Raw genomic sequence first — 288358 nt, forward strand, 5'->3', positions numbered from 1 at the left:
GTGTTTCTTGAAGTTATGCTTGAAATTCCTCAAAACTTGCATTAATTCAAAACTTTTAATGACGATAAAGAATCATTTCTAAGACAGAGTTAAATCACTTTTTTAGTTATTGGACATTTAAAGTTCAGTCTTTCATAGGTCAATTTTTAAAATCAATTTGTTATTTATATTTGGATTGTCAGAACTTATGATAAACTTTCACCCACTATTTGACCATTTTCCTTACTCATTGGAAGCTCCTTACCTTGGACTTTGGTCTATGTATCAGGAAACTTCTTCCTGAAGGGGACAGATAATACATAATTTCTGCCTCGTGCACCAATTACAAAATCAGTTATGTGTAGGTATTTATGACCAATAAAATATATTCATTTAAAAATAAAAACCAGTATTTGCTGCTGGGTCTTGGAAAAAAGTTTAAAAAGGAAAATAGATAGTGGTCTGGATTTTGCCGCCAGGTCATATATGCCAATCCTGCCTATATTATTTGTTCATTGAAAACTTAGTATGGACAAGCAAGAAGAATAGATCACAAAAGCAATATAAGGGATCTATATTTAGTGAACAACTATAAAGTGCTAAGCTTTTTGGGAGAACGGCTTGGAAGCTTCCACAAATGCTTTTACCCCTATTTTTTCCCTTATTTTTTATTTTTTTATTGTTCAAATACATTTGTTTCCGTTTTCCTGCCTCTTCTTTCCCTTGCCCCACCCACCCCCACCTCCCTCCCTCAATCCTTCCCCACTTTGGCTTTATCCATGGGTCGTTTATACATGTTCCTTGACTTGACCTTTCCCCTTCTTCTCCCCATTACCCCCCTCCCTCCTTCCCTCTCCTTACTGTTGGTTTGTTTTTTCTTTCAATGTTGCTGGTTATATTTTCCTTGCTTCTTTGTTTTGTTGATTAGGTTCCACTTATAGGTGAGATCATGTGGTATTTGACTTTCACCCTCTGGCTTATTTCGCTTAGCATAAGGCTCTCCAGTTCCATCTATGCTGTTGTAAAGGGTAGTAACTCTTTCTTTCTTTCTCCTCTGTAGTATTCCATTGTGTAAATGTACCGTAGTTTTTTGATCCACTCATTTACTGATGGGCACTTAGGTTGCTTACAGCACTTGGCTATTGTAAATTGTGCTGCTATGAACATTGGGGTGCATAGGTTTTTTTGAATTGGTGTTTTGGGATTCGTAAGGTATAATCCCAGCAGTAGCATCGCTGGGCCAAAAGGCACTTCCATGTCTAGTTTTTTGAGGAAATTCCACACTGTTTTCCACAGTGGCTGCGCCAGTCTGCATTCCCATCAACAGTGTACTATGGTTCCCTTTTCTCCACAACCTCTCCAGCACTTTTTGTTTGTTGATTTGTTTATGATGGCCATTCTGACCTGTGTGAAGTGGTATCTCATTGTAGTTTTAATTTGCATTTCTCTGATGGCTAGTGATGCTGAGCATATTTTCATATTTCCTTGGGCCCTCCTTGGAGAAGTGTCAACCCAGGTCCTTTGCCCATTTTTTAACTGGATTACCTGTAGTTCATTTTAATTGTAGATACACATACATACATATATATTTACATAAACACCTACATGTAGACATTATATCTGTTTTTGTGTCAGTATTAGTTCCTTTGTTGTTTGCTTCCTCCCTCCTTCCAAACACTATGACAACATAGTTTAAACATTTCAATATTTTCCTTCAAAATCACATTATTATGCAAAAATATATATTTACAAATATAAGAATTTTTATTATCATTGTTTATCCTTTATAAAAATAAAATAATGTAAGCATGCACATAATTCTCCATTTTGCTTTAAAAAAGCAGTAATACCTCATGTAAATTTTTTCGGGTGAAGTGGAAGAATTTTTATTCATTGTTTCTAACAACTGTGCGATATTCCATAGTGTGTTCCATAATTTTGTCAGAAAATGAGAGGCACTCATTATGCTTCCAGTATTATCTATTTTAGGTTTTTTCCCTGACATTTGATATATACTTGTATTTATAATTCTTACCAATATTTATTTTATGAGATTTATTCCAAAGAGAATTTCTAGTTAAAGGATATATTTGTCTATGATTTTATTAGATGTTCCCAGTTTACCTTTTAATAAATTAAAGTAATTCACCTTTATGCAAAAAAGACATGAGTATGTACTATTTGTCCACATCCTGCCAGTAGTAAGTCTTGTAATTCTAATTTTGTCAGTGTACTAGTATAAAGTTCTATTTTATTATAACTTTGTAATAGATTTGAAAAAATATTGGCAAGAAAGTCAGTAAAAAGGTAGTTAAAATTATAATATAAATAACTCTTGAAATGCAAAAAGAAGATAATTAAAACCCAAATTGAAAAGGCAATTCACAGAGGTGCAAATCTAAATCTCAATACTTATGAAAGAAAATATGGAAACTCAAAGGGAAAATTAAAATTTAAATTATAATGAGCGATATGCACTCTGATATATTTCTGAATTCTGTCTCCTATTTCTACTGATTAGAGCATCACTAATGTTCTCCAAAATTTTCTTAACTACTTTTCAAGTGTCCTTTCACATACAAGTTCATATACCAAGAAGGTAGTTTATGTTTACATTAGTCTATATATTGCTTATTTCTTCAATAAGAATTTCATACTTTCTTTACATAAAATTCCTTTATTATCCTTAATTTATTTATAAAATTGTATAGTTTTGTTTACTCTTGTCAATAGAACTTTTGTACAAATATTTAACTCACATCTAATTCTGTAATGGGGCACAGCCAGGGCCCCCAGCAAAGGGTATTTGTGATGGGGTCAGAGATTGGGGTATCCAAGAAAAATATATTCTCCCCACCCCAGGGCGGGCCACCGTGGGGGATGGGAGCCTTCAGCAGGGCCATTGAGAGTCATTTTGCATGTCAATAAGAGGATAGCTTCATTACTCATATGCAAAGAAGGTTATTTTGCATATCACCAAAGCTAATCAGGAAGTCTTAATGCAGAATGTAACTAGGGAGGAGGAGAGACTGGGGCCTATGGGAGAGGACTAGGGACACAGTCTCTGGGGAACAGTGTGAAGACCACGCGGGAAGAAAGAGGGGAGAACGGACTCTTGCTAGTGGGCCCTGAGAAGGTGCCACATGGTTATGGACTAAGAGCTGGAGAGCGCTGGGATGCAGTGGATGGTGCTGAGACCCGCGAGAGGCCTGCCTAGCCGAGCCCCGGACTTCTGTTCTTTTTCTTCTAAGGGACGGTACCCCTGACAGGCCTGACTGGCCTAACTGGGCAAAGAGGGGAAGGCAGGATGGTGTGTGTGCTGGTGATTGTTTTAAAGGTATTTTGAGGTTTAAGGGTGACATTTAGCCATTAATCAAACCTATATAACTTTTGAATAAATAGTTCCTTTCCTTTTCACCAAAATCTGCCATTCAGAGCCATAATTCCAAGGGTGGCGGGCAAAGGACCTACAACCAAAGGATCCTAGGGAAGGGGGGATGTCGTTGTTTCAGTAATAGTATCTGGGCATCTCCCCGCCACGGATCCATTTGTTTGGTAACAATTCTCGTTACCTTATAGGTTTTTAATAATTCTACGAGTACACTACTAGAACTTTTCTTGGTGTTGTGGGTACACAATCACGAAATTAACAAAAATGGATATCATATGCCTTTTCAAATGTTCATAGTAGCTTTTATATGTTTGACCCATTACATTCACAGGTATTTTAAATGGTGTGTTGACAACAGGTATCTCTTTACAGCATTGTTGGAATGAATTTAGTGTTTCACCATTGTAACAATGCATGCCATAGAATTTGATAAATAAGAATTATAATATTAACTTCTTAAATTTATATTTTACCTATAGTGTTATTAGAGATAACTGCTGAATTTTTATCAACTTTTCCAGCATTTACTCATATTACTGTAATTATTTTTCCTTCAGTTTGTTGTTATAATGAATAATAAAGATAGATTTACTGATGTTGAATCATGTTTCCTGAAATAAACCCACATTGCCAAAGTATAGTATTCTTATTAATATATGGATATATTTTCTGATATTTTAAAAAAATCTATGTACATATGCAAGACTGTTCTGTGAATTTCACATTATGTGAGACACTTGGTAGATCATATTACCAAAGTATTCTGACTTTTAAAAGTATTCTTGGAAATTTTCCATTTGTTTCTGTTTTCAAATATGAATGGCATCTGCTATTGTAGGGAGACCAAATCTTTTTAGCAAACTCTTCTGATCCAACTTCTTTTTTTAATGAAAGATTTTAATTTACTATACAACCTCATCCATGGTAATTCTTGTATTTTAGATTTCTACTTCTTTTGTGTTAATTTTTATAATTTATATTTTGTTGGGAATCACTCATTTCTTCCAAATTTTTAAATGAAATGTCTTAGAGTTGTAAAACTATTCTCTCATAAGTTTTTAACCCTATCTTTTATCTGGATTTGGGTGGGGTTTTTTTTTTTTTCCTCTTATGTAACCTTTTCTATTTTTACTATTCCATTTATTTTTTAAATCAGATTAAAATTCACATTTTCACTTATGTTACTTAATCTTGAAAAAATACTATGAAATAGTTATTGTTATCTCTGGTTTACTGATGAGACATTAATTTCTTCCTATCAAATTGACATATATTTTAAACTATAAAATCCATTCTCACTGTCTGAATAGGGGTGGTATATTATAATAGTGCTGATAATTTTATATATTTAAATAATATTGTGCCTGCCAATTAAACAATAACTATGAAAACCTGACAATGCCTGTGTTCGTCAACTTAGCATTGAACTTCTATGACTTTATCTTAAGCAAATAATTAAGATTATGCAAAAAAGATTTTACTAACTTGAATACTTACTGTAACATAATATAAAAATCTTTTGTTTTAAATTGAGGCAAAATAAATGACCATGAGAAAGCTCTGGAATGTAAACAATGATACCATTCTATAATGAAATGATTAAACATTTACACTATGTAAACATTTAAAAGCTACTATAGAATTACTGACATAAAAAATATTCACAGAAAATACTATACTGACAAAATGTTACATTAAATATTGTCAGTTGTTAAAAAAACTACAAATACATTTGTGTTATTTGTTTTTTTGTTTGCTTATTTATATTTTCTATAACAATTATATGCTCATGTAAGAGAATATCAAAAGCTATTTCTTTAAATATTTAAACTATAATTGCCTTGATCCCATTATAAGCAACAATGACACCTTTGAATTCTTAAACTTTTTGACATAGTGAATTATTTCAATGAGGCAGGAGAGCTTAAAGGAAAATTATGTTATCAACTTATTTATCTGTATATTGACTCCACAGAAAGTGACACATTAACCTGAGCAAAATGTCACCAGCAGAGTATTTGATTTGTGTGATCTCTCAGCTAAAATTTCTCCCTTTGAACTCTGACTTTGATCTATATTTCCCTTGAAGGCATTTATTGCTTTAACATTTTAATATAGATACATGTAGAATCACCATTATTTATTGAATTGTAATCTCCATAAAGCAAGGGAACATATTTTAGTCACCTTTGTATCTCTTATTGTACATGTCACAGTGATGTAAGTTACATAGCTAATGGATTTTGTGATGGCATGAATAAATGAAGAAATGAGCAAGTGAATGAGAGTTAGTGAAAAAACTGCTACTCCGTTTGACGACTCATTAAGAAAGAGGGGTATCGTTGTTTGAGGATGGCCAGAAACAAAGCCTCAAGCAAGGGTAAAACCCCAATGCTTTTTTGAGAATGTATAATTTCAGAGTGACAGAAGGAAAGAACTGAGGCATCAGAAGCAGTGCCAAGTAACAACTTACTGTGTTGGCTGTTCATTCTTGGCACACCACCAGAAGACCCCAAGGACATCCCCTCAGCCACTCAGGATGCCATGTGCAATTCATACAGGAACTGCTCTTCAGAAAAGTGTATGAGGAGGAATTAAAAAGAGAGTGAAGTGTATGAGGAGGAATTAAGAAGAGAGAGTGAATTCACCTGGCTGTTTTATCTGTCACCTGTCTCCCCTTGCTCAAAGTTTGTTCTGCAGTGAGGTAACCAGACCAGATCTCTCACACTCATTTCCAGGTCATAGAAGCTTTTGGCAGCATATCAGGACGTCAGATCTCATGCCATGTGTTATGTCACCTTGAGATGTCTGGAAGCTCCAGAAAGAGCCAGAAATTCCAGACACAATGCTGGTCTGCCTCAGGAGACACACCTTATGGGCTGCCTTGGCATCAACAGGCCTTGGCAGAGGCTGAGGGTAGGTAAGTGGCCAAGAATGTAGAAGGCAGAATTGACCAAGGCAATATGAGGAGGTGTAGAAGATTTATTCAATACAATATCTAATTTCACTAAAATACAAATAAATCTATTTTCAATATTACAAAGAAGTACTTGTCAACACTTAGGCTTTATTGTTTGAACTCCAAACTTAGCAAAAAATGAAATAAGATCACCCTATGAGAATAAAACTAAAACATTCTACAATTAATTTGTACAAAGATATGTATACAAGTAATACTGAATCCTTACTATGGTCCAGCCATGTGCTAAATGCTTTATTTTTAAAAAATTATTCCTTGGTATGCACAAAATTCTTTAAGGTAAATATCACCATATTTGCAAATTTAAAGATTAGAAAAGTGAGGCCTAGAAACTTCATTTGCCCCAAATCACATAGCTAGTATAAGGTACAGGTGATTTTTAAACCCAGAGTATCTGATTCTAGAGATGGTGAGCTTAAGGTACCACCCCCAAATTGCACCAAGAATAACTACTACAAGGTGAGTACTGTGTGTTCCCTAAGCATATCACACAGAGTGACTACCGAGAAGAGCCAATCACCCATGACATCTAAGGGCAACAAAATTACAGAGCAAAAAACCACTGCCCGTAGATAATGTGCCTAAGTTTGAGTTCGAGATTATAGCTGAATATGATGACAAATATATGAGGGAGGGGGATACTTCATATGCTTAACCTGAAGTTTACAGGGATATATTATAAATAAAGGCAATTTCATTCTTCATACACCTGTCTTGGGAGTTTACATAATGTATCAACCCCAAGGAGACAAACTTCACACATTGTGGAAACAAATTTCAGAGTTGGCAAGGTAGAACCTAAATCTGGACAGTGGTGAATTCACCAAAGAATAAGGCCTTTAAGTGTGTTTTGTCTCTTGATTTGGTGATCTTTATTTAATGTTTTTTACATTTGGATATTTATCTTATGATTTTTAGTTTTTGGTTGCTATCTTGCCAAAATAAGAGTCACTGTGTCTCAAACTTAATATTTTTTATTCGAAATGTCTTATTTAACAAGAAGAAACGCTAAAAGCATAATTCTATGTCTAAGCCTTTACATTGGCGTTAGACTTTGAATACTTTTTTACTTCACATTGAATATAGCCAGATACTCAAGTCATCTTGGATACTGGTCACAAGGCGCAGATGACTGGGGTCTGACCCTGCCCACCCAGGGCTTTAGATTTGTACATGAATGATAGCTTCCTTCTGAGTTCCTTGACCAATTAGCTGATTTAAATTTACTTGATATGGGTCTGGCTCTATCTGAGTAACCATGTTCTTCAAGTTTAAAAACTTGTTGCATTTATCACTTTACATAAAAAGTGCATTAGGAGTACCAAGAATCCATAGGGTTACTTTTGTTGTCTGGCTTACATCATCCATCTCTCTGACATCTATTCCTTTGTCACCCATCTCATAGATTTCAAGGAGACTTACATATATAACAAATGTATGTAAAACTTTTTCACATTAAAACTATGTAGACACTGACATAATAAAAACTTGTCAGTTTGATATTTTCAGAAATTGAAACCTAGCAATCTTACTGGAGATAAAAGAGTTGGTTTCTAGTGGCTTTTTGATAAGATTCTTTTGAGAGTGGAGCTGAGTTTAGACCTGGAGGAAATGTGCTTTTCATAGCCCCCTAAAATGCCTTTGCAAATTCTCTACTCATCCATGTTTCATATTCTTTGTTGAAGGCCAATTTGCTTTCATTGACTGAAATTCCACAGGTGATACCAGTGACCAAAGTGAAGTTTCTTAGCTAAATGTCAAACTAATGAGAATCTATTATAGGATTTTTTAAAAATTTAAATCTGATGGAGAACAATTTCAGTTCTTTTAAATACTAAAAAAGAAAAATTTGCCTTGCCCTGGTGTTCAGTATGGTGCCAAACTTTCAGTGAAATTCAAATTTGCATATTCTGAATTTTATTCACAGCAGTATACTAATAGAGTAATCCTTTGCATGGTATATTCACTCACATTCAACTGTCTTGACATTTCTTAGTTCAAAATACTCTGTTCCTTGACTAAGTGTTGTTATGTATAAAAAATAAAAAAGAGTTATTAAGGCAAAACTCTACTGTAATATTTTTTAAAAGAATCAGGCTTTTCACCCTGACAGGTGTGGCTCAGTTCATTGGGCGTCGTCCAGCAAAACCAAAGGTTGTGTGCTCGATGCCTGGTCAGGGCACATGCCGGGGTTGTGGTTCTCTCCCTTGTCCGGGCAAGTAGGAGAGGCAATGGATTGTTATTTCTCTCACACATCGATATCCCTCTCCCTGTCTTTCTCTCTCCCTTCCCCTTTCTCTTAAATAAATAAATAAATAAATAAGGCTTTTTAATGCAGAGATTTTAGCCATTATACTTATAACATGTTTCATAGTTAGAAAAAAACATTTCTCAACACTGCTTCAAGCTGTGAGCAATGTAAATCCTCTATCAGAAACCCAGAAATGAGTCAAGGATAATGCATAAAGAATTATGCATTAAGGGAAAGAAAAGAATCTACTTGAAAGTGGTCTTGCTGAGAAGAAAGCATGAGGAACAGATCACTCTTGAAACTTGCTTAAACCAATAAGAATAGGCTATAATCCCTTGGAGTTGTAATATTTGCTTTGCAACTGCAAGGCAATGTCTATTTTGAAAAATGTGGCACTATGTTATACAACCTAATTAAATTAAATATATTCTCTTCATTTTTAGATTACTAAATTAAATGCTGAAAAGCAAGAAAATTGGGATTCCTTTTTCCTGTCAACAACCATTCCAAAAGGGAGGATTCTTATTATTTGTGACTTACTAGTTTATAATTATCTTTTTATTGACTTTTGGTAACCACATTAAATATTTAATAATATACTATTATTAAAACATTTATTATTCATCTAACTCATTCAGTTGTGGCAATTAAATTGCTTGCCTTTTAAAAACTTGGTTTATTGATACTTAATTACACTGGTAAGAACTTCCCTGAATGGGAAAGTTGCTAAGTGGCGCGATTCTAATTTTTGTTGCCCTAACATTTGAGATACCTACATGTAAATTTGTTAAGTTGGACTAAAATTTTCAGTGATACGTTCTTTCTTCATATATAAGTTTTCTATTTCTCGATATTTTTTCATTTATCTTTTCCCAAATATTAGATGAATATCTTTTGTGTTTTAGACACTATACTATTTACTATATACTGGTATAAAATGATGAATAAGGTGAATAGGTTTCTTACCTTTTGGAGCTTACATCATAGAACATAAAGTAAAACAATAAGTAGAAATGAACAAAATAGTTCAAATTGATATGAGGGAATAAATGGGGAATAAATGGTGATAGAAAGAGACTTGACTTGGGGTGGTGAATACACAATACTGTGTACGGACGCTGCGTTGTGGAACTGTGCACCTGAAGCCTGTATATTTTTGTTAAACAGTATCACCTTGATAAATTCAATAAAAATGAAAAACAGCTGATTGCAAAATCTATCAATTAAAAGACAAGTCAGAGCAAATTTTCAGACTGAAATTCAGAGAGAAAACATAAACTACAGAAAATAACATCAGGGGTAAATGGGCAAAAGGAAAACATCTAACAAAAGTTTACTTGGAGTTACAGATGGAATGTGGACAGATAATGGGGCGAGGAAATATTTCAATTGATGAAAGCTGGGAATGTCCCAAAATCAATGAAAAATTTAACCTATATTTCAAGAAGCTCTACAAACCCCAAGTAGGATAAGTACAAAGAAAACCACATCTATGCTCATCATAAATGGCTAAATGAAAGACAAAAAGAAAATTTTAAAAGTAGCCATAGTTATATTCACTTTTCTATATGTGTGTGAAGAAAACATTTAAAAATTGTGGAGAAAAAAGACACTCTAACTTCAAAGGAGCAAAAATACTGATCAGCTGGCTCCTTAACAAAAATAATAGAAGTCATATGATATATAATGATAGCTTCAAAGTTCTGAAAGTAAATAACTACCCAGCTAAAGTATGCCCAGTAAAAATATTCTGCCAAGTTAAAGGTGAAATTAAGATGCTTTCTGACAAACAAAATGAAACAATTTGTGACCAATAAACCTAAACTAAAAGACACACTTAAGAAATGCTTTTAGGTAGAAAGAAAATTATTACAGGAGGAAACATTGAATTAAAGAAAGCGGTAAATAAGCAAAGAAAAAGAGTGAATATGTGGGAAAATATAAATGAATATTCAAATACATTTTGAAATAAAAAACAAAAGGGTCACAAGGAAGCTGTGGGAGGCACTAGACATGCCTATTATGTTGACTGTAGTGACGGTATCATGGATGTTCACAAATTCCAAACTAATTAAACTGTACACATTAAATATGTGCAGTTCTTTGTATATCAGTCACATCTCAATAGAACTTTTAAAAATACAATAAAATTTGACTGCACAAAACAATAATTGCAATGCCTTGCGGGATAAAAATCATACAAGGCCAAGCACACCTTTTTTATTACATAAAAATCTTTTATTACAAAATCATAATCTGTAATTCTATAACAACAATATCACATTCAAGCACACCATGTGACATTTCGGGTGAAATGTTCAAATTGCTCTCCATCTTCTGTGAGATGTTCACATACCCTACCAAGCACACTCAGGCAGGTGTTACGTCTGCTGGACCCTGCACATTAAAATTAAAAATTCTTGACAACATTAACACCCAAGGTGTGATAGAATTAAATGCACTGCAAATGTGCTAAGATTCCTGCATTATTAGAGAAATTGTAAAGCAATAATTTGTGTTGGACTCCAGTAAGCCATGGATACATGTTTAATCTCAAAATTAATGATTAAAAATTGTAAAAATGCATATGCATTGTAACAAGTATTATAAAAGTAAAATGAAAATATTTTATTAATCTAAAAGAAGATAAGAAAGTAGAGAAAAAACTATGAAACACATGGATCATTTGGATTCAAATAATAAAATGATGAGTATAAACCCAACTACATCATCAGTTAAATGCAAATAGACTAAATATTCCAAGTTAAAAACTAATATCGTCAGATTGAATTAACCAAAAAAACCCAAAAATTTTTAAAAATATTATGCTTAAAAGAGGTGCATTTTAAGCATAGAAAGTAACCAAAACAAATATGGTACAGATATATTACTATCAGTCAAAATAGAATAACGTAAGAGAATGCACATACTGTGACATTAGGTCTATTAACTGTACTCAAAAAGCATAATTTATAATCTGTCTTATAAGAAACATTTTCATTTGTACTTGCTCAGTTAAAAGGTGAACCCATGTCCCTAAAGTCGAGCTTGTGAAATAACAAGCGCTATGTTCTTTTCTAGCTCTATTACTGTAATTTGAGTTAGATATGACAATAGCTCTACTAAGGGGAGAATTCAGTTCATATGCCATCATCATTGTTTACCGCAAATAATTTAATGAAATGTAAATCATAAGCAGACTCTTCGTCCACACAGCATTGGATTAAAAATCTTGAATTTGGGGTCTGACAGACCTAAATTTCAATGCAATTTTGATATTTGATAACTGTTTTCTTGCATGGTTACCAAACTTCACCACAGAATGGAAATAATAATATCTGTATGACACAGTTGTGATGAAAATTAAATGAGCTAATTTATACAAAATCCTTAGCAGAGTGCTTGGCATTTTATAAACCCAGACAAAATTGTGGTTGTTACTCTCCTTTTCATCAGCTTAGACCCTCACTAAATTCATTGCCTTATAGTCTAAATTATTACATTATATCTCAGGTAATGCAGCAAGGGGCCAGGGAGTGGAGGAGAGGAGGAGGTGAGGACCAGAGGACATTAGACATTATTCTGAAAAATAAAGAAAATGATTCCCCAGTAATTGAGGAATTAAATGAAAAAAGTGAATTAATCATGCTTAATTCAATCACCTGTAATTACAGAAGTAGAACAATTTATGAAGTCATAGAATATGTTAAAACTTAATTCACACTCTCCAAACTGAATATAGGATGTGAATTGGATCTTTCTAAAACACACTGCGTCCTACTTGGCCAGTTTATTTCATGGAATAATGTTTTGATGAACATTAGAAACATTTGACTCGGGCCCTCTTTTATCTATTGTCATTATTAATTGATCTCCCTTCTAATTAACAGTCTTTTAATCCCCTGATTTGTCAAAGATCCATCATATTAAAATAAAAATCTCATGGATATTGGAGCCATTGTGTACCTTCAATAAGAAAACATATATACCTGACTTTATCAGTAATAACCTGAATTGTTTAAATCTAGAAAGTAACATTCTTACCTTTATTTCCTAATTCTCTGAGGTGAAACATTTGAGATCCATATCCATATTTTCCTAAAATCCCAAAGGCAGTTCCTGATTTTACATTTATTCCAAGTGTACAAAGGCTACCAACAGCATATCTTATTCATTATAGAGTATAAGTACTGTGAAATACATGTAGATTCCCTTTTTGTCCCTAAGGTATACCAGTTGTACCTCTAAGTATGTGAGGTCTGTCTGCAGTATAGTGACCAAAACTTATGTAAATATTTGTACCTCCAGCATAAAACATTTTAAATGCAAACTTTCATTAGACAGAATATATCATTATAGTGCCTCCACTATCACATTGTTTTTTTTACCTTTAAGTAATGCACACTAATTTATAGCACTATACAAAGGAAACTTTTTTTGACATCTCACACGCCTTTTTTCCCCCCACCTCTCACTCCCACACTGCCTTTGCACAGCTGAAGAAGCAATTAGGAACCAGGCTATTAAAAATTCAGTGGTATTTCCTGAAGTTATTGGAGGAGGATGAGTGTGAGTCTGAAACTTTATCAATCAGCTAAGTTTATTTCCTATCATAGGGCAACTGGAAACTTACTTCATAATTCTTCCCTCAAGCTTTTTTTTTTTTTTTTTTTTTTTTTGTAAAGGAACTAGTGGTACTGCATTATTTGGCTGCCAATGATCCATTTTTAAAATCAGCCTTTCAAAATCTTCAACAAGTAATTTTTCAATATAAGAAATGTAGGCTAAATGCTGGTAATTTTAACCAGGTCACTCAGCATTCCCTACCTGTGACTGCAATAAAACAGGAGCAATGCTGCAATTTTAATTGGACATATATTCATTTTCAAATAAACATAATTGTAAAGTAGAAGTGATTATAACGACAACGACCACACAAAATAGTTTTAAGGATCAAGTGAAATAATAATGACAAATATGTGTTGTAACATGTAAAGTGTCAGAGAAATAGCAGTTATCATTGCTAGCACTTTAATTATATATAAATAAAGTAACCCATCATCTATGTCATATAGTTTAAAGACACCCTAAAGACACCTTGATAAGACAAATTATTCTAATAGCCTCTCAATGCTATTAATGTGCTTTTTACCTTTTAAAAACAATAAAAAAACACCATTTAGAAGAAGGTGAATGCAAAACATAGCATGAATTAACTAAATCATGTCACTTTAATGTTAACTACTAGTTGAAAATATCCTATTGAAGTGCAGTAGAAAAGGAGGAAAGGCAATTTTATGGCATGGAACGGTGCAGGAGAAGCACAGGCCTGGTTAGCATCCTGGTAAGAAAGGATATATTTATATTTAGTTTGCCCAAGCAAGGGAGGTCAAAGCTATGACCCCAAGACTCCACTACCCCCACCACAATCTCTGATGTGACATAGAAAATCAGGATTATTTTCAGATAATACCAAATAAGTGAACGTTAGAAAAAGATATGGAAGAGAATACTGCAAAAAAACAGAAAAGGAGTATGTTGTTTTAGCTAACAAGGCAGACTTACATGTCAGCTCTGTAAAGAGGATTTCACAAGAAGAGTGCAAAAAAGTTTTCTCACAGAAGATGAGGTGTTAGGATCACTTTCTGCCTTGCTTTCAGACCATACCTTGAGTGTGATGTGAAACTTTGGCACCACACCTGAAGAGAGATGCAAACAAATGGGAATTTATACACAAAAGAATATTTGCTATCATGAACTAAAAAACCATGTTATACAAGAACTGTTAAAGAAGCTTATATACAAAAGAGCCTTACATGCTATGGAGAGTGAGGTTATGGGAAAGAAAGATACAGGGATATTTGTATATGAAAGTTGTTTGTCCATGAAGCAGGCATAAGATGCTACAACCCCATCCAGCGGCCTAGTCATACAGCAGTGGACCACTGTACACGACCTCAGTTGTGGATCAATGGCACAGAGGATCTGCCAGTGAAGACAGGCAAGCTTTAAGAGTAATAACTGCAAACAAATCATATCAGCTCAATAACAGAAATACCTGTTAGGTAAGACTTCTGGAATGGTGATGTGAGTAGCCTACCAGTCCCCGCCCTCCAAGATTAGTAAAAACAAACACAAAAACAAAAAAACCTTGTGAGTCTCTAGAAATTATCTTAAGGACATACACAAAAACGAAGGACCATTTATTGGAGAAAATCTACAAAATCTTGCTAAAAACAGAAAATCTGTGGCAGTTTAGCTCGTATCCCCCAGTGCAGGACAACAGAAGGTCCACTCTGGTCAAGTGTGCCAAGAAGACCAGGTGCTCTTGTCCCCCAGTTCCCAGTCTAGTGATACCATTTCTTGCTGGAAGAAACAGACTGCCAGGGTTTCTCACTCTCCTCGCCCCTCCGACCAGCTCCCTGTTGATGAATCTCTATTCCAGGCAGTGCAGCCAACAAGTTTGAGCCTGTTTTTTCCATTTAGCTCCTACTCATTGGTGGCAGATCTACTATAAGTGAAGTAGGCCAAGAATACTGTGCCCATAAATGTATACTTTTACTCTCCATTCATTTTTCAGTTTCTTTTAGACACAAAATTATATAAAGTAATAACTATAAATGTGTATTGTTGGATTTAAAACATATAGAGGGCAGGCATATACCAATATTAGCCTCAAAAAAGGGGTAAAGTAAATAGGGTTATATAGAATAAATTTCTATATTTCAGGGAAATTAAGTTAGTATGAATTTGAAGTTGATTTTTCTAGGTAAAACTATATACAGTAAGTTGTAGAGCAACCACTAAAAAACAAAAAAAATAAGACAATTTTGAAAGTTAAATGTTATATAAGAAAATTCTCATTTAATGTTTAAAAAGAAGCAGAAAAAGTCAACAGAGGAAGAAAAAGATATGGAATATATAGAAAACAAAAAATGAAATATCAGGTGTAAAGGCACCAATATCAGTAGTAACATAAAATGCGGGTGAACTAAACAATCAAAAGAAATGCATTGTTGGATTGGATTAAAAGATCACAGTCTACAAGAGACACATCTTAGATTCAAAGACACAAATAGGTTAAAAGTAAATGATGAATAAAGATACAACATATAAACAGCAACCGTGAGGGTTGACAAGGCTGTACTAGTGTCTCATAAAATAGACTTTAAGATGAGAACAAAAACGTTCCTAGAGATAAAGTAGTGTACTTTATTATGAGAGGGTCAATCCATCATAAAATATAATTTTAAATATATATGCACCTAACTATAGAACTCTCAAATACCGCAAATACATGAAATAAAGGCTGATAGAACTGAAGAAAAAATAGACAAATCTATAAGAGTTTGAGACTGTAATACCTTCCACATACAATAATAGAGTATCTAGGTAAGAGGTAAACATTAAAATGAGAGATTTAAAAAAACACTACAAAACCAACTAGACCTAAGAGACATCTATAGAATCCTCCACCCAGCAAGAAAAGAATATATATTCTCCTCAAGCACAATGTGTAACATTTTCCAGGACAAACCAGTTCATCAAGTCTTCAGGATACAAGGTCATTTTAGAAAAAAATTAATTAATGTCTATATACTCACAATGAGGACTGTGACAATGAAATTAGGAAAATAATGTCATTGAAAATGGCTCAGAAAGAATAACATACTTAGGAATAAATTTAGCAAAAGCCTTTCATACTGGAAACTTCAAAATATTGTTAGAAGAAATTATAGAAGGCCTAAATAAATGTAATCATATTATGTGTTCCATTATCAGAACACTTAAAATAGTTAAGGAGGTAGTATTCCTCTAACTGATCTATAGCTTCAATACATTCTTATCAAAACCCTAGTGGGCTTTTGTTTTAGCCAATATTAACAAGTGAAAATAAATTTTATATGAATATTTTGTCAGAAAAGCCAAAATAATCTTTAAAATGAGAACAAAATTAGACTCAAAATTCCAATTTTTAAACCTTAGTACAAACTTATATTAATCAAAATAGTGTAGTACTGGAATAAGGACAGACATACAGGGTAATGGAACAGAACTTAGAGTACAGAAATAAACTTCTATGTTTATGGTCAGTTGATTTTCAACAAACATGCTGAGATTATTTAATAAGAAAATAGTAGCCTTTTCAACAAAATTTGCTGAGAAAACTGGGCATTCACATGCAAAAGCAACGAAGTCAAACCTCTTGCTACTCCAATATACAAAAATTAACTGCAAGAGGACCATTGACCTAAATGTAGGTGATAAATCAATAAAACTCAAAAGAAAATATTGTAGTAAACCTTCATGACAGATTAAGCAACACCTTCATAAAATAGATACTAAAAGCCCAAACGACAAAAGATAAAAAATCAATAAATAGGACTTAATAAAAATTAAAAACTTTTGTTCTAAAAAGTATACCATCAAGAAAGTTAAACACATATATTAGAAAAAATGTTTTCATGTCACATATCTAATAAAGGACTTGTGTCTAGAATATGTGTAAAACAACTTTTACAAAGATAAAGATGCTCAGCAGCACTAGCTATTAGCTAAAAGCAATTTTAAAACTCAGTGGAATATTTTATACCCATTAAAATCACCAAAATACAAAAAAAAATTTGAAAAGACCGATAATAACATGTTGGCCAAATAAGGAGAAACTGGAATTCTTTTACACTGCTTGGCAAGATATTTATCATAGAAAACAATTTTTCTATACTCTGAGAGGTAAGTGGATGCACTGCTCTGAATGCTATGAATACTTTGTCCAATGGTCAAAACTAATCTAATTACTGTAGACCAGTTGGTCATTCAAGGATGATGTATTTTGTTTATCAGAATCATAGATGATGATATCATCTAAACACTAATATCTTTTATATAACAATGTTCTGCAAATTCATTTTAAATTTTGATTTCAGGAAAACTGGCTTCTATTTATATTAACTTGCATGTATCCTCTACTTAGACAATTAGAACTATGTTTTAAATGATTTCTAACATGCCTTCGAAGAAGGTTTACAACAAATTATAAATAAGTAAATGATAGTAGTTGTGATTAGAGAAAATTAATGTATTCGCTTGAGAAATTCTTATTTTTTATATTTTTATCTAGCTTCTAAATTCCTGGAACATGAGAACTATGCATTCTTAATATCTGTTTACCCTTGAGCTTATCATTGTGTCAGCTAAGAATTTTTTTTTAGACTGAAAACAGTTTCGACAAAGAAATTTACCCACAGTGGAATGTGCTGTTAGCTGCTAGCGACCTCCTCCATTCCAGGAGTTTTAAGGATAGGTTGTTCGGCACTTTGCTAGGGCATTGTAGGGGAGGAGTCATGCACCTCAGGGGAGCTCAGACTACAATTAAATGTGCAGTCTTTTCCAATCCTATGATTTTTGTGGATATGGGAGTATCACCACTTACTTAGAGATATATTTATATATTTTATTTAAACAATTTTCCGATATTCTCGTGAGTGAAAATGTGCACCATTCCATCTATCAGTATTTTACCTAGAGAGTTAGACTGAATGTACATGAAAATGCCACTGCTTTTATGAAGAGGACTATCTTGTAAAAAACAAAAGTTAATCAATTCTTTAATGCAGTTTCAAACCTGGTGGGTGGAGAGAGAGATTTGGGTCGACTGAGTTTTCCTAATGCAGTTTTAATAGCTTTGTTTACAGCCATATTTCACCACACAATGTCTAAATCTAAATGCGATGTGTAATTAATTTCATGAAAAGCATGCTTATTTTTAATTGAAATAATCTGTGCTCTCTGTTATTTTGCCAGGAAACTCAACATGCATATACTTAAACATGTCAGAGGTGAATTGCTACATATTATATATTCATGAGTAGTACATTCCTGTGTTGACAACACTAGTATTGTACATAATGTGCCTGTAGCCCAGAAAGACATTTACATTGTAATGATTTACCCTACTGGTTATCAAGAAATGATGTAGAAAATCTCCTGCCAATCAGTGTAGGAAAGCACGGGAACAATTTTTTCATAGAACCTTTGCTAGGAAATCAAATTTTTTCATCAATTTTGAAAACTAAATGCATTCACTATGCTTGAATTGAAAGTAAAGCTCCTCACATTTATATGGATGATAAATACTTGTAGAGTCATTGTTATCGTTCACAAAGGAATGCCAAGTATATTACCTTCTTGGAAATTCACAACAACTCTCTGAAACTGGTTGGGCAACTATAATTGTACTCATTTTCATGATCAGAACACTGTGGCTTAGGAAGTTGTATTTTCCTCGGGGTTGCACTGCTAACTAAATTATTAACAAAGCCAGTACATGAACTCAGAGTTCCTTTACCATCTACCATGATGCCTGGTAAAGAGTAAGTTCTTACTAAATATATGTTGAATACATTCATGATTGAAAGTTTGGCTTTATGTTAGAGAGCTTTGTTCACAGTACATTCCACTGTGTTACAATGACTTTGTACTTGAGTGCTTTTCAGTGGTGTACTCCAAAAGACTTCAGTTAGAAGAGCTTTTGGCTTCAGGTTTTGCTAATCAGGTCTTTGAAGTATCTGACTATGAATACAAACAACTGATAGTTTCAAATATATTTGTTGCTTTATAATCTAGCAGGTCATCTTTGTTAAGTGAGGGTGGGGAGGTCCCTGTAACAATAACTTTTTGTTTTTTTGTTAAAAATACATGATGTGAGAGTCTTTTGGGTATATTTTTTAATGGCAGTAGTAGGAGGAGTAGGGCAAAGCAGGGGAAATAGTTGAGTGAGTAGCGGTATAAATGATATCCCTAATACAAATGCTGGAGGGTAGTCTTTCAAGAACTTAAATGCTTTTGGCCAAGTGCTTTCAACCTCCAGAGGGGGAAAAAAACCTATATAAATACTTGCTTGGTCAAATACCAGTCTATCATATGATTATTATTATTTTGTGACCTTCATCTTACGGGACAGTGAAGTCCCAGAAGGAACATTGTCACTCAGTGTTACTTCAATGTACTTCACAGCTGAACACAAAACAATGTACCCCATTCCCCATTTAACACAATAAATACTGGGGACTCACCGCCTCCTGTGTTCCTCTGAGGGAACCTGGTTTCCCTAGATAAGAAAAAAATATACATGAGACACCAATATTTTGCTAAATTGTCTGACTCTACTTTCTGCTGTCCATAACATAGACATTATGAGAAAGTTGGGGAAAGGTCAATAGACTCACGAAAAAGTAAGAGAAAGAATGATTACCCTTCTCTTTTCTTGTTAGTGCAAGACCACAATAGCTCACTTTGATCTTTTTTGGGAAAAGGTCATTTGGATCACCCATTTGCTGGCATATTAACTTAGTTTCTGCCAAGGGAGAGAGTCCATACAGAAGCCATGATTTATTTTGGTAGATACAAATCAAAATATCTTTGATAAAGAGATGCTGGTGTGTAATTCTGACACGTGCAATATGATGAGGAGAGCTTAGAGATGGATGGCACCTTTGTTCAGTGTCTAGCCTGGCTGCCTCAGAAAGGTCTGCTGAAGGGGCAGTCATCCAGGTCCTTTGTTCAGGGACATCCTGGCTATCTGAGCTGTCCCTGATCCCTGCCCTGCATTTTTGTCTTACGAATTCTTCCTGACCTGCTGCCATAATTTTTTGCCCTCTGTTTGGGTCAGGTTAGGGCCAAAATGACAGAACTGAAGGTACTGTTTCAGTTACAGATGCAGATGACAAGGAACTGCTATAACACATGACCTAGTGAGTTTCCAGAAACAGCTAGAAAGACACACAAATCAAGAGGCAAGAGGAGATTGTAGTACTAGGGAATTAAGGGAGAGCACCAGTTAGTCCTTGTACCTAACACCTTTGTGAAGTTATTCCTGCAGATCTGCTTTGGAATAAAGGTCTCTCTTTTTAGCCCAAGATCTGCAGTGTTTAATTCTGTGTTTAATTCTCTGATGATAGGGATAAAGAGTATAGAGGATGAAGATGGGCAGGGGCCAGGTTCTAGAGTCAGGCAGACCTGGGTTTCAATCCAGCTCCACACCAACTTTGATATTCTGAGCAAGTATTATGCCCTCTTAGCCTCATCTTTTCTGTCTTAGTAAATGAAAAGTAACAGTGCTTTACTCAAAGAATTGTTGAATGAATTAATATAATGCACATAAAGTGTTTAGCATATATATGCCAATTATATATATGCACATATATATAAAAATATCTATTTTTATAGTGATATACCATATAGGGAATATAAACAAACATGAAATAACCATTGTTTTTATTATTAATACAGAAATTGGAAAACGGTTCACCAAACCAATTTCCTGCTACCCCAGGGCAGTGACTATTGTATTTCCCTTTTGTGATAAGCTGAATAATGAATGGCCAGAAAGATATCCATATCCTAATTCCCAGTATCTGTGGTTATGTTACATTACATGGTAAAGGGCACTTTGTAGATACAATTAAGAATTTCAAGCAGGAGAGATTATTCTGGAAGATTCAGTTGAGTCCAAAGTATTCAGGAGGATTCTTGTAGAGGAGGACAGGAAATGAAAAATCAATAGTAGAAGATATGAACATGGAAAATAAAGGGAGTGATGTGAAAAAGGGACCAGAAGTCAAGGAGTGTAAGTGATCCCTAGAAGCTGAAAAAGGTTAGGAAATGGTCTCTCCCCTCAGAGTCTTAATTTTGCTCAGTGAATCTAATTTCAGCCTTTTGACTTCCAGAAATATAAGAAAATAAATTTTTATTCTGTTAAGCCACTAAATTTCTGGTAATGTGAAGCAATAGGAAACTATCCTATCTAGCTAAATTTATAGATGGGTATGGCCACAGGAGCAAAATCTGACCAGAAAGTGTGGGTGAAATCAATGTACCTAAGAATAGATCTAGCTTTTAAAAACTTAACACAATTCCTCACCCTCTCCATTCTCCATCTATGAGGTGGAAACCAAGAATTTAGAAGTAGAGGCTACCTCGAGGTGGTAGAGCTGCAAGATGAAAGAAACCTTAGTTCCTAAATCAACCTGTGAAATACCATCTATAAATATCTCACTTCACTAAAATGAGAAATTTGCATATCTTTCTTATAAGACAAAACATGTCAAGGAAAGAGGGTATGTCTTATCCTTGTATCCCCAGTGGTTAACATTATGTTTGGTGCATAGAAAGCACATACTGTGCAGATACATTTCATCAAAGTCAACTATATTGATTAAACTGAACTGAGGAGGTCAGAAATGGAAGACAGCAAGGACAGATTAGGAAGCAGAAGTTGGAGGAGCTACAATTTTTCAAGACACAAGTTGAGAATAAAGTCAGGGTCATGGTTAGTTCATAGTGGATATGGGCCAGTGGCCTGTGGGCCATAGGCTCTGATTGGGGTTCAGGATGAGCCTCCCCAGCATGTGCCACTTTATCATGCAAACCATTTGGAGCTGAAGACCATCAAGGCCCAGCAGACTCAAGAAAAACTGCTACCCCTCGCTTAATTACCTGAAGAATTTAGATAGAAACCCTGGCCCAGAAAGAGAAATTTTTATCTGAAGGACCTATCTGTATGGCAGGACAACGATTATATTTGGCCATGTAAAATGTGCACTTTTTGCCCAAATTTTTGAGGGAAAAATATGCACATTATACATGGGTAGCCCCTGAAATACCTTGTATCTGTTCCTTGTGTTTTGTAATTAGTTGTTACATAAAATTTCTTGTACCATAATATGTTAAAAAATAAATGCTAAAATTTCTTTATAATACTAAAACAAGTATCTACATATAAATAAAAATTGAATTAAAAAATTAAAACAAGATTTTTTTCCTGAAAGTCTGGGCCAATAACATGGGTGAGCATTATACACAACCAAGTATTTAATTACTAACTTTCTGCTCTTCCTTTTGTCCTGTGATTTACCCCTTTAAAGGTCCAAGGCTTTATCCCAGAATATTCTAGTTCAGAATAGCATATAAGCCTCAATTGCCAGACTTGTCCTTGGGTCTCATTGACTTTGTAGGGTCCCCAGTAAGTACCTAATGAAATTTTATTTTTTCCTGGTAATCTGTCTTATGTTAATTTAATTATTAGACCATCCAGAAGAACTAAGCAAGATAGGGGAAAGCTTTTTCTTTGCCAATAGCTCATTTAAATATGAAGAGTCAGATCAGTCTTCTACTACACAATGGGTGACCATAGTAAGTGGAATGAGGGTAAAGGCTTATGAATTTGTGACCTCTATTCAGTTAGTAGAGGGAATTTCTAATCTGAATATATCATACTTATCAATCTCTTGATCAGAAACCTCTTAGCCTTTCCCAAGTTATTCACTTTTTCACACGTGCTAGTTAAATGTTAGAATAAATGAGACTCTCTGCCTTGGTTCACATGGGAAAGCAACATAAAAAGGTTCTCACTGGAATGAAACTAATTTTTTTTTCAACAATCAAATAAAATAAGACAACTATCAGCTCAAAGAATTTTGTTGTGTCAAGTAGGGTCTGTGATTCAGAGAACATTCGTTTTCCTATTTTCAATCCATATAAATTTTGCAACATTTGAAGAGTAATCCAAGTTTTTTATAAACTAAACGATTCTCTGATCTGGAACAAAGTTTTGCTTTTATCAGATAGTTCTCAGGCCTTATAATAGGCAAGATCATTGTCATTATAGTCCCAAGATATAGTCTCTTTCTCAGTGATGCATAAAAGGATTTTCCTCTCTTCAAATGATAATTAAATTAAAAGCAAAGTTGGGAAGAAGGCTTTGAACTACTGTGATGAGAAAGGTCAGTGACTGATCAGCAATCTGTTAGCACAGCTGTGTCAAAAACAGACTTTCCAGCCATATCAGCACAAGTGGGTTCTTCATATCAAGTGAGAAGGCAGTTGATTTTGCTTCCTTTATTACACTTTACCAGTGACACTCAGACAGCAGAAAACATACAGGCAATCTGGAGAATTCTGTAAAGACTTAAATGAAACACCAAATTAAATTGTCAAGGAAACCCACAAGAGGAAATGCCATTAAATCCACAATAAATAAATGATGGTAGTGGAGCTGATTTATGTCCTTTCTGTTAAAAGTATCCATGTCGCTTTGCTAATCCCTGCATCTTTGTACCACAGTGGAAAGGGAATTGCATGCAGTGTTTCTGCTTAGTAAGTGTTACTCTATAATTTGCATATAGCCATTTTTGCATATTCAGTGATCTGACTTTCTTCCAATCCCAAACAGACAAGAAAGTGGCAATGATCAAGAAATTTTAGCATTGCTTAAAGAAAAGGAAAATGTATGTACCATAGGCAGCAAGGAATGAGATGCTGGTAACAGACAACAATCTAAGTTTAGCTCAAGGTGAGAAATTTTGCCTGGGTGCCTCTCTTTTAATAACGGGGGAATTGGAAGATAGAGGACTTAGCTAAAGTTTCTTTAAGATGGGATTTTTTTCCCCCACTGGGTAATTCCATGCCCAGAAAGGTCTCTAATAAGTTCCTTCAGACTTCAATGGGAAAAAGAATGGACTAAATCTAATGCAGGTTGGAAATTTATTTTTAAATCATTTTCAAAATGGCCTACCATGTTGTTGATTTTTTAAATAAATGCAAATGACTCATCAATCCATTGTAGAAAAAAATGTAAATGAAGATTTTATTTAGCATGGAATTCATTATACATCATAGAAGTTTGATAGATAATAAAAATAATAACAAGATAACATTCACTGCATGGTGTCTACATGGCAATGACTGAATCCATTTGTATTCCTTGAAAAAGAAAAGGCAGTGGGTTGTAGCTATCTCATAAAACAGGGGTTTTGGGGTGCTTTTTAAAATATTTTTTATGCATTGTCTCATTTAATCCTCACAGTAATCCTACAGTTAATTATTATCATCATAGTTTTATGTAATCTTTAAAGATTGAAGTATAAACTTCATAAATATAAGTTAATACAAAAGAGCGTTTTTGATAGCCTTTTAGTCTTCCCTGACAAATTTTCCTAACTTCAAATCTGGAAAAGCGATCAGACTCATCCCTTTTCTTACACCAAGTAACCCATGGCTTCTTGTGTGAATTAATAAAAAGTTAACCTTCATGAAGTCACAAAATGTAGATTTCTTGACCCCATCTCTTAGACAATGGGTAGCAACTCCCAGTTTTGTGACCAGAAGAGGGCCACTTAAGTGATTCTAAATGAAATATTAAACTTTGATAAAGATTCTCCTGATTAAAAAATCTTATTATATCTTTTATATTTTAATGGTTTATAAAGTGTTCTTGCCATACAGTGAGACTTTTTTTAATAAAAGAAGAATTACATGAAGTTATACATGTATCGATTTACTTTTATTAATAAAATAAGATCCCATCCAATTGGATTCTTGCAGGAAAAAATCCATAGTTAAGCTTATTTTTCCAATAAAGTGTTTGTAGTATGCTGAATCCCAATATTTGGATCTGTCTTGTCTAGTTATTGGAAGCCTCAAGAATAAAAGCCCAAGAGCTTTACTTTTCCAACTCACATCTCCACAAGAATAAATCAGAATCAAGGGCAAGCCGTTAGACTAAGAAGAGGTCTGATCTATACTGGATGAATTTCAGAATTTATATTGGGTGCAGTCTTATTTGGTGCTAAAGATCAAAGGGTACAAGGGTATTATTTCTTTACCTTTGACTCATTTCAAAAATCAAAGGGGCTCATCTTTCTTTCCTTTATTTTTTTAAAGACTTTCTTTTTTAGAGCAATTTTGGGTGTATGATGGAACTGATAGGAAGATAGGGAGATTTCCCATATGCCTGCTGCCCTGACACTTGCATAGACTCCCCTATTAGCAACATTATTCTCCAGCATGGTACTTAAGTTTTGATTTGTTTTGTTTTGTTTTGTTTTTTTAAAAAAGGAACTATGCTGACACATCATTGTCATTCAAAGTTCATAACTTTACCTTAGGTTTCACTTTTGCTGTTGTACTTCCTATGAATTTGAACAAAGGTATAGTTACATATAGCCAATCATTAAAATATTTGTTCTGTGCTCTGCCTTTTCATCTCTCCACCCTAACCCTAGCAACCATGGACCTTTTTATTGTTTCTATAGTTTTACGTTTTCCAGAATGTTATATTGTTGGAATCATATAGCATGTTCCCTTTTCAGATTGACTTCTTTAACTTAGTAATATGTCTTTAAGATTCCTGTTTTTTCATGGTTTGTTTGCACACTTCTATCTTTCTAGTGTTGGACAATATTCCATTGTCCAAATGGACCACAGTTTATTTATCCGTTCACTTAAGAGTAATAAGTGACTTTTATGAAGAATAATAAATAACTTTTAAAAATTATTTATTTTTCTTTTGAAACTTCTTTTTTTCCTAAACTGCAGTCAGACTCTGAATGACGCTGCCTCGCTGGATAAGTCTGGAAAGGTTATGTTCTAGTGCAGATAGCATTAGGGCAAACTCTGTCAAGAAAGCTTCAGATCAGTATTAATTTGCATCAAAGGGGCAAGAACAGGGTCTGTGCTTTGAGGCAAGAATATTTCAAACAGCACTTCGGGTAATTTAAAAATGGAGAGAGAATCCTCAGTTTATCAGATCGACATCAGGTTTGGCACCAAAATGTGAATAATAGTTCCATTTTGCATAAGATCATTGTTCTGTGCACATATAATTTCTAAATTCTAAAATATCAACAATTTTAAGATACATCTTCAACTTAAGAATAATTTCTCAAGATGAACAAAATACCACAGTAAATACATAAAATAAATTTTGTTGGTGCTTTGCTTGTTTTTGTAAACTAATCAAACAATAATAAAATATGACTGGTTGCTGTTTACTCCTCTTTTTAAAAATCAAGAGTAGCTTAGTGACGATATTCATGTTTGAAGAAAAGACCCTTAGGGAACTACATTTAGTTATGAACATGTAAAATGAATAGACCCACAACCCAGGAGAAAGATTGGAGTGGAACTATGTGACTTTAATGAAGGCTGCCCTGCCCCATCTCTCTTTGAAGGGCCCTAGCTCTCACTACTCAAAAGAGGCACTGAAGCATTCAGTGCCACAAGATCCGTAGTCTATCCATACAGGTTTTCTTGAGAGCAGCTAGTGGCCCAGACAAAGCTCCCGTCTGCAAAGGTTAAAGGAAAACGAATTAGGAGAGAAGAGTGATACTGTCATAAAAAGGTCCTCAGTTATCCAAGGAGAGCTAGCTGTGGCACAGCTGTGACTGAGCAAATGAGTGGGAACCATTCAAACAAATACGTCCCTGGAGCTCAACATCTTGCCCTCTGATACCTCAGGTTCAAGGCAGCTGGGGACAAGGCTCCAGGGGTCTCTGCTGGACTTAACTTCAAAGGGGACACTGGCCACCATGACCAAAGCAACTGAGCCAAAACTTACAAGGATATTCTGGTTATTATCTCTACAAGATGATCCTGTAATCATTTCGATGCTGTAATTTATGGTTTTAATGAACAGGACTCTTAAATTGATAAAGTCCCAAAACTCCAGGAATGTGAGAGGCACGCCAAGCCTCACAATAAAATCCCACCAGTAAGGACATGGAAATATCCAGGAAATGAATTAGAAAAATAATAGATATGACTCTGTTTGTGTATTTCTTCCTCACAAAAGTTATGCATAAAATACAATTATTTTCAATATGACATCATTTTATAAGTATTGGAAGATACATGAAACAATAACTATAGATCAGACATTAAGTTAAAATTAATCGGGAGGTGGTTCTAGTAATGTAAATAATACTGAAAAATTTAGTCAGAGGATCACGTAACTAAAATCGTATCTCAACAGACAATGGCAGCCACAGTCACTGCCAATCACACCGAAATCTCAGCCTGGTGATCACAGCATTTCTTTAGATATCACAAATAATACAAGTAATTCTAGGAATGCTACATTTTAGCATATGTCCAAAATTTTTAATATGTATGTAAGTCTGAAATATAATGAAGTGTTTTTTCTTCAATAATCTCATACGTGGAACACAGTGTCTGCATCAGGTTGTAAGTGTTGAAAACCCTCCAGAAATCCCATTATATTATCTAAATTCACCACATTCTGTGTAATCGGTTTGCCGTTGAGATCCATTTTCAATCATTTAGCTAGTTCAAATTTTGTAGTAATCATCACTTATGAGAGTCTCATGCCAGACATGATTAGTCGCCTTATATTTTAACTCTAATCCTTATAGAATGCCTGCAAAAGGAGGAATTATCGATGTCATTTTTTAGGAAATATAGAGTTTATTCATTCACTTACTTATTTATTCAATGAATGTATGATGCTTGCCTGTTATTTGCAGATACTGAGGATTCAGCACCAAACTAAAGAAACAAAAATCCCTAAGTCTCATAAACAAAGAGACATACGAAATAGAGCTAGATGGTGATGATCAAATGAAGAGCCACACCAAGTTATAGGCTAGGGATTCAGGGTAGGGATAAGTTCCTTTTTAAATACGGAGCTCAAAGGAGGGCCCTCTGAGCCCCTAGTCAAGTGAAGGATCTAACATGAGGATCCTGGGGAAAGGAATTCCAGGTGGAGGGAATGGTGAGGTCAGATGCTCTGAGATGGGGAGGATTTGGTGTGTTCAAGAAGCATCAAAACCTCTAGGTTGTTTGGAACAAAATGGTCATGGCAAACGGTAGGAAAAGATGAGAAAAACGTCAGGACCAGATAATACATGTCTTGTAGGCAGTTGTAAGGCACAGGGAATTTTAATTTGAATCAAGGGAATTATATAACCTGATTTTAATTTTGAGGTTTAATCTGGTTGTGGAGTGAGAATGGAGAGAAATACTTCCTGTAAAAGGTACATGAGTCAAAGCAAGGAGACCAAGTAGGAGATTGTGGCCCAAGTAAAAGCAGATGATGTCTTGGGCTGGAATTTGGGGCTATGAAGCTGAGGAGAAAAGATGAAATTTAGAATACATTTTAAACCCAGGACTGCAGGACTGGGATAAGGAAGTCACTGATGAGTCTTAATTTGGGAGGCTGAACAAGTGCATAAAACAAGGCAAAATGGAGTAGAAAGAATGAGTATAAATGATCAGAAAATTAATAACTTGCCCTGGCTGGTGGGGCTCAGTTGGTATTGTGACATACCACAGACCGAAGGGTTGCAGGTTTGATTCCCTGTCAGGGCGCACGCCTGGGTTGCAGGTTCAGTCCCCAGCTGGGGCATGTGCAAAGAGTCAACTGATTGATGCTTCTCTCTTACATCAATGTTTCTCTGCCTCTCTTTGTCCCCCCATTCCCTCTCTCTAGAATCAATAAAAGAAAAAAATGAAGTAACTTGCTGAAGATGAAGCAGTACTAGGAGAGTTTGAATTTGGACCCATCTCAATCTGGTTCTAATATACCCTCTTCGCATTCACTATACCATAGTAACTCCTGAAGATACGAAAACCGCCCATGTCTCTCCTCTTCAAAATAAGTGAAAATCAGCTGTGGAGAATAGCTGATGTCCAAGCCATTAGTAACTCCTTCTGAATATTATGAGAGTTCTTGGAGGAAAGCAGAAAGGAGACGTTGACTCTTTTGAACAACTGACAATGGAATGTAGATTAGATAGAAACGCACTTAATTGCTAGGAAAATATTGACACCAACGAATAATGATTCTATTTAGAGTTTAGATGCTCTAAATAGTGCAGAACACTTTCAATTATTTTACTTTCTTTGGATACCCTCTCAAAACACACTTGTAATAGTTCCTTGAGACTACTACAACAAAAATGTACGTGTTTGCACCTAGAAGCAGTAGGGAAGGTATCAAAAGGAACAAATTAACACAATCAAAGCAACCGCTTAAAAAATGTAGCAGCCACAACTTGTGGCTTAACTGTGTTACAAAGGTTTCAGTTTTAAGGAGCTCATGCAAACATAGGGGAACCCTAAAGTGCAGTTAAACGGGAAGCATTTTCCCCCACTGCTTGTGAGGGTGTTACTGTTGACAGAATAGGCCTAGGTCAGTTCATAACTTCCTGGAATTTGCTCAGCATTTTTGGCATGAAGGCAATACTGATGTAGCTGAAGTTACCTACTGGTATGGCAGCCTTTATCCATTATCCATGAAAGGTACCATCAGATGCCCTGAGGCTTTAGAGAGAAGTAAAACCATATGTTCACGGCTGCTAGGGTGACTGTACAAAGCCACAGCCCTTGAGCCATACTGATGATGTTAGCTGGGTCGAATGATGGCACCATAAGGTTTTTCTTTGTGAATTTTAATAAGCTAAATGTTCAGACACATAAGGTTACGTACCCCCTAAGACTCCGGCCTCACTAATCCATTTGTTTCCCAGCATCGTCGGAAAGCACTGTCAGGTTGGAGTGGATGCCCCTCTTGAAGGCTAAGGTAACAGATGATTTTCACAGTCCTTACCCTGACATTTATTTGTTGGTAATAAGACAGTTTCAGGCTAGGTGATGCTCCAGCTTCTCAGCAGATGGTAGACATTTACAGAAGCCTAAGCAGGGCTTTTTTGGCGGCTGGGTTTTAAGTAACAGGCTGAGTCTGTACAGAGTTTTGCAGGTGCTCCAATCTATGCTTAAAACCTAGCCCTTCCTTTTACTAGCTGCAAGACCATGAGTATGTTATCCAGACTGACTGTATGTCTGTCATAAGAAACATGGAACTAATAATGCCTGCACCTTATAATTATTAGGGAGATTAAATAAAAGGATGTAGGTCCTTATATGTAGCACAGCACTGAAAGTGTGAGCACGAGGTAACTCTCCCCAGCTTGCACCTCTGGGAGGGTTTTCTGACTATGTGGACTTCGACTTCTGCTTAAGACAGAAAGTACATAAAAACCGTGATGAATTGGTAAGCCACTGAAATTTTCACTGCATATTTTAAACATTTTTTGTGATCCCCTCTTGTTAAACCATGCAAACACGATTTAGATCTCCTACAAATACTAGTCATCGGATTACGGGGACCAGGAAAAGCCCCTCAGCAGACTGTTTGATCTGGCATGGAGCAAAACGTCTGGACTCTGCCCTGGCCATCAGTCTAAGAGGCGGCGTCACAAGCAACACAAAGGATTATAAATAGCTGCTCTAGCTCCAGCTCCGGGTGCCGGTGGCCCAGTGGAGAAGGAATGTCAGGGGAGGCTGCTGAGAGTGCGGAGCCATAAGGGTGGGGATGGGGGAGGGATGCACGGGTAGCCCATGGAAATTAACCAATGTTTGTTCGGGCAAGCGTCGCCTAATGACCACCTGGTATGTACCAGACTTGCGGGAGAAAGCTCACCATGAAAGGCAGCACAGCTTAATGTAAAGTCAGACACACCGGGGTAGATATGTCAGCTCTGTCACCGGAACTTTATTTACCTGAGTAACACTGGTGTGTGCAGGGAACAGTAAAAACTGAACTGGCTCCAACTCTATTAACTGTGGGTTGCTTACACAAAGGTCAGGCATATTTATACATAACTCATTCCATTTTGTTTCTTGCTGACTTTGAGGCACTGTGTTTGCATAAACAGTGACAGTGACTCCTGCTTTGAGGCTTTCTTGCAGTGACATAGCAGGAGAGGACTGAACTGTTAACTCTATGAACTATATGCTGAGAAATAAAAAACATACACCTAATCCTATTACTCCCATCGCTAGGTAAAAATATGAACCATTCTTATAGTCCTTAGGTTTCTCATCATTTGACGGCTATTACCTTTCCAAGTTATTCTCTACTACCAGTCTTCACCCTAAATATAAACCCCAAAATGTATGCAAAGCTCAATGGTGTGTAGCAAGTGAGATGTAAATACCGGCCTGCTTTTTTCCTTGCCGGTGCCCTCCCTGAGCATGCACCAAAATGACCAACATAGCCTATTTTGGTTGTAAAGAACAACAAAAAGCACACAGCCATATTATAAATTCACTGTGAAGTGTTCGTGCCCTGTGCCTGGGGATGGAGGAATTTCCTAACAACCGATCTCACCCCTCCCTAATGATGAAAATCCATCTCCTTTAGGGAAGAAGATTTGTGTCAAACTTTTTTCAGTCCCTTGGCTACATGACTAAGACCTACTCACCCTCCTTCTCAATGAGTAGCTTGAAATGTCTTGGCAAAATCACACAGCCTCCTCAGCTAAGTGGAACCGGCTCCTGAAAGAGCTCTCCTTATAAATTGTCTCGTCCATATGTTTCTGGAGGATGTGCCATCTGGGATTAGAGTACTCATATATTATGAATCAGGAAAGCAAAAATATGTTCACAATTTAACAGTCCCAATTGATGGGAGAGTGGAATTGAATTTACAACAAATTTATATCATCTCAATATGTGAACCCACTGTGTGCCAGAAATCCTATTAGGCGCCCTTTGGACTTGAAATGAATTAGAAGACATTGTGCTTGCCTTTAAGAAAGGGGAAAATCCAAAGAGAGACAAAGAGTAAACCTGCCTCTGGTCAACCTGTCAGTAATATACAAATGAATGAAATTATAAAAAAAATCCTAAAAACAGATTTCACCATCCACGCCAGATCCAGGAGATTGGTAGCAGCTGCTTGTCTCAGTATATTGAGAAAGAACCTGAGGTTCAAGGAACCTGGAATCATTATAATCTATGCCATGAGCAGGCAAGTGCGGTAGCAAACATGCTCAGAGCTTGTCTTCTCTGTCACAGCAAAAGAAGCAATGTCCATATTAGAGGATTTGTAAGTGATACTAACTTCACCTACCTTCATTAATTTAAAAAGCATTTGTTATGAACCAACTAAATGCTAAATGCTGTAGAGTAAAAAATAGCCATAATCCATTTCTTGTCTTCAGTGTATTTATTAGGCCCCTTCCTATATTGTTCGTTCCTTGGCATCTTTATAGATTCCCACGGTGGCACATGCCACACTACGTAATTTATTAATTAGTTGGCAATATTATTCCCTTCAGTGTGTCCAAACAACAGACCTCAGCCTATGATTCTATCATTAAATTAAATTCAGTATGTTGTGACAGGAATTCTTCTGGTTGCTATTAACAGAATAAAATTAAATAAAAAATACTAGAGTACTTAACACTCTAGTGTTATATAGTATATGAGTGTATGTATATACCTACACAAAAGATATATGCATATGCTGGATTTAATGTTAATTTTATTTATTAAGTGGATCACAGTTTTGAGAATCTAAAAGTCACCTTATTTACCTACAAATATTCAAAAGAAGGGTATACAAGTATATTTCAAAACTGGAAGGAATGAGGATTAAAGAAATAATAGGAATCATAGTAAACCCTTATAAAGTAAACAGGATATGTTATTGTTTAGTCTGACTCAAGAAACTATACCTTATTAGAGAAGGAGAGATTGACTTCAGCTCCTCTGGGACAATAGATCCGCCTGCATTTCCCCACCACCAACTCCCAGCGTATCCTGGATATACCTTCACCATGTCACTCAAACTGTGTCCAGTTAATCAATTTACTTATGTGTCTTCTCATTACACCAAGGGCACCTCAAGGGGTGGGAAATTTTTATCTATTTTTGAATGCTCAGAATTTAGCTCAGTGTTAGGTATCTGGTAGGTCCTCATTAAATATACATATATTGACATACACAGACCTACAAGAAACACTATAGGAACAAGATTTTTGCCCCTTTGCTGTGTTAACAGTGACTTAGACAAACCATAAGATGATAGAGCAGTTGGATTAGATGAAAATGATTAAGTGAGCGATGAAGCTACTAGCAGATTAGCAGACGTAAGCATAGAATTCTTGATGAGCATATGAAATGCTTTTGAGAGTTAACTTAGACTTGCTATAAGTCTCTGAGCATAATTTTTGAAGTGCTGTGCCTAAAGTAGGCTATATTTATTGCTGAATGTTGAATATCTTAAGAGAAATTTCAAACTCAACCTAAAAAAATTATTAAAGAAATGTAAAAGTGAGGCGTTGGGGTGAAATTGAACGGAGAGAAGTGATCTACCTTAAAGTATTTCAGGGAACGAATTAACATGATGCAATGATGGGCCATCCAAGAACTTTCACAAGTTTAAGTCATTGTAGTAGATTATTTACAGGTATCTCCGACAGGGCTGTCCAAACCTTTGGAGCCTCTGGGCCACACTAGAAGAAGAAGAGTTGTCTCAGGCCACACATTAAATACACAAACACCAACAACAACAAAAAAAATCTCATAATATTTAAGTAAATTTACAATTTTGTAACAGCCATCCTGGGCCACATGCAGCTCATGGGCCATAGGTTGCACAGCCCTGGAGGAGTCATCTTCTCAGGAATATGGTGACAGTGATGTTATAATATTGGTTAGATTTACTATGGCCTAAATGCCACTTACTTTCTATGATCCTCTGATTCTGTAAGACTTACAGCCAACCTAGAGAAATAAAACTGAGATTCTGGAGACTGTGCATTCTGAGTCTGGCTGAAATCATCATACACATGTTAAGTCAGGATCCCATTTGAGATAAATTCAAGTTCTAAGTCCAAGGCAGGTGAAAATCATAAGATTCAGAATACGATTCTAGATAAAGTAGAAGAAATCAGTTCCAAGACTTCCCTTAGTGTAGAGTCAAGTTTTATTAATTCAGAAAATCTTACTATTTATTTTCTATTTTTGATAATTGTTTTATGTTCATTGTATTAAAATGTGAGCATGGCATGTCACTGTTCTCAACACACACCGGAATTTTATTTTTATAAACTATAGGTGACAATGTACAGGCAACCTGGTTGGCATAGTAGGGACATCTGTTTGTGCACTATCTACCATATGTCAGGCATCATGCATCACTTTCTATATGTTACTTTGTTCAAATAAATATACAACTTATATATGGATTACAGAGAGATGAAAAAACTTGCCAAAGGGCACAATCATAGCAATCAGGAAAGCCAAGACTGGAAGTCGGTTCTCTCCAAACCGAAAGTATACCCCCTGCTCCTTCCGTTACACTGCATTGCTCCTCGAAAACATCAACCAACAGACTACCATATGCTAGAAATATTCTTATGTTATTTTATCAATATGCCCAAATTTCATCACTTTCTTATTAGTAACTCCTTTTGCAGATGGAAAAACAGAGGGGAAGAAAGAAGAAATAACTTTTACAAGATTACATCATAAGATGAACAGGTTTAGATACAGATCTGTCTGACTCCAAAAACTTGAGTTTTTACACTAGCCTTTTCATTATACATGCATACCTCTGAGATATTGTGGGTTTGGCCTAAACCGGTGGTTTTCAACCTTTTTCATCTCATGACACCCATAAACTAATTACTAAAATTCTGCAGCACACTAAAAAATACATTCTTTGTCAATCTGACAAAAAATAATAGGTATGATTTTGATTTATTCATACCAGACAGCTGTTGTTGTACTGGCTATTGTCTTTTTTTCTTTTAATTTGAAAATCTAATGGAAAAGAGGTCAGTGCCCCTGACTAAATACTCAGATATTGCATGTTTTAAAAGTTCTTGTGATACACTGGTTAAAATTCATTGGTCTAGACCACTGCAATAAAGTAAGTATCACAATAAAGTGAGTTGCAATCTTTTGCCTTCAATTTGTTAAAATAACAACAACAACAACAACAAAACACAACATCTGTGAAGCACAATAAAACAAGGTATACCTGTACTGATTTAGTTCTCTAATATGGAAAGTAAAATTTACTTACAGCTTCATCCTTATCAAATATAAAGCTAGATGACTTGGACAAATCATTCACCTTCTTCGAGTCTATTCCTTTCCCTCTCAAACCTATCTAGCCAGGCTGTTGTTAATACCATGTTTTTAAAAAGCATAAAATATCAGCTAATAAGTAGAAAAGCAGTGCATGAAACTTAAGAAACAGTTACTCTACTTTTTGACAACCTTCAGTGGTTCAAGAGATAATTATTGTGTTATTATTGAAGGATTAATCTTGTTTAGCATTACAATCATGCACTGTATAACAGTTTGGACTGCATATATAACAGTGGTCCCATAAGATTATAATGGAGCTAAAAAAATTCCTGTTACCTAGTGACCTCACACCATCAGAGCATAACCCATTACTCACGGGTCTGTGGTGATGTTGGTGTAAATACACCTGCTGCAGTGCCTGCCTTATAGAAGTATAGCATCAACAACTGTGTACAGTCCATAATACTTGATAATGATGATGGATGACTCTGTTACTGGCTTATGTATTTATTATACTATACTTTTTATCATTATTTAAAATGCACCCTTTCTGAAGGGGAAGGGTCATCAAGGAACACGTATAACAGACCCATGGATAAAGCCCAAGTTGGGGTAGGACTGAGGGTGGGGCAGGGGAGAGTGGTGGGGGGAAAATGGGGACAACTGTAGTTGAACGATTAAACAAATAAAATAAAATGCACTCTTTATACTCATAAAAAAAAAAGTTTGCTACAAAACAGTGTGCTGTGTTATGCCAGCAGTGGTCTCATACATCTCCCATTCACTGCATCTCTTGATTGCACCATTTTCTCTTGTGCTTGATTTAATCCATGTTGTTTTGTTTGTCATGGCCTCTTAGCATTCCCACAAGGACAAAATCACCTAATGATGCATTTCTCATAAAATATCTCTGTCATTAAGCAACACATGATTGTATTTTGATATGATATTTTGATGGAATTATTCTCCGTTTATGTTAATCTCCTTTATAAAATCCCTTTATTCAAATTCTACTAATTTTTACTATGTGGGGAGGAAGCTCAGTCTAAAGAGTAAAAAATTTGAATCACAGAATTTTTTCTTAAAACATGGAATTTTCTTAGTAGTCCAAATAATTGAAAAGGAATAAGCAGTTTATATAATCCAGAATTAAGCAGTTTAGATAACCTTGTTTTAAATATATATCATAAAATCCTATATACAATTTACTTTATTGTTGTACCATATACAACGTTGAAGTAAACTGTCTGGAAAAAATACCCCTGTGTTTCCGCTTTGCTCACAGACACAAAATACTTCTGACCCTGGAAGTGTGGCCTCCCTACCCCCAATCAGGTAATTCTTCTTGACATCAGTTGGGTGTCCTACAATACAAGCTAATTCTAAAACTAACTGGAGTTAGCACAGATCCCACAGGTCATGAATTCAGTCCCATAAGCCTGCCCCCCAATTCAGATGCCAACTGCAAGTAGTAGCTCTTCAGATTACCTACAACTTTTGTCCAACTTGGCTTTAAATCAGTTCCACACAGATTCCTTGGATTTGATCATTTGCTAAAAAAAACCTCTCAGAAATCAGGAAAACATATTCACCAATTTATTGTAAAATAAAGAATATGATAAAGGATACAGATGAGCAGCCAGATGAAGAGAGACATAGAGTGAGGTCTAGGTGGGTCCCGAGTACAGGGGGTTCTGTCCCACGGAAGGTGGGGTGCAGCAACCTTCTGGCACAGAGATAAAGTCACCAACCAGGAAGCTCTCTGAACCCCATGCTTCCGACATTTTTTTAAAGAGGCTCCATCACATAGGCAAAATTGGTTATTAACTCAGTTTCCAGCCCCTCCCCACTTACCAGAGAATGGGAGATGGGGCTGAAATGTCCCAAGCTTCTAAGCATGGCTTGGCCTTTCTGGTGGCCGGCCCCCATCCAGGAGGGCCCCCCCCCCCCCCAGAGTCACTTCTTTAGAACAAAAGACACTCCTATCACCTAGGAAATTTCAAGAGATTTAGCATCTCTGTCAAGGAGCAGGGTGAAAGACCAAATATTAAAGCAAAAGATGCTTAGTGCAGTTTTCACTTAGGAACTTACAAGGCTTTTAGGAGCTTGGTGCCGGGAACCAGGGGCAGACACCAGTATATACATTTTCTGTTATTTCATAATCTTTCTTCTTCACATTTAATGCGAAGGTAAGCTTCAGAATAATTCAGGCCAATAAGTGTAAATTGTATATTAATAGCCTCTGAATTAATGAGATTTAGGTGTCTCAATGTTATAAAAAGGTTGAAGTAACATTAGGAAGAGGGGAGGTCATTGGGTTATTACTTCCTTTTTACCTAATAAATGCAGTAAATTTCCTTCAAGATTTTTATGAGTTTATGACACAGACGCAACTAGGTTATTAAAAAGGAACTCTCTTTGCATTCATAAATCCTCAAAATGTACAAAGGATTGAGGGAACACTCACTGATAAACCCACTTTTCTAACTCGTGGGTGGGAAGTTGGGACCGCGGGTCTTCCCTGAGGGATGGGCCATATGCTCCCATCCTTCACGCATCCCATCGCGCAGCTGTGGCAAACTTTCTCCTTCCTCCACCGGGCAGCCTCTCTCAGAACACAGTGTGGTAGCTTGTGGGACAGAATAAAACTGGGCTTGCCACGCTTTTCCCGTTCTTAATTTCAATAATTTTAAAAAAAAACGTTTTTCAGGAGGCCATAGATACATGGTTGACCTCTTCTGAACTCCACAAGGATTATATTCAGAAATACATATGTTCATAAAGTAAAACTTCTTTGTCTATAATATAAAAAACAAAACATACCCCAAATTATTACAGACTAAATGCCTTTCTTTCCCAGTCCCCAAAACACTAACACTGATCCATCCTACCCATTTGCCTATCACTGGGTGAGCTTTCCTATTTCAGCAGAGGTACATAGAAAATCAAGTTTCAAATAGTTCAAACAGTCATTTCATTAATAACCATCAAGTGTCCAAAATAGATTTCTCTACCCATGTAAAAAATATTTATATTAGGTCTGTTTTAAAATAAGTACAACGACACATATTTTTAGAAAATTTACTCTTTTTTTTTGCAGAGTTTTCACAATCATCTCATTTGATCTTCCCAACAACCCTGTAGGGAAACAAGGCACGAATTGTTACCTTCCTTTTGCAGCAGAGAAAATCAAGGTGCAACAGGATAAAATAACAAGCCAGAGTCACAGAGCCAGGAGGTGCTGGAGCCAGAACAAGGAAACTGCCTTGAGGTCCTAGGTTCAGGTTTGTGCCGGCTTATGTTTAAAAAACACTCACATTTCTGGAATCCAGTGCAGTGGAAACAAAGAGAATACAGAAAAATGCCATGAGAGGAGGTAGTACTTTCCTACTCCACAGCACTGTCATACCTTCATTCAATTCTCTCTTGTGTCTCTGCTTAGACAGCTAACACCATCCTATAGCCTGACTCATCGCACCAAGACAGTGTTTATTCCTGCAGCATCGAATAATCAGAGCAGGGAACTGAAACTCCCCTAGTACAGGAAAATGTAGGTTAAGGCATTAAGGGTTATATAAAGAGCAAACAGTTCGACATCTATATTTATGAAATAGTGTAAGTCATGAGATCGCCCCCATACCCTGCATAAATTAATGTAAATGAAAAGAGCTGAGGAGAAATGGACTGACACTTACTGAGGACTGCCTACAATATATCACAGAGAAGACTGCAAAAGCATTCTTCTCATATTTGGAGGCTGAGGTTCCACCCTTATGAAAACATGTTGGAAATCATAAGCCTTCTCTTTAGAAAAATGTACAAATGCATTTTTAACAAAAACTAGTTCCTAGAATTCTGGAATGTTTAGAGATTCCCTTATACCAACTTAAGAATCTGTGAAGTCTGCAAACTTGAAACTAAGAATCATTGACTTACAGTCTGATAGTCAATGTATTTATGACAGGGATTAGCCCTAGAAGACAGACATCTAGGCAGTCTGATGTCAAAAACAGTAAGTCAGTTAATTTGATTTAATTATCAGCTGATTTCTTAAAAGAAACCTTATAGACAAGAAGGGGCTGGAAAGAAGTATTCAAAGTCATGAAAGGCAAGGACCTACATCCAAGATTACTCTATTCAGCAAGGCTGTCATTTAGAGTGGAAGGGCAGATAAAGTGCTTCCCCGAGAGGGTAAAGTTAAAGGAGTTCATCATCACCAAGCCCTTATTATATGAAATGTTAAAGGGACTTATCTAAGAAAAAGATCAAAATTATGAACAGTAAAATAATAACAAAATCACAACTATCAACTACTGAACCTAAAAAACAAAAACAAATTAAATAAACAACAAGAACAGGAACAGAATCAGTGAAATGAAGAGCATATGGAGGGTTATCAGTGGGAGGGGGTGGGGAGAGGATGGGGGAAAAGGTACAGGGAATAAGAAGCATAATCAGTAGATAGAAAATAGGGGGAGACTAAGAAGAGTATGGAAAATGGAGAAGCCAAAGGACTTACATGTAAAATGAACTAAGGAGGTTCAGACATGAACTAAGGAGGTGGGGGAGAGTGCTTGTTGAAGGGGGGTGCAGTGTGGAGGGGAATAAAGGGAAGGAAAAAATAGGACAACTGTAATAGCATAATTAATAAAATATACTTAAAAATCAGTTAATTTAGGAAGGGAAAAATCTACAGATCACTGGGAAACATTAAAATAGAACAAAAATAATAAAAAAAAATTGAGCATTATTTAAATTTGTGTTTCTAGCAGTAATTTAATCCCTTTTTTTCCCACAGTTGGTCAATTGCTCAAAAATGAGAAAAATACATGCATATTTAACCCATTTCTTTCCTATACCACCGGTATACTGTACACCTTGAACTATCTAGGATGCAGGAGATTCTGTGATGTGAAATGATTTCACAAGTAGGTCATCCAGGTTAAAAGTCTATCAGATTGTCAGATTTAAAATTTAAACCTCTCCTGTTTTCAGCTTCTCTGAATTTAGAGCGATAGTTGCTGCATCTATGTGTAGCAATTTAAGTGTAAACCAGCCACCTCTTGGCTGCAAGATCTCCAAAAGGTGGGCACTTTTACAATCTTTCTTACGCTGAATTCTTCAATATGGCTCCAGGGTATAACAGAACATGTCTTTGAAATTTGCATTTCTCTAATTAGTATATTTGCACATCAGCTCCCTCCACAACAACCAGCTGCCACTTGTGTTTCCTGTATACATGACACCTCATGATACCACAGAGCCTTCTCTCTGAATCTTCAATTAGAGAGCAAGATTGCATCTTTTTTAGCCTGTAGGAAAAATACATATCTTCATTCATTTTGTTTTCCCTTAAGTAAACTTGAAATTGACCAATTTCCAAAGTGTGAAAAGTAGAAAATATTAGAACTGCTGTTTCCTGACTCATCCAATCTAAGATGGGAGGAAGCAGGTAGTCCAAAGTGGTCTGCTTATGATATTTTGGATTAAGACAGAAATTAATATAACAAGGAATAACTTAAAAATGAATTATTAGTAGAGATCATGTAGGTATTGCTGAAAACTTTGGTATATATAAAGCATATGTTTTGCCTAAAGCCAGTATCACTTTGGCTTACTCTGATTTCCCCCACAAAATGCAAGAAAATGTTATTATTCTGCAAATAATTTGAAAACTATCAAGAGATAACGTCTATATAGATCATGACAAAGTGGTGAGTGATGATGAATTTCTCCTTCTTGATGCTCTCAGACTCCAGCAAGACATTTTAAATAAAGGTCTAAGGTTCTTCTAAACAGTACATGTTCTGCTGGATTGTATTTTACTCACTTGAGTACATGCCTTTGGACATAAATGAGCAAGCATTGGAGAAAAAGTCCAATTGCTGTGAAATTAAATTCAAATAAGGACACCATTACATGGAAACACTATCTCCTATTCCCCTACTATGAACAGTGCAAAGACCTGAGACATTAATTTGTACATTATCTATTATACCCCTTGTATTATGAAAATAGGATCTGAAAGAAGTCAAATAACTTGACAAAAAAATCACACATTGTGTAAGAAACAAACCTAATTTAAGGCTTATCCATCCTTCATTCAGCAAGTGTGGAATGTTTAACATGTGCCAAGTACTATGTTAAATGCTGAAGATCTAGGAGTTCTCAAAGAGTTAAAGGAGGAGATAGACTTGTAAACAAAATCAACAAAAGTCTATGATATTCATACGATTCATTTCCATTTTATAAATCAGAAAATTGGGGTTTGGTCATGCAGCTAGTGAGTGGATACCCAGATCTATTTGTTTCCTACCAGAGTCCATGCTCTTTCCCTGTTTACTGTAAGTGTAAGAGTTTTCTACTACACATGTTGGAGTGTGTATGAGTGAAGAGGGCAGTGGTTGGAGCAAATTACAATATGAGTATTTAAAATTGTTCATAATCCCACTCTGGTGAGTTGTCGACAACCTCTACTAGAAAGTAAATACCAGAGGCAAGCATTTGCCCACAAATGCTGGGCTGACCTTTGACCAGGAACACTTTGCAGAGGTACAAATAAAATTGTGCTAGTCAATGCTCATTACCTTGAGCAGAGTTGTGTGTGTGTGTGTGACAAGTTTCTATTGATCCTACCTAGGCTACAAACAGTGAAAGAAGGCATCTGTCAAGAACTTTCTAAAAGCCTGCTCTGTTTCATCTCACCTAACTCCTCACCCTGAGAAATATAAACTTGACAGGAGAAAACAAGCAGCCGTTAGCAGGAGAGCCTGTCCTGCTAATGATGTTGGCTACGTTCCATTCTCGGATGGTCAGAGGCATGCTGAAGTTCCAACCGATGTTGCAGAATAAACTCTGTTAGTGAGTAAAGTGATGCCATCTCTATGACCACAGGCAGGTGAGGAGAAGGTGATGAGCCGAGCAGAGGATGGGATCTATGATGGGATGGATGTTCACTAAAAATAGTACTTGTCCCTACAGAAGAGTTTAATTTATGTTTTGTAGTCAGAGAGTAAGGAACTATTCATAAACAAGGAGGATAATACAAATTCAGCCAAAAGCATATAGAGGAAGTAGTCAAACTGATGTGCTGTTATTTTTTTCTCCATAGAAGACCTGACTTCTCTTAACATTCTGCCATAGAGAGAAGCTTCTTTAGTATACAGTTTCACTTACAAACAACAAGAATATTTTTAAATTAATAAATATTCTTTATAATAATAACCTATTTCAAACATCACAGTGAGTGGTTTTCCTTAATCCCATTTCATAGACTGAAAAAAGCACTGAAAAAACTTTATTTGCTCAGTGACTCAGACCTAATTAGTGACAGACTGCTGCAGTTTGACTTGGGTGAATAGGGCTCTAAAATCATGCTTTTATATATCTTACATATTAGTTTTCCAAGAATTCCACAACAAAGGTGCCTAAAAATAACAGACATTGAATCTCCCACATTTACAGAGGCTAAAAGTCAATAAGTTGGCAAAGCCATGTTCTCTTTGAGGTTATAGAGGAGGACCCTTCCTTCTTCTTCATGGTTTCTAGTAGCTCCCAGCAATCCTTAGCTTCCTTGGCTTATAGCTACATCATTCCAATTTTTTCCCTTATCTTCACAGAGCCACACTCCTTCTCTCTGTGTCTGTTTCTCTTTACATGGCATTTTCATAAAAACACCAGTCATTGGCTTTAGGGTTCTCCTTCATACAACTTATTTAATAATTATATTTGCAAAGATCCTATTTTCATATAAGGTCATGATCTGAGGTTCTGGTTAACATGAATTTTGAGGGAGAACTATTCAACTTAGAACACAGGGCAATTAAGCTAAATGAATAAATAAATAGTATTGAGATTGGAAAGGAAAAAGTAAAACTACTGTATATCTATTTGCAGATGGCACAACTGTATATTTAGAAAAACCTAAGAAACTCACACAAAAGACTCTTTAATTTAAAAAATCAGAACTGTTGCACAATACATACTCAATATACAAATATCAATGAATAATCCAAAAATAATATTTTAAAATGTTTACTTTTTAGCCCTGGCTGGTGTGGCTCAGTGGATTGAGTGCTGGCCTGCAAACAGAAGGGCTGCTGGTTCAATTCCCTGTCAGGGTACATGCTTGGGTTGAGGGCCAGGTGCCCATTTGGGGCTGAACAACAGGCAACAACACACAGATGTACCTCCCTCCTCTCTTTCTCCCTCTGTTCTCCTCTCTGAAAATAAATAAATAAACTCATTTAAAAAATGTTTACTTTTTAAAAGCATTAAAAACAATAAAATATGTAAGAATATATTGGACAAAATAAGTGTAAGAATTGTATCCTGAATCTTCAAAACATTGCTGAAAGTAATTTTTAAAAATCTAAAAAAAAGTAAACAGAATTATGCTGATGAATTGGAGGACTTAATATTATTAAGATGGCAGTATTCCATATATTTATCAGCAAATTAAACACAATTTATATTAATACCCCAGCTGGCTTTATTTATTATTATTGTTAGTTATTGTTGTTGTTTGCAAAAATTGACAAGCTGATTCTTAAATTCATCAAAATGCAAGGGACACAGGATAATGAAAGAAATCTTGGGGGGAAAAGTGGTGGGTTTTAATCACGGGATTTTGAAACTTAGTAAGAAGCTACAATAATTGATACAGTGGGTACTGGCATAAGAATAGACATATATATTTTCTATCTCACTTTTATCCATTATCTGTGTTATCACTGATACTAAGTTATATATTTATCCCATTAATATATATTGACAGACAGATTGATAAATGGGATAACATTTAAAGTCCATATATAGCATCTTACATTTATGGTCAATTGATTTTTGACAAGAATACCACCAATTCAATAAGGAAAGAATTGTCTTTTCAACAAGTGGTGCTGGAACAGTGGGATACATATGGAACATAATAAGCTGAACTCCAACCTACACCACAGACAAAATTTTACTCAAAATGGATCCAAGTTATGTATGAGCTAAAACAAGAAGTCTATGAAAACAATGTAGGCATACATCCTTGTGACCTTGTGTTAGACAATATTTTCTTTTTTTCTTTTATTATTTTTTTTAATTTTTATATTTTGTTCATAAACATTTGTCTCCACCTTCCCGCCACCACTTTCCCCTGTACCTTTCCCCTACCTCCCTCCCTCAATCCTTCCCCACTTTGGCTTTGTCCATGGGTCCTTTATACATGTTCCTTGACTTGACCCTTCCCTTCCCTTCCCTTTCCCTGCCGTCCCCCTCTCTCCTTCCCTCTCGACTCTGTTGGTTTCTTTTTTCTTTCAATGTTGCTGGTTATATTGTCCTTGCTTGTGTGTTTTGTTGGTTAGGTTCCACTTATAGGTGAGGTCACATGGTATTTGTCTTTCACCCCCTGGCTTATTTCACTTAGCATAATGCTCTCTAGCTCCATCCATGCTGTCATGAAGGAGAGCAGCTCGCTCTTTCTTTCTGCTGCGTAGTATTCCATTGTGCACATGTACCATAGTTTTTTGGTCCACTCATTTACTGATGGGCATTTGGGTTGCTTCCAACACTTGGCTATTGTAAATTGTGCTGCTATGAACATTGGGGTGCATAGGTTCTTTTGAATTGGCGTTTTGGGATTCTTAGGGTATACTCCCAGTAGTGGAGTCACTGGGTCAAAAGGCAGTTTCATTTTTCGCTTTTTGAGGAACTTCCAAACTGTTTTCCACAGCGGCTGCACCAGTCTGCATTCGCACCAACAGTGTGCTAGGGTTCCCTTTTCTCCACAGCCTCGCCAGCACCTGCTGTTTGTTGATCTGTTTATGATGGCCATTCTGACTGCTGTGAAGTGGTATCTCACTGTGGTTTTAATTTGCATTTCTCTGATGGCTAGTGATATTGAGCATCCTTTCATATGTCTCTGGGCCCTCTGTATCTCTTCCTTGGAGAAGTGTCTGCCGAGGTCCTTTGTCCATTTTTCAATTGGATTGTTTGTCTTCTTGGAGTGGAGTCGTGTGAGTCCTTTATATATTTTGGAGGGCAAACCTCTATCTGATGTAGTATTGGCAAATATATTTTCCCATGTGGCTGGTTCCTTTTTCATTTTGCTGATGTTTTCTTTAGCCATGCAGAAGCTTCTTATTTTGATGAGGTCCCACTTGTTTGTTCTTTCTTAAAAGACAATATTTTCTTACATATGAGAAAATAAACATGTGGCAAAAGAAAAAAAAAGTTAAAATTTAAAATGTAAAATTTTCTTAAAAAATACATACAAGGAAGTGAACATAAAATCCATAGAATTAGAAAAAATATTCTGAAATCATGTATCTTATGAGGAATTTCATCAAGAATATATAAGTAATTTTTATAACTTAATATATACAAAAATAACCTCTTTTTAAAATGAGCAAAGGATATGAATATAAAGTTCACTAGAAATATGCACAAGTGGCAAACAGACAAATGAAAACATCCCCAACATCATTAGTCATCAGGGAAAAGCAAATTAAAACCAAAATGAGGTACCTCTTCACAACCACTAGGATCATTATAATAAAGAAGACAGATAATAAACAGTTGGTGAGGACGCAAAGATATTAAAATCCTCATACATTGCAATAGGGGTCATAATATTGTTCAATTACCTAGTAAGTCAATTTAGCAGTTCTTCAAAATGTTAACATGAAGTTACCATATAACCCAGTATTTCCACTCCTAAGTATATACCCAAGAGAAATCAAAGTATGTGTCCACACAAATACTGTACTGTACATGAATATTTATAGTAGTGCATTTATAATAGTAAAAACATGAGGAAAACTCAATTGTCCACCAGCTGATAAACAGATTAATACATAATGTGTGGTATATTCATCCAGACAATGGAAAATAATGATAACATAGTATAACATGGATGAACCATGAAAACACTATGCTAAGTGAAAGAAATCAGCCAGAAAACACTATGTATTATACGATTTCATTTATTTGTAGTGTCCAGAATAGGCAAATCCATAGAAACAGAAAGCAAATCAATAGTTTCCAGGGAATGTTCAAGGTTTCTTTTAGATGTGATGAAAGTTAGGTAAAACTAGATTGTGGTAATGGTTTCATAATACTGTCAATATTCTAAAAGCTATGTATACTTTAAATTAGTTAATTCTATGGAATTAGAATTATATCTCAATTAATCTGTTTTTAAAAACTATTAGAATGAGAAACATTTAGTTACGTTGAATTTTATAGAAAGCCCACAAATTAAAGCCCGTATTTGCACATTAAGAAACCTTTAATAAATCTCCTTTGCAGACTATCTCCCAATCTCTTACACTCTATGCTCCAAGTGGATATTTGCTTTAATTTCTTTGCTCTGCAGTCATTTTTCTACTTCTTTTTTAATCATTTCTCTATTTTTCTTAGTCCATGCTACAACTCTCAAATTGGCCTAATTCATAAATTTCCTATAATATTTACACCATTCTGAGAAAGAGTTAAGCTACTAATTAAATTGGATGCCGTACAAGTTTCATAACACCCACCCACTCACTCACTCCTACAAGATGCATTTATATTTATTGATTCTTTTAGTTGTTAGTCTTTGATCAACTTGCTCTCTGGCATCACTCTATAAAAATGACCTTATTTTTAGAGACTATGAGTACATAGAAAGATAAATAGGCATATCTTAAACCATTTTAAAATTAATCCTGCCCTGTCGTAACTCAAATTATATAAGGTTGATTATATTTAGTGGATAATTTATATTTGTATATCAATGTTTTAGAACTGTAGAGTTAGATTGCAATGTAAGATTATATCTATATGTGATATGCAGGCACCATAATTTCAGGTTGGTTCTTGTTTGGGTGGGAAATGACAGTTATCCTAATCTTTCGATCCTCATTTTTTTTCCTCAGAGGAGAGAATAACTGACTTATCCATGCCCACGAAGGAGGAACATCAGGAAGACTCAGTCCCACTCTCCACCCCCAACGCCGACTCATTCCAAACTGATTAAATCATTTGGTGGTGATAATTGTGGAAGGGTTTGATTAATTAACATTCTAAACTCCAGCATAAGGTGCCATGGGAGGATACACAGAAACTGGCACTAAATAAGGATTACAATAAGATATCAGCCTCATAACCCAAAGTGCAGGTTTCCCAATAAAGCAGTATTGGAAAAGGTAGTAATTCCTTGCTTATTGAATCGAATGACTCATATCTAGTCAATGGCAGTACCGCTGTGGCAGCTTCCTCACTATGTCTATCTCTGGTGCAGGTGGATGTGTGACTATAGGTAGTTAGCTAGTCATTAATAAAGAAAGGAAGCAGAGGTAGTTGGACATGGTTAAACATAATCAACTGGAGAGCATGAGCCTGTTTTTTCATCGGGAAGCTACAGCAGTTACAGATTCATTCATACGCTCTATGGAACTGATACACAGAAGACTTAATCCTCCAAGTGGATACGAAATCTCCCCTGGAGCACTGCTTGCCCTCCAGTACTGGATTGTTGGGGAGAACAGGAGTACTAAGCACATGTGCAATAGAAGTCAAAATGGTACAGGGGGAGGTGATTGACCATAGTGGACTGTAGGTCTAGCCTGAGAAAGGGATCAATTGGCTAGGAGGTGGAACCATCAGGAGCCCAGGAAAGCTTGGAACACTGATTAGTTATTTTTTTAAATTTGTTTATTGATTTTAGGGAGGGAGGGAGAGATGAAATGGGGATGGGGAGGAGAGAGAGAGAGGGAGGAAGAGAGAGAGAAATAATGATGTAAGAGCAAAATATAGATCAGGTACCTTCAATATATACCTCAAGCAACGATTGAACCCGCAACCTAGGTATGTGCCCTGACCAGAATCCACCTGCAGCCTTTCAGTCTACAGGACAATGTTCCAGCCATCTGAGCCACATCAGCCAAGGTGATTAGTTATTTTGAAAAAAATACCTGGTCCATCTCAAGCCCAAGATAATACAACCCAGCTTTAAAAAAGAAACTCTCTGCCCTGGCTGGTGTAAATCAGTGGATTGAGGGCTGGCCTGCAAATCAAAGGGTTGCTGGTTCGATTCTCAGTCAGGGCACATGCCTGGGTTGCCAGTAGGGGGTGCTTGAGAGGCAACCACACATTGATGTTTCTCTCTCTTTCTCCTGCCCTTCCCCTCTCTAAAAATAAATAAATAAAATTTTTTGAAAAAGAAAAAGAAACTCTCTCTCCCCATCCTGGGAATATGTGTTCACCCTGTTTCTGTGCACATTCTCTCTGTTGTAACCATACAGGTCTGGCTTCTGCACAGTTTGCAGCTGTGGGGAATATAATATAATAAAGGTCATTTTAATAAAGGTCAATATAATAAAGGTCATTTATGAAAAACCTACAGCCAACATCATACTCCACAGGCAAAAACTAAAAGCTTTCCCACTAAGATTGGGAACAAGACAAGGATGTCCACTTTCACCACTTTTATTCAACATAGTATGGGAAGTCCTAGCCATAGTAATCAGACAAGAAAAACAAAGCATCCAAATTGTAAAGGAGCAAGTAAAACTGTCATTGTTTGCAGATGACATGAGAGTGTATGGAGAAAATCCTGTAGACTCCATCCAAAAATTACTTGACCTAATAAGTGAATATGGCAAAAGAGCAGGATACAAAGTAAATATTCAGAAATTGAAGGAATTTTGGACACCAACAATGAAAAAGCAGAAGCAGAAATAAAAAAAATACCATTTGCTATAGCAACAAGAAAATTAAAGTGCCTAGGAATAAATTTAAGCAAGGAGGTAAAATACCTGTATGCAGAAAACTATACAGCACTGAAAAAAGAAATTAAGGAAGAAACAAATGAATGGAAGCATATATCGTGTTCATGGATTGGAAGAATTAACATCATCAAAATGTCCATACTACCCAAAGCAATTTATAGATTCAGTGCAATCCCTGTTAAAATACCACTGATGTATTTCACAGACATTGAAAAGACATTTAAAAAATTTATATGGAATCATAAGCAACCCTAAATAGCTGCAACAATTTTGAAAAAGTAAAACAAAAGGAGGGATCACAATACCAGACATAAACTATATTACAAGGCCACTGTAATCAAAACAGTCTGGTACTGACACAAGAACAGACACATAGATCAGTGGAACAGAATAGAAAGCCCAGAAATAAACCCATACCGCTATGGTCAATTAATATTTGACAAAGAGGGCAGAAGCATAAATTGGAGTAAGAATACCCTTTTCAACAAATCGTGTTGGGAGAGCTGGACAGCTACATGCAAAAAATTGAAATTTGATCACCAACTGACATAATACACAAAAATAAACTCAGATAGATAAAAAGACTTAAATAGAAGTCACAACACCATACAAGTCCTAGAGAAGAACACTGACAGGAAACTCTCAGATATCCCACGCAGCAACATTTTCACCAATATGGCCCCTAAAGCAAGGGACATAAAGGAAAGAACAAACAAGTGGGACCTCATCAAAATAAGAAGCTTCTGCACGGCTAAAGAAAACATCAGCAAAATGAAAAAGGAACCAGCCACATGGGAAAATATATTTGCCAATACTACATCAGATAGAGGTTTGCCCTCCAAAATATATAAAGGACTCACACGACTCCACTCCAAGAAGACAAACAATCCAATTGAAAAATGGACAAAGGACCTCGGCAGACACTTCTCCAAGGAAGAGATACAGAGGGCCCAGAGACATATGAAAGGATGCTCAATATCACTAGCCATCAGAGAAATGCAAATTAAAACCACAGTGAGATACCACTTCACAGCAGTCAGAATGGCCATCATAAACAGATCAACAAACAGCAGGTGCTGGCGAGGCTGTGGAGAAAAGGGAACCCTAGCACACTGTTGGTGCGAATGCAGACTGGTGCAGCCGCTGTGGAAAACAGTTTGGAAGTTCCTCAAAAAGCGAAAAATGAAACTGCCTTTTGACCCAGTGACTCCACTACTGGGAGTATACCCTAAGAATCCCAAAACGCCAATTCAAAAGAACCTATGCACCCCAATGTTCATAGCAGCACAATTTACAATAGCCAAGTGTTGGAAGCAACCCAAATGCCCATCAGTAAATGAGTGGACCAAAAAACTATGGTACATGTGCACAATGGAATACTACGCAGCAGAAAGAAAGAGCGAGCTGCTCTCCTTCATGACAGCATGGATGGAGCTAGAGAGCATTATGCTAAGTGAAATAAGCCAGGGGGTGAAAGACAAATACCATGTGACCTCACCTATAAGTGGAACCTAACCAACAAAACACACAAGCAAGGACAATATAACCAGCAACATTGAAAGAAAAAAGAAACCAACAGAGTCGAGAGGGAAGGAGAGAGGGGGACGGCAGGGAAAGGGAAGGGAAGGGAAGGGTCAAGTCAAGGAACATGTATAAAGGACCCATGGACAAAGCCAAAGTGGGGAAGGATTGAGGGAGGGAGGTAGGGGAAAGGTGCAGGGGAGAGTGGTGGCGGGAAGGTGGGGACAAATGTATTTGAACAATTAAAGATAAATTAATAATAGAACCAAAAAATAAAGAAAAAATGTGTTTTCAATTTAAATTGAATTTGAATTCTAATACAAATTGGTTCAATATTTATTTTGCACTGTTATTTCACAGACCCTATATCATGCCTACCTAAGTCTGTTCAACAGCTCTGTGAAAGGAGATGTTTATCACAATAGCACAGATTATAATAAATAATATTGTGATTTTCATGTATCAATCATGTTCTAATCATTTTACAGTTAACATGATTAATCCTTAAAGTAAGTGCCATTTTAATCTTCATTATAATGAAGCACAAAACGGTTAAGAACTCTTTCATAGTATAACTACTAAGTGACAGAGCTGGTATTTGAATCCAGAAAAGTTTATCCAGATGGGGAGGTTAATGCTTTGAAAATGAAATATATTGATTCACTTCACAAGTAACAATGACTGGCACCAGATTTCAATCCAAAGACTGTCTTTCACTAAGATCTCTTTTTCTACTATATCTTACTATGTTATAAATCAGGAATAAAAAGTGTAATTGGATCACATACCCTTGCTTGGTAATATAAATATCTGAATTACACATAAAATAGTCTGAACTAAAGAATTCAGAGGTTATATTAATTATTCATCCATTTATTTAGTCATTTATCCAATGGATAACCCAGCCTATTGTTAAATCACAAGGGCCCCATCAACAACTCCCACAAACATCTAGCAATTTTAAGTATACTTGGTATTCAAGGCTTAAAAGGTTGCTACTAAATTTTACATTCTTAATTTAGATGGTGGAGGCACAATAATGGGAGGTTTTTCAGCATATAAAGTCCCTAGAAGGAGAAACCAGCGAGTCTACTTAAAAAGTAGTTCAAGTCACTGGCTGATATAGACACCTGATACAAGACTATGGACTGTAAACTTAACCCCTTGATTTCCTGGGATATCAAAGGGATATTTCCTCACAAAAATAAAGCTCAGGTTTTCCTGCTGCAGCTAGACAAAAATCACCCTGCCACTAATTACAGAACTATAGCCAGAGTTCTCCCAGGTACTGTTTGGATCTGATAGCTCACGATGCTTGGCTCCTTCTAAATACTCATCTCCTCAGTGCTGCCAGAATGGAGCGAGAGAAAAAATGGGACAGAATTACTTTGTGTCTCTCATTTGGTGCTTTCACACTATGTCCAAATTCAAGAGTTCAGGTTCCTCAAGAAGTTAAAACTAGAACTTCCCATAATTCAGCAATACAACTTCTGGGTATGTATCTGGAGGGAAATCATATTATTATCTTGAAGAAATATCTGTACTTTCTGTTCATCCCAGTATTATTTACAAAAGACAAGACATGGAAATAATGTAAATATCCATCAATGGATGAGTATAGAATATATACATGTATAATAAAACATTATACAGCTATACAAAAATCCTGCCAATTGCAACAACATTATGCTAAGTGAAATTTCAAACAGAGAAAGACAAATACCACATATCACTTATGCGAAGTCTTAAAAACAAAGCAAAAACCTCATAGATACAGAGAAGAGATTTATGGTTTCTCAAAGTGGGATCTGGGGCAAATGGGTATAAGTGGCTAAAAGTTACAAACTTCTAGTTATAAGATAAATAAATTCTTGGGGATGTAATATACAGCACAGTGACTGTAATTAACAATATTTTATTGTATATTTGAAAGTTGCTAAGAGAATAAATATTAAAAGTTCCCATGACAAGTAAAAACATTGTAGCTATGTGTGGCAAATGTTATTTAAACTTACTGTGACTGTCATTTCACAATAAATACATATATCAAGTTATTATGTTGTACACCTAAAACTAATATATGTTAAATGTAAATTATGTATTTTAAAAATTGGGGAAAAAAGGAGGGAGAATGAATTTTGTCCCCTTCCCCAAATTGCTGTATTGAAACTTTAATTTCCAGTATCTCAGAATGTGATTGTATTTAGAGATAGGGTCTTTAAAGATTTAATTAAAGTAAAATGAGGTCTTCTGTGTGGTCCCTAATCCAATTTTCTAGTGGCTTTTAAGAAGAGGGATAGCATCATAAGAAATGTCCAAACCTGTAGAGAATTTTTATGAGTTTATTTGAGCCAAACTTACAACATTGCTGGGAAGCAAGATGTCAAATGCACCCAAGAGTGACAATTTTGCCATTTCTTTTACACATTTGGAATTAAAAAGGGACCCTAAGGAAGATTATGTGAAGGTGAGAGGAAGCAAGGAGGGGGGGTTAGATTACAGGATCGTTAACAGTATTATGTGCTCTTTCGAGGGCGTTTAAACTTCCAAGGGATCTGAAAAAGGGGCCTTTCAAAAATGTTTTCACCTAGATGCACAAAAACAATGTACAGGGTTAGCTTAAGGCAAAGATAACCTTTTACTAGGGAAGTGGTAGGCCTGAGACAAGACTACCCAACATGACCTGCCCGGCCAAGAATTTATGATCAGATCACCCTGGAGGTTACTATTGGTTAGATTTATTAGAGTACCTTTTTATTTTCTTTTAAAGATTTTAGTTATTTATTTTTAGAGAGAAAAAAAGGGAGCGGGAGAGAGAGAAAGAAACATCCACGTGAGAAACATTGATCAGTTGCCTCTCCTATGTGCCCCGACCGTGAATCCACCCCACAAGCCAGGCTTGTGCCCTGACCTGGAATGGAACTGGTGACTCCTAGCTTTGTGGGACAATGCCCAGCCAACTTTAGTCACACTGGTCAGGGCTTTAGCACCCTTTTTTTTTGTCCACAGGAGAATGAGGCACACTCACTCGAGGGAAGACGATGTGAAGACACCAGAAAGATATCCATCTAAAAGACAAGAGAGGACCTAGTAGACCCTAACCCAGACAATACTTTGATCTGGAACTGCCAGTTTCCCAAAAAGTGAGAAAATAACTTGTTGTTGTCTAAGCTACCCACTCAGTGATACTTTATTATGTCTTCCCTAGAAATCTAACACAGGGACTTAATTAGGAAGACTAGCCTGGAAGAGGTTTAGGTATACAGTTTCTAATAATAGAAAAATTTAGAGACTAAATAGTGATATTTCACACTTTAATACACAGAAGCCCCCAGTATGTCCTGATAAATATATATTCAAAGCACAGTTTGACTAGTAGAACAAGATATTTGACATCTGAAGAATTGGTTCAAGTCCTGATTCTGTTTTCTTTATGAACTCAGAGAGTTAATAACCTATTCTGAGCATCATTTTTTTTCAGGAATTAAATATGAATAGTGAAGTAACACTATCAATTTTCAGGATTGTTGAGAATATCAGATGAGATACTTAATTAAAAGTGACAACATTAACATTGTGATTAATAATAAAAACAATAATAATATTTTATAAATTTATGTTTATGAATATTTTTCATGGATTTATGAATGTCATTTTTGTTATTGATTGAAGTGTCATTTAAAATTAAATTCTATGGTAATATTTGACTAATAACAACACTGATGTTTTAATAAATAACGTTTTGTTTGGCAGCATGTAAATTAATTGTATTCAGGTATTATCTCTAGCTTCCTACGCATTAATAATAGGAGAATGATTTAAATGTTTTATTTATTTATACACCTAGTAAATTAACTCACCTCTAAGTGAATAGCAACCTGAATTTTGGGGGAAGAAAACCAACATATATAGCTATACCTAGTCAGTTCAGTTGTAATTTGATGAAGGTCAATCAATTTGATAGCTGTGGGTTTAAAAATCTTTAATGGACTTAAACATACATTCTACCTTCCCCCAAGTATTTATATATATGTCCAGTTACTATTGTATTTATTCTACAAATAGAAAGAGCAGATACTGAAAAACATAAGGGTTTAGTCATTTGCATCCTATGGTCCCACTATTAGAACCTAAATGCGTTTTATTTTCTTACCAATAAAATAATTCTAAACATTATCTGCTTTGGAATTTTATTTCAAACTCTCTCTCTCTCTCTCTCTTAGTCAATTGATATTTCATTACATCATGTCCTCTTTGTTTCTCTCATCTTTCTTGTATTACCCTAGTAGATTTCAGTATCTTGCCTATTACCAAACTCATGCAAAGTGGATGAGAAGGGCAGAGCTTTAATACACAGGGAAACAGAAGTGCAGAGTGTAGAAGGAAAGAGAAATTAATAACCTCGAATGTACCAGATACTGTTATGTACATACATTATGTCATTTATACTTCTGAAAGAACAACTGAGTAGATGTCTCTTTAGTCAACTTCTTCCCCACCTCCCAGAAAGTAAGGTTCAAAGAAGTTTCAGTTAGGGTGATTCCCAAGCCTATCCTCTCTCTCTTGCATCTATCACAGTTGTCCCTCCAGTCAAACATCACTATGTTGCATCTATCCTAGTTTCTTGTGCACTCCCTTTGGCAGCCTGTATCCCAGAGGACCTCCTTACTAATCCTTTAAGTCTTTCCAACTCAACATCCTCCAGAAGAGATTAGTTATTCTGAGCTCCTTGGTGCTCCCTTCTCTCTAATCTCCCGTGCTGAGGTCTCTGAAGTTAGTCTCACACATCTGTATGTTTCCACTAGTAAACCTCTTATCTCTTTTGATCTCTGGCAATGGCTGCTCAGGTCAAGCTTTGCAGATCCGTTCAAGCATTCCCCACAGATTATAAAATAATAATTTATACTAGGGTTTTTTTTCTCTTCTTATCTTTAACCAACCCTCTGCTCTTGATTAAAAAATATATTAGCAAGTTGGGTTACCTAATCATCTCTGCTATCCCTACATTCCAGTCAATTCTCGAAGGAAAAGCATTAATATTCATCTGAGCCCAAGTAATTGACTAGTTTGCAAAATATGAGATGCTATTTTTAACTTTGTTCTCCCTTTTGCCCATGGAATTCCATCATTGAAAATGTGTTTTAAGTTGTTTTATCTCTCTTTACCCTAAATGCATCCCATTATCTCCTCCACTCATCATACCCAACAGGTTTATTAAAAAAAATACAAACTGCAAAAATAGGGAAAAATACAACCTTCTAACTAATGATGATGTTTTGATTCTAGAAAGAAATTTACTTAGTGTATTAAAGTTGCAAAGGTTTGTTAAGCAACCTCTTTGCCACAAAGAACTCAAAGTCTAGTGACAAAATCATTTCAGCAGAATGTGGGCAGAAAAGAGAATAACAATAGCAATAGAGACAATTTGCCATAGGAGCACATGAATAATTGGGGGAATGAATAACTTGCCCAGATCATTCTTAAAAAATTTCATAGAAATAGTGCTTTACTATCATCATGAAACAAAAAATAAGCAGAGAGGGAGTCAGAAACTAAGCCATAAAAAGCTGACAGCTCGAATCCATTTGCTCTCAATCACAATTTCTCTGATAAGGAGAAAGTACCAGGTTTGGATTCAGCAAATCTGAGGTAAAATCCCAGCTTCATTAGTGGCTGTGTGAATTGTGAGAACTTTGACAAGTATTTAATCTCTAAACCATGATTTCCACACATTAAAAAGAGTAAACCTTTCTACTTTATTGAATTGGATTGCAGATTAATCAAAGAAATATATAAGTTCTTAATATATAGTGATATTCATTATATATTGGAATTTTTCCCTACAACTAAATGCAATGAACAGCAACTCTGAAGCAGAAGGAAAGACATCAGGAGAAATCATTCAGTTCTGAGTGTTCTAGCGACTTGCAGTGCAGTGTGGAATGCAGAGCAAGAGTTTGGTAGTCATTACATGAACAATGACTGGGAATCTGGACTTCTCACTTATTAGCTGAATGACTCTGGGTAAGTGATCGATCCTCTCTAAATCCTCAGTTTTTTGTCTATAACTCAGATCCCCAGTAGAATTGTCATCAGTATTATTATCATTAGAAAATACACATATGTAAAGAAAACACAGAGAAATTCTTCCACTCTATCTGCAATTATTCTTTGGCTATATTTTCAGCACTTTAATTTGGTTTCCCTTTTTCATGGTTGCAGAAATCAGTTCTCCCCACTTTCAGCACTTCATCCAGCCTTCCATAATGCATTTAGATAAGTTCTAAGTAAAGTTCTTTTGGTTATACTGCCTTCTACTTTACTCACTTACTATTTGTTTGATCCTCCTGTCCATTTGAACTAACAACTGATTTATCACACATGCTACCATTAGATGGAGATGAGATCAGTAGCTTCTACAAATCAATACGCTAGTTCAATAACCCACATGAAAAGGCTTGGGTTTTTTCTTGACAAAATATACATTTTTTTCTTGACAAAATATAAATATAGTTAGAAGTAGTTCTTATCCGAATTTGTTCCTAGGTTTCATCTATTGTTACTTGGTCAAATTTGTTCAAATCATAACTAAAGGTGAGAAATACTACTCCACTAATTCATTAAACAAGTACGAGTCTTCCTTTGAGCCAGATTTTCCAATTATAGGGATAATGACGCCATGAAGTCTTCAAAGTACAGGGCTATGCCATATATATGAGACATATTAAAATATATATATATATTTTTTTATGTGACCATAACATAGTAGGTAGTAGATGAACATAAATGGCACATAAACAGATGAAATAACATCTGCTGAATTGATTATATATTTTTTTAGATTTCCCTGACAATCATAAAATTAACATTATCTAACATTAACAGTATACAAAGTGCTAGACACTATGCTAAGAAATTTAAGAAATATTAAGTCATTAAATAACTTTTGAAGTAGGTACTATTTTTCATCATCTTATGAATTAAAAGAATATTTTGAATACTCTAGTGACTTGTCCAAGGTCACAGAGTATATGCCAGAGTCAAGATCTAAGTCAAAAACTGGTAGAAAAAATAACTTCAAATTTTAATCACTATGCCAATGGAGAATTCAGATAATAGAATTAAATTATTAATGCTTAAATTTAGTGCTCCATCCTAGATCTACTCCTTGAATTTTAGATTCATATATTTAATTATTCATGTAGTGTAAGGCAAAAGTAGGTTTACAGTTGTTCATATGGAAAATACAATAATTAATAAATAATAAGACAAGAAAAACTGTGTTCTCATACTCTCAAGTACTCACACGTACATGAAACACAGTTCATTCTTGTATCATTATTTATTTATTAGTTATTGTACCTTCCATACAAACTGTACACCTACTTTTGTCCCACTCTGTGTATCATTTCCACTTGTGTATCTAAAAAACAATTCAAAATAACATGTCCAAAGCTGAATATTTGCTATTTCCCATGTCCACAGTAGCTTTTCCTTCAGTATGTACAATAGCACTCCATTTCCTGCATTGTTCAGGCACAAAATGTGGATTTGTCCCTTCCCTCCTTCATCTTCTATTCAAGTTATCAGTATCTCCAAGTAGCAGCATCTTCGAAATATTTTCTGATTTTGACTAATTCTCATCACCTTTACCACTACTGTCTTAGTCTAAGTTACTTTTCATATGATCTACTGCAATAGTCTACTAATCTAACTTGCCTCCTTACTTCTTCCCTTGATCCCTACTTTACAACATAGTCTATCAAATTAGAAACTAATATTTCCACTAATTCCATGCAAATGGAATGACATGACAATGAAAAAATTAATAAAAATGATGTGCATACATTGAAGGAAGTAATCTCTAAGATACAGTATTAAGTGGGAAAGGCAAAGTCCAGATTAGTACATATAGTAAGAAAGAGGATGGCATGAATAGGTACGTGTTTCCTTATATGTAGAAAAGGAAACACTGGGCATATAAATAAACAAAAAATTTAACCAAAGGAATGAGAAGGGTCAGCAATGTAAACAAAAATCCTCTAACTATACCTTGTTATATGAGATCTGTCCAGAAAAAGTCCAACCATTGTTAATATAATGAGAATGGTCTGTGCGACATCAGTGCAACCTGGCAGCCAAGGAGAGTAGACTGGAATGCGTACATGTGAACCATGATGACCTCACTGTACTAGTGGGAGCAGTAGACACTGTTGTGTGAGCATGTGTGTAATGTGTGGTCATTGCATTCAAAACGACTGAGCAAGTAGACCAAATGTTCTGCATCAAGTTTTGCATTAACCTTGAACAGTCCACTGTGGAAACTATACAGATGATTCAGAAGGCTGCAGCTATGGGTAACTGGTGATTGGCAGCTTCAACAGGACAACATGCCCACTCATGCATCACGTCTCATGTAGAGTTTTCTGGCAAAACATCATATCATCCAGATGACTCAGCCCCCCTACAGCCCAGATTTGGCACCCTGTGACTTCTGGTTTTTCCCAAAACTAAAATCACCTTTGAAAGGGAAGAGATTCAGACCATCAATTAGATTCAGGAAAATATGATGGGGCAGCTAATGCAGATTGAGAGAACTGTGTGAGGTCCCAGGGTGCCTTATTTTAAAGGGGACTGAAGTGTCATTGTCCTATGTGCAATGTTTCTTGTATCTTGTATCATCTTTAAAATATGTCTCTACTTTTCATATTACATGACTGGATACCTTCTGGACAGACCTCAGTATAGTTTTGACTTTGGAATAATCTAAAGTTAGTACAGATTTAAGATACAATTAAACCAAGAGGTGAAAAATTTATACCTAAAGTGAGAGCAAATAGAAATGAGTGAACCTAATCGTATATCGATAAGGTGTCATAAGTCTAGATAAAAAATATTTTTCAGGTGACTCAAAACAATATTTTGACTATACATGTAAAATGAAATATATTCAATGGACAAACAGGACTTGGAAGAAATTTTAAGGTTCACTCAGTTATCTTATTCCACATAGCAATATTAGTAGTATCATTTTTAAACTATTTCATACATTAGAGGATAAGAAAAATTTGACTATTATCTAATATCATTTGTAACTAGTATTTCCCAGTTAAAAGAGTTATAAGTATAAAATAAGTAAAACCCAACTATTTTATATTTCATTTAGATATACCAATATAAATTCTGATTTTTTTTCCCCAAAATAGTTATTTTGTGATTCTACCCATTGAAAATATCAAGAAACAACAATAAGGCCATAGCAATGGATACATGTACTTCTCTGATAATGGTCTCCATCATTCCTTACTAAAATAAACTTAGCTTCCTGGAAAATATGCTAATTCCAGGATGGGGTAATAAATGTAGCAAAGAAGCTTTCAGAATGAGTTTGTTTCAAAAAGACTAGAGTGTATGTCCTAACTATAGTGATTCTCATTGAACAAAATTGAGAGAATTTGAGCATAAAAACATTATTACAACAGATTGAATATACAACACACATAAATTCACATAGATATTCAAAATAAAGAGAAAGAGAGGGTATTGCTGGTAAGTAGCAAATGAAGTCCTTCCTCTAAAATTGGTCATTCAAGAAAAAGACTTCAACGTAAGTCTTGCCTTTCCTGTATTTCATGGGAACAACAGCACTAAGTATTTAGAGAAAATTCTTTATGTATAATTTCAGCTGATAAATATGGAAAAAATTAGTAAACCCTAATGAAATAATTGATTTAGGCAAAACACCATCAATGGATGATAATAGGAAATGTAGACGGAGGACTTTACAGTGAAGGGCTAAGGCTGTCACCCTGCCACACACACAGGTCGGTCTCACTAACAGAAGGGCAACAGGACCCTCTGTGCCTCTTGCTGGGATGTTATCTGAAGTACACAGCCTCGTTCCTTTGGGAAAAACATCTGATGAAGACTTCTCAGATAACTTCTAGTTTACAAAAGTTTAAAACAAGAGAGAGAAAGGAAAACCCTGTCAACTGACACCACATTGGAGCAAACAGACAAATGCTTCCTATGAGACATTTTATGACAACAACGTCCAGGTGCACTCAACAAATCAAGGTCGTGTTAAAAATATGGTGGTGGCAGGAGGTAACAGGCACTGCTCCAAATTAAAGGGGATTTGAGAGAAATAATAATTGAATGCAATGTGTGTAATGGGTTCGAAATCTTAGTCCAAGATGGTAGCTATAGGAGACCAAGCTTAAAAGAGTAAGTTAAATATGGATTAAAGAGAAAACATACCAAGAAAATATTAATTTTGTTGAGTGGAAAAATAGCAAGTAGAAGTGATATAATATGAGATCTGGGATATGCATTTAGTTCAGCACAATATAATAAAAAAATAAAATAGCACCAAAAATGAGATTCATAGATAAAATTTTGAGCATGGAAACTTCTTAATAGTGATTAAACAGGAGTGATAAATATATGATTGCTCAATGTGCTATTCTCTCCACTTATATATGAATATTTTCATATAAAATATAATAAAATGTTAGATTATTCAATATGATATTATGTCATTCACTTGCTGAACACCCCCCTCCCCAGCTCAATGACTTAGTGTTAAAATAGAGGAGAAATCTGAAGTCCTCCCTAGGCCTGATATTATTTGGTCCCTGGCTTCCCCCCAAACTCATCTCCCACACTCCTTTACTCACTCCCCTGGCCCCAGACACCCTAGTCTACTTGTTTTTCTTCAAACACAATTGAGTCATGACTTGATCCTAGGTGTTCTTTACTCTTTTCTTTCTTAAATTCTCTTTCCCTGCTATATGCACTATCCTAGGGGAGAAGTTGAATAACAAACATTTAAATAAACAAATTATATTGATAGCAGAATAAAATAAGATAACACAGAATTTGAAAGGAGATTCCCAAGAGACCCCAGATCCACTTTTTTCCTTGTTCATTTCTTTCTGTTCTTCATAGTCTCTCAGTCCCAAGAAGTGATGCCTCTGCTTTTCCTTAAAGGCACAGAATCACTAAGGAGATTTTTTTAAGCACAGACATGGGTAAGATTATAAAAGGTAAATATCTTTGCCAGTGATATAACAATACTTGCAACTAAAAAAACAGGTTAAAGTCTTGGAAAAATTGACATTGCCTATTCTTATGATTTTGCTACTCTAATGAAAAATTCTGATACACTTCCAAATATGTATTTTAAAAAAAGATACTATCAAATCTTTTGAGCCCCTGGAGCATATCTGCAAATACATACCATTCAGAAGGTTACATTTATCTATGCCGATGCAATTAGGAAACTGAACTTACAACATACAGAGCTCTCCAAGAAATGAAAAAATATTGGAATTAAAATTGTGTGTGACATTTAGAAGTTGTACTTTAAGTGCCCTAATAACTCTTGAAATGGAAAGACTAGAAAGCTCACGTAGCAATGAATGCACAAGCATGAGCTCCCAGATCCAACTTCTTGCAAGGTCTGATACTGCATACAGCATTATGATTGCTTTTCATTTCTTCTCATTTGCCACATGCCCTGTAGATCAATAGAAGAGATTTGCCATAACAGAGGTTAAGGAACTTGCTCTTACTGATTGAATTACTCTATGAGTATCTACCCACGTAAGCTATTATAAAACTGAGTTAATAACATTGACTAAATGACAACTGAATATGAGGCAACTTTGTGATTCATATTATAACCCACTTTTCTTTTGGGAAAAAATGCTTTTCAGCTCTTCTTTTATATTCTCTGCAAAGATAATACATTTTCTCAAATTAAAATAAATGAAAGATGTAGCTGTCACAGTCTCATTTTTTTAAATTAAGTTGCCATATTGCTAAAGTTCCAATTCCCTTTAATTAAGTAACCATTAAAAGGATTCAAGTTGACTATTCAAAAAATTCTAACAGATGTGAAACTGATTTTTAATCTGGAGATCTGTGCTAATGGTCACGTCATTGCTGTCATTTGTATTCATCTCCCATTTAAAATTAGAGGACTGTCCACTAAAGTGAAATTCCAAGTTGCACAGACCCCACTTTATGGGCTACTGTGTAAGTGATAGTTGGAACTACAGAGACTGCCAATTTTTTCTCTCTTTGACAGCACTTAGTACATGGAACCCAAAGATTGTTATGGATGTTGGTTTCAACGTCAAAACTAACACCAAAGCTATGCAAATATTTATTTTCCAATTATTAAATGTCTATAATGGAGCCAGGCAACTTACTTCAATAATCACCTAAAATCTGTTTACAAGCAATCTGTGGACTAGCATGGCCCTTGCTTCCAGTCTTCCAGGGCAACCTCATTCTTTGTGAATACAACTAAGTGGACTTAATAAAGGGTTCAGCTTCCCTAGCAAGACTGATGCTTACCCCTGGCAACAGTTAAAAAATGGACAAGGGAAAGACACCCAGAGTTTCTTCAAAAGCTTGATTTCTTCTTTCCTGTACAAGCTTAGCTGGGGACAGATGGGTGAATTATTTAATTTGGATCGCACAGCAGGATGAAAAAGACAAATTTTCAAATTTACCTTTATTGGTTGTCAGTAGGTCAAGAGGTTTGAAATGGACTTGCATGGATGTCTGCCATGATGGTCAATGGAGTTTATAATCATGAAATGATGTAGGGCCACTGATTATACTGAATCATGGAGATTTTCTTTCTCAAGTTCCAATATGTATTTTGTAAATGAAATTTAATGTAGTTTATAAGAGCTAAACTTTAGAGTCAGATCTGGGTTTTAATCCTAGTACTATTTTCTAGTGGTGTGTTTTGGTACTTAACTTCTCCAAGCTCTGTGTTTCCTCATATTCAAAGTGGTCATGGTAAAGCAGAAATAACTCTAAATGGTTGTTGCAAAAATCAAATAAAAAATGTATATGAAACTGTTAGCACAGTACTTGACAAATTAGGTCTGCCATTTATTAGATGGCTGGATACCTTCTGAATGAAAAATAGAGATATTTATTGAAGAATATGCACAATACAAGAAACATTGTACATAGGACAATGACACCTCAGTCCCCTTCAAAGTAGGCACCTTGGGACCTCACACAGTTTTCCTAGTCACCATCAGCTGCCCCATCGTATTCTCCTGAATCTCACCAACGGTCTGAATCTCTTCCCTTTCAAAGGTGATTTTAGTTTTGGGAAAAGCCAGAAATTGCAGGGCACCAAAACTGGGTTGTAGGGGGGCTGAGTCACCTTGGTGATATGATATTTTGCCAAAACACTCCACATGAGATGTGATGCATAAGTGGGTGCGTTGTTGTGGTGAAGCTGCGAATTACCAGCTGCCCATAGCTGCAGCCTTCTGAATTATCCAAATAGTTTCCACTAAGTAATGTTCAAGCTTATTGCAAAATGATGCAGATTCATTGGTCTACTTGTTCAGTTGTTTTGAATGCAACATCCTCACAGTACACATGCTCACTCAACAGTGTCTGCTGCTCCCACTGATTAGTACAGGGAAATCATCATTGTTCATACATGGGCATTCCAGTTCACTCTCCCTAGTTGCCAGGGTATACTGATGCTGTGCAAATTGTTCTCATTACATTAACAATTGCTGGATTTTTTTCTGGACAGATTTTGTATAATTGCTCAACGAAACTGAACTCAAAAAAAAAATCATCCCCTACCCTTTTAAAAGGAGGGAAGAAATCCTGCCTATCCACTAAGTCCCATACCTTCTCTTCACTGTCTTCACTAAGTCTCTCAGGAATAATGAACTCCTCTTTCATCTGCAGGCGTGCCCCAGTGAACACGTATCTCCTTCCTTTGTCATTTTGATAAATCCTCCATTTTGCTTGCCTCCTTTACTTGGAGCCATGTATCTCAGGGACACAGATCTCACTTCCAGCTCCAGAAGTGGTCTGTTTAATTTAAGGAAGAATGACATGATACAATGCAGTATGGAGATTGAGTGCAGACGCAAGTATGTATTTGACTTGGCTGACTTGCACGTCCAATTCCTGACTTTGAGAATGACCTAACCTTTCTCTTCCTTAGTTTCTTCAACTTCAAGTTGTTGAATAATAATAATAACACAAAACATCAATAACATCCATATCATACAGGTTTTGTGAGAATTAAATGCATGTGAAGCAGACAGAACATTGTATGCACCTAGTACGTGCTCAATAAATGTTACTAGTGTTATTAAATGTAACCCATCCCTCCTACTTACACATGATTCAGAAGTGAGCATACGACACACTTATGGACAAAGCAGAAAAGGGATAATTGCTGAGAAGCCTGTGGAGAAAGTTCCATTGCCGCTAAAACCAAATCACACAAGAAAAGGATCTTTCATTTTCCCTCTACATGTTGTTGGGTCTGGTTATGACACTTGGAGCCATCTTGCTCTTAGTCTAAGATTAAAAACAACACTGAGGGAGAGATGAAAATAAACAGGGTCTTTTATGATATAAATAAGCTGCTTGCTATTCCTGAATCTCATCCTACCAAAAATAGTAGACTAAGTCTGTTTCAGCTAGAGTTTCTACCCTAGTTAGAATATAGGCTACAGGATCTTAACATGTGCTGTCTTATATTTTGTTATTTGTATATAATTTCTAGACCCTTCATACTCACCCCACCCACCACTAACCTGTAAAATATTTGAGAGAAGGAATAATGGCATGGTAAGATGTGCGTAGGCTTTGGAATTAGGTAGATTTGGGTAAACACCCTGTCTCTACCATTTATGCTATAAAATCTTGAAAGAGTTATTTAAGCTTTTTGAATCTCAGTTTCTGCATTTCTATGATGAGGAAAATAATATCCACTTAGCATGGTTTTCTGATAATTAGAAGATATATATGGAAAATGCCTACTGGTTCTTTGTCTTGAATTGGCACTCAAAAAAATGCCACTTCTGTTTTGTCCTTGCCCCTAATAGTTTACATCTGATTCTTCTTTATTTTAGTAGATACTCAACAAACATCCCTGCAGCCACAATTGTTGATTCTAATTTTTACATTAGGCCTGCAATGACTGTATTGTGAATTTAGGAGCATCTTTCCACAAGATATGTAAAGCCAGATATCAACTGGGCCAGTGCAGACAAGAGTGAGGATGTAGGTCCAGGTATTCCATAATTTCATGCCCCCTCATATCCAAGTTTCTGAATTGTCCCTAGCAATCAAGTCTCATTTACAATATTTGCTCCTTTATGAAATTTTTTCTTGCTCTTTCATCAAGTCTCATTTACAATATTTGCTTCTTGATGAAATTTTTTCTTGCTCTTTCATCCACCGTTATGTTCCCTACTTTGGAATTCTGGAGTGGCTCTACTCCCTTTACAACCTAGCAGGGTGTCTCAGTTTATTAGACATCTTTTAACTTCTGTAAAACTTATATTCACAACTAGAAAAATATGAAGGCACATTTTCACTTTGCTTTGTACCTCCTGATTGTAATTAGTACAAGTGGTAGTTATTTACTTATTTAGCAATAACAACTGTCCTGCACACAGAATTTTATTATTTACAAATAACTGCTGTATCTATTACTCGATATTATACACTAAACTACCTTTGTTTGAAAGCAGGTTAGTCACTATTTAGTAAAAGAGGAAATGGATATAAACAACCCTCCCATGATTATACATGGGAACTTGGTCTAGAATAATGTATACCCTTAGTTTCAGACATATTACATTTCCATGCACTCTTCATTCCCATTCAAAGAAGCATGACAATGCAAAATAAAGAGAATGATGCTGAATCCATTCTAATTATTTAAGTCAAAATAATTCACAAACTTCTATACCATATTCTTAATAACATTTAATTAATAATTTTTATTTACAATTCAGCTTGCAAATAACTGCAACAAAAAATGTCTACCCACACCTTTTCAGAATTGGTCTAGAGTGTATGGGTAACACAGCATTTCTGTTTGCTGAATTGTAAGGAAAAGCTAATTTCTGGCATCTAGAAGTCTATGCTTTATCTCTTAGCATTCCTTCCATTTGAGTGATTTTCAAATGCCAATTATCTAGTAATCTGAATATTTTGGATGTCCATGTTATGTTACAGGGGACTAAAATAATAATCAAATTTAACCAGAATTTCATGATAAAAAATTCCTATTGATATAATAATTGTCAAATTGCACTGCAACTCAATCAGAGCATTCTGCTCATCTTTATTCCTCATGAGCTCAGGCTGATGGGTGACCCATCTCTACATAGGCTTCCATAATTGCTACAGCAGTAGAAGAGAACATGGTAGACTGCACACTGGCTCTTCCTATGTCAGTACATAAGAGACACCCAAAGTCCTGCTCACATTGCATAGCCCAAAGTAAGTCATGAGGCCTCACTTAAGTTCTAAGGTCCAGGGAAGTGTAATGCTATGTAGGACTGAAAGAAAAAACTCTAGTGTTTGTGAAGAGTCCTAATGAATATCACAAAGAGATGTTCAAAATCACTCCTGTTATGACTTGTATAGAAGTCAAAAAGGCCGACATATAGTAATAACCTTACTTATAATAATATTTGACATCTATGTGTATATATACAAGGTTCGGAAAAAGCCCAGCAATTGTTAATATAATGAGAAAATTTTGCGTGACAATGATGTAACCTGGTACCCAAGGAGAGTGGACTGGAATGTGCATGTGTGAACAATGATGACTTCACTGTAGTAGTCCGGGGGGCGAAGACACCATTCAGTAAGCATATGAACTGTGTGGCTGTCACATTCAAAATGACTGAAAAGTAGAGCAATGAATCTGCATCCAATTTTGCTTTAAGCTTGAACATTCCTTAGTGGAAACTATTTGGATGATTCAGATGGCCACAGCTATGGGCAACTGGTGACTGGCAGCTTCATCAAGACAATACGCACCCACTCATGCATCATGTATCATACAGGGTGTTTTGGCGAAACATCAAATCACCCAGTTGACTCAGCCCTCTTACAGCCCAGGTTTGGTGCCCAGCAACTTATGGTTTTTCCCTGAACTAAAATCACCTTTGAAAGGGAAGAGATTTCAGATCATTGATGAGATTCAGGAAAATATGACGGGGCAGCAGATGGTGATTAGGAGAACTGCGTGAGGTCTCAAGGTGCCTACTTTGAAGGGGATTGAGGTAGCATTGTCCTATGTACAATGTTTCTATATCTTGTGTCTTCAATAAATGTCTCTACTCATATTACATGACTGGATACCTTATGGGCAGGCCTTGTACATAAATGCAACATGTATATGGTTCTACCACTTTACCTCTAGATAATCCAACACACACACACACACACACATACACAATTTATTTGCTCTTTATAAACTGCATCATTTTCTGCCTCACTAATTTTATATTACTCTTACTTCACTTAATAATTTGTAACTACAACTTTCCATCGGTTCCTTGGATAGATCAAGCTACTTTCTGTTTTAGAGCCTGTAGGTATGACACTGCCTCACCCAGTATGCTCTTTGCACACACCCTTATTTAGCTGATCACCACCCATCTTTCAGGGACAAAATTCAGTTGCTTTCCATGGAAGACTGCCTTAGCTCCAAAACTAGTTTATGTTGAACTGTTTAATATTTGTATTGAAACTTGTTTTTATGTCACCTACCATAACTGTAATTATGCATCTAACATTCCATCTCCTTCTGCACTTTTTATAAACTTAAGACAGTATGCCTATTGTCTAGTAAATCAGGTACAAAATTATGTTAAATATTTTGCTGACCGAACCAAGGTTTCTCGGTCCCCTAAGAATGCTACTTCTCTGAGAATAAGATCCAATATAGATCTTGGTCCTTCTCTACCCCTTCCCTTGGTCTCTGGTCTTTTTAAAGAAAACAATTAAGCAATTAGAAACAGGTCTTTAGAGATATTGATGGCTAAGCTTCCCCTTGAATCTAGTGACAGAAATTTCAAGTGATTAGAGTTTTATATTGTATTTTACCAGAATAACTTTAAAATGATTTATACTCTCAAGCTCTCAGGATAGACACAAGAGAATTACATTTCCCTGTTCTTTCTTCATTCTCTCAACACTTGGCAAAAGCTTCAGCATATTGCCATAACTACCAACTCCCTTGTCTCCTTCTCAGGGTGGCACTGAGTTATAATGTTCACTTTCAAATCTAATCCCAAGATTTATACAGCCCCTGACCTCCTTGTATGCATTTCATTTTGCTGGTCTCACAAAATCCAGCCTGGGATGGGTTGATTGGCTTCTTGATTTTCCTCTCTGGAAATTGTCACTGTTACACTGTAACTCCCAATCCAAAGTACAGACAGCTTGGAAACTGTGCTTCTCTCTAAATTCTAAATTTATTGCCCTAACCGCTGTGCTAAACAAATTCAAAAGTAGCAATGTGGCAAGACTTTAATAGATAGCACAGGACAGACATTTCTACTTCTTCCCTGCTTCTGATAAAAAAGGCACACATATGAAAACTGAATTTAATATCCTACGTTCCTGCCATCAGTTTTCCCATCCAGTCTACTTCTGTCTTCTGTTTTACTTTGCTATTTTATTTAATATCAATAAATTAATTTTGTCTTAACTGAATTTTTTAACCCAATCACAAACAATGAATAGCAGGAATTTGCCTTTCCATACAAATTAGGTAATGCAAAACGCACTGTTGTCAAAGTTCAAAATCAAATCTAACATCTCAAGTCCCCAGTTACAATAACTGATTACCTTTGACCACAAAACCCTCGTTCAGGGTGTGTACTTCCTCAGTTTCTTTCTAGAGGCTGCGTTCCTTTCTCTGTCACTGGCTTGGTTTTCCTTTCTGGTTTTCCTATTGTGGGTATATCTCAACAGATGAAATCTTCGCCTTGAATGTTAATTTAGTCATTGAATATGAGAAATAATATATCCTACCGAAAACACACATTTATATCCATTTTAGAGAGATGCTTGCCAGGAAGCCAGGACCTCTCCCTGGTCAGTCTTCAGAGAGGCAGTGCTAGCCTTTAGCTACGTGGCTCTCTCAAGTGTGTGAGATCTGCGACTGCTAACCAACAGCGTTCTCCTCATACACCTTCTTCTTCAGGTACTTTATTACTTTTCATTTTATTGCAGGCAAGGGTTACTCTGGCTATGCATATTTCTTTAAATTGACTTGCATAAAATATTCACTTTTTTTTTTAGTTTACTTTCTTAGAACTATATTAGTTTTTCACTTGTCATATTCTCATGGGGATGCAGATGAAGGTTGAAGTAACAGTGGATGGGAATAAAATTGGAAACCTCTGAATATTTATTTAACCTTTTTTTTCACTGGTATTATGACAACTCCAATCAACTACTTACTACCTATACTATTGCAATTCTCTCCTAAGTGAGAGTAACCTTGTATTTAAAAAATTATTTAATTGTGGTAAGAATATTTAAATGAGATCTAACTTCTTAACAAAAGTTTAAGTATAAAACAGAGTATTGTTAACTACAGGTACAATGGACAGAATATCTCTAGAATTTATTCATGTTACATAATTGAAACTGTATGTTAATTGGTTACAATGTTGATTTTATAAAGCATCACCCTAATCCAGTTATCTTCTTGCTCAAAAGCCTTTTCTGGATCTGGATTACTTTTTCTTACTGCAGCGGCTCTCAAATGGTTGATCCTGGACTAGCAATATGAGTACCACCTGGGAACAGGAGAGAAGTGCACATCTCAGGCCCTGCGCTACATCTCCTCACCAGAAAATCTGTGGTGGGCCCAGCAATCTATGTTTCCACAAGCTCTGGAGATCACCCTGATGCTCACTTAAGTGTAAGGGCCAGTGAACTAATCGAAGTTGCTAAAAATGTCATTTAAGATCCAATGTGATGTGATATCCACACACATTCCAGCTTCATTCCACAAACCATACTGTATATTTCCTAAGCACTGATAAAACCACACAAATTTCTCCTTTCAAATACACAGTATCCTTTATGTCAGACATTTTGTTTAAATTATTTTTTCTCCAAAAGATTTTCCCATCACACCTTCTCTTTCAAAAACCAGTAACAATAACTGCTCCGATCCTCTTAACTCCTCAAGGCCCTGTCTGCAAAGTACCATCTTTTTTAACTTTCCTGATTTCCCCCTCTATCAAACATGATCCTTTCCTCTCTTTAACCTTCAAAATAATTTGCTTTCATTCATTTATGATGCACATTGCAATCTAGTTTCCAAAATATTTTGCTTATGAGCATGCCCTCCCCTTTTTCACCATGTCTTGAAGTCTTTGCCAGGCAGGGACTGCATCCTATTCACATTGATTCTGCTACAGGGTCCTGCCTATAGGTTATATTCATTAAACAAAGCAACTATCTTTTATTTTTATGAAGAACAGTTCTCCATAAGGTCCTTACTGATGATGTTAGACCCAGGGCCTCCGCAGCAACCTTGAGTATGACATTATAGAAGTCTCCATCGAGCTCTAGTAAAATTCAATATACTCTGACTTTAGATTGGATAGACCTGCATTTAAATCCCAGATCCAAACCCCTTGCTGGTGACTTTAGGCAAGTCCCTTACTTCTGTGCATCTCATTTATTAAATGAGACTAATGCTATCTACCTCATAGGATTATTGTGAGGACTATATTCCACTATATTCCATGTAATAATATATATAAAACATGTAAACAAATGATAGTTACTATTATAAAATGTGTACCTAGAGCCACAAGAGCTTACCAATTGTCCAAAACAACATAGGCAATAAATGACAAGGACAAAACTGGAAATTATATATTATTTTTGTATGTTATTTCCATCTTCTGTGTAAAAAGAAAGAAAGGAAGTGATAAAATACAGAGTAAATAATACCTTAGACTAACATCTATTTGCATTGGAGCATAAGCTACTCTACAGGTGGTTCTTCAGAACATCACTGAATAGTTTTTAACTACCTTACTGATTCTCCTAAGTGAACATCCATGATAGAACACTTCGAATTCTTCAAAACCATCCTAAGATACCTATACCTTAGAAGCCTTCCTTATGACCTAGTAGCTGACTCTTACCTGCTAGCTTCTTCCCTAGAAGCTAGCTAGCATCCCCGTGTAGTGCTATTTCCTTACCTTGCTGTTACCCCAAGATGATGTATCTCCCCTCCCCTCTGAATCAGTATCTGATTTTTATGGCTACCTGCCACACTTTGCTGAAATAGTTCTTCCAGTAATGGAACAGATAAAACATGTTAGTGAATAGACTATTTTTGTAACTTGCATGACAATGAACATTAATTTTTACTTAACTTAAATAAACCCTCAAAGGGAAATACATCAGTCTCCTGAGAAGAGTGTGAATATGTGTGTTTATATGAAATTCTTTATCAGAATCTGCACTGTCAAGCTCTAACTTTAATGTCCCGTGGAGTAGCTCCTTAATGTACTATCCTTCAGCCTCTGAAAGTCACCAGCAGAAATAAATTAATAAAGATTCTCTTTCAATTACATTAGGTTACTTGTTTTACATTCTGTTCTTCCTAATAACAGCAGACATGCTGATTTGAGATGTTGATTAGTTCTGTCTTGCATGAATTTTCCTTCAGATTTTTTTTTCAATAAAATCCTGAACTGTAGATTTAAAAGTTAATTTTCTTTTAACTCTTTTTATTCACAACTGGTTATGGCTGTGTGCAATGATGATGTTTGACCCATCAAGTATTCAGTTCACTGCTGTAGATGTATCCTGAATAAAATCTATTTTTGAAACTTGAGCTCCCTTGTATGCCAGCTCTAATAATAACAGGATGGTAGAAGCCTAAAGGATTTCAGGCTTTGAGGTGTGTGTGTGTGTGTTCACTGTGGTTTCTCCAATTTTGTGATACCGAAGGACTGAAAAAGAAATGTCAACTTACGCTCTGTGTCAGTACTTAGTAACCACTGTATAATAAATAACCCTAAAGCTTAGTGGCTTTAAGTAAAAGTATTTATTATTATTAACATGTTTTCATGGGGGGTAGGGAGGAGGCATTAGTTGATCTAGTCTGGGTTTACCTTTATGGCTCTACTTCTAGCCATGAAGCTGGCTGAACTTGGCTCTTGGCTCTTTGCCGAACTTTGGGCTCAGGTCTACTGACTATCTGGTCATCTGGGCCCAGGAAGAACCAGAAGTGTGGAATAGCAGCTAGTCAGGGTAGCATTTTTCACTGAGATAAGAAGCAAGAGGAAAAGCAGAAACATAAGAAGTCTTTTAAAGTCTAAGCTCAGAATGAAGCATTGTCACTTCTACTCCATTTTATTGGTCATGACATGGCTCATGGGAAAATTTAAAGTCAGGAGATGGAGAGATGCTTGTCCCTTTAGCAGGGGGACCTGCAAAGCTGCATGACAAAGGACAAGGATGGAGGAAAGGTTGCAAAACTGAGACCAATCATGCATGATCTTATGTCCCTGTGTAATGGTAGGCAGTTAATTCGCTTAAATACATTAGAGCTTGCTCCTAAATATTGTTATTTAGGTCACCCTAAATATAGCCTCATAGTTCATATACCCAATAGCACCTGTCCCTTGAGGGCAGATATCATATCTTATGTTCCTTTCTAGACCTATGGCCCTAATAGTGAGCAAATAGAAGCCAAATCCATTGACAAGTCTAGTTTTGTTTACATGTATCATGTGACAACAAAAAAGCCTGATCGCAAATATTGGCCCTGCCACTACCAGGTATATGACATTGATTAGTTATACCCCTGAGCTCAGAGTCTTTATTTATAAAATGGCATTATAATACTCACTTGGTAGATTGTTGTAAGGATTGAGATCATTTTATAAAGTACCTGGAATAATACCTGTTACAAAGTAATTTCAATAAAGATAAATGCTTGTAGGCTGAATCAGATTTTACCTATCATGAGCAAACATGAAAAACATGTACTAATGTAGCAGATATAAATTTTGAAGCCATGTACTCAAGCATATAATGATAAAATTTTATTTTGTTTTTGACAATTTCTTTGATAAGCCATTTATTTTATAAATGTATATTGAGTGTCTTCCATATGCTATGTGCTATGTTTTAGGCATTGGAGATACAACAATAAAAAAAAAACATAAAAATTCTTGCTCTCAAAATAGAGGAGACAAGTAATAAGCAATATATATATATTTATATATGAATTTATATATGTAATATACATATCTAATATTTGTATTATTTTATTTTTCTACTCTCTTGAATCAGATTTACATAGCTAATTGCCAAGACTTGATGAAATAGACCTTCCAAATATTGGAACAGATATTCCAACTGTACATTACAAGGGTACAACTTGGAAGATGTTAGTGAATAGACAGACGGCTCTCATAATTTGCATGGCAAATTTTTGTTAACTTGTATAAACCTCAGACACTAAGGAGAAAAAATAAGGTAGGAAAGTAATAAATATATAAAATTGGCAAGTAAGGGAATGTAATTAGATAAGTTGGTTAGAGGAAAATCCTTAATTTTGTTTCTCCTGCCAGAAAGTTAGTTCTTCATCTGAGGTTTATGACTTCTTAGAGAGTACACCAGTGGTTATCCATTGCTCTCAGATGCCTGTTAAGTTAGAGGTAGGATCTTGTTGTTTGTGTCCCATGTCCCTCCCTGCCAGCCCTGAAGAGAGATCCCATAGCTTTTATAAGAGATTCAAAAGGCTTGTGGTAAGAAAATTTAAGATCCAATCTATTAGCAATTTTTAATAAGTATATAATACAATATTGTTGACTATAATCACTAATTTCATGGTGGTAATCATATTGCATTATATAAATGTAGAAGCAGGTTGTACACCTCAAAGTTACACAAAGTTATATGTCAACTATATCTCAATTTTTACAAAGGTGTGTTAAAAAGTATTCATCTAGGCAATAGTCATAGATGCAAATCACTCTCATGGGATGACTTATGAGGTTAATTCTTAGTTTAGTGTGCTGTGTCTGATCATGTAATAAGCATCCTTCCTGGACCTCAGGCATTCTGTCCGCGCCCCCCACAAGTGTTTACACTAAAAACCAAACAAGCATTAAATTCTCCTCTAAAGAGGGTTTACTAAATGCACGGTTCTTGAGATGCAAGAGGTCTTACCTCTGCCCTCAAGGGGAAATAAACATTCAAAAATAATTAGAATTCAACATAATCAGTGCTAAAGTAATGTCATAAACAAGGAATTATAGGCTTTTTTCCATTCCATTCAGAGATGCTATTGTTAATTTTTTCACAATTTCTTACACATATAGTATAAGTATTATTTAGCCTCTCAATACCATCAAAGAGTTCAGATAAGTTTTAGACACAATTACTGACAGCTTAGATGTGTATAATATCTCAAACATCTACAAAGTTTTTTAAGGTATATTGTCTTATTTGGGTTAAAGAAACCAAGATGTACTTAACAAAAGTTACTTAATCACACTTCAACTGTTTCAGCATTGAAATATCCGTGTGCAGTGACTTTAAATGGTTAAATGCCTGATGAATTCTGAAGCTAGAGTGATGTGATCAAAACAGTTTTCATATCTATTTACCAAATGCTTTGGAGTGAAAAATATTATATTTTTTATTGTTAGGGTAATTTCCTTTTTGAAAGTTCTTTTCCTCAAATGACTATTATACATCTCCAGGGTATTCGCATCCTGAAATCCGACACACGTGACGCTTTCCTTTATTTTCTTTGATAATTTTATGAATATTTTCTTTCATCAGCTTGGTCTGTATTTACCCCTACTATAAGCATTATGAGAGAGTCTTTAGACATACTATAATCTTTCTTTGAATAGCCTGTGCCATCACCCATTCTACTCCTCATCCTACTTAATTACACTTAAGCAATCTGACAGTCTTTCAACTTTAATATTTTTATCAAAATCTAGAGCTTTATTCACCTCAGGCTTTCTTTAGTTTTGCTGGGAAGGCAGGTGATGGAGGGAAGAAGAACAGTAAGATGTTTATGCCTTCTTAAAACAAAGATGCCCCTAGTCTTATTTAAGCTCATTTTGTGTCCTGATGAATTGTACAGGCACAGCAGATACCGTGAAGAGTGAATATTTGACTCTTAGGCAGACCTCAGAAAAATCAAAATGAAAAGAGTGGAGATTCTTTTACATGCCTTTACCAAGTTAATATGTTTTTTACTTTCCACTTTTCTTTAAATTCAGGGGCAGCATTTAGCTTTTAGAGACAGCTCTGGTTCCTTGCAAGTTCAATATTAAATTGTAATGTTCGGAATGCTGGTCAGACACAAAGATTGATAACTAAAAAAATAACCTAGCTAATCCAATAGTATCAGGGGATTTTAGAGTAATGAAAATAATACAGACAACAATAATAGCATGCTATATGGCAACACTGTGCTAACTTTGTTATAACAATTATCTATTCTATTTTGTAGCAACCATATGAGATAGGTACTATTAATATACTGTCATCCTTAAACTTTTTGAATTTCAGGTTTTCTGATGTTCATAACCAAATCTAATCACAACTGATAATCTTGCAGAAAACTAGGTAGAGCTAAAACTACCTATATACAAATTCCAGCCATTGGATAGTGTATATATGAGGGGGGAACCCAAAAAATGGAATTCATTTATTAAAAATTGTGTGTTTATTCTTACATGTTTAAACTTCAATCACCATCAAAGTGCTCTCCATTGGATGCAATTCACCTATCTAGATTTTTTTTTCCATTCCTCAAAACAATTTTTGAACTTGTCAATTTTGATGCCTTTTAGTGCTTCTAAAGTTTTTCGTTTCACCTTTTTGCACATCAGCAAAATGGTTCCCTTTGAGGGCTCTTTTTCGTCTGGGGAAACAAACAAAAAGAACAGTCGCTCGGGGCAATATCCAGTGAATAGGGAGGGTGGGGGATGGGGGTGAAGCTGTCCTTTATCAAAAACTGCTGAACACTTAATGCAGGGTGGCAATCACCCATCATGAAATGGGCAAACATGATGAAAGAGTCTTGGGAAAAAAAATCACTAAAGCTGAACACAGCCTCCCACAACAATGCCAGCTGGTGCACTGAGATAGATCATTTCTAGAACACTCACGTGGTACGGGAAGCCTGTACTATAAGGGGCCTACCCTCCAGAAGATAATCTGGGTTTTTTTGGGCCCCCATCACACACCATAACTATTTTCCCTCAGTTTATCATTACTGTGAAATGTATTTATCTACCAAATATTCAACCACTTCTCATCCTGAATTTAAAAATCTAAAAAAATGTTTTTCTTTGGTACAAATGATGTTCACGACATGTTGTGAGAGAAAATTCATATGGGACATATGAAGCATATTAACATAACTACTCTTGAAGTAATGGGACAGGACATTCACTTAATTGTGTTTGTATTTTCTAATTTTTATATTACAACCCTAGATTATTAGTATAAATTTATATAATAATTTATTTAAAGAAAATATAAATATATATTTATTTTAAAAAAGCAGAATCTAAGATATATAAAGTAAATAGAATGCAGCAATTACAAGTTCTAAAGCCAAACTGCCTGAATTCGAACCCCACCTCTGCTGTGTGACTCGAGCTAGTTGCTTCACTTTTCTGTGTCTAAGTTGCTTCTTCACTGGGGTTGGTCAAACTACTGTGGGATTATTATGAAGTTTAAAGGAGATAAATTAAGTATGCACAGTGTGTGATACATAGCAATTGTATTACAAAATCAATTATCATTATAAGCTAAAAATGGTGTGTGTGATGTGACTAAAGCTACACACTGCATTTCTACACTTTTTTCCCATATATCTCAAGGTAGCATCTTTGCAAGATTATCAAACCATCTGTGATGTCCACCATTAATGCTGTATTATATTGGTAGAAGATGATGAATCTCTAAGAATTTCAGATGTATCATGCAACTACTTCTGAGGAGAATATATTTTAAATTTTCAATGGTTTCATAGAGTGAAAATATACCTGAGCTTAAAAAAGAAGTTACAGACTTCGATACCAAGGTTGTCTTTGTTTAGCTATGAAATGGAAAGCAAGACACTTTATCTCATGACATTTCAGCATTCTTATCACTCAGAAAAATAATTCCTGTGTCACAGGGTTATTTTAATATCATTTTATGGGCATTTACAAAGAAAATGCTTAGAATTTTTAGGAGATATGATAAAATATCTTCATGATCTCAGAACAGGAAAATATTGAAAAATAGAAAAAGAGCAGAGCATAATAGAAAAGATAGATATATATGGCCATTTGAAAAAGAAATATTCTTTTTTACAAAAGATACCAAAAATGAAATAAAATGTAAAGCTACAGATGTAAGAAATTACATAGCCAGCCCTAGCTAGCATGGCTCAGTGGACTGAGTGCCAGCCTGAGAACCAAAGGGTCGCTGGTTCGATTTCCAATGTAGGGCACATGCCTGGGTTGCAGACCAGGTGCCCAGTCGGTGGATGCGTGGCATGCAACCACACATTGACGTTTCTCTCCCCCTCTTTCTCCCTCCCTTCCCTTCTCTAAAAATAAATAAAATCTTAAAAAAAAATGAATTGCATAGCCAACAAAATATTTAAATACAACACACATGAAGATTTTCTTTAAATAAATAATAGATAAATCACTCAGTTTTTCAAAATGGGCAAAATTTGTGAATAAGCATTCTGATTGGAACCCAGCTGGTTAATAAAATGCAAATCTTATTAGCATTATATAAAAAAAGAAAATTTAAACTTCAATAGGGAACAGTCTCATTCCCAGTTAGCTTTTAATTTAATTAATAATTAAATAACTGATAAACACTAAATATCCTTTAGCAAGGATGCAGAGAAAACAGATGCTTAGTCATTGCTGGCAGTGGTATCAATTTCTCTGTCTTGTACAGCAAATGGGCAGCATATGAAAAATTGAAAATGCCCGTAAGCTTTTCAATTAGCTGTTCTACTTTGATGAAAATTGTGCATTAAGGAAATACTTTCAAGAATGCTCACTGAATCTCTCTACAACAAACAAAAAAACTCCCCTATCTTCCCCTCAGTAGAATTCATAAATATCCTATGTCTGATTAATACTATGGAATATTATATGTGAGTTAAAACAAATGAACTATACTACAGATACCAACATGGATAAATCCATAATATTGAATTAAATACAAATCTATTATAGATATAGATTTAGATTTATACTGAATGAGAAAAAAAGGCAAATTGCAAACAAGTAAAACGTTGTCTTTTAAGTAAAAACCTAACATTGACAACAATGTATTTTGTGTATGGATACCCATTAATACAATAAAAATACAAAAACAGACTTAAGAATGATATACATCAACTAAATGATTGTAGATACTTATATAGACAGCTATGTCAAATTACCTGACTTGCTAAGAGATTTTTTTTTTAGTTTCACTTGCTTTATCATGGATGGATCTTAAATTTTAACAAATGTTTTTGGGGCACTAATCATGATGGTGATACAGTATATTTTTCCTCTCAATCTCCAAATGTGGTTAATTGCCCTAATATTATTTTCCAAGGTTAAATGGACTCATATTCATAAGTTAAACTCTACTTGGTACTGATGGTTATCGTGTGTGTGTGTTTTATTGCTTGAGCTGTTAGTTTGCTACTTTCATTATAGTCTGTTGGCTTAGATCTGTTAGTATTCTAAGAGATATTTTCACATCAGTATTTAAAAGTGAGATTGCCTATGATTTACCATCCTCAAATTGCTTTTGTCTAGTTGTACTAACATATTTATGTTTTATGTTGCTATTTTGTGAAATATTTATATAATATAAAGGCTATCTATACTTTTGATTTTTTTTTAGGAAAATGCATCTCGGATATTTATTACAGCACTATTTATTAGAGTATAAAACAGTAGAAACAGATCAACTGTCCTCCCAGAAAGGTGTAACAGTGAAAAACTGGAAACACTCTAGTTCTCTCTTGGTGAGGGAATGAGTATACTAATTTATTCATAAATTGAAGTTCTCTGTAGCAGTTAATATCTACATATATCTCAAAAACCTAATGACAAATTAATGCAAGTCATACTTATATAGATTTATGCCATTTATATAAACACACAAGCTCATAGTTTGTGAATAGATAATACCCAGAAGTACCAATACATGCTTGGAAACTTTGTTTACTAAATTCACATTAGTAGGTACCTGAGGATGAAAGCAGAGGAGGAGGGATGTATAAAATATTTTTATAATATAATATAATATATAATATAAGTTGTAGTTTACTTTTATGGGGGGATATGAAGCAAAAGTGGAAAGATGAGCAACTCTTAAACATAGGTAAGTGGGGGAAAATGGAAGCCTTATTATATTCTTTCCATATACAGGGTCCAAAAGAAGGAAAACCTGCGTGACTGTGGTTGGTAGGGTAATAATATGGGTGTAATGATTTATAGTTTTAATTTGAACACTTCACCTAAAATGTCCTATGATGTGCTTGAGTGTGATATTGTTATGTTACAGAATTATATGCTTATAATTTTGTAATAAAAAAGAGGTGTTATTTGTGCTGGACTCTATATGTTAGAAATGTGTTATACTTATTTTTATTTTGAAAGAAAAGGAGAGGTAAAACTTCACATTCTAGTAACTCCAAGACCTAATTTCTTTACTCTCCAAACCCCAGTTTCTTTACCTTTAAAATGTAGATAATACTAGGTGTACCTGCCTAAAGGTGATTTGAGAAGGGGCAGGCTTGTGGTAACTCCGTTGTCAGGTACACTACTAGTGGGCTTGGATACTATAGCATATCCACATTCAGTCTCCAGGCTTTGTCATCCCTTCTTTTTATTCGGCTTCACAGATACATGTTTAAACTTCAGCCACTTTTAAAGTACTCTCTACTTGATGCAATACACATATAAAGATGTTTGTCCACTGCTCAGAACAGTTTTTGAACTTGTCTCTTTTGATGCCTTTTAGTGCTTCTGCCATTTTTTGATTCACCTCTTCCTCATTGGCAAAGCATTTCCCTTTGAGGACTTTTTTCATCCCGGGGAAAAAACAAACAAATGAAACATCACTTGGGGCGGGGGCGGGGGGGGGCGGGGCGGGGGGCGATTGGATGGGTAGGGAGCATGGGGCATGGGGGTCATGCCATTCTTGGTCAAAAACTGCTGAACACAGTGTGGATTGGGCAGGTGTGCTTGTAAATCACCCATCACGGAATAGGCAAAAGCACTGAAAGTCTTCAAAAAAAAAATTCACTGAAGACTAATGCAGACTTGCACAACAATGCCAGCAGGTACACTGACACTGATGGGTTCCTAGAACACTCACCTAGCGGGGGAAGCCTGTACTACAAGGGGGCCACCCTTCAGAAGTTAATTCTGGGTTTTTGGGGGTGTCCCCTTGTGCAACCCTGGGCCCTGGGAGGTCTCTTGTAAGTCTTCCACTTCACACTGGGCGCCATCAGCCCAGTCAGGGGCCTCTCCGTGTTCTGAGCCCTCAACCTCACCCTCTGCCACTCCACAAAAGGGGGATGTGAGCTCCAAATGCAAAGAACAGCGTGAGCCAGGGCTTGGATGCTGAATGCTGCAAAGTGCAGAAACTAAACCGCAGACACAAACCTGCCCTAGTCGGCAGCGAAGGGAAGGTGGGTTAGGGATGGAACCCACTCTCCTGGGCAGAGGTCGGAGAAGGTGGCCAGCGCCCCTGACTTTCTCAAGGCTCCACATCCAGCTATGCGTTCTTCCATTGTTTGATGGTACTGGCCTATGAAAGTCTTAGTTAAAAAGGAAATGGATAGACAAACTGTATCATATTTGTACAATGAAATGCTACTCAGAACAAAGAAATGAACAATGAATACATGCAATAATATAGATGAGTCTCAAATATATTGATAATGAATGGAAAAATTCTTACCTGATAGAGTCATGCAATGAAATTTCATTTATACAAAATAGAAAATCAAGAAAAAAATTACAAATGTTGTTTCCTCTAAGGAAGTGGTAGGAGCTTATATTGGGAAGAATCGTAAGGGAACTTACTACAGTAATGGTAATATGATAATGTTCTATATCCTGATTTCACAGTTGTATTTATTTTCACTTGTCCAAGCTCAGTTTAAAATTTATTGTTTTATTGTATGTAAATTTCATATTTAAAAACAGTAAAAATGAATTCTAGATAATGATATGTACTTCAAAATATTTAGGCTGCGGTGTACTGATGTCTGCGACTTACTTTGACATGCGTCAAAAGCAAGATGGACTGATGGATAGATAGAAGAATAGATACATGAATGGATATATGAAAAAACAAGTATTATGACTGTTCATAAAAGAAACTAGATGGTAGAAATATCAGTGTTTTCTATTAAGTTCTTGTTCTTTTTATTCTATAAGTTTGAACATTTTCATAATAATATGTTCACACACACACACACACACACACACACAACTTGATATTTGAAAATGCCCTACCACATAGAGCTTCAGTGCTGGTTTACTTCTGGTTCAATTATCTTTTTCTATATTTGTCCCTGTAAATTCCCCTTTCTGTATTGCAAAGTAGCTATATATTTATAAAGATCTTTTGAGTTTCTCAAGCATAAACAAATTCTGTAATTGGTAAAATTCTCAGAGGATATAGTCCTTTATACTTCCACGGAAGGAACAATATTTAATCTTTTTAAATGCATATATTTTGCAATCTCTATTTGATAAGTGCATTATAAGATATTATATATTTAGAAGTTAATACAACCATTCTGCCCTCTATTTAAAATTATTGGCACTGATTAGTAGGAACTCATCTTTGTAACAACTCCCATACCCCTACAAAAGAATTCTCTTGCAGGCTCAATTTCCAGTGTTTCTTCTCTTTTTTTTTTAAATATTTGCTACTTTTAGACAACAAAGGGGTACCTCTGGTGTTTATATTAACATTTATGTTACTCTCGGTCATTCCAATAATGTAAACTAACATGAAATACCTGGTTTTGATCTGAATTTCTAGAGGAGGGTTTTATTTTTATTTTTTCCTCACACAAAAATAAGCAGAGATAAATTAACTGCTTTATCATTATTCTGTGCCAGCGGGCCTGTTTTTTTCTAAGCAACCCTTTCACTGGTACACAGCCTCTGTGACTGCTGGATTTATACATGTATTTCAGAATTATCTCACCAACTTGGAGACCCAAATTCTTGTCTCTGTCTTTTCAATTCAAATTCTTATGTTATTGCCAATTATTACATCCCATAAGGCAACTTCAGTATCAGTTCCTGCCCTAAGCACTCTGTGATTCAGTTCTCTGTGCATCAGTGGCACTTGGTGACTTCCGTAATTTTTGGGAGATCAACTATGCTTTAAAAATAATGTCATAAAATAGAACTTTTAGGAAGTGAGACCTTTCCAAAGGGTTTTCAAAAAGAGTTTCACATTACTGCGATCTATCAACTTTTCAGATATGCAAGCCCCAGTCACTCTTTAACCAATTCCAAATGCTGTTGTTAAGAATATCACATGGACGGATGCAATGGTCAGCGGCTGCATGCGTTTTATTTGACAACTGAGTAGTAGCCTTTAGTGGAGCTGACCGCACCCTCCTTCCTGAAACACTTCAGGTCTTCGGGAGATCCCCGTTTTGTTTTTCTTTCACTTCACTCTGGCCAGTCTAAAATATCCATTTTAAATATTCTTTGCTGACTCTTTTTTGCTATACTGCCTCTGAATGCTAAGTGTACCCAGAGCTCTGTGTAGGACATTTTATTTTTATTTGCCTACACTTTCCCGATGTTTTAAATATGATAATTTGCAAATTGTATATATAGACCTGATCTCTCCTCTTTGACCGAACTCATATCCAGCCACATAATTGATATATCCAAATTTACTATAATTGTGACGTCAACCTTAAGATACTCAAAACCTATCATTTTATGTTCTCACTAAAATGTTGGTGTCTGTGTTGCTCCCAATCTTGGGATTTCACAACTTCTTAGGATTTACTCTTAACTCTTGGTTCTACCGTGATACTTCACACATTGTATCCATCCATTGCCATGTGCTTTTGTCCCTACCTCCAAAATACTGTATATCCCAAACCACGCATTTCTCCTCCCCTCCAGAGACGCCATGCTGGTAGAGATTTCGGCTTCTCTCATCTGAATGACTACACTGGCTTTCCAACTGCTTTATCACCTCCAATATCTTTCCTCCAATATATTCTCCACCTAAGAGCGAGAGTGAGTATCTAAATCAGAAAGTCAGTGTACGCCATCCCGATGTTTTTATGTCCTTCAATCATTATTTACCAAATTTGGAAGATAATCTATGACCAACTCTATTATCTGGTTTCAAGTCATGCTGCACTTCTTCCCTCTTTAGTTATGATACTTCAGCCACACTAGTCTTGTATTCCAGGATATGCCTAGTTTATTTCTGTTTTTAGGCTTGCACAGTGGATGTTCCCTTTGATGGCTTCCTCTCATGCTTCAGGTTTTAATTCAAATGTCATGTATATGCCTATATCTAAATTAATGCTCTATTAACCAGCTGTTTCTAAGGGAGGTTACTCACCTGATCCTGAGTGATAACTTCTGCATTAACAGTGGGTTTTGGGAGGATCAAAATTTTTATCAGGTTATAAAATATACAGTTGTATCTTTTCTAGGAGAATCCTCCCCTTAAATTTGCATAATTAAGAAAGTCCACTCTTTCGATCTTCTCTTAAATAAAAAATAGCTTCCCTCCAATGGCTTGTTTTGTGTTTTTTCAACTGGGAATAGTTAGTACTTGGGGTTGAACAAGCTTTTCTTGTATAAGTCTGTCACATACACCGCAGCACCTCTGACATCCTGTCTTTAACACAAATAATGTCCCCTTGTCTTTGTGATAATCCAAAAAGACCTATAAACATTTTAAATTATTCCCTAAGAAGGCAGTACCACCACTGGTTGAAAACTAAAGAAACAGCTAATACACTCTTTTTTGGGGAAAAAAAAGTTCATCTCAGCAAGTGACATGTTATAGTTGATAATATTATCTACATGTAAGAAGAAATGGAGGCTCAGAAAAAGCAAATAATGTGCCTAATAACTCCAAATACCACCCCACATTAAAGTACCTCTGTACAAATGCCCATAAAATGGAGCAAAGTGATGTTAAGAACTATGAGTGTTGAAATGAGTGATAAACTTATGAATATAGACTTCAAAGGCCTCTTAGAAAAGAGGGAATTTAACCTAATACTTGAAAAATAGTTAAAAGTATAGCTGATAGCATGGTGTGACTCAGGCAGAGAAAATATAATCAGGGGGAAAATATGTATGCCCATAGTAGGTTTTGAGAAAAACAATTAATCCATTTTGACTGTAACATGCAGAAGAGTACTGGAAGTGTTCTGAAAATATAGGTTGAGGCCATATTATGGAAAACCTTAAGGAATTTGTACTTGATTCACTAGGCAATAGGGAGACTTTGAATGTTTTCCAGTAATCAATAGATTTAACTGAATGGAAGAACAGAGTCAAAGGAGAAAAAAATAGTCAAATAGACCATTAATCACTTTGAGTCCCCTCAAAACAACCTGGCTTTCCTACTGCTATATAGATGAGCTGGTTAAGAAATTAGGTTTTAGACTCAGGGAGCATATATTTGGATTTGTGTTTACTCAGTTGCTGAGAATATTGAAGAAAATAAATGTGAACAAAGTATCTTTAAGCCTGACACAATTCTGAGCAATTTATGCAACACTTTCTCAATCACAGTGTTCTCATCTATAAAATTGAGCTCATGAAGATTTGATACTATGATGGAACATAGAAATTACCCAATAAACTACAACTATTGTTAAAAATATTATTATCAGATTATGTGTTTTCTGGAGAACAAGCTGCCTTAGATGGCAGAATTAATCAGTTCTTTCAAATATGTAAAGAATGTGAGATTCTTAGGCACTGCATGAGAATTTCATGATGCCATCTCAGAGAACAATTAGGCTCTGCCAATAGCTGAGAGCTAACTTTGTGTATGTGTATGTGTGTTAGAGAGAGGGAGAGAGAGAGAGAAGACATGAACAGATGTGTTGGAATGAGAGCTATCAGCTCACAGCTATACATTCTGGCTTTGATACTCATCAAAGATGTATTGAGTTGAAATCTACCGACAAAAGCTTCAGAATCTCCATTTCAACCAAGAAATAACCCCAGTAGAACATTATCAACATGTTGCCTTCCTGAACCCTCCTAACAAACATCAGGAGAGCAAGTGAAAGAATCAGCTGTTTGGATTTCCTGATGGCCTGGCTTGTCAGGCCAGATATTTTATATTAAGCCATTTTAGAACAACAAAAAATGTGAATCAGAAGGCGAATCAATTACAGAGCAAACTCAGGATAAATATTTGCAAAAGCTTTCTTCAAAAACCAACTTTAAGGGCTGTACTCTTTAGAGTATACTAATTATCCAAATTTTACTTTATTTTTACCCAACAATCCTTGGCTAGGTTTCCCCCTAATTGGAAGATAATTAATAATTATTAAGTCTCAATTATAATCCATAGATTTTGCTAAAACATCTTCATATTCCTCATGTAATACTCAAGTATTCCACTGAAGTTTATGTGGTTAATTAACTTACACTATTTAGATTAAGAATAATAAAAACACTGCTGACTTTATTTGTTACTAGGTCTGTGCAAAGTGTTCAGGAGGCCATGAGACTATAGAGCTATATTTCAAACAGAAATCTGTTTAATTTTAGTAGACGATGACAACTTTCCATTCTTCCTCAAACAGAGTTTCATTTTTAAAAAATATTTTATTCATTTTTAGAGGGAGGGGAAGAGAGGAATAAAGAGAGGGAGAGGAACATCAATGTGCAAGAGTAACATTGATTGGTTGCCTCTCACATGCCCCCAACCACAGGACCTTACTTGCAACCCATGCGTATGCCCTAACTGGAAATTGAACCAGCGATCTTTCTGTCCCTGGGCTGGTGCTCAACCCACTTAGCCATACCAGCCAGCACTTCACTAATTCTTTACTTCAAAATCAAGAGATTAGTGTTTACCTCTCAGTGGATAGTGAAAGAATATTGGAGAAAATAAATGTGAACAGAGTAACTTTAAGCTGACTTGTATTAGACAATCAGTAAATGATTACTTATTATTTTGCAAACCACCAAATACGTACTATAAAAATTGAAGATACCAATAATTACTCCTATATTTCATAAACTTTCACTACCTAGTAACAATCAAGGACTAAACCACTATTTATAGGGCAGCTGTGTACCAGGTACTTGGTCCTTGTCTAAATTCTTAAAGAGAAATGTTCAGATGAGAAACTGAATCTCACAGAAGAAAATGCCATCCCTTAAAGAGCATAGCTTGAATTTGTCACCAAGCCTTTCTAGATGCCAAGTTGAACTCTTTTCATTATACTTGCTGCCTCTCCATATCTGCCTGACTTGGTTTCTTTTACAACCAGGACCTAATCTGATAAGCTTACTCAAGGATCCTTTGTACTATGCAGAGCTTGACTTGATAGAGCCTGCCTTTCACTGTTTTGAGAGGTGGTTTGCAACTTGCATCCAAAATCATTGAGCTCTTCGTTGAGAACCTTCTCGACAAACATAAGGGGAACTAGTGAAACAATATAAATAACTCAGTGAGACCCAAATTAGAGCATTAAAAATGAATAAAATATTTTAAAATATTTTTAAATATTTTAAAATATTTTTCTTATTATATTAGTGGGCTGTATATATGGTAATGGCAGGCAAAGGAGGAAATATCCTTAGAAAATAGGGTAATGCTTCAAGGATTCTGACACTCACTATTTAATAGAAGTTATATCAAATATACAAGTAATTAAGAATGGTTTTCAAACTATTTCTCTTGAAAAATCACTAACTCACACATTGCTCCTATACCTTTCCAGTGCTGTGTATCCTCATATTTTGCATGGCCCATTGGATATTTAGATTACTCCTCCCTCCTATTTGTTCTTATAATACCTTACACTTCTTTCATCTTAACACTTCTCACACATTGGAACTGCCTCCCTACTTCTGGACAAATCTCCATAATTTAAGCTGTCAAAGAGCAGTGTCTGTATCTGTCTTATTCACACTGCATTCCTAGAAACTCATGTGTTCTAATTTTGTTCTGTTTTTAGAATAAATAACACCAATTCTGAAAGCCCCAAATGGTGATGGCTTTATCGGTGTTTCCTGAATCAAACCTAATAAATCCAGTTGGGTGAGAGTAATAATCAATCCTAATGCAACAGACTTCAGAAAAGTCTATTCAGTTGTAATCCAAAGGTTTTAATTTACACTAAAGAAATCCTATATCCCTTCAGATTTGCTACTGATACAAAACCCCAGGATTCAATTTTACTACCATGATGCAACCGGAAGAGTCAAAAGAAGAAAAGAAGGAGGAAAAACATGGTAGAGTCTAGATGTGGGAAAGGAGAAAGAACTAATGACTTTCTTGAACTTACAGAACAGCCATGCCTGGATCCAGAAAGCCACATGGACAGCCTTTGAAACTATTTATGGGAACACCTTTCCCTTCTGCCACTGCTTAAATTAGTTTAATTTGATTTCTATCACTTGCAAGAAAAAAAGTATAAATTAAATCTCCTGTCTCTTTTCCTTTTTGCCATACCTACATTTAAGTATAAACTAGCTATCCAAACTTGGGTCTGTCTTCTATGAAATTAGTTAAATATGGAATTCTGTCAAAGATAAAACGCATTTATTAAACTTGCTCCAGGACTTGGGGGCAAGAAGAATAAAGAGTTTAGCAAGAATGACTCCTATCCTCAAAGAGTTTCAAACTAGAAAAGAAAAACAGTCTTTCATTTGTAAACTAACCAGGGAAACACATAAGAAATTCATGGGAATATATTTTAGATTCTTCTGAGTCTACCAACAAAAGGAGGGTCCATTGATCAATGTTCAGAAAAAGTTGTGAGTTCCTTGTCTTGAAAATGTGTCTCTACCATCTCCTTATCCCATGATAATCATCTGTAAAGGATGCAGCTTTTTTTCTCAATAAAAATTTAAAATATCTCCGGAAAACGATGTCACCTAGCTTTGGAATTTAGCTGTATTGCATTTTTCTTTGGTTATTTCTTAAAAATGTTTTTCAATCCTCACCTAAAGATGTATTTGTTGATTTTAGAGAGAGAGGAGGGGACAGAGAGAGAAACATCAAGGTGAGAGAGAAACATCGATTTGAGAAATATCTATTGGTTGCCTCAGGTACATACCCCAACCAAGAGTTAATCCTGTGACCTGCGTATGTGCCCTGACTAGGGATCAAACCCATGACCTTCTGGTGTACAGGATGACACTCCAGCCAACTAAGCCACCTAGCCAGGGCTAATTGTATTTTAGAGCAAGATTAGGAAATAGGGTTTTCTCCTCAGCACCAACTGTGAGCAATTGATACATTGCACTTGATGCACTCAGTTGAAAGGGATTTTGAGGACACAGCCCACATGAGTGACAAAGATTATCAAGACAAATGATATTGTTTGAAAATTGGTAACAATGGTTAGGATAGTATTTGTTATTCTTGCCTAAGTATAAATGTCTTTGTCAACTCCTTCCCTGAGAGCAAGGTTTGATTAATGAAGTGGGAAAGTGAGTAAGAGCTTACTCAGGATGAAAAGAAATAATAAGGGAGGAGAGAATAGAAAGTTAGAGTGTATGAGTAAAAAAAAAAATTATTTCATAATTTTGTCAGGCAAAATACTATCTTACAATTCAGGAAAGGAAAAATCCTTTAAAGAGGAAAAAATTAAAGAAAGGTATACTTATATTTATTTATATTAATTTATATTTCTAAGATTAAGAGAAGGCATATGGTCAGCTTTGCTATCCCATGTTTTTTCCCCATTCTCCATTTCTCCCATTCTAATTAGTTGGCAAGATTATAGCTTTCTCTTCTATTCCAATTTCTTGTGAGACTTCAAAAAACTTGGCTATAGACTGCTCCTGGCCAGAAAAAAATTCCCCCAACCAACCTGGCTTCCAAAACAGAAAACCATGAATTAGCAAGACTTAGACAGCAGATGAAAGTATAAAGCAAAATAGCCTAAGACACATATTTATATTGTTATTTTATTGTAACACTGTATCCATTTCTTTGTCAATAATTCAACTTTTATAATACCAGTCCTGTTGCTTCCATTTTTCAAACACAATTCCTTGTGGAGAGAGTCAAAATTTACAAAAAATAAATCTGTTTAATTCTTTAGAGCAAGTTTTGTAATTAATCCATAAAGACAAAATGATTACTCTTAATCAGCTTTTCAAATCAACAATTAATCACCTAATAATCTTGCTTCTTTGTCTGCTAAGAGGAGGGTGGGGGTAAAAATTCATGCAGAACAATTATACACTTACACAGAACTGCATAAAAATATTGTTCTTAAATAGAAAGTTTCATCATAATTTCTGTAAGAATAGCTCTAGGAAATAAGTGTGATGAAAAAATTAGGTCATATATGTCTAAGATTCTCCTTTATGTTACCTGCCAACAAATCAAATAAGTTACAAAAAGATCTGAATTCTCTTGGTCAGATGTATTTTGTTCATACCTCTTCAACTGAAGTCATGCCAAGGTATCCCATTAAGTCATTCCTTTCCAGCCCTCCCTGGTTAAAAATTAAAAACAAATTAAGAAAGATAACAATACAAGTAATGATAGTAAAGACACCAAAACTTTGTCCAGTATCAAATTAAATTATGATATTTTTTCATAATTAAAATAAAATTGATATAATAAATAATTAGTAATTTATTTTTTAGATAAATTTATTTCTTATTCAACTTATTGTTATTCTCTTCAGTGTCCTGATTTATTTTATTTATTATTTGTAATTTATTCATACCTTCATGAAGTAAAAATTATTTATTATCTACTTTTTATACTAGACATAGTTTAGGTTCAGGAAATACAGCAGTGTACAAAAGAAAGGCATATTCTACAAGGATCTTACTTTCAAATGAGAAATAATGACAAAAACATTATGTACAGTTACGATAAATGTTATTTAAAAAACTAAGAGCTGATTATATTGACCTTGTTTAGGGGCTACCGTGAGATTGGGGAGGGTTTTTTGAAGAGATTGGGTCTGAGTAATGTTAGGAGGTAAGCCAGGAGAAGATCTAGAGTCATAGTATTTACCAGAGGGAAAGCAGGGTGAAGGGAGATAGAAGAGGTATAGGAGGAATGGAGAGGGTCAGGAAAGGAGACTTGGCTTGGGGTGGCAGATGATGTATTATAGAATTGTACACCTGAAACCTATGTAATTTTATCAACCAATGTCACCAAAATAAATTAAATTAAAAAGTTTAAAAAATTTTAAAAAGAGAAAAACCCACTAACATCATATTTATAGGTGAAAGACTGAATGCTTTTCCTTTAGGATCAGGTATAACACAAGTATGTCCACTCTTGCCACTTCTACCAACACTGTACTGGCAGTTCTAGCCAGGGCAATTATGCAGGGAAAATAGGTAAAAGACATCCAGATCAGAAGGAAGCAGTCTCTATTTGTAGATGACATGCTCTTGCACATGGAAAATCTGAGGCAAACCACTGAAAAACTCCTAGACTAATAAATAAATTCAGAAAGGTTTCAGGATACAAGGTCAATATATAAAAAAATCAATTGTATTTTTATAAAAAAATTTTTATAAAAAAATTTGTATAAAAATTGTATTTTTATACACTTGCATTGAACAATCTGAAAATGAAATTCAGAAAACAATTCCAATGGCAACAGCATAAGAAACAGACTAATAGTATTTTGGGTAAAGGGTAAAGCAATTACAAAGATGTCATAATTGTCCTATTTAAGGGGGAAAAAAGGCTCAGGTGGGTGACATGGAGTACATTAGAAATGGGATGAGATAGAACTACACGGATATATGGGAATAAGAAATTAGAGGAAAGGGGTTTTTTTCCTTTTCTTCCGAAAATAATAGGAATATATGAATATTTAAAATATATCACTTTGGAAATAAGCCAGTCAGAGAAAGACAAATACCATTTGATTTCACTCATAGGTGGAATCTAATGAACAAACTGAACTAACCAGCAAAATAGAGACAGGCTCACAGACAGAGAGCAGGAGGACAGCTAAGGGTGGGAGATGGAGCAAAAAGGATGAGGACATGGACAACAGGGGGCAGGGCAATGGTAATGGAAAAATGCAAAAATTGTAAAAATTATAAAATTAAATATATCACTTTGACTACTTAGTTGGCCAATGAAAAGGCTATTGCTGTATTAGGAGCAATAATCATTAAGAGATGATAGTGTCACCTTCAGGGATGTAGTGGAAAAAATCATGAGATGCAGTGAAATTTGAAATATAGACAGAGTACATTATAAGTTTAAAAAATGTAACTGAAATATCATACTTGTAATACGCTAACTTTAACATGAAGAATAAGAAAATACTAATTTGTCAATTAATTAAAAAAACAGCATGAGAGATGTAAATTCAACCATACTGATGGAGACAAATGTATTTGAACAATAAAAAAAAATTATTGGAATACATTGGAATTAAGTTAAAAATGAGTAACAAAATTTTTTTAACAATTCATAAGAATATGGAGTTAAACAATACATTAAATAACATTTATCAAAAATCACAATAGGAATTAGAAAATACTTTGAGATGAATGAACACAAAACTTGACATGCCAAAACTCATGCAGTGAAAAAAGTCTCAGAGGGAACTGTTTATCTCTTCTAAAAGGAGAAAAAGGAGAGTTTATGGGAACAGTTGTAGGTGAATTAATACATTTATTTGATGGCAAGAGGATGGGAAGATTATCTTATTTTTAAAAAAATTTTATTGTTGTTCAATTACAGGTGTCCCCATTTTCCCCCATTGCTCTCCCCTGCCATGCCCACCCCCCTCTCCCACATTGAATCCTCACATGTATTTTTCTCCATGAAATATAAAGCTGCATGCCCACCTGAAAATAAAGAAATAAAAAAGGATGAAGTTTGAGAAGACAGAAGAAGGTATGAAATAGCCTTCTCAGAAAGCGGAGGATGAATTGCTAATATGACATAGTGGTATTACTAAATAGTGCCAAGGGCATCCTTCATTTGTAAGGCCATAAAAATAAAGTGGCATCAGTCATTAAGCATCCATAATCAGTTTTTTTGTGCTCATGTAGAACATAATTAGATTTAATCAGGTTCAGGATTTTACAAAGGCAAAACAAAAGAAAGAGAGAGGAGCAAGTGAGTAGGGAATTATGCTAGGGGATATATATATAGTGATAAACAAATGGAGTTCAAGCAACATAAAGTGCGAAGGAGAACAACATGAGGTAATGGAGAGTGAAAAAAGTAGAAGGAGCCAACTGATGGGAGGTGAAATTGTGAGTCAAATTGAAAGAGCAATGAGAAGCAATATGAATCCCCATCTTTCCTCCAGGCCCTGTGTTGATGTTGGACATGAGAAAGAAAGGAAAAAAAGCAAAAAAAAAAAAAAAAAAAAAAAAAAAAGCAACAACAAATCCCAAATCTCTCTCTTAGGAGGATGTCAGGGAAAGCATGGCCAAGATAGAAAAAGAAGATGAAGGGAACATGTATGCTATCCTTAATCTCTCTGCCTTCGCTGAACTCTTAAAACAGATTTTTCAAGGCTTGAAAAGTTTCCCATTTTCCAAATTGGCACTCAATGCAAATAAAAAGGAATTCTAACTAATGTATTTTTGCTATGATATATCCTTTTTCTTCTAACCTAACAATACAGAGGGTGACCCTACTATCAGCCTATTTGTCTTGCTGTGTGATGGAGATTTCCCCCTCTAAAATATAATTTGTGGGAATTGCTTATAAATGTATTCTCGGAACAATTTTGATTAAATCCAAATAAATGATAAATAACATGCTTAAGTCCATTTATATTTATTTCTCCTTTGTTAACCACGTTGGCAACACCTCAAAATTTAGTGCTTTCTGCAAATTTCATTAGCAGGCAATTTATTCCCCCCTGGAGATGATTAATAAAGATGGAAAATAAAACCTGACCTTGTGCCAAGCTCCCGCAGCCTCCCTGCTAGCCACTTCCTCACAACTGGACGTACTCCCATTTATCACCACCTTCCTTTGCACCGGCTCAGCCAGCATGCCAAATGATGTGACAGTGTTCATATCCTAGCCAACTGGAGACAGGTTAGAATACTAACTTTTCTGGGACACTCCACTAAGTGCTTCAACTACTGCCCCAATAAAACAGAGATTGTATTTCACAATGCTACTAGCTCTGTCCTTCTGAACACAGACGCCAGCGTTCAGCATCATTTATATTTTATTCGTCTATACAGGCAAACTACTGAGTCTATTGTTCTCTGGGTGTTTATAGATTTCCTTTCAATAGCTGAGTCTTAAAGCAAAATAAGAACTGACATCACACATATCGTATTACTAACTACTCTCTTCTGTTTGAAGTTTTGCACCCTGTCTGCGTTGTCTCACTTGCCTGGAATTGGTCCAGTTCTTAATGATATTTCAAATATTCTTCTAAGTAGTTTAACAAATGTCCGCCCACTTGTTCTGCCTCTAAGTGATTGTGACTTAGACTATTCTGATATGAATATTCTCTGAGTAACTTTAAACATAGCCACGGGACCAAGTGGTTTCGGGTTGCTCCCCCCGCCCCGCTCCACCACCCCCACCATTCACAGTTTTTATTGAAGAATTTTTGCCTAATTGATGGAATCAGTTGCAAAATTAGTCTGATTTGGCCATGAGGGTTTTGTTTTTTCAAGTTTGTTATTTTATTATTAAATAGCAGGTCTGTAATTTTAGAAAACCAGCCAAAAGTCAACTTGAATTGCTGCTACCTTGCAAACCTCATTCAAAAAATCAGTTCACAATAAAAAGCACCTTAACTTCAATACCTCGGATTTTGGGAGGTCATGTTTTTTCTTTATTTCACACATTTCAACCTAAGAGTAAAACCTCACTATATTATATGTCAGAGAAAAATCTGTCTGAGATCCAAACTAGACTTAGAAAATATTTTTAAAATCAATTACTTCAATGTAAACACTGAAACAAACTAATAATTCCTTCAACCCCTTGTCAATTATTATTAACAAAATAATAATATCTTCAGAATGATTTTATGAAACTCCACAAAATATTTGCTTTAAAAATAACACAATTTTGGGAAATAGCTTTTGCAAACTTAATGGTAGCATATATTTAATAATTTTGATAAAAAGCTGAATGTCGCATCACCTCTGAAAACTAAATGCTAACTTTAAAATAAAATGAACAATATCTGAGAGAATAATTTATACTTCCCCACAGCAACAAAGAAACATCTTGTTACACTCTATTAATACATATATTGAACATCTTATAGCTTGTTGAATATAACTGGATTTTTCTAGATGCTTGAGAATTTTGGAGAAATATCATTTTAGTTAACATACTAAAAGTTGGACTAGTCATTATGTATTGTACATTTTTGTGTATAAGTGTTTTAATATTTCTGCTTCATTTTCCTTAACTGTAGCATGTTGGTGGGAGTAGAGGCATTTATCTGATTATTCATCATTCTGGTCGCAGGGGTTGCAAAATTACAAGGAGGAACAAATGCCATCATGACCTGAAAAAATTACTAAAGAACTGATTTCATATAAAATTAATTTCCAATAAATATATCCTCATACTTGAAAGAACACTGATGGTGAACTGATGTAACAGTGTGTTTTTTAGGCAATGGTTTCTTGGCTAGGTCCCATCAAAGTACAAATAATATTTCCATGGTCAGGGTTTGGTTCAGGACCTGCAATGAGGAATGCGAAGGAATAAAACAAAATGCCAGGAAAAAGCAATGTTTGAGGATTAAGAGTCAGGCATTATAGGTGAACTATAGTAATTGACACAAGAAAAAAGCTTGGAAGCCAAGTGTGAGAGTTTTGCATAGTGTACCAAGAAGTTGGACTTTTTGTGATGGGAAATTTAAAACTATTAAAGAATTTAAGCAAAAATATATGAATAGAGTTGAGCTACAAAACAAGAATTTACCATGAAGTGGCAGGTGGATAGGGAAAAAACAGATATAAGGCAGGGAACTACTTAAACAAATATTGACAAATATTATACTCAACAAACATTTATTGAGTTTCTACTGTGAGACACTCTTCAAGGTGATTAGAATACAGAAGTAAACAAAGCAGAACAAAACCCCTGACCTCACTGAGTTTACATTGCATCAGCAAGAGACAAATAAACAGAAAATAAATAAATAAATAAGTTAATTATTTAATATGTGAGGAGATCTTCAGTGATTTGGGGGAAAAATAAAGAGGGAAAAGAAATTAAGAGAATGAGATAAGAAATTAGTAGGGCTGTAATTTTAAACATCTCACAGTAGGCTTCATCAAGAAGGGGACATTTGAGTTAAGCTAGAGTGAGCAGGTGATAGGTATATCTGGAAGAAATATGTTCCAGGCAGAGGAGGACCCAGGGGAAAGACATTGAGGCCAAAGAATACCAGAAAATTCAAGGGAGAAGCAGGAAACTAGCACAGCTGGAATAAGGGGATTAAAAAGAAGTAGAAAATGAGATACTTGAGGTGCATTAGGAAAATCAAACAGTGTTTTACAAGATACTTTAAAGTCTACCTTTTGCTCTGAGAAAAATGGAAGGTATTGGAGGGTTTGAGCAGAGGAATGACAAAATCTTATTTGTTTTAAATAGACAAATGTTTTAAAAAATAATTAGGTTTTAAGAAAATAATCATATTTTTTAAAAGTGATTATGTTTAAAGGAAATAACAATTATTAAAATGGTAAAAATAGATACTTAGGCAGGAACAGGACACAGGTAGAAGCCAGACCTATTGCAATAATAAAAGGTTAAAATACAGAGGTGACTTGAATGAGGATGTTAGAAGTAGAGGAGGTGAAAAATGGTAACAAGGACCTGAATTGGGATATCATTAATAGAAATTAAAAGGTCTAAACTAAATGAAGATTGACAGAGTGTATTAACTGTAAGTATGAGATGATGATGAGGGAGTATTTAACTGCTACTCTCAATTTTTCACTTAGGATCACTGAAAGCACTGTATTGCCCTTAAAAGAAACAGGTAAATTGGGGGTATGGAGGAGAGTAATTTAAAGAAAAAAAAACAGCTGGTTTTAATAATACTAAATATAAGAAGTTAATAAACACTAGAAAGGCATAGAACACAGAAAAGAGGTTAGAAAAACCTACATGTAAAAGGTCTGTCCAGAAAGTCCAGCCATTGTTAATATCATGAGAAGAGTCTGCACAACATTGATGGAACTTGTCAGCCAAGGAGAGTGGATTGCATTGAGCATGTGTGAATGACAACTTCACTGTACTAGTCGGGGGTGGGACGGTAGGTGCTGTTGAGTGAGCATGTGTACTGTGTGGCAGTCGCATTCAAAATAACTGAGTGAGTACAGCAACATATCTGCATCCAATGTTGTGTTGTGAAAATTCCTCTGCAGAAACCATTCAGATGATTCAAAAGGCTGCAGCTATGGGCAACTGGTGACTGGCAGCTTCATCACAACATGCCTGCTCATGCATCACATCTCGTACAGAGTTTTTTGGCAAAATATCAAATCACCTAAGTGACTTGGGACCCCTACAGCCCAGATTTGGCACCCTGCAAATTCTGGCTTCTCCCAAAACTAAAATCACCTTTGAAAGAGAAGAGACTTCAGACAGTTGATGAGATTCAGGAAAATATGACAGTGCAGCCGATGGTGATTGGGAGAACTGTGTGAGGCCCCAAGGTGCAACTTTGAAGGGGACTGAGGCATCATTGTCTTCTGTACCATGTTTCTTGTATCTTCTATCGTCTTCAATAAATGTTTCTATTTTTCATAGTACTTGGCTGGATACCTTCTGGACAGACATCATATATGTAAAACAATGGACAGGTCCAGGTGTTATGAAACCCGAAATGTATCAATTTAGGGCACATTTAAGAAAAACAAAAAATATTGCAAATACAAAATTCTGTTTGGGATTTTGAAAGTGACCCATGAAAGCTCAGGTACAGATGCTTAAACATCAAAATGAATTCATTCCGATGATACCAAAAGATGCCTTATTAAAAAAGGGAGTTAGAACTCTATATCACATTTGAGGACAACAACAGAAGTCACTCTTGCAAAGCAGAGAAGGTAGAAGAACCAAGATAATGCAACATCACTGAGGTCCAGGTTTTCAATTTCAGAAACTAAAGATGACTGGGATGGCCAAATTCCAGTCATATAAATATATACATTTTTTTTTGTCTAGGTCAGAATGTTTCCTGCTCACTCAGAGCTCAAAAAAGTAAGAAAAGTACATTCCATTGTATCTTATTTATACAATTACACAATTTTCATTAAAATAAGCTTTATTATTTTTCATAATTATCTATCTAAAGTGCTTGGTATAGAGAAAATTCACATATCCTAAAACAATACTATACTTCACTGTTTTTCATGCATTTAGTGATTTGAATACTTTATAGACACTTTGTGTTGTGCCTTTGGGTAATACAATTTACTAATTATTTTACATTTATGAGTCAATCAAAATTTTACTAAGTAATAAGAAAAGTGTTACATATTTCATATAGCATATACATTTTAAGAATAGATTCTTACAGACACACACACAAAGTCCATGAGAACTGTGCTATTGTCTTACCTGAATTTATCTAGGGGGCAAAAACAGCCCAAGACTTAATAGCAAGATAACTCCTTTTAAAGAGTCATTTCAGTTTCCCCAATGACTTACAAAAATTCTACCTAATCTTAACTTCTATATTTTTCACACTTCATCCCAAAGATCAGGACTACATCAACAAAGTACTTTTTTTTTTTAAATTAATTTATTTACTTTTTAAATACATTTGTCTCTGCCTTCGCCCCACCTCTTTCCCTTGCCCCCTCCCACCTTCCCTCCCTCAGCTCTTCCCCTTTGGTTTTGTCCATGAGTCCTTGCTATATGTTCCTTGACTTTCCCCTTCCCTTCCCTTTCCCTGCCCCCCACTTCCCTCTTGTCTCTGTTGATTTCTTTTCCTTTCAGTGTTGCTGGTCATATTTGCCTTGCTTCTTTGCATTGTTGGTTAGGTTCCGCTTATAGGTGAGATCATATGGTATTTGTCTTTCACCCCCTGGCTTATTTCGCTTAGCATGATGCTCTCCAGTTCCATCCATGCTGTCGCAAAGTTTAGTACTTCTTTTTTCTTTCTGCTGCGTAGTATTCCATTGTGTATATGTACCATTACTTTTTGATCCAATCATCTACTGATGGGCATTTAGGTTGCTTCCAACACTTGGCTATTGTAAATTGTGCTGCTATGAACATTGGGGTGCATAGGTTCTTTTGTATTGGCGTTTTGGTGTTCTCAGGGTATAGTCCCAGCAGGGGAATCGCTGGATCAAAAGGCAGTTCCATTTTCAGCTTTCTGAGGAAATTCCACACTGCTTTCCATAGTGGCTGCACCAGTCTGCATTCCCACCAACAGTGGACTAGAGTTCCCTTTTCTCCACAGCCTCGCCAGCACCTGTTGTTTGTGGATCTGTTTATGATGGCCATTCTGACCGGTGTGAGGTGGTACCTCATGGTGGTTTTGATCTGCATTTCTCTGATGGCAAGTGATGCAGAGCATCCTTTCAAATGCCTCTGGGCCCTCTGTACCTCCTCCTTAGAAAAGCATCTGCCCAGGTCCTTTGCCCATTTTTTGATTGGATCGTTTGTCTTCTTGGAGTAAAGTCGAGTGAGTTCTTTGTATATCTTGGAGATCAAACCTCTATCTGATGTATCATTAGCAAATATATTTTCCCAAATGGTTGGCTCCCTTTTCATTTTACTGATGTTTTCTTTAGCTGTGCAGAAGCTTCTTATTTTGATGAGGTCCCACTTGTTTATTCTTTCCTTTATGTCCCTTGCTTTAGGAGACATATCAGTGAAAAAATGGCTGCGTGGGATATCTGAGAGTTTCCTGCCAATGTTCTCCTCTAGGACTTTGATGGTGTTGCGACTTATATTTAAGTCTTTTATCCATCTTGAGTTTATTTTTGTGTATGGTGTCAGCTGATGATCCAATTTCAATTTTTTGCATGTAGCCATCCAGCTCTCCCAACACCATTTGGTGAAGAGGCTGTTATTGCCCCATTTTTGCTTCTGCCCCCTTTGTCGAATATTAGATGTCCATAGAGACCTGGGCTTATTTCTGGGCTTACTATTCTGTTCCACTGGTCTATGGGTCTGTTCTTGTGCCAGTACCAGATTGTTTTGAGTATGGTGGCTTTGTAGTAGAGTTTGATGTCCGGTATTGTGATCCCTCCTACTTTGTGTTTCTTTCTCAAAATTGCTGCAGCTATTCGAGGTCGTTTATGGTTCCATATAAATTTTTGAAATGCCTGTTCTATTTCTGTGAAATACGTCATTGGTATCTTAATAGGGATTGCGTTGAATCTATAAATTGCTTTTGGTAGTATGGACATTTTAAGGATATTAATTCTTCCAATCCATGTGCACGGTATATGCTTCCATTTATTTGTGTCTTCCTTAATTTCTTTTTTCAATGGTGCATAGTTTTCTGCATACAGGTCTTTTGTGTCTTTGGTTAATTTATCCCTAGGTACTTTATCTTTTTTCGTGCTATATCGAATGGTATATTTTTCCTGATTTCTTCTTCTTCTATTGCATTGCTGGTGTACAAAAACGCCTTTGATTTCTGAATGTTGACTTTGTATCCTGCTGTTTTGCCAAATTCACTTATTAGGTTGAGGAGTTTTTTGGTAGAGTCTACAGGGTTCTCTATGTACACTATCATGTCGTCTGCAAACAATGATAGCTTTACTTCCTCCTTTCCTATTTGGATGCCTTTTATCTCTTTCTCTTGTCTGACCGCTGTGGCTAGGACTTCCAATACGATGTTGAAAAGAAGCGGTGAGAGCGGACATCCTTGTCGTGTTCCCGATCTTAGTGGGAAAGCTTTCAGTTTTTGCCCATTGAGTATGATATTGGCTGTAGGTTTTGCATATATGGCCTTTATTACGTTGAGGAATGCCCCATTTATTCCCATTTTGCTGAGTGTTTTGATCATAAATGGGTGCTGTACCTTGTCAAATGCTTTTTCTGCATCTATCGAGATGATCATGTGGTTTTTGTCTTTTCTTTGATTTATGTGGTGTATCACGTTTACTGATTTGCGTATATTGAACCATCCCTGCATCCCTGGGATGAATCCCACTTGATCGTGATGGATAATCTTTTGAATGTATTGCTGGATGCAGTTTGCCAATATTTTGTGGAGGATTTTAGCATCTATGTTCATCAGCGAAATTGGCCTGTAGTTTTCTTTCTTTGTAGGGTCTTTATCTGGTTTTGGGATCAGGACGATGCTGGCCTCATAGAAGGAGTCTGGGAGTCTTCCCTCCTCTTGGATTTTTTGGAATAGTCTGAGAAGGACAGGGGTTAGCTCTTCCTTAAATGTTTTGTAAAATTCTCCTGGGAAACCGTCTGGCCCTGGGCTTTTGTGTGCCGGGAGTTTCTTGATTACTGCTTCAATTTCCCCAACTGTTATCGGTCTGTTCAAGCTTTCCGTTTCTTCCTCCTTCAGTGTTGGAAGATTATACTTTTCTTTGATTGGGGCATTTAGTCCATTCACATTGAGAGATATTACTGATAGAAACTTACTCATCTTTTCTCTTTGTACTTGTGTTCCTCTCTGTCTCGTTCTTTTCCTTCATCTGCTTAAACCAGTCCCCTTAGCATATCTTGGAGTGCTGGTTTGGTAGAGATGTATTCTTTTAGCTTTCTTTTGTCTGGGAAACTCCCTATTTCTCCTTCTATTTTAATGGAGAGCCTAGCTGGGTAGAGCAGCCTTGGCTGTAGGCCCTTGCTTTTCATGGCTTGGAATATTTGTTGCCATTCCCTTCTGGCTTGTAGTGTTTCTGTTGAGAAGTCAGCTCCTAGGCGTATCGGGGCCCCCCTTGTATGTTACTTTCTCCTTCTCCCTTGCTGCCTTGAGGATTCTCTCTTTGTCTTTGACATTTGCCATTTTAATGATGATATGTCTTGGAGTGGACCTCCTTGGGTCCTTCTTGAGTGGGGTCCTCTGTGCCTCCTGGATCCATGAGAGCCTCTCTCCTCAAATTAGGGAAATTTTCCATCATTACTTTTTCGAGGAGGTTCTCTATTCCTTGCTCCTCTTCTTCTCCTTCTGGTATCCCTATTATATGGATATTATTGCGTTTCAGGTTGTCCTGCATTTCCCTAAATCCTTCTTCATTCTTTTTGAGCCGTTTTTCCATTTCTTGTTCTTTCTGGGAGCTTTTTTCTACCTTGTCTTCCATCTCACTGATTCGATCCTCAGCTTCATCCAGCCTGCTTTGGATTCCTTCTACTGTGTTCTTCAATTCAGAAATGGTATTCTTCATATCCTCTTGTGTCTTCTTGATAGTTTCTATGTCCTTTTCCAGGCTGATATAGTTTGCTGTAAGATCCTGATAGTTTCTCTGCAGTTTCTCATAGTTCTCTTTGAGCTGGCTGAGCTCATTGAGCTTCCTTAGAACCATTGTTTTAAATTCCATATCTGATAGTTCCATTTCCTCTATTTCATTGAGTTCTCTCTGTGGGGAGTCCCCTTTTCCACTCATTTGGGGAGAAATTCTTTTTCTTCCCATTTTTGTGAGAGTCTGTTAAGTATTTTTGTCCTTTACTTTTCTTTCTGGGCTTGCCTCTGATGATGTCAGTTGTTGACCCTATAGGGCCTTGGGTTGTTTGTTTGAGCCTTTCAGGAGTCTAATGCCTGTGTCTGACTCCTGCTTGGAGCAGCTCTGTGACCCCTTTGGTCAGGGCAGGGCTATTTTTTGGGATCTCTCTGCGCTCTCACGAGAGCTCCTTGAACGCGTTCCCAGGGCGGCAGGGTCCCCCACCTGCCTGGGCTCGCATGTGTTTGCCCCAGACCAGCGGGCTTATTCGCGACCTCCCGTGCTCATCTGGCCTCCCTGGCACGCGAGCTTCGCGGCACTGGTCAGTTTAGGGTCTTCTATTGTGTGTTTTCCCCGCTTTTGGCTCTTTGATTGCGTTGCTTGCCCTCGCCAAATGGGGACTACGGAAATGGGAGGAAATCAGCTCTAGGACTCTCCGGTTAATCCTGTTTCTGGTCTCTCCTCCAGGGACTCTGGGCAGCTCTACTTATTTTGTGGGCCGCTCCACAATCGCGGCGGGGAGGTCAGTTTACGCCTGCCCTTGCCCCTCTGTGCAATCCCTCGCAGGCCGTATGGGTGCCAGTCTGTGTGAGGCCTTGCCGGCAGGTGCAAGCATTCGCCAGCCCGCGTGGGTCACACACACGCTCGCCAACCCTCGCCAGTCACTCGGCGCAAGTGTGCGCGCCTGCTCTGGGTGTTTTGGGGGTTTCTATGTTTGCTTTTCGGCTTTTGGCTCTTTGGGGGTGTGGCCTCTTCCCGCGCAATGGAGACTTCGGCAAGGAGAAGGAGTCGGGACTCCCCGGTTCCTCCTCCCGTTCTTTCCCCAATGCCTCCGTTTCTAGTCTCCCCTCAGGGGCCTCTGGGCAGTTCTGTGACCCCTTCGGCCGAGGATCCAACCCCTGTGCGGACTGCGTTTCAATCGCAGGCAGTCTGGTTCATGCGCGCCCCGCTTCTGCCTCTTTGGGGTCGCGCCTTTCCAGCCCACAATGGAGACTACCGAACGGGGAGGGAGTCGGGACTCCCCGGTTCCTCCTCCCGTTTTTCCCCCAACGCCTCCATCTCCAGTCTCTCCTCAAGGCTCTCCCAGCCAGTCTGCACTCAGCCCCGTAGCTCACACGCGCACAAGCTGTGTGCGGAGCGCACAAAAGGCAGGTTAATTGATTCCCTTATGCCTGAGCGAGCTGGTAGCTGCAGAGTGGGAAGTGCGTTATCACCCGGGCTCCACCGGACCCCGTGCCAGTTCTCTTCCCAAAGTTTTCCTCACCAGTCTTTTCCCAGGCACCAGCCCACCCTGCTGCCGCCTCTACCCAGCGATCAAGGAGGGTGGCTGCCGCTGCAACTTTTGCGTTTGCCCTTTAAACGTCTCTTTTCATCCCCAGCCACCTGTCTCTGGCAGAGAGCGCCCCTAAGCTTTTTGGGGTTGCATTTTGTCTGTATTTTCTCGGCTTTAGCTGCTGTAGTTTAGGGGTTCCTGTTTATGATTCAGACCCCGTTCTTCTCGGGGGGACGCTAACTGGCCGTTTCAATGTCCCTCTGGTGCCAGTGCCCGTGCGCACCCAGCCCACCCTCTCGAGCCTCCACCCCACTTCTCACCCGTTGGGATGTGTGAGAGTCGAATCCACTGTCCGCGGCACCAAGGCTCCTCTCCCACTATCGCTCCACTGCTTTCCAGGTGATTACTCCATTATTTAGTTGCAATTCCAGTTTGGTTTTGGGAGGAGGTCAGCGTGACTCCCTTTCACTCCTCCGCCATCTTTTTCTCCTCTCAACAAAGTACTTTTATGTCATTATTGTGAGAGTTTATAAAGACTCTTCTAGAAGGCAATGTTTTGAAAAGTAATGTATGCTCATTTTTTTGAGGCTAGGAACTGTGTCAGATTATGTCTCTGATATCACCAACAATAACTATCTGTTTTTGTCACTCAACCTTGTGATAATAGAAAAAAGGAAAACTGTGTCATTTGGAGGAGTGGGTTTAAATACAGGGCTCTCTACTAAATACTTGGGTGACTTCAACCATGACATCTTACTTTTCAGAGTCTTATTTGTCCAATCTTTAAAATAAGAACTGTGCTTACTTCAGATAAGTATGAGTTCATGCATTCCCAATGTTGGAGTGTAAGTAGATTTGTTATCTGCATTTTAAAACCAGCAAGAATTAAATAATGAAGAATGTTGGAATTTATTTTCCAAATTCATAATTTTCAGAAAGAAAGCCAAATGAGCTATCTTTTACCTCTTTCCTAGTTTTTGTTTTATTTTGTTTGTTTTTCTCTAATTCTGACTTGCTACTGAAGTATTACTCTGTAGGAAGAAAGAGCTTCAAAACTCTGATTCATGTACTCCATACCATAGTCTCCCCATTCAGATGTACTACTTTTTTTCCATGAACAAAGTAAGCCTCTTACCTAAACCTGATGAAAAACTTGATCTAAAATAATTGTTAAAGTGTAAATGAACCATATCATTTAGTAATATCATTTAAGAGGTCACCAAGTTATAAGCTAATATAATTAAAACTATTGGATTTCAAAAATGTAACACCTTGGAAGTGAACTCATAAGCAGATTTCTATTCCACTTTTGTGACAGGATTCATATTTTATTTTATTTTATTTTCCTAATATAAAAGTAAGAGGCTAATGTGTATACATTAAATTATTTGTTTACTCATTCAGCAAATATGTGTTAACAGAAGTTACTGTTCTTTACTTTCTGGATATAACAGTTACCACAAAAATGTTTCAACCTTCTTGGACTTAAATTATTAACAGGGAGGAGACATGTACAAATTATTAAATATAATGTCTGATAGCTTTACATACTTGATTTAACCTTAACAACACACAATGATAGACATTAGCTGCAATCATTGTCATGAGACCATGAGAGGCTGAAAATTTAACAATGGATATTAGTTGCAGAGCTCTCAACTAAATTTAGATGTACGTAATTCCAAAGACTATGATCTTTCAGCCAAACGTTCCCCATTAGACATTCTCATGATTGATGATTCTTTTCCCACTGTTTTCAGTTGTTTGGTCTCTTGAGAGTCCTTTTTATCTGTATCTAACATGCTTAACTAAGTCTCTCACTTAATGACAAAAATGATCCCTTGACCCATATCACCTCTAACCACTATTTCACCTCCTTTCTCCTTTCCACAGCCCATTTTGTTGAAAGAGTTGTTTCAGTCTCTACTTCCTGGTCTGACATTTATGTATGAATTTACTACAGTCTGGTGTTCACTTCCATCACTCAAATGCAACAAGGTTTTATTAGTAAATTCAATGATCACTTGTCAGTCTACATTTCTATGTCAGGGACAAAAAGATCTCCATACCCTCTTACCAACTATGTAATTCCAATACAATTAGCATAACATGTTAGGGGAATAAATACAATAAACACTTGGTAGGCATGTAAATAAGCATTCAATATGCCTTGGCCATAGTTAGTATATAGCTGACCCTTGAACAACATGATTTGAACTGCATGGATCCGCTTATGTATGAAATTTTTTCAATAAATACATACAGAACTGAAAATGTATTTTCACTTATAATTTTCTTTAAAAAATGCTTTTTTCTAGCTTATGTTATTATAAGATTGACAGCATACAATAATATAAAATATGTATTAATTGACTATTTATGTTATTGGTAAGGCTCCCTGTTAACAGTAGGCTATTAGTAGTTAAGTTTTGTGGGAGTCAAAAGTTATATGGGGATTTTTGATAGCCAGAGAAGTGAGGTTTCATACCTTTAACCCAAGTGTTATTCAGGGATCAGCAGTATTTCACTAAATCTTCAGGGTCAAGTAACAGAATGAGTCTGTTCAGAATACCTTATCATAGGTAATTCTATTTTTCCTTACCCAGTTTTTATAGAAGAAAATCCAGAAAGGCTGAAGTAAGTGGGCAAGAGAAGCAGGTGAAAGTTTTTAAACAAAGAAAGATGGATTAGGACAAAGAAAAAGGTCAAGAGGAATTTTAAGTTTCAAGGCATGACATAGTTTATACATGCCCTATTCCATGGCCACAGGATATATTCTATAAAGATGTCAGCATTTTTCAAGATGGTTTAGAATGACATTATGCTGCTTTTATTATCATTTTACATGCTAAGTTGTCATAGTTTCATTCAGGCTATATTTAATAATCAGCTAAATTTGACTTTACTGACTATTACCTGGTATAGATAAGCATGTTATCTTCCCTTTGACATTCAAGCCTTTAAAAATGTTATTTGCACTGCCTGGACCACTCTACTCGTATCTCCATCTGGAATGGTGATTTGTTGCCCTTTCCTCAGGTCCTAACTTAATCTTTGAAAACTCACTCTAGCACTACCAGCCCCAATAATACACACACATACATAGACACCACAAATCTGGGATAGTTACCTTCCCTTGTTCTCAGTGTATTCTGCCTCCTTACCTACTGCCTCCTTACCATCAGAGCATGTATCACACTGTCTTGTAATTGCCTGGAATTCTCCCATAATACCTCATATTTTCCCTCTTCTCTTCAAATCATAAGATGTCCAAGACAAAGACCATTGTTTCTCTTTTCACCGTTTTCACCAGCACCAAGCACAGTTCCTGCCACACATAAACATTTAGTAAATATCTGTTGAAGGAATCAATGACTGACAATGATTCAATTACTGAAAGACTGATTGAATGAACTACACTATATTTCCATGCCCACCTCAAAAAGCTGTGCAAAACTGTTCACAGTTGGAGGGGTGAGATGTGCGAAATTTACCCAAGAACATTTTCTCAATACAAAATGAAGGACACTCCTTCATTACCATAGTTCCTGCCCTCTAGAGTATAATTAATTTCCTGGGAGTCAGAGGTCATGAAAATCTTGAAAAGGATGACCAAGTGAGCTGATTCACCACCTCAGTGAACATCTCTGCTATAGAAGGAAAATGGTGAATGCCTGATAGCTCCAAAGATAGCGCTGGTGGAACATCCAGGTAAAAATGAGCCACTGTAGCTATTCCCAGACTCTTAGCAAGAGCAAATCCAAATGAGGATCCAAAATCAAATCATATTTTACTAGCCATGGCTCTTTGTTGTAGATAGATTCTGTAATTTCAGGTTGCATTGGCAATTACATACATGAGCTCTCCTTTGTCAAGGTTTTTGCTTTACTTGGCATTTTACTGTCTACAGGGTTCTTGTCAAAAACGTTCATGTTACAATTATGATGCACATTTGCATGGTGTCTGAATGGGTTTCATTTTTTCTTTTTTTTTTTTTGCATTTGAGAAACTAATTAAATATCCTGCTTCTCTGAATTCTGAGTAATTAATGAAGTGTGTAGGAATTAACAGCTGGAGGTAGCACATTGTGATTTTTTTCCCCTCTATCACTGTCCCCAGTAAGTGCTTAAAACAAACAAGAGTCATTCATTATTTGCTCTAATTTCAAGCTTTAATTTTAACAAATGAGAAAGAAATAGAAACATAAAGTCAGCCAGTTGTGTTTGTTATTGTTTATGTTTTGTTTAATTTTTATTTTTCAAATCCCAAGTTCAGTAAGTATCAGCATACTTGTAATTGAAGAATTCATGTTGGTGTGTCCTAAAGAGCTGCCATCACCAGAATGTGCTGAGTTGACAGAATGTTCCCTTCTTTCACTATGAATTCACAAACAGAAACTGAAACTTTCTGTCCCTGAGTTGCCAGTACTCAAAATTCTCAGTATATACTGTACATAGACACAGATAAAATCAGAAAGCTTTATCCTAAAACAGATGTTTATGGGTCTTTCTACCATACAGGAACCTTCAATTACCAGTGTGCTAACAGAAATCAGTATTCATATTAGAAAGAGTGGATATCCATTTCCTTCTGTGTGTCTGCAAAATTCCTAATTTTTAAAGTAAACCAGTTCTCCCAATCCTTTTCTAAGAGTCCTTGTCACTAAGATAAGTGACAAGACTTCTTTGAGAAGGCATTTTGGTCTTGCTTCTTATGGTGGGTTAACTATTAATATATTTCCAAACACATTTTTTCTCATAGATATTCTCATTAGAAAATTTCACAATAGTATACAATTCTAACGACAACCATGAACAAGGCAATTTTCTGTTGTCTTCTCCAAAACAGCTTGAGCCTAGGAGAGTTCGAATTTCCTCTTAATCATATCATAAATGTTCCAGGTGATAGCTGCCTAATTTACCTTCTAATATACAAGTGAAGTAATGTAGGAAAAAAAAAGGATTGAGGTGGTAAGTACAGTGACCCAAAGATACAATAAGTTTGATAAGACTGGGAAAGTGTTCTAATTGACACAAGGTACCTAAACATTTATGTTAACATTAACCTCTTAAAATAAACCCTCAACTCTGCAAACATCGCTGCTTCCTAAGGTTCAGGGAAGTTCAATACAAAAAAGTAGATTCTCTTTAGAAATAAAAAAAATTATAAATTAAGTCTGATTGAAGAACCTTTCCCCCTGCCTTGAAAATTGCTAAAGCTCCTCCCTTTAAGGAACTAGAGTGGGCTTCCCGTCCTTCACTTGCTGTGATGTTAATTACATAGCTGTCAGCACACCTACTCTATTTAGAAGGCAAGTTGCACATTTTCCAACAACCCACCACTTAGTTCTCTTCCAATTTTTAAATAGTGCTGACTGGTGCTTTTTAATTAAGATTTGACAGTTGAAATTTGCATTCCAAAAGCTCTTTGAATTCTATGGAATTAGATCACCTATTTTGATCTACACAAACACACACGCGCGCGCACACACACACATCTCTCTCACACACACACACACACACACACACACACCAGTTATTGCTAAAACACTTTGTTGAACATACAAGTAGACTTTCCTCCGCTAGGGTCTTCAATAGCATAAGTTCTGCAGACAGTAGACAATTTGGCTTTTAAACCATTGTAAATCGGCATTTACAATTTGGTGTTCTATTAATGTACTGTAATTTGGCATGGTAGGGAATCTGTGTAAGTGTTAAAATACTTGTTCTTATTTATTATTAATTTATATTATCTACAAGCAAAAGAAAATTTGTTCCAGCTTACTGGACTTTATTTTCATAACTCTGTGGATAATGCTCTGAGATTCTAATACACAGTAAGTAATAGATACTATATAAATAGAATGCTGAATTTTCAGTTCACAGAAAAAAAACCCTACACTCATGGAAAATCATGTTAATGCCAGTTATTATTTGCAATAACCATGTTTTGAAACAATACTTATTCTCAACAAAAGTTCACTAACATAATTTCTAAATATTTTAATGACATAAAATAAATATCAATTTTTAAATATATTTCTTGCTTGCTATGCTGAAAACATAAATGACTTTTTCAATACCTATAGGATTTTAAAATATTTTGGATTATATATGCATCAAAGAATATCATGTTCATATTAAAAACATTGTTCTGCTACATATAACAGAATCAAACATATTTTGAGAAGCACATTTCTGTTATTTACCCCCAAAGGGAGTTATTTCTAAATTGTATAGGAATATACAATTCTATGTGTGCCTCACAGAACATGTATATAAAAAGTACTAAGTGCCCTAACCAGGAGGCTCAGCTGACTGGAGCATGGTCCCATACCCCAAAGGCTGTGGGTTGGATCGCAGGTCAGGGCACATAGCCTAGGCTACTCGATTACCCGTAGGGTGAATACAGGTGGAAACTGATCCATGTTTCTCTCTCACATTGATTATTCCCTCTCTCTCTCTATTTAGCTTACTTTGTCCCTAAAATCAATATAACATCTTCTGGTGAGGATTTTTTAAAAAGGAGAAAAAATACATTAAGCAATTAATCAAAACAACCAATTTTGTAAAATCACTGTGCAGTGGGCTTATCGCAAATCACCAGTACTTCCTTTCATCCATCTACCAGGTTCCAGTAATGGAAGGAAAGGTAGACTTGGAAACAGGGGGAATTTTTGTTTCCTAAAATATTCATCAACTACACTTACCCAATTCAAGTAAAATTATACAATATGGGTCAAAGTTTTGCTTTTATTATATGAGCAACATTAAGACTAGTTTTTGTTGTGCACCTTTTTCAACATAATTATCAAACCTAAGTATATTCAACCTTGAAATTCTTAAGATGCTGTTGAATGATGAAATCCTCCAGAGCATTTTAAAAGGTTTCAGAACCTATTCCACATAATATTCAAAATCTTCAGAGCACATTCTAAAACTTTTTGACACACAAAGAACCAGAGACATTTTACCAATTTTCAGGAGGCAGATTAGTCAACAGATGCTAACCCTGAAATAATCCCAATGGGGGATTATCGGTCCCTCAGTCTGCTAGGGCTGCCATAACAGATTGTGTTGCTTAAATGACAAAAATTTATATTGTTTCTCACAGTTCTGAAGGTCACAGTCCAAGTTCAAGCAGCATTCAAGGTTGGTGTCTAGGCCTCTCTCTGTGTGCATTCAGAATGACAGATATCTGGTGTTTCTTCCTATTATTACCTGGACACCAGTTTGGTCCAATTTGAAGCTTCATCCTATGACCTCATTTAATCTTTGAAATGTCCCTAAAGGCCCTGTCTCCAAATTAAGTTACACTGGGGGTTAGGATTTTGACATATGACTTTAGAGGAACACAATGTAGTCCATAGCAATTAGACAAAAGCTTTAAAGCAGTTACAAAATCTATGCTTCGTGGAGTAAAGTTGGACATATTTTCAAAAGTTGGAAAAGTAGTTCTTAGTGGATAAATAAAAATAAAGCAAATGGAAATCTTTGCACTTAAAAATATAATTTCTTAAACAGTAATTACAGTAAGGGTTTAAATAACAGAAAGAAAATGACAGAAGAAACAGTTTTTGAACATGAGCAAGGGTCAATAGAAATTATCTAATCTGAAAAACAGAGAAAAAAAGAAGTAAATAAATAAATCTAAGGAACTGTGACATTGTATCATTAATTTTGCAGAATGTAGGAGAAAGAAACTGGTGTACTAAAATACTTGAAGAAAAACTAATGAAAATATTTCAAGCTCAGGAAAGGGTCTAAATTTAAAGCCTCAGAAAGCTCAACACATACAAACTAAAATAAAAGCAAGAGAATTTTGCTTGGACTCTTTAAATTCAAACACTATAAAATAAAACACAATGAAAAAACCACATTACCCTCAGATAAAAGTGACACATTATCTGTAGGGGAAAAATTAAAACAATATCTTTCTCACCAAAAATCCAGAAATGAAGTCATAACATTTTTAAAGTGCAAAATAAAGTATGTGCCAACCCAGTTTTTTATACCCAAAGAAAATATCTTTTGTAAATAAAAAAAAATAAAGACATCTTCAGGTGAAAAAAAATTGAGGGAAATTTGAGCCAGCAGATCTGCTCTAAAAAAAATGTTAAAGTTCTTCCACTTGAACTTAGTGATACAAAAGGGAAACCTGGAATATGAAGAATGAAAGAAGAGCAACAGAAATGCTAAATATCTAAAATATATATACATAAAATCTGTTTTCTACTTTTAAGTTCTTTAAAATATGTGTGAGCTCAAAATTCATAAATTATAGCCCTTTCTGATAACATTTTTAAGGTAAGTAGGTGAAACTAATTCATATGATAACCATAACATAAGGGCATAGGGGATATAAAAAATCTAATGATTGTAAGTCACCTACATTGTATTAATAAAATGTTAACTCTAAATAGACTATAAATTTAAATATGTGTACTGCAGTTTGTCAATTAAAAAATAAAAGTACATATAACCAAAAACCAATAGATACATTAAAATGTACAGAGAGAGAGAGAGAGAGAGAGAGAGAGAGAAGGAGAGAAGTTGGGAAAGGGTAAATAGAACAACTAAAATCAGAGAGAACAACATGAAAAAAGATAAAAATTTAAACCATATCAATAATTAATGTATGAAAATGTATTAAATGTTCAAACACAACAATGAAAATAAAGACTGTTAGACTGGATTGAAATCAATACATACATATCTATTTTAAATAGATTGATAATTAAAATAATAAAATAAATATATTATGAAAACAATGATCAAAAAAGTTGAAGTGTCTAAATTAATGTCAGCTATAGGTGACTTCAGAACAAAAATTACCAGCAAGAAAGAGGTATTTTAAGTAATGATAATAGAGTCAACATAACAGGAAGACATAACAATCCTAAATATGTATGCACTTAGTAGCAAAGTTTCAAAATATATGAAGCCAGGAAAACCCAAATGAGAAATAGATGAAAATCACAAATAGAGTTGGAAGCTTCAACACTTCTCTCAGTAATACATAGGAAATGCTGAAAGAACAGCTGCAAGGATAAAATTACATAAAGAGAATTGTCAACCACCTTGAGGTCATAAATATCTATAGAAAAATCCACCTACAGAATACATGTTATTCGCAAGTACACCTGCAATACTTACCAAAACTGACATTTGGAGGTACAATACAAACCTGAACAAATTTAAAGGGATTAAGTGTATTTAAAGTGTATTTTCTCACTACGATGAAATTTAACTAGAAATCAGTATCAGAAAATTATCTGAAAGTTTTCCAAATATTTGGAAATTAGAACAAACACTCCTAAATAACTGATGCGTCATATAGGAAGTCTCAAAGAAAAATTGGAAAATATTTTGAACTGAAAACAAAAATGAAACTATAAGCTATCAAAGTCCATGGGATGTAGTTAAAGCAGTGCTTAAAGGGCCATTTATAGCATTAAGTGTTTATATTAGGGGAGAAGGACCTCACGTCAGTAATCCAACCTTGAAAACAAGGAGCATAAGACAAATTAAATGCAAAACAAGCAGAGGATGGAAATTATAAAGAGAAGAAACTAATATAACTAAAAACTAAAAAAACAATAGAGATAATCAATGAAACCAAATGGTTTTTTGAAGAGATTGAAAAAGTCATAAACCACTAGGCAGATCGACAAACAAAAATATAAAAGAGGATATTACCAATTACCAATTTTAGGAATAAAAAAGGGGATGCCAATAAAGATTCTGCAGATATTAGAAAGATTGAAAGGGAATACTGAGAACAATTCTATGACCATAAATTCACACAGGTAAACTGAGCCAGTGTCTGAAAGGACACAAGTGATAAAAATTCACTCAAGAAAGATTGATAGTCTGAATAATCCCATACTTATTAAACAAATTAAATTCATTCTCAAAAATATTCCAACAAAGAAAAATCCATGTCCAGATGATTTTACTTGCAAATTATGCCAAACATTTAAGGAAGAACTAATACCATTTATGCCCAAACACTTCAGAAAACAGGAAAGAATGAAATATTTCTCAACTTATTTTATGAGGCCAGCATTTAGCAACATTAGCAAAAGGTCATAGAATTAATATGTTTAGATTGCAAGATTCAAGGTCTATATAGATGAATCAATTTTCTATATTTAGCAATTAACAACTGAAAATTAAGAAAAACATACCACCAAAATATCAAAACCATAAAATACTTCTACAAATGTAATAAAATAGTCACAAAATATGAATACTGGAAGTTACAAAGCAGGGGTAAAAAATTAAAAGACAAGTAAACTGAGATAAATTATTGTATTAATGGTATGGAGACACATATTTTGAAGATGCTGGTCTGTATTAGGGTTCTACAGAGAAACAGAACCACTGTGTGTGTGTAAGAGACAGTGAGAGACTGAAATTTATTTTAAAGTACTGAAGCATGCAATTGCAAACACTGGTAAATCCAAAATTTGCAGAGTGGAGAGGTAGGCTGATGAGCCTGAGAAAATCTAATGCTGCCATTTCAGACCAAAGACTGGCTGATAGGGGAATTCCTCCTTGCTTGGGGAAATTCATTCTTTTGTTTTTGTTAGTCCTTCACCTGATTGTATGAAACCTACCCACATTAATGGAAAGCAATCCGTTTTAGTCAAAGTCCATCAATAGTAATTTTAATCTCATTCCAAAACTTTCTCTCAGAAACATCCAAAATAATATTTGACAAAATATCTAGACATCATGGTCCAGCCAATGTGATACATATAATTCAGCACTATATCTTCCAAATTAATACAATTCTAATCATTTTTTAGAAAACATTTTTTAAGTCATAAAATGATGATAAAATTTACATGAAAGAGCAAAAGTCTTAGATTATTTAAAATAACTTTGAAAATGAAGAATTATTTTGGAACACTTAACTACCTAATTTAAAGATTTACTATAAATCTACATAGTAATTAAGACAGAGGTATACACAGAAGCCTAGATACATACTTAAATAAGGTAGGCAGAGTCCAGTCAAAGACCCACATATATATTCTTAATTGATTTGTAATAAAGGAATATAGGCAATTCAATAGAGAAGGGGTGATAATCTCACAAACTACACTAAAGAAATTTGACACCTACATGAGAAAAGGAAGAAGGAAGCAAGGGAGGGAAGGAGGGAGGGAGGGAGGAAGGAAGGAATGGAGGAGGGGAGAAGAGAGGGCAAAAGAAGAAGAAGGAAAGGGAGGGGAGAGGAGAAAGGAAAAATAAAAAGTCAACCCATACTTCTCACCTAAGACAAAAATTAACTCAAAATTGATTATAGACAGAAGCATAAAACCCAAAATCTCAAATGGCTGAGGTAAAACATAAGATAAAATATTTTTTACTTTGGATTTAGCAAGTATATCTCAGATATGACACCAATATCATAATCCATAAAAGTAAAAAAAGTATAAATTGGACTTCATCAAAATTAAGAACTACCTGTAAAAGCATGGTTAAGAAAATAAAGATGAAAGGCTACAAAATTAAAAGAAAATATCTGCAAAACACATATCTGATAAAGGACTTTTACACAGAATGGAGAATAACACTTCAAATTCATTAATAAGAATAAAAAACCAAATTAGAAACAGAAAAAGATTTGAATAGACACTTCATCAAAGAAAATAAATGAATGGCAAATAAACACATGAAAACACACTCAACCTCATTAGGCACTAAGGAAAAGCAAATTACATCTATAAAGATTTGACACTATAATCTATTAGAATGAATAACATTTTCTTTAAAAAATTAAAAATAAAGAATGCTGAGGAAGAATCTCTCATCACACTTTTGCAAATGCTAAATGCTACAGACATTTTAGAAAACAATTTGTCATTGTCTTATAATGCTAAACCCTTACATATCATGTGATCCAGCAATCCCATTCTATGTGTTTACATGAGAGAAATGGCTTGTATACAAATGTTTATCATGGCTTTATTCATAATTACTCAACCTGGAAACAATCCAAATAGACTTCAACTATGAATGAACAAAAATGTAGTATAGTCATACATATTCAGAAACAAAAGAAAATTACTGATACAAGCAATAATATATGTTCATTGTTGTAAATAAAAGAAGCCAGATTCAAAAGGCTATATACTGCATGATTGCATTTATATAACATCTTGTACAGATGTTATATAAATTTGTAGTAACAGAAAATGTATTTAAAAAGTAAATTAAAAAAATAAATAAATAAATAAATAAATAAATAAATAAATAAATAAATAAATAAATAAAATAGATCTGTGGATACCAGAGGCTGACATTTGGGGAAGCGGTTGTCTCAAAGAGACGTCACAAAGGTTCGTGGCAGTAATTATACAATTGGATCAATTTTTCCAAACTATCAAATTCTATACCAAAAATATAAATTTCATTCTTTTAAAATAAAATAATGAAGTAAATATATTAAAACAAAATATAGATCAGTGAGGAACTCTCTCTTTTGAATATTCCATTTTAATTGATCTGGATATTACAGTGTCCAAGCATTAAGTTTTGTTTTGTTTTTAACTCTGTTTTCTATTGATTTTCACAAGAATGCAAGGGGGCGTTATTATTTTTTTAACTGTCCTTCATGGATACTATATTGAAATCTGCAGAGCCATTTTTGGAAACCAAGAGCACCAATATCATAGTTTAGGAAGGTGATTTATTGGGTCACTAGAAAGATCCCTGAGCTGAAAGTCAGATCTGTGTATGTACTTCTGACTCTGTCACCTTCTAGCTGTCTGTTCTTGGCAAGTGACACGGCAGCTTGGTGGTGTACTTGCTCTGTTTATAACAAGAGAGGTTTGACCTAGTGATAGATATACTCTCTTCTACCTTTAACATGCTAAGATACAAGAGCTCAAGATTCTAGCCCTAGATTGATCCTTAATTTGATGTATGGCTTTCACATAGTCACTTTAATTCTTCTAAGCCTCAAATTCTTTAACAGTTAATTTGGAAATAACATAAAAGAGTGGAATGAAAACCATGCACTCCCTCTCTCTGTGATCTTACCGGCAGGTAAAATAGAAACTTCTATTTTCTTTAAAACAATCAGTAGAAACCACTAAATACCCTCTCTCCACTTTTCAGCGACTTTTCCCCACAGGGGTAGAATGATGTATCTAGATGTTAAGATGGCAAGACTGGCAAATTAGTCATCTACATTTTTTTCTATTGTAATGAGAGTAATATGCCAAAGGTCACTAGTAAAGGGAACCTTTCCTCTCATGGGTTCTCTGCTCTCACCTACACAAGCCTCTTCTCCACTGGCTGCTGTGTTCTCCCCAGCACAGGTCCCAACTTGCAGGCTGCGGGTGGTTGTTAAGGAATATTCAGAAGTCCATATTGACCACAAAGAATAGTGGAGAAATAACTGCATAATAACTGAATTTCCAGGGATGAAAAGAGCTGTGAATTGTATCATTTCCTGATTTCTAAAGGGTAAGTAGTCTCACTGTGATTGATTTCAAGCTACCAAAATGATGTCACTGAAAGCAGAGCTGTGAAGAGATGCATAATTGGCTCTTGGGAACCAGGACTAGTTAGTGGATCTGACACAGCATTAGCTGCAGGTCTAAGTCTTGTAGTTCAATCAGTTTTACAATCAATAAAGCAGATACTTAGAAACAAATCGCACCAATACTATGTTTCACCAATCAGATTCACAAATATGCAAAAGCTTGACAATATAGTATTTTGGTGAGACTGTGTTATTAATTGTTGCTGGGAATACAAAACAGTATTAACCTATACTGAGGGAACTTGAACCATATCCATGATGAATATAAGTATTTAAACTTTAGTAATTGAAGTTCTTTACACTGGATGGAAATTTATTGGCAAACAGGATATCCAAGTACCTCAAAGTATCACAGACCACTTTTTAAACTATAAATAGAAAGTTACCTTTAAAATGGAATACACATACACACACACGCACACGCAATGTGTGAATTTTTGAATTTGTTTTTTGAATATAATATTACTATTGTGGTCATGTAGAAGAATTTTTTTGTCTTAGGAGAAACACACAGAAATAGGGGTGAGGAATCATGATGTCCAAACTTGCTTCTTTTTTTGGAGAGAGAGATCAAGGGAGAAAAGAGGAGGGGAGGGAGAGATATCAATATGTTGCTTTACTTATTTATGCATTCACTGGTTGATTCTTGTATATGGCCTGACCAGGGATCGAATCCACAACCACAGTGCATGGGGATGACATTTCAACCAACTGAGATACTAGGCCAAGGTGCAATTTACTTTTAAGTGGCTCAGAAAAAAAATAGCATTTATATATAAAAATATGTATAAATGAGAGTAATAAAATAAATGAGAGAGATATAGCAAAAGGAGTGATTTGTTAATAATTAGTGAATGAAAAGTAAACAGGTATATATTGAACTATTTGTTTAAATGTTTTGTGATTTTTTTACTTTTCAGTATAAATTTTTTTTCAAAATAAACCTGAGATGTAAATATATCATTGGACGTGAGATAAAATACAAGTACATACAGCAGTATCTGAATATCCACATGGGATTGAATCCAGGAACCTTGCCCTCCCCCAGGATACAAAAATCCCTGGATGCTCAAGTCCCTTGAAAAAATGGCATGTAACAATGCGTGCAGTCAGCCCTCCACAGCTCTGGCTTTCCAACTGTGTACTAAGAATTCTGTTTTCGTTCTGCGGTTGGTTGAATCTGCAGATGTGAAACCTCTGGATACAAATGGCTGACTGCGCATACAGGTGTCTTTTTGTTGCAATACTGATGCAACAAAATGTTGTAAACAAACACAATTTCAATATTAGGGATGTTATTGAATGATTTACGATTTTTATATGATGGATTCAGTAAAGTAATGATGCAGATTTTTATATTTAATGTAATGTCCTTTGGGTACTGGGATTTCAACTAATCTGTATCTTCTTCTTTTCCCTTATCTCTTTTCTCTAGGTTTTATTTCTGAAATGTTTAAGTTTTGTTGCAAAATTGAAATCTGTAAAATACAGCAAATCTGAAAAAATATTAAAACATAAAATGTAGGTTCTTTTTAAATTAATTTTAGAGGGAGAAAGGAAGGGTGGAGGGAGGAGAAGGAAGGAAGGAAGGGAGAAAAAGAGAGGGAGAGAATATTTTTCCACTTATTTATGCATTCATTGGTTGACTATTTTATGTGTCCTGACCAAGAATTGAACCCTCAACATTGGTATATCAGGATGATACTCTACCAACTGAGCTACTCAGCCAGGAAAGCGCTCAGCGGTGTCCAACCTGCGACCCAGGATAGCTACTAATGCGGCCCAACACAAAATCATAAATTCTTTTAAAACCTTTCCGTTGCTCATCAGTTTTCGTTAGTGTTTGTGTATTTAATGTGTGGTCCAAGACAACTCTTTTTCTTCAGTGTTGCCCAGAGATGCCAATAGGTTGGACACCCTTGGTAGGTTCTTAATGTCTATTAGATATAGGAAAATATATTTCTTGACTGAGATTCTGGGTCTCTATTGAAAAAATTTACTGTATCTTCTACAATATGACTGCTTCTCAGTGTGTATTTTTTTCTAGGAGTCTATTTGTTGGAGAAAGTTCCCTCTCTAGAGCCAAAAGTATGTACACATTTGATATATAAGTATTTCCTTAGTTGAATTATCTGCTCAGGACTTATATGTATACCTAAAACCAGGTTTTTAAATTTTTTTAGTTTTATTTTTATTTTTTTATTGTTGTTCAATTATAGTTGTCTCCATTTTCCCGCCACCACTTCTCCCTGCCCTGCCCACCCCCACCTCCCACCCTCAATCCTACCCACCTTTGGCTTTGTCCCTGGGTCCATTACACGTGTTCCTTGACTTGACCCTTCCCCTTCTTTTTCCCATTACCCCCTGCCCACCTCCCCTCTGGTTACTGTCAGTTTGTTTTTTTATTTCAATGTTGCTAGTTATATTTTGCTTGCTTGTTAGTTTTGTTGATTAGGTTAAACCAGGCTTTTATAGAATTGGTTTTCAGAGACATGGTAGTATTTTACTAATGAAAATAATATCTAGGTGTTAGTGAAATAAAATGATTTTTTAATCAATGTGTGATTGTTTTTAGAAATCAGAATATTTCTTACTCTTTGGTTTTACATCTTTATACAAATTATACTTCCTTCTTTATTACAATTTTGTACATTAAATCTCAAATCCCATCAAGTGTTACATATAAAGGCAATTCAAATAGTGCCACATTGGGAGAAAATATGCTGATGAACATAAACTGCATAAAAATTACATTGGTGACCTAATAAGAAAGATTGCATATTACAATTATTTTTATTGCAAAACACTGTGAATGTCCTTTATCACAGATTATTTTACACAAAATATTAAGCTGTCATTCACCCCCCTCTTAGGGAATCAAATGTCTTTTTAAAAGTTTTTTCATGCTCTTTTTTTTTTTAATGTAATGATTCTGTGATACTAAACACTTCAAAAACCCCAGCTATATACTATCTTTGGTAGATCCAAATCTATATTTTGGTGATGAGAATATGCCCTGACCTCTTACTGTCTTTTGAGATAAATTTAGGACATTGTGTACCATACTGTTATCTTGAGCACAACTCTGTTTTCATACTTTCTAAATCCCTGGATTATTTTTAAAGCATCAGAAGAGTTGAAACTCAAAACCTTTGAAATGGTCCTCTGAGGGATAAGTCCCATATACCTTTAGTGCCTCATACAATAATCTCCGTGATGTTCTTTGGGCTCACCAGAAATAGAATCATCATCATAATAAAGCCTCTTCGATCAGGAGGCAGTGCGAGGAGCAAGGTCAGGAATGCAGAGCTCATGGGGCTCTCACTGACAGCTCTTAAAACTGTTTCACTGCGTCAAGCTGCAGACTTTGCAACCGTTGCTTTGCTTCCTCTTCTGGAAGCAATGAACTCCAGCCTGACTCCCAGTGGCACCATTTGAGAGCACAATGTGCGTGCCTGTGCTCCGTGGCCTGAACAGAAGGATCAGCAAAGCTCTACAGGAGCCAAAACAAATTTCCCAGCAGACCAAAATCTCTCCATTGCATAAGAAGAGTGAAACATCAGAACAAGAATTTGCAAAGACCTGACTAATCTAAATTGTACTATTCAAGATACTTTTGATGGTCAATTTCTTCTAAGAGTCATTGGGAAATATGGCAAAGAACTTTGGGCTTGGATTAAAAAGAACAGGGGTCAAATTGATTCAGATCCCAGCGACTCAATTAGAAATATTTAACACATTTGTAAAAATAACTATAATCGCTAACTGATGGGTTTGTTGTGAAAATTATAGGATAAAGAAAGGTTGGCTAAAACAATCAGATTTTAAAATGGGGCAAAAACATAATCAGACATTATGACAAAGAAGATATACATATGGCAAATAAGCATATGAAAAGATGCTCCACATCATACGTCAGAAAATGCAAATCCAAACAACTATGAGATACCACTACACACCACTGAGAATGGCCAAATTCCAGACCACTGCCAACACCAAATGCTGGCAATGATGTGGAGCAGCAAGGACTTGCATGAATTGATGGTAAGAAACCAAAATGGTACAGCCACTTTGGAAGACAGTTTGGCAGTTTCTTATAAACTAAGTATATGCATACCATAACAGCCCACAATCACGCTCCTTGATATTTGTCCAAAGGAATTGGAAAATTACACCCACACAAAAACCTATACACAAATGCTTTTAGCAGATTTATTCATAACTGCTAAAACTTGGAAGCAACAAAAATGTCCTTCAGTAGGTGAACAGATAAATAAACTGTGGTACATACAGACCATGATAAATTATTCAACTCTTAAAAAGAAATGAGCTATCAAGCCATAAAAAGAAATGAAAGAAACTTAAATGCATACTACCAAGTGCAAGAGGCCAGTATGAAAAGGCTACATACTATATGACTCCAAATATATAACATGTTGGGAAAGGTAAATCCATAGAGACAGGGGTTGAAGGAATGGGGAGGAATGAATAGGTAGAGTACAGAGGATTTTTAGGACAGTGAAAATACTCTGTATGATATTATAATGATAGATACATTTCTGAAATAAGAATAAAAATCATTAAAATACTTTCCGTTCATTGGCACTTAATGTGTGCTTTGTCCTATACTAGGCATTTCAAGTACATTTTCTCATTATCACCACGATCCTAAGGGGGATAGGTATTGTTAAACACCTTCAATGGAAGAAGAGATTGATGTCTGGAGAAAATAACTTTCCCAAGTTCTCTTCTCATTTACAAGCAGAATTGAAGTAAATTTCTGAGTCTACATTTCAAACTGTTACTTAGCAGGTCAAAGATATTGCTGACACAAAATACTGGAGGTATGTTTTACTGTTCTGAAAAATACATTTAAATTCAAAAAAATTTTTAATCCTCACCCAAGGATATATTAATTAATTTTAGAGAAAGAGCGGAAGGAAGGGGGAAGGGGGAAAGAGAGAGAGAGAGAGACATTGATTGGTTGTCTCCCATATATGTCCAGACTGAGGATTGAACCTGCAATCTAGGTACCTGCCCTAACTGGGATCAAACCTGCAACCTTTTGGTGTACAGGATGACAATCCAATCAATTGAACTTCTTGGCCAGGGCTGAAGGAGACCTTTAAATGGTTCTTGAATCAAAACTCAATTCAAAGGATAAAGTACAGAAAATTATTTATTTTAACCAAATTATAGATTTTGATAATAATAATAGCTTGAATTTTGAATGTTAACTATAGTAGCCACTATGCTATTTTATATACTCCTTTAAATCTCACAATCCATTTTTTCTTTGTGGCTAAATAAAGTTAATTGAAGAGACATGGAGATACACTACCCAGAGTTCTTTTCAAGCAAGACCTTTCTTCTATCCAGCTGTAAAGGTTGAGATTAGCAGCCTCCAACTGTCAGCTGCTTTGAGTCGGTGTTGCGCTGCTCCAGACAGTCGCCTAGCCTGTGATCACACCTTCCAAGAGCAGTCATCCCTGAGTGACAGAGCAAGATGTGCGTATTGATTCTTTGGTCCATGCTTAGGACACTGATGCACAGTTATCTCTACTGAGCCCCCGGGCATAGTTGGCGGAGACTTTGCCAGGCCTGCATCTCGGTTTGATTTCTTCGCCTGCCCTCCTCCACCCCCATTCCCCATCCTCTCTTCTTTTTACAGGCACTGATCCCTGCTAAACATCCCACACCCCAAATTTGCTTCCAGGGAGCCCAACGTGCAACAACTGACAATTCTCAAAATATATTAAACCATAAAAGAAAATTTGTTTTGTAACTTTATTTCACCTGGATAGAAAAAAACATATATTTATGATTTAGGTTGGGTGACAAAGAGTTTGATATGTGGGTCTTAAATAATAGTTGTCTGCTTGTGATGCACTATTAAATTGTTTATTCATTCAAGATGCGTTCCTTAACTACTTCTTATTCATCAAAAACTATACTAGACACTAGTGATGAGAAGGCAAATAAAGATTGCTATTGAAAGTATAAAAGCAAATACCATTAAAAAAATGGGGTATTTAAAAGCATGTGAAGAACTTAACGAGACTATTCTGCAGGAGGGGTTGTGAAGGAATCCCCCAAACCATCCAGGTAAGTGTGGGTTTTAAAAGGTTAGTAGGAGTAGTGAAATCCATCTATCCATACACACATACATACAAATTTAAGACTTTAGCTTAAGTTCTGAATATGTTTTTATATTTAAATTTTAAAAATATGTTCCAAACAATAGCTGCATCATTAGGATAAGTACATGATCTCTCAAAGTGTTTTTAATAGAAAGTACTTTTTTGCATATATACATTTTTATATATTTGGCCTCCCACAGCACTTCCATTAAAGTCTGTGTCACATACTCTAGAACAGCAATTTTCAACTGGTGTGCCATAAGAATTTTTAAAACATGCATCACCTGATTATTTAGTCAGGGGCACTGACCTCTTTTGCCTTAGAGTGTCAAATTAAAATTGATAACAGCCAACACAATAGCTATCTCGTGTGAATGAATCAAAATTATACCTATTTTATTGTCAGATAGGCAAAAATATATATATTTCAGGGTGTCAAACAGAATTTTAGTAATTAGTTTATGTGTGCCAAAAGATAAAAAGGGTTGAAAATCGCTGCTCTAGGCTGTTAACTATGATACATGTACAATTGTATTAAAATACTATCCCCTAAGCCGTTACACTATATACCCGACTCTGTCCTCCCAGCTAAAATAATGAACTCTTTGGGGCATAGCTTACCTATGAATGATTGTATGCAGAAGCAATAAAACCGTATTGAAGGAGACAGAGCCTGAGCTAACCCTAAATAGCTTTCACCACACCCCCTTGTGCTAATTAAGGGTTGAAGAATGACATCATGATTCATTCTACTCATTAAAGTTCTGTTTCAAAAATAAGTTATTTAGATTCTGTGAGCAATGACAGCCCTTGGACTCTGATCATTTTCCCTGTATCCTTGCTGTATTTTTTTTTTTCTTTCTCTCCTGTCCACTCCCTCAATAAATGTCTTTACCAGTGAAAGTAGCCTGCTTTCAGAATTACTCTTCTTTCAAGGTTGAGGAAAAGAGATTGAAATCTCAACGTTGACACTCCATCTCTTCCATCCCAAAGCCCCTCTTCTCTAATTACATCCTTGATTCTTGGAAGACTCTACTGACAGTAGCTTTCTGGCCTCCAATTTTTCAATTTCTTATCCAAAGCCAAGCTCATCTCAAGTTCAAAAATTTATGGGCATAGGAGATGACATAGGGAATTAAACTCTTGATAGATTTTTAACAGGGACCTGCCTTTTGTAGTAGCCAAACCTCTGTCAGGAGGGAATGTGGGGAAAACATGCCCTTCCTTGTACGGTTGAATGTCTTGCTTTGTCTCTAGCAAGTTCTCTTCGACCCATCCTGTCCCTCATCCTTCACCCAAACCACCCCACCATGGTGAAGATTCATTCACCTTTTTGAATAGCCTCAAATGTTAGAAGTTAAGAAATCATGAAACTCACTTTTAAAAAAAATTAACAGTGGCCAACATAAAATAAAATGAAACATTTTGGAATGCTGAACGTGACCAAATGCCATCTGTTCCCCTCACTGCCTTCTGGAATTTGTTGTTACTGTTCAGGCTATTGTACTGTTCAAAAAACAATCTGTATCCACCTGTGCACTCCTCTAGCATCTTCTCTAAACTTGTCTCCTTGGAAAGACTAATTGTGTTGTTTTTCTTCATTTTGCTTCTCTAGGTTTTACTTTGGAGATGCCAATAACCTCTCTCCTTTGCATAGTAAATAATTCTCATTTGGTCCATTTTCTCATTATCTGTGAAGCATAGCTTCTCTAAGCATATTACTCTTTCCTGGACTTCATCCAAATTTCCTGATTGGCTTCAGGAGAACTTTTCTCTTGAAAGAGCATCAGGAATAGTAAAATCATGTCAGCAAAGAGCAGTTTAAACAAATGCATTATCTACCATTTAGGAAATTATTTTATAATTGATTATTCTCTTAAATGAAAAATGACATTTTAAGTATTTATAAATATTACCTCAGGACATACATTCAAATTCATAGAATTTTGGAATCCACCTGCTTAGAATCACAAGGACCAATTTATTATTGTGGTATGGAGAGGCACATAAACTGTTCACCCAGTCTTTCATAGTTTTCCCTTATAATGGTAAATATGGGATATTTTTGAAACAAGTGCCAGCCTCAATTTATTTCTTTTTTAGAGTAGAACTACAGTATTAATTTATTCTAAGATTTGAAGAATTTCTTTTTTGAGACACTATTTTTTCTGCAACTGTATCAATACACATAACACAAATGTATATATTTCATTATTGGTGGCCTAGAATAATTAGAACACCAGAACTAAGTATGAATGCAAGTTTAAATCCATATATATTTGTATAGTATGTTTTGGGGGTTGGTTACATTGAATTGGCTTGGCATACAGATTTTAGGGCATACCTCCTACCCTCAAATATTTTTTTTCTTCTATAATTTCACACTGCAGAAACAAAGCTTTCCCCTTTTGGAAGGTAAGAAGGTTTTTTGTTTTTGTTAAATTGTTTCTTAGTTTCTCTTTTATTTTCACTGAATGCTTTCAGGATCCTCCTTTTAAAAAAACTTCAGAAATTCAACAATTTCATCTTCACATATCTAGGTACATGTTGTTTTAATAAACATTATATTGGCCTGTTTGATCCATATATTCAGGTCTTTCTTCAGTTTACCTAATTCTTTCTATCTGCTACATTTTTGTTCTGTTTATTTCTTGGTTGCATTGTTAAGTGTCAATTATCTAGATGACTTCTCCTTAATCACTTTCATCATTTTTTGTTGTTTTCTGAATTCTCTGAAATGTTGTCTTAATATCTCTAGTGTTTTAAAATTATTATTAATTTGGCCTTGTATACTGTAGACTCTGTTCTCATATTTTAAAATCTATTATAGCACCATTTCTTCAATTTACTTCTTTTTTATTTTTGTTTTTTTTAAATTTATAAATCATGTTTATTCTATTACAGTTGTCTCAATTTTTACCCCTTTACCCCCTCCACCCATCCCACCCCCATCCCCCACTCCCCCAGTCAATTCCCACTCTGTTGTCCATGTCCATGGGTCATTCATTCATGTTCTTTGTCTAGTCCCTTCCCCTTCTTTCCACCATTGTCCTCTTTCCCCATCCCCTCTGGTCACTTTCAGTCTGCTCCATGTTTCCAAGCCTATGGTTTATTTGTTCATTAGTTTATTTTGTTGAATAGAGCCCACTTATAGGTGAGATCATCTGGTATTTGCCTTTCATCAACTGGCTTATTTCACTTAGCTTAATATTGTCCAGTCCCATCCATGTTGTCACAAAAGGTAGGAATTCCATCTCTCTCTCTCTCCTTCTTTCTCCTTCTTTCTTTCTTAAATGCAGATTGATTTTACTTATTTTTTAAACCTCAAATTTAATTATAAAATATTAAAAATTTAAAAACCATTATAAAGTCTCAGCAGTTAAATCAACATGACACCAGCATAGAAATAATCAAATAGATCAATGAAATAAAATGAGCATTCTAGAAACAAATGTATATATCTATCTAACAATGTAATATATGATTAAGTTGATATTTCAAATCAATGGGGAAAATAAGCCTTATTCAACAAACAAGGTGCATGGACCACTATTACTTGAGATAAAACAAATATAGAGTTAAAAATCAATATATAGAATCTAAGGAGTTTTAGGAGAAAAGACAAACTAATATTTTTGTTACCCTGAAGTAAAATATTCAAACCCAGAAGTTATAAGGTAAAATATTGACAATATGATTATATTAAACATTTAAGACTACAGCAATATACATATAAAAAAGTCAAAGGACACATAATAGAATAGGAAAGTATTTGCAACACATCTAAAAAGGGATTAATGGGTTTTTTCTTTAGGGAAAAAATTCTACAAACATTTAATCAAAAAAGGGATAAAGAACACCAAAAAGTCATTTAAAGCTTTATAAAATTAATAGAAATAGTCAAGAAATATATAAAACCAGGTTAGTTTCAACAAATAGTAAGGTAACAATTAAAATAACACATCATGGTCAAAGTTAGATTAATACATATTTAAAAATATTGGTAATATAAAGTATTGGCAACTATGAAAGGAACTGGGTACTCATAGACTCTTATTCTTCATCTTAAAGCAGTCCCTTTAGCATATTTTGCAGTGCTGGTTTGGTGGAGGTGTATTCTTCCAGCCGTATTTTGTCTGGGAAACTCCTTATTTTGCCTTCCATTTTAATTGAGAGCCTTGCTGGATAGAGCAGTCTTGGTTGCAGCCCTTTGCTTTTCATTATTTGAAATGTTTCTTACCACTCCCTTCTGGCTTGGAGGGTTTCTGTTGAGAAGTCAGCTGCTAGCCATATTGGGGCTCCCTTGTATGTTACTACTTCTTTTTCCCTTGCTTCCTTTAAGATTCCCTCTTTGTCTTTGATATTTGCCATTTTAATGATGATGTGTCCAGGAGTGAGCCTCATTGGTTTCCTCTTGAATGGGGCCCTCTGTGCTTCCTGGACTTGTGTGAATTTTTCTCTCCTCCAATTAGGGAAGTTTTCCATCATTACTTTTTCAAACAGGTTCTCTATCTATTCCTCATCCTCTTCTCCTTCTGGTATCCCTATTATATGGGTATTATTACGTTTCAGGTTGTCCTGCATTTCCCTCTATGCCTCTTCATTCTTTTTGAGTCTTTTTTCATTTTCTTGCTCTTTCTGGGAGCTTTTTTCTGCCTTGTCATCCAGCTTGCTGATTCGATCCTCTGCTTCATCTAGACAGATTTTGATTCCTTCTACTGTGTTTGTCAATTCGGAAATTGTATTCTTCATTTCCTTGTGTCTCTTTTTTATAGTACCTAAGTCCTTTTTTATGCTGATACAGTTTGCAGTGAGTTCGTCATAGTTTCTCTCTAGTTTTTGGTAATCCTCTCTGAGCTCACTGGGCTCATTGAGCTTCCTCAGAACCATTATTTTTGCACTCAGTATCTGATAGTTTACTTGCCTCTATTTCCTTTTGTTCTTTTTCTGGGGATTCCTCTTTTCCCTACAACTGGGGGAAATTTCTTTGTCTTCCCATTATTTACGAGACTCTAATTTTTTGCTTCTCCTTCTTAAATTGATGTGTCTTGATTTCCTGACTTTGTGGTATGAACTTCTATGGTAGGAGAGCCACTGTTTTTACTTTCTGGATCTGCCTGTAATGATGTCAGATGTTGACCCTTTCTGACCTTGGGCAATCTGTTGGAGACTTCCAGGAATCTACTGTTTGTGGCTGTCTCCTTCAGCTGCTAATCTAGTCACTCTGCATTCAGCAGGCCGCTTTAGACAGCTCAGGGCAGGGCAGAGTCCTTCCTGGGGGTGGGGTTATTGGGTCCTCTCTCACTGCTGTCAGAGGGGGAAGGAGTCTGCACTGGGATCTCACCAGCCACTCTCTCAGTTCTCTCCCCAAAGCCTCCATCCCCAATCTCTCCTAAAGTGTCTCTAGACCTCTCTGAGCCAGTCTAGCCAGGGATCTACTGTCTGTGGCTGCCACTCTGTACTCAGCAGGTGGCCAGCACAGGGCGGGGTGGAATCCCACCTGAGGGCAGGGCTATTGGGTCCTCTGATGATGGTGCTGTTCAGGGGAAGTTGTCTCTGCCTGAACAAGATGGCTGCTGCCACTTGGGTGGATGAGTCAGCACCAAGATCCTGCCAGCTACTCTCTCAGTTCTCTCCCCAAAGCCTCCTTCCCAAGTCTCTTCTCAGGTGTCTCTAGCCCACTCTGCCCCCACCTTTGCCAGAGACCAGGGTAAGTGGCTGCAAATAAAAATTTATGTGATAGACCTTTAAACAGTTCTTTGCATCTCCAGCCACCAGTCTCTGGCAGAAAGTAACCCTGCTGCTTTTTGCAGCTGGCTGTTTTCTGTGTACTTTTTGGGCTCTGGTGCTGTGGGCTAGAGATCCCGACTTTTGATTTAGACCCTGCTCTTCTTAGGGGGATCCAACTGACCATTTCAATATCCTTCTGGTGCTGCCGGCCATGGGCGTCCCGCCCACCTTCTCGAGTCTCTACCACACCCCTTATCAGCTAGATGCGCTAAAGCCAATTCTTCTGTCTCCAAGGTTACAAGGCTCCTTTCTCGCTATTGTTTAGTTGTTTGTTCCAGGTGATTTCTCCACAATTTAGTTATAATTCCAGGTTGTTCCTGGGAGGAGGTCAGTGTGACTTCTACTCATTCCTCCGCCATCCTGATTCCCTTCAATTTTGTTCTTAAATTTTATAATTTCATGTAACATGCTATATTACCCCCTTATTTTCATTTTCCATTTAATTTTCCATTTAAAATTAAATTTAATTGTGGTAAAAATACATAATATAAAATTTACTATCTTATCCATTTCTAAATGTACATTTTAATAGTGTCAAGTATATTTACATTTTGTGCAACCAATCTCCACAACTTTTCAGCTTACAAAACTGAGACTGCATACCCATTAAACAATTACCCCTTTTCCCTGAACTCCAGTCCCTAGCAACTACTACTCTACTTTCTGTTTCTATACCTTTGACTACTCTGTATGAAATCATACACTATTTGGCTTTTTGTGACTGGCCTACTTCACTTGGCATAATGTCTTCAAGGTTCATCCATGTTGTAGCATGTGTCAGAAATTTCTTCCTTTAAAGAGATGAATAAATATTCCATTAAGTGTCCATACTACATTTGTTTATCCATTTATCCATGCTGGATATTTGGGTTGCTCCCACCTCTTGACTATTGTGAACAGTATTTCTATGAACCTATAAGTATGCTATTTTAATTAATATTCTTGAGAATTAAAATTGTCCTCCTAAACATTTTTTCCTTGATTAAATGTTACAAAATATGGTCTCACATGCGCTGGGGGAAAAAAATACATATATATATATATATTTCAGTGTAACAGCATTTCTTATTGATCTATTTTTTTCCTTCCCCTGTTTACTTATCTTTTAATAAGGACAGGTCTACTTAATCTTCTCAGTGACTGGATTCTCAGCAGGTCCCTTCCCTATGATATGAAAAACATTTGTCACTTTATTTTAGAAAGTAAGTGGTAGTGTCTGCAGATACACGTCTGTAACACCAGTTCAGTGCCTCAGTAGCCTGAGGTAGTTGGTAGAGAAGCACAGGACTTTGTCTTGTAAACTCTTACCCTTTGTTTATTTGAACCACTGAAGGAGGAATTTGTTTTCACTATTTCTTTCCCACTTTGTATCCCTTCAGGAATATAATAATGTGTACCCTTTTCCCTAAAATTTCTTCATCTACATGTGAGATATTGATCTATACCAACTGTGCAGATATTCTGCAGTTTTAGAAAATGCTCTTGTATTGAAGTTAAATAAAAATTACATCTTATTCACATTGTAATTAATCATGTACTTGCCCACCTGAAAAACACAGTTTAGGTCAGTCCAAATTCCATATGTGAAAAAGAGTGCCTAAATATTGGAAGCTACTTTTAGCTGCTTAGGATAAAAATGAAGTTCCTTAGCATGAATAGTTTTATGATAGGTAACCTAGTACTACCAAGTTAATTAAGATCTTGTCATAAGTAGTTAAAGATCTTGGAAACTGGTAAGAACTGCTTTACAGCTTTAAGGTACAAATAATTTATAATTCCTTCTTTATATCTAGTTAAAATATAATGGTTTAGAGAGCCTACTTGCCAGATGGTGTCACTGTAGAATGTTGGTCCTCTGCCACCTGACTTGCTGGTTGATATATTTGGGAGCCACTTTCCCAGGACACACTGGCATTGTCCATGACAGAAGACTATTCTATACACTCTGCTCCCTGAGTCTTTGATCAACCAGTTCTGGATTCCTCAGAACTAACCTTTAGTGCACACTCCTGGTTAAACCACAGCCATTTTCCTCACTGAAATTGGGTCAGATTAGCCTAGGTGTCTGCCCTTAAATAACCTACATGTTTCTCTACTTTTCCAGGCTCTGAAAACACAACCAGGATAAAGTTGACTGCTTTCCTTTTTAGCCTCAGTACATTAAGAGGGTGATTCCATTTAATCCAAGCAACAGGGAGTATTAGAAGAGTGTTTTCCAACATAACAACTCCTTTTCTAACCCTTAATCACAAAATTGAATGCTGTCTGTTGCTGAAGGAGGTTGGATTGTCTCCATAAAGGAAAGAAAAGTGACTCCTTTTTCTTTTGTTTTATTTTTTGGGGTGGGAGTGGTAGTGGAAGGATTGAGAGGAAATTTCCATGCCTTAATGGTGATTTTAGCCTAAGAGACTTCTTGTCACTTTTTCATACCAGAGGGGAAAAAATGTCTAATGCTTACATATTTATTTAAGATGATTATCTTTATATGTAAATAAAGTAATATACATGTTAATTAAGTGACACATCTTCTTCTAAGTGAATTTTACTAATTGACTACAGAATGTTTGTGATTCTTTTACATTATTTAAGGCATAGTATATCTTTAAAGAGATCTCCTAGAGAATGAAGGCACCCTTGTACAAATAATAGTGGTACCAAGGCTAAAAGAATAAAATTTTGACTTTTTTCCTGTTGGAACAATAGAAAAAAACTGTCTCCAGTGGAGTCATATCTTAGGCAATACACTGAAGGTGATGGTGGGGTACCTCCCATGCCTCCAAAAGTAGGCCAAGATACATTACTTTGACCCAGAATCTAACATGTGAACATAAGTGGAATTAGACACTTCTGTGTAATCTCACTTAAGCATCTCAATAACCTTGTGGGTAAGATAACAGTATACCAAGTCTTGTGTGAGAGAAAAGGGTCTTAAAGACATTGAGTAACTTACCATGGTTTGCTCAACTTGTAATTGGTATAGATAGTGTTCAAACATTGGTCAAGCAGATCACCAAGTTCATGCTCTTCATGCTATATATTTTATCATGAGAAATATTTCTTTTAATTATAATAACTGAAAATTATTATTCCATTATGTCTTATCAACTACTCTCTTACAAATTATTAAATTTTCACAACTGTATGAGGTATCTATGACCAGTATTAGACCCATTCCTCAGATGAAGAAAAAAAGTTCTGAGAAATCAGTGACTTGATGGATGAAATCCCTTAGCTAATAAAGAGGGGAAGATCAAGTCTAGCTGCTACCAAAATCTCTATATCAGCTCAATTGACACACCCAGCGCCATATGGGACTTCTAGAAAGAGAGGTAGCAATGTCAGAGAACTGAGCACCTCAGGCTAGGACACCCAGGAAAGGTCAAAGGGAACTGCATGAAATGAAAGAGATGGGAAATCAGTTTTCTTACAATTGTCTAGTCGTGTCTAATGCACCTTATTTTTAAAATTCCACACTTGATACAACTAGACCATCAAAGCTGCTAAAATAAATATTTGAGGACATGAAACAACCATAGTAATTCTGCCAAACAAGAAAGGATAAAATAAAACCTGAAACTGTCTCTTTAGACCTGTAAAAACATAAAAGAATCATAACTATAAAATATATCCTAGGTTTTTCACAACTTCTCTTACAATTCTGTGCTACCAGTTTCATTCATCCTTGTTTTAGGGCAGAGGCACTGGGACAAGATGGTGTTCTTCCTGACACAGTTTTGTACATTAACTAAAGGGTTCTATGGAATCATTTTAATTTTTTTTCATTTTATATAGCTATTTTGTGTGTGTGTGTGTGTGTGAGAGAGAGAGAGAGAGAGAGAGAGAGAGAGACTCTGTTATGCTTTGAAATCAATGACAAGCCATTTGACTACAAGTATCTCAGGATCTATTTCCAAGTTAGCGGGCAAGATAATTGATTGTTTTTCTATAAGTCATATAATGTATTTCATTAACGTGGAGAACAGTAGCCACTGCAATACTCGAATTCATCCTTCAGAGCAAATAAAGGGAAGCAATGAGGCTTACGTGTTTCTCTATAGCTGAAAAGTAGCTGGACAAATAAAATGTCATAGTTATCAGAGCTTAGAAGAATCTAGTGTACTTTTTACTCAGATTTAATAAACATTTAACAAGCTTTGCCACCTTTCCAGCCAACCACTATCATCTTACACACAAAGAAATGCAAAAATCACCAAGAGTGTTTTGAGAAATACACAGGTATTTAAAAGGCAATCAGAAAAGAAAATATAAAATGGAGCCAGTCCTTGATCCTTCAGGATCTATTATCTGAGTTGGTGAATTCAGTTTGTAACACTTATGAAGAGTCTGAGTTTTTCTTCTGATTCACACTCTTCCTCATTGAAAAAGTCAGAAGGAGGTTTTTACAGGCATGGCACTAAAATGTTCTAATTTGCGATCATTAAGACTATTGGCTTCCTCCTCCATTATTCATCTAGTCAGATACCCAAAAAGCCCCTACTGTCCTCCAGGGTGCCAAGTTCAAATACCCTTCTGTTCCCTGATGCACTCTTAGCACCAAACTGTTATTCTGGTTTTCCTCCATTCCTTCTAATGGTTCATTCCCAGCTGCCTTTGACAGCTCTTCTCAACCCAAATAATTAAATAGAAGAATCACTTGGGAAGTATTCATGGCCTCACAATTCTCATTTAAAAACCTGAATATTTTCTCTAAACTTGTAAAATCATCATTTGCATGATTCAAAGCCCATTCGAACCCAATTCTTGGTCTCCCAGGAGCCTCTTCCTATTGTTTTCCTCCTATTTTGATTGTCTCAGTAAGTGGCAATTTCATCTATATATTACTGAATTCTGAAACTCTACATCCCTTCCATCCCATGTGTCTTTAATTCTATATGCAAGATAGTTCTTAAACCTAACCAGTTGTCTTCACTTCCATTGTACCTACACTGTTACACTTCTAGTTTAGACAATAGGAAAAGCCTCTTATTTGGACATACTGCTTAAATTCCCTCTTCATTTAGCAGCCTAAGATACTTTCATAAAGCACTATTCACATCACCCCTCCTTTCCTCCCACACTAAAACTTTGCTGTGCAATCACCTCCTCCGCCCCTTTTTCTCCTGGAAAACTCCAAATCACCTTTTACTTCTGAGACCAAATCTTACTTCTTCAGAAAGACCTTTGCTGACCTAACAATATAAATTAAATCTTTCTCATTATCATATTTCATAAAACCTTTGTGACACTTAAATACAATATAAAATGATGTTAAATTATACTTACCTTGAAAATTCAGCTGAAGACTAAAATTAAGAATAATAGAACTATACATTCTCAGGAGAGTTGCAGGACTTACTAAAAGGTATTCATATTAATTCTTCAATGATCAACCTTCATCACCAAAGTCTAGGAGAAAAAAAGGAGAGGAATAAAGATTTTAAGACTCATTGAGCAGAGATTCTATTCCTTCTTTACAAGGGAGTAGAGTTTCTTTCACAACTCCAAGTCAAATGAAGGGTAAAAAGATAATTTGATCACTTCTAAGATTAATGAGAATTTGGTACTTTGAAGGTATTAAGTATTGTAATTCAACTGGATCATGAATAAAATATATTTATAGACATTGCTTCTTTTTAGGAATAAGACATATTTCTAATGATGATCAAATGAAACAAACAAAAAGAATGTGAGCTGAAATTAGAATTTTTAGGGCAGTGATTAAAAGTCTCTGTTTCCATGTGAATGCTGGGACCTGAGAAATAATACTTGGGACCTTTGAAAGCCAATGGAGCTAAACCTGACACTTGAAAAATATTTTATTATTATTCTATTACAGCAGTCCCAATTTTTCCCCTTTTGCCCTCCTCCACCCAGCCCACCCCCTGTGCCCACAGTCATTCCTCACCCTGTTGTCCATGTCCATGGGTCATTCATATATATTCCTTGACTAGTCCCTTCCCCTTCTTTCTACCCTTTTTCCCCTCCCCTCTCCCATCTGGTGACTGTCAGTCTGCTCCTTGTTTCCATGCCTCTAGTTCTATTTTGTTTGTTAGTTTATTTTGTTCATTAAGTTCCTCTTATAGGTGAGATCATATGGTATTTGTCTGTAACCTCCTGGTTTATTTCACTTAGCATAATATTCTCCAGTTCCATCCATGCTATCACAAAAGATAGGAGTTCCTTCTTTCTTTCTACTTGCATAGTATTCCATTGTGTAAAGGTACCACATTTTTCTTTGATCCACTAATTTACTGATGGGCACTTAGGTTGTTTCCGGGACTTGGTTATTGTAAATAGTGCTGCTATGAACATAGGGGTGTGTAAATTCTTTCGACTTGGTGTTTAGGAATTCTTACAGTATATTCCCAGCAGTGGAAATGCTGGGTCAAAAGGCAGTTCCATTTTAATTTTTTGAGGAAATTCCATATTGTTTTCCATAGTGGCTGTGCCAGTCTACACACCCACCAACAGTGCACCAGGGTTCCCTTTGCTCCACATCCTTGCCAGCACTTGTTGTTTGTAGATTTATTAATGATGGCCATTCTGACAGGTATAAGGTGATATCTCATTGTAGTTTTAATCTGCATCTCTCTGATGGCTAGTGATGTTGAGCATCCTTTCATATGTCTAGAGGCCCTCTGTATGTCCTCCATGGAGGAGTGTCTATTCAGGTCCGTTGCCCATTTTTTAATTGGATTGTTTGACTTCCTGGTGTTGAGTTGTATGAATTCTTTATATGTTTTAGAGATCAAGCCCCTGTCTGAGGTATCATTGGCAAATATGTTCTCCCTTTTCATTTTGATGAGGTAACCAAGGAGGTGAAAGATCTGTACTGGGAAAACTACAGAACACTGAAGAAATTAAGGAAGACACAAATAAATGGAAGCATACACCATGTTCATGCATAGGAAGAATTAACATCATTAAAATGTCCATACAACCCAAAGCAATACATAGATTCAACACAATTCCTATTAAAATACCAGCAGCATAATTCACAGACCTAGAACAAATATTTCAAAAATTTGTATGAAATCAAAAAGACCCTGAATAGTCTTGGTAACCTTAAAAGAGAAGAACAAAGTAGGAGGGATCACAATACCTGGCATCAAACTATATTACAAGGCCACCGTAATCAGAACAGCCTGGTACTAGCATAAGAACAGACACACAGATCAACAAAGCAGAATAGAGAGCCAAGAAATAAACTCATGTCTCTATGGTCAATTAATATTTGACAAGCAGGGCAGGAGCATAAAAGGAGTAAAAATAACCTCTTCAATAAATGGTATTCAGAAAACTGGACTGATACATGCAAAAAAGTGAAACTAGACCACCAGCTTACACCATACACCAGAATCAACTCAAAATAGATAAAATATTAAATATAAGTCATTATACCATAAAAGTTCTAGAGGAAAACATAGGCAGTAAAATTTCAGATATTCCACATATCTATATTTTTGCCAATATATCTCCTAGAGTAAGAGAAATAAAGGAAAAAATAATCAAATGGGACCACATCAAATTAAAGCTTCTTTCTGCATAGCTAAATAAACCTGACACTTCTGACATGAAGGGGCAGGATGCATAACAGGTCCCATATTGGTTGTACTTTCCTGGAAGAGGCAAACAAAATCTTTTTTGAAGATAAGTATATCCTTAACAGAGGACTCCAGTGGCTCAATTATAGCAGCCTGATCAATGAAGCCATTAACCCTTTCCTTCAAATTCTCTCCTCCATAGTCCAGACCCCAGGACATGCAGAAGCAGCAGGTTAAATTGAAAAGGATGTATGAGTTAGTAAAAAGGGAGAAATATTATATCACATATTGTATTGAATGTGAAATTTTGAGTTGGATTTGAGATTTTTGACTGGACTAGAATTTCTAATGTCTTTAATGAGAGTATTCTAGCATAAAAATACCTGAAATTTATGAATCTGCCTGAGATGCTCTCAATGACTAAGGAAGAATGATTCAATAGGATGTGTTTAATGTCAGTAATGGGGGAAGAATAAAGCTTTACTTTACTTGTGTCCAACTAAGGTCTGCACATTCAATAAATTATTACATATATTTCTAAATATTTTTCTTTCTTTTTAAAATTTTTCTTTTTTATTCAACTTATCAGGGTGACATTGGGTCATAAAACCATATAGGTTTCAAGTGCACAACTCAACAAAACATCATCTATACAATGTGTGATGCACCCATTTTCATTAGCAAAGTCTTTGTCCCCATTTTCTTTGCCCACCTCCAATTACATGTCCCCCTCATTTCCCTCCACCTAACGCCACACTGGTATCTTTGTTTTTGTGTTATATATAAATTTTTTGTTTAACTATTTTTTTAATATCCAACTTTCTTGTTAGATTACAAATCCCATGAGGTCAGTAGTCATGTTTGGCATCTTCATCAACAAATGTTGTGTTGTTGAACATTTTTTGAATAATGCTTCCAACTCAGATTTCAAAATGTAGGCAAAGATGTCTCAGGAAAACCGTCAGAAAAAAATGTGGCCTAAAGTCGAGTCCTTGTGAATGTGGTGGCCTTTCACATTTATACTTATTGAATCGGTTAAAGAACAGGCATAACAAAACAGGGATAAAATTTGATGACAAAGTTATTGAGGCCTTTATTTGTTTCCCTCCTCATCTGTTAAACATAAAGCTATAATCTAAGGTTACTCATAGACATTAAGTCATTTGATCAAGGTTGCAGTTTTAGTTATATTTTGCTGCATAACAAAGTAGCCCCAAACGTTATGTCTTAAAACACCAAGTATTTATTAATACCCATGCTTCTGTAGATTGGAAAATGCTCAGCTGGCTAGTTCTTCTGCAATTCTTATTTGGGGGCTCATGTGGTTGCAGTCAGATGGCAGCTGAGGCTGATATCTGCATGGTTTCCCCATATGAAAAACCTGGGTTTCTTGGGCGAAAAGCACCAGTGTTCAAAGACTTCTCTGCTTGTCACACTTGCTAATATTTTATTTTATATGTCATATGAACAAGCCCAGAGGTAATGTACTAGGAACTATAGAAGGATGTAAATATCAGTCTTGATGAGTGGCTTAAATACACTCCTCATATCAGGTCTAGCCAGAGCAGAGTCCAGGCTCATCTTTCCTTAAAATTCTACTGAGTGTGCTCCCCTTTCCTGTGTTTTTCATGCCTCTACTTCCGTTACCCTCAACTCTGATGCTAGAACAATGAGCACTGACACTTCCCTTGGCGCAGGCCCCTTCTTGCTCATATCCCCTGCATATCAGAAACCTGTACAAGTGCATGTTATACACACAAGAACACACCCACTATAGTGTTTGGTGTTCAAAGAACCATTTTATTAGATTGATACATTTTCTAACTACATGATTGTAATATTTCCATTGTACACAGACCTTAGAAATGTTAAAAATGCTTATAACACTACTGCATAAGATTATTTTTAAGACTATAGTTAAAGCAGCTTTTCTGAATTGACCTAAATGTACTATGTTTAAAATTTTTGTAAGGAATGGAAAATGTTCCCAAAAAGGGGCAGGAGAATTTAAAGCCACTCATAAAGACACTATCTATATATGAAACAATGAATAAAGGAAATGGTATGGAATGAATTTCAGCAAAAGCTAGACAATGACGTGATGTATTCTGGCAAACTCTTAAGTTTAGGAAACCAGAAAATGAGGCAGAATTCTGGCAAGATTAGGTAGTATATGATAATTTTTTAAGTGTGAAAGACATTAATGGAAGCAAAGTATGGGCCAATTTCTAAACTTAAGATAAAATTTGAGCTTTATGAACATGTCACATTAGAAATATTATCAACTTTGCTCTAATTTTCATGCACTTAGCCTTAGTAGACCCTTGGAAAAAAATATAAAGAGTTTTCTCTATTCATTTTCCTTTCCCTAACATTGACATTCCCACAAGTGTCACTGATTATAACAATTACATAGATTCATATTTGAACCAATGACTCTTGCATATCAAAGATCCTGCAATATCCTTCTTAAAATAATAATTGCGTAATTCTGAAGTCTAGTACAACACATCTAAATTGTATGATAGTCGTTGTTTCTAATAAAGTAATTAACATTATAGCTTCTTTCTCACTACATAACATTGAGTTAATAAAACAGTTTATCTAGTCTCCAGGGTTTCAGATATAAAATTTACATTTGTAAGCAAAGTATCTTCTAGGTAAGGGTATATATTAGTTTCTGTATAAACGCAGCTCTGAACATGCTCCTAACACTTTAAGAAGTTAGCAAAATTAAACGATCTATTTTGTTGTTGAAGATTTTTTTTAATATCCCTGGAAATAATCACATCAATGCTAGGAAATAGACAAAGGATCTACACACTCCATACCAGTCCACATGTTCCATATGAAACAGAAAATTCTAATAGTTAATCAGGAAATAAACCACATGGCCTTTGCCAATTATATACAACTTGGTTTTGGAAATGCCAGAAAGAAAACAAGGTTTTGTTTATCCCTGAGGCCATTTCATGGATATCAGATAGTTCTTTCAACATAAGAGTATTGATTATAGATGGTACTGCCTAAACTGTATTTGATTTTGTCACCTTCCTTCTATTAGTAATACCTGGCAAACACATAAACTACCAGTTTAAATTCCAAAATGAAATAATTGAGAAATTAGTTATAGGCAGAAGACTATGATTGACTCTCTATAGCTAAGAGACTAAAAAACTTCAGTCACTTGGAAAGAACTTACATACGTTAGGGACAAACAAAAAGTCATATATAAAGGCCAGTTGAAACTTTCAATCAGACTTTACTTATATACATTAAAATATCCCTTATCTAGAACATACACATTTAGAAAAGTAAGAATTTTCCTGAATTTCTTTAACTATCAATTTATAGAAATATTCAAAGGTTTCTGCATTTGCATTTTTGCCACCAGATTCTAATGTAATATGCTGACCTAAAGAGAAAATTTTTTTCCTGTACTTTAGATTTTCCCCTAAGAAAATTAGTGGTAAGTGGATTGGTTTTATAAAAATGTATCTATTAAGTGTTTCCTCCTATTTTAAACATGGTTATTTTAAAAAGTATTTCCTTTTTAACGTTCATGGTTTTGATCTTCTTCTTTTTCTTAAATGAGTCCTGCTAACACTTCCTATAATAATGTCTTGGTGGTAACGAACTCCTTTAGCTTAACCTTGTCTGGAACACACTTTATCCACCCTTCAATTCTAAATGACCCCTTTACTGGAAAGAATAATCTAGGTTGTAGGTCCTTGTTTTTCATCACTTTGAATACTATTTGCCAGCCCTTTCTTGCCTGTAAAGTTTCTTTTGAGAAATCAGCTGAAAATCTTATGAGAATCCTCTGTAGGTAACTCTCTGCTTTTCTCTTGCTACTTTTAAAATCCTGTCTTTATCTTTAACATTTGGCCTTTCTCTTTGTTTGTTTGTTTGTTTGTTTAAATTATTTTTACTGTTCAAGTACAGTTGTCTCCATTTTCCTGCCACTATCCTCCCCTGCCCCACCCACCCCCACCTCCCACCCTCAATCCTACACTCCTTTGGCTTTGTCCATGGGTCCTTTATACCGTTCCTGACCTTTCCCTTCTTTTCCCCTTATCCATCTCTACCCTCCCCTCTGGTTACTGTCAGTTCATTCTTTATTTCAATGTCTCTGGTTATATTTTGCTTGCTTGTTAGTTTTGTTGATTAGGTTCTACTTACAGGTGAGATCATATGGCCTTTGTCTTTCACTGCCTGGCTAATTTCACAGCATAATGCTCTCCAATTCCATCCATGTTGTCATGAAGGGTAGGAGCTCCTTCTGTCTTTCTGCTGCATAGTATTCTGTTGTGTAAATGTACCATAGCTTTTTTTATACACTGATTTACTGATGGGTACTTATGTTGCTTCCAGCACTTGCCTATTGTAAATTGTGCTATGAACATTGGGCTGCATAGAGGTTCCTTTGAATTGGTGTTTCAGGATTCTTAGGGTATAATCCCAGCAGTAGAACTGCCAGGTCAGAAGGCAATTCCACTTTTAGTTTTTTGGAGAGATTCCATATTGTTTTCCACAGTGGCTGCACCAGTCTGCATTCCCACCAACAGTGTACTAGGTTCCCTTTTCTCCACAACCTCACCAGCACTTTTGTTTGTTGATTTGGTTAGGATGGCCATTTTGAGCAATGTGAAGTGGTATGTCATTGTGCTTTTAATTTGCATCTCTTTGATGGTTATTGATGCTGAGCATCCTTTCGTATGTCTCTGGGCCCTCTGTATGTTCTCCTTGGAGAAATGTCTGTCCAGACCCTTTGTCCATATTTTAATTGAGTTGTTCATTTTCCTGGAGTGGAGTTATGTGAGTTTTTTATACATTTTGGAGATCAAGCCCTAGTCTGAGGTATCATTGGCAAATATATTTTACCATATGTTTGGTTCCCTTTCAACTTTGCTGATGTTTTCTTTAGCCATGTGGAAACTTTTTATTTTGATAAAGTCCCATTTGTTTGTTTTTCCTTTACGTCTCTTGCTGTAGGGGACATATCAGTGAAAATATTGCTGCATGGAATATGTGAGAGTTTCCTGCCTATGTTCTCCTCTAGGACTTTTATGGTTTCACAACTTACATTTAAGTCTCTTATCCATCTTGAGTTTATTTTTGTGTATGGTGTAAGTTGGTGGTCAAGTTTCATTTTTTTTTGCATGTATCTGTCCAGAGCTCTCAACACCATTTGTTGAAAAGGCTACTTTTATGCCATTTTATGCCTCTGCCCTCCTTGTCAAATATTGATTGACCATAGAAACATGGGTTTCTTTCTGGACTCTCTATTCTGTTCCATTGACTTATGTGTCTGTTCTTATGCCAGTAGCAGACTGTTTTGATTATAGTGGCCTTGTCAGGTATTGTGATTCCTCCTACTTTGTTCTTCTTTCTTAAAATTTCTGTGGCTATTCAGGGTTATTTATGGTTCCATATACATTTTTGAAATGTTTGTTCTATATTTGTGAAATATGTCATTGGTATTTTCAATAGGGAATACATGGAATGTATAAATTGCTTTGTATAGTATGGACAATTTGATGATGTTAATTCTTCCAATCCATGAACATGGTAAATGCATCCATTTATTTGTGTCTTCCTTAATTATTTTTCTTCATGTTGTGTAGTTGTCTGAGTACTGGTTTTTACCTCCTTGGTAGGTTTATTTCTAGGTACTTTATGTTTCTTGTTGCTATAGAAAATGGGATTTTGTTCCTGACTTCCATTTCTGATATTTTGTTGTTGGTGTATAAAAATGCCTTCACTTTCTAAATATTGACTTTGTATCCAGCTGTTTGGTCAAATTCACTTATTAGGTTGAGTAGTTTTTTGGTGGCGTCTATAGAGTTTTCTATGTATAGTATCATGTCATCTGCAAACAGTGACAGTTTTACTTCTTCCTTTCCAATTTAGATGCCTTTTATTTCTTTTTCATGTCTGATTGCTGTGGCTATGACTTGTAATACTATGTTGAAGAGAAGTGGTGAAAGCAGACATCCTTGCCTTGTTCTTGAGCTTAGTGGGAAAGCTTTCAGTTTTTGCCTAGTATGATGTTGGCTGTAGGTTTTTCATATGTGGTCTGTATTATGTTGAGGTATGCTGCCTGCCTCTACTCCCACTCTGCTGAATATTTTTATCATACATGGGGCTCTACCTTATCAAATGCTTTTTCCCCATCTATTGATATGATCATATGATTTTTGTCTTTTCTTTTGTTTATGTGATATATTAAGTTTATGGGTATTATCCTTGCATCCCTGGGATGAATCTCACTTGATCATGGTGTATAATCTTTTTAATGTATTCTTGGATGCAGTTTGACAATATTTTGTTGAGGATTTTAGTATCTATGTTCATCAGCAATACTGGCCTGTAGTGCTCCAATGTGTGCTCCCTCAGCTTTCTATGTTCCTCCTTTTTAGGTTTCATCATACCTAACTGAAGTCTGCATTTTCTGGTAGACTATAGCCTCTGCATGAGCAGGGAAGGTTCCGTATTTCTCAATTGGTAGAGCAGCTTTCTAAAATGTGTTCACTATCTGTGAAAACAGTGAGAAGGATGAGATAAAATAAAATTTTTCTTTAATACCCTCTTCTTTTATACCCTCCTTGCACTGCATCTCTCTTCAGACAAACTAGAATGCAAATTAAAAAGGCAGATGTGATATCATCCTGTTGCTTCTCTCTTCATCTAAAAATCAAGTTCTTCAGCAGAAAGATGGCTGATTAATGAATTTGGTCACCTGACAGGTTAAGATTAATTACAAAAAATGCAAAGCTGTTTGTTACTAGGCAAACAGGTTTCCTCGGGCAACAATTTATTTTATATTAAATGAGAAAAAATCTTATTGTTTAAGCTTTTTAAAATAGTGAACAAAGGGATAATGATTTACTATACTAAAGCAAGGGGAAAGTCCTTGAAAGTATTTTGCTAACAGTCTGTTTTCTATAAAGTAGTCTTTTTCTAATTGATATGCTGTTGTTTTTAAATTCTATGACTATTATTTATTTTTAATAATAGGTAATCATTTCCCATCTCATAGAAATATGATTACAATGCTTTGAGAAAACCTCTTCATACTTCATCACTCTTGCTATTTAAAATCTGTCTTCTTAAAAGATATTAGTTTAATAGTTTAAGTAACGTTAAATTCCCATTTATTTGGGAGTAATAAATCTAATAAGATAGGCTATTCTCTGAAAATAAAAACAAGATTATCTTCATACGCATTTTCAAATGACTTCTCAAATAAATGAACTCTTCTCTGATCAGATTATTATATTTCAGTTTTAGGAGACTATTGTTCATTTTACTCAGATTAATACTGAGTTGTAGAATTCAGGTGCAGAAAATAACTATGTTTCTGATTTGCCATCTGAATATTCTGGAGACTGCATTTGAGTAAATATTAGAAAGGATATCAGCTTTCCAATCTCTTTCCATTTTGATCCACTCTGAGAGGTCAGCCTCCAGACACAGCCAGCCAGAGGACTTTTGATCTTAGTCATTTTCTTTCAGAGCTCCCCAAAGACCTGCAGGTTATTTCTTTGCCCAGTGGGATGGACATCAGGTTTCCATCATTTCATTCTGTTACTTACAAAATAAAACAAATACATCTATGTCAAAATAACTGACCAGTGCTTTTCAAAAGTATCAAGATCATGAAAAGACATGGAAAGCCTGAGGAACTACACAGATTGGAGGAGATTAATGCAAGAGGGAATCTTGAACAGAAAAAAAGATTCATTGATTCTCACTAGAAAAACTTGTGAAATCAGAGTAATTAACAGAAAAGATAATGCCTGATTTTGTTAATTGTCTAATGGCTGTATGAGATCTTCATATTAGGAAAAGCTGGGTTAGGGAATACAAGAACTCTGAACAGCTTTGTCACTTTTATTTAAGTCTAAAATTCATTTATAATTGAAAGGTTAAAATATTTTTTTAAATAAAGGGAATAATACTTTTCCCCAAAATAAGCATTTCTCAATCTAATAGTGACATATCAAAAAAATAAAATAAAATAAAAATAAAAAAGAAAAAGAAAGCTTAGAGACAGTCTATATTATTTTCTAACTTGCCAAAAATCACTATATAAAATTTTATTTTACTCTACATACAAGTGTTTATTTACAAGAATGTGTTATTTAGAGGAGGTCTATATTAAAGAATGAAACATAAAGTGATTAGTGACTTTATTCTTTGTTTTTATTTCAGATATTATTAAAACTCTAGTTCTAAACACGTTGACAAACATGGAATTGTCATTCCTAAAGTGAGTTTATTCTATACAGAATATTATTGAAACTGTGAAAAGAGCAGTAACAATGACTTCCAGGCCCCTGACTACCTCTTCAAGATTTCCTCAGTAAGACAGAGAGTAGGCAGTAACTGCCCATTGACTGAACAGCAATCCCTCAAGGAAAAAACCCAGAGGGCATTTCCTGCTAATGGTAACTCTCACTAATGTAGGAGCAAGGAAAATATCTAATTAAGCCCACAGACTCAAGAATCAGCACAGATGTGAAGCCTGCATTTGAGAACAACTAAGACCTTATAGAAGTTAAGAACCTCCATTTGGAAGTTGGAGACTTACTGTAAAGGGAAAAACAGTAAATAATTTAGACTTACAGGCTATTGGGTTTCTTTCACAAATACTCATTTTTGCCATTGTATACTGAAAGTAGCCAGAGACAAAAAAGAACACAATGGCTATGTTCCAATAAAACTTTATTTTCTAAAGTATTTGGCATACCGAATTTGGCTCTCTGGCTACAGTTAGCTAACACATTTAATATTCCCTTTCATTAAAAAAAAAAAGAATGATTCATCACTAATGCTTCTAAACGATCAACCAACAAAATTCTTGGAGATGCTTAGGAGTCACCTAGAGAATCCTCTGAAACATATGTAGATGAAAGGTTATGGAGACATTATTTGAGCACTTGTTCATATATTCTCTGTATTATAATGTACCTCCCTTACATAATAAATAAGTTAAAAATAGTTTTGTGTAAATGCATTGACTATTTGAAACTGGTCAATTTAGACTGCACTTCTGACTATCACATAATATCTGGAGAAGTTTGCAAAATCCTTGGCTTTTAGTTTCCTCATCTAGAAAACAAAAATAAAATATGTGCCTTAAAAGGTATGAATGATGACAATATAAAAGTAGCTTTTATATTATCCAAGGCCCAGTATTTTTCTGAAATCAACATTAGATAACTTTCGCGGAAGATTATTCCTGCACTTCAAAAGTCATAAAATAATTGCAATTTCTATTTGAATCTCTCAGAGAAAATTTAAGGCAATCCAGTTCATAATACCTAACAACTCCTCTTAACAGTCCCTTTTCTCTCTTCTACAAATTGTTTACATTCCTCAGTGGTTGAAGGACCTCCCTCAAGCCTTGGCCAGGTACCTCCGTTTGTTAGAGTGTTGTACTGATATGCCAAGGTTGTGGGTTTTGATTCTCAGTAAAGTATATACAAGAAACAACCAATGAATGCATAAATATTGTTGCCCTCTCTGTCTCTCCCCCTCTCTCCCTTTCTTTCTCTCAAATTGATAAATAAAATTTAAAAGTACCTTCCTTCATAATAAATCCCCAAGTCTCTCACAGACTATTCTTTCTTTTCTTCCTTACTCCACCAACTCCTTTTTTATTATTAAATTTATTGGGGTGACATCCATTAACAAGATCATATAAGTTTCAAGTGTACATTTCTATGATACATGATCTGGATATTGAATTGTGTGCCCACCACCCACAGCCAAATTGTCTTCTGTCACCATATGTTTGGTCCCCCCTTACTATCTCCCTGTACCCCTCCTCTGGTAACCACCATACTATTGCCTGTGTTAATGAGTTTCAGTTTTATATCACACATATGAATGAGATCATATTGTTCTTAGCTTTTTCTGACTGATTTCACTTACCATGACATTCTCAAGGTTTACCCACATTGTCACAAATACCCATATTTCACCTTTCCTTATGGCTGACTAATATTCCATAGTATGTATGTACCACATCTTTTTTAGTCAATCCTCTATCAAAGGACACTTTGGTTGTCTCCAAATCTTGGCCACCATGAATAATGCTGCAATGAATACAGTGGAGCATAATTTTGCAAACAAATGTTTTCAAGTTTTTCATGTAGATATCCAGAAGAGGGATTGCTGGGTAACTCTATTCTTAATTTTTTGCGGAACCATCATACCATCTTCCATAGGGTATATAACCAGTTCATGTTCCCACTAGCAGTGAAAGATGGTTCCTTTTTCTCTACAGCCTCTCCAACACTTGTTATTACCTGTCTTGTGATAATAGCCATTCTAACAGGTATGAGGTGGTATCATTGCAGTTATGACTTGTGCCCATTTTTTAATTGGTTTGTTTGATTTTTGGTGTTGGGTTCTCTGAGTTCTTTATAAATTTTGGATATTAACCCCTTGTTGGAGCTGCTGTTTACAAATATCATCTCTCATTCAGTTGATTGCCTTTTTGTTTTGCTGGAAGTTTCTTTTGCTATGCAGAAGTTATTTAGTTTGATATAATCCAATTCATTTATTTTTGCCTTTACTTCCCTTGCCAGTAGGGTCAAATTTATAAAATGTTCTTTAAGACCAAAGTCCATAAGTTTAGTACGTTCATTTTCTTCTATGTAACTTATTGTCTCAGATCTTTTATTTAGGTCTTTGGTCCATTTTTGAATTAATTTTTGCACTTGGGGACAAACTGTAATCTAATTTAATTCTTTTGCATATGGCTTTCCAATTTTTCCTCTTATTGAAAAGACTTCATTTTTCCATTGTGTGTTTCTGGCTCTTTTGTCAAAAATTATCTGCCCATATATATATATGGTTTTATATCTGGCTTCTCAATTCTGTTCCATTGACTGGTATATCTATTCTTCTGCCAATACTATGCTGTTTTAATTACTGTAGTTTGTAGTATAATTTGAAATCATGTAGTGGGACACCTCCAACTTTGTTCTTTTTTTCTGAGGATTACTTTGACCATTCAGGGTCTTTGTAGTTCCATAAAATTCTGATGATTCTTGTTTTATTTTTTAAAAATATGTAATTAGGATTTTGAGGAGGATTGCATTAAATCTATATATTGTTTTGAATAATATGGCTATTTTCATGATTTTGATTATTCCAATCCATGAACACAGAATATCTTTCCATTTCATGTGCCGTTTTCAATCTCTTTTAATAATGCTTTATAATTTTCAGTATATATATGTCCTCACATCCTTTGTTAAGTTTATTTCTAGGTATTTTATTATTTTGGTTGCAATTACAAAAGAAATTGTTTTTCATGTCTTTTTATGAAGTTTCATTGTTCGCATGTAGTAAAGCAGTGGATTTTTATTCATTAATTTGTATCCTGCAACCTTACTATATTTGTTTATTGTTTCTAATAGTTTTTTTTTTTTTTTTTTTTTTTTGTGGAGTCCTTAGGGTTTTCTACATACAGAATCATGTTGTCTGCAAAGAAGGACATGTTTACTTCTTCATTCCCAATTTGGATGCCTTTTATTTCTTTTTCTTGCCTGATTGCTCTGTCTAGGAGTTCTAGAACTATGTTTAATAAGAGCAGTGTGAGTGGGTATTCTTGTCTTCTTCCTGATTTTAGAGGAAAAGCTTTCAGTTTTCCACCATTGAGTATGCTATCAGCTGAGTATTTGTCATATATAGCCTTTATTACGTTGAGGTACTTTCTTTCTATATCCCAACTCTTTACTAAGGACATTGATTTAATTTCTGTACCTTTTATTTTCTCTCTGATATACACATTTTCTTCTACCATAATATATTATTTACTTATTTTCTATGTTAATTAATTAATATTGGTTTCTCTTTGTTGACTAAAAACCACCTGAGAGTAAGAATGTTTTGTCTTTCGTGACCTTTCTCAATACCCAGAAAAGTACTTAGAACAGAACAGGCACCTGATAAATATTTGTGGCAGGAAGGAAGTAAGGGAGGGAAGGAGAGAGGATGGGAAGGAGGAAGGAAGGAGGGAAGAAATAAAGAAACATCTTCTTTTTTTTTATTTTTTTTATTAATTTATTTACTTTTTAAATACATTTGTCTCTGCCTTCCCCCCACCTCTTTCTCTTGCCCCCTCCCACCTTCCCTCCCTCAGCTCTTCCCCTTTGGTTTTGTCCATGAGTCCTTGCTATATGTTCCTTGACTTTCCCCTTCCCTTCCCTTTCCCTGCCCCCACTTCCCTCTTGTCTCTGTTGATTTCTTTTCCTTTCAGTGTTGCTGGTCATATTTTCCTTGCTTCTTTGCATTGTTGGTTAGGTTCCGCTTATAGGTGAGATCATATGGTATTTGTCTTTCGCCCCCTGGCTTATTTCGCTTAGCATGATGCTCTCCAGTTCCATCCATGCTGTCGCAAAGTTTAGTACTTCTTTTTTCTTTCTGCTGCATAGTATTCCATTGTGTATATGTACCATTATTTTTTGATCCAATCATCTGCTGATGGGCATTTAGGTTGCTTCCAACACTTGGCTATTGTAAATTGTGCTGCTATGAACATTGGGGTGCATAGGTTCTTTTGTATTGGCGTTTTGGTGTTCTCAGGGTATAGTCCCAGCAGGGGAATCACTGGATCAAAAGGCAGTTCCATTTTCAGCTTTCTCAGGAAATTCCACACTGCTTTCCATAGTGGCTGCACCAGTCTGCATTCCCACCAACAGTGTCCTAGGGTTCCCTTTTCTCCACAGCCTCGCCAGCACCTATTGTTTGTGGATCTGTTTATGATGGCCATTCTGACCGGTGTGAGGTGGTACCTCATGGTGGTTTTGATCTGCATTTCTCTGATGGCTAGTGATGCTGAGCATGCTTTCAAATGCCTCTGGGCCCTCTGTATCTCCTCCTTAGAAAAGCATCTGCCCAGGTCCTTTGCCCATTTTTTGATTGGATCGTTTGTCTTCTTGGAGTAGAGTTGAGTGAGTTCTTTGAATATCTTGGAGATCAAACCTCTATCTGATGTATCATTAGCAAATATATTTTCCCAAACGGTTGGCTCCCTTTTCATTTTGCTGATGTTTTCTTTCGCCGTGCAGAAGCTTCTTATTTTGATGAGGTCCCACTTGTTTATTCTTTCCTTTATGTCCTTTGCTTTAGGAGACATATCAGTGAAAAAATTGCTGCGTGGGATATCTGAGAGTTTCCTGCCAATGTTCTCCTCGAGGACTTTGATGGTGTTGCGACTTATATTTAAGTCTTTTATCCATCTTGAGTTTATTTTTGTGTATGGTGTCAGCTGATGATCCAATTTCCATTTTTTGCATGTAGCCGTCCAGCTCTCCCAACACCATTTGTTGAAGAGGCTGTTATTGCCCCATTTTATGCTTCTGCCCCCTTTGTCGAATATTAGATGTCCATAGAGACCTGGGCTTATTTCTGGGCTTTCTATTCTGTTCCATTGGTCTATGGGTCTGTTCTTGTGCCAGTACCAGATTGTTTTGAGTATGGTGGCTATGTAGTAGAGTTTGATGTCCGGTATTGTGATCCCTCCTACTTTGTGTTTCTTTCTCAAAATTGCTGTGGCTATTCGGGGTCGTTTATGGTTCCATATAAATTTTTGAAATGTCTGTTCTATTTCTGTGAAATACGTCATTGGTATCTTAATAGGGATTGCGTTGAATCTATAAATTGCTTTTGGTAGTATGGACATTTTGAGGATATTAATTCTTCCAATCCATGTGCACGGTATATGCTTCCATTTATTTGTGTCTTCCTTAATTTCTTTTTTCAATGTTGTATAGTTTTCTGCATACAGGTCTTTTGTGTCTTTGGTTAAATTTATCCCTAGGTACTTTATCTTTTTTCGTGCTATATCGAATGGCATATTTTTCCTGATTTCTTCTTCTTCTATTGCATTGCTGGTGTACAAAAACGCCTTTGATTTCTGAATGTTGACTTTGTATCCTGCTGTTTTGCCAAATTCACTTATTAGGTTGAGGAGTTTTTTGGTAGAGTCTACAGGGTTCTCTATGTACACTATCATGTCATCTGCAAACAATGATAGTTTTACTTCCTCCTTTCCTATTTGGATGCCTTTTATCTCTTTCTCTTGTCTGACCGCTGTGGCTAGGACTTCCAATACGATGTTGAAAAGAAGCGGTGAGAGCGGACATCCTTGTCGTGTTCCCGATCTTAGTGGGAAAGCTTTCAGTTTTTGCCCATTGAGTATGATATTGGCTGTAGGTTTTGCATATATGGCCTTTATTACGTTGAGGAATGCCCCATTTATTCCCATTTTGCTGAGTGTTTTGATCATAAATGGGTGCTGTACCTTGTCAAATGCTTTTTCTGCATCTATTGAGATGATCATGTGGTTTTTGTCTTTTCTTTGATTTATGTGATGTATCACGTTTACTGATTTGCGTATATTGAACCATCCCTGCATCCCTGGGATGAATCCCACTTGATCGTGATGGATAATCTTTTGAATGTATTGCTGGATGCGGTTTGCCAATATTTTGTGGAGGATTTTAGCATCTATGTTCATCAGCGAAATTGGCCTGTAGTTTTCTTTCTTTGTAGGGTCTTTATCTGGTTTTGGGATCAGGGTGATGCTGGCCTCATAGAAGGAGTCTGGCAGTCTTCCCTCCTCTTGGATTTTTTGGAATAGTCTGAGAAGGACAGGGGTTAGCTCTTCCTTAAATGTTTTGTAAAATTCTCCTGGGAAACCGTCTGGCCCTGGGCTTTTGTGTGCTGGGAGTTTCTTGATGACTGCTTCCATTTCCCCAACTGTTATCGGTCTGTTCAAGCTTTCTGTTTCTTCCTCCTTCAGTGTTGGAAGATTATACTTTTCTAAAAATTTGTCCATTTCATCAAGATTTTCAAATTTCTTGGCATATAATTGTTCATAATAGTTTCTGATGATCCTTTGTATTTCTGTGGTATCAGTTGTTATTTCTCCTCTTTCATTTCTGATATTATTAATTTGGGTCCTCTCCCTTTTTTTCTTGATGAGTCTGCTTAAAGGTTTGTCAACTTTCTGAATCTTTTCAAAGAACCAGCTTCTGGATTGGTTGATCCTCTGAATTGTTCTTTTTGTCTCTATGTCATTCAGTTCTGCTCTAATCTTGACTATTTCCTTCCTTCTACTTGCTCTGGGATTTATTTGTTGTTGTTTCTCCAGTTCTTCAAGTTGTAGTGTTAGGTCTTTTATTTGAAACGTTTCTATCTTTTTAAGGTAAGCCTGTATTGCTATGAACTTCCCTCTCAGGACCGCCTTTGCTGTGTCCCATAGGTTTTGGACAGTTGTCTGTTCATTTTCATTTGTTTCCAGAAATTTTTTGATTTCTTCTCTTATCTCATTATTGACCCATTCATTGTTAAATAGCGTACTGTTCAGTCTCCATGAGTTTGCAAGTTTTTGAAGTTTCTCTTTGAGGTTGATTTCGAGTTTCAAGGCCTTGTGGTCTGAGAAAAAGTTTGGTATTATTTCAATTTTCCTGAATTTACTGAGGCTTGCTTTGTGTCCTAGCATGTGGTCTATCTTTGAAAAACTGCCATGAGCATTTGAAAAGAATGTGTTTTTTTCTTCTTTGGGATGTAAGGTTCTATATATGTCAGTTAAGTCTCTTTGATTCAGTGTGTCATTCAGCGCCACGATATGTTTATTAATGTTTTGTTTGGAAGATCTGTCCATTTTTGACAGTGGGGTGTTGAAATCCACTACTATCAGTGTGTTGCTGTCTATATCTTTTTTGAAGTCATCCAACAATTTCCTTATAAACTTGGGGGCTCCTATATTGGGAGCATATAAGTTTACAATGTTGATGTCTTCTTGATAGATTCTTCCTTTCAGTATGATAAAATGCCCCTCTGGGTCTCTCTTTATGGCCTTTGCTTTGAAATCGACTTTGTCTGATACAAGTATGGCAACGCCAGCCTTTTTCTCATGTCCATTTGCTTGGAATATTATTTTCCATCCCTTTACTTTCATCTGTGTAGGTCTTTTGCTCTGAGGTGGGTCTCTTGTAGGCAGCATATGTGTGGGTCATGTTTTCTTATCCACTCAGCTACCCTGTGTCTTTTGATTGGGGCATTGAGTCCATTCACATTGAGAGATATTACTGATAGAAACTTACTCATCTTTTCTCTTTGTACTTGTGTTCCTCTCTGTCTCATTCTTTTCCTTCATCTGCTTAAACCAGTCCCCTTAGCATATCTTGGAGGGCTGGTTTGGTAGAGATGTATTCTTTTAGCTTTCTTTTGTCTGGGAAACTCCGTATTTCTCCTTCTATTTTAATGGAGAGCCTAGCTGGGTAGAGAAGCCTTGGCTGTAGGCCCTTGCTTTTCATGGCTTGGAATATTTGTTGCCATTCCCTTCTGGCTTGTAGTGTTTCTGTTGAGAAGTCAGCTCCTAGGCTATCGGGGCCCCCTTGTATGTTACTTTCTCCTTCTCCCTTGCTGCCTTGAGGATTCTCTCTTTGTCTTTGACATTTGCCATTTTAATGATGATGTGTCTTGGAGTGGACCTCCTTGGGTCCCTCTTGAGTGGGTTCCTCTGTGCCTCCTGGATCCATGAGAGCCTTTCTCTCCTCAAATTAGGGAAATTTTCCATCATTACTTTTTCGAGGAGGTTCTCTACTCCTTGCTCCTCTTCTTCTCCTTCTGGTATCCCTATTATACGGATATTATTGCATTTCAGGTTGTCCTGCATTTCCCTAAACGCCTCTTCATTCTTTTTGAGCCGTTTTTCCATTTCTTGTTCTTTCTGGGAGCTTTTTTCTACCTTGTCCTCCATCTCACTGTTTCGATCCTCGGCTTCATCCAGCCTGCTTTGGATTCCTTCTACTGTGTTCTTCAATTCAGAAATGGTATTCTGCATATCCTCTTGTGTCTTCTTGATAGTTTCTATGTCCTTTTCCAGGCTGATATAGTTTGCTGTAAGATCCTGATAGTTTCTCTGCAGTTTCTCGTAGTTCTCTTTGAGCTGGCTGAGCTCATTGAGCTTCCTTAGAACCATTGTTTTGAATTCCATATCTGATAGTTCCCTTGCCTCTATTTCATTTAGCTCTCTCTGTGGGGAGTCCCCTTTTCCACTCATTTGAGGCGAACTTCTTTTTCTTCCCATTTTTGTGAGAGTCTGTTAAGTATTTTTTTCCTTTACTTTTCTTTCTGGGCTTGCCTCTGATGATGTCAGTTGTTGACCCTATAGGGCCTTGGGTTGTTTGTTTGAGCCTTTCAGGAGTCTAATGCCTGTGTCTGACTCCTGCTTGGAGCAGCTCTGTGACCCCTTTGGTCAGGGCTGGGCTATTTTTTGGGATCTCTCTGCGCTCTCACGCGGGCTCCTTGAGCGCGTTCCCAGGGCGGCAGGGTCCCCCACCTGCCTGGGCTCGCATGTGTTTGCCCCAGACCAGGGGGCTTATTCGCGACCTCCCGTACTCATCTGGCCTCCCTGACACACGAGCTTCACGGCACTGGTCAGTTTAGGGTCTTCTATTGTGTGTTTTCCCCGCTTTTGGCTCTTTGGGTGCGTTGCTTGCCCTTGCCAAATGGGGACTACAGAAATGGGAGGAAATCAGCTCTAGGACTCTCCGGTTAATCCTGTTTGTGGTCTCTCCTCCAGGGACTCTGGGCAGTTCTACTTATTTTGTGGGCCGCTCCGCAATCGCAGCGGGTAGGTCAATTTACGCCTGCCCTTGCCCCTCTGTGCAATCCCTCGCAGGCCGTATGGGTGCCAGTCTGTGTGAGGCCTTGCCGGCAGGTGCAAGCATTCGCCAGCCCGCGTGGGTCACACACACGCTCGCCAACCCTCGCCAGTCACTCGGCGCAAGTGTGCGCGCCTGCTCTGGGTGTTTTGGGGGTGTCTACGTGTGCTTTTCGGCTTTTCGCTCTTTGGGGGTGTGGCCTCTTCCCGCACAATGGAGACTACGGCAAGGAGAAGGAGTCGGGACTCCCCTGTTCCTCCTCCCGTTCTTTCCCCAATGCCTCCGTTTCTAGTCTCCCCTCAGGGGCCTCTGGGCAGTTCTGTGACCCCTTCGGCCAAGGATCCAACCCCTGTGCGGACTGCGTTTCAATCGCAGGCAGTCTGGTTCATGCGCACCCTGCTTCTGCCTCTTTGGGGTCGCGCCTTTCCAGCCCACAATGGAGACTACCGAACGGGGAGGGAGTCGGGACTCCCCGGTTCCTCCTCCCGTTCTTTCCCCAACGCCTCCATCTCCAGTCTCTCCTCAAGGCTCTCCCAGCCAGTCTGCACTCAGCCCCGTAGCTCACACACGTAGAAGCTGTGTGCGGAGCGCACAAAAGGCAGGTTAATTGATTCCCTTATGCCTGAGCGAGATGGTAGCTGCAGAGTGGGAAGTGTGTTATCACCCGGGCTCCACCGGCCACCGTGTCAGTTCTCTTCACAAAGTTTTCCTCACCAGTCTTTTCCCAGGCATCAGCCCACCCTGCTGCCGCCTGTACCCAGCGATCAAGGAGGGTGGCTGCCGCTGCAACTTTTGCGTTTGCCCTTTAAATGTCTTTTTGCATCCCCAGCCACCTGTCTCTGGCAGAGAGCGCCCCTAAGCTTTTTGAGGTTGCGTTTTGTCTGTATTTTCTCGGCTTTAGCTGCTGTAGTTTAGGGGTTCCTGTTTATGATTCAGACCCCGTTCTTCTCGGGGGGGGCGCTAACTGGCCGTTTCAATGTCCCTCTGGTGCCAGTGCCCGAGCGCACCCAGCCCACCCTCTCGAGCCTCCACCGCAATTCTCACCTGTTGGGATGTGTGAGAGTAGAATCCACTGTCCGCGGCACCAAGGCTCCTCTCCCAGTATCGCTCCACTGCTTTCCAGGTGATTACTCCATTATTTAGTTGCAATTCCATATTGGTTTTGGGAGGAAGTCAGCGTGACTCCCTTTCACTCCTCCGCCATCTTTCCACTCTCCCAAAAGAAACATCTTCTAATTTTACATTATAGAGATTCTAGAAGCCAATATGGCAAGAACCAGATTCTTCCTATATTAGAAAGGGGATAAGAAAGAAGTAAAAATTTTGATGGAAAATTCAATTTTATTTTGAGAACAGGATCACTACAACAAGTTATATGTTAAAGTATGCTGAGTTCAGTTTTAACATACATTACTGAGGTTTGGAAGCCTCAAAACATGTAGAAGCTTTTTTTTTTCTACAAGTGTATGCTTTATTATACCAATCTATGCCATTTTTAATCTTTTCACAAATATTTTACTTTGCTATCACATAACCACTGAATCTGGCCAAGATGAAATTACAAGGATCTGAGTTACCCTCCTACCTGAAAAAAATCAAGACAAAAGTTATAAAACAATGGATTTCAAGATATTGAATGAAAGGTAATAAAGGACAGTGATCCCTGAAAGATAAGAGATGTATAAAGTAAGCCCTACAATTACCCTGACTTACAATCTAGAGAAAGCTTCCAAGGGAAGTGTAGAGAAGGAGAACCCAGTTGGGGCCCAGCAGTCATGTTTCCCTGAGTTGAAGAGATTGACATAGGATTCCAAGGAGATGAAAGAGGTGAATTGAAAGGGCAGGCTAATGGGAGGCAATAGTAGTACAGAGCGAGAACTCAGGAGATCTCAGAGGATCGCTTCTGAGTCTTCATCTCAGCACCGATCAGGGTGTTTGATGTGAAGACTCTACCACAGAAAGACCACTTGGAAGGGTTAGAGGAAAAACATTTCCAGTGCTTATACGCAACTGGTAATAGTCCCTGTTCATACTGGCCAGCCGTTGTAAATAATCATATCATTCTGGGAGCATCAAGTATAGTGTTAAAAAGGTTTGTCTCAGTAATGGGGCAAAATTAATCTAACTAAATGCTCCTCTGGTTTTCCTTAAAAAGCTAAAAAAGTAACACCAAGGAAAGTCAGGCTACTCCCAAGTATCTGAGCTGTAGCCCAGAAAAAAATCGTTCAAGAATATTTGTAGGGCTACAAAAATGCCTAGTAACTCAAAATATAAATTTTTCAATATTTAACATCAATTAAAAATTACCAAGTAGACAAAAAAGCATGAAAATACGACTAATAATCAGGAAACATATCGATCATTCAAAACCTGTATAAAGATAACACAGATGACTGGACTAATAGAAAAGGGCATTAAGATAATTATAAGTGCATTCTATTTGTTCCAGAGGCTAGATGAGAAATTAAGACATGAAAGATACTTTTTAAAAAAATCCAAATTAGACCTCAAGCAACGCAAACTAATATCACTGAGAAGAAAATGCACTAAATGGTATTAACAGCAGATTAGACATTACAAAGGAGAGGTTAGTGAATGAAAAGATATAACAATAAAAATTATCTAAAAGAAAACTCAGAGGTTAAAAAAATTTAAGTGAACAAAAAATGAAGAGAGCAGCAGTTAACCATGGAACAACTTCAAACATCCTATTATCCGTGTAATTAGAGTCTCTGAAGGAAAAGGAAAGAGGATAGAAAATATAAAAAGAAAAGTCACTGGAAAATTCCCAGATTTGGTGAAAATTATAAACCCACAGATTTAAGAAGTTCAACTAACCCAGAGTTAAAGAAACTATAAAGAAAACTACTTAAAAGCATCCCATAGCCAAATTACTTAAAACCAGAGAGTATCTGGCCCTGGGTGATGTGGCTCAGTAGACTGAGCACTAGCCTGCAAACCTGAAGGCCAGATTCCCCAGTTGGGGGCATGCAAGAGGCAACCAATTGATGTTTCTTTCCCCTTCTTTCTTTCTTCCTTCCTCTATCTCAAAGAATATAAATAAAACCTAAAAAGAAAGAGAATTTCCTAAATGCAGGCTCAGTAGATTGATTACATACATACGAAAACAAAAAAAAATTCTTTGCAGGCAGACTTACGGTACAATAAATATTAAAGACCCCGAGCAGAAGGAAAGTTATAGGAGTCAGCAATATGGATCCACACAAAAGAATCAAGAGTTCCAGAAGTGGTAACTACTGCATAAATATAAAAATCTTTTCTAAGTTAGGTCTCTTCTAACAAAACTCCTCAAATGCCTTGTTAATTTGGATTTTGCTTTCTAAAATTTTTTGTTTTTCTATTCTTCTTTAAAACTGTGAGTTACTCAAAAAAGAACTCAGTCATAAGATTGTTCCAATCCAGCCCAGATATAACTCAGAAATGTTTGGAAAAATGCTTTGTGGATGCAGCACACACGCAATTCGTTAGTTTGAAATAGGAAGGGACACAGCCCTTCCCATCCCTTAGGTCACCCTGGTTGTTACTCAGCCTGGTTGTCATCTTTCCAATAAATACAATTAGCCATGTTTGTCTTATTAGATGAATTTCTTCAGAGACCCGCTTCATCTAAATTTGTTTTATTACTAGTGATGCTGATTATACATCCTAAATCAGAGAAGCTGTGAAACTAATTAACATTCTACTCACCTACCTCATTCTGGTGATAATTGAAGTGGTCATACTGAACCAGAGAACAACACTGGTATTCTGAAGTTCTTCCTCTGAGCCCCATCCCCACATGCAAGCTCCCCATTTTTCATTATCTTTCTATTTACATCTTGAAGATACTTTTATAGCTCTCTGACAGGTTCCACTGACAGTTTACATTTTATTTTTAACATTATGTTTTGATTTAAAAAAACTACTGTATGGAAATAAGACACAAAAGCATAGAAAATTGCTGATTTCTAAGAAGGCAATGAGATATTAGGGTCATGTAAATATTTAGACTTCAGCATCTGAATGACACACACTATCTTTTTCAAATTGGCATTGAAACTTTAGGGACTGTACAATCTACAGCAACAAGCAACAATTACTGAACAAAGCATTAGGCAAGACCCATACAAACATTCTTCCAAAAATATTTTTACAGAAAATACTTTCATATGATTTGTCATTTATCACTCATTTAACAAAGCATTTTGATCACGAGTTATGTGTTGGTATTTGTTATCAGCACTACAGATTTAGATATGAATGCCATATGAATTTTTACTTTAAAGGAGCTCACAGTCTTTCGAGGGACACATATAAGATGGACAATTAAAAGACATTTTATAAGCTTCATAAGCGCTATTCATTCATGTACTCACCCATTTGACACTCATTTATTATTGTGTTATGGGTTTAATCTCGCACCCACCAAATTCCTTACGTTGAAGTCTTAATCCCTAATCTTATTGAGAGAGAATCTTTACAGAGATAATAATTTACAGTGAGGTCATTAGGGTAGACCCTAATCCAAACATGATGAATATCTTTATATAAAGGAGATACTTGAACACAGAGATGTACAGAGGGAAGATGTAAACATAGAGGAAGAATACCAAGTGAAAATGAAGACGACCATTTACAACCCAGTTAGAGTGAACTGGAAGAGATCCTTTCCTTAAAGTCCTCAGAAGGACCACCTGCCAAGTTTTAACCTCAGACTTTTAGCCCCCAGAACTGTGAAACAATAATTTTTTTGTGCTAAAGCCACCCAGTGTGTGGTACTTTGTTATGGCTGCCCTAACCAACTAATACATGTGAGTTAGGTACTTCACCGTGTTCTGGAGATACCTAAATTGGGGGTGTAAGGAGAAGAAAACTTGTGTTTAGGAACTGTAGACATAATAGATGAAACAGTAAATAATCACAATACAGAATAATATGTGTCATATTATAAATCAGCACAGAGTGTTATTGGAACAGAGTAAACTAAATCATGCCAGTACCTTAACTAAGATTTCTAGAATCAATTAGAGCCAACTAGAAAAGAACAGGAAAGCATGGCTGAATGCTCTCTGAATAAGCCTGGGCTCTAGATTCTAGAAACACTAAAGGTCAGTAAGCATCCTCCTCAACTCATACAGTTAATTGTCCTGTAAGGAAACAAAGTAAGATAAAACCGTAATTGTGGGTTTTGAGTCAATAGTGCTTTGCTTCATCTGTTTTATAGCTCTTACTTGAAACAGCGAATATAAGAAAGGCAAAATAGAGTTGAACCTGAGAGAATAAGAAAAAAAATTAAGCATATATCATAGTTTCCTTCTTTTTCATAACTGAATTTACATATATATGTATATATACATACATATGTCTCATATCTTTTTTATCCATTCATCCATTGATGGTCATATTCAGGTTGTTTCCATGTCTTGACTATTTTGAATAATGCTGTAATAAACACGGGGTACACATAGCTCTTTGATGTCTTGTTTTTATTTTCTTGGATATATAATCAGAAGTGAAACTACTGGATCTATAGTGGTTCTCTTTTTCGGGGGGCACCTCCATAGGGTTTTCAATAGAGAGTACAAAAATTTATAGTCTTACAAACAATGCACAAGGGTCCCATTTCTCCACCTGTTCCCCAACATGCATTATCTCTTGTTTTCTTCATGATAGCCATTCTAATAAGTGTGAAGTGATATCCCACTGTGGTCTTGATTTGCACTTGTCTGATGATTAATGATGTTGGGCACCGTTTTATGGACCTGTTAGCCACTTGTATGTCTTCTTTGGAAAAATGTCTATTCACTGTCTCTGCCCATTTTTTTAATGAGTGTTGGGGGTTTGTTTTTTGTTTGTTTGCTTGTTTGCTTGCTTGCTTGCTATTGTTGGGGCTTTTCTTAATTGTATGAGTTCTTTATAAAAATTTTGAATATTAATCTTTTATTAGATAAAAGTTTTGCAGAAATTTTTCCCCATTGCTTAGGTTGCTTTTTTATTTGGTTGATGGTTTCCTTTGCTGTGCAGTAGGTTTTTAGTTTTATGCAGCTCCATTAATTTATTCTTGCTTTGTTTCTTTTGCTTTGGTGTCAAATAGAATTAAAAAAAAAATCATTGCCAAGACCAATATCAGAACTTACCCTCTATATTTTCTTCTAGGGGTATTGTGGTTTCAGATTTTAGGTTTAAGTCTTTAATCCATTTTGAATTGATTTTTGTATATTGTATAAGATAGAGGTCCAGTTTTATTCTGTTTTACTGCTTTTAAAAATACTTAAATCTATATTATATGTGGACTATATTGAAAAGCATTCACAGTTTAATTGGATTTTTCATATGTTGCCATATTTTTCCAACATACTTTATTATATAATTGTTTTCAAATATTTGTCAAAAACAAACTCATAATTATTAAAAGTCAAAAGATACCTGAGTGGTAGGGACACATTTGTTATGAACGTTTCAGTTTTTACTATCTGTGTAAACTTTGTGAATCGCTTAATGTCTTTAAGTCTCATACACAAAACAGAAAATAATATTACTTGCTGAGTAGCATTTTGATGAGAATTTGGGGAAATGGCTCATGCTGTGCTTAGTACAGTGAGTCTCTGTAAGAGTTTAGAAAGTGCTGGTGTTATCACTGCCTCTGGACCATCTGATATAACCTCAACCAAGTGAAATAAAGCATTGCATGTTTATATTTTATATATTTAACATAATATGGACTATTCTGTATGACTAATTTTTAAATTTCTTTTTCAATTTTATAATATGGACTTTTTATATCAATCATTACTTTTAAAAATCATTTTCATATCTTTGTAATGATCAATCTAGATGCTCAATAAATTGCTTAAATATTACTCTGCTGTTGAACATTCAAGTTGTCCAGTTGCTCACTATTATATATAAATCTTCAATGATACTCCTTGCATACATGTCCATGTCTGTATCTCTTATTATTCTATTTGGGTAAATTGCAACAAGTAGAATTACTGATTTAGATCTTACACAATTGCAGTGCCTTCCAGAAAAGTTGATCTAATTTATGATATAAAGAGGAACTCCTATCTCACTACAATCTTGCCAACATTAAGCATATTTTTTATATTCTTTCCCAGATTGATGATATAAAAATGGTTGCTCATTGCTGTTTTTCTTAATCCTTACCCAAGGATATGTTTTTATTGATTTTTAGAGACAGTTCAAGGGAGGGAAAATGGGGGGGCAGGGGGAGAGAGAGAGAAGGGGAGGAGAGGGCACAGAAGAGGAGGGAAGGGAAGAGGAGAGGAGGACAGGGCAGAGGAGACAACAGAAGGGGAGAGGAGGGGAAGGGAGGAAAATCAATGTGAGAGAGAAACATCAACAGGGCGACTGAACCTGCAACCTTTCAGTGTTCAGAACCATGCTCCAACCAATTGTACCACCAGGCCAGGGCTCTCATTGACGTTTTCATTTAAATAATTCCTAGTGAGTACCAACATTCTTATATGCTTATTAGCCATCTGAGTTTGCTCTTTTGCAAAAAGTTCCTATAAGCAATGAGGAGCCCTACGTTTATTTTTCTATGCAAAAATTTATGTTTTCTTTATTCTTTTATAATAGTTTTTTTTAATATAAAAGTATTTCTGGAGTTTACCTTTAATTAATTTTATGCTGTTTATTAACACATAGATATATTCATTTCTAGTATACCCAATCTATCAATATATTTTGGGGATTTTTAACCAACTGATTTATGAACTTTATGTCCCCTTATATCAAAAAGTCTTTCAGCTGAGACTTCAACTGGTTGCTACATTAAATTATCTACATTTAAAATTATTTTAAGAGAGCAATTTATTTTTGTGTATTATTTAATATGTGGATCAACTTCAATTTTTCCCTTTAGCCAACAGATTGTTCCACACATTATTGGTTTAATGTTTCCTATTCTACCTCTCATTTATGATGATACTTTCATAATTTAGAAGTTAATTTTATAACTATTTCCTCTTAATAAAAATATAATATGTATTAATCATACAAAATTGGCAAATGAAGTTAGAAACAAAAAACAAAATCAAATTACCCAGATACAGTCTTTCTAATAATGCTCGTACATATTTTTCTGAAGACATAGATGTAATCATAGACCTGTTTTGTTTAGAAATAGCATAAAATATGGTACATTTTTAGGCATATATTTTTTACTGGACAAATATTTATTTTCCCCCAATCTGTGAGTTAGATAGCTATAAACTGGTCATTCAAGGCTTACCTTTTTATATAAAACCTAAGTGACCTTGGTAAATTTTAATTGTCATTCACAATTATGTATACAACTTAAGCTCTACTTCAGTAGAAAGGAGACTATGAAGGCAACTGAACACAATAGTAGTTTTCCCTATGGTTCACAAATGTGGATACAACTGAGAAAAAAAAACACACACGCAAAAAACAAAAAAACCAAAACCACTTTCTGTTAATTCACTATGATAACTAATGAGACTCAGGAGCCCTCCATATATTTTAATCCTTGCCGTAAAATAGGATAATGATTTTCAAGTGACTGCAGAGTGAAACAAGAATGAACTCACTCACAGAATACCTCTTACAATAATTGTTTAGAAAGAAACACTGCTTGTAATTTGCTTGTAGTGAACACCTGTGCCACTTGACCTTACAACAATTTTATGTGTCCTATTGAAACATGTTCTTTAAGAGTTGCAAGGTGGAGTTATGAACATGTTAAGAAACTGAGGGCAGCTTCTGTAGATTGATATGACTTTCAATGGTTCTAGGAAGTTATTTTGTCTATAAGGGTATATATTGTGTCATTGTCATACATCACAATAAAAGCCCAAGCTCAGGTTATTTAATCTGATGACACAAGAAGATAAAGTCTCACACATTTATCAAAATCTCAAATATGTTAAACTCCATGAATAATGCGTCATACATTTTTGCTTACATATATTAAGTTTCTGGACCATGAGAATGCTAATCTCAGGAATAAACAATCTTCATTAAATAAAATATTGGTTGTAGGGTTTTCATAGATGAACTTTATCTCTATGAACGACTTAGTTACTGCTCTCTCTAGTTTACTGAGTTTTTCATGCACAGATACAAAATTTTGTCAATGATTTTTCTGCATCTATTTAAATAATTGTGTGTATTTTCTTCTTTGTTTCTATTAATAGGTAAATTAAATTTTTCACTATCAACCAACTTTGAATTATATTATCAACCAACCTTGAATAGGTGAATTACATTTTTCATATTTCAACCAATCTTGAATTCCTTCAGTATACCAATTTACTTCATGATTATATATAATCTCCTTAGAATTTCTTCTACCTAATAAAAGGACATCCATGAGAAGCATGCAAGTAATAATATATTTACTGGTGAAATACTGAATGTTTTTCCCCTACACGAGAACCAAAGACAGTTTGACTGCTCTCACCATTTCTATTCAACCAGAGTTTACAATCAGTGCAATAAGGTATGAAAAAGAAAGAAAAACATCCAGATTGTAAAGGAAGAAGTCACCCTTTTGGCAGTTTTTATTTTCTATGCAGAAAATGCTACAGAATCTATTAAGAAGACAGTAGACTTAGTGAGTTTAACAAGGTAGAAATATATAAGATCAAGCTATACAAGTAAGTTATATTACTTATATTTTATAGTAAAAATTAAGTAATACTTGTATTACTAGCAATGAACAATGAAATGTTAACATTTTACAAGAGCATCAACACTATGAAACATTCAGGGATGAATGTGACACAAAATTTGCATATTATTACACAAAAACACCCCACAGAATTGCTGAAACACAGATATATATAGTGTTGAAAGACTGAAAGTGTTAATATTGTTAAGATATTGTCAAGATGTCAATTCTCCCCAAATTTATAAATTTGCAATGGTTTCCCAGTCAAAATTCCAGTAGAACTTCTTGTAGAAACTAAAATGCTGGTTCTAAAAAATTCATATGTAAGATACAAAGGCCCTCAATATCCAAAACAGCTTGGTAAAAGAAGAATAACGCTGGAGGATTTCATTACCCAGCTACCGGACTTATCAAGAGGTGCTAAAATACAAACAGTGTGGTATTTAATGGCATACAGGTAGACAAATAGATCAGTGGGAAAGGATAACAATCTAAGAACACCCCCATCACACATACCCACACAAACGCACTCAATGAATTTTGGCAAAGGTGCAAAGGCAACTCAGTGGAAAAGTCTTTTAACCAATGCTGTTATTGAACATCCACATTCAAAAAACAAACCTAAATCCATACTCAAAAGATACATAAAATTAACTGAAAATGGGTTAAAGACCTAAATGTAAGTCCTAAAGCTAAAAGACTTCTAAATTAAAATATGAGTTAAGCTTTGTGACCATAGACTAACCAATGATTTCTTAGCTACAGCACTGTAAACGTGATCTGTATAAGGAAAGAAATTATAAACACAACTTCATCAAAATCAGGACCTTCTGTTCATCAGCAGTTAGTGTTCAAAAATCGACATAAATAATCTCTTGTGTTAAAAATCCAAATACAGTTACTCTGGATGACACAGGAGAAGAGAGTGGTTGGGAGGAGAATGAGGGAACTTCCCTGGTGTAAGTAATATATTTTTTTATCTTAATATACATTTACACAGAGCTTGTACATTTAAAACAAAATAACTTTATTGAAGTATAATTGGCAGATACAATAAATGCAAATATTTAATTGTAGAATAGGATAAGTTTTGACACATGTAGAGACCAATGAAATCATCACCACAATGAAATTAGAAAACAATTCCTCCCTCCAGTCCTTCCCTTTCACTTGCTAGATCAGCATCTACTGATGTGCTGTCACTTACAAATTGATTTACATTTTCTAGAGTTTTGCATAAATATGATCATTCAGCATGTTCTCATTTTTTGTTTTACTTCTTATACTCAATATAATTATTTTGAGATTTATGTTGTGCATACATCAAGAGTTCATTGTTTTTATTTCTGAATAGTATTGCTTTGTATAACTATATCACCATTTCTTCACCTGTTGATAGGCCTTGGGTAGTTTTCAGTTAGTGGCTATTACAAATAAAGCTGCTATGAATAATTGTATATACATATTTTCATGAATGTATATTTCCTTTTTTCTTGGGTAATTCACACTTTGAAATTTCAACTTGCAGTACAATTATTATTGTGTTATCCTGTATATATTATATCCTAAGTAAAGATTTACATTAAAACACGACTATATGACAAGGAAATCAGAATACTTAGCACCAAAACAGTAATGAAGCATTAAAAAAAAATTTCTAGAATTAGAAGGAAAATATAAACAAAAATATCTGAGTTTAAAAATGGAAACTATTCCATTTCATTGGAAGCATTTGATGCAAAACACAAATTATGTTCTTGTTTTTAAAAGTTGTACTAAAATATTCTAGTAAAGAATATTCTACCTTTGTTATGCAAAACACACACACATACACAACAGGTGAGAGAAAATACATTTAGATGATCCATTAGATAATTCCAGTTGAGTCTAGCCTTCCAGTTATCACTGCCAAGATGCCTCATGTGGGAATAAAGCCACTGTGGACCCTCAAACCACCTCCTCTGCTAGTAGAATAACCCAAAGTAATATCTTCAGTATTATGTGTAATGAAAATTTCCTCCATTGAACCCTGCCCAAGTTCCTAACACAGAGCATCCTGAGACAGAATAAAATGATTACTGCTTTAAAAGACTGTTTTTTAAAAAATTATTTTTATTTATTGATTTTGGCGGGGGTGGGGGGGAGACAGATGAACATCAATTACGTTGTTCCATTTATCTATGTATTCATTGGTTGCTTCTTGCATGTGCCCTGACTGAGATGAAACCTGCAACCTTGGCCTACTGGGATGACATTCTAACCAACTGAGCTATCTGGCCAAGGCTGAGAGAATAAGTTTTGATGTAGTTTATTCCAACAGGTAATTGGGGGAAAAAAGGCTTACACTGGATTTGCAAGATAAAAAGAAGAGCGGAGCACTGTTCTGCTCTGTTCTTTAACTTCATCAGAACACTGGAATCATTTAGGGAGTGCTTTTGTTTCAGTTCTTTATAAGAATGCATGAGTTTCACCCTGTAGTTTCTGATTTAATTGTTCAACATGGCTTGAGCATCAGGATTTTTGAAAGTATATGCAGTGATCCTACTAATTAAGCTATGTTTATAACCACTACTATAGAGTATATTAAATCCTCATCTTTAAAAGGGAATGAAAATGTATATCTTATTTTATTTCTATAATCAGAGAATATAGATTACATCATATCCTAAAAAAATTTAAAACTAACTTCATATATTTGAAAAATCATTTAAAAACCAAAACATATAAAATATAAAAGGAAAAAGCATAAATATGTAACTAAAGTTAAATCTATCAGTTAAAACAAAAAATATTTTAATGATCTTCTTCAACAATATGGATTCTCATAATAAATGACTAAAAGCAAAATATATCAAGCAAACATCAGCACACATTTTTCTTAGACAAATGGAGATAAACAAAAAAAAATTAATTTTTAACAATCAAGAAAACATCAAAAAGAGAGGATTATTTATAATAAATAGAAGTTTTAAAAAACAATAAAATATTACTCCCAAAATTACAAAGAAGAAAAAAGAAACAGATTGGTATGCCTCTCTTTAATTTTGCCCTAACAGGTACATAAAAAAGGAAATAACAATAAAGAATTTGAATATTAGGACAAATAGGTTTAAATTCATTGATTAAACTTTAGATTATGACAAATTCAATTTGCCTTTATAAATTCATGCCAGATATCATCTGAAATCATCTTTGAAACTTTACTTATATTCCTCACCCTATCAACCATCAAGTACAGTGATTTCTACAACTCAAGCATCCTTCAAACGCTCTCTTCACTTCACAGACATGCACCACTGTGTGGCCGCACCACAATCAGCTCTCCAGTGAACCACTTACTGCCCTTGTCCCTCAGGGCCCTCCACATTTTGACTTGCCCCATGATAAAATAATCTCATCAGAGTATTTTAAAAACACAAGTCTTATGCTATCACTTCACTGCCATTTTCCTGCAATGTAGTAAAAGAGATAAACATGATTATATATAAAATTGTTATATATGTGATTGTTAGTCAAGTGAAAAAATGGTTATGTTTTTACCCAATTTTTTAAAAAAACGATACTCTAACTTGAAAAATAGGCTCCAGAAGATATACAAAATCATGGTTGGGAAACCCCTGAGGGTGCCTCAAAGAAATAAGCAGGCATTCTCCACAACACATTGCAGCACTGACTTGATATTGAGCTGATGCTGTACATTGTCTATGAATATACAACTCTAGGGTCTGAAGCAGAAAGTTTATGGTTCTACCCAATAGCATCGCATGTCTGTAAAATGTGAGATCTGAATGGGTGAAAATGTCTTATACACAAAAGAAACAAACCTGATATTTGAGCTGGAGTGTTTATTCATTTTACATACACACAAACACACACGGAATGAATGTTAAATGTTCTAAATGCCATTCTGCGGTGAATAAGATATTTAGTCTTGCTCTTATAGGACATAAAGTCTAGGGTTGAAGATTAATTATATGGAAACAACTATACATAGGCTTTATGCTCAGCTATACTCTCTTCTAATGAAACTGCTACATAAGAAACCTTACTATTACTGTATTCGTTGATGATGGGTAGGTGAGGCCAAGGGATTCTGGGTTTTCACAGAAAAAAGATATAATTACCCCTTTCCCAGCCTTAGTATAACTGTTATATCTCTACATTTTACCCTGCAGTGATGTGTTTCATGAGACCATCATATTGGAAAAGGTACTTAATTATAAAGTTATGAAAAAAGTAAGCCTCATTCCAATACTTTCCAAAGGAAATTACACAGAAGTTTAGAATTAAAAAGCAGCATTTATAAATTATCTTTTCCTACTTTCATAAAGTAAGCAAAGCCCAAAGAAGTGAAGTAACTTGTCCAAGGTCACTCAGTATTTAATGAGCACCTAACAAGCAAGGTTCTGTCTAGGAAAGCTACAAGTTCAATGGGACCTGTTTTGTGCTTTCAAGGAGATTCAAATGTAGTTGAAAGGATAAACCAAGTAAACAAACCATTTTTTTAAAACTGGGGGTTGAATAATAAACACATAGCTTATCACCACTGTAAACACAGACTATCTGTTATTCAGTGGGACTGTGAGAATAAGGCAAAATACATAACAGTGTCTGAAATAGTAGGTAATCATCAAATGTTTTTCATTAAAGTTATCAATTGCTTTAAAGTCATTAAAAGATAAAACAACAACAATAAAGTCTTGGTAAAATTGCATCAAAGAAGCAGGTGCCTGTACATTTTATTTATTTGTCTTGTTCTTCTATTACAGTTGTCTTAATTTTCCCCAGTTGCTCTCCCCTGTCCCCCTACACCTCCTCCACAGTCAATTCCCAACCTGTTGTCCATGTCCATGGGTCATTTATACTTGTCATTAACTAGGCCCTCCCCCATCTTTCCTCCCTTATCCTCCTCCTTCATCATCTCTCGCCCTGTCAGTTTGTTCTCTGTTTCCATGCCTCTGGTTCAAAATCACTCATTCCTTTGTTTTGTTAATTGGGTTCCTGTTATCAGTAAGATCATGTGGTATTTGTCTTTCACTACCTGGCTTATTTCACTAAACATAATACTCTCCAGTTCCATCCATGCTGTCAAAAAGGATGGAGTTCCTTCTTTATTTCTGCTACATTGTATTCCATTGTGTAAATCTACCACAGTGTTTTGATCCACTCATTTACTGATGGGCACTTAGGCTGTTTCTAGCACTTGGCTATTGTAAATAGCACTGCTATGAACATAGGGATGCATAGGTTCTTTTGAATTGGTCTTTCAGGATTCTGAGAGTATAATCCCAGTAGAGGAATCACTGGGTCAAAAGGCAGTTCCATTTTTAGTCTTTTGAAGACATTCCATGCTGTTTTCCACAGTGGCTGCACCAATCTTCATCCCACCAACAGTGCACTAGGGTTCCCTTTTCTCCACAGCCTCACCTGTGCTTGTTTGTTGTTTGTTAATGATGGCCATTTTCTGACAGGTGTGAGGTGGATCTAATTGTGGTTTTAATTTGCATCTCTCTGATGGCTAGTGATGTTGAGCATCCTTTCATATGCCTATGGGCCCTCTGTATGTCCTCCTTGGAGAAATGTCTGTTCAGGTCCTTTGCCCATTTTTAAATTGTATTGTTTGTCTTCCTGGCATTGAGTTGTATGAGTTCTTTATAAAATTTGGAGATCAAACCCTGTCCAAGGTATCGTTGGCAAATATGTTTTCCCAAACGGTTGGTTCTCTTTCCATTTTGGTGATGTTTCCTTTAGCTGTGAAGAATCTTTTTAATGTAATGTAGTGTCATCTGTTTATTCTTTACTTTATTTCCCTTGCCCTAGAGGATATACTGGTGAAAATATTACTGTGTGGGATATCTGAAATTTTACTCCCTATATTTTCCTCTAGGGCTTTTATGGTGTCACAGCTCATGTTTAAGTCTTTTATCCACTTTGGTGTATTCTGGTGTAAGTTGGTGGTCTAGTTTCACTTTTTTTGCATGTACCAATCCAGTTTTCCCAAAACCATTTATTGAAGAGGCTATTTTTTACTCCATTTTATGTTCCTGCCCCCTATGTCAAATAGTAATTGACCATAAAGACATGGGCTTATTACTCTGTCCCATTGATCTATGAGTCTGTTCTTATGCCAGTACCAGACTGTTTTGATTACAGTGGCCTTCTAGTATAGTTTGATATCAAGTACTGTGATCCTTCCTATTTTGTTCTTCTTTCTCAAGATTTCTGCGGCTATTCAGGGTCATTTTTCGTTCTGTATACATTTTTTAAATATTTGCTCTAAATCTGTGAAATATGTCAATTGTATTTTAATGGGGATTGTGCTGAATCTATTGATTGCTTTGGGTAGTATGGACATTTTATCAATGTTGATTCTTCCAATCCATGAGCACGGTATGTGCTTCCATTTATTTATGCCTTCCTTATTTCTTTCTTCAATATTCTGTAGTTTTCTGAGTGCAGGTCTTTTACCCCCTTGTTAAGTTTATTCCTAGGTAATTTCTTTTTCTTGTTACTACAGTAAATGAGACTATTTTCCCAGATTGTGTTTCTGACATTTCCTTGTTGTGTACAAAAATGCCTTTGACTTCTGACTATTGACTTTGTATCCAGCTGTTTTGCAAAATTCATTTACTAGGCTGAGTAATTTTTTGGTGGAGTCTATAGGGTTTTCTATGTAAACTATCATGTCCTCTATAATGACAGTTTTACTTCCTTCTTTCCAATTTGGATGCTTTTTATTTCTTTATCTTTGTATGATTGCTATGGCTGAAACTCCCAATACTTGTTGAATAAAAGTGGTGAAAGCAGACATCCTTTTCTTGTTCCTGTTCTTAGGGGGAAAGCTTTTAGATCTTGCCCATTGAGTATGATTTTGGCTGCAGGTTTCTAGTATATGCTTTTTATTATGTTGTCATGCTTCCTCTATTCCCCCTTTGCTTAGTGTTGTTTATCATAAATGGGTGCTGTATTTTATCAAATGCTTTTCCAGCATCATTTGATATGATCATGTGATTTTTGTCTTTCATTTTGTTGATGTGGTTTATTACATTTTTTGATTTACAAATATTATACCATCCTTGCATCCCAAGGATGAATCCCACTTGATCATGGTGTATGATTTTTTTTTAATGTATTGCATTCCAGTTGTTGAGGATTTTAGCATCTATATTCATCAGCAAGATTGGCCTATAGTTTTCTTTCTTTATTGTGTCTTTATCTGGTTTTGGATTTAGGGTAATACTGGCCTCATGGAAAGAGTTTGGGACTCTTCCCAATTCTTGGATTTGTTTTTTTTGGAATAGTTAGAGAAAGAAAGGCGTTAGCTCTTTCCTGAATGTTTGGAAAAATTTACCCATGAGCCATCCAGTTCAGAGGCTTTGTGTGCTGGGAGTTTTTAGATTACTACTTCAATTTTACTAGCTGATATCAGTGTATTCAGGCTTTCTGCTGCTTCTTGATTCAGTTTTGGAAAATTATATGGTTCTAGAATTTGTTCTTTTTGCCCAGGTTTTCTAATTTCTTGGCATATAGTTGTTCATAGTAATTTCTTACAGTCTTTTGTATTTCCACATTATCAGTTGTAACTTCTCTTCATTCCTTTCTGATTTTATTTATTTGGGGCCCCTCCCTTTTTTTCTTCATAAGTCTGCTTAAAGGCTTATCAGTTTTGTTTATCTTTTCAAAGAACCAGCTCCTGGACTTATTGATCCTTTGAATTGTTCTTTTAGACTCTGTGTCATTTACTTCTGCTCTGATATTATTTCCTTCCTTCTACTCACTCTGGGTTTTGTTTGTTTTTCCTGTAGTTATTATAGCTCTAGGGTTAAGTTGTTTATTTGTAATTTTTCTATCTTTTTTAGGTGGGCTTGTTTTGCTATGAACTTCCCTCTTGGAACTACCTTCAGTGTGTCCCATAAGTTTTGGGCGGTTTTGTGTTAATTTTCATTTGTTTCCAGAAAATTTGATTTCTTCCTTGATTTTATTGTTAACTTATTCATATTTAATGGTATGTTATTTAGACTCCATGGATTTGAATGTTTTTGAGTTTTTTTTCCTTGTGGTTTATTTCAATTTCAAGCCATTGTGATCCAAGGAGATACCTGATATGATTTCAATTTTCTTGAGTTTGTTGATGCTTGTTTTGTGCCCTACCATGTGATCTATCTTTGAGAAAGTTCCACATGCACTTCAAAAGAATGTATATTTTGCTTCTTAGGGGTGAAAGGTCCTGTATATATCAATTAAGCCCAAGTGATCTACAGTGCTGTTCACTGCCACAATATCCTCATTGATTCTTTGCTTAGAAGATCTATTCATTGCCAAAAATGGGATGTTAAAATGCCCTACTATGAGTGTGTTATTGTTGATATCTTTCTTGAAGTCCTCCAAGATTTTCCTTATAAATTTGGGTGATCTTAAGTTGGGTGCATATATATTTTCAAGTGTTATACCTTCTTGATGAAATGTTGCCTTAAATATTATATGTCTCCTCCTTTGTCTCTTTTTATGGCCTTTGTTTTAGAATCTATTTTTTCTGATATAACTATTGCTACCACAGCTTTTTTTCCCTGTCCATTTGCTTGGGTTTTTTTCTTTCAGCCCTTCATTTTCAGTATATGTAGATCTTTTGTTCTGAGGTGGTTCTCTTGTAGACAGCATATATGTGTTTCATATATTCTTATCCATTCAGTTACCCTAGGTCTTTTGACTGGAGCATTTAATCCATTTACATTTAAAGTTATTGATAGGTACTTATTCATTGCCATTTTTCCCTTTGTTCTTGTGCTCCTACCTTTCTCTCTCTTTTTTTTCCATCTTCTTAAAGCAGTCCCTTTGACATCTCTTACATGGTTTGGTGGTTTGTTTTGTTGTTTTGCCTGGGAAACCCCTTATTTTGCCTTCCATTTTAAATGAGAGCCTTGCTGGGTAGAGCAGTCTTGGTTGCAGCCCTTTGCTTTTCATTACTTGGAATATTTCTTGCCATTCCCTTCTGGCTTGTAGTGGTTCTGTTGAGAAGTCAGCTGCTAGCCTTATTGGGGCTCTCTTGTATGTTACTTCCTGTTTCTCCCTTGCTGCCTTTCCGATTCTTTCTTTCTCTTTGATATTTGCCATTTTAATGATAATATGTCTTACAGTGGGCCTCATAGGGTTCCTCTTGAGTGGGACCCTCTGTGCTTCCTGGACTTGAGTGACTTTTTCTTTCCTCAAATTAGGGAATTTTTCCATCACTACTTTTTCAAACAGGTTTTCTATGCCTTGTTCTTCTCCTCCTTCTGGTATCCTTATTATATGAATATTATCACATTTCATGTTGTCCTGCAGTTCCCTTAACCCCTCCTCATTCTTTCTGAGTCTTTTTTTCCTTTTCTTGCTCTTTCTGGGAGTTTTTTTCTACTTTGTCCTACAGCTCATTGATTAGATCCTGTGCTTCATCTAGCCTGCTTTTGACTCCTTCTACTGTGTTCTTCAATTCAGAAATTGTGTTCTTCATTTCTTTTTGGCTTTTTTTGATAGTCTCTATGTCTTTTTTCATGCTGATCTAGTTCACAGTAAGTTCCTTATATCTTCCCTGCAGTTCTTTGTAGTTCTAATGGAGCTCACTGAGCTTCCTTAAAACCATTATCCATTATCTTGAACTCAATGTCTGATAGTTTACTTGCCTCTTTTTCATTTAGCACTCTTTCTGTGGACTATTTCTTTCCTTAAGATTGGGGGTTGTTTCTTTATCTCCCCATTTTAGGTATTCTTGTTTGTTTCTGATTCTTAGATTGATCTGCTTTGTCTTCTGGTGTGAACTTCTATGGAATGAGATCTGTGGAATTCAGTGTGCAGGCTCCTTTATCTCCTGAACTTTATGCTCTTGGGATGCCCTTTATGACATTTATGTTGGCTCTCTGGTTGTAATTAGGCATTGATTGTTGTTAGGTCATTCTTTGGTGGGTCCTTCCCTCCGCCTGGCTGACTCAGAGTCACTCTGCCCCCCAAGTCTTGTATGCTGTTGTGCAGGTGCTGTTAGAACAAAACCGCACAGCACAGGAATCAAACCAACACCCGCCAAAGTAACCCTATTCACAATCATGCTATCAACAGCAAATGAGCCTCTGTTAATAAGATTGTAAAGAGATTAATACTATTATAAGAAAGGAGAAATGAATATGAGATGACTAACTGAAAGAAAAATGATTTTGAGAAGAGAGGGAAGAGCAATAATAAGTGTAGGGAATCAGGGCAAGGCAAAGAGGAAAAGATAATAAAATTTACATTGTAAATAAAAAAGGGAATGAAGAAGGCAGAATGGAGCAAGAAAAGAGAAGCATAAAGTATTAGGTTTAAACAGAAATTTAAAAATAAAATGTAGTGAGAAAGATAAAGAAAAAGGGAAAAATAAGTAAATAAATAGAAAATAGGAACCAAATTAGAGAAAAAATATTCACCACAGCACTATCTAAAACAAATGAGTTAAAATATAGATGGGGTGGGAATAAGAGGGGAAAAAAGAAAGAAGGAAAAGCTTAAGAGATGTCTAGAGGAAAGGGAAGTGATTTTTGAGACAAGAGAGGAAGAAGGAATACTAAGAGTGAGGAATGGGCCCTAGTTGGTATGGTTCAGTGTATTGAGTGCTGGTTTGTGAACCAAAGGGTCGCTGGTTCAATTCCCAGTCAGAGCACATGCCTGGGTTGCAGGCCAGGATCCCAGTTGGGAGCACATGAGAAGCAACCACACATTGATGTTTTTTCCCTCTTTCTCCCTCCCTTTCCCTCTCTCTAAAAATAAATAAAATCTTTTAAAAAACAAATAATAAATTTTTTAAAAAGTGTGTATAATGAAAACCAGGCTAAGATAGGAAAAATATAAAATTTGAGATGAAAAAAGAAAGGGCAGGAAGAAGGCAGAATGGAGTAGGGGAAGAAAATGGTAAATTTTGAGATATGAAATACCAAAATAGTGAAACTTAGAGATAAAATTGAAGAAATACAACAACCACCACCCTATCCACAATTAACAACCAAAGATTGATAAAGGTGGAGAGAGAACAAGAGTATTTTAAGAGATGGAAAAATAATGTGAGATGACCATTGACAAGAAAATTGGTTTTGAGAGGCTGGAGGGGGAAAAATAGTAAAAGTGCAGAGTGGAAATGAGTCATAACAAAAGAGAAAACAAAATTTAAAATGAAAATAAGAGGAAAGAAGATGAAAATGGGTAAGAAAAGGAAGGGGCAAAATATGTGAGTTGAAATAAACTATAGCATAAAATCTAGTGACTATATGAACAAACTTGAAGGACAAGACATGAATGTTAAAAAGCTATTCAGGAGAGTAAATCTTGCAAATCATGAAGACTACAGTGGAATTCGTACTGGTAGCATCTAGTATTTGCCACTGTTTTTTTCTTTCTGGATTCATCTCTGGTGATGTCAGATGGGGTCCCAGTCTGGCCATAGGCAGTCTGTTCGAGATTTCCAAGGATCTGTTTTCTATGGCTGACTCCTTCCTTTGTTGATCTAGTCATTCTGTAATCAGCAGTCAGGCTTAATCAATACAGGGTGGGGCAGAGTAGTACCTGCCTGCCGGGCTATTGCTTCCCCTCAGGCTGATGCCACTTGGAGGGGAGTGGTCTGCCTGAGCAAGATGGCTTCTGCAGTAGAGGGGATGACTCAGCACCGGGATCCCGGTGGCTGTTCTCTCAGTTCTCTCCCCAAAGCCACCATCCCCGGTCTCTCCTCAAGCGTCTCTAGTCTACTCTGCCTCTCCCTCCTCCTTTTGCTGGAGCCCAGGGTAATTGTCCAAAAAGGAAATTTTATGTGTTGGCCCTTTAAATGCCTCTTTGCATCTCCAGCCATCTGTCCCTGGCAGAGAGAAACCTTGCCACTTTTTGCAGCCAGATGTTGTCTGGGTTCTTTTGGGATCTGGTGCTGTAGGCTGGGAAGCCCAGCTTGGGGTTTCGAACCCATGCTTCTGAGAGGAAACCCCTCAAGCCACTGAAGTGTTCCTCCATCACTTCAGTTGTCGCCCACGGAAGCCCAGCCAGCCCTCTCACACCTCCTCTGCACTCCGCACCAGTAACATTATGGTGAAGCTCTTTCTTCTGTCTGCCCATGGTTATAAAGCTTCTCTGCCACTATTTTTCAGTTGTTTATTCTTGATGATTTCTCTGCAATTTAGTTGTAATTCCAGATTCTTCCTGGGAGGAGGTTAGTGTAGCCTCTACTTACTCCTCTGCCATCTTGGATCTCCCCTCTCAGTATCTATACATTTTAAAGGCAATTCAGAGTTGGGTTTATTCTCTAGATAATTAAGCAGGGCAACATATAAATCTAAGTGATCTGGTCCATTTCCATGCCTTTGAGGCAGTGGTTTCTTTTCATAATGAAGCCTCAGTACCCCGACCTTCATTGTTTACTGATTCAGCTGATGGGCAGCACCCAAGCTGTCGCAGTAATGCACTGATTGCTGTTTGCTTCCAGAAACAAATGTGGCTTAACTGGGCTTTATTTATTGATTAGTTGGAATGGGACCAGTCTGCCAATGAAGTTTGTAGGAGAAAATAAAGAAGGCCTGATTTCAGAAAAGAGAATTTTTAAAAATGCCCTTCTATCTGTGTTAGTGATCAAATAAATTGTCCAACACTAGGCATACCTTGGCATATCTCTTTCACTTCCACAAACCAGTCTTTTGGATCTTGACAAGAAGAGAGAAAATATTACTTGATGCAAAACAAAATGCATTCAGCAAACTCTCCCACAACTTTGGAGGCAGGAGAATGATGCCGCAGACAGTAAACTACCTGAAATGCATACAAGCTGACGAAGTTTTCCATCCTCCAATGATTATACTAAATCATTATTTCTCTAGTGGAGGATCCCCAACCCAGATCTTCACTTAATATGATTACTTGCTATAGGGCCACCGTCAACCTGACAGTAGGATTGCTTATGAAATTGCTGTGAGCCATTTAGCCACAGCTTACTCCCAAAACTGGAAGACAAAATCGAGGAATTTTATTCAGGGGAAGAGCTGTGGCTTTGCTCAAAAGAAAGAACAATTCAATGTCAGGAAACATTGCAGCTGTCTCTCCACATTAAATTGTCTTGAGTGAACAGCAGACAAAACAATAGTGGTAATGTTAATATCTGCTACATACTGAGAGTTTTCTAAGTGTGAAAAGCTTTATACCACTTATTTCTCATCCTTACTCAATGCTATGATGAATAAGATTATCTCCATTTTATGCATGAGAAAATTAAGGCTCAAAAAAGTGAAGTGACTTGTCTCCAGCTAATAAGTGGTTGATCCTGGAAATAAACACGTGTCTCATTCCAAAGGCAATGTTTCTGTCAAAGCAGCATATTGTCATAAACATTTCTCCTTTCTCAACAAACAGCAAAGTTAGGTAGTGATTAATTCTGGATAAGCAGGCAGAAGGATAGCTGAAGCTTCATCTACAATCTAACTATGTTTTATTTGTTAAAAATGTAATAATATAAAATATATATGGCACAATGTTAGTATTTATGATTGGTTTTTGTTGTATTGTTTTCTGGTGTTTTGTGGGCTTAAAGTATTTTCTTTAAAAATTGTCCCCACTAATCAATGGCAAAGCTGCAATTATTTCTTTGCTAATGAAATTATGACAGTAATCAAAAACTTTGCTCATAAAATGAAAATAGGATAGCATTGTACTACAGTGAAGAACCACAGAAGTAACCATGAAAGCTGAACCATGTAAAACAGTTAACAATCAAAGGGAAAATTTATAATTGTCCTTTGATCTTTTATATTTTGTTCAAACATGTGAAACTTACTATAGATTAAAAATGCACTAAATATTTAAAATAAAATTATTTAGTGTACTGTATTATAAAATATTAAAAACATTAAAAATTAATGTTTTCTTTGTAAAATTATCAAAAGTAACAGTGCTTGCCTTCCTTTTATAATATAACTTATGATTTGAGGTAAGCATCTCTTTGACATCTTGATGAATTATCAAAATCTTTTCTAAGTTTAAATCACTTCCAAAATTTGACCTCTGGCTTTTCGAATGTCATGAAATATCTCCCATTTCTTTAATGTGAAGTTTTTTGTCAGTGTATCCTCTCCGGGATATCTCCATCTTTTTCATTATTATTATATTTCTTCTTTCTGCTGATAAATTCTCTTTTACTAAGTTCTTGGTGCCAATGAGAACCTTCCCACAGACAGCTCTTTCTTCTCAGCTCTATTGATATTAGATTTGAATATCATTCCCGCAGTACTAATTTCTTTTTGCTGCACTCTCATCATGATTGGCGAATTTCCTCTTTCAATCATCTATTTTTGTAAAGTTTCGTGCAGCTTCATTACTGGGAGATAAGGAGATAGTACAAACTACATGCTTTGCTCTCTGTGCAATAACTGAATAATATAAGTATTGTGACCAATCACTGAAAAACCGTGAAAGATACGACATGATTAGTCACTGAAAATGTGTGCATCTGTTATTTAAATAGTGATTTGTAGACTGGGGAGCTAGCAATTATACAATCATTTAATGAAACTTTATGAGTTGAACCCATAAATATGCTTTATCATGCCCTCCTGATATGTTTTTTCTTTATTATATTTTATTGATTATGCTATTTCAGTTGTCCCAATTTTTTCCCCTTTGCTCCCCTCCACCCAGCACCTCCCACTCCCTCAGGCAATCCCCACATCATTGATCATGTCCATGAGTCATGTGTATATGTTCTTTGGTTATTCCATTTCCTATTATATTAGCTAAAGTCTGAAAACCACTGCCAAGGACAACTGTGGTTTTAAGACTTTGCAGCATACTGGTATCAGCTAGAGTGTATGAAACAATATCAATACCTGATCCATACCATCAGAGTTTTATTTGTCATGTGCAGATTCAATGAAAGTACTTAAACACATAAAATAATAAGACAACAAAGTCCTTAGACTTCAATATATGCCAAACTGCATAATGATGAACACTTCAGGGGTATAGAAAATATGGAAACCAGAAAAAGTTCTTCAGAAAAGCTGATGTTCAGTATGACCTAGAAAGAAAGGTAAACTCTTTAAGAGGCAAGGCATAGCTCTCTGTGAGTTAAAGAAAAGTTCACATCGTGGTGATATGAAATGACTCTTAAAGCTAGAAAAGCATATTAACCAATCAGCAATTCCCTAACTGATTGAATTAATTCTATATTAATGAAGAAGGATTTATTAAATTATTACTTTACAAAGATGCTTATATGGAAACAGGCTAGAAAATATAGTAAAGCCCTTTTTCTCCAACAGGGATATTAGACCAATTGGGGTTATTTCAGGGATGTAAACTTTCTTTAATATTTTTAAAATGTATCAATGTAATCCACCATATTAACAAAATAAAGAAGAAAAATCACATGAACTTAACACTTGAGACAAAAGAAAGCATTAGACAAAATTTAACATCCATTCATAATATAAAAGCTCTTAGAAAACTAGAAATATAGGGGAAATTCATCAAAGAGATAAAAAGCACCTTCAAAAATACTCAAAGTGAAAGAACTCATGGTCATGGACAACAGGGTGGTGATTGCAGCAAGGAGGGAGGAGGGTGGAGGTGGAAGAAGATACATGGGGGATAAATGGTAATGGAGAAATACAATAAGATAATGTAAAAAAATTTAAAAATTAAAACAAATTAACATAACACATATTTGTAAAAGACTGAATGCTTACCCCCAACAATCAAGAACCCAAGGCAAAATTTCCACTTTTACCACTGCTATTCAACGTAGTAGTGGAAGCACTAGACAGCATAATAAGTCAAGAAAAGAAAAGAAAAGGTTTGCAGAGCAGAAAGAAAGAAATCAAACAGTACCTACCTGTAGATAATATTAATATCTATATGGAAAACCTCACATAATCTACAATGAAATCACAAAATTTTACTATAAATCTTAGCCAGAGTCATAAGACAAATAAAGAGAAGTTAAATGTATAATAATTGGAAATAAGATAAATGATCCCTATTAGCATAAAATATAATTTCTACAGAAAATATCAAGATAAAAATACTAAAATATTTAGCATTCACCAATCTTTTTGGCCATAGTTCTATCTTCATAAGATAACATTCTCTCATTAATCAGTAATAGCCAGTGAAATAATAATACTACTACTTCCTATTTACCATGTAAAATCAATATGAGATATCCATTATAAATCTATTGAAAGATGTAAAGAGTTGTTCAAGGACAAAAAAGAGAAAAAAATGGAGATACATACCATATTCATGGAAGAGAGGATGTAATGTCACAAAGATTTTAATGTCTTTAAATCAACCTAAAAATTATACAGTTATAACTAATTTTTTGTACTTTTGGAATAGCGCCAATTATAAATTTATATAATAAGTGAAAAGAGAATAAAGTGTCATTTAGAAGAAGAACAAAAAGAAGGTAGTAGGATAACCCTTACCAAACATGATTTATTAATAATGAACCCAGAAAAAGAGCAACATATATATTTACCAAGTAAATATAAGACTTTTTTTGACTTTAAGATGGGAAAATATTTCTTAAATAATTCATGAATAGCAGGTCATGTACAGGAAAATATTAATAAATGTGTATATATTAAAATTTATGTAAACAAAAGAAAACAAACACTAAAATTTTTAAAATCAAGTGATAAAAGATTACTAATGGAGAAGCATAAGTGATTTATTTTTAAATGCTTTACATACCTTAATGGAAAGGATAGGCAATTTGGTAGAAAACTAGCAAGGGCAGCAAAAAAAAAAGCAATTTATAGAATAGGAAACCAAAATAGCCAATAAATCCATAAAAATATTGTAACTCCACTGATACTTGGGAAATGCAAATTAGACAAGGTGAGCTATTCTTTAATACATAGCATGTTGACAAAGTTTAAAAGTCTGAACTTTTAAATTAATGGTGAGGACATGAAGAAGTAGAATATCATAGACATTGTTAGTGGGATTATAAATTAATAAAATTTCTATAGAAAGCAGTTGGACAGTAAAAAGTAAAATAGAAGAAGGTTTTAGGTTAGCCAAAAAGTTCTTTTTTTTCCATACAATGGCTATGGTAGTACTTAGTTGTCTTTAACTTAATTTGAAACAATTTTGTTAGATTGTATTGTGACAGCTGTCCTATCAGTATGCATTTTTTAAACTTATGAAAACTGGTGTATTTTTGCATAGCTATTTTAATATTGAAGATGGAAGATAATACGCATCATTTTCAGAATAGTGTGCTTCATTATTTCAAGAAAGGTAAAAATACAACTGAAATACAAAAAAAGGTTTGTGCCGTTTATGGAGAAGGGCTGAGACTAAGGGACCAGAGTGAGTGGGGAGGAGGATAACGGTGGAAGGAAAGGGAAGGGACTAGACAAAGAGCACGTATGAGCGAGCCATGGACATGGACAAAGTGTGGGAATTGACTGCGGGGGTGGGGGTGGGGTCGGCAGAGGAGGGCAAAGGGGGGAAATCTGGGACAACTGTAATAGAATAATAATAAAAGTGACTTTAAAAAGACATTTTTTGAAAGGTGGTTTGGAAAGTTTCATGCTGGGGATTTCTCACTGAATGATGTTCCATGGTCAGGTAGACCATTTGAAGTTCATGGCAATCAAATTGAGAAGAATCAACATTATACTATATGGGAGACAGTCTACCTACTCAAAATATCCAAATCAATAAAGTTTTGTTGGTGGAAATTAAAACTGTGTCTTTTACTTTATGGGAAAAACTAAAGGGACTTTTGGCCATCCAATATATCCTAGACCAGACTCTGCACCTGCAGACATAATGTTACAGAAACTCTAACACCCATCTCCATGATGATATAAACAAGAATGTTCATGTGGATAATACTTTAAAAATGGAAACAATTTAAGTGCTCATTAAAAAATAATAAAGACATAAATAGGGACATTCACAATGGAGTAAAATATAGATAATATGTATTTGTACAGATAATTCCCATAAACATGTTTAAAATTAAGAATTTATATCAGTTTTATAAATTTTGCAATCATTCATTCAAAAAGTAATGAATATGCAACATGAATACCTTATTGCATGTTTTTATCTATAAGAATATGTAGAATATTTATATGGCCATAAACATAGTCTCTCTCTTTTCATGATGAAGAAAATGAATTTAAGATCTTAAATTTGTCTCTACCATGAGCATGTTTATGTGTAAAATATGTTTTGTCATGCATAACATTCCATTTCTTCCTCCTGTAGAAGCCCACCATGATTAGGAAGTATAAAACTAATGCTGTAAAGCAAACTTTACTTTTTTCCTAAAGGTCATTAATTTTAACACCTGTCTGTTAATCATAGCACCAGGCTCAGTTATTCTACTGACACATCTTCTTCTTATTTCCCATTTCACAAAGCAGGGAATCAGGTTTGCTGAAATCCACAGCCAATTTCCAGAGCATAATAGAACTGTTTTATCAAAAATAACACACAACCACTTCTTCTAACCCATAAGAAAATAAAAAACCTAACTTTTCACTTCAGCTTTATTGCAAAGATACATATAAATAATGTATACATGAAGTTTCTGATCAGTAATTACATTACCTTTCTTATGCAAACTAAACATGTATCTCAACTCTAGGCTAAAGATTTTAAGCCCAGACCTGCGCTGACCTGAACACAACACTACTTTTTTTTTATTTTTTAATTAATTAATTAATTTTTCCAAATACATTTGTCTCTGCCTTCCCCCCACCACTCTCCCCTGCCTCCCTCTCCCCTCTCCCTCCCTCAATCCTTCCCCACTTTGGTTTTGTCCATGAGTCCCTGCAATATGTTCCTTGACTTGCCCCTTCTCTTCCTTTTCCCCTGCCCACCCCCTCCTCCTTCACTCTTGTCTCTGTGGTTTTTTTTTCTTTTAGTGTTGCTGGTTTTATTTTCCTTGCATCTTTGTTTTATTGGTTAGGTTCCGCTTATAGGTAAGATCATATGGTATTTGTCTTTCGCCCCCTGGCTTATTTTGCTTAGCATAATGCTCTCCAGTTCCATCCATGCTGTCGTGAAGTGTAGTAGTTCTTTTCTTTCTACTGTGTAGTATTCCATTATGTAAATGTACCATAGTTTTTTGATCCAATCATCTACTGATGGGCATTGAGGTTGCTTCCAACACTTGGCTATTGTATTGTGCTGCTATGAACATTGGGGTGTATAGGTTCTTTTGAATTGGATCATCAGCTGACACCATACACAAAAATAAACTCAAGATGGATAAAAGACTTAAATATAAGTCGCAACACCATAAAAGTCCTAGAGGAGAACATTAGCAGGAAACTCTCAGATATCCCAAGCAGCAATTTTTTCACTGATATGTCTCCTAAAGCAAGGGACATAAAGGAAAGAATAAACAAGTGGGACCTCATCAAAATAAGCAGCTTCTGCATGGCTAAAGAAAACATCAGCAACATGAAAAGGGAGCCAACCATATGGGAAAATATATTTGCTAATGATACAGCAGACAGAGGTTTGATCTCCAAGATATATGAAGAACTCACTCGACTCCACTACAAGAAGACAAACGATCCTATCAAAAAATGGGTGAAGGACCTGGGCAGACGCTTTTCCAAGGAAGAGATACAGAGGGCCCAGAGACATATAAAAGGATGCTCAACATCACTAGCCATCAGAGAAATGCAGATCAAAACCACCATGAGGTACCACCGCACACCGGTCAGAATGGCCATCATAAACAGATCAACAAACAACAGGTGCTGGCGAGGCTGTGGAGAAAAAGGAACCCTAGTCCACTGTTGGTGGGAATGCAGACTGGTGCAGCCACTATGGAAAGCAGTGTGGAATTTCCTGAAAAAGCTGAAAGTGGAACTGCCTTTTGATCCAGTGATTCCCCTGCTGGGACTATACCCTAAGAATCACAACACTTTTTTTAAGATAGAACTTTTAGATTTTTAAATTTATAAAACTAGGCTAGAAAGGTTAGTGTGATTTTAGATTTTTCTCTCTCCTTTATCTTTCTACTCTTTCCATTACAAAGTCCAATAGTAAGGATTTCAATGACATGTATTGCCAACTTTACCTCAAAGCTAGACAGAGACTTAGAAAATATTATAACACAGACATACTGGTTCAAAATGTTGGGAGCTTCCCAGGTGAAATCTAAAACTGGACTCTGGACACAGAAGGCATGATGAGAATGAAGAATGAGGCAGGCCACTCCAGATTGGTAGGTGGTAGTCTACAGCCTGAGCCAAGACAGGCTGTATGTACAGAAAAGTCATTGAAAACTGCTAGAATGTCCTACAAGTTGGGTGGGCTGGGGGTCTGAGGAAATCACTGGTACAGGGCAATTATCCATGCTGATGGAGACTCAGATATGGAGCCCATTTGCCTGCTCTGTTGGGGGAGGACTCAGCAGAAGGACCAATGGCCTCTGCCAGCTCTTCCATCTGAGAGAAAGCTGGCCCCTCGCAGCCTCTGCTGTTCAGTTGAGTTCTAACCTGTATGTCCCTGGCACCTTTCAAGCTGCTGTCACCCCAGGACTGAAGCTCAGAATGAGTAAGTCTGAGTAGGTATGTGTACAGGTCCTTTAAGAGGAGTGCCCGGGATTCCAGAGCCCTCTCTCTCACTCAGATACAATTCCTACTGGTGGATACAGCCAGAAGTTATGGAGACTTCTTTCCCCAGCATTGAAACCTTGGGCTGAAGGGCCTGGTGCAGGGCTGGGACCCCCTCATTCCTCAGGGGGGAACTCTAAAGCCCAGATATTGCTCCAGTTTTTAACTGCCACACAAAGGTGTAAGACCAGCCTGTTTTCTGTGTCTCCACCCCTGCTACCAGTCTTGATATATCTTCCATGTGCTTAGTTATAGGACTCCTGATAAACTAAATTTCAGACAGTGCTGAATGACAGTCGTTCTGTAGTTGAGTTGTAATTTTGATGTGATTGTGGCAGGAGGCAAGAACACCATTCACCTACTCTGCCATCTTAACTGGAAGGCCTAAAATCTGTGAAACAAGCAGAATCTGGCCTCTGTGTACCCCTTACCTTTTGCTGAGTGACTTCAGGTCTGACAGCAGTGGCAGTCAACCTTGATTCACAGCTTGGTGTATCCAAGCACATCCAAGCACAACACAAGCAACAGCCATCTGCTGATTGTTCTATGGCTCATGCCAGGTGGCTCCAGTCAATACACAGGTGGTAGCTGGCTTTGGTCTGTACCTCCAGGAGGCCCCAGAGACAGCCTACATAGTGGACAGCAGAGCACCACCCAACCACCTCCACAAGTGACACACTCAAGGGGTGAACTCAGCAAGCATCAGAACCCCACTGAAGTGAGTCTTGTTCCATGGGGTCAGCCCCTACATAGCACATCCTCCAAGTCGGTCACAGCCAGTCCTCACAGCTGATCAGCCTTGGGGTAAACACTTCTCACTGACATAATGACAGCCATCAAGGTTCAACTAAAACAGGAAGGTGTATACAGCCTAAACAGGAAGGCAGGGAGGCACACCTGGAGTGCTCATAAAATGACCACAGGGACTGTGCTGCTGGGCCCCATAGACCACTTACTACAAAAGACTATTCTACTGAGACTGGGAGATGCAGCAACTCTACCTGATACATAGAAACAAACATAGGGAGGCTGCCAAAATGAGGAAACAAAGAAACATGGCCCATGTGAAACAACAGGACAAAACTCCAGAAGTAAGAAAATAGAGAAAAGCAGTCTACTAGATGGAGAATTCAAAACATTAGGTATAAGGATGCTCAGTGATCTCACTGAGACTTCAACAAGAGATAGGAAAGATAAAAATGGGATAGGAAAAGTGAAAAAGAGCTAGTCAGTAATGAAGAATGCAATAATCGAAATGACGAATACATTATAGAGACTCAACAGTAGAAGAGATGAAGCAGAGGGTCAAAGCAAAGATTTGGAAGATGAAGCAGAAAACATCCAATCTGAACTGCAAAAAGAAAAAAGAATTAAAAAAAAAAAGATGAGGATGGATAGTATAGGGAGTCTCTGAGACAATGTCAAGCATACCAATATGCACATGGTTGGGGTGCTAAAAGGAGAAATGAGAGAACAAGGAACAAAAAAACCTATTAAAAATAGTAAAGGAAAACTTCCCAGATTGGTAGGTGGTAGGTTTAATAAGAAAGGGAACTTACAAACAGGGCTTGGCTTAGGTGGCTGCAAGACAAGTAGATCTCACCTGCCTGCCAACAGTTTATGTAGAGTCCTTAACTAGGTTCAGTCATGTACACAGTTCAGGTGGTCTTAACACCACATTACTCTCTCAAGGCTGTGTCCTGGAAAATAGCTCCAGCTATGGGAACGGTAGCTGGAAAGTACATTCCAAGGACAGGGTAGGGGATGAAGAACCTCTCTGATTGCCTAGGTTCAGCTTGTTGTGCAAATGATGGTCACATTCTTTTAATGACATCCTCCAACAAGACATTATTTTGAAAATGAGCTAAGTCTTAAAGAAAACAAATGGTTTGTGCTAGGACATGCTACCATATCTGAGCAGAGCTAGGGCCATAAGACAAACAAATCTGCTCCCAAGTTACTCATATCATGACATCTCATACATTCATGTTCTTTCCATACTCACAGCCATCATCTTAGACCCAAATGAATGCTTTAGTGTCACTTTTTAGCTTTCATAGGGTCTGCCCACTGCAGGCTATCCCTCCTTATAATTACTTTTTTCCTTTTTATTCTATTACTTCCTTACTATAGGGTAAGCTTATCTGTTAAACTCTGAAGGTCCTTTATATCTTGCTCTAAAGATATTTCCCTCTATTCCCTAGCCTCCTCCATGGTGAGTACATGGCGGAGATGAGAAGGGGGGCGGAATTAGTTCCTGACACTGGAGTTCCAGTTCCATAAGGTCAGCTATGCTCTATTGCTTGTTAATGTCAATAAAATGGTCTTTTTCAGTGATTTCCAATCAGTGTGTGTGGCACACTGGTGTGCCACAAGAATTTTTAAAATATGTAATACATGACTATCTAGTCAGGGGCACTGATCTATTTTCTCTTAGGTGTTCAAATTGAAAAATGACAACAGCCAACACAAGAGTAGCTGTCATGTATGAATGAATCAAAATTATACCTATTTTTTTCAGATTGGCCAAAAAATGGAATATATTTTTGGTGTGCCAGAGAATTTTAGCAATTATGTTATGTGTACCATGAGATGAAACACTCTAGTTTTGTTTATATGATAATCAAAATCTCCCCTCATCTGTAATTGAGCAACTTATATTGGGTATATTTTTCTTGCAACCCTTATCTATATGCCTCTCTGTGCAAGAAGAATTAAATCTAAGACCTCAGATTATCTGTATTATTTTCCTAGCTAATTTTGGTAATTAGCTGGATGTCTAGTCCAATGACCCACAACATTTCTTGGACATATAATTGTTTATAACTAGTCTATTACTCCATCTATCCTTTTTATCATACCTTAACTCTCTGTAATTAATAAAGGAGAAAATAAATAGAAATCCAAAAACATATAATGTAGTTTTGTATCCACTTAAATTTTTGAGAAAAATATTTGATACTACCCTGAAATAATCAAAATGTACTCATTGAAATAATTTTATTAAAACAGAAGGGGAGAATTATTTCCAATTCATGTCCTTTGTTATAGCATTCAAAATAGAAAGTTTAATTTCTGCGAACTCATGAATTTAGAAGCAGCATATATTACATTAGATATTAGTCATTTCTGATACATTCTTTATGAACACTGCATCAGTGATATAATAATATTCCTTTACAGAATGGTGTTAATACACGTTGGCTCAATTACATAGGCCAGTGTCATTAGAAAAGAAAAAAATAGTCACAGATTGGGAAAGAATATGAGAGACACTTGCAGATAACATATTAGATATGAGTCTGTGTGAGTATGTGATGTTGATAGATGTAGATATATTTTTACACACCTATGTGTGTATGTGTGCATGTATAATGTGTTAGCATACACATGTACTCACGCTCACACACAAATAAACACACAAACTCATCAGCTATTATGACTTCTTACTCCTATTATTTCTAAAAGGTGAAGCTCTACTCACAACTAAGGACAAGTGCAAAACCTCCAACTATACCATTGTTTTATTTAATTTTTTGCTTGAAGAAATAGAGTTATTAGTGAAACTGTCAGTGCCACTTCTCCCAACTCTCAGACACAAGCTGAAGTCAACTATCTGCTTTTCAGTTCATGCTGATATGTCAAGACAGTATCAAGTCATTTTCTATCAACAGCAGCACTTTTGGGGATTTTGGCTAACTGAGAAGCAGTCTTTATTTCCCAATAAATTGACCATATGCAAGAGGATTTTTTTCTGCATTGAACAAAAGCAGATATTCTTTGTTTTCTTCAACATTATCATCACCATTATCATCCCTATCATTATAGCCACATATATAGATAAGCTCTTTATTCTTTATAAAGTGTTTTTGCCTGATTTTTTTGGAAGAGTAATGTAACAATGGATTTACATAGAGCATTTTTCTTACAAATTCCTAGACGTAATTCCCAATTTGATCATAGACAGACTTACAACAGCACTTTGAATTACCCTGGGGATTTAAGGTCCGTCATATTTCTAAGAAATTGAATATATACAAAGTAAGCATAAAATAAATATTGACAGTAAGCAAAATCATTCTCATAAAAAGGAATTTAAACATATCTCATTTCATCAATGCTCCTGCCATGGCACCTTCTTAGTCTGAAACATTTATTTAGTCACAAGCATCATTCACTCTTTAAAACCTTTACTGAGTCCATTTCTAGACTCCTGCTTGCCTGTCCCCAGTGACTTAGAGCCCTCATTCAGTGCTGTCAGTACATGGTAAAGATGCAATTTCTGTAGCACCTATAACATTTTCCATCAATTCATTTGCCTAACTGTCTCCCTTCTTAGTCACTGGGCTTCTTGATGGGAGAAACTATATCTTTTTAATCACCAAATCTTTGGGCATGGAACAGAACATGGCACATGGTAAGAGCCTAATAATGTTAATTTTATTTTTCTTAATTACTTTACAGTTGAATTCTTAATGGACATACCAATGATCCTAAAAGCCATTCCATCCCCGGGAAGTCTCCAGGAAGCTCACTCAGAAGGAATGTTACATGGATGTAACACCAAGAACTGTGACATAACACTATTTTTAATTGGCATACCGCATTCTGGCTACCTTAGCAATGCTCCTCAAAACCCTTGTTTTCAGACATCCCACCCAGTTAAATCTCACAGGATAGGAACAGTGATAAAGTGGGGGCTATGCTTCCACATCTGCGTCTGATTCCTCAAGGCTTATAGAACTGTACACTGACTACTGCAAGTGCCTGTTGAAGTATTCTTGTTTTGGTATACCAAATGAACACAAGGACAGTCCTTTAATACAAGATGAAGAAGGCAAATGTAGCTCTGAACCAGAAGCCAGTAAACCTGGTAACTAGTCCTGGATTCATAATTAAGGAACTTCATGACCCAAAGAAACTCAAATTCCTTGTTAGAATTAAAAACATTGTGAACAGTTCATCTCTGAAAATTCTTCCAGCTCTAACATTCTTCAAGTGTCTATAAAGCCAATGAAGTTGGTTAAACTAAAAGCGGTCTGAGCAAGCACCTCTTACTGGGATAGTTAATAGGGAAACAGGAGTCCACAGGCAGATGCACTACAGCTGCTGTTTTACAGTCAGCCTGACTTCTAGGCCAACAGCTGTGTAAACCTCTGCAGTTCTAACCCTCCATCACGCATACTGGAGGGATTCATCAGTTACTTTGGATTTTGATTTTATAAATGTTTTTCACTAATGATTGGCCCAGTCTTCCTAACCAAGATATTGCCTACTGATGTTAGTTTTTTTACTCTTCTTTACTCAGACATTAAGGTTGTTTAAGATTGTGGCCAAAGTACAAATGCATATGAAATGTACCATTGTATTTCTCACTTATACCTACTTTCATGATTATTGACAGACTAGGAGGAAATGTTTAACCTTATTTTTTCTATTACTTGTTTGTGTATAGGTAATATAAGCATATGGCACAAAATGTAACACCGAGTCTACTTGCCATCAAGTCTTTAAGCTCCCATTATGCCCTCCTTCCCAAAACAACGCTGTTGTCCATTTCTTATATAACATTCCAAAAACTTTCACACAAACAGTGGCTTTCTGTTTTTCCAAAATTATAGCATACTATGCACACTGTTATGCATCTTGCATAGTTTTACTATTTTGGAGATCAGTACATATAGATATACCTTTGTAACAGCTGTCTAGTTTTCCACCGAAAAGCATTATAGATTAAAATTAGGTTGTTTCTCATCTTTATCCTTTAAAACACTCCAGGATGGTTAAGCTTCATCATATATCGGTTCTGACATGAGCAAGTATATGTACTGAATATTAATAGAATGACATGCTGAATGAAAGCATATATGCCTTTTAAATTTTGATAAATTTAGTATAGTTCTCTCCAAAGTCACATAAATCTATAATTCAACAAGAAATATATGAATGTGGCTGTTTCCCCATCCTACATCAATTCTGTATGCTAATAAACCCTTCAACCTATGTGTTTTAGTTTGCAATTCTCTTATTAGTGATGTTGAACACTTTTCACATGTTCAAAAAATCCAATTGTATCTCCATTTTTGTAAATTATTTTATGCTTACTTTGCCCATTTTTGATTTGGGCAATTCATTTTATTCCCTACTAACATGGAGTATTTATAAATTTAAAGAAAATTAATGTGATAAAAATATAATGCTGCACTTTGTATACTGTTTTCTTGATCTGTTAGTCCATCTGCTAGTAACACAGTATTTTAATTATGCTTTTATAATGTGTTTAAATTTCTAGAAAGATCAAATCTTGCTAACTCTTTTTATATAATTATACTTATCCTTGCTTCATTATTATTATAAATTATAAAAGGAGCTTACTTTGATAGAAAATATATGAGTCTGTTTGTATTATTAATAGAATCATGTTAAATGCATGTTCCATCACTACGTAGTACTGACTGATGTTCCCAGGAAAAGAAAATTAAATTAGAACCCATCTAAAACTGCCAAAAGGAGTGTAATAAATCATCCACTTAGGCAATAGGCACATGAACCTCTTAATCAAAGAGAAGGATATATTTATGACAGAATATCAATACTCACAAAATAGGTACCTGTCATTATCTGATTCAGAAATTCATCTGAACATGGGCTGCTGTGTTGTTGTGCAGGCAGTAGCATTCTTCTAATTAATTAAATATATCTTACATAAGATCAAATTCTTTGTTTTTTATATTGACTTGATTTTAAAGAAGCATACATGAGCTTCACTTAGAGATGTTCCCCATTCCCCTCCTCTGCCCCCTCCACCCAGCCCCCCGCCTCCCCTGGCCTTCACCACATTTTTGCCTATGTCCACAGAAAGGGGTCCTCTTCTGCAAACCAGAATGAACAGAAATCTATTACTACTACCTCAACTCTAGGAAGTCACTCCCAAGTCACAGAAAACTGCAAGAAAACATTAGGTACTCAAGCTAAGGCAGAGGTGCCACCACTGACAGAACTGTCACATAGAGATGCTATATGTTTTTGCTGCGGTTCTCTAGCTTTCTCCTATGGCTAGACTTTATATATAGTACTTAAAACAGGTCTGCCTTTTCACTTAGGCTTAAAAAGACTAAGTATAATGGTAAGAAATCAGGACCAGAAAAAAAGTAAAGCACAATAATCATTTCCTTTAGGAAAACTGTAGAAATTATTTAAGTTAATGTGGCTGAATTATACTCTCTGAGTTACTACTAGGGAATGTGTGTATGTGTAATGTAATGTTAAGACATAGATTCTCAAAAATGATAAAATGATAACTACTACTTTTTTTTGGGTGTCTACCCTATAAAATTCATGGGTATTGGGTCAGTCAGATCTGGATTAAAGATTAACTGTTTCTGCAGTTCTGTGACTAAGGGCAATTTTCTGAATTTATCTGGGATTTAATTTACTCTTTCTTAACAAGAGCATGGTATTGCTCTTCTTTGCTGGTTAGTGGAAGATAAGTGAGATAATGCCTCCAGATAATGTATATCTGACAGTACATGGCATGTAGTAGGTACTCACTTTGTGGTACTGACCAGAAAGGTACTGACCCTTTCTTTGGTCCCATTCTTATTCTATAATGGTTATTTGCATTCTTTTCATATTCCTGCTAGACTTCAAGTTTTCTGAGGCAAAGATTACATTTTTTTAAAAATATTTTTCCTCACCAGTTTGTACAGTACCTGGCATGCAAAAGTAGGTTTACAGTTGTTTATATGGAAACTAGTACAATAATTAATAAATAATAATTAAAAAATAAACTGTTTTGCATACTCACAACTGTAAACCTACTTTTGCCCCAACCTGTATTCACTGAAAGGAAATGGAAAAGGCAAAGTTTTCTGATTCATAGCTGCTACTAAAGAACATCAACAAAGCGAGAATGGTCTTTAATAATAAGTCATTGCCCTAATGGACGTAATTTACAGTTCCAGTGAGTACACTAGAAAGTATGGGTAAGAAAAATACCTCATCAATATCCTTTTTGCAGATATGTTACCAGGATAACATGAAATTATGTCTGTAAAATGCTTACACTGGTATTCAGCACATCACACGCCCTTAATAACAGGTGCTTGTCCCTCTCTTAGGAAGGCATCATGCTCACTTCTACATCTGTGCCTTTACTTGTATCTTGCCATGTGAAATAAAGATCACCCCCTCTTTCTAAAATAGACTTTATTTTACCATCTACAAAAGGCTTGGTGATAGCTTTTTTCCTGAAATCCTATACCATTTCATTCTAGGGCACAGGCTAAGGCGTATCTGTGGTGGCAAAAGGTTAACACCTGAATCCCTGCCCCCCCCGCCCCGTTTGCCGTGTGACTCTGGAGAAGTCCCTTTGACTCCTGCATCTCAGAGAAGTTCTTTCTGCCTTTCAATAGTCTAAAATCATACATGCCTTCTTGTCTTTGAGTTATTCATCATTTCATGAAAGACAATTTTGTTTCTTGATTATCCTGCTTCTCAAATGTCAGTTTCTGGGTCATATTTACTTGAATGTGTCCTTCACAAGGCCATGCTGATTGATACTTAAAAAATACTTGCTAATTGATTCAAGTGAGAAAAAGAGCAGCTCTAACCAAGTCTGTCTTTGTGAGGAATGCAATACCTTTACTGACAGCCTTGTGTTATAGGTGTCAGTCCCAACATCATGGAAAAAAAAAAAAACTATCTGAATGGGGATTATAGAGTCCAGAGAAGCTCAGGTATGGATAGTGAAGAGTAGGTCCTTATACTCCTCATTCTGGGGCTTCTAGGGAAAATAAAAAATACAAAACGAAGTCTTCTGAAACCTCTGAAAACTAGATTCCAAGAACAAGCTTTGCCTCAGCATTTCACCAGCTTCATGACCTTGACCAAGTCATATCAATTCCCTGAAGCCCAGATTCCACACACATAAATGTGTTTTTGTTTGAAAAAAATAAAAAAGAAAATGTATATAAAACATATCCTAAATTGTAAATGACAATATAAACTTAAGGTGTTACATGATTTCTCAACCAAAGTTTTGTATTTACCCAGAATGTGGGTATTACAAATATCCACTAGGCTGAAAGACTGCAACTTCAGTAATGATGTAGCTATTAATGGGCCAAGTTTAAAAATCAACTTTGCAGAAAGCACTTAATACAACCTGTATATTATATCATAAATGTTAGGGTGAAAACAATCTACCACACTATTTTAAGGGGAAAAACACTGTAACATGCTTAATAGTTTGCAGCTGACATTGTGAAACTGGAATTTAGGTTTAGCTAATGCTAATTATGGAAAAAATAACCAAATTAACTATATTGTACATTTCCATGCTTGAGAGAAAGTCACAAGAACATTTATTTTTCTTTAGAATGTAAGATTCTTGGGATCTAAAGGAACACACTTAAATGCACATGAGCATCTGTGTATGTACACATGCACACCCATGCATACAAACAGAAAACCGAAGCAGACAGCTTCAGGAACTACAGACTTTTTAACTTTAAAGATAAGAATGTGGTTAAAGTTTTCAAAAGCAACCTCTGTATTTCTATGGATAATAAAATCCCAAGCTTTGAACAAAACTGTCCTAATTAAAGGAAACCTGGGTGTGAGGTGGGTTCTGCCTCAGCATTCTGCTGATGGGAGGGTGTGTGCGCCAGGATTAAATGAAGGTTTAGCACCCCGAAAATAAGCCTCATTGCTAAAGAGTAGTTCGCCTCACTCACTGGGTGAGAAGCCCAGGCAGCGTCCAAGTTTCTGTCCCTCTTTATAGAGGGGAAGAGCAATCCAGGAAGGAAGGCAAGCAATCCAGCATGGAGGCAGAGTGATAGTCCTCGGTGGTCAGTCTGTTTATAACTCTTCCATGCAGCAAATATTGACCCAGTGTCTACAGTGGATATAATGGTGAAGAGAAAAAGACATAGCCTTGTTCTCATGGAGGGAGACTTTTAGAAGGAAAAAACCCTCAGTTTGTGATGATAAGGAAAGGAACAGTGCTATTACAAGTATTAGTGGCCCCATGTCCAGGGTGGGACAAAACAGGATGTCAAAAAATTTCATCATGCAAGTCAGAACTGCACACAGTTTAAAACTTATGAGTTGTTTACTTCTGACATTTTCTGTTTAATATTTTCAGATGAGGTTGATTCTGATAACTGAAACTATGTGAAGTGAAACCAATAATAAAGTGGGGAATGCTGTATTTGGCCTCCATCCACATTTCTGGCACAAAGCTAAAAACCTCTGGAATCTCCTAAATGATGAAAGCCATAAGGTGTCATTTGTTATGTTAATGGTTACCAATGGAAAGCAGCTATGATTGGGGGCTGGCTGCCAGAGGAGCCAACTCTGGCCTCCAGGAGAGGGAGGGGCTGGAGGTTGGGTCAACCGGCAATGGCCAGCGATTTACTCAGCCACGCTGAAGCGATGAAGCCTCTACAAAAACCTAAGAGGACTGGGTTTTGAGAGCTCCAGGTTGGTGAACACTGGATATTCAGGGACAGTGGCCTGGAGATAGCCTGGAGGCTCTGTGCCTTTCCCCGTATCTTGCCCTAGGCATCTGTCTGTCTATTGCTGAGTTACGTTCTATGGGGTTTAATTCCCCTGTTTTTCCTGACTCCTGGAATAAAGAGCTACCAGTTTTTAAAGAAAGCCCTGAGAAAGAAAAGCAGAGGAACAAAGAGCGCACATTAAGGGGATGTTGGCAACCTATATGAGAAATGTCCATCAAACCTGAAAGTGAATTAAGAGGTAAACAAAGGGAATATAATAAAAAGCACTGGAAGCGTTGGCTGCACTATCACGAGCTATGTTTTCTTTTTTAATTTTTTGTAAATACAATAGGAAGCCCAGAAAACTTAAAGGAGATGAGTCATATCATCTGATTTAAAAAAATAATTGGACCTCAAGGACACAAATTTGGATTAATCATATTTTTGATTCCTAATACAGCCTTATCGCAGTTTCTTCCATGGCCCACTTTCATTCTGTTATTTATTAATTATTTATATTAATGTTATAAGTAACCATCAGTAGTTATCTAAAAGGAAACTTAAGACCCCGATATAAACAGTATCCATCACCAAATCCTCTCCCATGCTGTCAACCCTAACCCCTGAGGCACACATCACAATAAATCTGCACTTGCCTTTTCTCATAGGTTTTCATCTTTATGTCTTCCTAAAAAGTAGGTGTATATTTTTAACTTGTTTTTTCCTTTATAGAAATTATTTCATTATGTATGAAATATTTAGGAACTTCTTAATTTAATATTAGAGTATAAATTTGTTCTGATAGCTATATAATATTTTGTTGCTTAATTATAATATTCATTATCCTGTTGAGGGTAATTTGGTTGTTTGGAGAGTTTTACTGTTAAGCACGGCTTTGCAACCAAATCCTTGCATTCATATTTCCTGTTAAATACGTGCGGGAATTCCTCTTGAGAATATACCTCAGAGTGGAACTGCTGAGTCACAGCCAATGTTTCTTCATTTGGAGAGGTAATTCCAAACTGTTTTCCAATGTATTTCCATCAACTTATACTTCTAACAAGAACATTTAAGAAACCCTATAGTCCGTATCTTCTCTAACTCTTATTATCTTTAGATGAACGTACGTTCATAATTTAAAAAAACACTTCATCAGTGCTTTTGATTCTATTTCAGAACTTTTTATCCAAAGTTCTCAAGTATACATACCTATGTTTTCTAAGTTTAAAATTTTCATATGTGATATTTAGGTTCTTTGTATATCTGGAGTTTGTCTTTACAATTAAATGGGTTTATTTATAATAACTAAATGACTGAGATCTAATTTTAACTTTTTTTCCATTTTGATAATCATTATTTTTTAGTTTAACTTATTGAACAATATTTCCTTTCTACACTGATCTTGTAAGCCATTTCCCCCTTATACCAAACTGAACGATATGTGAATCTGATTCTGGACTTACTTTTCTCAGGTCACTTTTCCTATCCCTCTGACTATCTTCAGAAATATCCCAGAGAGACTTGACCTTTAATCACCACATGAATTTTGTCCTCACCTTATTAAGATCCATGAAAAATCTAGTTTGGTAAAAAACAATTTGGAAAAAATTGACATCTTTATGATATTTTATTCAATGAACATGGTGTATTTCATCATTTACTTGGATATCTTTTAATATCCCTTAATAAATTTTATATATTTTCATGCAGAAATCTTGAATACCTTTTGTTAAATTTATTCTTATGTACTTGACATTCAAAGAAAATGTTCATATATGCCTATGTTATATAGACAATTCATTTTATACCAGTGTTAACATATTTTTCCTTTTGTTCTTTGTATTTTTAAGATAATAACATGTTTTATTCAATACATGATCATTTTTATTTTATATACCTTCTTAAATGTCCTGAATTGCTTCTTCTTATTTAAAAATTTCATTCAAAAATGTTTTCAGTGAAGGTCTTTCCCAGCAAAATTCCTGAGACCTTGCATGCCTAAACAATTTCCTTATATCCTCACGTTCTAAGTTTTAATTTCTGTATATTCAATAATTTGTGGGTCGAATGACTATCCCATTATATTTTCACGTATAGTGTTGCCTTAAAAACTTAAATCCATATCTATGTTAATTATAATGAATTTAGGGGATAGGAGTGAGGGTCATCAATGACCTTTAGTATCTAGAGACCCACTGACCAGAAAAATCACAATGACTTCCCATGTCATAAAATATTTCCTCAGCTCAAAACTTCATTCGTTGCACTCTAGGAAGAAATATCATTAGCAAGAGCTTCCTTTCAAATTTTAATTCTCCAGGTTTAAGAATTTGAAAAGGAAGAGTTAGAGAAGATATTGCCCAGATCAATTATTTGCCAGCAGTTTTTCTCAGCTCCTCACATGCAAAGCACCCTGAGCTACCTGACTGTACTGTTGGGGACACTTTCATAAGAGGCCTGAGTCAGCAGGTGTGGAGGAAGGCATTGTTTATTTTAAGGAAAATGGCAAGTTTGTAGGAAGAGGCAGAACCAGAATTCCAACATTTTCCCTCCCCTCGTCTAGCTACACTGCTCCCTGCTCTACCACCTCTCCCCACCACAGAAACCCACAAGTTTGCAATAGCATCTCTCCTTATAAATCTTCTTGTTGTTTTAATTTGGTTTTCATTTTCTGTCTAGTTCTTTAGAATTGGTGCGAAATCAGCACCTTAATTGTAACTGGAATCAAATGATCTGAATTGATATTTTAATGCTTACCCTGGCTCTTACATGGAGAATCTGCTGTGGCCTGGCAATTGAAGAGGAGGGCAGCTGCAGCCAGGATGATACTAGCTGGCAACAGAGAAGTGAGTATGATGCATTTTGGAAGATACTTGATTAATCCAGGCAACATAACAATGAAAATCACTAAACCAAACATTGTAATGTATTAATGGATGGCAGGTTAGAGTGTTTTTTCAGTAGAATGACAAGGAAGGCACCTATGAAGAAATGATATTTGAGTTGAGACATCCTTGTTGAGAAGATATCAACTACACAGTAACCTGGAGAAAGCAAATTCCAACAAAAGAGAATAGCAAATGCAAACAACCTGGAGGTCGAAGGAGCCTGATGGTATCACTGATTAGGGTGCTCATTATGAAATTGTAGAAAAACATAAATTCAGAAAATTCTTGGAAAATACCACTGACATGACTTACTGATGGATTTAAATTGATGAAAAAGGAAAAGGAAGAATCATAAACAGCTCTAGATTTTTGTTCTAAGTAATACCTATTTCCCTGAACTTTTATATTTATTTAATTATTTACCTATTTACTATTTATTTCCTTACCTGTTTTTCTTTCAGTTTTATTGAGATATAATTGACAAATAACATAAGTTTAATGTGTACAGCATAAAGATTTAACTTACATATATTGTGAAACAGTTATCGCAAGTTTATTTAACATCCATCACCTCATAAGCTACAGAGGGTGTGGGGGGGGGGAGAGGAGGAGGGAAGGAGAGAGGGAGAAAGAGAGAGAACAAAAATTCCTTTCCCTTGTGGTGAAAACTTTTAGGATTTACTCTCTTAGCAACTTTCAAATACGTCATAAACCACAGTTATCTATACTCATCATGTTATACATTACACCCCTAGGACTTATTTACCTTATACCTGGAAATTTGTACCTTTTGACTACAAATATGTGTGTGTGTGTGTGTGTGCATGCGCATACACATACACACACTATTTAGATATATACTTTATTCATTAACCTGTCAATGTTTCCATCTCTTGGCTACTATAAATAACACAGCAATTAATATGGGAAAGCAGATATCTCTCTGACATAGTAGATTTCATTTCCTTCTAATATAGAGTACACAAGAGTGGAATTGATGGATCATATAGTAGTTTTATTTTTAATTTTTTTGAGGAAACTTCATAATGTCTTCCATAACGGTTGTACCAATTTACAAGTCCACCAACAGTGCATAAAGATTCCTTCTCTCCACATCCTGGCCAATACCTGCTTTCTGCTTTTTTTGATGATAACCATTCTAAGAGGTACGAGGTGATAGCTCATTGTGGTTTTGATTTGCATTTCCTTAGAGATTAGTGATGTTGAGCACCTTTACATGTACCTGTTGGCCATTAGTATGTCTTCTTTGAAAAAAAATGCCCATGCAAGTCCTTTGTCCATTTTAAAATTGGATTATTTGGAGTTTTTTGCTATTGAATTGTATGAATTCTATATATATTTTGGATATCAACTCTTTATGAGATACATGATTTGCTATTTTTTTTCCATTCCATAGGTTGTCTTTTCATTTTGCTGAAGGTTTCCTTTGCTGTGACGAAGACTTTGAATTTGATTTAGTCCACTTTGTCTTTTATTTTACTGCTTGTGCTTTAGTTTTCATATCCAAAAGAATCATCATGAAGATCCATGTCAAGAAGCATTTTGCTTCTGTTTTCTTCTGGGAGTTTTATGATTTCCAGTCTTACATCAAAGTTTTAAATCCATTTCAAGTTAATTTTTCTGAGTGATGTGAGACAGTGATGGAGTTTCATTCTTTTACATGTTAATACCCAATTTTCCCAGTATCATTTATTAAAGACACTATCTTTGCTGCATCAAGTGTTCTTGTCTCCCTTGGCAAATATTTCCTCATTATTTATTTGTTTATTTACTTATTATTTTTTCTTTTATTTTGAGAGAAACAGAAACTCTTCAAGAACAAGGTCCTTGATGTGCTGATTTTCACTATTATACCCTCAGCATCAATGTATTTGAAACAGAGAAAGAGCTTAATTACATTTGTTCAATAAAAGAATAAATTAATGATTGGATGATCTAACCAACCCCTAGAAGTCTTCCCAGAAAACACAAATCAATATAGTCCTGCTTTCATAACACACTTTCTTTTAATTATCTAACATCACGTTTGCTAAATTACATTGATATCTGTTGCTGTAAATATATATCTTAGTAGACTATAATACAGGGTCAAGTCTTGGTCACCCTTATCTGCATAGTACCTATTCATTCAATGATTTATTTAATAAATACTTCTTGGGTATCTATAATGTACCCAACAATTCTCATGGCAAAAAAAATAAAATGCAACCATGAAGAAACCTAATTTCCCTCATGCAACTTAAAGGCATTTTCCAAAGGAGAAAAACAACACTACTAAATAGGAAATTGCAAAAACCACAATAAGAATATATGTTTTACCTCATTCGTGTCATTTAGATAACACTGAATGTAAGATTTGCCAAACTTCTTAGACTCTAAAGAACAAGGGATGTAAGTAATTGGCCAAAGCCATGGAGGATATTTAATGAATTTTGCTACCGTATTTATAGTGATCATCAACTGACCAGACAAAGGGAGGTGAAATTATCCAGGACTAGGAATAAGATTGTATAAGAACTAAGGATAAAATAAAAGAGAAATAAAAAGCTCAGTCAAAATGCATAATAGAATGTGATCCTTTCAGAGAACTCAGAGATTAGGAATAGAACCTGGCTTTAAAACTGACTCTTGTATAAAGGACCCATGGAAAAGCCAAACGGGGGAAGGATTGAGGGTGGGAGGTGGGGATGGTGGGGCAGGAGAGAGTGGTGGCAGGAAAATGGAGACAACCGTACTTGAACAATTTTAAAAAATGCAAAAGAAAAAGAAAAAACATAATACTTAAAAGTGAAAGAATAACAAGTATAATAAATAGTTATTGAATAAGCCTTGGTAAATAAATAAACAAATAAACAAACCAACAAACAGTGACTCTTATGTCAAAAGTAGATTAAGGAGTAAGTCAAACACTGAAGTCTAGATGGAAGACAAGGCTGGATGCCCTGAACCTGGGGGAGATAACTCTAGAAGACAGGGAAAATAAATACACAGAACATAAAGGCAGATAGAAGATAATATATGGGAGGCTAGGAGCAGTGCTAGTATGCAATATAAATCTGTCATTTTGAGAATTCTGGTGAGGACTCAAGTGAAGAGTAAAGGTGGTTTCAATGGCTTTTCTGAAATGGCATCTTGAACATACTGCCAAAGGACAAAGAGAAAGCAAGTAAAACATGGTTAATCGGCGTGAAATAACACTACAGAGTAAATTTCCAGGCTGTCACAGATTTTTCACAGGACTCTATACAGCCAAAGTCTCCTTTAACTCAGAAATTGTACCACCAAAATCCAATGACCACTGTTATCACCATACACTTGGAAAAGTTTAGTTACTCTATCAGTGATTACTTGTGAGTTTAGTATTTTCCAGGGTAATTGTTCATTTATTGATGACTGTTTCTGTATCCTCTGACCAATTGAAAAAAACACATTACGGTTTCACATTAAATGTAATTCACAACAAAATCAAATCATTAAATTAAAAGGAAAATACAGAAGTAAGCAATTATAGAAAAAAGAGAAAAAATATGTTAGATCAGGAATCCTAGACTAAGGGAAGCTACTAAAAATTATAGTTGGTTGCAATGGGAGAGATAAGTAGATTCTAAAATGCATCCTAAGAACAAAAATTACCAAGTCAAAATTAACCTTGAAAACCTTTTAAAGTGTTCCCAGGTGGCCAGAATCTGGATTCTTGGAAGCTCAAATACAGTATTTATTTTTCTCTTTATTACACTCTGATTCCATTGACCATCTTACACTCCAAATTCTTCTACTGCACGCCACGTAGGCCATGTATGCACATCAATAATCATGGAAAATCCAAAAGCTCCTTTGCACTCAGCCCCTCCCTAGTCACTTTTCTCTAAAACCCACTTCCTCTGATTCTTCCATTCATGCCCTCACTTCCATCCTTACACAGATTCCACAATTCATTTTATAATTATTCCCTGAGAAAATAAAATCCTTATTCTATCCACACATGTCCAACTATCCCATCCATGTGTATATGAGTATGTTTGCTTTGGAATATAGAATTTGGGACATACATGTTAATGTTGCCACTATGACCAACCATAGCACATAAACTGACCATTTGCCTCCCTGAATGCTGCTCATAATTTCTAAGTAACTTTCATAGTTAACTTTAAGTGCTTCTTCGAATTTCCAATCATTATAATTGTTTTCTTTCAGAACTAGATATCTTTAGACATTTTAGACATTCTTTCTTTCCCCTTTTCCTTTGTCAGGCAATTAATACTCAAAATTGAAAACTTAAGACAAATTTATCATACCACAAAATGAAGAGGGGAGGGAGGGGCATGACAAAAAAAAACAACATTAGAATTTAAGGAAATAAATAGAAAAATACACAGTAGCATGAGGTCTGTGTCACACTGAGGACATTCAAGACCCAGTGATAGAGTGGCCACACCAACTCCTTTATGTGGAGATCCACGTCCTCTGGTCCTACTGAGAGTTTAGCATTAAGTCACGCAGATTTTTATTACCTCATAAAATAGACATTAGAACTAACTGATCATTCTTATAAATTAACTTTAATTTCACTTAATACACAGCAATTAAAATACTTGCTATCCAAACAATGCATCTTATTAAGTAACAAAACTGTCTACCTGACATGCTCCCTTAATATATCCTTAGCAATGTAACGGAAAAGAGTATCAAGAAAATAGAAACAAGAAAAGAATGAGTAGAAGAAAAAAACGAGTAATAAGAATTGTTTTTTCCTTAACTAGAATTGTGAATTCTTTCTCATTCACCTTCAGTGCTGTTTAATTATTTTTAGATCAAATAATATATTGGCAAAATCAAAGTTCTTTTTAATTAGTTTTTTTCCTCTGGTTTTAATTTCAACTAAAATTGAACATTTAATTGCTTATTATACTTAATCATTGAGGTCTCAGTGACTCACCAAAGCTAATGCAGAAGTATGAAAACATAATCCAAGGAAGTATGAATAGCTCTCTCTCAGTAAGTGAGTTTGGAATCTAAAAACCAGAGATTGACTCACAAATCAAGTATATTTTCTAATATGTGCTACTAGTGCTATTTAAGAAAGACTACAACTCCTTCAGTAATTACTTCAGCATCATTCACCAAAACTTTTCTTTAGAAAGGATACAGAAGTGTATAGACAGAATATATTATAGTGAACTTAAACTCAAATTATTTATGTAGTTAAAGCAAACATATTTTGTAAAACCCTAACATTGTCTCTTGGTCTTACAGGGTTCATATCTTTGCTTTCTGTGTATGTATGATCTGGAAATGTATTCTGATATACCTACTTAGTGTTTGAGTAAGTTACAAACAATTCTTTATGAAGAGATTTTGCATAAAAATCCGGATTTTATTTTTTTTAAATCATAAAATTTGACCACATTGGTTCTGCATTCCTATGTAGTAACCTTTGCAGGTTCCAAGGGGCAGCTGTTCCCTTTAGAAAGGCCAAGCACTCTGCAGAACTTACTCTGTCCACATACCTGACACTCCACTTACTTGACTTGTCATCATAGACATTCACATTGTGACCCTGTAATAAGAATTTTAGCTCTCATATTCTCTGCTAAATCAATCTCAATCTCTCTCCCCACTTCCCACTCAACCACAATTCAGATTTGCCATTAGTTGCTACTGAAATCAGAAACAGGTGCAGACTCAGGGGGAAAGAAGTCTAAGCATAATCTGGTTCAATACAACAATAGCAGGTTTTGAAAAAATCTTCATTACAGGAAGCGTGCTTTTTTTTTCTAGCTTTGATCTCTATATATGCATATCTCTTCCAGGATGGTATAGAGGTGATGGTAGAACAAGAGTCAGGTTCTATGTCCAAGTCGAATAGCATCATTCCAGTGCAATTTAAGACAGGTAATTCATGTAGATATATACAAGTAATAATTATACATGTGACTTGTATTAATTAAAGATCGTTCATTATTAATCTCCACTCCTTTATCAGAATACTGAAAAGGAGACTTTTTCTCTTTCAATCTTTCTGAAGAGAATAGTAAGTTGGTACACAAATACCATTAAGTGTTGAGTAAGAATAGAACAACATTTTCATCTGAGACAATGAATAAATAACCAAGATTTCTACTAAAACAAAAAATGAAGAAGAAAGTTCTGGGGCAGGACATTTGCAAAAGTAATAGTGAGAAAAAGTTAATTTCAAGAGGGGAAGAGAGCTGGCATATGATGTGCTGCACAGTTCCCAAGGGTCCTTGTTTCATTGCTGCACTACACCTAAGAGGAACACATGGTCTCCACTGCAAAGATGCACAGAAAGATTAAGTGACAAGTGCATGGTCACACAGCCAGTAAGTTGGAAAATGAAAGGCAAACATGATTACCTAACTCAACTGTGTTCTTTTCCCATTATACTATTAAGTGGCATTATCAAGAGAGTGAATTTAGGAATTGCTGCATGTGAATTACTCGCTTTACTCGCATTCTCTAATTTATGTGACAATAGGCATTATTTTTAACTTTAAAAATTAATTGAATAGACTTGAGACAATGCTTATATACTCTAATACACCTGAAAAATCTGGTCTATTTCTGCTTATCTGACACTGAGAAAAGACCAGTATACTATTACCAGAACAGAAACAGGAATTTATGTACTCAGATTTGCTTTGAAAAGTACTTCCCATTTACTTGTTATCTTCAAAATCACAAGCACATTTTATATCTGGATTAGAAACTATTGAATATACTGGAAAGATCAGACTAGACTAGACATAGTTAGAATAAAAAGACTGTCCAGAAAAAGAGGAGTTTTTACAAAGACTAAAACTGTTTTCTGTAATTAAACATATAAATATTGGAACAGTCTATTATTTTGATTGTTTCATATTATAATTCTGAACAGTGTACCCTTTAAGAAAAACTTAAATTTGAAGCCTGAGAGCTTTTGTCTACAGAGGAAAAAAATATCATTTTGTGGGTGGCAAAAGATTATTAATTAAAACCTCAATTACTAACCTAAGATGTAGGTATAATTCACTATTTTTAGAATCAAAATATTTTAGACATGGAGGGGAAATATTAAATAATAAAATAAGTGTATATGTAGGCAAAGGGGAGATGGGAAGGGTCAGTGAGAGATTCATGGATAGTGACTCTAGGTACTAGGGAATAACTGGAAAGATAACTCTAATTAATCAATATACCTTAGTACATTTTTTTACTTATCATTGTCTTTTAATTTGTGTTGCTCAATTATTCTCTAGTCCCATACATAAGCCTTATCTCTTAAATTTATCCTTACTTCTGTGTCAGGCAAAATCATGAATATAAATGGGGCAATATGACATGATACATTCCATATTGAATTAAAGAAAGTAGGCTTTTTAATGCTACCTCAAATTGGAAAAGGGGTCAAAATCATGCTATCACAGGGGACATGAAGTTAATGTAGGCAAGATGAAACTGCATGGTCAAAAGTTAATTTTTTTTTAAAGATACAGTATATTTAGGCCCTGGTTTGTGTGGCTTAGTGGATTGAGCACCAACCTGCGAACCAAAGGGTCGCTGACTCAATTCCCAGTCCGAGCACATGCCTGGGTTGCAGGCCAGGTCCCCCAGTTGGGGGCACATGAGAGGGCCACACATTGATGTTTCTCTCCCTTTCTTTCGCCCTCCTTTCCTTTTTCTCTAAAAATAAATAAATACAAATCTTTTAAAAATAAATTAAAGACATAGTACATTTAAAGAAGAAAAGAGAGGAAAGCTGCCATCCCAAATTAGAGAATAAACAATATTTTTCTCCTTTTTAAATTGTTAAAACACACATGTTCTCTTCATGCAGCAATGAAAACAGAGAGAATGGCTTCAACATTAAAAAAATTAATCAGTATTTGGAAATAGGACAAAAACATTAAGATGTACCCTTTCAATGCCATGCTGAAGTATTGTCTGAGTCTCCCCAAAGCTCATAGTGCACTGTAGAAAAAGGTTACTTCACATGACTTACTATGCACTATTTATTAAGGCCCATATTATAGAGCATAAAATATTAACTTTTAAAAGATTGGTTAATTGCTGATAATTTTTATCTAATACTGATATAAATGATTCATATCTGGTATATACATTGCCCTGTATATTGTACACCTGCTCTTATATTGGAAGTGTCTTCAACTTCCTTCTAGTAGTGTCCTTTTCTTAAAAATTTATGTTAAAATGATGCAAAACTCTATCTTATTTGGACCAAAACAATCTTTATTTTTTTATTATTAATAAGTCTTTTCTCCAACTTTTAAAGTAAGCAGGTGTTGCTTCTTATAGATGTTGGACTCTGCAAGATGAAAGAATTATGAGATGAGATGAGTTTTCAGACTTGAAGGAGAAGTCTAATTGCGAGACCAAGTCAGACAGAGACACAACTACATAACAAGAAAAACTATGCATCAAGCACAGAAAAGGGAAATATCAATGAAGTTTAATTGTTCCAAATGTAGCAATATCTTACTTGTTTATTGAAGAAGGAGTGGAAATTAGCCAAGCAGTGAGAAATCTAGGCTGTGGAAAGAGTATGAAGAAAAATATACTATTAGAACAACTTACTTGTTCAGAGAACTAAAGACAGAAAAGGAGGCCAAGAAAATGTATGGAGTAACTGAGATCAGAAAGACAGCCCAGCTCCAAATTCTAAAGAGCTGACATTACGGTAAAGAAAAAAGAAATTCATCTATGAAGCTCATAAAGGACCTTGTGCGGCAATCTTCTGTGAACAGATCTTTATTTCAGAATGTTCAATTTGAAAGCCCAGATAGGATGATAAAGTATTACAGGAAAGTGAGACTAGAGGTAGGCAGACAAATTAGGAGACAACCAGAGTATTTCAGGAGAAATAATGGAGTCTGACCTGAAAGATTATAAACAGTTGCTTCAGAGATATTTATGAATTAAAAGCAAGAGTTACTGATAATTTGATAGAGCAATGAAGGGAACTAGGACCTGACCCATATGCTTCTGTGGATAGATGCATCTTAAGTTAGAAAGTATACAAGGTAAAGAATGCTTGGTGTTTTCATTCTCTATTGCTGTATAAGAAATTAGCACAATTTATCACCCTAACACAACACAAATCTCACAGTTTCCATAGATGAGGAATCTGGCCTATTTACCTGGGTCCTGAATTCAGGACCTCACAAGGCTAAAATTAAAGTGCCTATTAGCTGTATCCTCATTTTGAGGCTTGACCAGGAAAAATACCCACTCACAAGAAAATGACAGAATTCATTTTCTTGTGGTCGTATGACTGAGGCCTCATTTTCTCGCTAGCTGTCAGCTGAAGGTTGCTCTGAGCAGGTAGAGCAGTTTACTGCTTTAAAGTCAGCAGAGTGCCTGATGCTGCCGCTTCGAGTCCCTCAATTCTTCTAACATACGATTAAGTCAGTCTCACCTAGAATAATCTCCTTTTGATTAACTCGACTGATTAGGAAACTTAATTATATCTGCAAAATGCCTTCTACCATAAAAGGTAACATAATTAGAGGACTGATATTTCATATAATTCATAAGTTCCTCTTCCTCTGAAAGGGAGAGGATTGTGCAGGATGGGAACACCAAAAGGCAGAGATCTTGGAAGGCAACTCAGAATCCTGCCTATCCCATTGGGGAGGAAGATTATGAGTGGGAATTAAAGCCTAATCAAAGGATTCAACTGCATAGGAAGAAAGGAAATGGGAAACAAGCTGCAGACAGGATTGAACATAGGGACAGAAAATTAATGTTCGGCAGAAAGATACAATTTAATCAGCCCTAAGGGACTTAAAGTTTTGAGTGTTCATTGTCTAAAGTTTGCATCCATAAAACCTCCTATTCTATATAACTTTGTAAATAAACATAAGTAGCAAGGAAGATGTCTAACAAAGACAATATTAAAGAAAATAAAGTGATTTCCTCATTTCAAATTGCATTGCCCTACTCTTTTCACTTTAAAGGAAGCTCTAACACTCCTCATTGTTTTTACATTCTGCTGGATCAGCTCCAGGATTCCCTCATTTAGCTGAAGTTGTAAGACCCTCAACTGCCATAACAGGACAATAAAATCCTGAAATAGTTTCCAGTGTCAAAAATACTTAGGCTGCTAAGTATAGGAAATCGGCTCACAGCATCTAAAGACCATTCTATTTACGCAGCCTGGAACCTTAATCTCATTTTAAACAACAGTAACAAACTGTATTTGTTAACCTGCCCTAACTGCTTTTCTAAATGTTTCTTCATCACTGTGTTGATACTTTCACTACTTCAATCAGTATTTCCATTACTGAAAATATTTACTGAAGCAGTGGCTACTGAAATTACACTTCACAGAGGTCAGCTTGGTATGGGATCATTGGACTAAAAAAGATCTCAAAGAGGTCACATAGATAGATCACCTTCTTGGTTCTAAGCAAACCCCCAAAAGATAACTAACATACTCCAGAAGTCACTCCCGAAAAGGAAATTCCACAGCCATTCTTTCAGCAACTTCTTTCTGTGTCTAATCACCCTTGCAGTTAGGGACCCCTTGTTTTAGCCTCTCTGGGTTTGCAGAACAACCGGTAGCCACACTCCTTACAATGGCTGTTTGTAAATCTGCCAACTTTTCTTAAGCCACCTTCATTGTCTCTCTTCCAGACTAACTACATTCTATATTTATTAGCCAATTTTATGTATGTTCATCATTCAAAGACCAGGCTTTTAGCAAATTCATAAATGATGCCAACTGTCCTAATATCTGTACATTTAAAGGAAAGAAATACATTTGTTAAGACAAGTTAAGATGGCACTAGTACCTTGCAAACCAATTGTTTGTCTAAATATTTGTCTTTCTAGCAGCTCAAGTACCTAAGGTCATATTCACAAACCATGCAAGGAAAGCAATAACTAGATTATTACTCTTCTCATCAGCTCCTCATCTTATCTAATAACTATATTCACTTCATTTTTAGAGTCCTCCATCGTCAAAGGATCTGGGTTGCAGACAAACAGGGTCGATGCGACCCTGGGACTCAGCAATTCTCCTCTGCTCCCTTTAGTCCTCTGACTGAACAAGTAATGAGTAAGCTGAGATGCAGTACTTTTGTCCTAATATCATCTCAAGCTGGTCCTGAAAACAGATTTAAGAATCACTATACTTTCAGATCACTTCTCCATATAATGTCCATTTCCATCATTTTTTATGCTCTCAATTTCTGTCAATATTGCAAATTTTCCCACACAATAAATATTATAGCTTATATGCCAGCTCTCCACAGAAGCTGTTATGTTGATAGCAGCAACGGAACATGAACTTCTTACACACTATTTTTTGGTTTGGTATCAAAACTGTCTAATTGATTTTTTCTCTTTTTACTAATTCTGAACAAGACAGTGAACTACAAAAATTCAGTCCTTCATGGCTCTTCTTAATGATCTAATCAGAGACTGGCTATTTTCATCACTATTGTGTCAGGGAACAAAGCTCAGTGTAAATAGTATTGTGTTTTGATATAGGTACTTGACTAGAATCAGGATTTTATGTTTCAAATACTTTAAAAATAAAAAGTTGTATATTTTTTAAGTCTATGTATTTATTTATTGAGGGGTAGATTCTTTTTTTTTCTTTTTAAATATTTTATTGTTTATGCTATTATAGTTGTCCCACTTTTTCCCCCTTCACCCACCTCCACCCAGTCTACCCCCCACTTCCTTAATCAGTTCCCTCACCATCGTCCACGTCCATGGGTCCTTTGTGTATGTTCTCTGACTAATCCCTTCACCTTCTTTCAATTAGTCCCTACTTACCATCAGTCCCTCTTATAGCCATCAGTCTGTTCCATGATTCCATGCCTCTGGTTCTATTTAGCTCAGCAGTTTATTTCATTCATTAGATTCCTCTTATAAGGGAGTTCATATGGTATTTGTCTTTCACTGACTGGCTTATTTCACTCAGCATAATACCCTCCAGTTCCACCCACGCTGTCACAAAAGGTAGGAGTTCCTTCTTTCTGCTGTGTAGAATTCCATTGTGTACATGTACCATAGGTTTTTTTAATCCACTCATCTACTGATGGGCACTTAGACTGTTTCCAAATCTTAGTTAATGTAAATGGTGCTGCAATAAATGGTGCTGGGAGAACTGGACGGGTATATGCAGAAAAATGAAACTACACCACCATCTTACCCCATATACCAAAATAAACTACAAATGGGTAAAAGACTTAAATATAAGTTGTGATATGATTAAAATCCTAGAGGAAAACACACAGGCAGTAAAATTTTGAATATCTCACATAGCGATATTTTTGCTGATATATTTCCTATGGCAAGGGAAATAAATGAAAAAATAAACAAATGGAACTGCATCAAATTAAAAAGCTTCTGCACAACTAAAGGAACCATGATCAGAATGAAAAGAGAACAAATTGCATGGGAGAACATATTTGCCAATGATACATCAGACAAGGGTTTAATCTCCAAAATGTATAAAAAACTCTTATGACTCAGTACCGGGAAGAAAATCCAATTAAAAAGTGGGCAAAGGACCTGAATAGACACTTCTCCAAGGAGGACATACAGAGGGTCCATAGACATATGAAAGGATGGTCAACATCACTAGCCATTAGAGAAATGCAAATTAAAACCATGATGAAGATATCACCTCATACCTTTAATCAATGAGCAAACACGTGCTGGCAAGGCTGTGGAGAAAAGGGAACCGTACTGCACTGTTGCAGACTGGTGCGGCCACTGTGGAAAACAGTGTGGAGTGTCCTCAAAAAACATAAATGGAACTGCCTTTTGATCCAGCAGTTCCACTGCTGGGAATACAAGAATCCTGAAGCACCAATTCAAAAGAATTTATGCACCCCCATGTTTATAGTCCCTATATTTAAAGTAGGTTGTTGCAGTTGTCCTTTTCTTACCTTTTTCCTTCTCTCTCTCTCTTTCTTTCTCTTTCTCCCTCCCTTCCTTCCTTTTCTTTCCCTCCCTCCTTCTTTCCCTCTTTCTTTCCTTCCTTCCTTCCTTCACTTTTGCACTAATTTGCACATCCCTGAATAGTAGTGTGTGTGAACAGTGAACTCCATTTTCTTATGGGAAAGATTATACAACTTCCCCACAAATCTGACATTTGTTAATTGGCAGATAACTAAATTCATATATTACCTTTTAAGAGAACTGACATTTAGATATCCCCACTCAAAAACATAAGACAGTAGTTTATTATTTTTATTTTATGAAGGGGATGATTTTTATTTTTGATTGATTTATTTTTTTTTCATTGAATTTATTGGGATGGCACAGGTTAACAAAATTATACAGGTTTCAGGAACAATTCTACAATATATTTTTCACACATTTTATTGTGTGTTCACCATCCCAAGTCAAGTTTCCATCCATTACCATTTATCCCTCCTATATCCTCCTCCACCCTCCACCAACCTTTCCCCGCTAATCACCACACTGTTGCCTGTGTCAACGAGTTCTTTCTTTTTTCTTCTTTTTTGCCCACTCCCTTGACCCCCCCACAAAGAGTAACCTCCCCGCCGACAGCTGTCATCCTGCTCTATCTATGAATCTGTCTCTATGTTACTCGTTAGTGCATTTTGTTCATTAGATTTCACATAAGGGTGAAATCATATGGTGTTTGTCCTTCTCTGACTGGTTTATTTTACTTAGCATAATGCTCTCAAGGTCTACTCATGCTCTCCCAAAGGGTAAAATTTCCTTCTTTATAGTTGAGTAGTATTCCATTGTGTAACTGTACCACAGCTTTTCTATTTACTCATCTACTAATGGACACTTGGGCTGCTTCCAAATATTGGCTATTGTAAATAACACTGCAATTAACATCATTAAAATGTCCATACTACCCAAAACAGTCTATAGATTTAGTGCAGTCCCTACCAACATACCAATGGCATATTTCAAAGTACTAGAACAAATATACCAAAAATCTCTATGGAACCACAAATGACCCCAAATAGCAACAGCAATCTTGAGAAAAAAGAATAAATTTAATCATGCTAACTCATATCAAATTATTGTTTTTCAATAAAATTATTTACTTTCCTTCCTGTATCTTTCTCATTCCACTTATCCTTTAATTTATGTAGTTTTTGTTACTATTGTGAATAGATTTTTCCATGTCTTTTGTCTTTGTTCATGCTTAATTGAAAAATAGCTGTAATCCTCATATATTCTTGTTATGCCAATCAGATTGGAAATTTCCTTATTAACTCAAATTATTTTAAATTGACTTTCTTGAATTTTCTAGGTGTAAAATATATCTGTAAAAATAGATCACTTTATTTTGTCTCATTTTTTTCTTCCTTAAAATGGGGATAATAGTAGTGTCTACTTTATAAAATTTCTATAAGGAATAAATAAATTAAAATACATAAAACCTTTTGAAAACTGCCTAGTATACTAGCCTTAACAAATTTTAGCTATTAATAGTAATGCTTGGCATTCCTTCTTGTATGGTTCCCTACTTTAGTTAAAAATGGCTTAAATGTATTTCCATATACAAAGATATTTCTACTGCCATTTGCTTTTCTCCTTTATGGCTAGATGCAAAAAGCCTATATCCTTTCCTTTTAAGCTTCTTTTGAATGACAAAAGAAGAAGGAAAGAAGTCATCTACACTCAAGATATAGTTTCAAATAACAATTTAACAGCCCTACAGCTTTGTGCAACTTAAACTCCAAGTCTAAAGCTTCTCTTTCATATGTACAAAATGGGGCTAATTGCACCTCCTCATTCTGAATCTTGTGCAGATTAAATGAGGTCATGACCACAAAGTACTAAGTACCATTTCTGGTAGAAAGTAGATATTCAGTGCATGCTAAGCTTTCCTTTTTTCCTCATTTGCACTTTCCCACCATCTAAAAACAGTCTTTTATACATGACCTTCACATGACCAATAGAAATACTGAGTTATCTTTTATTATGAGCACTTAGTTACCACTATTAGCCTTTAGCTTACTGGTTTAAAATAAGACCTTTGTGTTTATTACCCAAATATGTCCCTATATGTAGTCCCTGCAATAGACAAATTAGATCAATATATATCTAAGACCCCATACTTATAAAATGAGGTCACAGAAATAAACACAGGGCTTTTGACAGATCATTCTGAATGAAAAATATCTATTCAAAAATATATTAGAATCTAAAAATAAAAAGACAGCCCACAGAATGGTAGAACATATTCATCAATACATCTGAAAAGGGGTTAACATCCAAAATTTATAAAGAACTTACAAAATTCAATACCTAAAAAATGGGCAAAGGACCTGAACAGACACTTCTCCAAAGAGGACATACAGGTGGCCAATAGATATATGAAAAGATGCTCAACATCACTAATCATCAAAGAAATGCAAATTAACACCACAATGAGATGTCATCTCACACATATCAGAATAGCTACTATCTTCCATAAATCAACAAACAACGATCTGTGGCAAGGAGATAGGGAAAGAGGGACCCTTCTGCATTGTTGATGGGAATGCAGATTGGTGCAGCCACTATGGAAAACAATGTGGAGATACTTCAAAAAATTTAAAATGGATCTGCCTTCTGACCCAGTGATCCCACTTCTGGGACTATATCCAAAGGAACCCAAAACACTAATTCAAAAGAACATAAGCACCCCTATGTTTATTGCAGCATTATTTACAACTACCAAGATATGGAAGCAGTCCAAGTGTCCATCAGTAGATGAGTGGATAAAATGACTATGGAACATTTACACAATGGAATACTGCTCAGCTGTAAAAAAGAAGAAAGTTTTACCCTTTGCAACAGCACGGATGCACCTGGATAACATTACGCTAAGTGAAATAAGCCAGTCAGAGACAGACAATACCATATGATTTCACTCTTACATAGAATCTAATTAAGAAACTGAACTAACAAAGAAAATAGAGACAAGCTCACAGATAGAGAGCAGGATGACAAGTAAAGGAGGGGGAGGAGATCAGGGGTGGAGAGATTGAGCAAAAAGGAAAAAGGACTCACGGACATAGGTAACAGTGTGGTGATTGCTGTGGGGATGGGAGTATAAGGGGATTAAATGGTAATAAAAAATACAATAAAGATAAAATTGCTAAAATAAAGTAAAAATAAATATTACAATCTAGCACTGATGAAGGTACTGATATGTTAGCAATCAGATGGTTTCAGCATTTAATAAACAAATTTTCTGAAATCTTATGTTTGCACATTTAGGATGAATACTTACATAATATACTATTTTAAAATTATTTATATACTTGTAAAATTGTTCATTCATCTTAAGCTCAAAGGGAACTGAAAACCAGAGTACTAGAGTTAGCATTTTTTAAATAAGCACCTCTATCCATACACTGAGAGTAGGATTACAATCACTAAATCATCCTGTCCCTGGAACATGTATGAACTGCAAATTAATGAGGTAAGCAATTTTGGTTAATTAGAATCAATAGTGTCATCCTTTAAGCAAACAATATTGATTGCATTATAGAGAGGGCAGCCTTTTGAAATAATATGTTCTTATATAATAAGTATTTGCATGAAAAAAATATGGTGAGGGGCAAGTTTACTTTAACAGAAGCTATCCCTTTCTACTCCTACCAATATAATAGCATTTTACATTTCTAAAGTCATAACTGAAGAGAGTTCCAAACACTAGCTAAATGACTTCTGGTACCACAATGTGTGTGATGACAGTTTCTTTCAAACTGACACAGAAGCCTCTCTATGGGAAGAAAAAAATAGCATTGGTTAGTCATGAAGGGCTTTAAGTATTCTGGCTAAAAATTAAAAATATGATGAAGATAATTATTTCATAACTCAATATTTTTAATAAAAATGTTCTTCAATTATCTCAGTTTTATGAAAAAGTATTTCCATTAGAATGTCCCGCTATATTGTAAGTTCCATGAGGGCAGGAACTGAGTCTATCTTGCTCACTATGGTCTACTTTGTGCTGAACACATGCTTAATATAAAGAAAGCAGGCAACAAATATTAGTGAGTTATCAAGCATCCCATCTGACATATGTGCACAACCAGAGAAGTCAAGAACTGTGGGCCAATGGTTAATGCTCTCTCGCCCATGCCCACACTTTGCTTGACTACATGAAATTTATAAGAATCACATCTGTCATTGAATACCAATATCCCCCTCATTCTAACAGTCCCAGGAATGGAACTGGAGAATAGCTGGGCATGAAACCTGAATCTATTTGAAAACCATTAAAATAAAACCACCTCAGAGGAAGACATTACTAACATGTCCTCAATATGTTATGTCTTTGAATTAAATGGCAAATTATGAGTGGATAAAAAAAATATGAGAACATTTTAGGAGCACGCATTCTTTTTAGCAGATGAAATGATTTCAGATCCTCCATCATTTCCCCATAGGCTTTATATTGCAACAGTTTGAAATGGGTCTTCAGTGAACACAATTCTATTACTCATAATTGAATGTCAGTTTTGAATTGGCTCTGGAATATGCACTGTGAGAAAATGCAAAGAAATAGAAGACAAGTGGTAAAGTCTAGCAGTTACGGGTATGGGGATTTCAGGGGTAAAGAAACCAGGACACCTAACAAGCTATGTGCAAAGCATGACTTTGGGCAAGAGATTTGAATTCACCAAGGTTCACATTTTTACCTTTATAAAATGAGAGCATATACCTTATTGATCTGTTGTAAGGATTAACTGGAATATTGTATTAAAGGTGTTTAGCACAATACCAGTATGTTGTAAATCTGAGCTACTTTTTATTAGCTCTGCTGCTTCTTGAAAAGCTTATTTGAGAACAGAATCCAGATATACTGTTCCTCAGTTCATTGCTGCTTCTATTATACATCTTGGGTTGTATTCATCCCATTCTACTCCATGAATCTACCAACAATTCTTTTGGACTGTAGCTTATCATATACTAGCAGGGAAATATATGTGTGTTACTTGTGCCACTATAAGTTAAAGTGAGTGGCCCACTACCAAAGTAAGCAGCATGGTGCTGGGGATTTTGGCTGTGCAAGGCTTAGAATTCTGACAGGTAAGTGGCTGGTTACCATTAATATATATAATATTTACTTGTAGCACAAGTAAAACTGCCTGCCTAAGTTGTCTGGGCCCTCATCCAGCTTCAGAGGGCAAGGGGTACAGGGGGCAATACCATGAGATTTCCTTGACCATCAAATTTGAGCAATGAGGAAGCAATGCTTATATATCATCCCTTAATACTAAGGTAATTGGATAAGAAAGCAGGGTATGCTAAGTGCGGGAGTATAGAAGGCACCCTGCTAAGGTCTTTGTTGGAATTGTGCTTACAGGCCAAATTATTCTATTTAAATTACTTAACAAAGATCCCTAATTCCAAGATATAATAGCCCCATTAATCCCATCTGCTATTTAGGATGAAGGACAGTCTCTTTGGTTACTCTCCTAATATTGGCTACTCAATATACTGTTCAGCATCATCAGGAGCTGAGCAGATATAGTCGATGATAACAGAAGGCACAGTACCAGGCCACTGCTGCAACACAAGACAAGCGGTGTGGCAGGACTTCACATGGTATTTGCAGCAGAAATCAGGGCTCCTATAAGATTACTCCTGTGAATCTGCGCATTTTTAATCAAAGAGAGACATGCCTGCCATTTAATGAGGAGGAAAGAATGTAGCAGAACACTAGCACTCCGCCACAACTTTTATTCATAAAAATGTGTTTTTCTTGCCCAAAAAGAATAATACCTAACATTGCAATATTCAAACGCCAAATCATACCTCGGATCAATAAGTTGAGATTTCAGGATCCTAGATTTTATTTCTGAGATCTTTCCACTAGATAAGTTTCTGTCTTCTCTCAAGTGTCTATACTAGTAAGAGTTTTAGTAAGCTGAATTTTATGAGTGTAAAACAAGAGGTTAAAATGCTAATGACAGAAGTGTTCTGATTTTAATTGATGTGTGTTGAAGTATGCTTTGAAAATATACTGAGAATGTTTTATGATTTGCAGGATCTGATTTTTAACGGGATCCCTGTGACACACAATGCTCACAGGAGTTTCAGCTCACACAACACTGAGCTTATATAACACAGCCATCGCAAACTTCACCTTTCATGCAACTCATGAAAGCAAGCCAGTACATGCACTCACAAAAAGCATTCTTCCCTGCTGCCACTGGCAGTCCCGGTTTCAGATCCATCGATGGCAAGTTCTCACCGTTACAAAGAACACAGCAGGGATAAATCATTTGTGTCCAAAGTTTCATACCCTTCTCATCACTGACGGATTTATACCATTTTAGATGCCAAAGAGAAAAAGCTTTGAACTCTTGTTATTGCAAAAGAAAACAGAAGAGCTACTGAAGAATATTCAAAGTTGAAGTGTTTCATGAATGACCGCTCAAGGACTACAAATCTTTCTGAGAAGCAGATCTATGTAACAGTCATTGGTGAGCTCTCAGGAAAACTGAAGAAAAAATATGATCAGTAGTAATATCTACTAATTGTCCTATTCTGCATCTGGTTGAAGGCCTGTGACCTTGGAGATCAAGGTTTCCGAATTCACTTTCAAGGGATGTAACATATTGTTCAAGAAATGTTTGTTGTTTACTCTGTGCAAGGCATCTGCTCAAGATGCTCTGGAGATATGGAGGAGGCCTTCCAAATATGAACTGTAAACAATTAGACTGAGGGTGTTACCACTTGAAGGTCAATTTATTTAGGAAGTATTTCTTTACTTGGGTCCAGTGCACTCCCATTTGCAAGCATGAGGTATATACAAACATTTTAGAGCAAAGTGAGTGATAGAGGTCCTGAGAATGTTTTCATTACATAGAGCAAGGGATTTCCAAACAGATGCCTCCTTTTAATGGTAATTTATTTCCTTGGTCAAAGGTTACCAAAAATTCCTTAATATGTTACACTTCTTTGAAAGTGAATTGGCAATTATGGATATAGAAAAGGACAAAACAATATGAAAATATTTTGAGAGCAGGTGTTCTCTTAGTAGACAAAATTATCCTAAATCCTTTATTATTTTCTGACAGGCTTAATTTTGCAATTATGTAAAATGAGTCTTCAACAGATGCAATTTAATTGATAGTAACTGGATGCTAGCTTTGAATTGGTTCTAAGTCATGTACTGTGAGGAAATCCAAAGTAATGGAATGAAAGCAGCAAAGTCTAGCAAGTTATTGGCATAGATTAGTTTCCTAAATAGATGATAATTGGTGCACCATCATTAATAATTGAGATGCTGCACTTTCATTAGAGTGCAGTTGTTGGAATGTAGACACAACTACTATATTTTAATTTTTAGAATGTAATTGGCTCTGAAGAGTATCCTTTAGAAAGACTGATGGGCTATATAAGCCTACGGAAGAGGGACCATCCATAACTGCTGACAGTTCCCAAAAGTTGTAACTTCATTAAAATTTTTTCCATGGTCCCTGGGGTATTTTGAAGTTATCAGGCATATACTACTTCTCCCTGAATGGACAAGGTAGCAGATCTCACCACCAGGACAAGAGCAAATCCCTGCACTTCACCAGGAACAGTAATATCTATAACCCAAACTGTGACTTGGCTAGGGATACGCTCCTTCCCGCCAACTGGATGGGAGCTCATGTGTCGACCACTTAAAACCACTCAGGTAAGTAGAGTGGTATATCTTCTTCTAGACCTTACTCTAGAACTCTTAATGATCATTCTGGTTTTTTTTTTGGATAAATGAAATGATCAACTAAATTGGAAACTGAACACAAAATGAAAATAGCTTAATGATTTTACAATGTTATGGCTATCAAGTGAAAAAAACTACTGTGTCTCTGTAAATGAGGTACATTGTCTTTTCTAACTCACTGTAGCATCTGTATTGTCTTAATGGATCAAGGAAACAATGAAATAAGTACATTATTTTAATGATTAGATGGTAAATGTTTCATTCAGAGAATAGAAAACATACATATGCATACATATGTAGAGCTATACAAAACATGAATATGTAATTACATTATTTTTTATCTGGAAATAAAACACACCATTTGTTCACCGGCCATCTTCTCTGAGGTTTAATCCCTTTTCCCTTTATAGCTTACTAAAGGATTCTGCAAAAATATTCTCTCTTAGACTCCAAACCAACTTGTCTCACATTGCAAACTGATCTCAAAAGGAAACTGAATTCCAATGTCACTCACAATTTTTTGAGCATCAAGGATTAGCAGAATGTAGGCTAAAAACAACATGTAGATCATTCAGTTTTTAATGTTTTGAAATTTTAATGATAATATTAAAAGCATATACAAAAAAGCTGGAGGTTCAATTAGGATTTCTCACGGGTTATATTTGTCATGACTATACTGTCATTTTCACATTGTTGTTGCTGCGGTGTCCGTTTTACAAGCTACGCTGTAGGGCTATTCAAAGTAGCCCCAGCACCTGACACAGTATGTCACGTGCAGTAAGTGCTGTGATGTGACTCTCTGATAAATGTTGTTTATAATACCTTTGAGGATTCTGAATTTAGTTTCAGGTAATAAGGATGTAGATTTCAGCCTCATTAATATTAAAATAAATACTGTAAAGATAGATATGAACACTATACATTATGTGTACATTTAAATTATGAGTCAACCTGAAAGTCTAATATTTCAGACAAATAAGAACCATGAACATCTCTGTTTTCACTAATTGCACAGGTACCTTTATTTTCATTAAGAGTGCATGCATTGATTAAATCTGCTCCTAGCAAACAGCAAATTAAAATGTTTGGCTTTCTACAAGTTTATGTGAATCTCATTTGACACAGACCCAACCATGTAGCCTACTCTTTTTTTTTCTTTTTGTCTGGAACATACAACTGAATAACACAACCCTTCATAATAAATGCATAATCATAATTGTGCTTAAACTATTAATTATCCTTTCCTAAACAGACAGAATTCAGTATTCACCTGAACTAGACTCATTTACATGTACAATTATTGAGGGCCTATGATGGGCAAATCACTGTAACCAGAGTTGTGAAAGAGTAAACAGTGAGTTAGAAAAATATGATCCCCAGCCGTTGGGAGTTTACTACCTAATAAACTTTTACACACGCGTGCACACACACAGGTACACAAGATGAATGCATGTTGATATTTGGTTATGAGTAAAATCTAGAGTTTGACCACTGTTCTAAATATAAGGAAAGGGGACTCATCTGCTTATATTTGATATTCAGTTGATGAAATTTTTATGTTTCACAAATAAACTGCTTAAAATATGCTATTTACTGTAATATTTAAATCCCAGTTATTCTTTTCTTCAATTTTGTGCTCCCTTGCTCTTGTTCTCAGTGTTACTCTGTCTTTTTCAAACCCAACTGTCATTCACACAGTGGCAAGACTAAGAAGACACTTCTTGAGTATGAATATTAATATAGAGAGGCAGAGCCACTGGTTAAGAAGCCTCAGGGGAAAGTGATTGAAGACTGGAATAAAACAATAGAGATGCATGTGATACAGAAGTGTTTTGTCTGACTCCTCACTTTCTGTTACTTTGTTTCGGAGTTGTCTTTTACTGAGCATGCTTTTTTTCTCATTGTGCTAAGCTGGAGGAAACTTTTTGTGCAAGTTAAGCAACAGCTTTGCTGAAATGAGTACCTTGCATTAAAATTTTCAGAATACTCCTTAATTTCAGAAAATGTAAATTTTCTGTAAATATAAAATGTAAAATTGTAAAATAGTTTTTACAGTTTTAAGAAAGAATTTGCTAAATGAATTGACATGCATTCAGTTTCATTATTACATTCATGGAGAAATTACTTGTAAATTAGATGATTTTCCATTGGGTTCACTCTGTGATTGGTCTCTTGAAAAAAGTACTTTTTGTTATTACTCTACATCTTCATTATACATTTCTCTGCCTCACTTCCTACAGTCTCCATCATAAAAAAGTAATTGTGCAACTTTTAGCACTAGAGACCCTGCAGAGATCATCCAGTCCCAAAACTGATAGTCTTTTCACCAGGAAAAAATCCTCTCAATAATTTTCCTGTGGAAATTGCTTCTGAAAAAATTCTCCCCACCAAGAAATAAATTAATATTTTTCAAAATTTTATTAAAGATATCAGAAATAAATAACAAATACAGTATATGTAAACTGACTACCATTATGCTGTACAGCAATAAAGAAACTAAATTAATTTTGGGGTTAGCCTGTATAGCATCAAATATGTCCATATGTGATTTCTATTAGGCTTTACAAAGCATTGCTAATATTTTGCATTACTTCATTAATTTTCCATAGGGAATTCTTGGTATATAGGACATGTTCATTCTGGACTCTCTGGTCCTGCCAGCCAGCTCATCTGTCTATAAATTAGCAGTTAAATGTAACTTTGCAACTCAAATAAATGGCACATTGTAGAGAATGCTCTCGCAAGGTAGAGTACTGTGAAATTTTAAAATTATTTAAGGATATCATATATTCAGAAAATTATATAAAACTTAAAAATATAAGTCAATGAACATCTTTGTAATCACCAACTATCATCAAGAAACAAAATATTTCTGTCTAACCACTCCCCAACCCAGGAATGAAAGGCATATGTATCTCAACTTTAGTAGATAATGCAAAACTGTTTTGCAAAATTATAGCACCCATTTAAATTCCCACAGTTTATGACAGTTATCTTTGCATAAAATCTTCTCTCACACATGGTATTATGGATATTTTTAATTTTAATATTGAGTAAGAGCTGATTATAATTTAATTTTCATTTCTCTCATTAAGAATAAAGTTTGTAAGTTTTCACACGTTCAGTGGGCATTTTTGAAAATCCACTACTAGATGTATAACCCACAGAAATGTGTTTACCTGTGCAAGAAGAGATATGTAGAAGAATGTTCATATAAATATTATTAGCCAAACACTGCAAATTACTTAAATATCCATCAACATTAGAAAGGACAAATCATGGGGAATCCATAAAACAGGGAAGTCTAGAGAAATAATATGAATAAACTTAATTTAACAAAAGAGGACAGTTTCTGGCTCCTTTGTATTGGGTTGGCTCTTTTCCTTATTGATTCCTGAGTATTCTTTACGTATTGTGAATGTGAGCCCTTTGTCGTTTTACATGTTATAAATATATTTTCCCATTGTGTGGCTTTCCTTTGCACATATTAATGACATCTTTTGATGAACATAAACTCCTAATTTTAATGTAACCCAATTAATCAATCTTTTCTTTGGGGCTATGATTTCAGTCCAATTTTAAAACTCTCTCCATCCTCAGATATCCTGTGTCTCAAAGTTTCATTATTTTGCCCCACACTGCCAACCTCTTCTCCTTAGCTCCCTAAAGCAAAGTTACTGACAGCTCTCACATTTCAGGGTCAAGGCACCACACCGCTTCTCTAATGCTGACAAATGCACGCAGTACATTACAAGTCTCTGCTTTCCCATTCAGATGATCTTGGAATTGTACGCTGCCAAGCCCAGAAACAGATGTATCTGTTATAAATCCTCCTCTCACACTACACCCTATTCCTTGGCAGCAGCACTAAACTGATACCTCTTCTTATACCTTTGCACATGCTATTTCCTCCTCTTGTAATTCTTTGTTCTCTATTATCCAACTGGGCATATTAATAATTCTTAGTGGTAGCTCCTTCCGTGTCCTCAGTCCAAAAGCCCTATATAAATAAATCTCTGTTCAGCTGGTCCTCAGATATTATAACAGCGTATAATATATTTTACAGAGTATTATTTTAAAATCATGTCATTCTTCTGCTCCAAACCTCTCAATGATTTCTCATTACCACTCAAAAATCAAAAACGCTGCACAATATACAATGCTCACCTGACCTGGTCCATAGCTACTTCACCAACTAAAGTTTGCTACTCTCTTCTATGTTATTCCCACTCAAGCTGTACTGCCCTTTTTTCTGTTTCCCAGCATGCCAAATGCACTCTCACCTCCTGTTTGTTGAACATGGACTTTCTTCTGCCTAAAATGTTCCCTCAATCCAACCTGACCCAATTTGCTTAATTAAAAACCATCTCAAAGTTAATTCCTCCCGGAGTCTTCCCATGATCATGCCAGCCGTATCCTCCCAAGACTACAACAGATCTCCAGTTCTACCTTCTCACAAGACCCTGTGCTTCCATTTTTATTGCACCCTTTTCTTCAGTCATTAGTTGTTAAATATCCATGGTCCCTAACTACTTGAGCCTCATTAATTTGTGGTTGTAATATCACTACTAATAAGGGAATGTCATGAATATAACAAAATAATATATATTAAAAGTGATCTGCAATCTGCAAAAATTGTTCTACAAATGTATGAGACTATTTCCTATAGCTAGCTGCATCAAGTCCTCAATAAGAACTATCTTATGCTTTTGTTTTGTCCCTCTCAGTGCTTAACATAGTAAATATTCAATAACAAATTGTTAATGGACTGATTTTTCAAATGGCAGTATTAAATGGTTAACTGTCTGGCAAATCTCAAAATGGAAGGCACATCTTCCATTCTATTCCATAATACCCATTAAAAGGAAGGGAAGAAGGAAGGGAACGGAAGAGGCAGGGAGGGAGAGAGGGAGGGAGGGAACACTGTAACCACAGCCTGCTAGCCTTTTTCAGCCACTTGTTGCAGACATCACAAGGGACAGGCAAAAACAGAAAACAGTGTTCTGAAAACTTATGCTCTCTGTTTTCTGGTTCATGAGAATGAAAATAGATGTCCTGGTCATCATATCCCTGGGCCTCCATTGACACTCAAAAAATCAATGTCTTTCAATTAAACCATTAGAGAGACCCTGGCAATCACACAGTACAGGGAGTAGTCTGCAGGTCAGAGCTTCTATAAGCAGCAATGTGGCTCTTTTCTCAGACTTGAAAGCAGACTCCATGACCAAGCGACTGTCTTTCCCCTTCGGCTTTATCTAAATATGAAACATAGTAAACAACCTCCTTACTGCAACAGGATAGTCACAGCTTGATTATGATCTTTGAGCACAACAATATCCAGGGAGCAGGTGAAGTGTAATTATCTTCACCTCATAAAAATGAGGCTTAAAGAAGTTATTTAAATAGCCAAGAACACATAGCTAATAAATGATAAGATAATCTTGACTGGTTTTAAATTCACTATTTGCTGCAGAAAAGCATGACCATAATTTGGGTTGCACTGCTTTATTCATCCACTGGTTTGTCTCTAATGTTATTTAATTATGTTTACAAGAGCATGAAAACTAGTCCTTCTAAATTGAAGAGATACTACCAAAAGCATAGAAAATAACTAAAAAATAATTATTTTCCAAGCAGCGAGAAGCAAGCAAAGATTGGTAATATACAATCAATGTTCAATGAGTACCTGGTTATTGTTCTAAGTAACTGAGATGTACTGTCACCTCGAATCTTCTTAACCCCATGATAGGTATAATTACAATTCCCGCTTTGCGCATGAGCCCAGTTTTGTGTAGATGTGTTTGAGGCTGCACAAAGATTCAACAACCTCACCTAAGTTACAAGTTGAAAAATTGATGAAACCAGAATATAAACCCAGGCCAAAGTACTTCCCTCGCCCCTGAAAGGGCCTACCACTGTCCACACAGAACTTATATCTGGCTCCAGACATACAGTCAGAACAGAGTTCACAGTCACATGAAGAATTACTTTTCGAAGACCTTTGTAAGCTGTGATGTTTCCAAAGCCTGCAAGACTATGCCCCACAGTTTCAACATGAGGTCAACCCTTTGTCACTTCAATTTTATCAGATTTATTACCCATGGTTCTTTTCTTCCCAACCCCAGAATTTCTCCTAACAAGAAAGATAGACCAGAAAATCAAATTGTGAGCCACAGACCAGAAAAAAATTGTTTTGGAATAAGTGAGTTTAAAGAAGTATTTCTGGTTCACTCTACCCACTACACAAGCATATCAAGGTCAGGTCATCTCACCCCTCAAAGTGGCCATGTACATAAGAGCCATGCAGACAACTGGCAGCAGACGGCAGCCTAGAGGAATGGAAGGAGCATTGGGCATTGAGTAAAATGGCACCGATTAAAGTTATCTCAATTTCCCGTCATTGAAAATAGAGACAAGGTCTACCCTATTTGCCTGACCCAGTTGTTGAATCCAGTTAATTAAAACACTATATAAACATAAAATCGAGTGTAGTGGACCAAGATAAGATAATAACATATTCAGGTAGGTTATGTAAACAAAGCTAACTGACTGGCAGCTGGACTCAGTAACCACAGGTAAGTGCTTCACATATCTGTGCAGAGTAGGTGGACCACATGCACCTCTGTACCATAATCTCTCTCCCTCTATCCCCCACCCCCAGCACATATATCATTAGCAGTCATGGCTAATGAGGAAATGCTGCCAGCAAAACATAGACATCAACACTCCAGGAGTAAAACTTAAATGCATAGGGGAGGAGAGAAATAAGCGAAAGCTCAGAATATTTCTTTCCAAATTAATTCCACTCATATGAGAGGGGACCCCCCAAAAATGGAATTACCTTCCTGAAGGCTGGCTCCTTGCAGTACAGCCTTCCCCCGATAGGTGAGTGTTTTAGGAACCCATCTGTATCAGTGTACAGCTGGCATTGTTGTGAGAGGCTATGTTCAGCTTCAGTGAACTTTTTTGAAGACTTTCAATTTGGTTGCCCATTTCATGATGAGTGATTTACAAGTGCACCTGCCTACATGGCACTGAGTGTTCAGCAGTTTTTGACCAAAACCAGCATGACCCCCTGCCCCACCTTCCCTATTGACCTGATCGCACCCTGAGTGACTATTTTTTGTTTCCTCAGAAGAAAAGAGTCCTCAAAGGGAAACATTTTGCTGATATGGAAGAGGTGAAACAAAAACCAACAGAAGCACAAAAGGCAACAAAATCGACAAGTTCAAAAACTGCTGTAAGCAGTGGGGGAAAAAAAGACACCTCAATAGGTATATTGCATCACATGGAGAGTATTTTGAAGGTGATTGAAGTTTAAACATGTAAGAATAAATACACAATCTTTTATAAATAAATTCTGGCTTTTTGGGGTGTCCTCTTTGTTTTAGTCTCAATTTGTGTGTAAGGGCTCCACCTTCTCACAAATTCTGGGTCTCTGATGTCTACTGTCCTCTGTTGCAGTCTGAGATCTCTCTGGAAAAACAAGCTGCGCCTATGGCAATGCATAGGCTTCCTAATCTGCAGCTGAGGCTGGGTCGGGGACAGTGGCAGTGACGGCAGCAGTAGCAAAAGAACATAATTCATACTCAGTAAAACAGGGGGAAGTATGATGCCTATGTTTTCATTTCCCCACTATTTGCTGGCTGCTTGTGTCTCTGCCTAAAAGAACATTACCCACACCAAGAGCTTGAAATTATTCTCACCATCCCAAGAACACAAAAGCTACCACATGTTTTCATGCCATCAACAAGAGCTCATAAAAGTACAAAGCTCACCCAAGATCATTCAAAGGATTATGTCATCCTTTTGGAATCCAGGTGAATGACTCTCTAGAGGGAAAAAAAAAAAAAAAAAACACAACAGTTTTAAAGAGATTAAACTGCCCTCCTGGCCAGTAAAATCCCATTATAAAGGAAAACATATTTTCTTCACAATTGCCATTCCTTTCACCTATGTAAAATTGGTTCGCTTTATGTCTTTATTATTTGTTGCTTTCATCTGACTTTCTAACCTTAAGGTAGGCTAGATTTTGGTTATTTGGGAAGATAACATCTCACTGAATACTGCGTATGCATGGAGGCCGAGATGACCCATCTCCTGCAGAATAGAGCAATGCTATTACACACATCTCATTCACTCAACACCCAACTGTGACGCCTACTGCCTTTTTAAGTCTAGTTATAACTAGCAGATTGTGAATACTCTCCAGTGGGTGTGAATATCTAGAGGAATATAGAAATTCAAGGACAGAATATCAAGGAAACCCACGTACCATTGAAGGAAAACCAGAAGGGAGTAGAACCGGAAGTTGGGTACAAAGAAAATGATCAGTCTTGAGTTAAACCACTATTTCTTATTTTGGCCATTCTAATAGGCATGTTGTGATATCTCATTGTAGTTATAATTTGCATGTTCCTAATGGCTAATGATGTTAACACATTCCACATGCTTAGTTGTCACTGTACACGCTCTTCATCAAACTGTCATTTCATGCCCTGCCCAATTTCTAAATGGATAGTTTGGTTTTTTATTGTTGAATTTTGAAATACTTTATATATTCTAGATATGAATTCTTTGTTGAATACATGTTTTGAAAAGCTTTTAGTGTCAAGTGTAAGCGCTCTTTGCCTAGCCCTAGATTCTCACAAATTTTCTTTAAACATTATACTTCTATATTTTATGTTTACATATTTAACATACTCATATTTTTTAGTCCACCATCCATTTTGAGCTAATTTTTATAAGGAGTGAAAATTATATTGAAGTTTATTTATTTTCTCCCTGTAGAAATTTAATTACTCTTGTATTATTTGTTGAGAAGACAATCTTTCCTCCGTTGACTCCATTGGACATATCTGTGTGCATTTTCTATTCTATTTCATTGTTCTATGCAAGTATTCCTCCACCAGGACCATATAGTATTAAATATTATAGCTATATAATATTGAAATTAGGTAGACTGATCCCTTCTATTTTATTCTTTTTCAAACATTTTAATTCTAGTTTGCTTCTTGCTATAAATTTTAGATTAATTTTATGTATATCTATAAAAAATCTTGCAGAGTTTCGGTAGGAATCATACTTAACATGTATATCAATTTGGGGAGAAAAGTCATCTTGACATCTTTCTTATGTTCAGCTTTTCAATCCATGATCAAGGAAAATTTCCCTAGGTACATTTTATTTGATTTCTCTCAGCAGCATTGTGTCCTGTACACACAGATTACAAAAATATTATGTTAGATTTATACCTGTATATTTCTTTTATTTAGAAAATTTAAATGCTATTGTATTTTTAATTAGTGCTCATAAATACAATTGATTTTTTGCATGTTTATCTTGTCTCCTTCAACCTTGCTAAAATCACTTAATGGTTTTAGACGGTGATTTTTTTGGTTGCACTGTTTTATATTGATTCTATGGGATTTTCTACACATATGTCATCCTCAAATTAAGAAAATTTATTTCTTTATTTTGATCAACATGCATTTTATTTTCTGTTTTATTATTACATTGGCTAGAACTTCCAGTGCTCTATTAAAAAAGAATCATGCAATGAATTGCTTCAATTGGCTCTTTAATATTGAACCAGATTTGCATCAATGGAATAAACTCTACTTGGTTATTTTGCATTTTGTGTATATTTTGTTAAATTTCATTTGCTAATTTTTTCTTAAAGAATTTTGCACCTATATTTATAAGTGATATTGGTCTGCACTTATCTTATTTAGTCTAGTTTTCATGACAGTGTAATATTAGTTTCATAAAACCAATTAGAAAATGTTTTTTTCTGGAATAAAATGTGTAGGATTGCTATTTATGCTTCCTTAAATGCTTGACATATTTCTCCAGGGAAACCATCTAGGTCTAGAGATTTCTTTTTGGAAAATATTATAATTATAAATTCAATTTCATTAATATTTATAAGACAATTAAAATTATCTATTGGTTGAGTTGTTCTGGTAGACTTTTTTTTTTTTGAGGAGAAAAAAGAACTAGCTCACTTTCTATAAATTGTCAAATGTATTTGCATAGTTTTTTATAGAATTCCCTTGTTATCCTTCTGACATCTGCAGTATCTGTAGTGATATACCAAAGTCATTTCTGATATTGATCATTTGTGTCTTTTTGCTTTTTCAATCTTGGTAGAGGTTTGTCAAATTTATTGGCATTTTCAAAGGACAAGGTTTTGTTTTATTAATTTTCTCTGTTTGATTTTTTAATTTCATTGGTTTCTATTCTTACCTTTATTATTACCTTCCTTCTGCCTATTGTATTTTGTTCCTTTTCTAGATTACAGAGGTAGGAGCATAGTTTATTTATTAGTTTTGGTTTTCCTGTTTTTCTAATATATATACTTAGTGACAAAAATGTCCCTCTCATCACTTCACTAGCAGTTTCCCACAAATTATATGTTGTATTTTCATTCTTGTTCTGTTTAGTGTATACTTTTTTATTCCCCTTGAGGCTTCCTATTTGACTCATGGATGATTTGAAAGCGTGCTACTTAGCTTCAAACCATTTTGAGATTCACCCATGTCTCTGTTATTCAATTCTACTTAGATTCTACTGTAGTCAAAAACCACCTTGCACAAAATTTTTAGGCACATAGTTTATTATTTATTGTTGAAGTATTGAAAGTGCACATATCTTATTTGTACAGCTCAGTGAATTCCAATAAACTGAAACATTTGTGTTAATAAGAACTCACATTTAAAAAATCAGCCTTTCCTAAGCTATTCTCTTACTCATTTCTATTTTCTGCTTTTCGAAGGGCAACTACATTCCTGATTTTAAATGCTATATGTATTTTGTAGATATGTTTCATCTGTCTAAGGTAGTACTAGTTTTATTACTAGTTTTCTAGAGTTTCCTTTATAACTGTTAAAATGTAAATAGGAAAAATTTATCATTTATCTATAACTGTAATTGAAATTTGTTGAGTTTGAAATACAATTTATACTGTCAGACTTGATATATGATCCACATGCACTTGAAAATAATATGTATTATGTTGTTATTAAGTGACATGCTTCTCATATGTTTACTAAATCCTCAGTGCCCATCAGTAAATGAGTAAATGAGTGGACCAAAAAACCATGGTACATTTACACAATGGAATACTACGCAGCAGAAAGAAAGAAGGAATTCCTACCCTTCCCAAAGTCATGGATGGAATTGGAGAGCATTATGCTAAATGAAATAAGCCAAGAGGTGAAAGAAAAATAACATATGATTTCACCTATAAGTGGAATTTAATCAACAAAACAAATAAGCAAGCGAAATATAACCAGAGACATGGAAATAAAGAACAAACTGACAGTAACTGGAGCAGGGGGGAGTGGGAAACAGGGGAAAAAAGGAGAAGGGTCAAGTCAAGGAACATGTATAAAGGACCCATGAGCAAAAACAAAGAGGGGTAGGGTTGAGGGTAGGAGGTAGGGGTAGGTGGGGCAAGGGAAAGTGGTAGCAGAAAAATGGAGTCAGTTGTACTTGAACAACAATAAAAATATATAGAGAAGTAAAATAAATAAATAAATAAAACTAAAAAAATTTACGTTTAATGTAATTATTGCTATATTTGGGCTTAAGTCTGGTGTTTACATTTTAGTTTGTTTATCTTGTTTTTGTTTCTCTGATTTCTTTTGCCTGCCTTTGTCTGTGATACTTGAATAATGTTAGGTTGGCCAAAAAACCCAATTTGGGTTTGTTTGTTTTTTTCCATAAGATGGTTCTAGCAGTGTTTAGTTGTCTGTAACTTCATTCAAAACAATTTCATTAGATTGTATTGTGACAGCTGTCACATCAGCGTGCATTTTAAAAAACTGAACGAAATTGGTGAATTTTTGTGTAGCCATTTTAATTTTGAAAATGGAAGAAAATTTGTGACATTTTCAACACATTTTATTATTTCAAGAAAGGTAAAAATGCAACTGAAATACACACAAAAAAAAATTTGTGCAGTGTATGGAGGAGGTGCTAGGACTGATCGAACGTGTCAAAAGTGGTTTGCGAAGTTTTGTGCTGGAGATTTCTCATTGGATGATGCTCCATGGTCAGGCAGACCAGTTGACGTCGATAGCAATCAAATTGAGACATTAATTGAGAATAATTAATGTTATACCACACAGAAAATAGCCAACATACTCAAAATATCCAAATCAATAAAGTTACTGGTAAAAATGAAAAAATGTGTCCTTTATTTTACAGGAAAAACTAAATGGACTTTTTGGCCAACCTAATATTCACAATTGGATTTTGATTTATTAATAGCATTTTAATTTTTTAATTTTTATTGAATTTATCGGGGTAACATTGGTTAATAAAATTATATAGGTTTCAGCTGCACAATTCTGTAACAAACCATCTGTGTATTGTATTATCTGTTTACCACCACAAGTCAGATCACCATTTATCAATAGTGTTCTGAGATTATCTCACAGTGTCTTAGTGGCTGCCCTAGGTATTACATTATATAGACATAACTGGTCTACTGATGTCCTCACCAGTTCAAGTGAAATATGAAAACCTTACCTCCCTTTATTTTCCTGTACTCTTCCTCATTTACATTATAATTTTATTAGTGATCTCCTCTGCATTCATTCAGAACCACATCACACTGCGTAATACTTTTTGCTTCAACTGCCAAGCAGAATTTAGAAAACACAACAGAAAGAGGAAAGCCTATTGTATCTACCCATGTTCTGGCATATTATACTCTTTCTTCTTTCTTCATGTTCCTAAGCTCATACTTCTTTCATTTCCTTTCTGATTACAGAACTTCCTAGAGCCATTCTTGTATAGCAGGACTGTCAGCAACAAGTTCTCTTAGCTTTTCTTCACCTGAAAATGTCTCACTATCCCTTTCATGCCTTCAGTGAGTATAAGAACTGGGTCGGCAGTTCTTTTCTTTTAGCTTTTGAAATATATTGTGCCACTTCCTCTGGCCTGAAGCTGCTGATGAAAAAATCCACTGTCACTCAAATTGCTTTCTCCTATAAGTAAAACGTTATTTTCCTCTGGCTGACTTCAGTATTTTTTGTCTATTTTCAGTTTTTACAAGTTTAGGTATGACAGGTCTTGGCAGAGAAGCCAAAATCAATCACAAAAAAAGAGATATCTCTGAGTTTATATTGTTTGGGTTCAGTCAAGTTTCTTTTCTTTAAATGTAATTATGTTAAGGTATACAACATGATGTTTTAATATACGTATACCTTGGGAAATGATTACCAAAATCAAGTTCATTAACACATTCATCACCTCACATAGTTAACACTTTGTGTGATGAGAACATTTATGCAGTATCACTAACTATAATCACCCTGCTGTACACTAGATTCCCAGAATTTATTCCTCTCACGACAGTGTGTTTGTACCATTGACCACCTTCTCCCATTTCCCCTGCCACCACCCCTACCCAGTCACTGGCAAACACCATTCTTCTTTCTGGTATGAGTTTGAATTTTTTTAGATTCCATATACACATGAGTGCAGATAGTATATGTCTTTCTCTGTCAGGTTTAATACTCAGGTTCTTATATCTGTAAGTTTTCATGTCTTGCCAAATTTGGGAGGTTTTTGGCATTTTCTTTTCCAATCTCTCCTTCTGGGATTCTGATTACAGATATTAGATTGTTGTTTTAGTCCCACAGGCCCCTAAGGCTTCGTTCATTTTTCCCCTTCTATTTTCTCTGTTGTTCAGATTGTACTATCTCCCAGTTCATTGATTCTTTCCTCTGCCTCCGCTATTAGGCAGTGAGCTCATCCCCTGAGTGTTTTTATTTTGGTTATTGTATTTCCTGGTTCTAAAATGTTTTCTTGTTCTTCTTTACATCTTTTATTCCTTTGCTGAGAGTTTTCTAATTCTTTCCTGAGGCTTTCTTTTATTTGTTTCATTTGTTATTTTCCAAATAACTCTAATACTTCTGTCCTTTCAGTGTTGGCATCTATTGTCTTTTATCACTCGGTTTGAAATCTTCCTGTTCTCGATATAACCATTAACTCACAATGAAAATCTGGACATTTTCATATTACGGTCTGAGACTAGATTTTACGTAAACCTATTGCTTTACCTGGCTTCTCTGATGCTGCGCAGTCAGAAGGATGAGCGCATTCCTGTTACAACCGGATGCACACAGAGATGCGGGATTCCCAATCAGCCTTCACGGACACTTGGGCGCCGGGAAAGCGAAGTGCAGGCTGTGTGGGAGTCCTGGTTCCTCTTGTGGGCTTCAGTAACATTGCACTGGCAGTGGCCTTGTTATCTCTGGGAAATGTTAAAAATTCCGACTCCCACTGGGCCTCCTCTGACACCATCCCAGCAGGGAGGAGGAGAAATGCCTCATTACTGCAAAGTAGGGGTAGAAATTTAAGCTCTCTATGCGAACTCCACTGACACCATGCGGCGAGGGGGAGGGTGGGGGGAAGAGCGCTTGTTACAGGCTAGCAGGGGTGAAAGCCTGTCTCCTTGTTTGGTCTTCTCCGACAACATCCAGTGAGGTTGATTAGTGCCTTGTTAAGCCTCACCCCAATAAAAGTCTAGGTTCCCCACTGTCTTTGCTGACAGGGGTGGGGCCACAGGTTTTCTGTGGTGCTTGGCTCAAGAGAAGCTATTGTTACCTAAATGTTTTCTGTCTTGCTAGGTTGTCCCTTTCCTGATCCTGTGACTAAAAAGAGCCAGCTTTGGTTGGGGCTTTTTAAATTTGTACTCGTTGGTGTTTTCATGTGGCTGACTTCCTCAGCTCCAAGTCAGGGAGATATATAGGAAAAAACAAAAACAAAAAACCTCAGGGGCACCACTTGTCATGCCCCCAGTACCAAGACTCCTAGTTGGTCTGATTCTTTACTCCACTTTTCAGACTCTTCGTATGTTTGTTTTATGTACAATGTCCAAAATTCTTAGCTATACTAGCAGGAAAAATAGGGAAAAGTACCTCTACTCCTACTTCCCAGAAGTGAGACTCCCATTTTCTTCTTTAGAATGGCATGTAATAGATATACTTTATTAGTATTTGAATTTCATTATTCATCTTTATTTCCCTTTGTACTTTAATAGTATCGCTTAATAATATAGTTAACATTGTTTAATAATATTGTTTTGTCATTATATTTCCCTGTTTTTCTCTATATGGTTCCCATGTCTTACCAGCAAAATACTAATTTCTAATTAATGAGAATACCATAATGGGACTTATTAATTTAACAATTAAAAAAAGAGGAAACACATGTCTTGGGAAACACATTTGATATGTAAGTACTATATAAGAAGATAGCAAAAATCATGAATCTACAACTTGAATGACAGACTTAAAAAACAGTGAACTCCTTGAAAATCCTTTCCCTTTCTTTATACATATCAGGGGTTCATTGTCTGGGCATCAGTAGATACACTATACAGCTTGAACTGTGCTCGCCTGTATTAGGCCTCAGTGTATTAGGCCTTGATTCTGCCACTTTGGCCTCAACATGCAGAGACCTAAATGCCAGAATCTCTTTCATAGCTGGATATCCCATGATCATAGGAGAAATGCTTTTCATTTTATTGTCAACAATGCCAGTACATGCTGTGTCCCCTGATAATATTTTGTGCACAGTTTCTGATTTTCACTCTCTGGCGGTGTCTGCAGTTCTGAAACAATTAAGTTCAACCTGGCACATAAACTGAAACATGTCTTGCAAACATGAGGTACATGTGGTGATCACAGTAAAACTACACATTGATTTCTGACCAAAAGGCCCTCCAAGGAGTGTTCCTAATCTCCCAGGGGTGAAGTTTTGTGAGAGAATCTTTGATTAAACTGTAAGATTAAAGAAAATTTAAGTGGCTGGACAGCTCCCTATTCGCTGCATGTTTGAGACGTCTTGAGAACATGTGTTACTCTTTTCAAAGTTGGTTGTAAATCAAATTCTCTAAATTGCTTCCAGATCAGTCTTTTCAGGCAAAGCATTAAAATGATGATTCTATCAGCCAAAACGTTAATTTCTGCTCTGATCGCACATACTATTATAAATTCCTCTTACCTAATATAGAAGAAGGAGAAGATGCCAGCCCAACCAGTCATTCCTTCTCTAGATCCCCAGATGTGCTGTCTGGATCAGAAGCTGCTGTCAGCAATTTGGTCACACAATTTAGATCAGATATTTTGAGAGATCAGTTGTGTGTCTCTGTGAAAACATTTTGGCTTAAATTCCAAGAATATTCATCTTCCGAATACAGGATCAAATGAAAGTAGAATATTTGGGGTGAACAGAAGTAGGCTTTCTGACAGAAAAATATTGTATAGTTCTTCAGGCTTTAAAAAATAAAGTGTTTAATAGCCCTCTTTCAAATCTGAGTATATGCAATACTCATTCTTTTCTTCCCCTTCATCTTTTTCTAGTCAAAACTTCAATTTTAACTAGCCTTTAATGACTGACTACTTAAAAGTAAGGAGTGCGTATTTTGTTGAGGATTTCAGCATCTGTGTTCATCAGAGATACTGGCCTATAGTTTTCTTTCCTTGTTGTGTCTTTACCTGTTTTTGGAATTAGGATGATACTGGCCTCGTAAAAAGAGTGTGGGAGTCTTCCTTCTTCTTGAATTTTTTGGAATAGACAGAGAAGGATAGGAGCTGACCCACGGATATGGACAACAGTGTGGAAATTAACTCTGGGAGCCGAGGGTGGGATGGGCAGAGAAAGGTAAAGGGGGAAAAATTGAGACAACCGTAATAGACTAACAATAAAAAGTGATTTTAAAAAAGGAATGAGTATATAGATCATAGCAGAGATTCTTAACTAATCTCCACATATGAACTCCAATCCACCTATGAAATCCTAAATTTTTGTGCTTTTTTTTTTTTTCTGGAAAAGGAGTCTTAGCTTACATTAGATTTTCAAAGATATATATTAATTCAGAGTTTACAACTATTTTTGCCTATTTGTAAGTTCAGTGCTTTAAATTATCCAAAGAAAGATAAAAATAAAGTGTGGGCCAACACTTACCAAATATATACGTATGTCCTCAAATTTATAAAGAGAAAAAATAAGTTATATTTTACAACTAAAATAGTAAATACAGTACTATTACCAGGCCAAACTTGAGCATTGGCTCAATTTTGTAACATTGATTATTTGTGCCATTCAGGAATAATTTAAGACAGTACAGAAGAAATTGGGGCTTCCAATTGGCTGAGATCAGACCTCACTTGAAGGACTCTGAAGGAGCCTTCTACTGACAGGTAGTGCCACTGATTATATAAATATGTCTGGAGACATGGGAAGTTCGCCATAGCACACCCAAGGAGAAGTATAAGCCTGGTAAATAACAGATATTTTTAAATATCATGTGTGAGGTTTCAAACTTGGGTAAGTACACTTCACTCCGTCTCTCCCACTGAATGCAGCTATAAAATCTGGATGTAATGCATGGGATAGATCTTTGAGTTCTTTGGAAAATAAGTAACAGCAGGCAGATTGGGATGAAGACCAGAACTTAAAGTACCACTAACCCATTTTACACCGGGATACCTTTCCAGCATCCCAGACCTGCACACAGGGCTGCCTAAAACCGGGAAATGGGCACAGAGTAAACTCTAGGGGACCCCTCTAGTTCTGGGTTGTGGAGCAGGAAAAGGAACAACTAATGCTCAGATACATTAAAGAAACCCCCTTTTTGTATTTTTCTCTTTTTTTCTCCCTTTTCTTACACTCCACACCCCCCAAAAATACTCCAGAGGGGGCAACTGGAGTTGTAATGGGAATGCACAGGGGCCAAAACTCTGAAGGAAGTAAATCTTCAGTCCTATCAATGGAGCTGTGGTCACCAAGAAGGTGAGGTAATCCTTTGCTGCTGTTTTCTTCTTAGTTTGTCCTATCTCATCGTTGTCTGTTTCTGGGTGTGTTTGTGAAAGGGCACAGGAGAAAGGAGCAACTAAAGCCCTAGCTTTCTGGTCATGTAACCCAAAAGGGGACCTCTGAGGAAAACAGAAACTTCCAGAGAGACTGCAACAAGGAAGGCTGTTGAAAAAGCAATTCCTTAGAATAATTTATGAACTTCAGAGCTCATTCTTGAGCTGCTTATGTGTGGGTCTGATAGTACTAAAAATATCAAACAATTTGAGAACTCAACTAACAGACAGGCCACTCTCCAGGTGGGAGGCAGACCCAATTAGTACTACAAAGGCTTTGAAAACCGAACCAACTATGGAACGACACCTGAGAGAAGACAGGCTAGAACTTGCAGTCTGAACCTAACTATATAAACTGATTGCTGAAACAAAATAAATTCTCCATAGGATTTAAACAAGACTTATACAATCATAATGCAGACTCGTAATATAATATATTAAATGTACAGAATATAATTAAAAGCTACTCAACATGAAAAGAACTTCAACTCTCATGAGAAAAGCCAATCAATGAATGTACATAACAAGGTGATACACCTTAAAGGTACCTGAGAAAGACTATAGAGTAGCTACTAAAAAATTACTCCAATAAATAATCATAAACATTATTGAAATGAATAGAAAAATAAAATTAACAGCAAATAAAGGATGAGGGGAGCAAATAAAAAAGAACCAAACAGAAATTTTATAACGGAAAATAAAATAATTCAAACTATAAAATCACTGAATGGAGACAACAGAGAAAGGAGTCAGCATAATTGAAGTGAGATCAATAGAAGTTATCCAACATACACTTACCATATGTCTCATCAATCTTTAAACTATTACCTTAGAGAAATAAAAACTTCTGTTTACCCACAGAAACCTGTACATGAATATTTATACCACCATCTCTAAAATTTATATTTACATTCATCATCTCCAAAAACTGAAAACAACCCAAGTGTCTTTCAGCAGGTGAGTGGATAGAGAAACTGATATGCCCATACAAAATAATCCTCCTCAGGAATAAAAAAGGAACAAACTGCTGATACGTATGAGAACTTGAATGAATCTCAAATGCACTACACTGAATAAAGAAGCTCCAGTCTCAAAAGTTTACATACTTGGTGATTCAATTTAGATGACATTTTCAAAAACAGAAAACCATGGTGATGCAGAAAAGATCAGTGGCTACCAGAGGTTAGGAGGTAAGGAGAATGAGATTATATCATGAGGCAATTTTTGAGGGTGATAGACTTGTTCTATATAATCACTAAGCTGGTGGCTGCATTGATCTATACATGTCAAAATTCATTGAACTGTATACCAAAAAATTCTATCTTACTATATGACAAAATAAAAGTAATAATCTAAAATTGTTCGGGATAATTTCACAAAAAAGAAATGAATAAAATATTTGTTCAATGTAAAAGACACTCTTGTCCAGTACCACACATGCGGTGCTTTCAGGGTAGTGTGTTTTATTTGGAACTTAACTGAGATTAATTTTCATACCATAAAGGTCATACCATATCTAGCTAATGGTCTACTAAGCTGTTAAGACTCAGTGAATCATTGGCTCCACCCTGAAGCTTCTCATGAATCTCAGATAAATTTGCCCAACCCCCTTTTTAGGCCACCTCTTTGCCCTATACATTTATTTTATTACAGTATCCATACCAATATTGCCTTATTAAACTATAAATCTCACAAAAAAGGGATATTTCACTTTTGAGCCTTATTTCCTAACAAAGAGTTTGGCGTACACTAGGCACAAAGTAAATGTTTCTTGAATGAACTGTCTAAAGCCACACATTATTTAAGATGCAACCTAAAAGAGAGTATAGCATCCCTTTTTTAAGGATGAACTCTATAACTATTTATTTTCAGACAAAAAAATACCCATCTTGATGAAATAAACCAATGGTCGTGGTTTATCACCAAGCTCCTCTACATTTGTTAAACATGTGTGAAGTTCATTTATGTTCTGTGCTCCAATACTTCACTCATGGGCACATCTTCTTTTATGTCTCTTAAATACAAATTAGCATCCAAGAGAAACTTCAGGCAGGTTTGCACATTATCAGAACCGCTGTATCTCATTGTTCTGAGATGGAGGCCAAGGAAACGTTTACTCTGTGGGCAGGGAGAATGCACTGTTTACAATGAAACCACTGTGCCTGGAGTTAACAATATTCTTGCTTTGTAGTATATAGTGGGAAAGTGCAGTCTGGGCATGAGCAGACATTGAGGCAGTCACAGTGTTTCTACAATCATATATGGATATGCAGCCTACATCAACTGCATATAAAAATAGAAACAGTAAAAGTAAGTGGTATTAAGCTTTGGAATTGAGAGTCCATGATTTAATAATAGAAGTTAATTACTACACTAGAACGAAAGCTCATCAGCCATCCAGACAATCCCATCCACTCCATGGATGTGGGTGGGTATGTATAAACATTCTAAATGTGACTGACCCCTCTGACCTTGAACATCTTCAAAACCATATGGAAAGGTGGAAATTCACATTCATGGTATGATTTCAAGGACCTGCTGTGGACAAGTAATTCATTAAGAGCCTTATCTCTCACAGAATCAGGGAAAATACTGCCTGTTTTTCAAACAATAAAAACACTTAAGCTCTCATCTGTGAAGAGGAAATGATGATGAATGAAGAGAAAGAGAAACAATGAAATGAACTGCAGCAAGTAAATTAACAACAAGATAGTTACAGTGCATTGCAACAGAGCAGAGCCTAGGCTGGCCCCGGCATTCAGAACTCATGCAGAGCAGGGATAACTGGGCTGTACTACACAGGAGTATCTGGAGATAAGGATCACTCTGTCCCCAGTCATGACCTAGACAGAAAGACAACAGAATATGAGAACACTTACCAACAGCTTTCTTCTGCTGCGAAAGTGGCAAACAGAATTAAATTATTTCCAAAATGTTAACCGGGCCTTTTCTAATGATGTCTCTACACAGATATATCAGGAAACCAAATGTGATTTCCAGTCTGGTGTCCACTCTTACAAGTGCAAAGAGGACAAATGATCCCATGGGTTATTAAGCAAAACCCTGTTACTGCAAAGATTAAAGTGACTTTGACTGGCAAGTTTGAGAATTCTTTCTCCTCTATTTCCATTATGTGAATTATCTCTCATCAGCATTTGGATTATTTGTATCCCACTCTGCTGCACAGTCCTTTATATATTTTCTTTTTTTATTTTTGCGAACAATAATTTTTTATTGTAGTAAAATATGCATAACAAAATTTACCATTTTAACCATTATCAACTTATAGATCATTAGTTGAGGCACATTCCCATTGTATGTTTCATTCTACTGAATCGTATAGATTTTCTTAAAAGTATAATAGAGCAATGCCTTGTGCATAATAAGTGCTCAAATATTTGTTTGAATGAATAAAAGAATTAATGAATTTTCTCCTTAAGATCATCTGCCACAGAAGAGAGACCAAGCAAAGCCACGTCATAGAGAACACACAAAACCACAAAATACCCATGAAGGCTAATCCCTTGGAGTTCATTTTCTATAACTCCATTATTATACAGATGTTGAATGAACGCTCAGACAGGATCAGTTTTCTGGTCCAACATCCCAGAACTAGTGAGTGACAAAAACCAAGACTTGAACATAAATTTCTACTTTTTCTAAACCTATAGCTACACTCTCATACTTTAAATACCTTGTAAAAGGTTTTGCAGATTTGCTTCTTTTGTGGTAAGAGAAAACTCTAATGATTCGAACTAAAGATATTGCCTTTCCAAGTCACCCCGCAGCCAGAAGATGACTGCCTAAAATGGAGGGAAGGGTGTCCTCCAGGGAAGAGTTGGGGGAAGCTGCCCTGGGTAGAGAGTTTCTAAGGAACACAAAATAGAGGGAAAAAGGGCAAAATTTTCTACCCTTATCCTTCTGTTATGAATGATCCCTGAAATACTTCCTAGACATATCTGAGGATGGGCGGGTAGATACTAACATCAAAAGCCAATACGCTTTCTGGTAAATGTGTGCACCCTCACTTCAAGCTCCCCTTCCCTGTGCTGTCCATGCCGCTCATCCTTCTACGAGCCCAAGCCTTGGGCTCTGCCCACACTTTATCCTACCTTGCAATTTCTTGAAGCTACTTTCATAATAATTTTAGGAATACTTAAGTTCACTGACAATAGCTTTATTTTTTTCCAGCTGGAAAAAACACAAGAAAATATTTTTGTTTCACTTCAGATTATGTCACAAATTATCACTTTAGAAAGAAGTGACATCCTTGGCAGGTGCCTCCTTCATTGATACGGTAGAAACTTCATTGCAGGCTGAAAAAACAAAACACATTGGAGACATAAAAACCTCGGGCTAAGAGTCAATTTTCAATTTGAAAGGAGGATGATCTGTGACCATGTCTGATGAGGCGGGCCCAATAATATTAAAGAGAGAATAAAACACATTTGACTACAATGGCAATTCTGTACCTGGGAAGAAATGAAACAGAAGTGGGGAGGAAGCACAGCATAAATGAGCAAATAAAATAGCCTGTGAAGGAGCAAAGGCAATCGTGATATAGAGAATATGCTACTTTGCACTCCAGGGAAACTTTAAGAGTAAAAAGAACAGATACACGTGAAGCACAGCTCAGGTGTAACTTCCAGCTTAAACCCCACTCTAACAATTCGATTAGAGTTTACATCTGTTACCATAAAAAAGGCAAATGTGGTCAGTAAATACTAAACCTAAGGGATCTGCCTTGCTTAGGATGTCTGAAAACCAGGCACTTTTAATATCTTACATTAAAACAGGCTTGAGAAATTTTTTGAAAGAGGATTTATTTTATTGAAGAATATGTCAGTTCATCAGCAGTTATTAACTGGGCCCCTACTAAATACAGGGCACTTGCCTATTGGTACTTGGAGACTGAGTGCTTTACAGAAATGTCAATAGAATTCATTATGGATTGATGAAACATAATTCATAGTTTGTCTTTCCAGTAGACTATAATATGGTGTGTATCCAAGGCTAATAGTCCAGCAGTGTGGATTTAGCTAATCTTGGTAAGAACTGAGTAGCGTATAATTGACAGGTTAACTGGTGGAACTGGGAAGCACCAAATAATATGATTTGCCCCTGAAGAATTATCATAGGATCATAAATATTCCATATCATCTAGAGCAAGAGCTGGCCTCTTTCATTTTGGTTACAGGAAATAGTAACTTTAACATATAATACCATTTAAATTATTTAACTGCCTGCTATGTGTTAGAACACACTTATTCATTTGATGGTCTTTGAAGGTACAACAAATAATTAGGGAATGATCTGTTTATGCATGCCACCTATTACCAGCTGCTGAGATCTAGGCACTGGAATATATGTAGTCCACATCTTCAGCAGAGATTAGGTCAGTTCTCGGTTGGGATTCTAGCATGTTAGGGTTTGTCCATCTGTCTACCTGGCTGGACACTCCAAGAACACGAGATTCCTAGGTGGGCTTGGCAAAGGACTGACCAGAGGAGAAGGGGTTTCAAACACAGCACCACGATGATCTCAGATGTGAGATCTGAGCTTCTCTAGCTGCCCACTGTTAGGAATCCTTGGAAATGGAGCTACACGCCAAAAAGGGCAGTCCTGGCACACCAAGTGCTGTGGAGAATCTGGTGCTTACAGCTGCATTATTCATAAGTGTATTGTCTAATTTAACAGGTCATGTTAAGAGATGAAGCATGCAGAAATGTTTAGGTACAGAAATACGTACAGAAATGTTTACCGGAGATCAAGAACTTGAGCCCTATGAGCTGAATTTAGTTATAGATGTTTGTCTATAGTTATTTATATAACTATATATATATGTTTACATATAGTTATTTTTAAAAAAAAGAATTGCAATGGTTCCAAGAGAATTTACATGCTTTTTCTATTTTGCCAAAGTTCCCACCTCCTTCTACTGCTTTATACCTAGTCTGACACCCTCATTTATGTTATCTGCCAGTCCTGAATAATCATCTCAGTCTTTTAGGACTTTGTGACCTCTGGTTTAGACATATTAATGAAGGACATTGTTTTAGTGGATGAAACCAGCAATTAAAAAGAAATTGTGACCATAACTCTCCCAACCCTCCCTTCCTGACTTTCCATGTTTAGCTGCTTTAACTCTACTTATACTCCCCCTGCCCCCCCCGACCCAACATGCACCCATTTCTCTAGCTGCAGTCACAGTGTCACCCATTCGGGTGCCACCCAACACTATTCTAACCAGGACTGTGGTTCTTCTGAGTGAGGACTGAACAGGTCTCTTTTTCCCATAGACCAGTTTCCAGCTCTTGTGATTCTTAAAATTCAATATCCAAGAGCAGTAAACAACAAATGTTATTATTAAAAAGATAACTATTTTTCACTATAAGCACTCAAAGGAGGGGTACCCAAGCAAGACTGGAGGACAATAAAGAGGCTACTAGAAGAGCGGCACCTGGTCTGGGTCTTAGAGAATGACTAAGATTAACATGGTAGAGACATAAGTGTGCTCTGTATTTTCCCACAGAACATTCCGTGATGCCAATGGCAGAAACAGCACACGAGGTGATGGTCAAGGTTATAGAGTGGCACCTGTAACTTTTTAGGTAATCCAAGTTAAGTAATTAATGATAAAGCAGTTTGATATACCATTAAATCAGTGTATATCAAACAATCAGCTCCTACATGTCAACCTTCTTAATATAAAAGGCACATCTGAATCCTGAATTTTGGCAGCTTAAGTTGGCTAAGAATCATCTAAGAAGTTGTATGTGCTTAAAAAAGAATCAAGACACACACACACACACACACACACACACACTTTTTATTTAACTTTGTTTTAGGCTTAGAGTACCACCATTGACAGTTACTACTCTCAGACACATGTCATCACTGTTAGCAAACAATATATGAGACCCCTATTTACATATACTTGTATCTCCTGTAGATAGGACTGTTTATAATGAGAGATTTTAATGGGCTATCCCTAAAGCTTGAAAACATGGATGTAGTCCTGCCCATGACCAAGAGAGTTAGAACAAAGGCAGAGTCTCTTTTCTCTAATTCTGTACATGATTTCCCCTCAGAATTGTTGGAAAATATTGTGTATCTGATAGAATTCTGCTAACCAAACAACTGGTTCTGCCAGCAATATTAGTGGCAAATAATCTGATTATAATACAAAGCATCAACCTAATAAAATATCCCTGTGGCCAAAATGAAATGAAACAAACACTAATAACCATGAGGATGAACTCTGAGGGAGATTCTCATAGAACCTCCAGGGAAGATCTTCAGTGAGATGTTATAGCTGTCCCCCATTTAGAACATAATTTGAATGCCTGTCATTTTTTAGGCACTTTTGTGGATAGAAAGATGTAAAAATCATGAATCTTACCTCTAGGAGCTTGCCCGCTAATATGGGAGACATGCTACATATATATGAGTAATTTAAATACACATATCTAGTAAACTGTAAGTGCTACAGGGCAGTACATATAAAGTACTGGGTGGTGTGAGGACTGAAAGATTATTGCCGACTAACAAATATAGAAAGATTTCTTTATAAAAACGATTATGCTGTATCCCGGACTTGTATATTAAACTGCTTCTGGTAAGTAGATCATTTCTACTTACTAGCCCTAGTAGCTCAAAGCAAAATCTGACATCTTTTCCCCAAAATGTGTCCTTTCTTTTCAACCCCACAACTCACTGAGTGACACCGTCCACCCAGTGAACCACGTCGGTGTCCTGGGAGTCACGCTGGACCTCGTCCTCGCTCACATGTCACAGCCCCACTTCATCAGTCACCTAGTACTACACACACTACATACGTCGTATTTTTGAAATCAGTCCTCTCTATTCACACTCGTATTATTGTAGTAATAGTCGAATAATTGCTTACGTAGATTCCTGCAATGGTCCTAATTTGCTTTGTAATCTAATGATGTGATCTACATGAAATCCTGCAGTAACTGTTGTGTAGTTTTCCAGATGAAATTCAAACTCCTCAGGTCTTTCATAGTCCAGCACCTCATAGACTTGTAATATAGTAAGGACTCAGTAAGTACTTTTTGAATTAATCATGGGATAAATTGATTATTGGATAGATTCTATATGTTTGAGCTATACTTAAAAAGAAAAGAACACTTTGGACATGCTTATGGAGAAAAGAAAATTCAACTAGTTGGAAAGTGCTCAGGAGCCCTGATCTTAGTGACTAACTGGATGAGCATAGGGATGTAAATTTGGAGAGGCTCCTTGGCCTCAATAATTTCTTTCTTATGAGAGCAGGAGAACAGCTTCAAAAATATCACTGCAGCCTCTCCAAAGACAGCCAAACTCAAGATTGGGATGTCAAGCAACTTACATTCATGCAGACAAAAAATGGCAGAGACACTTGCTTAACTCATAGTCATTTTTACTCAAGAAGATAAAAGGTGGGGAGGGAAACAGAAAAAGAGGGATAGTGGGAGATTGGGAGGGAAAAACATTGTATTTCCTAATATTGTTTTCTGCTCTTAAAATTCCTCACACATTTTTAGCCCTGGCTGGTGTGGCTCAGTGGATTGAGTGCTGGCCTGCAAACCAAAGGGTCCCCAGTTTGATTCCCAGTCAAGGCACATGCCTGGGTTGCAGGCCAGGTCCCCAGTAGGAGGCACACAAGAGGCAACCACACATTGATGTTTCCCTTCCTTCTCCTCTAACAATAAAATAAATAAAATCTAAAAAAAAATTCCTCACACATTTTAAAAATATAGACTGAAATTGTTTAAAAGCTTAACGCTAAATTTTAATTAAAATTTGATTTGATTTTTCATGAAAAATCATCAAAAATACAGAGAAGTTTAAAAAATCTTAGCTCACATTTTTGTAAAAAGATAGTTATATTGGCCTTTAAAATAATCTAACAATATCTTGGATTCGTACACTTGCATATGTAATCTGATAAAAGAAAAAATAGGATAGCATTTTATTCAAAGAAATCTGTGTGTGTGTGTGTGTGTTTTAATTTGCTTTGTTTGTCTTTTAGGTCAGTCAGATACTATATTTTTTATATAGAATTATATCTCCAAAATCTAAGGTGGTAAAGTTCAAAAGTTAGGAATAATTTTTTAAACCAGCCAATTTTATACTTTGCTATTAAAAGTCAGGCAGTGGTGCAGTGAGGAACTAATCCAGGAGGATGCCATGTCCGTCTGCCACCAAGCTTGGCCCTTGGCCTACGGGAGCTGCAGCCTTAATCACTACATATCGGGGCTATCAGTACACCTCTAGAAAAATTTCATTGCCAAAAAAAAAAAGTGCTTGAAATATCACTGCTCAACAAATCAATTCCCCCTATTTCTTCTTCTTTTCTCATAGGTTCAAGGCAGGGGTAGGGATATCTCCAATTAAACATACACATAATAGGAAACCATTTTAAATACATGTTATTCATAGGACCATTACAAACACTTGGTCAGATAATTAATGTAATTTATTGGTCTCCCAAAATAATGATATGTCATCTCTGTTGGTCAGTTTACTTTTGAACCCTTGTATTTCCATCACTTCTATAGTAGAGAAGATTCTGGAAAACTGCTACTTATCCTATAGATGCTTCAATGGCTTTCAAATGGCTGTCTGGGTTGTGATCAGAAAAATAGAGCTCTCCCCAACATACCATTTGCCCTCCAATAAAATTGCAAAGGTGTCTTTTCCATTTACCTCTGTACTTAACTAACAATGCAGCTTGTCAGAAGAAACTCAGAAATGTTGATGCAGTTTGTGGTTAAGTTTTGGGTACACTAATGTTGTGGATGTTGCAATTAATGTTGTTGCCTTTTTAGCCTTTACCTCTTTTATTCTTGTTAAAATAATACTTTCACATTTATATGCTCAAATTGTCCTTAGAGGTTCATAATGGAAAACAGTAGTCCTCTGAGATGACCCCGGCCCTCTGCCGGTGGCAGTGCAGCTCGCCAGCAAAATTCGCTTAGGCTCTGCTGGTATTTACTTTCTCTTTTCTAAGAAATGTGCTTATTCCTTGCTTTTCCTTAATTATAGAAGTCATTAGTAACCCCTTTTATAAAGTTTGTGGACTTCCTTTGCATGCCATGTACCCAATGTAGTTAGATTAGTATTTTTAGAGACATCAATAGTCGATGTTTATATGAAGATTATTATCAATTATTATTCACAGAAAAGCCATGTGATAATTAATGTCTATATAAATACCTTCAAGTTGGCCTATGCTCCATCAGATACCATTAGGCTCTGTCCTGATTTCTTTTTGTAACCAAACATTCTTTCACGGTGATTTCCAAGAAGTGTACCACAAGAATTTTTAAAATATGCAATACCTGACTATTTAGTCAGGGGCACTGACCTCTTTTCCCTTAGATTGTCAAATTAAAAAAATGACAACAGCCAACACAACAATAACCATCTGGTGTGAATGCCCTGTTGTGAACTATAAATAAACAGATCGTATAATAGAGCTGCATCTTACTAGTCACACTGCATGATAAGATTGCATCTGATTGCTTAATTTTTGGTACCAGAAATCCTTATATACAAGCATAGGAACCTGATTTTGTTTTCAAATTCTAAATAATGTTTTTAATTTACAGTCCAGCAATAATCAGTCCAGTAGTCATAATTAGTTTCTTGTTATCTTTGCAAACAGAAGCTGATTTTTTTTAAGTCACTTTGGAGCAAAAAGGGTAGGTAATTACTATTATTATTGTTTTTTGTAAATCAATCAAAATTATACCTATATTTTTGTGAGATCGGCAAAAAAAGAATATTTTTTGGTGTGTCACAGGATTTTGGTACTCAGTTTATGTGTGCCACGAGATGAAAAAGGTTGGAAATCACTGCTCTGTCATATCAAGGTGTTTATTATGTTCCTTTTTTCCTCTTGGAAACTTCATCCCAGAACTTTGTATCTACCTGCTCCCTAGGTCTTCTGGGAGCTCCATCTAATGACTTCTCTCTAATTCTCTCCTGAGATGGTTTCACTGTTTCTCAAACACGATACTTTCTTTGTTTACTCCCTAGTCTACTTGTTAGTTTTGCTGAGGCATTTATAACTAAAGTGCATAAAAACTAAACTTTCGGTAACCTTACATAAATATGACATCATTTTTTGCTTATATATGGCTGGGCCTTTTCGAGTATGGAATCCTAAGTTAAAGATAGTTTTCTCTCTGAATTTTAAAGATATGTTGCTTTTATCCTCCATTCTCTTTCAGCATGTCTCATATTAGTAAATTATTGAACTTTCTGGATAGATCTTCTAGGTCTACTCTTTGTCTTATATGTTCTCCAACACTGTTCTTTGGGTTTACACTCTAAGTGATTTCTTTGATTTCCTCTTCTAAATTTTCCATTGACACTTTTTACAACTGTATTTTCATTTTCCAGGAGCATTTTACTTCTTTATCATTTTCCTGTTCTTTTCTGCATGTGGGTTATTTTTTTCAAAGCAGTAGTCTTCTTTATTTCTCTTGGAATACCCATTATAGCAGGGATTTTAACTGGCGAACTTGAGGGTGTCCTGAAGAGGAGTAGGCCATTTTCTAAGGAAATCCTAAAGAGCTGTATATGGGCATACTTTCCCCAGCACTGTTTAGCTCCTCCAGAGAAGTCAGTCCCATTTTTGCCTGAGGAGTTGTTGCATAGCTGCCTGTGTTTTACACACAAATTGGGAGAGCAGACTTCCCAACTAACAAATCCCTGTCCAGCACTGGTGGGGGTAAGGTAACTCTATCACCTTAAATGGAGAAAGGGTTCAAGCAATTCACAGAGATAAACCAGTTATCCTTTATCTCGGTAGGTATTCCTTGAACAATCTCAACTGGGGACTTGGTGACTTCACTTTTTATGAGACTTTCTTTGGACACCAACACGTTCTTTCAATTAGAAAAGCTTATAATCTGGCTGGGGCACTGAAGTCAACGTGTAGCAATATGCTTTTAGAATCTATTTCTGTGTTTTAAATGTACAAGTGTGATAGGCTTCCCACTACTCTCTGTGCCTGGACAGCCCGGTCATTCTATGTACCTTTCTATAGAAAGCACCTAATAATCATCTTTTGGAGACAGCCTGAGGCAACAGGGCCCACACTCAGCCCATGCGGCTTATATTACCCCTGCTAAAGCCCTGTGGGACGTTTTGTTCCTTTCCTAGCTATGAAAGAAACTACCCACTTATTTGGGACTCAGCAAGCTACCTGAACAAATCCATCTCCATGTTCTCTGGTACTAGCATGTACTTCATCCTGCCTGGTATGTTGAAAAGCAATAGGACTTTACTCTTCCCTTTGGCTAAGGGTCATTGTCTTCTTCCCCCATGTGTTTAATAAGAATAGCAAATAGCACTTAAATGTATTTTAATGCATTAGGTCAGTGAGTGTTCAATTATGAAACAAGGACCAAAAGAGCCACGTTAATAATAACAAAAATCCTAATATAGAGAATTGTTTAAATAAGTATTGTAGGATCAAAAGACAAAAAGGGGACATTGGGATAACAAGAATAGTAACTAGAGGAGACTGCTATCATCTCTAGAGCTGGTAAAACAACAGGGCGAGGTTACCAGGATTTAGAGCCTTGGACGAGAAATCCCCATTGGGCCGGGACTTGAATCTCTGAGGAGAGAACACCCACTCAGAAGCCCCACTGGGAGAGGGAAGCACCCCTTTTCCCAAGCCAGGACTCAGTCTTCTGAGGAGAGGGTGCTGCCTGGCTCTTGCTAGTGTCTGTTAAGTACTTTGAAAGCACGGTGCGGGGAGAAACCCTGAGAATCGGAACCAACGGTTGCTGATGGAGTCAATAACTGCAGCCAGAGTGGAAAGTGATGGCTGGAATGACACAGACAGACATAGGAATCAAACAAACAAAAAGTACATTCTCTCTCCTCTTTTGTCCAGTCTCCCTTTGAAATTCATATTAGTGAAATTTAATGGGAGCAAGCTGGCCCGGGACAAAGGTGGCCTGGAGACTCTCGGTCACAAAGCAAAATCCAGAAGGGTGAGTATTGAAATGAGGCAAGAATTACTTGCCATTACATCCAAACCTTATGCAAAAACTCACTGCTTCAAGGGAGAGATAACTGACTTCTAATTCCAGTCTTATAATGAGAGAATAGAATATACAATATACGAGTATCTCTATTTGTCTGTGGCCCCAGTTCCTGGCACAAAGTGTGTAAAATCCCTAAGCAATAAGAGCACTAAAAGCATCTTTTGTTCTCATATTTGGTCTTTGATCCCAGTTTCTGACACGGAGCTCTTAAATTTGTTGAAATTTCCTGGGTGACGGCAGGAAATTGGTCTTCTGTCCTAACGAGGTGGCTGGGTAGGGACCTAGATGGCTCCTGGGTGGAGGCTGGTCACCAGAAAGATCAAACCATAACTGTATAGGCAGGAGGAAAACAAACAAAACTTTCCTCTACCCTTCAAGGTTTGTTTGGTTGGTCTAATAATTAAATCTGCATGAGACAGATTCACAAAAGAAAATAACCAACTTGACTTATATGTAGGAACCCCAATATATGAGAGAGTCAAAGATCCCACATACATGAGATGTTCAGAGACAGAAGGGGAAAATGAGGTACACGTGACATTCTGAGCTAAGACACCTTGGGATTTCAGAGTGAAGGAAGGTCACTGGCAGGACAATAAAAAGAGCAGGTATACAGCAGTTGGAAATTTGCCCTGCCCTATAGATATGTCATAAGAAGTGACTTCTTGTCACAACTCTTACTATGGACAACACCACTAATTTAAATTTTTCAAGGGAGAGGTCAATGTTTCTCATGAGCCTGCAACGTATCTCTCATCTGGCTGTTCATCTGTATTCTTTATCTTTTCCTTTAATAAGCTGGTAAATGTGTTTCCTTGAGTTATAGGAGAAGCTCTAGCACTCTAATCAAAGCCAAGGAGGGCGTCAAGGGAATCTCAGATTTCTAGCTGATCAGGTGGCAGCCTGGACTTGCAATTGCCACCTGAAATGTAGGAATGATGGGGGGACTCACAAGTTAGAAATTTTTAGTTTTAAGTTATAGTCAATAAACATAGTAATTAATGCATGTAAAAATCTATTGTCCCAGGAACTGAAGGTACGACCCACCCTGACTCCAGGAGACAAGCAGTTCCACCTTTGCGCCCCAGGAGGACTGTAAGCAATCAGGATGCTATCTGAGCCATTGGGCTCCAGGGTGAGACGCCCACTGCCCAAGACTCAGATAAAGAATCACTGGTCAACAGATGAAAGAATGCTGCAGCTTTTTATCTAATTAGCCTTTTCCCTGAATTCCAAACCCCTTATCTACATACACTTTTCTTCCTAGAAAAAGGGTTGGTTTGAAATGGATTGTGAGATGGTCTGTTAGGGTAAGTGACCCGCCGCCTTCTCAGATCACCGGGGATTTGAATGAAGCGGCCATAAACATGCAATCCCTGTCTCTGCTTATTGGTCCTGGTAGTGATGGGCGGCACCAACGCTGGCTTTCCCGGTTTCAGGGGGGCAGTCTTGTGGGGCTGAGCCCTACACTGTAAGATCTGATGCTATCTCCTGGATAAATAGTGTCAGAATTTAGTTAAATTATAAGCCACACAGTTGATATCCAAGGAAATTGCTTAGTGGGGGAAACACCCACACATTTGGTGATCCAAGTATCAAAAATGAAGTGTTTTGTGTGAGTAGTAAAGGGGACACACTGGGTTTTTCCAGGTCAGTTACAAGCACTACAGTAATACCATCCCAGTTGAGGAAACTAAGACATTCTCTTCATCACACAAATATCCGGGATAATGCTCCATTATCAGAGCTATTATTAAATAATGGTTATGGTCCCCTCCACTCCTTCTCAGGCTCAGAGAGCCACAGTTCTAGTTCTACAAGTGCCACTCAGTTACCACTGGCTGCTGCTGACTGACTTCATTCCCTTTGGGCTGAGGTTCTTCCAGCACAGGTATCCTCAAAACATCACCTGAGATCTTCAAAGAGAAAACATTTTGGTTTCTTTAAAGAGCTCAAAGCAAAAACCACTCTACTTTATGCTTCCTTTGGCTCAAGTCTTTTCTTCCTGTTCATGAAAGACTTTGCAGTTTGTCTACCAACATTCACTTTCACCTTCTACTTTATTAACAGATTCCCAGTTTTGTTCAAAATGGTGGTATATCCAGGTAAAAACAAACAAACTACATTACTTAGCCTTTTTTTTCCCAGCTAGAAATGAGTACATGTTGAAGGGGAGAAGAATATGCCATCCCAAAGTGTGCCTGTTTGACATAGGATTATTTTAGGCTCATTATTTTCAGTAACAGCAGACAGAGAAAAAAAGATCTGAATGCTGAACAGAAGTTACCCTTTTGTAAGACATATTTACATTTATAAGGGAAATCTCCATTTGTAAAGGTGTTTCCTTCTCTATACCAGGAGGAAAAGGATGATTCTAAATATCCAGAAACTGTTCTCAATGGAGAAGAGTAGCATTTAAATCTGTGTAACAGCCTGATCTTTGTTTACTGTGCTTTTTCTGGCAACTTCCCATTTCTGGTTTCCCCAGAACCCAACATCTTCTTTCTTCTTTAGTTGGAAATGTATTTAAGGTGGCAGTTTGGGTCATTTGTGGGGTAGGGGGTTACTCAATTTTCCTAAGTATCTCCAATGTACATGCATGTTATTCCACTTCTCTTTGTTTTTCTCCTCTTAATCTGTCTTATATTATGGGGGCAGTGGTGAGTCTCAGTCAAGAACCTAGAAGAGCAGAGAGAAAATTACTTTTCCTCCCCCACAGTGTCATGTTAAAGCAAGTAAGATAAAAGCAGAAATCTGCTTCCCTGTGGTTTTCTCCAGAAAAGGTTCTCTTTCTTGCCTGACCCTCCTTGTTAGGTTGCTTCCTGGAATGAGAATGGGAGACTGGAGGGAGAGCAGCCACCTTGTTTGTAATGGTGAGAGGATCATGAAGAAGAAAATGGTCAAAAGGAGTCAAAAAGCAGCAAGAGCATCTCTGCCCTCGAGTGCACCTCCTAGAGGAAAATTAGCTTCCATACTTGTTTCATAGAACACTTAAACTTTTATTGACACCTAACTGATCACCACTTAATTGATACACTATTAAAATATTGCAGCAATATTATTCCTTTTTAATTCAACCATTTTAATGGACCTCCTATTATGTGTAAAGCACTATCCTGATCACTGTGAGGAATAAAAGATGAATAGTAATTGACAGAATATGCTGACTTCAAGAACCATATAAGATGGGGGAGACAGACTTATAAAACAAACATAGAAAAACTTAATTATGATCAAAGGCCTCTCAGTAGCATTTATTACCAAACAATCACACCTTTTTATAGCTTTGGCCCCTAGAAATTCTGAATGATGGGAATATTCTAGGTCTCAGGGGGTTTCAATGATGTCATGTGCCTGCCACCCCTGAAGGGGAGGACACACTTCTCTTGTGGCTAACCCTAATCCACAGTCATGCAAAAGAGGAACCACTTAAAATGTCTTTTCAGCTTATATAAATTGATGCAGCACAAAACCATCACACCCAATTGATAAGTAATAGATCTGGGATTCAGCACAATCTGTCTCGAAAGCTATAACCCCACTACATTGCTTCTCACACAAGCATTACAAGGAAGGAAACTTCCCTTAAGTTGAGAGTGGAGATGTCATCTTATTTTTCATATGACTCTCATTATTCTATGTCCATCTGTTCATGAACATGGCAAAGTTTGCTAATGGGAAAGCTTTTATTCTCTGCTTTCACTCCTAGGATATAACTTAGGTTTTCTCCCTTGTCCAATATGAACAGATCAAGTGAATAGCAAATTTACAAAAACTCCAACAAGTTCATGGGGGAAAGAGGAAGGTAACCTATTTTAAGATAAAAGTGAGTATAGTTTATTATGCTGAAAAATAGATAATGAAGTACAGGAATACAGAGAGCTAATACCTGGCCTAATGCTAGAGACTAAGATATTCAATAAACCCTATGTGACTTCAAACACTTGCTAGGTCATTATAATTTCCAGAGTAGTCTCCTAAATTCTGGTTGAGGACTCTCTCAACCCAAAATGGAAATAAAACATTTGCTGTTTTATTTCAAGATATAACAGATAAGCTGTGGGGCATGGAAAAGAAAGTAATTTATCCCTATTGGGAGGTCAGCTTCAAGGAGAAAAAGGCATGGGAGGATAGCCTTGATGACTAGTAAGATTTAAATAGAAAAAAAAATATGTGTGGCAAGGCAGTCAAAAGACACAATGGCCATGAGGCATTCAGTAAAAGATTTGTACTTTTTATGTGCCTTTCACTGTGCAAGGAATAAAATTCATATTGTAGAAAAGGAAAGATCAGTTCACAAAACAAATTATACTTTGATATATCTGGAATGTAGGGAGGGTAGTGTGAAATAGAAGCAGATGAGTTTGCAAAGGTAGAAGGACAGATAATGCTTAATGGAATTTCTATTCAAAGTAAACATTTCCCCTTTTGTGGATAGAATTCAAAAGATACAATGTATAAAGATTTTTGAAAGTTCACCATAAGCAAAGTAACACTGTATAATAGAAAATTGTCATAGCCCAGTTCTTTCTCTCTTTAGAAATATTTGAATGCATTTATAATATAAACCATTTCTATTTCCTTTGATATGATGAGAGAAGAGCCACCTTTTATGAAATTTATGGAGTTTAAATTTCAATAAAGCACAATGTTTACACTGTTACATGTTCTTTCTTAACCAAAATGCAGTGTCATTCAAAGTGCTCTCCACAAGACTGACTTATTTTTTATTTATTGGAAAACACGTAGACTTTCCCCATTCACAAACTTGTATGGTACCTGAATACTATTCAATTCATTGTTTAATCTTTATGAAGCCTTTTCTGTTTTCTTTTCCTATGCATTTTATTTACTTACAGAATTTTACTTTCATAAAATTACAGTAAAGGTTTCCTGTTGACTCCATTCTAGACTTACATGGCTATATTTCAGGGGTCCATATGTCATGGGCCATATAGGCTATGACTGAATTGTTGCTCTTAGGACCAAGTACTAATTGTGTTCTGTAAGCCATGGACTGGGGGTATGGCTCACAGATGTAACAAATAAACCGTGAGTGTAACCAAAGCTTTTGGGAGAAACACTGAGCAACATCAGTTGATGGCTTGAGTTGCCTGTCTCATTGATACAGAGAGAAAAATAGGGTTTCAGGAATAGATACAGGCTAACATACTTACTTTACTTGAACCCTCTTGAACCCCCTTGGCCCAAAAGGAGAAAGATGGAGAAAGCATAGAGGGGTAGAAAAGGGAAATGAGTCAGGAATTGTATATCCTCCTCACACATGCCATAACAAATAAGGTTCTAGAAATTAGCAGAGATGTCATGTCAGTGGGAAATTTCATATGTACAGCTAATTTTTTGAATAAAAACATTATGCCTAGTATGCAAATATGTTATATAGTTAGGGTAACCCTTGTATTTATTAGAACAGATTCCTTTATTCAACTGAGAAGTCGGCACTTAAGGAGACAAATATTAGAGAAAAGTTTTGATTGGGCCATGGGAGATGGTATGGAGAGATGGTGTATGTTTAGAGCATGAAGTCTAAATAAAAAGGAGGCAAAGTTAAGATCCTCTGTAAAAGAATTTGTAGGAATTGTTGGAATCTCAGCATGGTCAAAGAAATAAATGTGGAGCTAATGTTTCCTTTTTTTTTTCTATAGTCTGATAGTATAATGGCAAATGACATATTTTTGGAGTCATAATTAGTTAAGTGTCTAGTTTCCGGAATCCACTAATAGTTGTGGGGCTGGTGGACAGACCCCAAAATATTCACTCCCTGGTATCTATGTCTCATCTAACCCCTGCCCTTTCAGTGTGGGAGGGGACTGTGGCTTGCTTCCAATCAACATTAACATAAAAGACAACAGCATTTCATAAAATTATAATCCATCTTGCTAGGAGAATGCCTCTTCCTACCTTTAAGGAATGAAGTAGTCATGATCAGAAGGTCCATGTGACAGGGAATTAAGGGTGGCCTCTGGCTGACGGCCAGCAAGAACTGAGTCCCTTAACTGACCTACTGACAAGGAACTAACTGAATGCTGCCAACGTGAACTTGGTAGTGGATCCTTCTGGAGGGGAGCCTCTCATGAGACTGCAGCACCAGTTGACACCGTGATTCCAGACAGTTGAGACCCGAAGCAGATGATCCACTAAGCTATGTCCTAAATTTTGACCCACAGAAATTGTGAGACAATAACGTATGTTAGTTTCAGCTGCTATGTGCTAACTTTTAAATGAAGCAATAGAAAACTAATACCCTGAGCTTGGGACACCTTATGTAACTTCTCTAGACCTAAACTTATCTTTTTATCTTTCTTGTATTGCCCCTTACTGTGGACTAACTGCATAATATCAAAGTAAGATCCATTAAAAAGTATTCCACAGAGCACAATGCCATGAGATCCAAGTATGCAAATGTCTGAAAGCTTCACACAGATAATGTGCACCATATTCAGAGCACCATTCCTCCAAGTGTTTCTCAGAATACTAATTTTACTGGATGTTACTGCTATGTAAAAAGTGTGACCAGTGGAAAAAAAATACATCTGAGAAAAGCAAGTAAACTAAAGTGAATCAAACGGCCCTAGCTGAACTTTTCAGATGCTCTACTGTACCTCGGGAATCTCTGAAAAGGGATGAAAACTAAGAAGCTTGACCCGAATTAGCATGAGGCAGTGCCTGAGGAAAAGATGAGAATTCCTAGGAAAACCACCTGGAATCTGCCTCAAGAGAAAGACAAGTGGGTGACCCAGGTCCCCTAATGCCCACAACATAGAACACACCTATAGAAAGGTCAGCCTACATTTTTTGTCATGATTATTACCAAATATCCATATCAGCAATTAAAACAAATTAATTACCTGCCAGACTTTATCAGATTTTAAGCTCCCCTAGGTCACAAAGTCATTCTCTTCCACCATTTGGGACACTTGGGTAGAAAAGTTTCAGAAGTGTAACTTTATGATGCTTTCAGCGATGCCTTCGGTGAACCTGGCTATCGTGGGTGATCTAACTCAGCGGGGAACAGGGAGTCCAGGTCAGAAGCCTGGGGTGTGGTAGCGGAGCCAGGGGCCAGGAAAGCAGAAGGGAGGAGGGCCAGCAGGATCCCAGTAACTCACAACCTACCCTGAGTGCAGATCCCAGTTAGTTCCCAGTGTGTCTAGCGGAGTGCTACCAGCTGCTCCCTGCAAACGGTAACCTCAGACGGAATTGCTATTTTCAAAGAAAACATGTAAAGGAGAACGCCAGCGTCTGGGCACAACAGACCACTTTCCAGTGGAGGAGTAACAGCTTCTTGGGGCACATTGTCAACCATGAGAATCTCAAGTGAAATGCCTGCTTGAATAAAACACTTTTCCCCCTAAAATCCTTTTCATCCCCCAAACAGACATATTCTGGGCATTGGAATGCTCTTTTTATTTATACTTACCTTTGGCTGCATATAACAAGAGGTAAAGAAGATCCAAGCAATTATCCTGACTTAACGAAATCACCTTTATGGGAAAAAAAATTAGATAATTGGAAGCAAAACCAGATTCTTTGGTTTTATTTTGCTTTAGTTATCAGCATAACTAAAATTATTGTAGGGAAAATTTATTATAAGGAATAGAATTACTAAGATTAAATTTCTCTGTAAATCTGACAACACGTATTTAAGGAAATTCTTTGTAGAAAGAGTATTAGCCTTTCCTGTGCTTGACTTTTAAAAGGAGGTTAATGATGATGATTTCACAGTCATGATATAGAAGACACCAGCTCTCCTCTCACATCGTCAGCACTTAAATGGGAAACTGACTTGTATCCAGCTAACAGTTGTAAAGTTTATTACATATCTCTGCTGACTTCTCCAGTATGCAGGCCATTAAAGACAGGGCACGGGACTTCCGATCTGTATGTGGAATTACTAAATGGATACTAACAGAATGCTAAAGCAGGACAAAATATTTTTGATTATTTTATTTTTTTCTATTTTTGATTACTCTAGTTTCAAAAAAGAAAACAATGTTTTATAATATTTCTCAAATTGTTTTTATTTAACCAAGTTAATAGGCATTGATAGATATAGACATAAACTTATTTGTCTCCTTTTTATTAGATATTTAGAATTTTAATGAATTTTTATTACTTAGCTATGATAAACTTCCTTATATATTAATCTCTATACTCATTTCTGAATATTCTCCTAAATCACTTCCTCGACAACATTAACAGAGCAATACTAGACAACATTATTAAAATGCTTAGTACAGTTTATATATTAATGTCCAGAAAAGTTGTCTCAAATTAGATTCTCATTAGTAATGGAGTAATGGTTTATTTCAGTGCATCGTTGGCATCACTATTTTTTAATAAGTTGGAGTTAGCTTTTAACATTTTTTTTCAACTTCATAATGCTCAATAAGATATAGCAATGAAAATTCAGGCTATTTGGTATGTTAATCTCAAGCTAAAATATATACTAAGTAGAATTAATATGTATATAAGACTTTAAATATGTATAGATATAGCAATGTGTAAAGATAGGTGCAATATATAAATTATTTTTAATGTCCTTTCCAGGCTTAAAATTCTATGCCACACGATCTATTAAGGAAAAAGAATAAACTATTTATATGTGGTAACCACCTATGCAACATTAATTCTTGACAAAGCCCAAGATTTAGGTGTAGCTAGGCACAGTCAGATCGTTTGTTTTAAAGAAAGATGAACTCTCCATGAAAGAAGGTGATTCCTGAGCAGACCTTAATGGATTTAGTTTTATTTATCTTCCTCAGAGGAAAACACAGCACTTCCATTATTGGCAGAAACCAGATGATATGAGGAAACAGCCACACACATCTTTGAAGAAATTAGAGATAACTAAAGGATTTGGGATTTTATTCATCCAACTTAGAAAAATAAGGGCATTGGAGAGCAGATATATTTTGCTGGAGAATTAAACAGTGCCAATATAATATTATTATTATCATCACTATTATTATTAGTCCTGCAAACCTTACCAATTCTCACCCTTTCTAGTCTTCTTAGCCCTCATCAAATCAATGACTGTGATGACCCAGAAAAGGTATCATTTCCTGCAAGTATTGTGCTTCTCTCTGCTGATCAGAGGAATGTGTCTTTTCTTGCTTCCAGATGATTCATTTGTCCAGATGACATGTATCAACATACAGCCATATCAGAAGACCATCCGTTATTGCATCAAAGCCCACATTTTCCTTATTTTTCACAGCTTGTTTTTTTTAGTATAATTCCTCTATTTTATTTTTAGATAGTTATTAATCTCTTACTGTGCCTAATTATAACTTAAATTTTATTTTATTTATTTTTTATTGTCGTTCTATTACAGCTGTCCCAATTTCCCCCGTGGCTCTCTCCTACTCCAGCCGGCTCCCCCCGACTCCCACAGCCAATCCCCACCCTGCTGTCCACGTCTATGAGACTCAGAGCTTATTTTTAATAAACAGTTCTTTCTAAAAGGCTATCATTTAATGAGAGCTTATTATGTAATGAATACATAAAAAGGGCTCAATAAATGCATGATCATAAATAGTTTTGGTCATCATTATTATCCCCATTTAATATAGAAGCTATCTGAGAACTGAATAAAGACATTTATATGAGTTTTAATAAATTGTAAAGGTAGGATGGGGTCCAAACATAGAAGTCAAATTACATGTTCTTGGTCACACAGCTAGCAGAATTATATAGTTTTTCCAGAGATGTCTGATTGTGCCACACTTAGCATTTATCTTCACAAGTAAGCCAAAGGCTCTCAGAAGCAGTCGCAGTCTGATAGGTCTTTCTTCTTCCACTCTGCCTTTTTTCTACGAAGTAAGTATACAATGCATATCTATTTCAGGGTTGACAGCATGTTGCAAGTGAGCTCCCACCAAATTTTGCATTTTATGAGTTCCCATGCTTACCGAGTTTCAAATTTGGCATTTCAAATAAGAAAATTTAGAAATTATTTCAGATAAGAAGCAGAAATTACAATATTTAGGAGGAAAATTGTACCTACACTGAACTAAATCAAAAAGCTGATTTGGGATGGGAGTGTACCTCCATTTAATTTTGTCACTGTCAAGTTCTATATATATTTTTTGTATGCGTCTTGAATTTGAAAAAGGTGCCTGATTTTCTGAAAATTATGTAAATTCAAGAGTCATTAAATCAGGCATATCATTTATTCACAGGTGTGTACAAGATTATTGAACCATGTATAAATGCAATTATATGCAAGACAACATGCCTGGTACAATGGAAATCACAGTTAAAAAATATAAACACTGTTCGCGTGGAATTTGGCAGAGATAAAACCTATAGAAAATGACAAAATCCAAATTGTGTGTGTGTGTGTTTGTGTGTGTGTGTGTCCGATCAATGTCTCTCTCTCTAAATCAATAGACATATCCTCAGGTAAGGATTTTAAAAAATTGACAGAGGAGTTACGGTTTCTATTAGAGGGAGAAAATATGGAAGGTATGATAGCAACTGAACTGAAAAGAAAGGTAAGGAACAACTTTTTTGACCATCTAAAACTTACCAGGAATTGTGCCTAGTGTTATAATATTAAAAAAAAATGTATGCAATCCTCTAGAAATTCTTTCAAGTGTATAACGCAAGAGTCATACAGAGGAAAAGGGGCCAGAACAGGGAAGGTTTGATGCTGTGTAGATGCTGCCAGTGCTTCGTGTTTTACCCTCAGGCACTAAAATTTCTGACTATCCTGATGACTTCCTATTGCCAGCACATGTATCTGTTTTCCTGGGGGCTTTCCCTGAAGCTGCAGATGGCAACTCCCCCCTGCCTGTAACAGATCTGAAACACCAGGAAGCCTGCAGCTGATGGGATTGGGGCACCCCTCAGCTTGTTCACCCTTTGACTGGGATAAGAGTTTTCCTATCAAGCTGATATCTAAATGTCCAATGTGCAGCTGACTGGAAAACACACTTGCATTTAGGGATTACTTGCCATTCCCAGAACAGTGTTTCTTGTACTTCCCAAATAAGCTATTGACACTGGTATCTTTATTCTAGGGGAACACAAACTAAGGTACTACAGAGAGCTTAAACTGTATAATGTAGGTCATGGGGCGCCTTTGTCTTTTTTTTTTCCCCCAACAGGTATACCTGATCAAAGTTATGCTGTAAAAAAATCAATCACAATTAAGTGACTTTTATACTCCCTTCAAAGAAAACTGAGTAGTCCACATACTAAAGTAATTTAATAACACATCTTATGTATCGCATTATTTGAGAATGATAGGCTTACTTAGTCATTTCACAGTATCTTTTGAAGTCCAGATCAAGAAATCAAAAAAAGATATTAATATGATGTTCTTATCATATGTGCTCTTTGGCCTTCATTCAGCCACATAACACACACTCATAGTCATCCTTCCAATAGTGTCTTATTATTACTGAAGATAAATGAAGCTATCACTTTAGAATGGGGCAAGTTACAATTGGCATCATACAATGCTTTCATTACTGTTATTAGTCACAATAAAAACTAACCCAACAAACGGTTATTTGAGGAACTGTGACTCCCGAAAGTGTTGGGTGCTCGCCATTATACACAGTACACGGAATTACCCTTCCCTTGGGATTCTACAACCTTAGCAAGGCAAAAACTCACACAAATAAAAAACTCAGAATAATAAAAGATCGAAAATAATAAAGAATTCAATAAATATTATGTGAGTGCTAAGATGTAGTTCTGATTTTATTACAATGCCTTTTTCTGCTCTATCAATCTCTATGAGGACCAAGTGCAAGATAAATGCCCAAGAAATAATGGAAAGCAGAATAGTACTCATTATATAAGCTAAACTAGAAGTGCAATGCATTTCCTTTCACCCTCAAACCTAAACTTGATTCTTATAATTCTCAAATTAGTACGTGGAAGAAAAGATATCAAAGAGAAGAGTGCCTCAGAAGGATATGCAGGAGCAGGCCTCAGCTCAACTCCTCCCCTGGAGCTAACTGCACATGACAACTACGTACCAGCTGTGACCCAGTCAGGAGTCGGGGGCATGACCAGTCCATAACTGGTCTCCACCTCCACTGTGTGGTGGGAGAGGGGCCAAATGGCAGGGCATGGGGAAAGGAAGGGGACTTGAAAGCTTCACCAGTAAATCCTGTGTGTGATTTATTTGTATGTGGTAATTTTGTCTGACATCATGAAAAATGTTTGCATAGAAAAAGATATTCTGAGATTCACCTTGTAGGATGAATAAAAATGTAGATTAAAGCAAGCCACCAAAGGACATCAGGTAGGAGAACACACATATACACATACTGTCCCTTAGTTTTCTCAGGTTGCTGTAACAAAATACCCTTCACTGGGTGGCTTAACCAACAAAAGTTCCATTCTCATAGTTCTGGAGAACGGGAAGTACTGGACCAAAGTGCTGGCCAATTCAGTCCCTGGTGAGAGCTCTCTTCCCTGCTTGCAGATGGCCACCTACTTGCTGTGCCCTCATACGGCAGAGAGAGAACACGAATCTACCTCACTCTTCCTACAAAGCCGCTATCATAAGGAAAGTACCTTGTGAATTCATCTAACCCTAATTACATCACAAAGGCCCCTTCTCCAAATACCATCACAATGGGGTGGAAATGACTTTGATTTAATTTGTAACTATAGCTTTAGAAATCATTTTTCTTCCCTCTTTACACCCCCTCATAGACCTAGCCTTTTCCCTGGACAACCAGTAACCCCTGAGGCAACCAAAGGCAATAGCCCAGAAAGAAACAGGGACGCAAAGTCTAGACTTCTGGCAGGCTAAAGATAGCATCTTGGCTGAAGTTATGTTTCAGCTCATAAGCCCTAAAGTGGAAGGACCCTCTGTCTACTTTTTTATGAAACCAGACAGAAGGATGTCAGAGCAAACCTCAGAGCTCTCCTCAAGAGCTGAACAAACGGTTTATTATCTTCACCTCACCTCTGACCAATCAGTTCCCAGCATAGCCCCAAACTCCTAACCTGGCAGTCCCTAACCTTTTTGGCACCACAGCTGGAGATCCATCAGATATTGATTCCTAGCCATCTTCAGACTTCATAAATCAAAACTCTGAGGTTAAGTCTGAGTCAACCATGAAAACAACCGCCCTAGGCAAACTTGCATATTTGTACCCTGGAACATTTACAGGAATGTTTATAGTATATTTGTTTGTGTGTTAGCACGTCAATGAAAGCAACTAGAAACGAGAGAGACGAATAATATTCGATTCTATTCATGTAATGTAAGACTATTTAGTAGTGAAAATAAATGCCCTTCAGCTATTCTCATGGATATGGATAGCGCAAAAAATAGTACAGAATGAAAACAGCAAGTTGTAGATTATGTGCAATATGAGGTCTTAATATTAATTTCATAAACATTTAAACTAATCAATATATCGAATAGGTAGAATAAAACCATAAAGAAGAGTGGATACTTTTCTTTAAAACAGTGGCTCCTTCAGGGAGTGGGAATGGAGAAATGAAAAGAATAAGGAAACAAGGAATTTCAACTATATTTTATGGCCCAACGTCAGTCATACATATAGGTGTGTTCTTTACATTATTCTTTACACATACATTTTGTTGTTGTTAGATATTTATATAAAAACTAAGAGTAAGAAATATAACAATTGTACCAACACCCGAATATGACGAGGTATTTTTTTCCATAAAACTGAATGTATGCTACATATGCTGATTATAAATAGTTAAAACATTACAAATCATAAGTTCTAGACCAAATTTTAGACAGAAAATTGACCATTCCACTCATTCATTATTTGTAGTTTAAAATGATGAACACTTAAAAATAGTTTTGAGTTAACATTTCTACTCAAGTTCCTTCGAACTCAAATTGCCACAGTGTTGCTCCATTCAGCACCAGCTTATGGACGGTTAAAAACCTAACAGCGGTCAATTATTGTTGGAAGCATGTGATCCATTGTTAGCAACAACTGAAATAATTACTAACACTTGCACAAAGCTTAGCACATGCTAGGTAGACAATCTGTTCTGCATATGTTAATATATTTAATCTTAGGACATTACTATGTCATATGCTTATGACTGTTACCATTTTGCAGTGGTGTGACTATGGGAAACAGAGTTTACATAATTTGGCCAAGGTAACACCATTGATTGGGAACAGAGCTAAGGTTTCAACCCACGTTGTTGGGCTCCAGATCAGGATCCTCCGTCTACAGGTGGTAGGACCTAGAGTCCCTGACAAAGGCAGCAGGATTGACTCCCGTGCCTCTCGACTGCTGGGGACAGAACAAATATATCAGGTGTTTTATGTTGCCAATAAGAGATTCCGTCTGCATTGACAAGTAAGGGCCAAGCACAATAAATAAATGCCCTACTGTCAGGAAAGCAGAAGAGATGACAGCAGAAAGGTGACTCCAAGACCACGTAATCTACCCACCTTTGGACGGGGAGCCAGCACTGAGCAAAGGAAGGGACTGAATGGTATGTTTTTTGAGACCTTGACAACCTGCAACAGTCGTTCACTTTCCTTAACAAAAGAAAAATATTTTGATCTGGAATAAAGTTACTGGGTCCCTTCTCTTTCTGTATCTGCAAATTCTGAAGACACTGTTCTTCTAACATTTACTTTTGCAAAAGAGACTTCTTAGTCAACTTTTCCCTTTTTTTTTTACCTCTTTGATGCTGGTTCTTCTTTCTGTCAGTATTTGTAACGGGGCACAGCCAGGGTATTTGTAACAGGGTCCAGAAATTGGGGTGTCCAAGAAGAATATATTCTCCCCACCCCAAGGCAGGCCGCTATGAGGGATGGGAGCCTGGAGCAGGGCCATTGAGAGTTACTTTGTCTATCAGTAATAAATCAGCTTCTTCCTTGAACTGGAGCAAGGCCATTGAGAGTTATTTTGCATGTCAATAACAGGATAGCTTCATTCCTTATATGCAAAGAGAATTATTTTACATCTCAACAAGGCTAACCAGGGAGGTTTGAAAAACTTTTAATACAGAATGTAACTGGGAGAGGAAGGAGGAGAGAAGGGGCCTGCAGAAGAGAAAGGGACACAGACTCTGGGGAACAATGTAAAGACCACGAGAGAAGAAAAAGGGAGAAAGGACTCTTGCTAGTGGGCCCTGAGAAGGTGCCACATGGTTTTGGATTAAGAGCTGGAGATCGCAGAGACGCAGTGGATTGTGCTGAGAATCGTGAGAGGCCTGCCTAGCCGAGCCCCGGACTTCTGTTCTTTTACGTCTGAAGGACGGTACCCTGACTGGCCTCGCTGGGCAAAGGGGAGAAGGTAGGACTGTGTGTGTTGGTGGGTGTTTTAAGGGGGTTTTGAGATTTAGGAGCAACATTTAGCCATTAATTAAATCTGTGTAACATTTAAATAAATAGTTCCTTTCTTTTTCACCAAACTCTGCCATTCAGAGCCATAATTCCAAGGGCGGCGGGCAAAGGACCTAGAGCCGAGGGACCCTGGGGAAGTCGGGGCGGGGGGCGGGGGGTGGGGGGCGGCGCTGGGGCAGGGGCGGGGGGCGGTGGTCATTGTTTCTGTAACAGCATCTGGGCATCCCCGCCACGGGTCCATTTCTTCGGTAACATCTTCAGTTTTGTTTTGTTTTTTTTTGTTTTTTTTTGTAAATGCAGTTTCAAAAATTTGTAGAAAACAAGTCTGGGGATGGTTTCCTTCACATTGACTTTGTTTGAAAGGGTGAGTACAGATTTGCATATCCATACCACTTTCCAATTCTGAAAAGTTTCTTTAGCCACATCTTTGATATATAAAGTGTTTTACTTCTGATTATTCTGATTATACCCTCAGGAACAGTGCATAATTCTTAAACTGAATCCTGCGCTCTTTGTTTTACATCTTCCCACTATTTTTTTTAAAACATCTCTGCACTCTGGGCAAGTTTCTCAACTTTATATTCCACATCAGATTTAGTTATCCAAGGGAGCTCCTTTTCATTACCTCCAGTGAAAATTTTATTTCTCCTATTACATTTTTAGTTTCTTTATAAAACCTTGTTATCTTGCCCATTTTCCTAATTTTAATCATAGTAGTTCCGTTTTTATGATTTTTTTCTGAGCATGTTTCAAAAATCATATATAATATCCTATTGAGAATACTAAACATCTTTCTACATTTTTTTCTTGCTTCAGAGAAGTTGCAAAGACCTCTTCCTCTGAACAGTCAGAATGACAATGCTGAATTTCCATGTTTTTCATGGTTTTCACATAGACTCTTTCCTTTTGGGGGGTGGTTAAAAATAATCTATTCTAAAAGAGAATAACTCAAAGTTCCTGTCCATTCTGTCTAAACTGAACTATGAGCTGGTTGTCTGGTAAAATCTGACTTTGGTGAAATTCCCAACGTCTTATGGGCTTTCATTGGTTCTTGGACCTGTGGCACTAAAAAAGCCCAGTCCTCACATGCTTGTAACAATAAATATATGGAAAATAAAAGCACTAGGATGCACAGCTAACAGGGCTATATTCTGACCCTGCCTACTGACATTTTAATTATGGCAACCACATGTTTTAGTATTAGAATGAGTACACAACCGTTGGGGCCACCACCCAGCACTCCCCAGCTTTGACTAGTGAACATAAAAAGAGACAGTTCTGTTAGGGAAAAGAGAACATAACTGCTTGCCAATACAACTGCAACACAACACAGATGGAGAAGGCAGACAGGAAAAGAACAAAGGGCCTTACTAAACACTTTGAGGCAGGTAGACTCATTTTATGTTTGTATGTCTATAGTTCTTATGAGTAGATATTTCTCTCAAATTCTGACAGTGAGTTAACTGTCTAGGTAACAAGTTTTACGTATTCATCTGACTCAATTGATACATTTTAGTGTAAAATTTAGAGATTGTACCAAAAGAGCTGTTGTCCAAATAGCACTGAATTCCCATTGGCCCCATTATTACGGGCTTTATATAACATGATTCCCTGTGCCTACCCACTTCATATCCATATTATTCAATGGGACTGTAGGTTACAGCTTGTCTATTCTTTCAAATCTGCCAATAACCAAAGAAAGGCTGCTGCTGTTGTCATTGATGCTGCTGTTTTTTCATGGTGTTACAGAATTGAGATAGGAATATGTTAATCAGGATTTTTTTTTTAAAGTAGACATAGGGACACTAAGGGTCATTTCATCTATTTTCTTTTCAATTGATTTCATTTTCAGAGAAAAATCTTAACCAAGAGTGGAATAAATAAAAATATTTCTTCACATACTCTAACAATATCAGTTTTCTTTCCTTTCATCGTTTAGGTCCTTGTATAAGCTAATAGGCTTTGAGGGGCATTATAAAGATTGTCTAGTGCCATTTTATAACCTGGACATTTCATGAATGGAAATTCATATTACAGAGTTAATTGCTGATGCCTACGTTCCTTTTTAAAATAAGAGCCTACTTGGAATAGTTAATTGATTTTATTTCATCATTAATGATTAATGAAACTCACCTCAGTGGATGTATTATAGGTTGGAACAGAGAACCAAACACAAACATGTTCCATTCCTCTCAGGGTGGGAGAAGGGTTAGGGAGAATGCAGGCCAAAATCCCAGAAGAGAATGCGACGTTTTTGTAACAGGGTACAGAGTGTGGGTCCTGAGGACAGGGGAGCCCCACCATTCCCCCAAATCCTGCAGGGGGGCAGGAAGGGGGCAGGGAGGGGTGCTCACAGAGTGGAAAGTACTACATTTGAGTCACATTACATAACAAAGGCAGGTAAACAACCCATACCTCCCTGAAGGGAAGATTTGCTGAACTGAAGCTACAAATTATGTATGTGACTGTGAGAATGTGCACTAGCAGAGTGACTCATGACATAGCCATGGGCTCATACATCGCCCGCCTTATTTGCATGTGTGGATGTCCACCTCAGATGTCCCTGCATTGCTGGGAACTCCTGTCCTGACTAAAGATGGCAGCTGAATGAGGGTGAAAAACACTGGGAAGCTTACAAAAATGATGGACACCAACGCACCATAAAAGAGCCAGATGTTAGGCAATGCAGGAAGGTCTGAGCCAAGCATTTAAATTAAAGCGGGCCAAGTAGCGGGGGTCAGCCTGGAAGTCTGCCAGGAGGTCTTCCTGGAGAAGATGATGGCAGTGCCGGCTGGGCAGTGGGGACCTGCCTGGCTAAGCACACAGACACATGAGAGGTGCTTGAAGCTGAACTGTGACCTGGAATACTGACCTGCAGACTCCTGCTTTTCTGAAGAATGTACGGAGACATCACTCTTTGGGTATAAGGGCTCTTGGTATGGGACTTTAGAGCTTGGGCTTCCAGTACTAGGACATTCTGAGCCTCTGGCCCTGCTCCCCACATGGATGGGAGTGCTCACAGGACCAGGAGATGCTGGGCCCACCAGGGGCTTGGACACTGCAGAGGATGGGAGCCCACTCCTGGAGGCCAGGTCCCACGCTGGGATATGTGCTTCCCTGGGCTCTAACCTCTGGGACAGGGACAGTGTGGCACAGCACACAGTTACAGGATTACTACATGCAGACTGAGAGCAACACACCCCAGATCCTGCAGGAGGGGGCTGCTGGGAGAGGATGGCAACTCTGAAACCCACAAATGCGCATTCCAGAGAGGATGGAGATCTGTTTGCGTGACTGTCTGATGGACAGATAAGGATATGGGGAACTTCTGGCATGGCTTTGGCTTGTAGCCTTTTGGTGAGCAAGGGAAGTTCTGGGTCTCATGGGAGAGAAGGACACAGAGCAGGAGTGCTCTCAGCTCCCCAAAGATTGGAAGCCTGTTAAGAAAAACCTGTTTCCACAGTCTAAGTGCCCATTAGTAAATGAGTGGATCAAAAAACTGTGGTACATTTACACAATGGAATACTATGCAGCAGAAAGAAAGAACTACTACCCTTCCTGACAGCATGGATGGAACTGGGGAGCGTTATGCTAAGTGAAATAAGCCAGGTGGTGAAAGGCAAATACCATATGATCTCACCTATAAGTTAAACCTAATCAACAAACAAGCAAGCAAAATAGAACCAGAGAAATGGAAATAAAGAACAAACTGACAATGACCAGAGGGGAGGTGGGGATAGAGTTAATGGGGGAAAGAAGGGGAAGGGTCAAGTCAAGGAATATGGACAAAGGACCCATGGACAAAGACAGCAGTGGAGGAGGGAGGACTGAATATGGGAAGAGGGTGGTGTGTAGGGCAGGGGAGCATAATGGGGGGGGGGGGAGAATGGACACAACTGTAATTGAACAACAATAAAAAAAACTTTCCTTCAACACAAATTGTTGAGTCAAGTAGACTCAAGGTGCCAAGTGGCTGAGTCCCAGTTTGCATGGTTACATTATTACCAGTTGCAGAAGGGAACTTGACGGGAACTAAGGGACATCAAAAAAAAAAAAAGTTGTAAGTTTGCCTAGCACTACTTAGGTGTCACCAAAACCATTAAAGAGTTTCAAGAACAAAAGTTGGTCCCACGATCCTATCACACGTCACACAGCTCACCCTCACAAGGTTTTCCTTTCCCATGAATATATATCTATAATGTTAAAAACTACATCAATATCTCCTCTTTTCTGACCTTGAGGTGAGACAAACAGCAAGTTTCCAACAGCCATAAAATAAAATATGTTCTTCTGGGTAAGATGCAGGGGTTACAGAATTATAGAAAAATATTTCAAGTCTACAAAGCGGGAAAATACAACTCTGGCAAAGAGAAACTGGACAGTAGTTCACAGGATAGCTATGTCAGAGCCTGCGATGAAATATGGGGTCATGGTGGAGACATTGCTGACTTTGAAAAGGGCAGACTTGCTCTCATCGTCTTGAAGAACTGACGTTTATGCCTGCTGCTCTCTCTTGACTTCTTACTTAGGCTTGTATTATATTTCACGCTCTCTAAAGCAAAGCTTTTTAAAAGTTTCTTTTTAATGAGCTTGCTAAAGTTATTAGCAGCTTAAATTTGTTCCTGTATAACAATGTGTCCTTCTATAAAGTTAATATGTTCCTAAAATGATGCACTGAGCACACTCAGCTTTTAAGAAAATTGGATGATTCTGAAGAGTTCCACATTTCTTCTGAATCGGAAATCAGCTCTTAGTTAACTATCATTTTGTCATGTATAATGCATACTTTTTTGCCCAAATTTTTGAGGGAAAAATAAGGATGCACATTATACATGGGTAGTACTAAGGATGTACACTAAACACAGGAGCACATTATACATGGCAAAATATGGTAATTAAAGAGCCAACTTGTTTGGAGGTACAAACTTGTAACTAACAGGTAAATAAGTCCTGGAGATCTAATGTACAGCATTGTGATTATAGGAACCAACAGGACTGCCTTATAAACTTCAAAGTTGCCAAGATACCAGATCTTAATTGCTCTTACCCCTTCCCAAAAAAGAAATAATAATTATGTGGCACAATAGAGGTGTTAGCTAACATTAAGACACTAATCCTATTACAACATATAAATGTATTAAATCAACACATTGTACACTTTAAACCTATGCAATGTTACATGTCAATTATATCTCAATAAAAAATATCACATGCACACATAAACTTTAGCAATAAATGCCAAAGTTAACAATAACAGACTTTTCCATTACAACTAATCAGCCTATTTAAGACTTTACCAAGATATTTATTTAGCCAAAAGCTTTATAGGAGAAGAACAATGGCAAATATTCACTGAAAGAAAAACATGATCTAAAAATCAAAATTTCTATAAAAAGAAGATAAATTCTCAGCTCTTATTTTTAGGAAAAAGCCCTGACAGGAAAGTACTGTGTTTGTTCCTTAAAGGAAATATTACAGTTCATATAAAAATGCACCAGCAATTTTCTTTGAAGGATTTTAAGTATAAAGTATACTATAATTACTATAAAAAAGAGTTTATTATGTGCAGTAGTCTTCTACTTCTCCAAAATAAGAAATACATTATTAAAGGCATTTAAAAAAATAATGTTTATCCAAATATGGACTTGGATCTATTTCATTTTTCACCTATGGAAACTTGTAGTTAGGATCGAACTAGGGTTATTAAATATATTCAATTGGTTATGTGCTAGCCACATAGGTTCTAGCGGTTAGGAACACAGCAGTGAGCAAGAGAAATAGCGATCCTGCTCTCATCAAGTTTACATCTATGGAAAAGAGTAATTGAGAAAGTTTAGATACCAAAGTACTATAAACATTTAGATGGTAAAGTACGATAAAGAAATAGAAACAGGGCAACATAACAGAAGAGTGACCGCGACTCCTTTATTTTGGAGGGTCAAGTAAGGCCTCTCGGAGGATGTCGTGTTTCGCCAGGGATCTGAACGAGAAGGAACAAGCCATGTGCAGATGTAAGGGAAGATCATTCCAGACAAACAAGTGAAAGGACTTAAGGCAGAAAACAGTTCAGCATTTTTAGGATCAAAAAGCCCTATTACTGGAACTCACAGAGAAGGGCGAGAGTGGTATTTGCAGAGGTCCAGAGGCCTCCGTGGCGGTATGTTTAACCACCAGTGGTGGTAGGTTCTGGAGTATGTTTAACAAGCTGCTCAACTAATTTGTAGCACTCACCCATTGTTGGTTTTCATGATGTGCATACTGCCTCCATGGATGATTTCATGCTACCAAAAGTTTCAAAGCTGTCTCACAAAATTCCTGAAAATTTAACAATATAGAATTAGCCAGTCTAGCAGAGTAAGGACCCTGGATTACATTTGTTCAAGAAGAAACCCAAACAGGATGTTCCTTGGGTTTTACCGCTCTGGTTTCCATTGAAGGGAGAGAAGGGAGAGTATCCATCCCAGTTCTCTGCAGAGACCAATATGCAGAAGCAATGCTATTTTTTGTCTGCCCCCACCAGAGGGAGGAGGCATGACTTACCTGATTGGCTAATTTAGCAACAGGAACCTGACATGCCAGCTGGTGACCCTTGCAGGACCTCTCTTTCTCAGATGTACTCAACCATGGGCAGAGAGCACGCAAACCTGTTCCCTCATGCAGGAAAACATGCGGAGGTAGTTTTGCCTGGGTGGGGAAGCCTGCAGTCCTGGAGAGCAAGGAAAGCTCAGGGAGAAGGCACAGGTCCACCGGGACCTCACCGCTAAGACCCGTTCCTCGATTATCATAACAACTACATGTGACACCGGGGTCCCCCTTTCTCTTGTCTCTTGTGTGAATTTCTCAGTTCTAAACTCAGTGGAGACATTCATGGCTATCATAGATTTTTTTTTAACCTTAAAGCCCAATAGGATTATAAGAGAAAAATGGACTTTTGTCATGAGAATGATCTGGTCTGATTAATACTTTATATAAGCAGAATGCTGTGTCAGAGAATAACAGAGAAGGTGGTTAAGAAATGTCTTCTCTAAATAGTTAAAAGTTAGCAGAGAATATAGGATAAGAAAAAAATAGCATCAAAAAGATCAGGGAATACTGTTTCTGGCAGAGAACAAAGATTGTCCCCTGGGAAAGAGCTATGTACATTCAAAAATGAATAAGGGCCTACGTGACTGGAATAAAATGAGTGAGGGAAAGATTGGTACCTAATGAGGTAAGAGTGAGGTAGGGCCAGACCTTGCCGGGCCTTGTCATGGCTGTTAGCACATTTGGCACCTCTGCACAAATTGGAGAAACATACCTCCTCGGAGCAGATAAATTAGAAAAATAGTCTGTTTGGGCAGAGAAATTAGAACAAGGTGCTCCATCCCCCTGTTGTTGTAACCTAAGCCCTGGGACAGAGAGAGTTTGGGTAGCAGCAATCTGGCAGAAGAAACCCAAGCTGTACAACCAACCATATGGAAAGGAGTGGGATTTCATTCCAGTGCTGGAGAGAGCATCTGAAAGTCTGAGTAAGTGACTGAAAGAGCAGAGCACACAGTAAGGGCACCAAGCTGCAGGAGTTTCACTTTTGGCTCCTCTTCTTGGGCTAGGTACCAACGTTCTAAGCGCCTCCATTTCTCTATCGATAAAACAGGAATAATAACAGGGCCAGCGTCACTGGGTTGCTCTTAATCACCAATGAGTAATATAGGTAATGCACTTAGAACAGTACCTGACACAAAGCATGTGATTCATAAATGTTTGCTAAGATTATTATCTGAATTATACGTTCCAAAGGTCATCTGGCTGACATGGTGGAGATAAACTGTAAGGGACAACGAGAAGTAGGGGGAACAAGGAGAAATCCATTCGTTGTATTAGTGCTAGAAATGGATGAGAGTGGTATTAATGAAAATATAATTATGTGATATTCAAATACAGTAGCTGACATCATCTATATCAAGTTATCAATGACTATCTCATATTTTTCTCAAAGAGAAATCTTTTTAAACATAGACATATCACCATTAAACCTTAAAATACCAATTCTTTACTGTTATCAGGTACCAAGGCAGTTTTCCAATATTCAAAATTGTCTCATAATTTTACAGTTGGTTCAATTAAAGATGCAAATAAAATTCATATATTACAGTTATTTGATGTCTCCTAAGTCCCTTTTTTATAGATATCCTCCAACCAATCCCTCCCTCTCTCCCTACCCCATTCCCTCTTTATCCTTCTTTCTCCCTTTCCCAATCCCACTATCATGCTCTCTCTTTCAATAGAACTTCACATACATGGTTCCAATGCCTTTCTCTTCTGGTTCCGGTGGTTCTGGGAGATGAGTTTTCTTGCACTCTCAGATGGAGCCACATTATCCTTCTTAGTTTCACAGCCCGAGAGCCCCTTCTTTTATTATGCTCATTAAATGTTCAGGAACATATCTTTGCACCTCCTAAAATCTGCACCTGCCTCTCCCTCTGCCACTTTTATCTTCTCTTTTATTCTTCCCTATCCTTGTTTGGTTTAATTTAGGTCCTGTCTAGCCATTTCTCCTCAGTTTGCAATTTTCTCACGGGACGATGCTTTGGCTTTTTTCTAGGGCCCAGACTGTTCCAAGGCTTTCTCACTCTCACTCTCACCAATGAGTTTGAACCAACAAACTTCCCCCCAGGTTTTCTGATGGGTCAATACACATTTCAGTAAGAATCCATGGGGAATTTGGGGGTTCTTTGGTTTTGTGGTGGCGTTAGAAACCCTTTGCACTTCATCTGTTACCACACACGATTACTGGTAACTAGTTAGTTTTCCCTGCTGTGAGTGGTTCCCTGGTGCCTATACTGCTTATATTTTGGGGGCTTCAGAGATACCTTATATGCAGGAAATTTGCTGGAACTTTGATAACTATGCCACAATCGCACAATCACCCTGCAGTCATTCCTAATTCTCACAACCATTCAGAAGAGCTGAAAGGAAATTTTAGCAAACTCACTGTACATATGGAGAAACTAAAGCTAGGAGACACTAAGAAAGTTAAACAAATTCTCAAAAATACAAAGGAGCAAATGCAGGATTTGAACCCAGGTCTATCTGGCTCCCAAACACATGTTCTTTCTACTACAAAAATACTTTTCCTCTTTTCCTTGGAGTAGGATCGCATTTGATTTCTCCCTTTATCATTAGAAAGAGAAAGGAAGATGGCTAAAAAGAGATATGCTGAGATATGGGCAGGAGGGGGTCAATAAAACAAGGCCTTAAATGCAGTGGCTCTTCCCTAAATCACCATGGCTAACTAAACTTTCTCAGACACAAAGGGACTCTAGACACAAGTTATTTACTATTTACCTGAAAAAGCAAACATTGATAAGCGTTTAAAATTGTTTAAATTATTTAATTTATCTCATTAAAATAGACTGCCATCTGAAATGGTTCACACATGGTCTTAAGCAGAGCTAGGGATGCAATGCATGATCTCTTAATGTTTCTTCTAGGACTGGAAGTCTTTAACTGAGTAAACTGACTACCTCTGGCATTTCCAGTCACTAAGTTTAGGCTGAGTGGGGCCTGGGTGAAGAAGAGATTGACAATATTCTAAATTATTTCTAAGGCAAAAATAAATGTCTGACTAGATCCCAAACTCAAGGAAAGTCACACAAGCCATACAAGAGAGATCCACACATGATTTTTCCTCTGTTCTTGGGGTAAGTCAAAGTGAAATAGTTGTTCAGAATATCAATTACTCAGGTAACAGGTGAATGGCTAGATCTGATTCTTGAGTCAGGAGAAAATTTAGTATACACAACGGCACCAAAGAGCAGTCATAGATTCTGTCTGGATAAAGGATTAAACATGGGAAGTTCACTGAGTCCCACTCTGTAAGCATGCATCCATATTATATTTGCTCAATTTCTTTCTAGTAAAAAAAGATCCTGGGAAGACAGACCCAAGATGGTGGAGGAGCAAGTGGAAGCTACAGTCACCTCCTCCAAGGATCAAACTGGAATTACAACTAAATTATAGAAAAATCATCCTGAATAACCAAATGAACACTAGCTGGAGAGAAGCCACATAACCATGGACAGATGATGAAAGAAGCCACATCAGTATAACATGGCTGTCTACAGCACCAGATAAAGGAAAGAAACCCAAATAACATAGAGTTGTGAAATGTGGCGGGGTTTCTGCCCATGAGAATAGATGGCTGGAGATGCAGAGAGCCTCTTAAAAGGCCAACACACAATATTCCTTTGACAGCCACTTATCCTGGGCTCCAGCAGAGGGACGGCAGAGGGGCTAGCAATGTATGAGGAGAGTCTGGGGCTGGTGGCTCTGGGGAGAGATCTGAAGGGAAAGCCACTAGGATCCCTGTACTGAGTCATCCCTCACACTGCAGAAGCCATCTTTCTCAGGCAGAGCACTCCTCTCTGAATGACATCAGCCTGAAGGGAAGCAAGAGCCCCACCTACAGGAATTACGCTGCCCCTACACTGTGGTGGCTTGATGTACAGACTGATTCTTTCTGCACATACCCAGGCCAAAGAGAGGGAGCCACAAGTTGTGGCTTGCGTAAGTCCAAACAGGTTGTACAGGGCCAGTGACAGCAGGGTTTGACATAGGACTGCCCCAGAGTCTTGCAGGTCTACCTACTATATAGAAACAAACATGAGGAGGCATCAAAAAAACGGGAAGACAAAGAAACTGGCCCCAAATGAAAGAACAAGAGATTCTCCAGAAGGAGAACTAGATGAAATTGAGGTAAGCAATTTATCAGATAAAGAGTTTAGAGTGATGATATAAAGATACTCAACAGCATGCAAAAAGACATAGAAACTATAAATAAGGACCAACCAGAAGTTAAAAATGCTATTCCTAAAATAAATAATACACCAGAAAGAATAAACAGTAGGTTAGATGAAGCAGAGGATAGAATCAGTGTTTTGGAAATCAAGGTAGAAAAAAACACCCACGCAGAGCAGCAAAAAGAAAAAAGAATTTTAAAAAATGAGGACAGCTTAAGAAACACTTTGGCCAACATGAGGCATCTTCATCATGGGAATACCAGAAGGAAAAGAGAATGACCAAGGGATCAAGGACCTGTCTGAAGAAATAATGACCAAAAACTTCCCTAATCTGATGAAGGAAAAACATACATAAGTCCAGGAAGCTCAAAGAGTCCCAAACAAGTTGGACCCAAAAGGTCTACACCAAGACACATCATAATCAAAGTGGCAAGGCTTAAAGACAAAGAGAGAATCCTAAATGCCACAGGAGATGAGTAAGTAGTTACAAACAAGAGAGCAACAATTAAACTGTCACCTGATTTCTCAACAGAAATATTTCAGGCCAGAGGGGAGTGGTGTGAAGTATTCCAAGGTGATGAAAAGCAAGGACCTACAACCAAGGCTACTTTAGCCAGCAGGGCTATCATTTATAATTTAAGGAGAAATAAGGAGCTTCCCAAGCATAAAAAATCTAAAGGAGTTTGAAAACATGAAACCAGTACTGCAACAAATGTTAAAGGGCTTGCCTTAAGAAGAAGAATAAGAAAAAGAGAAAGAAAACAAAGGAAAGCAGTCTAGCAATAAAATGGCACTACATGCCTATCTATCAATAATCATCTTAAATGTAAATGGCTTAAGTGTTCCAAGCAAAAGACACAGGGTAGCTGAATGGATAAGAAAACAAGACCCATGTATATGCTGCCTCTAAGAGACCCATCTCAGATCAAAAGACACAAAGACTAAACGTAAATGGTTGGAAAAAAGATATTGCATGCAAAAGGAAAAGAAAAAAAAGCTGGGGTAGCAGTACTTATATCCAGATTAATAGACTTTTAAATCAAGACTATAGTAAGAGGCAAAGAAGGACACTACATAATGATAAAGGGAACAATCCAACAAGAGCATATAACCCTAGTAAACATTTACACACCCAACATAGCACATAAATATGTGAAGTGAATCTTGATGGACATAAAGGGAGAGATCAACAGAAATATATTCATAGTTGGGGATTTTAACACCCCACTGACTTAATGGGTAGATCTTCCATGCAGAAAATCAACAAGGAGACAGTGGCCTTAAATGATACTAGATCAAATGGATTTAATTGATATTTTCAGAGCATTTCACTCCAAAGCAGAAGAATATATATATATTTCAAGTGCATATGGAATGTTTTGCAGGGGAGACCACATGTTAGGACACAAAACAAGTCTCAACAAATTTCAGAAGATTATAATCATTTTCAGCATCTTCTCTGACCACAATGCTATAAAACTAAAATCAACTACAAGGAGAACATTGAAAAACACACAAATACATGGAAGTTAAATAGCTTTTTATTAAACAATGAATGGGTCAACAATGAGATCAAGGAAGAAATCAAAAGATACCTTGAAGCAAATGAAAATAAGAACACAGAAATATAAAAGCTATGGGACACCAGGGAAGCAATCCTAAAAGGGATATTAATAGCATTACAGGCGTATCTCAATAAACAAGAAAAAGCTGAAATAAACAAACTAACTTTATACTTAAAGAAACTTGAAAAAGAACAACAAACAAAGCCCACAGTGAGTAGAAGGAAGGAAAATAAAGATCAGAGAGGAAGTAAACAAAATTGAGTCTATAAAAAAATGATACAAAAAAAACAAATGAATACAAGAGTTGGTTGTTTGGAAAGATAAATAAGATTGGCAAACCTTTAACTGGAATCATCAAGAAAAAAAGACAGAAGACCCAAGTAAATAAAATCAGAAATGAAGGAGGACATATAAAAACTGACACCAAAGAAATACAAAGGATTATAAGAAAATACTATGAACAACTATATGCCAACAAACTGGACAACTTGGATGAAATGGATAAATTCTTAAAAATGTACAATATCCCAAAACCAAATCAGGAAGAATCATAGTATGTGTAGACAGACTACACCTGCTGAAATTGAAACAATAATCAGAAAACTCCCAACAAACAAAAGCCCTGGGCCAGATGGGTTCACAGATGAATTTTACCCAGAAGAACTAACGCCTCATCTTCTCAAATTCTTTCAAAAAATTCAAGAGGAGCTAGAGTTCCCAAGCTCATTTTACGAGGCCAGCATTATCCTAATTCCAAAACCAGATAAATATACTACCAAAAAAAAAAAGAAAATTATAGGCCAATATTCCTTATGAACACAGATGCTAAAGTCCTCAACAAAATATTAGCAAACTGAATATAGAAATGCATCAAAAAGATCAAACACCATGATCAAGTTGGATTTATTCCAGGAATGCAACGTTGGGACAACATTCACAAATCAATAAATATGATTCACTATGTAAACAAAATGAAGGATAAAAGCCACATGACCATATCAATAGATGCAGAAAATGCATTTGATAAAACCCAGTACCCATTTAGGACAAAAACTCTCAGCAAAGTGGAAGTAGAGGGAAGATACCTAAACATAGTAAAGGTTATATATGACAAACCCACTGCAAGTATCATACTCAATGTGCAAAAATTACAAGTGTTCCCCTTAAGAGGGGAAAAAGACAGGCATGTCCACTTTCACCTCTCTTATTTAGGATAGTACTGGACGTCCTAACCATAGTGATAAGACAAGAAGAAGGAATAAAAGGCATCCAAATTAGAAAAGAAGTAAACCTGTCATTATTTGCAGATGACATGACACTGTACATATAGAATCCTAATGATTCCACCAAGAAACTTCTAGGACTGATAAAAGAATTCAGTAAAGTAGCAGGATACAAAATTAATATCCAGAAATCATTTGCATTTTTATATTATGCCAATAACAAACTAAAAAAAAAGGGAATTGTAAAAAGCAATTCCATTTACACTTGCTTCAAAAAGAATAAAATACCTAAGAATAAACCTAACCAAGGATGTACTATACTTGGAAAATTATAAGACACTGAAGAAAGAAATTGAAGAAGATACAAATAAAGAGGAAGCACACACTGTATTCATGGATAGGAAGAATTAACATCATTAAAATGTCCATACTATCTGAAGCAAACTGTAGATTCAATGCAATGCCTATCAAGATTCCAAAGATGTATTTCACAGAACTAGAGCAAATATTTCAAAAATTTATATGGAACTACAAAAGGCCCTGCATAGCAATAAAGATACTGAGAAAGAAAAAGTCGGAGGAATCATGCTACCTAATACCAAACTATGCTATAAGGCCACAGTAATCAAAGTAGTGTGGTACTGGCATTTAAAGAAAAAAAAAAACCCACACATAGATCAATAGAACAGAATAGGAAGCCCAGAAATAAACTCAGATCTTTATAGTCAATATTCAACAGAAGAAGCAAGCACATTCAATGGGCTAAAGATAGTTTAATCAATAAATGGTGTTGGGAAAATTGGAGAGATACATGCTAAAAAATGAAATTAGACTACCTTCTTACACCACACAGGAGAATAAGTTTGAAATGGATTAAAGACTTAAATGTTAGACCCAAAAAATCATAGGAGAAAACACAAGCAGCAAAAATCTCTGACATTGGTTGTAGCAATATTTTATCATATGTATCTCCACAGGCAAGGGAAACAAAAGAAAAAAATAGACAAATGGTACAGTGTGAAACTAAAATGTTTTTGCACAGCAAAGGAAATCAACAAAATAAAAAGACAACCCACAAAATGGGAGAACATAATCACTGATGCATCTGATAAGGGATTCATATCCAAAATTTATGAAGAACTTACAAAACTCAACACCAAAAAAACCCAAACAACCCAATTAAAAAACGGGCAAAGGACCTAAATAGACACCCCTCCAAAGTGGACATATAAATAAATGGACAATAGACATATGAAAAGAGGCTCAATGTCACTAATCATCAGAGAAATATAAATTAAAACCGCAATGAGATACAACTTTATACCAGTCAGAATGGTCATCACCAACAAATCAACAAACAACGAGTGTTGGCAAGGTTGTGAAGAAAGAGAACCCTATTCCAGTGTTGATGGGAATGCAAACTGGTGCAGCTACTGTGGGAAACAGTTTGGAATTTCCTCAAAAGCAAAAAATGGATCTGACTTTTGACCCAGCAATCCCACTTCTGGGACTATATCCAAAAGAACCCAAAACATTAATTTGAAAGAACATAAGCACCCCTATGTTCACTGCAGCTTTATTTAAAATAACCAACATAGGGAAGCAGCCCAAGTGTCTAGCAGTAGATGAGTAGATAAAACAACTATGGGACATTTACACAATGGACTACTACTTGACTTTAAAAATAAGAAAGTTTCACCCTTTGCAATAGCATAGATGGACTTGGAGAACATTATACTAAGTGAAATAAGCCAGTCAGAGAAAGACAAATACCACATGATTTCACTCATATGTGGAAGCTAATGAACAAACTGAACTAAAAAGCAAAATAGAGATGGACTTAAAGATAGAAAAGCAAGATGACAGCTAAGGTAGGGAGGAGGAGGTAAGGGAGTAGAGGAATTGAGCAAAAAACAAAAAGCACTCATGAACACGGACAACAGTGTGGTGATTGCTGGGGGGTAGGTATAAGGGGACTAAATGGTAATGGAAAAAATACAATAAAAATCATTAAAAAATATATTTTACCAATTTAATTTTAAAAAAGTTCCTGGAACATATTTTGCCCAATTTAATATATCTCCAATAATATTAGATTAATTATTTATATTTAATTTGTTAGAAGTTCAATGCTTAATTTTAAAACCCCAATGCATTAGTAGCATTTTAATAAATAATAAAAGCGTTATATTTAATTTGTTAGAAGTTCAATGTTTAATTTGAAAAATCCAATACATTAGTAGCATTTTAATAAATAATAAATAACATTTATTTATTAATTATTTTTAAATATTTTATTTAATAATCAATTAATTTTAATAAATAATTAATAAAGTGCATCCAAAATGTGCACGTGTGCACGTGATTTAATTTCACAGCACAACTCTTTTGTGACCTTATAAACTGAAACAAAATGTTGCCTATAAGGAAATTCAAAACTTTCACACATTGACAACATTCTTGCAGTGTTAGTGTTAAAAGTACACTGACACCCCCTTAGAATTTGTGACTCAGAGTATTTTTGTAAGAAAAAAAAAACCTACTGGAAGGTCAGCCCAATTTCCAAAAGTAGAAACAGTATTCTACCCTTACAAATACACCTTAGTCCCAAGAGAAGTTTGGGAAAACATACAGAATAATTTGTAATTAGTTATATACTGTCATAAATTAGTAAACATACTCCATCTTCCACCACACTTTCTAGTTATTCTCTTCCCATATTTCCCCATAGTATCAACTGTGAAACAAGCTGACCTCACATCAGACTTAGAAGCAGAAAGTCCATACTAAATTAATAAAAGTTTATAATGAAAATACAACTTTTTATCAGTTAAGTAAGAACTAGAATGTATTTGGATATACATTACTATTTTTAATAGTAAATTTTTATCAGCATATAAAGGGTTTTTTTAGAAAATTGGTACATTCTTTTTTTTTTAAAGACTTTCTTTTTTTCAGATTTTATTTATTTATTTTTAGAGAGAGTGGAAGGGAAAAAAAAGGGATGTAGAGAAACATCAATGTGTGAGAGAAACTTCAATGGGTTGCCTCCAACTAGGGACCTGGCCCGCAACCCAGGCATGTGCCCTGACTGGGAATCAAGCCAGCAAGCTATTGGTTCACAGGCTGGTGCCCAATCTACTGAGCTACACCAGCCAGGGCCAGCACATAAAGTTAATCTGAACAAAATTTAAAATTCAGAATGAGTAGACCAATTGGTTCACATAATAGCCCTACCACACTTCATCCAAGAGTGTCGCCACCTGCCTTTTTAGCCCTACATCCTGTCTTTTTCCAGCACCACTAAGTTCCTGTTACACAAGTATTCTCTGTGTTACTCTTACAAGTCATGCCTCTTTATCCATGTTTTTCCCTTGCTTTTTCTTCTCTACCACATTCTTTCCCCACACTATTTTGTGAACAAATTCTTACTTTCCCTAAAGGCCCAATCCAAATACAACCCTTTACTAAGCAAACGTAATTTTTTCTCTGCTTCCAGAGTGCCTGGAAGATACCTCTTTTATAGCAATTATTGAGTTATACTGTCCTTATTACAAATTTATCCCTCCACCAATGAGCTCTTCTCCAAAAGTAACCTGTTTTGTAACCTAATGATTTCTGTATCCTTAGTACCCTCTGTAAATCATGGCATAAGAAAGTCACTTCTATTTGTCATCCTTTCTATTTATCTCATTAAGGCAAAAATGTTTTTTTGTACTTTTATTCATTGATGTTTGAGCTGTCTCTCTGACATCTTTACTTGAATGTCTCATTAGATGCCTCACAAAAGCATAATACTCTTCCTCATCTCTCATGTCCAACCTGGTAATTTGAATTTTAATAAGTAGCATCACACTCCATAGAAACATGAAGATTGTGCTTAGTCCTTTCCTTTCTTCAAGACAGCACCTCATCTTTCAGCAAAATTTGTTCTGACACCAAAATAAACTTTGAACCCAGAGCTACCAACCTCATGCTAGTCTAAACTGTTATCATCTTTCCCCTTGGTTACTGCCATGGACCCTACGTGACCCTTTATATCTTTCATTTCCTTCTAGTCTATTCTTAAGCCACCAGAAAGATATTTTAAAAATTCAAATAAAATAGTCATCCTCTTTCTTAAAATTCTTTCTTAAAATAGCAGGTTTCCATATCACTTATGTTAAAATTTACCCAGTATCATGAATTATAAATAGAGCTGTCAAATTTAGCAAATAATAATACAGGATACCCAGTTAAATTTAAATTTCAGATAAACAGTGAATTTATTTAGCATAAGTATGTCCCATACAATATTTGAGATACACACAAAAAAGATATTAGTTTTTTATCTGAAATTCAAATTTAACTGAGCATCCTATATTTCATCTGGCAATCCTAGTTTTAAGGCCCAGTGAAATCTGGCTTCTATCTGACTTTTTCAGTTTATTTGGTATGACTCTTCCCCTTATTCACTATGCACAATTCACACTAACATTCTGACAGTTCCTAGAATATGCGAAATTCATTTCCATCACAGTGGTTCTGCACTTTTTATTTCCTCCACCTTTAACATTTTCCCTGGTCTTTTCGATGCCCGGCTCCTTCTGATCACTCGAATATCAACTTAAATGTCAACCTCAAAGAAGCCCTTTCTGACTACCTTAGAGAGTATCAGACTGTTCAGTTTGTTTATACTACTATTACAATTCAGTAATTCTTCTTTGTTTATTTATCTATCGTTTCATTATTTTATTAACTTTTTTTAACCATAATCTACCTATATGAAGGCAGGAAACTTGACTATCTCATACGGGATAAGTTGACCATTTCTCTAATGAATTTAATAAAAAGGTATTCAACACCAATAGATTCCGATTTGATGCCTGGCATCAGCACTTGATAGAGCTTAAGGCAAAGACTGATTTTAACAGTCAGGGTTTGAAATCCCAGTTCTGATCATTTGAGTAACTGTGAGAAAAATTGTATTATTTTAAAAGCATTATTCCTTCATTATTAAATTTTGGATAATAGCAGTATCTGCTTTATAAGGCTACTGTAAGAATCAAAAAATAAATTTTTTTCATATTTAGCAAATAGAACATATTCAATAAATGTTAATAATATCACCATTTTTACTATTTTATAAGCAACCCAATTTACCCTTTAGTCTTTTAGACCTTATCCAGATCCACATCACAATCAGCAAAGATTCCACTTGAGAAGTGGAAAAATACACATGTTTAGTAAGAGTCAGTTTGAGAAGGAGGCTAATATGGAGGAAGGCCATAACCATTTCTCTCACTAAGCTCCTGGGTAGACAAGGAAGAAGTTAATAACAAACATGAGAAGACTATTTGTCGGATGCCTTAACTTCTGCATTCTCAGGGACTGCCAAAAGAAAAAAAAAGGGGAAAATGATTATCCTATTAATCAGGGGTGTCCAACCTTCAGCCCACGATGGCTATGAATGTGGCCAAACACAAAATCATAAATTTACTTAAAACACTATGAGATTCTTTTTGTGATTGCTTGTTGCAATGTATTTAATGTGTGGCCCAAGACAATTCTTCCAGTGTAGTGCAGAGACACCAAAAGGTTAGACACCCCATTTCTGAGATTGAAGTTGGTAGGGCTGAAGAAAAATAAAAAAACAAGCAAAAACAAACAAAAGAACGGTAACTGAATGACAGCAGTGTTGGGAACAGCCAAACTTTCTACAGCCACCAATATCTGTCATCTGACGGCTACTAACTCAGGATAGCCTTTCTGATGTAGAGCATCAGCTTTAGCAAATACCTGTGTTAAAGACACCAGTACTGCTTCTGAATAAACTGGAAAGGAAAGGCTCTATGCTAAGTAAATCCAAGGGGAATGTTAAATATGTTCTTCTTTCTCAACTCGACTCAAAATGAATAAACCCTAGAATCCACATGCTTGTGTATAATTTAAAATTTAACTCAATTGTATTTGCGGATACATAGTTACTGATTTTAAGAGTAATCTTCCTGTACTACAGAGTATATAGGAAAAAAAAGAATAAAATATGCCATTATATATTGTTAATTATTAGAGGAATTTAGATTTTGGGAATCAATCTTTTCTTCCCAGAATGGAGAGAGAAGAAAGCTTTTACAATTCCAAAGTATTTTGTTCTCTCAAAGCAAAATACAGAGAGGTTTGTTCACTTTTTAATTGAATTAAAAAATAAAGTTGTAGTGATTAAGAACAATATATCAACTTTCTATTCAAAATGCATGTTTTTAACATTAGATGTAGTGTAATAAACATGATGCCATTGTAACTAAAATCAAGCTTTGGATACTCTGCCAAATGCATGTTTTTCAGTCATGCAAATCGTGTCCTTTTAAAACATGTATTTATAACTTACTTTGAAAAAATGGTTCAAAAGAATTCTTTCATTCTTTTTTAGGTCCACTGTTTATATAACCAGACCGTTTTAGGAATATTATTCAGCTAAACATAAATGTGGCTTTCATTTGACTGGCCACTGTCAATTATACTACAAATTCCAAAGGTTGATCTCTACCATACAAATTTACCTGGGAGAGAAGTAGGACAACGCCAAAGGGAAGATTTGGCCTCGAATACTCAAACATCATTTACTTGTTTCCGAAGTTCTCTCATAATCAGACATTTAAGTGCAATCATACAATGGAAGGAGAAAGAAAGTACAGAGTGAACTTCAAAGCTGCAGTTATAAAGACAGAAATCCTGTTCTTTATTAACTGAATATCTGAGAATACAATACTTCCCACACACTCCTTTTAAATTATACCTCTAACGTCTATGGAAGATAGTCATAGTTTTAGGAAATTCAATCAAAACTATCCAGTTAGATAATACCGGTAATCAGATGGCCTGGAAATATTTTCAAATGGTGTAGGTTTATAATCAAATTATAGCTGCCATAACTGGCACAAGAGGAATAATTCATACCTCAATATATTTATTAATCATTTGTTCATAACTAAAGGGCTATTTTCAAGGCTTCCCATTAACCACTGAACATAAAGAACTGTTAACTATGAGAATATAATTAGAAAATACTCAATTATATATATGTAAACTTGCAGGCATACTCATATGCATCCAACCATGCATTACATTGGCAGTACAGCAAAATGTTTGAATTTGCAATCATAAACACCATCTAGCAGCATATCATTAAAACTGATTATTTATTTTACATAAATAACAGTTCACAGTTTAAGTTACTTTAATGACCTAAAAACCACACTAGTGATTTGAATGAACTGGAATTTCCAATCATATCTAATATACAAAAGTAACCAGTCATCATATAAATACCTTTAACCATATTATGAAATAAATCATCAACTATGCTATGCCTTGTAGTGAAAGAATGACTGACAATCCTTTTCATGATAGCTGGATAAAATAAGCTTTTATTACAGAGTTAGGCAAAATAAAGAATACTGAATTCAGGTTTTCCTTGCTTCACATCCAGGCTCCTCCATGCATTAGCACTAGGAACATATGAACTTGAGCCTATAATTTAGCTTCCCTGTGTCTCAAGTAACTGCTGCATAACATAAGGACAGCAGCCCTGGGCAGTTTGCCTCAGTTGTTGGCGCATTGTCCCATAACCAAAAGGTTGCAGGTTCAATTCCTGGTCAGGGTACATATCTAGATTGTGTGTTTGGTCCTTGGTGCTGACACGTATGATCCCTGGTCCAGGGGCAATGAAAAAATGTCCTCCAGTGAGGATATTAAAAAAAAATTAATGAGAACAAACTTGCCTCATGGACTTTTTTGAGGAAGAAGTATGGTAACAAGTAAATACTTCTGGCATTTATCCATGTTCAATAAATGTTAGTTCCTTTTACCTTTTTAGAGTGAAACAAGGATGTTAACTTTTCACAAAATGATGAGTTAGGTTTGTCTTGGGAGAGCCAGTGCAAGCTTGAGTTTAAATTCGATATGGCTCCAATTACCATCCCAGACACTTCCAAAATAAGCAGCTATCCTTCCTTCACAATTAGGATGCTCCAGGGCCTGTAGTAAAGGCAAAGAGTCTGAATAGAGACTGAGCAAATAAGAGATTTAAACTTGCTTACTTAAGCCTTCCTTATAGGTTGAAAATATGTTGAAGAAGTGCCTTAAATATTACTTTTGAGGTACCTAAGAACCACATACAGATAGCAGTAGCTTTTCCTCATAATATACCTCCTTACACTATGATTACTCTGTTCTGTGTCACCAGTTGACCAGTACATGTTCAAAGCACAGCACTAGGCGTTAGACATCTACTTCACATCAGTATAGAATGCTTAAGTTATAATTTCTTAGCAAGTAAGATATATATGCTACCCAAAACACATGTCTTCACAATCTATTTCTTTCTCAGTCCATGGAGCACACACACTACAGACCACCAGTCATTGAAGATCTTGCAAGGGATTTAGGTTCTGTCTCACTGAGACCAGGTTCTGCTAGTTTCTGTGAATCTGTGGTTCACTCTTAAGAGAAAAGGCACCTGCTACTTTCTTTCTGTTATGCCATATTTAATAGCACAGACCAACAAATATCAATGTAAGCACATCCAGTCCAGTGATTTTCAATTGGTGTGCTGCAATTTTATATATGTATATATGTATGTATGTATGTATTTTATTGTTGATATATTGTATTTATTTGATGACAGGTATCAATAGGTCAACAAATTGTTGCTTTAAAAATCTTAATTGGAGAAAAATAAAATGTTTATACTGCACATTATGAGCTCCCAAAAGCAATATTCTCTTCTACTAATTGACAAAATTATCATTTTGCAAACCAATAAGTGATATTATAATACTTTCAAAATTGAGAAAGTAAAATTTTATGTAAAAAATTGAGAATTATCATTTTTAATCCAAATGTTTGCAAAGAAATTATATAAAACAAAATTTTCAGGAAGTTGCAAAAATGAAACAAATGAGAAGTGATTTGGAACAAAGATCATACAGTAATAGTAGAAGTTTTTTATATTAGTACAATTACACCTTTAAAATTCAACTAGTAGATATCAGGGGAATCTATGACAGAACAAAACAGTTTAGAGCACAAAGTAAAGAAATTATTCTGCACAAATTAAAATTGTATAATGTTTTAAGTCCATTTCTTTTAATGAAATTCTGTATATATTTAATAGGAAATGGAGTTTAAAAGATAGCAACACATAGGTATAAAATTGTGTTTACAATCACATTCAGAATCACAAGCCAATTTTTTTCAGGTTATTGATAATTTTTTTAATAATTAGGGTAGAAAACACAGCCCTCCCCAAGGGTCACTACTGTACTGTATGGGCATTGCTTTTACTTGAATTGAATTTTTTTATCATTGCTCAATTACAGCTGCCCTACAATGTTGCTCTTCACTGTCCCACTCACCCTTCACCCCCCCCACCCCACTGCTCCCACAGTCAATCCCCAACCCACTGTCCATCACCGTGCAATATCTGACTACTTCATTAGGGGCACTAACCTCTTTTTCCTTAGATTGTCAAATAAAACAAAAAATGACAACAGCAAACACAACAATGAAAAAAGCCATCCGGTATCAATGAATCAAAATTATTCCTATTTTTTTGGTCAGATTGGCAAAAATTATATTTTTGGTATGCCACAGAATTTTAGTAATTAGTTTATATGAGCAAGGAGATGAAAAATGTTGAAAATTACTGGCATAGTTGGCTATATACACTGATGGAAGATCATTTAATGTAGAATTCTTTAGTCTGGAAAGTTATGCTCTACTCCCCCTAGGAAGTCTCCCTTGGCCCTCTCTGGACTGGGAATATATCTCTGCTATGACTTCTCACACAGTATTGAGCTTCCTTATCATCTCC

The sequence above is a fragment of the Pteronotus mesoamericanus genome, unplaced genomic scaffold (genome assembly GCF_021234165.1).
Source record: "Pteronotus mesoamericanus isolate MK-2021 breed Mesoamerican mustached bat unplaced genomic scaffold, CSHL_Meso_final contig_43, whole genome shotgun sequence".
Taxonomy (NCBI): domain Eukaryota; kingdom Metazoa; phylum Chordata; class Mammalia; order Chiroptera; family Mormoopidae; genus Pteronotus; species Pteronotus mesoamericanus.